We start from the raw sequence: 262,077 nt of genomic DNA, 5'->3' as shown, positions 1-262,077 counted from the left end.
TTGAAACTATTTCCCAACCTACGGTCCATATACATGCATTTTCGGCCCGCGTGGGAGAATGATGGTTACACATTTACAGTAGAGGAGCCAAACGACGGGTTAATGGACATCATTATTGATATTTTATCTTTGCGGCACATACAATTCTGTGTATACTTTATGATCATATGGGGCAAAGAAGTTATTCTAACAGTGTGGACATGAAAAATGTCAAAATTTCGAGGAAATCTGCCCCTTTATCAAGACACAATAATACAAATACAATCACATGATATATAAACAGTACTAGACAATACAATAAGATACAGACTAGTACCGTGGGTTGAAAATTCGTGTCAAGTCCTGTGGTCCTATGTTAGCCTTAAAGTTACATTGTAACTACAAAAGTGCGAATAAAGTTGAATTGAATACATTATCACATTTGTAAAGTTTAAATTTGCGCGGGCAAGGTACCACTCAACCGGAAAATCATGCAATGCGAATAGTGCGCATGAGCAAGCAGTGCCCGTGCTAAAGTAGTCTTAGTAGGTTAAAAGCATGACCTGTTGGTCGACATCGAAGCTAGTGTCTGTCAGCATCTTGAAGTGGACTGGTCGCCACGACATTGTATAAAGCTGAAACTATAACGAGCAAACGAATAAAAAGAAATGCTTTTAGCTCCAATATCACGTAAGTTTTGTTAGACTTGACGTACAAAACAGTTTTAGCATGAATGCCATTCCACGAGACGTTAGAAAAATATTGAGGCTACATTCTGCATCAGCAAAACTGACGTATCAACAGAAAATTAGTGTGACGAAGTCTGATGGAAGCGTGGACGGGAGCTGGACGATGAAGTTCTGGAGCGGACGATTTGTCTACACGATTAGATACTTGCAGGCCAAGTGTTATTTACGTCTCTGACATGACTGAACTTTTTTTCTGTTTTCAATTTATGCATTTTGATACAGATAATAAATACGAAATGTCCAAAATGTCCAATCTAGCAGATCTATAATCTACCATAGTTTATAGTGATCAGATACAGAATTTACTGTCATTTGAAATTCTGACAGTAGGGTATGATTGAGATGTAAAAATGGTACATGTATTACATTGTTAATTTTATTAAAGATATTTATAATTTAATATAAATTAATATTTCTAATTAAAATACCGGTATCTGAATTTAGAAATAATATTTTGTCAACAGATATATTTGATATTAATACAGATATCTCAATTAGATGGGTAAATATCAACTTACAGTGCAGGGATACAAAATATTGGCTTTAATTACAGCATAGAGGTGTGACTCTCAATCTCCTGTTGCTATAGTTACAATGGTGAATTTCTCTACGTCACAATTACATATAAATGACTAATTACAGATGGGGTATCCTACAGCACCTTACGGACATTGACCATGTGTCCAGTTTGTCCAGTTACCACGGCAACAGACAGTGTACAGAAGCCAAAAAGGACAAGAACAAGTTATACACAGACACAGATCAAGGAGTTTGAGAAAGTTTTCTTTGAAAACCAATATCCGTCGCGCAAGTTGATGGACAAGCTCTCCAAAACTCTAGACATACCTGTTGGAAGGATGAAGGTGAGGCTGTATCATCATTATATTGTTCAGTTTGGATGAGGTTAACATCAGGATTTATCAACCCTAGAAATTTGGCTGATTATATGACTAAAAAAGAACTGCTAGTGATTATATAGCAGTGGATATGTTTTATGACTGATATATATATATATATATTTAAAGTTTGTGATCTCTACTTTTCTGTCTTTATTTCAGGTTTTTACTGTTTAGATTTACAGAAAAAAAAACCCATTCATATTCGACAGCTGAAAAAAACGTGAAACTTCATTTAGTGACTAAAGCAGGTTTCCCTTTCTGTTTGAGGGTATGAGGCAACCTAGTTGAAAAAAGTAATGAAAACCTGGTATGCTTTATTATGCAGTGAATATTGCAATTTGTTAATACCTGTAGGACTGGTCTTGACCAATCAGAAAAAAGCAAAATATATATTGTATAGAAATGCGTAATAACTGATAAAAAACCATTTGTGCTGCTTTACTGCCAATTTTGTCCTGCGAAACCTGGATGTGAAGAGTTGACATCAGTTGATAGGGTGACTAGAGGTGACACCTGTTGATAGGGTGACTAGAGGTGACACCAGTTGATAGGGTGACTAGAGGTGACACTTGTTGATAGGGTGACTAGAGGTGACAACAGTTGATAGGATGACTAGATGTGACACCTGTTGATAGGGTGACTAGAGGTGACAACAGTTGATAGGATGACTAGAGGTGACACCAGTTGATAGGGTGACTAGAGGTGACATCAGTTGATAGGGTGACTAGAGGTGACATCAGTTGATAGGATGACTAGAGGTGACACCAGTTGATAGGGTGACTAGAGGTGACACCAGTTGATAGGGTGACTAGAGGTGACACCAGTTGGTAGGGTGACTAGAGGTGACACCAGTTGATGGGGTGACTAGAGGTGACATCAGTTGATAGGATGACTAGAGGTGACACCAGTTGATGGGGTGACTATAGGTAACATCAGTTGATAGGGTGACTAGAGGTGACATCAGTTGATAGGGTGACTAGAGGTGATGCCAGTTGATAGGGTGACTAGAGGTGACACCAGTTGATAGGGTGACTAGAGGTGACACCTGAGATAGGGTGACTAGAGGTGACACCAGTTGATAGGGTGACTAGAGGTGACACCAGTTGATAAGGTGACTAGAGGTGATGCCAGTTGATAGGATGACTAGAGAAGACACCAGTTGATAGGATGACTAGAGAAGACACCAGTTGATAGGGTGACTAGAGGTGACATCAGTTGATAGGGTGACTAGAGGTGATGCCAGTTGATAGGGTGACTAGATGTGACACTTGTTGATAGGGTCACTAGAGGTGACACCTGTTGATAGGGTGACTAGAGGTGACACCAGTTGACAGATTGACTAGAGGTGACACCAGTTGATAGGGTGACTAGAGGTGACAACAGTTGATAGGGTGACTAGAGGTGACATCAGTTGATATGGTGACCAGAGGTGACATCAGTTGATAGGGTGACTAGAGTTGACACCAGTTGATAGGATGACTAGAGGTGACACCAGTTGATAGGGTGACTAGAGGTGACATCAGTTGATAGGATGACTAGAGGTGACACCAGTTAATAGGGTGACTAGAGGTGACACCAGTTGATAGGGTGACTAGAGGTGATGCCAGTTGATAGGGTGACTAGAGAAGACACCAGTTGATAGGATGACTAGAGAAGACACCAGTTGATAGGGTGACTAGAGGTGACACCAGTTGATAGGGTGACTAGAGAAGACACCAGTTGATAGGATGACTAGAGAAGACACCAGTTGATAGGGTGACTAGAGGTGACATCAGTTGATAGGGTGACTAGAGGTGATGCCAGTTGATAGGGTGACTAGATGTGACACTTGTTGATAGGGTCACTAGAGGTGACACCTGTTGATAGGGTGACTAGAGGTGACACCAGTTGACAGATTGACTAGAGGTGACACCAGTTGATAGGGTGACTAGAGGTGACACCAGTTGATAGGGTGACTAGAGGTGACACCTGTTGATAGGGTGACTAGAGGTGACACCTGTTGATAGGATGACTAGAGGTGACACCAGTTGAAAGGGTGACTAGAGGTGACACCAGTTGATAGGGTGACTAGAGGTGACACCAGTTGATGGGGTGACTAGAGATGACACCTGAGATAGGGTGACTAGAGGTGACACCTGTTGATAGGGTGACTAGAGGTGACACCAGTTGATAGGGTGACTAGAGGTGACACCTGTTGATAGGGTGACTAGAGGTGACACCAGTTGATGGGGTGACTAGAGGTGACACCTGAGATAGGGTGACTAGAGGTGACACCTGTTGATAGGGTGACTAGAGGTGACACCAGTTGATAGGGTGACTAGAGGTGACATCAGTTGATAGGGTGACTAGAGGTGACACCTGTTGATAGGGTGACTAGAGGTGACACCAGTTGATGGGGTGACTAGAGGTGACACCTGTTGATAGGGTGACTAGAGGTGACATCAGTTGATAGGGTGACTAGAGGTGACACCTGTTGATAGGGTGACTAGAGGTGACACCAGTTGATGGGGTGACTAGAGGTGACACCTGAGATAGGGTGACTAGAGGTGACACCTGTTGATAGGGTGACTAGAGGTGACACCAGTTGATAGGGTGACTAGAGGTGACACTTGTTGATAGGGTGACTAGAGGTGACACCTGTTGATAAGGTGACTAGAGGTGACACCTGTTGATAGGGTGACTAGAGGTGACACCTGTTGATAGGGTGACTAGAGGTGACACCAGTTGATAGAGTGACCAGAGGTGACACCAGTTGATAGGATGACTAGAGGTGACATCAGTTGATAGGGTGACTAAAGGTGACACCTGTTGATGGGGTGACTAGAGGTGACACCAGTTGATAGGGTGACTAAAGGTGACACCTGTTGATAGGGTGACTAGAGGTGACATCAGTTGATAGGGTGACTAGAGGTGACACTTGTTGATGGGTGACTAGTGTTGACACCTGTTGATAGGGTGACTAGAGGTGACACCAGTTGATAGGGTGACTAGAGGTGACACCTGTTGATAGGGTGACTAGAGGTGACACCAGTTGATAGGGTGACTAGAGGTGACGTCAGTTGATAGGGTGACTAGAGGTGACGTCAGTTGATAGGGTGACTAGAGGTGACACCAATTGATAGGGTGACTAGAGGTGACACCAGTTGATAGGGTGACTAGAGGTGACGTCAGTTGATAGGGTGACTAGAGGTGACACCTGTTGATAGGGAGACTAGAGGTGACATCAGTTGATAGGGTGACTAGAGGTGACACCAGGTGATAGGGTGACTAGAGGTGACATCAGTTGATGGGGTGACTAGAGGTGACATCAGTTAATAGGGTGACTAGAGGTGATGCCAGTTAATAGGGTGACTAGAGGTGACACCAGTTGATAGGGTGACTAGAGGTGACATCAGTTGATAGGGTGACTAGAGGTGACACCAGTTGATAGGGTGACTAGAGGTGACACCTGTTGATAGGGTGACTAGAGGTGACATCAGTTGATGGGGTGACTAAAGGTGACACCAGTTGATAGGGTGACTAGAGGTGACACCAGTTGATAGGGTGACTAGAGGTGACATCAGTTGATGGGGTGACTAAAGGTGACACCTGTTGATAGGGTGACTAGAGGTGACACCTGTTGATAGGGTGACTAGAGGTGACACCAGTTGATAGAGTGACCAGAGGTGACACCAGTTGATAGGATGACTAGAGGTGACATCAGTTGATAGGGTGACTAAAGGTGACACCTGTTGATGGGGTGACTAGAGGTGACACCAGTTGATAGGGTGACTAAAGGTGACACCTGTTGATAGGGTGACTAGAGGTGACATCAGTTGATAGGGTGACTAGAGGTGACACTTGTTGATGGGTGACTAGTGTTGACACCTGTTGATAGGGTGACTAGAGGTGACACCAGTTGATAGGGTGACTAGAGGTGACACCTGTTGATAGGGTGACTAGAGGTGACACCAGTTGATAGGGTGACTAGAGGTGACGTCAGTTGATAGGGTGACTAGAGGTGACGTCAGTTGATAGGGTGACTAGAGGTGACACCAGTTGATAGGGTGACTAGAGGTGACACCAGTTGATAGGGTGACTAGAGGTGACGTCAGTTGATAGGGTGACTAGAGGTGACACCTGTTGATAGGGAGACTAGAGGTGACATCAGTTGATAGGGTGACTAGAGGTGACACCAGGTGATAGGGTGACTAGAGGTGACATCAGTTGATGGGGTGACTAGAGGTGACATCAGTTAATAGGGTGACTAGAGGTGATGCCAGTTAATAGGGTGACTAGAGGTGACACCAGTTGATAGGGTGACTAGAGGTGACATCAGTTGATAGGGTGACTAGAGGTGACACCAGTTGATAGGGTGACTAGAGGTGACACCTGTTGATAGGGTGACTAGAGGTGACATCAGTTGATGGGGTGACTAAAGGTGACACCAGTTGATAGGGTGACTAGAGGTGACACCAGTTGATAGGGTGACTAGAGGTGACATCAGTTGATGGGGTGACTAAAGGTGACACCTGTTGATAGGGTGACTAGAGGTGACACCTGTTAATAGGGCGACTAGAGGTGACACCAGTTGATAGGGTGACTAAAGGTGACATCAGTTGATGGGGTGACTAAAGGTGACACCAGTTGATAGGGTGACTAGAGGTGACACCTGTTAATAGGGCGACTAGAGGTGACACCTGTTGATAGGGTGACTAGAGGTGACACCTGTTAATAGGGCGACTAGAGGTGACATCAGTTGATAGGGTGACTAAAGGTGACACCTGTTGATGGGGTGACTAGAGGTGACACCAGTTGATAGGGTGACTAAAGGTGACACCTGTTGATAGGGTGACTAGAGGTGACACCTGTTGAAAGGGTGATTAGAGGTGACATCTGTTGATAGGGTGACTAGAGTTGACACCAGTTGAAAGGGTTACCAGAGGTGACAATTTAAGTTCACATACACACCATCTAGGTTCACACTTGATATTATTGTGGTGGTCATTGGTCAAGAAATCTTAAAATGCAAAGCTTATTGTGTACACAATATCTCACGACCACTGGCCAGATAATGAGATTGATGTCATATTCACACCATCACAGCAACAATTTCTACATCTGATTAGATTTCAGTTGTTATTGGTCAAGGTTAAAATGTCCCACTTGACACCTTTTGAAATCAAAAAGACTTGTATAAAATTTTATTGGACAGATTTAGAAAAGACTTGTATAAAATTTTATTGGACAGATTTAGTATATTCACACCGTAACATAACAGCATAAAGTTCTACGTGTGATTAGTGTTTGTTGGTCATGGGTTAAGGTAGAACATCAAACATCTCACTTGACTGCTTTAAAAAAAGTAGGACATGCTATCTCAAAAAGCTCTGGACAGATTGATTTTATTGATGAGGGAAGTGGAGATCTATGTGAGCCCCGCTCACTCTGTGTTCCATGAAATAAAGCGTATTCTTGCCTTATTGAATCAAACTCTAAATAAATATTTTTATTCAGACATGGTTTCAGAATAGAAGATCAAGGCAAAGGAAAGCCAGACAAAAAAAGACCTACCATCACACAGGCACTGACCCTGTGGACAGGGAACAATCTCCTGACTGGCGGGGAGAGGCCAGGGGTCAATCTCCTGACTGGCGGGGAGAGGCCAGGGAACAATCTCCTGACTGGCAGGGAGAGGCCCCTACAGAAGTACATGGGTGTGGCAGTGAGAGGGGGTTAAGGCAGTGGTCAGTTGCCCACACCACCCACACGTCCACTACCAATCAGGCGTGCATGAACTGTGACAGTCAGACTGTGTATTCTACTCTATACCATCATCCAGTGATGACACCCAAAGTGGTCAGATCTCTTGGGTAAGTTCATAACTGTACAGGTCCAATAGGTCACAGAGAGACTTGTTGGCATACCTCATACAAAGTTCAAGGGAAGCTTATATTGTTAGCTTACCTGCCTGAAGGGCAAGTGAGCTTATGCCGTGGTGCGGCTTCTGTCGTCAACTTTTTCCTTTAAACAACTTCTTCTCAATAATTGTGAGACACAGAAACCTGATATTAGTCCTGTGGTTTACTGGGGTGAAGGGCTACCAACTTTGTTCAAATGAATGACCTTGACCTTCATTCAAGGTCACAGGGGTAAAATAGGCTAAAATATTTATAATGACTTCTTCTCATAGCCAAGAGCCCTAGGGAGTCAATATTGTGCCTGTAGCATGCTGGGGTAAAGGACTACCAACTTTGTTCAAATGAATGACCTTGACCTACAATCAAGGTAACAGTGGTCAAAAAGGTTGAAATCTTTTAAACTTCTTCTTATCAATAACCAAGAGGTCCAGGGATTTGATATTGGGCCTGTAGCATGCTGGGGTGTAGAACTACTAAGAGTTTTCAATAGCACAAAAATCTCCAAGACCTGATATTTGGCCAATAGTATGCTGATATTTGGCCAATAGTATGCTGATATTTGGCCAATAGTATGCTGGAATGAAGGATTAGAAAATTTATTGACATGAATAAACCTAGCCTACTCTGATATTTGAATAAGTGGAAATCAGCAAAGTATCTAGAAATGATCTAGATCAACTTCAGAATTGCTGTAGAGCCAGGTGAGGGATACAAGCCCATTGGGCCTCTTGTACTATGATATCAGTCTTTCATCTATCAACAATTTTCTTCCAGTAACTCTTAAACAGTAGAAATGAAATACCAATTTTGTCCCTAGTGGGGATTCCAAACTGAGTGGCTGAATGCCCATGGGTAGGAGGCACTGGAACTAGGGGGTGGGTATCAACCATACTTAATTAGATGCATCCTCATCTAGTGATATAAGAATGTACTTATAGACTACATATAAGTCCCCTGTCCCTTCTCAAGTGATCTGAAATCCTGTATGTTAAGTTGACAAACTGAGTGCTTACATGTTTGTTATAAGGGATGTCAACAAAGAAAAGGCCTCATTGGTAAAAAATACACTACAATAAATGTATTTTAATAAAACAAATCATAAAATGATCAAATTCAAGTTCCACAACAACTTTGAAATATATTTTGTTATCTTGTTTTAGTAGAGATCCACTGGATGAGTACTTCCCAAGGTCATCAGATCAAGGCAGCCAACAAGCTTGTATGAGATGTGACACACCTACTGCCATGGGTTACACGTTCCATCAACCACTGAACCATCCACATCAACATGGTACAGTCTTCTCTCCACAGAATCGGGGGAACATCACTGCGACGCCCTTATCTGGGCAACAGACAGGAGGATATTCTCCTGGTGATTACAATATGTACGCTACAGATAGAAATACATGTAGTGTTGATGATAACACAATGTTTTTAGTAAGTACTAACAATAACAGAGTGTCGGGATTCTCGGATAACAACTACAACCCAATGTATGATGTGTTACTGAATGTTGGACAGCTACAGTTGTCCTCGTATCGCATGCAGACTCATACCAGTGCTACGCGTTGTGAGCAGAGCTATGGAGGTTTGGATCATGATGTTGATCGACAGTTTCTAGCTTCTCAGTATCGGAGTGTGAATAATCATGGGGATTCAACATTTGCAAATCCACAGAAATATTATCCAGCAGAACCGCAACATATGACACATACTGCCTGTCGCACTCCTTACTCCACAGTATCCCATAGAACTCCTTACTCCACAGTATCCCATAGAACTCCTCCCAACATCCTCCCCTGGCAGTTCTCCCTCAATAAGGACTTCAGGTTATGGAATGTTAACCATCTCCTGTTCAGCTCCTCTCCCGCAGACTCTCTTCAGAATTTAGCAGATGACAGCAACAGATTTAGAAATGAAGAAGCCAATTCCAATTCTTTGTTGAACTTAGGACTGAAACAATACTTCAGACCTGGGAGGGAAACAACTCCGGTTCAAACCCCTAGCAGTTATGTTGGTTATGTTGGTAGCTCTACTGATGATGATACTTGGTCGACAAGAACCACTCAGCACTCTGACACTGAATCCCTCGAGTCATTTGAAAGTGGCTCATCTATTCGACAAATTGATATGACTGCCAGTGTCCTCTCTGAGTTCAGTCTGTATGGCCCAGTGTCTCCAGAAAGTTTCCGAGGGGACACTCCACACCCAGAACTCTGGTCCTTTGATTAGAAACCAGAAAATGCCCCATCTTTATATTTCCATAAATGTTTACAAATTGGTTCTTTGATTATGTTTAGATTGGTAGCGAAATGCCAGTAAATCTAATACAAGATACATCAGAACAAATTTTCTTTTAAGAGTACCGAGGGTAAATAATATTGATGTTATATCGAGGACAATGATATGTTTGAGGGGGACTCTAGGTCAAGGATAATGTTTGAGGGGGACTCCAGGTCAAGGATAATGTTTGAGGGGGACTCTAGGTCAAGGATAATGTTTGAGGGGGACTCTAGGTCAAGGATAATGTTTGAGAGAGGACTCCAGGTCAAGGATAATGTTTGAGGGGGACTCTAGGTCAAGGATAATGTTTGAGGGGGACTCTAGGTCAAGGATAATGTTTGAGGGGGACTCTAGGTCAAGGATAATGTTTGAGGGGGACTCTAGGTCAAGGATAATGTTTGAGGGGGACTCCAGGTCAATGATAATGTTTGAGGGGGACTCCAGGTCAAGGATAATGTTTGAGGGGGATTCTTTAAATCATTGATTATGTTTGAAAAAGGACTTGAGGTCATTAATTATGTTCGAGAGAGGACTCGAGGTCAGTGATAATGTTTGAGGTATGATTCTAGGTCAATGATAACGCTTGAGAGAGGAATCAATTTCAGTGAAATGTTTGAAGCAGGGCTCAAGGTCTGAGATAATGTTTAAAGGCAATTTCAAAAAATGAAATCCATGGTTAATGGTAATGTTAGGGATATTTATTTGGGATAGGGAGATTGAGGTAATGTTTCGGCATTGAGGAATTGTGTTAAAGTTAAAGGGTCAAGGTTGATGATAATGATGAGTTGGGAGGGGATCAAGGTTGATGATAACGGTGGCTGTGGATGGGGAGGGGATAAAAGTTGATGATAATGGTGGCTGTGGGTGGGGAAGGGATCAGAGTTGATAATAATGGTGGCTACGGATGGGGAGGGGATCAAGGTTGATAATAATGGTGGCTGTGGGTGGGGAGGGAATCAAGGTTGATGATAATGGTGGCTGTGGGTGGGGAGGGGATCAAGGTTGATGATAATGGTGGCTGTGGTTGGGGAGGGAATCAAGGTTGATGATAATGGTGGCTGTGGTCGGGGAGGGAATCCAGATTGATGATTATGGTGGCTGTGGGTGGGGAGGGGATCAAGGTTGATGATAATGGTGGCTGTGGGTGGGGAGGGGATCAATGTTGATGATAATGGCCGCTGTGGGTGGGGAGGGGATCAAGGTTGATGATAATGGTGGCTGTGGGTGGGGAGGGGATCAAGGTTGATGATAATGGTGGCTGTGGATGGGGAAGGGATCAAGGTTGATGATAATGGTGGCTGTGGGTGGGGAGGGAATCAAGGTTGATGATAATGGTGGCTGTGGGTGGGGAGGGGATCAAGGTTGATGATAATGGTGGCTGTGGGTGGGGAGGGGATCAAGGTTGATGATAATGGTGGCTGTGGGTGGGGAGGGGATCAAGGTTGATGATAATGGTGGCTGTGGGTGGGGAGGGGATCAAGGTTGATGGTAATGGTGGCTGTGGGTGGGGAGGGGATCAAGGTTGATGATAATGGTGGCTGTGGATGGGAGGGAATCAAGGTTGATGATAATGGTGGCTGTGGGTAGGGAGAGGATCAAGGTTGATGATAATGGTGGCTGTGGGTAGGGAGGGGATCAAGGTTGACGATTATGGTGGCTGTTGGTGGGGAGGGAATCAAGGTTGATGATAATGGTGGCTGTGGGTGGGGAGGGGATCAAGGTTGATGATAATGGTGGCTGTGGATGGGGAGGGGATCAAGGTTGATGATAATGGTGGCTGTGGGTGGGGAGGGAATCAAGGTTGTAGTAATGATGGCTGTGGGTGGGGAGGGGATCAAGGTTGATGATAATGGTGGCTGTGGGTGGGGAGGGGATCAAGATTGATAATAATGATGGCTGTGGGTGGGGAGGGGATCAAGGTTGATGATAATGGTGGCTGTGGGTGGGGAGGGGATCAAGATTGATAATAATGGTGGCTGTGGGTGAGGAGGGAATCAAGGTTGATAATAATGGTGGCTGTGGGTGGGGAGGGGATCAAGGTTGGTGGTAATGGTAGCTGTGGATGGGGAGGGGATCAAGGTTGATGATAATGGTCGCTGTGGGTGGGGAGAGGATCAGGGTTGATGATACTGGTGGCTGTGGGTGGGGAGGGGATCAAGGTTGATGATAATGGTGGCTGTGGGTGGGGAGGGGATCAAGGTTGATGATAATGGTGGCTGTGGGTGGGGAGGGGATCAAGGTTGATGATAATGGTGGCTGTGGGTGGGGAAGGAATCAAGGTTGATGATAATGGTGGCTGTGGGAGGGGAGGGAATCAAGGTTGATGATAATGGTGGCTGTGGATGGGGAGGGGATCAAGGTTGATGATAATGGTGGCTGTGGGTGGGGAGGGGATCAAGGTTGATGATAATGGCCGCTGTGGGTGGGGAGGGGATCAAGGTTGATAATAATGGTGGCTGTGGGTGGGGAGGGAATCAAGGTTGATGATAATGGTGGCTGTGGGTGGGGAGAGGATCAGGGTTGATGATAACAGTGGCTGTGGATGGGGAGGGGATCAAGGTTGATGATAATGGTGGCTGTGGGTGGGGAGGGAATCAAGGTTGATGATAATGGTGGCTGTGGGTGGGGAGGGGATCAAGATTGATAATAATGATGGCTGTGGGTGGGTAGGGGATCAAGGTTGATGATAATGGTGGCTGTGGATGGGGAGGGGATCAAGGTTGATGATAATGGTGGCTGTGGGTGGGGAGGGGATCAAGGTTGATAATAATGGTGGCTGTGGGTGGGGAGGGGATCAAGGTTGATGATAATGGTGGCTGTGGGTGGGGAGGGGATCAAGGTTGATGGTAATGGTGGCTGTGGGTGAGGAGGGAATCAAGGTTGATAATAATGGTGGCTGTGGGTGGGGAGGGGATCAAGGTTGATGGTAATGGTGGCTATGGATGGGGAGGGGATCAAGGTTGATGATAATGGTCGCTGTGGGTGGGGAGAGGATCAGGGTTGATGATACTGGTGGCTGTGGGTGCGGAGGGGATCAAGGTTGATGGTAATGGTGGCTGTGGGTGGGGAGGGGATCAAGATTGATAATAATGGTGGCTGTGGGTGAGGAGGGAATCAAGGTTGATAATAATGGTGGCTGTGGGTGGGGAGGGGATCAAGGTTGATGGTAATGGTGGCTGTGGATGGGGAGGGGATCAAGGTTGATGATAATGGTGGCTGTGGGTGGGGAGGGGATCAAGGTTGATGATAATGGCCGCTGTGGGTGGGGAGGGGATCAAGGTTGATAATAATGGTGGCTGTGGGTGGGGAGGGAATCAAGGTTGATGATAATGGTGGCTGTGGGTGGGGAGAGGATCAAGATTGATAATAATGGTGGCTGTGGGTGAGGAGGGAATCAAGGTTGATAATAATGGTGGCTGTGGATGGGGAGGGGATCAAGGTTGATGATAATGGTCGCTGTGGGTGGGGAGAGGATCAAGGTTGATGATACTGGTGGCTGTGGGTGGGGAGGGGATCAAGATTGATAATAATGGTGGCTGTGGGAGGGGAGGGAATCAAGGTTGATGATAATGGTGGCTGTGGATGGGGAGGGGATCAAGGTTGATGATAATGGTGGCTGTGGGTGGGGAGGGGATCAATGTTGATGATAATGGCCGCTGTGGGTGGGGAGGGGATCAAGGTTGATAATAATGGTGGCTGTGGGTGGGGAGGGAATCAAGGTTGATGATAATGGTGGCTGTGGGTGGGGAGAGGATCAGGGTTGATGATAACAGTGGCTGTGGATGGGGAGGGGATCAAGGTTGATGATAATGGTGGCTGTGGGTGGGGAGGGAATCAAGGTTGATGATAATGGTGGCTGTGGGTGGGGAGGGGATCAAGGTTGATGATAATGGTGGCTGTGGGTGGGGAGGGAATCAAGGTTGATAATGGTGGCTGTGGGTGGGGAGGGGATCAAGGTTGATGATAATGGTGGCTGTGGGTGGGAAGGGGATCAAGGTTGATGATAATGGTGGCTGTGGGTGGGGAGGGAATCAAGGTTGATAATGGTGGCTGTGGGTGGGGAGGGGATCAAGGTTGATGATAATGGTGGCTGTGGGTGGGGAGGGGATCAAGGTTGATGATAATGGTGGCTGTGGGTGGGGAGGGGATCAAGGTTGATGATAATGGTGGCTGTGGGTGGGGAGGGGATCAAGGTTGATGATAATGATGGCTGTGGGTGGGGAGGGAATCAAGGAGGTAATAGTTATGAATCGGAAGGGGATGTAGTCGTTTAAGAAAGCTGTTATATTATTGAGAGGGAATTGTGGTAAGTAGTGATTTTGTTTATGAAATAGTGAGGTAGATAGTAATAATGTTGGGGGCAGGATTATAAAACAAGTCAATAACAATGCTAGGAGAATGATTTATGAGTAAATACTAAGGTAGGCAGACGAGAAAATGTTCTATTCCCTTTCAATTTATGTATATTCTTGTGATAGGTGAAGGAGTCAAGGTTTAATTCTCTGGTTAGAATGAATGGCCCTAGGTAGATTAGAAAATGTTCCAAATCTGATTGAAGTATTTAACAATTAATTAATTGTATTTGAAGTTAAATGCAACATGAAATATCCTTTTCCTTGTAATTGTATTCAAGTGATGGAAGCATTCGAAAACTAAACTCAGAAAAGATTTAATTTTGTTGGTTTAGACATAATTATATCACCAATCAAATTTGTTGATATGCTAAAACAATCACTTGTGATCAATGAAATGCCTTAAGGTTCATGATACAGTAAAATCTGACTTTACGGACACACTATGAAACAAGTCCAGTTGTCAGACAAGACAGTGTGTCGGTAAAGTCAGTTCTGATGTATAATTGACAAAAATTCCGTCCCTCCGTCCGTCCGTCTGTCTGTCACAAAATTTGTCCGGCTATGCATTCGCTCATTTCTTTATGGATTTCACTCAAATTTGGTATATAGTTAGAAGACTATATGATCTTGTGTCCCCTGCAGTGATTTTGCGATTTAGCCCTTTTTAACAGAGTTATGCCCCTTTTTCATACAAAATGTGTCATAATTTTGTCCGGCTATGCATTCACTTAGTTTTTGATAGATTTTCTTGAAACTGTATACTGAGTTAAAGAATGACATGAAGTTGTGTCTCCAGTACCGGCTTCTTCCGAAAAAACCCTTTTTATAGAGTTATGCCCCTTTATGTAAAAAATAGTTACTAGCTTGTCCGGCTATGCATTTGCTTTGTTTTCAATGGATTTTACTAAAATTTGGTATGTAGTTAGAGGACTCTATGAGGCTTAGATCTATGCAAAGATTTTGCCGAATTACCAGTTCTAATAGAGTTATGCCCCTTTTTCTTTAAAAACGAGCAAAATTTTGTTCGGCTATGCATTCACTTAGTTCTTACCTAAACATAGAACATGTTTGATTTGGTTATAGTACCATAAATAGGCAGCTTCACAAAGTATCCAAACCAATCATGGAAAAGCGGGGGGTCTACTTGTCACCCCCTTGGTGACAGCTCTAGTTGCAATTTATGTTGTTTAAAGTTAGTGCTCGGTAAAATCAGGTTTCTCTGTATTTGGACATTTGCATTGTGGCATAAGACTAGAAAATTTAAAACTAAATTACCTTGACCAAAGGTCTTCAGAGTGAAATTTTCTGAACAGCTAAGATATCTACACATTTACCATTAGATTGCAAGCATTTCAAAGCAAACAAATATTATCTTTATCAAAAAAGGGTCCATAAAAGTGTTATATATTTAACCAACCACCCTACATTCATGTCGGTAAACTATCCTTGTTATGGCTATTTCTTGAAAACTACTTAAAGGATATTTTTCAAGCATAGGTTCCCGTTGGTCCCTAATTGAGCCAGAGAATGATTGGGAAAACTAAATAGCTGACAGGCAGCCATCTTGGATTTTGAAAGTTGAAGTTCGTTATTTTTATTTCTTGAGAAGCACTGGAAGGATATTGTCGTAACTTGATGTGATGGTTCCCTTCGCTCCCTAGATGTGTCTATTAAATTTTGAGTTTAATTAGGAAAACAAATTGGCTGACAGGTTGCTATCTTGGATTTTGACAGTTAAAATTTGTTATTGCTATATCTTGATAAGTGCTGGTAGGATATTTCTCAAACTTCATGCGTAGATTCTCTGGGATTCCATGTTGTTTTAAGTTGGTGGTATTTTATATTACAGTAACTATCTATGTTGGTTTATATAGAATTTGATTCACTCTGATTATAATTGTAGTCATGAATTTGTTTGCAAAAAGCATTGGTTTACCATTGAGCTCTGAAAGTGTCTTGAAGTGATGAAAGTAATCTTTAAAGTAAGTTTGTGCTAATTTTCATGAAATTTTCATTTCACCTTACTAGACTAGAAGCTAAAATGAAGCTAGCTCTGTTTTTACCAGGAGTGTTGTTATTGGAAAAAATCAACAATCAGTAGTTTTATTATTGTTAATGATTGTTTTGTTATATTTCTTAGTTTTTATCAAATCTAGATACTAGTTAAGTATATTGTGTGATTACAGGTGATTTGTGATATGCTATACAAATTGTTAATGAGAATCATCTTCTGTTTTGTATTAAATTTATTCAAAATGTCAAACTTTTGTTTATATTTTGTTTGTTTGTTTGTGGAGTAAAAACAAGATTATGGATAAGTACAAGTCGCCCATTTGCCTTAACGGTCATCTGACATCAACAGACGGTGGCCCATGGGCCTTAGCAGTCATTTGACATCAACAGACCGTGGTCCATGGGCCTTAACGGTCATTTGACATCAACAGACCAATATACTGTACATCAAATCAGCTTTCTTAGATACCAATATACTGTACATCTGGTCAGCTGTCTTAGATACCAATATACTGTACATCTGGTCAGCTGTCTTAGATACCAATATACTGTACATCTGGTCAGCTGTCTTAGATACCAATATACTGTACATCAAATCAGCTGTCTTAGATACCAATATACTGTACATCTGGTCAGCTGTCTTAGATACCAATATACTGTACATCAAATCAGCTGTCTTAGATACCAATATACTGTACATCTGGTCAGCTGTCTTAGATACCAATATACTGTACATCAAATCAGTTGTCTTGGATACCAATGAACTGTACATCTGGTCAGCTGTCTTAGATACCAATATACTGTACATCAAATCAGCTGTCTTAGATACCAATATACTGTACATCAAATCAGCTGTCTTAGATACCAATATACTGTACATCTGGTCAGCTGTCTTAGATACCAATATACTGTACATATGGTCAGCTGTCTTAGATACCAATATACTGTACATCTGGTCAGCTGTCTTAGATACCAATATACTGTACATCAAGTCAGCTGTCTTAGATACCAATATACTGTACATCTGGTCAGCTGTCTTAGATACCAATATACTGTACATCTGGTCAGCTGTCTTAGATACCAATATACTGTACATCTGGTCAGCTGTCTTAGATACCAATATACTGTACATCTGGTCAGCTGTCTTAGATACCAATATACTGTACATCTGGTCAGCTGTCTTAGATACCAATATACTGTACATCTGGTCAGCTGTCTTAGATACCAATATACTGTACATCAAATCAGCTGTCTTAGATACCAATATACTGTACATCTGGTCAGCTGTCTTAGATACCAATATACTGTACATCAAATCAGCTGTCTTAGATACCAATATACTGCACATCTGGTCAGCTGTCTTAGATACCAATATACTGTACGTCAAATCAGTTGTCTTGGATACCAATGAACTGTACATCAAATCGGCTGTCTTGGATACCAATAATCAGCTGTCTTAGATACCAATATACTGTACATCTGGTCAGCTGTCTTAGATACCAATATACTGTACATCTGGTCAGCTGTCTTAGACACCAATATACTGTACATCTGGTCAGCTGTCTTAGATACCAATATACTGTACGTCAAATCAGTTGTCTTGGATACCAATGAACTGTACATCAAATCAGCTGTCTTAGATACCAATATACTGTACATCTGGTCAGCTGTCTTAGACACCAATATACTGTACATCAAATCAGCTGTCTTAGATACCAATATACTGTACATCTGGTCAGCTGTCTTAGATACCAATATACTGTATATCAAATCAGCTGTCTTAGATACCAATATACTGTACATCTGGTCAGCTGTCTTAGATACCAATATACTGTACATCAATCAGCTGTCTTAGATACCAATATACTGTACATCTGGTCAGCTGTCTTAGATACCAATATACTGTACATCTGGTCAGCTGTCTTAGATACCAATATACTGTACATCAAATCAGCTGTCTTAGATACCAATATACTGTACATCAAATCAGCTGTCTTAGATACCAATATACTGTACATCAAATCAGCTGTCTTAGATACCAATATACTGTACATCTGGTCAGCTGTCTTAGATACCAATATACTGTACATCTGGTCAGCTGTCTTAGATACCAATATACTGTACATCTGGTCAGCTGTCTTAGATACCAATATACTACTGTCTTAGATACCAATATACTGTACATCAAATCAGCTGTCTTAGATACCAATATACTGTACATCTGGTCAGCTGTCTTAGATACCAATATACTGTACATCAAATCAGCTGTCTTAGATACCAATATACTGTACATCAAATCAGCTGTCTTAGATACCAATATACTGTACATCTGGTCAGCTGTCTTAGATACCAATATACTGTACATCAAATCAGCTGTCTTAGATACCAATATACTGTACATCTGGTCAGCTGTCTTAGATACCAATATACTGTACATCTGGTCAGCTGTCTTAGATACCAATATACTGTACATCAAATCAGCTGTCTTAGATACCAATATACTGTACATCAAATCAGCTGTCTTAGATACCAATATACTGTACATCAAATCAACTGTCTTAGATACCAATATACTGTACATCAAATCAGCTGTCTTAGATACCAATATACTGTACATCAAATCAGCTGTCTTAGATACCAATATACTGTACATCAAATCAGCTGTCTTAGATACCAATATACTGTACATCAAATCAGCTGTCTTAGACACCAATATACTGTACATCAAATCAGCTGTCTTAGACACCAATATACTGTACATCTGGTCAGCTGTCTTAGATACCAATATACTGTACATCTGGTCAGCTGTCTTAGATACCAATATACTGTACATCTGGTCAGTTGTCTTGGATACCAATATACTGTACATCAAATCAGCTGTCTTAGATACCAATATACTGTACATCTGGTCAGCTGTCTTAGATACCAATATACTGTACATCAATCAGCTGTCTTAGATACCAATATACTGTACATCTGGTCAGCTGTCTTAGATACCAATATACTGTACATCTGGTCAGCTGTCTTAGATACCAATATACTGTACATCTGGTCAGCTGTCTTAGATACCAATATACTGTACATCTGGTCAGCTGTCTTAGATACCAATATACTGTACATCTGGTCAGCTGTCTTAGATACCAATATACTGTACATCTGGTCAGCTGTCTTAGATACCAATATACTGTACATCAAATCAGCTGTCTTAGATACCAATATACTGTACATCTGGTCAGCTGTCTTAGATACCAATATACTGTACATCTGGTCAGCTGTCTTAGATACCAATATACTGTACATCTGGTCAGCTGTCTTAGATACCAATATACTGTACATCTGGTCAGCTGTCTTAGATACCAATATACTGTACATCAAATCAGCTGTCTTAGATACCAATATACTGTACATCTGGTCAGCTGTCTTAGATACCAATATACTGTACATCTGGTCGGCTGTCTTAGATACCAATATACTGTACATCTGGTCAGCTGTCTTAGATACCAATATACTGTACATCTGGTCAGCTGTCTTAGACACCAATATACTGTACATCTGGTCGGCTGTCTTAGATACCAATATACTGTACATCTGGTCAGCTGTCTTAGATACCAATATACTGTACATCTGGTCAGCTGTCTTAGACACCAATATACTGTACATCTGGTCAGCTGTCTTAGATACCAATATACTGTACATCTGGTCAGCTGTCTTAGATACCAATATACTGTACATCTGGTCAGCTGTCTTAGATACCAATATACTGTACATCTGGTCAGCTGTCTTAGATACCAATATACTGTACATCAAATCAGTTGTCTTGGATACCAATGAACTGTACATCAAATCAGCTGTCTTAGATACCAATATACTGTACATCAAATCAGCTGTCTTGGATACCAATATACTGTACATCAAATCAGCTGTCTTAGATACCAATATACTGTACATCTGGTCAGCTGTCTTAGATACCAATATACTGTACATCTGGTCAGCTGTCTTAGATACCAATATACTGTACATCAAATCAACTGTCTTAGATACCAATATACTGTACATCAAATCAGCTGTCTTAGATACCAATATACTGTACATCTGGTCAGCTGTCTTAGATACCAATATACTGTACATCAAATCAACTGTCTTAGATACCAATATACTGTACATCAAATCAGCTGTCTTAGATACCAATATACTGTACATCTGGTCAGCTGTCTTAGATACCAATATACTGTACATCAAATCAGCTGTCTTAGATACCAATATACTGTACATCTGGTCAGCTGTCTTAGATACCAATATACTGTACATCTGGTCAGCTGTCTTAGATACCAATATACTGTACATCAAATCAGCTGTCTTAGATACCAATATACTGTACATCAAATCAGCTGTCTTAGATACCAATATACTGTACATCAAATCAACTGTCTTAGATACCAATATACTGTACATCAAATCAGCTGTCTTAGATACCAATATACTGTACATCAAATCAGCTGTCTTAGATACCAATATACTGTACATCAAATGAGCTGTCTTAGATACCAATATACTGTACATCAAATCAGCTGTCTTAGACACCAATATACTGTACATCAAATCAGCTGTCTTAGACACCAATATACTGTACATCTGGTCAGCTGTCTTAGATACCAATATACTGTACATCTGGTCAGCTGTCTTAGATACCAATATACTGTACATCTGGTCAGTTGTCTTGGATACCAATATACTGTACATCAAATCAGTTGTCTTAGATACCAATATACTGTACATCTGGTCAGCTGTCTTAGATACCAATGAACTGTACATCAAATCAGCTGTCTTAGATACCAATATACTGTACATCTGGTCAGCTGTCTTAGATACCAATATACTGTACATCTGGTCAGCTGTCTTAGATACCAATATACTGTACATCAAATCAGCTGTCTTAGATACCAATATACTGTACATCTGGTCAGCTGTCTTAGATACCAATATACTGTACATCTGGTCAGCTGTCTTAGATACCAATATACTGTACATCAAATCAGCTGTCTTAGATACCAATATACTGTACATCTGGTCAGCTGTCTTAGATACCAATATACTGTACATCTGGTCGGCTGTCTTAGATACCAATATACTGTACATCTGGTCAGCTGTCTTAGATACCAATATACTGTACATCTGGTCAGCTGTCTTAGATACCAATATACTGTACATCAAATCAGCTGTCTTAGATACCAATATACTGTACATCTGGTCAGCTGTCTTAGATACCAATATACTGTACATCTGGTCGGCTGTCTTAGATACCAATATACTGTACATCTGGTCAGCTGTCTTAGATACCAATATACTGTACATCTGGTCAGCTGTCTTAGACACCAATATACTGTACATCTGGTCGGCTGTCTTAGATACCAATATACTGTACATCTGGTCAGCTGTCTTAGATACCAATATACTGTACATCTGGTCAGCTGTCTTAGACACCAATATACTGTACATCTGGTCGGCTGTCTTAGATACCAATATACTGTACATCTGGTCAGCTGTCTTAGATACCAATATACTGTACATCTGGTCAGCTGTCTTAGATACCAATATACTGTACATCTGGTCAGCTGTCTTAGACACCAATATACTGTACATCTGGTCAGCTGTCTTAGATACCAATATACTGTACATCTGGTCAGCTGTCTTAGACACCAATATACTGTACATCTGGTCAGCTGTCTTAGATACCAATATACTGTACATCTGGTCAGCTGTCTTAGACACCAATATACTGTACATCTGGTCAGCTGTCTTAGATACCAATATACTGTACATCTGGTCAGCTGTCTTAGATACCAATATACTGTACATCTGGTCAGCTGTGTTAGACACCAATATACTGTACATCTGGTCAGCTGTCTTAGACACCAATATACTGTACATCTGGTCAGCTGTCTTAGATACCAATATACTGTACATCTGGTCAGCTGTCTTAGATACCAATATACTGTACATCTGGTCAGCTGTCTTAGACACCAATATACTGTACATCTGGTCAGCTGTCTTAGATACCAATATACTGTACATCTGGTCAGCTGTCTTAGACACCAATATACTGTACATCTGGTCAGCTGTCTTAGATACCAATATACTGTACATCTGGTCAGCTGTCTTAGATACCAATATACTGTACATCTGGTCAGCTGTCTTAGATACCAATATACTGTACATCTGGTCAGCTGTCTAAGACACCAATATACTGTACATATGGTCAGCTGTCTTAGACACCAATATACTGTACATCTGGTCAGCTGTCTTAGACACCAATATACTGTACATCTGGTCAGCTGTCTTAGATACCAATATACTGTACATCTGGTCAGCTGTCTAAGACACCAATATACTGTACATATGGTCAGCTGTCTTAGATACCAGTATACTGTACATCTGGTCAGCTGTCTTAGATACCAATATACTGTACATCTGGTCAGCTGTCTTAGATACCAATATACTGTACATCTGGTCAGCTGTCTTAGACACCAATATACTGTACATCTGGTCAGCTGTCTAAGACACCAATATACTGTACATATGGTCAGCTGTCTTAGATACCAGTATACTGTACATCAAATCAGCTGTCTTAGATACCAATATACTGTACATCTGGTCAGCTGTCTTAGATACCAATATACTGTACATCAAATCAGCTGTCTTAGATACCAATATACTGTACATCAAATCAGCTGTCTTAGATACCAATGAACTGTACATCAAATCAGCTGTCTTAGATACCAATATACTGTTCATCAAATCAGCTGTCTTAGATACCAATATACTGTACATCAAATTAGTTGTCTTAGATACCAATAAACTGTACATCAAATCAGCTGTCTTAGATACCAATGAACTGTACATCAAATCAGCTGTCTTAGATACCAATATACTGTTCATCAAATCAGCTGTCTTAGATACCAATATACTGTACATCTGGTCAGCTGTCTTAGATACCAATATACTGTACATCAAATCAGCTGTCTTAGATACCAATATACTGTACATCTGGTCAGCTGTCTTAGATACCAATATACTGTACATCAAATCAGCTGTCTTAGATACCAATATACTGTACATCTGGTCAGCTGTCTTAGATACCAATATACTGTACATCTGGTCAGCTGTCTTAGATACCAATATACTGGTCAGCTGTCTTAGATACCAATATACTGTACATCAAATCAGCTGTCTTAGATACCAATATATTGTACATCAAATCAGCTGTCTTAGATACCAATATACTGTACATCAAATCAGCTGTTTTAGATACCAATATACTGTACATCAAATCAGCTGTCTTAGATACCAATATACTGTACATCTGGTCAGCTGTCTTAGACACCAATATACTGTACATCTGGTCAGCTGTCTTAGACACCAATATACTGTACATCTGGTCAGCTGTCTTAGATACCAATATACTGTACATCTGGTCAGCTGTCTTAGATACCAATATACTGTACATATGGTCAGCTGTCTTAGATACCAATATACTGTACATCTGGTCAGCTGTCTTAGATACCAATATACTGTACATCTGGTCAGCTGTCTTAGATACCAATATACTGTACATCTGGTCAGCTGTCTTAGATACCAATATACTGTACATATGGTCAGCTGTCTTAGATACCAGCATGCTGGTGTTGTTTTGCCTTCTAATCAATCGGATGTAGCCGGTTTTTCATAGGCAGAGAGTTTGATTAGCTGTCTCATTCCCCCACTGGCCTGATTGGAACATCTTGATTATGCAAAAATAATAATATATAAGCCGGACTATTGTCACAAGTTGATGGCTTTATAAGTAGAGAGACGTCCTGCACTTTGTCAATTGTATCAGATGAAAATATAGAATAAAATTAGTCAATGATAGCATCCAATGAACAATACTGGATGAAGTTGAAACAAATATTCTATTATCTTGTTTGTTGTAATGATCAGATAGCTTTAAGTGCTTGAACACTTGTCCAGTTATCTGCCCTTAATTAACCTGGGATTCTGTTGTTCACAACACCTCACAGCTTGCAGTGATGTTGCTAGATGGAATTTGAAGTGCACGCAAATGAGTGCCGCAGGTGCAAGTATTTGAATATGGAGAGACGATCTGATTGAAAGTGCACAGGGAATCGGCTCAGCTGAACCATCTTGTTTTGGAAAGTATTTGATCTTAGTTTTTTCATTTAAGTGATTCCAGTGCTGCATCTCCATTTTTGTTAAGATCATCTTGAAATTTCCCCATTTCATTTGCTGAGTAGTGAAAGGAAAATGCTAATCCTGGACTTTCATTAGAACTACTAGGCTCTTTACATACAACTTAAATTGGGAAAAGAAAATTCAATTGTCAAGATTTCGCCGCTTTCTTCATGTTAGTAGTTTTCTTGGAATATGATGTAATAACAACTACTGTTGTCCATTATAGGCTTTGAAACGAACACGGAATTAAGGAGAATTCCGGAACGATTAAACATGTAAATAAATATAATCCGGAAAATCAGTGCTTTGAAATATAATAATTTAATTAACATAATAATTCAATAATAGGTTTCACACTCGGGCTTAGTGTCTAATCACCTTAACAATATTTTTAGGAGTTTGATTGTTTTAGTCCATCATTTTATTTCCAAAATTGATGTGCATGCAGCTGCATTTTTGCGTCATTGGTAGCTATGCCACTGTCCTACATTTATGATTTTATAAATGTCTATGTATCTTTGTGATTTATGTTATATACATGTATGTATCTTTGTGATTTATGTTATATACATGAATGTATCTATGTGATTTATGTTATATACATGTATGTATCTTTGTGATTTATGTTATATACATGTATGTATCTTTATGTAATTTATGTTATATACATGTATGTATCTTTGTGATTTATGATATATACATGTATATGTATCTTTGTGATTTATGATATATACATGCATGTATCTTTATGTAATTTATGTTATATACATGTACATGTATATGTATCTTTATGTAATTTATGTTATATACATGTATGTATCTTTATGTGATTGTGGACAACTCACAAAATAGTGATTTAATGATTTTTTTTAACAAACAAAAAACTTGATTTAAAGCATTCCCTCTCACCATATTGCATATAGCCAACGTATATGATTTGAAAACTTCCTGATCAAATGACCGGCTCCCCTGAAGATGATTTTGCCCATGTAGAAGCGATTAGCACCAGTCTTTTGATTTTTATTTGTTAAGGAATCTCAAGGGTTAATTAAAGATCAGAAGAGGATATTGTAATGCTGTCGTCCATCCGTCATTCCAACTGTCAACATCACCATTTCCTGACTATAACTCAAGTAGGTGGACCGATTAGACTTGAGCTTCCTAAACTGATTTCTTTTCAAGAGTGCTTGCTTGGGATATCTTTTTTAGGTCAAAATGCAAAAGGATAAGGTCACTGTTACTATAAATAGAAATTTGGTTTCCAGGCAATGATTCAAGTGGGCTGATCAAACTTCACACTTCTTTATTACTGGTAGGACTGGTTGTTTCCAGAATTTCTTCTTCAGGTCAAAAGGTCAATGAACACATATAGTGGGGGTTCAAAGTTGTGATATAAAGTCTGGGAAGGAATACCAGGTATATATGGTGTTCCCTTTGTATCTTAATGTTCTGTTAACACTCCAGCGACTTCATTTTTTTAACAGATTTGATCAAATTTCACATAATGGTTAAGTACGAGAAACCTTGAACAAGTCGTGTTTCAGGGTGCCAATTAGGTAAGGTCATCGATACTATTTATAGAAAATCTTTAGAAAAGCTCTAGTGACTTCTATTTAAAACAGAATTGGCTCAAACTTCATACATTTGTATATTGGTCAAATCTGATGAGGGCATACTGCAGGATATTTCAGCTGGAATACTTTGCATGCAAAGGGATTTGTATTGCTTGTTTTGATGAAAACCATTCTTCTGGAGTTAATTACGATACAAAATGTATATAATTTGAAGTGTACTCTATTAGGGTTCTTGTCACTGTGCCCAGGAGATATGACCCACTCCAAATAGTTAAAATTTGTAGAGCCATATCGAAGGAATAGTCTTTCAGAAATTTATACTCAATTTTGCCTACCAATTAAGTCATTAGTCAGAAACTTAAAGGCAACCACTGAAACCCATTGGTAAACATGGCATCAATCTGATTTTACCCTTGATGAATTTTTTAATAACAAGACAGTAAAACAGATTTTGTTTAAAAGATTTTATTCTGTAATAAACAGAATGTCAATATCGGACCAGAAACGAGATGTCTGTAAATATATGACGAGCACACACACAGTATAAGTGCAACTTACCACATAGCACCAGTCTGACAACATGTGCAAAATGAAAGACAAGAAGTGATTAAAACACAAACTAGATTAGGGATATGGTCATGTTGGACATAAAAGCATAAATTATATGAAGTACCTCAAATCAGCTTGATTACAACACCAAGGTTACATGTACAACAAAGGTTGATAGAATATTGATACTCCTGTCAGTATTACCGTATATATCCTCATATTAAACTCTAGTCCTCTCAAGGACGGCTAAAATTGGGGAGGGGACCTCACTCCGATTAGTCTTCAGTTTGTGATACCATGGTACAATGTACTGTATAGGCTTGTATATATGAGAATTTTAAGTAACAGTACCAGGTAGTAAATATTGGACATTTTACGTTGTAAATCATAGTGTTAGTCTTATCTGAACACAGGTACTGAAAGGATTTGATACAACAGAAGTGATTTTATATATCACAGTTAACAGACACCACTATATTAAAAGATGACATTATTGTTACATGTCTGAAATATTCTATTTTTATCCATGAAAGTGTGCAATATGAATCGGAGACATATACTGAACGCTTAAGGGGAAAATGAACTACAGTGACGGGGACGTATCAGTTTACACCGGGTATCTTACACAAGTTACTATACAGAAACTAAATTGCCACAACATCAAAATGAAACAGACTCAATATAATGATTAGCTATTTACTCTTTTTCGTATCTTCATATTTACGAGTACACCGATAACCTTTACCTTAGAAAATGTATTGTGCAAGAACTTCCTACAGCATTTCATTGAGTTCTACCAAGTAATATGATGGATTATTGATTATAGATCATAATACAGCATTGAATGATGATATTGTGATCCAATGAAGGCAATGTGTATCATTAAATGTATATGCTACTGTACAATACATCTTGTCTATATTGGACATTAGAGGCCTGATCGTTTCTAAAGATGAAAGGTTTTTTTTAATAGATGTAGTATTTTAGGCCTAGATCTTGATGGACCTGAAGATGTTAATACAGGCCTTGGAAGTCTTTGTCAAGGCTCATTTGTAAACAACACAAAATCACCAAGTCCTGGTTTCATCAACCTCCCTCAACTTCCATAGGAAAGCATTACAGAGGAGAAACAATCTTAGTTAATGAACATTCCTTAAATTCTGTGATGGTTTCCTATGAAAATTCCAGATAAGGAAGAAACTGGCCCCAGGTCCGTTCATAAACAACTCTGGTCCAACTGATAAACAAGAATGTCCCAGTTCACTGTGTCACCAATACAAGGGAGACAACCCGGCATGGTTAAGCATTGTATGGTCGAAGTGATAGGGTGGTCCCTAACAGGGGGTTATATAGATATCTCAAAGCTAGGTAAACAATTCTTGGTATAAATCACAACAATGTAAGATTAAGGCAAGGTTGATGGGTTACATACTGAAACTATAACATGCTTCACACCATTCTGTACTGGTCGGACATCTCATGATTTTGCACTGGTCAGTCAAATACACACAAATTAAAATATAGCCTTTTATAGTATATATGCTGGTAAATATTACATGGCAAACCAGGGGCTGCAGAAATAGCTATCACACTATGACCGCCCAGATCTAATAAGAAGATAATTCATATGATAATTATGGACACACTACAAATCAGGTTACTAGTAAATTAACATTGAAACAGTATCATGTTGTCCACACACACCAGACATTAATCGCACCTTAACAGATTCTGACTTCCACACACTTTGTCACATTCAGCCCCAACACAGGCTAACCACAATGGTTTCTCACTGGTACAATATCTATAGGATCACTACTGAAACATACTCACAAATCGGACTGCTACATTATTTACAGATAAGATATAACGGATATATACTTGAAAGGTAGTCCAACATCTCTCGGACTACTTACCTGTCTACTGAAGGAAAATCTCACATGTAACTTATCCCTCACTGTAGTCTAGATACCAGGTACATACAATACTATGGGCTGATGAGGTTAGGGGTCTGTTACAGGCCCCTGTGGAAAGGTTAGACTTGTATGTTATATCGTTAACAGAACTACACTGAATGAACTACATATTTTACACCTGACACTGATGAGGTTAGGAGTCTGTTACAGGCCCCTGTGGAAAGGTTAGACTTGTATTTTATATCGTTAACAGAACTACACTGAATGAACTACGTATTTTACACCTGACCATAAAGACAATTTAAGGTTCCCAAAAATACATGTTTTTCTGTACTCTTGGAATATATGTGCCACCTTGAGGATGACAAGTCTCAAATCTGTAACAAGACTCTGAAAACTTACCTCCTCAATGAAAGTAATTGTGAGCTACTGGTTAGTAAAAAGGTAAAACTTGCTTTAGTTTGGGTATACAGTCATGTCAGAACATTGTAATCTTCAAAGGACAGGCATCAGCTTAGCTAGCAGACTTTGAATTTGCCATGACATTATCCAAGGCTGTTGAGAAGATATGTACTGTGTATTGAGAGCGCAACCTTAAGTTTCAAGATTTCCACAAGGTCTTTCTGCCTTCATAAGCTCTTCAGGTGGTTGTCTGTCTGGAGAAGTCTAGGAAGGCAGAAAGGCCTTGTGGAAAAGACAAAATATTTCCCTTTGCAAAGAATCAATTCATCTTTCTTTATCTATCAGGTACATACAAATTAATGTATACAGATAAATATATATCAGCACAAATTTGTGCCAGTTTTTACAGATTAGTCTACTGCAACAAAGACTTAAAAAGACTTAAAAAAGCAAGTTTACTATGACATGTAATGATGTCCTATTCTGGGTATTAACAAATCAGAACCTGGTAAACAGTATGAAACAAAATATTATGCTGACTTTAAAACATGTGTCAGTAGTGGCAATAGTATGAAGCTTGATTTGATTACAATGTATACAATCATTACTTTAGGTTCAAATTCCAGTATTGTATTCATAATTGTGTACTGACAAAACCATTTAGATATTGTACTGATAAAGATATATATAACGATATGTATCCCATAAAGTTAATGCAGGTTTTAATTTTGAACATACACTCACTTTTTATGTTTGTTTGAAGATTATTACTGCTATAGTTTTTGTGGGGTTTTTGGGCATTCTTCGTGGTCCACACATTGATAAATTGGGAAAATTTGATATGATATAGCCTCATTTACAATTCTATACAAGGGTGTATGTACAAAACAGTCTTTCTCCTAGAAAGGTCCAACAATGGATGTGTTACCGCTCGTAAGCAGAGTGCAGTGTACAGACGCGTCACTCTGTGTAGCATTCTTTAACTGGTGAACAGTGCTTTAAAACTTGTAAACATATATTAATAGAACATTTTCTACAGTATAAGCTGTCGCTATTTCTTAAACCCATTTCACTGTAAGAAGAAATCGGCATTTAACGAGTAAAAAATCTACAGATATAGTTGCTTTAATTAGTATTTTGTAAACTATTATGGAGTCGCACTATATATTTTTCTTATGGCCAAAAAATATCCGTTCAAGTTTTAAAATATTTCAGTACTTAATGAGAATAAATTTCATATTAGTTTTTCACCAAAATGAAACTTATCTTGTTCCATAACCAACCTAAAACACCAAGAAGTGAAGTCAATAAATCTGTAATTATAATGAATACAGATCCATGATACTTTCTGTCTCTTATGCAGTAAAATATATGTCCTATCTACCATGACATTCTGCGGCAATCACATACAGGTAGACATGTACTATAAAAAATGAAAAATTCAAAGTCTTCACTCACTACATAATGTACATACAATATTTTAACAGTTGCTATATAAATACTGTACATGTAATACATTCACAGTCACTATACACAACACAACTAGCAATGATAATCTCTACATTACATTATTGCAATAGATTCACCTACTGACAGGTACAAAATAACAACTTAATTATTGCTTTTTATATTTAATCTGTTAGTATCACAGGTATAGATTAAAGGTACATGTACATGGATTATCAGTAAAGTTGTTTGGTGTTTCCCTCTATGTATGTTGTGTTCACATGTAGTCTAGTCACCCTATGATTAACCCCAAAGAAATTGCAACAGAAACGATTTATGCTGGAAACATTTAATTATGTCATCATATACTACATATACAAAATCGACAAAAATCGACACGGGGGAAATATGAAAAAATCCTATGTGAAATTTGTTGTTTTACGATGTAACGTTGTTGGCGCCTACGGGCCGCCGTAGATATAATACACAGTAAAGAACGACAACTCCGTAAGACCGACTATGTAAACAAATGCAGACGACAGTATTCATCGTAGTCATTGTGACGACGGTAAGTTAAAACAATACTCATAAATGATTCTCTGTGAATCAGAAATGGTTATAAAAGCAAATTGTAAAATATGAATGCCCCTTTTGTCGTTAGTCCGATAAATTTAACAAATAAGCCACCGTGTTACATTACGGCATCCTAGTCGACGATTCTAAGCAAAAATGTGGTTTATTTCACCTGTTTTAACAAAACCTGAATGTAGAATGATTTATATGAAGCTATAAGATTATATTTGATTAAGATTACATCGGGAAACTGTTTCTAGAATCTAAAAATTGAGGAATTAGTAACCCGAGGCTTCGCTGAAATGTAAATGTATGGAAGCCCTTAGATGACAATATTGCAAATATTGGTAATATTGCGTAATGCATTTGCAATTTATTTCTTCGGTCTGATTTCACTATTTTCTTTCCTTATATGCGTATATTTTATTTTTTTATCCTTTTCAAACACTTTTGTTTGTATTTGCTTATATTTTTTATTGTTTTAATCTTTCATTTTCAATTATTGCATTTTCTATGTTATACGGATACCCGGAAATAACCTGACAGACTGGTAAGTTATTTCAATATTCTACATGTAATTTCGTATCAATAATAATATGAACATGAATAATTTTGTTTCAACATTTCTGTTTTATTTAGTTATGCATGTATTTTATTTGTATTTTGATTTTATTTTTAAATGTGTCATTAAATATTAATTAATTTCAAGATTTTTTTGATTTTTTCCATCAATAGGGATTTTCTAGTCTGTAAGTTCGATATTTGTTAAAAAAAAATTCACTCTTTTTTTTTTGTTCATTGCAGGTAGTAATGGATGCCTGCATCTTTTGCTCAAAACCATTAGACGATAGCGAACCATTCTCTCAACTTCGACTGAAAGGGAGTGAAAGTATCAATCTAGTGAGCAGGCAGAGAGGCGACGGCATCGTAACATATCCCGGTGAAAGAGTTCATCAAGGTTGCCGGCGTGATTACGTCAATCCGAGAGGCGTAAGACAAGTAAATGAGACAGACTGTTTGACCCCAAAAAGAACTCGTTCGACTGCTCCTGATTTCATTTTAAAAGAAAATAGCATTTTCTGTGGAAAATCTGCCAAGTTGAATGCAAAGAAGAGAGGTCATGATGTGTTTCCTGTCAGAACTACCGAATTCAAGGACAATTTGGAGGCAGTTTGTAAGGCGAGACATGATACATGGTCAGATGAAGTTCTGAGAAGGCTTCACGTAGCTCCTTCTGATCTACATGCCGCGGATGCTTTGTATCATCAACAGTGCAGCGTCAACTTCAGGACCGGAAAGAATCTGCCACTTTGCCACGCCCAAGATAATATACCTAAGAAGAATACCCCGGGTCGACCAAAGAAAACGACTTCTGAAGAAGCATTTTTGAAGATAGTTGGACTTATTAAGGAAAGGCGGGATGAACAAATCACTATCAGTCACTTAGTTGCAGAAATGGAAAAGATTTGTGGAAATGAGGCATACAGTTCTGTTCACATGAAAACGAGGATCAAAGACCATTTTGGAAGTTCCATTGTCATAACTGAACTTGAAGGAAAAGCCAATGTTGTCACACTCTCCAACAATGTATCAACGATTCTGCAGGACTTCTACAAACGACCTAAGGCTGAGAATGCAAATGAAGAAAAAAGGCAAGTTATCCTGACTGCTGTGAAATTGATAAGAGCAGACATTAAGGCAATGGATTCTTGCTTCAAAGACTTATATCCATCATCTGAGTATATCTCCTCTCGCCAGCAAAACAATGATTATTTACCAGATTCACTACAGCTGTTTTTGAAGGAAATGTTTAGCCCGACTGAATCTACAATCAAGATATGCTCTATTGGACAGTCTATTGTACAGGCATGTAGACCAAAGTCGCTGATAGCCCCACTCCAAATTGGTCTAGGTGTGCAAATGCACCATCATTTTGGATCGAAATTTCTCGTCGACACTCTTAATACTCTTGGATTTTGCTCATCATACAAGGAAATTCAGAAGTATGAACTGAACGCTGCAGCAGCCAATGGTAGAAACAGCACAGCGATTGATGTGGGATCTTTCATTCAATACGTTGCCGACAACGTCGACCACAACGTAAGAACTCTAGATGGCCATGGAACTTTCCATGGAATGGGTATGATCGCCGCGGTCACTCCTGAAGTTCGTAGACCAAAACCAGTACCACGCGGAAGTCCAACTGTCCAAGAAGTAGCTGACTTGGCAATGGTCAATATCAAATACTACAGAGATAATGACAACCGTCTATCAGAACTGAAGTTTGAAATTCTTCAGGACATAACAAACAACGACGAGACATGGAAAATAGATTTGCTGTCGCGATCATCTTGGCCATCACTGTTTCAAAAGCCTAGTTGGCCAGCGATAATGCACAAGGTCTTAGATGCTGCCTATCCTGGTAAGTCGTCTATAGTATTCCTCCCCATGATCGATCTCAATCCAAGCGATATGACATGTGTTTTTTCGACTCTGCATTTTGTCTGCAACGAGGCGAAACGAAACGGATTTACACCCATGCTAACATTTGACCAACCGCTCTATTGGAAGGCGATCACTATCATACAGAATGAACATGTGGACAGTCCCCTGAAGAAAATGGTGCTAAAGTTAGGAGGATTTCATACCGAAATGAGCTTTGTCGGAAGCATTGGTCAAATAATGACAGGATCTGGACTTTCTGAGTTATTGGAAACCGTGTATGCACCAACAGCTGTATCACACATGATGACAGGAAAGGCTATTGCAAGGGCAGTTCGAGGACATTTCCTTGTAGATACGGCACTGACTGCCGTTATCTTGCACGAGTTGTATGACATACCAATACCAGAATCAACAGATGAACAGGAAGTCGTAGATAGTCTATCAGATGAAACCATTCAGAATGATGTCCTTGAATCAGCCAAACTGTTGGATTCATTGCTGGAAGGAAAGTCGTCGATTGAAAAGGTGTTTGAAAGTAAAGAGTTAGATAACATCCAATCAAATATTGACAAGTTCAGGCTCTCGCACAAGAATTCCAGAACATCTTGTTTGTGGTTTCAATATATGGATATGGTGAACATCCTCCGTAGATTCATCAAGGCTGAGAGAACTGGTAATTGGCAACTACATTTAAAGGTCATGCAGGAAATGCTGCCTTTTCTCGCCGCAGCAGGACATAACTTTTACGTAAAGTCAGTTCGGATTTACCTACAACAAATGAAACGACTTGAGGAAGAAAATTCATCTCTTTTTGAGTTTTTGCAATCCGGATACAATGTTGTCAGAAGAAGTGATGCTTACTGGGCTGGGATTTCCTCAGACTTGGCAATAGAACAAGCGCTTATGCGAAGCATTAAAACAACTGGTGGAATGACACGAGGAAGAGGCATGACTGAAACCCAGAGAGCTCAGTGGATTCTATCAATGCCAGACTGTTCTGAAATGAATATTGCAATGCAAGATTTCTTGGACGTTGTTTTCAGCACAAGCATCCAGCACAAAGAGAACAGCTCCTCCCGTAGGCGTAGAGATACGAAAGATAGGGTTGCACTAGCAACTCAGATCATCAGTCGAAATCCATTTTTGGGGGAAACATCTCTCAGGAATATTGAGACAGGGGTCACAGCCGACAGTAAAGTCAACGTAGACAAGGCAAGAGAAGTGGGCATGGCTGTATTGAAATCAATGGACGGCAAATCTGTCGGTGACTTCTCTTTCAAGCGGAATCAACGAGCTGTAACCCTTGGCGAAAAGTCATCAATAAGAGTCAACGAAGACGTCATAACTGTTGATCCCCAGCTGCTTTTCCAGCGCTTTATTGCTGCTGCTAACAACATCTGCGACGACCAAAAAGAACTTTTCTCTTATGAGCTTTGTAGTCACCCTAGTTCATTATTTGAACCATCCGGTTTCATGAGAGCGGCGCAGAAATCATTGCTCCTCGATGCCATATGGAATCTCGGCGACTGTAGCGCATCTGATACACTTGAAGGAGAATTCCGTTACATCCTTGACGGCGGATCCCTTCTACATCGTGTACACTGGCCAAGTAATGCAACATTTGGTTACATTTGTCAGAGATACGTTGACTACATTCGACGATTGGGCACAGATTCCGTCGTTGTTTTCGATGGCTACATTTCCGGTCCAGATACAAAGGATGCTATTCATCTGCGACGTACACGTGGAATAGTCGGGACAAAAGTATGTTTTGACGAAAACACTCCATTCCGTTCCAAAAAGGATACATTCTTGGCAAACAGTCAAAATAAGCAGAACTTCATCAACCTGCTAAGCGAGAAGATCATGGAATGTGGAATAGAAACAAAACATGCCACTGCTGATGCAGACGTCTTAATTGCGCAAACAGCAATAACATCTGCAGTTTCAAAGCCTTCAATTCTGATCGGAGAAGATACAGATCTCTTAGTTTTGCTGTTACATTATGTTGCCGTCTCTGATCATCAACTCATTTTCAAATCTGACCATTCTGCTACTGCAAAATACAAAATATGGGACGTGAAGAAAGCAAAAACCGTTCTTGGAAATGCTATGTGTCAGATACTGCCGGTCATTCATGCAATCAGTGGTTGTGATACTACTTCGAGATTATTCGGCGTAGGAAAGGCGACAACTCTGAAGAAATTTCTCGAAAGTGACGCCTTGAGGGCGGAAGCAAGTCAGTTTCTCTCTCAGTGTTCCAAAGATCAAGTGATAGCATCAGGGGAGAAGATCATATGTGCATTGTATAACAGCTCACCAAATGGAAATCTGGATGAATTAAGGTATAGAAAATTTTCTAACCGTGTATTGACCAATAAAACGTTCCTACAGATTCATACTATACCACCAACATCTGCCGCTGCATCGTTTCATAGTTTGAGAACGTATCACCAGGTACAAACATGGACATCAGAGGCAAACCTGGATCCTGTAGACTGGGGATGGATGCTATTGGAGGACAGACTTTTTCCAATCAAAACAAACAAAGCTGCAGCACCCGAGTGCCTATTACGGATAATCCGTTGCCAATGCAAGACAAATTGTGACACTAAACGATGTACATGCAGGAAACATGGTATGGAGTGCTCAACAGTTTGTGGAGAATGTAAGGGTACCAGTTGTTCCAACTCGTCCCAACCACTGACTGATGAGGTGGATGACAGTATTATAACTGATACTTCACAGGATTTATAAAAACAAACACGATAGACTCAACGGCTTGTTTGACTCCAAGTTAGGTTTCAAGTATGCATATATTTTGTACATAGCATTACGTACATTGTACCCACAGTGCATTAAGTCAACTCGTCCATTGTCAAATAGTACTGTCTAGACTTAAGAATTTGTCAAGAAAACAATTTAATTGTCTAATTTTCATTCTTAATTTACTGTGTTGGGTAGTCAAACATAAAGACCAAATGCTTACCTGATGTATTATCGTGTCCATGATTCTAACATTTCAATTTGGACAAAACTCCCACGGATGCCTTGCAGATGACTTGTCGTTTAGGACAACTCGCCCCTAAATATCATCATTCACACATGATATTGCATAAAAATATCACGTTTTCATAGCATTTTTTCTGTTTCACTTGCTTCAAAAACGCTTATTTTCATTGTATTAAATATTTTGTCATTTACGTAGATTGTGCCATTTTCATTGATTTTGAGTATCAGATATTCAAGTTCAAGACCCAAAAAATATAATTTCCCCTCATCTGGTCACTGTCGATTTTTGATATGTTATTCTTGTGTTTTATTAGTCTTTAAAAACGTGTGATTTGTTTCTGTTGCAATTACTTTGAGGTTTGGCCATTTTTAGCGTAGGGTGACTAGACTAATGTCTTATTGTCACACAGTTTCAGAACATTTCCTACAGGTATATGTTGATACAGGTTCATCCCGTGAAATATGTGTGTGTAATGTTTCGGTCTATTAGACATACTAGTGAAAATGAAGGTGATGGGTACCTGTCATACTAATCCACACAGTAACATCACACAGATATTTCACTAGTTACCCATCCTGTCTGATCATTGTTACCCATAACACCACTCTCTTAGTTCTTATCAGCGTCGACAACAAAACACTATTAAGTCCACCTCTCCTTAAGACATACCCCAGATAGATATAAAATTTTCTCCCTCTAAATTAGAGTTTCCCAGAAAAACATAACATTTTCTCCCTCTAAAGTAGAGTTTCCCAGATAAATAAAACGTTTTCTCCCTCTAAATTAGTGTTATCAGTAACATCTACCAAGTTACTGTTAATACATAACCCTATATGTCACACTGCGTACAGTTAACATACACTACGCCTAACCCATACAACAAACCCTCTACATACAGTGTACATACACTACACCTAACCCATACAACAAACCCTCTACATACAGTGTACATACACTACACCTAACCCATACAACAAACCCTCTACATACAGTGTCCATACACTACACCTAACCCATACAACAAACCCTCTACATACCGTGTACATACACTATGCCTAACCCATACAACAAACCCACTACATACAGTGTACATACACTTCACCTAACCCATACAACAAACCCACTACATACAGAAGTACATACACTATGCCTAACCCATACAACAAACCCTCTACATACAGTGTCCATACACTACACCTAACCCATACAACAAACCCACTACATACAGTGTCCATACACTACACCTAACCCATACAACAAACCCTCTACATACCGTGTACATACACTACACCTAACCCATACAACAAACCCTCTACATACCGTGTACATACACTATGCCTAACCCATACAACAAACCCTCTACATACAGCGTACATACACTACGCCAGTACACCTACAACAAACCCAATACAACAATAGCATTTTAGTAATCTCTTCCCAATACTATGGATTTATTATATACACGTACCCAAACCTTACAAAGACACTTTTCTCTCTCAACTCATTTGTGTTAGTATGCTATATCTAATCATCAACAATATGTATCATATGCATTATATGTTAACTGTTGTTGATTCTAAGATTTAAATTTCTTGTCGTAATTTGACTGTGTTACATATATAAAACAAAAGATATCATACATGCTGTAAATGGGCAATGGTTTCCTGTTTAACAGATGGAATTAGGAAGCCGTGACGATATCAACACTTGAGGTGTCTCTGTACAAGATGGATACCATACAGTATTCACTACCACGAGATCAGAACTATATGATTTATCTCCTAAAACAGAGAAATTTACAACTTGAGAGATGCTATTCTAGGTTGAGAATATCATCCCAAGCGTTAGAGAATTCTCCGTCAAGTCCTCAGGGTAAGGGACGATAAGGGACGATAAGGGACGATTACTTTTTTCCCATTAGACTTTTTGAATTACACAGGGTCCACTTGTTCCAATACTGATAAAAAAATATTGCAAAGCAACACTATGTTGATGTGACATAATTGTATTGTCGCCATGACGTCATGTGTGATCTGTCATACCCCAGGGGTTGACCGATATCACACCCTAGGGTAACATCTTGTACAAGTAAAATGGGAGACAATCTTTGAACTATGGGAGAAAAATACATCTTTCCCATAAGGTAACTTTCACTTTGCTGTTGATCTCCTAAGCATGAGACTGTCTGATCTTTGTACGATGAACACCACACCACAGCAGAAGCCCACTTCCTCTCTGGAAGGCTAAATATAACATTATTTACCTTTGAAACAGTCCTACAAGCTAAACACCATTTCCATTACACACACAATTGGTACAGTAACATACACCAGTATACAGACACCCGATACTCTGGGGAGACAAGGGACTAACACAGTAATACTACAGCAGGTATCTGGGGCCTACTCTAATCAATGCTGATAATTCTAGATTCCTAATGATAAAAAAAGTACATTTCATGGAAGAAACGCTGAATATCACTTGGAGAATGAAAGCCCTTTATAGTAGCTATATCACACACATATACACTACGGACTCTCTCGGACCTACAGGCTGAAGATGTCTACACTATAACAAGGTAAGTACTTGATGTATTGGTCAGCCAGAATACCTCTCTCTGACCTACAGGCTGAAATGGCTTCACTAGAACTAGGTAAGCACTTGATGTATTGGTCAGCCAGAATACCTCTCTCTGACCTACAGGTTGAAATGGCTTCACTAGAACTAGGTAAGCACTTGATGTATTGGTCAGCCGGAATACCTCTCTCTGATCTACAGGCTGAAATGGCTTCACTAGAACTAGGTAAGTACTTGATGTATTGGTCAGCCAGAATACCTGGTTATTTATATCACTAAGCTATACCAGTACAAAGTCATTCTACACAAATGGTTTAGTTAACAATTTGTTGTTCATTTCATGCTCAAGGATTCATGTATTAGTAATAAATTAGTGGTATCGTGACAAAACTAAGTATCCAATATTAGCTGAATGGTTGAAATAGCAGATTCCACCTATTAAATTAAACGATCACAAATGTAGCCAGCACGTGTAGTGAAAGACATATAAACCTCACTCGATAAGCTGACCCTAGTAACCGCCACTTTTTGATGTATTTCAGGTGTGTTACATGTTTCCTTAAATGGTTTCTAAGCCAACCTAGTAAATCTATGTATTTATAATACATGAAGTGTCGACTATATACTATAATAGTTTTCACAGAAGACAATATAGCAACTTTTTTAATTATGTATTTTTCTCACTTCTCCACTCTAAGCAGAACACAAATAATTCACATTCTACCTCCCTCAACATCCACAGAAACAACCATTCCTCCATCGGCTCACCCTGTAACAATGAAGCAGTCGACCACACCTTATAACCATTACGGTGGTACCAAAGTATATAATTCAGGATGTCAAGGTGTTAACTGATAAACTCAGACTTCCATTTTTCCTCGTCCTCTTTACGTGCGTCCGGTTTGATTTGGTTCCTCATCCCACCTAGTACATTGGAAGTGGCCTCAGAGGCAATAATGAGAGGGGAGATAACTGTTGGTGGAATCTGACGAATCACACCTCCCATGGCTCCAGTTACACCCTTCTGTTCATGTTCTTTAGATGCCATGATCACAATATTCTGGGCTGTGTCAGAGAAACCCTACAGAGAAAAAAATTATGTGTTAAATACAGCCTGGTATCGGGGTCAGAGAAACTCTACAGAGACAAAAAGTATGTGTTAAATACAGCCTGGTATCGGGGTCAGAGAAACTCTACAGAGACAAAAAGTATGTGTTAAATACAGCCTGGTATCGGGGTCAGAGAAACCCTACAGAGACACAAAGTATGTGTTAAATACAGCCTGGTATCGGGGTCAGAGAAACTCTACAGAGACAAAAAGTATGTGTTAAATACAGCCTGGTATCGGGGTCAGAGAAACCCTACAGAGACAAAAAGTATGTGTTAAATACAGCCTGGTATCGGGGTCAGAGAAACTCTACAGAGACAAAAAGTATGTGTTAAATACAGCCTGGTATCGGGGTCAGAGAAACTCTACAGAGACAAAAAGTATGTGTTAAATACAGCCTGGTATCGGGATCAGAGAAACTCTACAGAGACAAAAAGTATGTGTTAAATACAGCCTGGTATCGGGATCAGAGAAACTCTACAGAGACAAAAAGTATGTGTTAAATACAGCCTGGTATCGGGGTCACAGAAACTCTACAGAGACAAAAAGTATGTGTTAAATACAGCCTGGTATCGGGATCAGGGAATCTACTACTTCACAGAAACTTGTATTATGAAATTTTGAATCTTTACAGAAACTTGTGATATTTTCAATCTTTAAATATTAAATTTCAATTTTAATATTTTTGAAAATGTAGATTTATTTCTGTTTGTTTGCATTAATTTGTTTGTCTTTAAACTAATTAGTCTTTCAACAACCAAACCCAGAATATGCAGTAATATTTAAGTGACACAGTGTTAGAATCATTAGCTTTTGTTAATCCTCACCTCCTTCAATACAATATACGCATTGGTCATTCCTTCTCTCAGATCAGCTGGCTGCCCAGAACGTCCATATTTCTTTCTTCTCCGCAGTCCTTTTGTACGTACACTTGGTCCAGGTGATACCATATCAAAGGTCACCTCAGCTACATACTGTATAGTAGACAATGGTCTTACATTAACAACAGTAAAGAAATAGGTCATTTAAAGGTCACTTCAGCTACATATTGTGTAAAGCTCTAAAAAATATCTGATACTCAAGGTCACATCTGATACTCAAGGTCACATCTGATACATACAGTACATTGTGTCCTATCATAATGAGATTTAAAGTTTGAGCTAATAATACTCTCTGCATTAGATACATACTGTATACAATATATTGAAAACACGAGTGTATTCAACTATAAGACACTAGATATGCTCTGTACAAGATATCCTCAAATTTGACCTTGAGATGACCTTACCTGTACAGACTGGACCACTCTGTTGGTTAGTTCCAGCACGGCCATGGCTGTGGAAGTAGTAAATGAACTGGCCCCACGCTGAATACCACGGACAATGCGTCCATCTTTCCTGTACTGTTCAACTGGCAGCCAAAATAGATCCTTCATGCCCTGGGCTGCATTGTAAGCAAGAGGATATAAAGAATGATGAAGGCATGAAGAAATAATATAAAGAATGACGAAGGCATGAAGAAATAAAGAAAACATTAAAGCCAATTCCTCAGTTTTAAATGTGACTGAATTCATCATTCAGAGGATGTGTCAGTTAAAAGAAAACCAATAAACACACTGAAAAAAATTGAACATATTAAAATCATTACCTGTTAATTATCTGCTAATTTTGCTACAAATATTTGATTTCTTTTACGATCAGGTGATCACATGAGAAGGTGGCCACATGACTTTCCGAAAGTCATTTATATGCTGAAATTATATTTTCTGTTTATAAAACTTAGTACATAATAATTGTGAAAAGTAACAACCATAAACTTCTTGAAAATACAGGGATTCAAACTTGTGAGCTGAAGTGAGCCAGAGATGGAGGGACAACATACCTAGCTGGACAAAGGAGTGCATAGGTCCCACGCCACCAAGTATGCTTGGAAGCTGGTTCTTCCTAATGTCAGCTAGCCACTCATTGGCCGCGTACTGGAGAAGACGGTCAAACCCTAGCAACCTGAAACGATTGTTTAACTATAAATGAACTGATGAAGACAATCAAACCCTAGCAACCTGAAACGATTGTTAAATTATAAATGAACTGATGAAGACGGTTGAACCCTAGAAACCTGAAACAATTGTTTAATTATAAACGAACTGGTGAAGATGGTCAACCCCAAGAAACCTGGAATTATTGTTTTATGGTAAATGAACTTGAGACGACGGTCAAAACCTAGCAACCTACAGTACTGATTGTAAATCTAAATGAAATGAAACAATGATGCGTGATCAAGATACTATATCATAAATCATATCTTTTACTACATTATGAGAAATTGGGAAGTTTTTATTGAGGAATTGGACCTTCAATAAGCCTGGTTTTACTGTGTAAACCTAATAAATTCAGACAAATGATGGCTTTATTTACATGAATAGATTAAGTATAACTTACCCATGCTGATAATTAATTCCTTTCAATTTCAGCTCAGAACAATTCAGCTGGGCCAGCCCTGCTAAAAGCCCAGTTAGGGCACCCTGAAATGTCCACATTTTTATAAACAATTTCAAATCACATTACCCTGAATTAAATGAGACCACAAATCCAGTTAGGGCACCCTGAAATGTCCACATTTTTATAAACAATTTCAAATCACATTACCCTGAATTAAATGAGACCACAAATCAAAAGATAAATTTTCACAATCATATTTTTCTTTTTAGCCAGTAAAACATTGGAAATAAGAAATATCTTTGAAAATATTAGAACACTGGAATTATAGGGAATGAAAAGGTTTTAAATATGATTATTGCATCAATAATTACTTTTCTATCAAAATCTAAAATTAATATATTTTCCATTTAAGCTTACATGTTCTCTGTCAACTCTCTTCTTTCCGGTGTAATCTAATCTAATTGGCACATCAGGTGAAAATATGAAAGACCTACAACATAAAACATAAAACTGATAGATATCTCTCATCTTTGTTGATCAGTGTGCATTTTTAATTACATATCATTAGGTAAGATATTAACTTAAGTGGACTAGATGCAAAATATTTCATTATCTATAAGATAATTGGCCTGTTATGTTCTGCCTGTCAGAAATTTGTTTGCAAGCTTAGTGTTATGTGATAAAAAGTATATTAAATTTGTTTTCAGTCTCAAGATTTTCATTTTTGCTTGCCAAGGCTTGCAAAACTGAACACTTCTAGACTCATTTCGTAAAATGTCATATCAATTGGAAACTCATTAAAGATAGATCAGAAGATGATCTTAAATAGATTTACAGATCTTAAATCTGCCTAGTAAACACAAACAAATCTTACTTAAAGAATACTGGCTGATAAGGTGTCTCCTCCACAACCTCGGTTGATGCATTATCATTGTCTGGAATAGAGTCATCCATAGTTATCTCCCCTCCAATACGTTCTTCCTGTAGTTCATCAAATCTCATGAGCAGTTCTTGTGGATCAGTTTCCTCTTCAACGACCTCTGGATGACCGACAACCATTACAGGTGGAGGAGGAGAGGGAGCATTGGTCCCAGGGGTTGACCTTGACCTCGGCTTGGCATCTGACATGGGAGGGGAAGGACTGGGGGTAGAATGACCCCCTCCTCCTCCAGACACCTCGGTGAAAAATATTTTCAGGAAGGCAAGAGAATCCTTAAAAGGATATAAATTAAGAATACTTGATTAGACTTAATCTCGACATTCCTCAAACTCTTAACTAACAGAAAAATAACTGCATGTTCTTAAATTTGTACAGTCATTAGAGCAGATTACTACAAAACATTTGACAGAATACCTGTGTAACAAAAAATATCTCACCTGGTCAACATTGAGTCGGAGAGGTTGAACGGAGATACGGAGGGCACATTCCTCTGCCCTCACCGTGGGGTCGGGGCGTGTGTGAATGGCTTTCACTAAAAGCTGAAATACAGGAAGGCTGACAGTGATTCAAAAGGAACTATTTCTTAGTAACAATATTCTAAATAGTAAGATCAAATAAAGCTGTCCGTCCACCATAATTAATAACAATTCAGTTCTTTTAATAAGAACAGAACAAAATGGAGCATTATTATGTAAGAAACATAAAAGTGAGAATATCACAAATTATGTAATATTTCGTAACAAACATAAAAGTGAGAATATCACAAATTATATGTCCTAAGAACCATCGAAAAGTACAATATTTATAGCTCATGTTTGTACATGTGCATGATGATTATACATCTCAATTCCTAAATATCTACAGTTTTTTTTATTGTTAACTACATGAGCTCATTATCTGATATTTTTTATGGTAAGAGTTACAGCAAAAACCTACCATGTTGGCATTTGACTGTCTGGGCATGCTCTCCGAGGAGTAGCGGTACAGAAATTTGTTGATATTTGAGCTGGAGAGGCGGTCCCGCAGTTCAAGGTCATTAATGAGGAGAATCTGTCTGGAGGCCTGCTCTGTGTTACTGGGGTACTTTTCATGCTGCATCTGGACCTACCACATCAATAATCACGTACAAAGGACCTACCACATCAATAATCACATACAAAGGACCTACCACATCAATAATATCACGCACAAAGGACCTACCACATCAATAATCACGTACAAAGGACCTACCACATCAATAATCACGTACAAAGGACCTACCACATCAATAATCACATACAAAGGACCTACCACATCAATAATCACATACAAAGGACCTACCACATCAATAATCACATACAAAGGACCTACCACATCAATAATCACGTACAAAGGACCTACCACATCAATAATCACGTACAAAGGACCTACCACATCAATAATCACGTACAAAGGACCTACCACATCAATAATCACATACAAAGGACTTACCACATCAATAATCACATACAAAGGACCTACCACATCAATAATCACGTACAAAGGACCTACCACATCAATAATATCACGTACAAAGGACCTACCACATCAATAATCACATACAAAGGACCTACCACATCAATAATCACGTACAAAGGACCTACCACATCAATAATCACATACAAAGGACCTACCACATCAATAATCACGTACAAAGGACCTACCACATCAATAATATCACGTACAAAGGACCTACCACATCAATAATCACGTACAAAGGACCTACCACATCAATAATATCACGTACAAAGGACCTACCACATCAATAATCACGTACAAAGGACCTACCACATCAATAATCACGTACAAAGGACCTACCACATCAATAATCACGTACAAAGGACCTACCACATCAATAATCACGTACAAAGGACCTACCACATCAATAATCACGTACAAAGGACCTACCACATCAATAATCACGTACAAAGGACCTATCACATCAATAATCACGTACAAAGGACCTACCACATCAATAATATCACGTACAAAGGACCTACCACATCAATAATATCACGTACAAAGGACCTACCACATCAATAATCACGTACAAAGGACCTACCACATCAATAATCACGTACAAAGGACCTACCACATCAATAATCACGTACAAAGGACCTACCACATCAATAATCACGTACAAAGGACCTACCACATCAATAATCACGTACAAAGGACCTACCACATCAATAATCACGTACAAAGGACCTATCACATCAATAATCACGTACAAAGGACCTACCACATCAATAATATCACGTACAAAGGACCTACCACATCAATAATATCACGTACAAAGGACCTACCACATCAATAATCACGTACAAAGGACCTACCACATCAATAATCACGTACAAAGGACCTACCACATCAATAATCACGTACAAAGGACCTACCACATCAATAATCACATACAAAGGACCTACCACATCAATAATCACGTACAAAGGACCTACCACATCAATAATCACGTACAAAGGACCTACCACATCAATAATCACGTACAAAGGACCTACCACATCAATAATATAACGTACAAAGGACCTACCACATCAATAATCACGTACAAAGGACCTACCACATCAATAATCACGTACAAAGGACCTACCACATCAATAATCACGTACAAAGGACCTACCACATCAATAATCACGTACAAAGGACCTACCACATCAATAATCACGTACAAAGGACCTACCACATCAATAATCACATACAAAGGACCTACCACATCAATAATCACGTACAAAGGACCTACCACATCAATAATATCACGTACAAAGGACCTACCACATCAATAATATCACGTACAAAGGACCTACCACATCAATAATCACGTACAAAGGACCTACCACATCAATAACCACGTACAAAGGACCTACCACATCAATAATCACGTACAAAGGACCTACCACATCAATAATCACGTACAAAGGACCTACCACATCAATAATCACGTACAAAGGACCTACCACATCAATAATCACATACAAAGGACCTACCACATCAATAATCACGTACAAAGGACCTACCACATCAATAATCACGTACAAAGGACCTACCACATCAATAATCACGTACAAAGGACCTACCACATCAATAATATCACATACAAAGGACCTACCACATCAATAATATCACATACAAAGGACCTACCACATCAATAATATCACATACAAAGGACCTACCACATCAATAATATCACGTACAAAGGACCTACCACATCAATAATCACGTACAAAGGACCTACCACATCAATAATATCACGTACAAAGGACCTACCACATCAATAATCACGTACAAAGGACCTACCACATCAATAATCACGTACAAAGGACCTACCACATCAATAATCACATACAAAGGACCTACCATATCAATAATCACGTACAAAGGACCTACCACATCAATAATCACATACAAAGGACCTACCACATCAATAATCACGTACAAAGGACCTACCACATCAATAATCACATACAAAGGACCTACCACATCAATAATCACATACAAAGGACCTACCACATCAATAATCACGAACAAAGGACCTACCACATCAATAATCACATACAAAGGACCTACCACATCAATAATCACGTACAAAGGACCTACCACATCAATAATCACGTACAAAGGACCTACCACATCAATAATCACATACAAAGGACCTACCACATCAATAATCACGTACAAAGGACCTACCACATCAATAATCACGTACAAAGGACCTACCACATCAATAATCACGTACAAAGGACCTACCACATCAATAATATCACATACAAAGGACCTACCACATCAATAATATCACATACAAAGGACCTACCACATCAATAATATCACATACAAAGGACCTACCACATCAATAATATCACGTACAAAGGACCTACCACATCAATAATCACGTACAAAGGACCTACCACATCAATAATATCACGTACAAAGGACCTACCACATCAATAATCACGTACAAAGGACCTACCACATCAATAATCACGTACAAAGGACCTACCACATCAATAATCACGTACAAAGGACCTACCACATCAATAATCACATACAAAGGACCTACCATATCAATAATCACGTACAAAGGACCTACCACATCAATAATCACATACAAAGGACCTACCACATCAATAATCACGTACAAAGGACCTACCACATCAATAATCACATACAAAGGACCTACCACATCAATAATCACATACAAAGGACCTACCACATCAATAATCACGAACAAAGGACCTACCACATCAATAATCACATACAAAGGACCTACCACATCAATAATCACGTACAAAGGACCTACCACATCAATAATCACATACAAAGGACCTACCACATCAATAATCACATACAAAGGACCTACCACATCAATAATCACGTACAAAGGACCTACCACATCAATAATATCACGTACAAAGGACCTACCACATCAATAATATCACGTACAAAGGACCTACCACATCAATAATCACGTACAAAGGACCTACCACATCAATAATCACGTACAAAGGACCTACCACATCAATAACCACGTACAAAGGACCTACCACATCAATAATCACGTACAAAGGACCTACCACATCAATAATCACGTACAAAGGACCTACCACATCAATAATCACGTACAAAGGACCTACCACATCAATAATCACATACAAAGGACCTACCACATCAATAATCATGTACAAAGGACCTACCACATCAATAATCACATACAAAGGACCTACCACATCAATAATCACATACAAAGGACCTACCACATCAATAATCATGTACAAAGGACCTACCACATCAATAATCACATACAAAGGACCTACCATATCAATAATCACGTACAAAGGACCTACCACATCAATAATCACGTACAAAGGACCTACCACATCAATAATATCACATACAAAGGACCTACCACATCAATAATCACGTACAAAGGACCTACCACATCAATAATCACATACAAAGGACCTACCACATCAATAATCACATACAAAGGACCTACCACATCAATAATCACATACAAAGGACCTACCACATCAATAATATCACGTACAAAGGACCTACCACATCAATAATATCATGTACAAAGGACCTACCACATCAATAATCACGTACAAAGGACCTACCACATCAATAATATCACGTACAAAGGACCTACCACATCAATAATATCATGTACAAAGGACCTACCACATCAATAATCACATACAAAGGACCTACCACATCAATAATCACGTACAAAGGACCTACCACATCAATAATATCACATACAAAGGACCTACCACATCAATAATCACGTACAAAGGACCTACCACATCAATAATCACATACAAAGGACCTACCACATCAATAATCACATACAAAGGACCTACCACATCAATAATCACGTACAAAGGACCTACCACATCAATAATCACATACAAAGGACCTACCACATCAATAAAAGGACCTACTACATCAATAATCACATACAAAGGACCTACCACATCAATAATCACGTACAAAGGACCTACCACATCAATAATCACGAACAAAGGACCTACCACATCAATAATATCACATACAAAGGACCTACCACATCAATAATCACGAACAAAGGACCTACCACATCAATAATATCACGTACAAAGGACCTACCACATCAATAATCACGTACAAAGGACCTACCACATCAATAATCACGAACAAAGGACATACCACATCAATAATATCACATACAAAGGACCTACCACATCAATAATATCATGTACAAAGGACCTACCACATCAATAATATCACGTACAAAGGACCTACCACATCAATAATATCACGTACAAAGGACCTACCACATCAATAATATCACGTACAAAGGACCTACCACATCAATAATCACATACAAAGGACCTACCACATCAATAATATCACATACAAAGGACCTACCACATCAATAATATCATGTACAAAGGACCTACCACATCAATAATATCACATACAAAGGACCTACCACATCAATAATCACGTACAAAGGACCTACCACATCAATAATATCATGTACAAAGGACCTACCACATCAATAATATCACGTACAAAGGACCTACCACATCAATAATCACGTACAAAGGACCTACCACATCAATAATATCACATACAAAGGACCTACCACATCAATAATCACGTACAAAGGACCTACCACATCAATAATATCATGTACAAAGGACCTACCACATTAATAATATCACATACAAAGGACCTACCACATCAATAATATCACATACAAAGGACCTACCACATCAATAATATCACGTACAAAGGACCTACCACATCAATAATATCACGTACAAAGGACCTACCACATCAATAATATCACGTACAAAGGACCTACAACATCAATAATATCACGTACAAAGGACCTACCACATCAATAATATCACATACAAACATACAGTAGTTAGGCGTCACTAAGCATGGGTATCCAACATACAGCATTCTATATACCCCGCCAAGGCATCATTGAACTTAGATAATTTATTATAAAACCTTGTGTAGTTAATTTTGAAATCTGTTCCAAAACAAAATGTCTGGAAAATTATAATGTTTTAATTAGTAGCCTTCATTTTAGTGCGAAGCTTTGTGACCTTGACCTTTCTACTGACCTTGGTGAGCTGGAGCTCCATAAGGGTTGCAGTGTCTCGGCCTGGTCCACCACGGGATTGCCAGGGTGACCTGTTGACAGTCTCTGTACTGGACTTAGTTGTGTACCGCATGCCTAGGAGGGGTGAGCCATCACTGTAACAGTTACCTCAGATATTCTCAGCCAGTACACAATTATATTTATGCTTCATTGAATAAAAACAACAGTACCAGTACCATCAGTTGGAACAATGTATATCCAATATCAAAATACATGAAATATGGAAATGTAATAAAGACTTTCAAAAAAGAATAAAAAAAAATAACAATACTTATAAGATCTTAATTATGCCGTGGTTAGAAATCGTACTATGTTTCATAAACAAAGGCAGTAAACAAAATGCCACTTCAAGAAAACAACTAAATATCATGCTATAAAGCCTACCAAGTTTTAAAGTTCTCAGTTGAAAACTAATAGAGGAGATTTCTGGAAAAAAAAAAACATTTTTGATGGCTGTCATTTAAATTCTGATGGGCATGTAATAACCAAACCTGAGAATGTATACTGAATAAGCTAATGTACCCTGGACCCTGGATCTTGGCACCCACTATAGAACTATTTTACATTGGTCTGTATCCTCCTAACAGGAACATGTACAAGTAACAAAAGATGAGTGGGCATTAATGAATTTGCATCCATGTTTTAGATATATCCGTTCTATGTTGAAATTTTGATTAATCTCAGAATGGAGATTATGGAAATGGACATATCTTAAGGGGATTCTTTCAGAATTTTGTGAATGACAGTCAGTGGTAACATTCTTCACATGCAAAATCAAAACTCCTATGAATTATAAGCAAGTGTACCTAGGGACTGCAGGAATCTTGAATACCATGACTGGTCACATCCTGTCAAGAGGTGCTAACAATAGTGGTATGGTATTATGTAGAGCTGAAACTGACCAAGTTGTCTCCCACTTTTCATATATGTACTTACCCATGATCTTTTGATCTTGTAGAATACACAACTTCTTTTTCTGTGTAAAATAAAGAAAGTATCATATCAGTACAGAACTGATTTTAGAGAAAACATTTTGGCACACTTCATTCTTGCCTTACCATTTTAAGTCTAATACTTGCAGTGTCATAGAAAGTCATAAACACGAAATAATCAAAGACTTCAAAAATTTCTTACGAAATGCTGACTATACCTTTGCAAACTCTATTCTCTGACAATGTTATTGTTTGGTGTATTGTCAAGGGATTAAGGCCTGCAGCAGCTTAAATCTTATACCTGGTATATACATGTACATAATATACAGACAGCTCCCTGACTAACCAGTAAATGACACATTAACTTGGTTCCAAACCTTGTGTGTTGTCAGGGTTACTGACCTTGTGTGTTGTGAGGGTAACTGATCTTATATGTTGTTAGGGTTACTGACCTTGTATGTTGTCAGGGTTACTGACTTTGTGTGTTGTGAGGGTTACTGAACTTGTGTGTTGTGAGGGTTACTGACCTTGTGTGTTGTGAGGGTTACTGACCTTGTGTGTTGTGAGGGTTACTGACCTTGTGTGTTGTGAGGGTTACTGACCTTGTGTGTCGTGAGGGTAACTGATCTTATATGTTGTTAGGGTTACTGACCTTGTATGTTGTCAGGGTTACTGACTTTGTGTGTTGTGAGGGTTACTGACCTTGTGTGTTGTCAGGGTTACTGACATTGTGTGTTGTGAGGGTTACTGACATTGTGCGTTGTCAGGGTTACTGACCTTGTGTGTTGTCAGGGTTACTGACCTTGTGTGTTGTCAGGGTTACTGACCTTGTGTGTTGTGAGGGTTACTGACTTTGTGTGTTGTCAGAGTTACTGACCTTGTGTGTTGTGAGGGTTACTGACCTTGTGTGTTGTGAGGGTAACTGATCTTATATGTTGTTAGGGTTACTGACCTTGTATGTTGTCAGGGTTACTGACTTTGTGTGTTGTCAGGGTTACTGAACTTGTGTGTTGTCAGGGTTACTGACCTTGTGTGTTGTGAGGGTTACTGACCTTGTGTGTTGTGAGGGTTACTGACCTTGTGTGTTGTGAGGGTTACTGACCTTGTGCATTGTCAGGGTTACTGACCTTGTGTGTCATCAGGGTTACTGACCTTGTGTGTTGTGAGGGTAACTGACCTTGTGTGTTGTAAGGGTTACTGACCTTGTGTGTTATGAGGGTAACTGGCCTTGTGTGTCGTCAGGATTACCGACTTTGTGTGTCGTCAGGATTACTGACCTTGTGTGTTGTGAGGGTAACTGACCTTGTGTGTTGTAAGGGTTACTGCTGACCTTGTGTGTCACAAGGGTTACTGATCTTGGGTGTCGTCAGGGTTACTGACATTGTGTGTCGTCAGGGTTACTGACCTTGTGTGTTGTGAGGGTTACTGACCTTGTGTGTTGTCAGGGTTACTGACTTTGTGTGTTGTCAGGGTTACTGACCTTGTGTGTCGTCAGGGTTACTGACCTTGTGTGTCGTCAGGGTTACTGACATTGTGTGTTGTCAGGGTTACTGACCTTGTGTGTCATCAATATTGACCTTGTGTGTTGTCAGGGTTACTGACCTTGTGTGTCGTCAGGATTACTGACCTTGTGTGTCGTCAATACTGACCTTGTGTGTTGTGAGGGTTACTGACTTTGTGTGTTGTGAGGGTTACTGACCTTGTGTGTTGTCAGGGTCACTGACCTTGTGTGTTGTGAGGGTTACTGACTTTGTGTGTTGTGAGGGTTACTGACCTTGTGTGTTGTGAGGGTTACTGACCTTGTGTGTTGTGAGGGTTACTGACCTTGTGTGTTGTCAGGGTCACTGACCTTGTGTGTTGTCAGGGTCACTGACCTTGTGTGTTGTCAGGGTTACTGACTTTGTGTGTTGTGAGGGATACTGACCTTGTGTGTTGTGAGGGTTACTGACCTTGTGTGTTGTGAGGGTTACTGACCTTGTGTGTTGTCAGGGTTACTGACCTTGTGTGTTGTCAGGGTTACTGACCTTGTGTGTTGTCAGGGTTACTGACCTTGTGTGTTGTTAGGGTCACTGACCTTGTGTGTTGTGAGGGTTACTGACCTTGTGTGTTGTGAGGGTTACTGACCTTGTGTGTTGTGAGGGTTACTGACCTTGTGTGTTGTGAGGGTTACTGACCTTGTGTGTTGTGAGGGTTACTGACCTTGTGTGTTGTGAGGGTTACTGACCTTGTGTGTTGTCAGGGTTACTGACCTTGTGTGTTGTCAGGGTTACTGACTTTGTGTGTCGTCAGGGTTACTGACCTTGTGTGTTGTCAGGGTTACTGGGCCTGAAGTCACTCCCTCCATACATGTACCAGACCAGAGTCATTTCCTTTAGAGTGTACCTCTGCTCTGCCATTGGGTAATGGTCAGGTGACTTCAACAGGTCAGTCCGACCAAGAGGCTGACTGAAGAAATTTTCCTTAATCTCTATAGGGTCCGTCACCAACACTCGAATAGAAGGCTCACCATCTCGTGGCTGTAACGTTAAAAACAAACTCTTGTTTTGTTTAACTGAATGATATTATATTCCTTTTTGTGGGTTTCTTTTCAAAATTTATTTAAGGAATAAACCAATTCATGGAAATTGTGCAAATAAAAATCCTTCTCCATATAGTTGACCAACTTAGTTGTGTGTTAATTTTAGTAAATACCTTGGTCCATTCTTTCAAAACTTTATTCATTAGGGACTAAATTATGTGTTTTTATGTAGATTACCAATAATACTCTACTGGAATTTATAAGGAGTTATAATCTTGAAGATATTTACAAGACATTCTTAATTGTGACTTAAATCTGAAAGCTACAAAAAAAATCATGGATTCTTACCATGATACCAAGTCCTGGATCATCAATAACGCAGAACTCTTCATCATCACTCATCACCTCCATTCTCTCTGATAAAGCACTGCTTGCAAACGAATCAGCACTATCGGATATCACGATTGGCCGGATTCCTCCAGCAGGTGGCACTGGCTGTGATGTAGCTCCACCATTGGTAACAAAGTAAACCTGGGTGGTAGAGGATGGTGAAGCATTCTCTGGGAGATCTATGAAAAAGAATGTCAATGTGAGGTTAAGAGGCTCATTGTATGCTCCAATACTATTTTCATTTTCATTTCGTTAAAGAATAACAAAATCCTGCCTGTTTAAGCTTGGTAATGATGTAAACAGATTTTGGGGTACGTACTTGCTGTCTGTTGAGACTCTAACATGGCATCCTCGACTAAAGTCTCCAGATGTCCCTGGCGAGATACAGTCAGACCTACAGCATCAACATCCTCTGTAGCAGAATCCTGCAGCTGTAGGAAAAATTGAATGGTTACAAATATCACAAATTCCATTGCCATGAGCTTTTTCCTCGAGCCGAACTTGAAATATGAAATATCAAAATACAAGATTTCTAATTTCAATATTTTCTCTACACCAGTAGGATATCTCACAACAATGACAATATCTGTGTAACCAGTGATTTCATTGATACTAGATAAAGAATTGTGTGTCTTTGTTGAGGTGCCCTAAAAACCAGATGAAATGAGCAGGTTTGACAATGCCCACCACTTAGACAGGGGTATAATCAGGAAATATCAACACACAAGAAATAGGTGAAATATCAACACACAAGAAATAGGTGTATTTACTTCATCGCCCAGCACTTAGATAGGGGTATAAATCAGGTAATATCAACACACAAGAAATAAGTGTATTTACTTCATCGGCCACCACTTAGACAGGGGTATAAATCAGGTAATATCGACACACAAGAAATAGTATTTACTTCATCGCCGACCACCAGGTCCTGAGTACTGTCCCCTAGACTAGGTGTCCCTTCCCGGGCGTACAGATCTCCATCACTGGCAAAGTACTGAATTAGTTCCATCAAAGCCTTACAGGAGTCAGAACAGGTCCGCAGGTTAAGTCGGTTTGTCAGAACCTTTAAATCTGTCTTAGGGAATTTCTGTAAGATCAAACAGAACATAAATACCAATACTGTACTGTTACCAATGTACTTTATTCAGCAATTATAAGATCTAGATTAAAATGTCAAGAGACTTATAAAATCAGTCAAACATCAAGTATTTGATTTTTGTCTTTAACCAAAGTCACTGAAGTGATGAAAGACATATTAAGAAGAATGGTGAAAAGCGGTGATCATTCTAGGTATTATCTAATACAGGGTCCAAATAAGTTTTCCTAGATTACAAAGTAACCAGATATTAAAATATCCACATTTATTTATTGGTAACTAACCAAATCCTTGCCGTCGTTGAATCGCAGTGATAGTTCAAACCTCTCCAAGTCAGCCACACACACATAATCTGGCGGCATGAAAAATGTTTTATTAATGTAGAGAAAACAGTATTTGATAACAGATTTATAACTCAAAGTATTTCTACATGATACAGTACACATTTGAGATGTAAATCAGGCTCCTTGACCTCATAACACTTGCCAAGCCAAACCTCTCTTTTTGGGAAGAAGGCTCCCAATTTAAAACCCTAAATTCAGACGGGAAGTATCTGTAAATCTTGTTATTCAGAAAGAGCAGCATAAAATATGTAGATATATATAAGTATACATAAAATATGTAGATATATATAAGTATACATAAAATATGTAGATATATATAAGTATACATAAAATATGTAGACATATATAAGTATACATAAAATATGTAGATATATATAAGTATAATTTTGTCAAAAGGAGGTCTAGAACTGTACATTCCTTATGCTTGAAATTTGAACAAAGTCTCCTCACTCCATGAAGTTGTGACATACACAACACTTCAATTGTCTTCTGTATTGTCATTAAATAATTCCTTCCTTAACTATTTTGAACTCCCATCAAAGGAATTCTCTTAAAAGTTCATGCACTTAAGAACAGTCTGAACTGAAGATATTGTATTTGTCGATCTGGAATATTTTTAAGGCAGTATTTGAACATCCCACTTATCCGTATTGTGAAATTCTTTACACTCAACGTAGATATCATATGACCCAATTGTATTATTATAGGAAATTAGCATGTATCAGAAAGAATTGTAACTATCTGAAAGTTTTACCTTTTCGTAAGTTTGGAATCACGTTCACATGTTTTTGGGATAAAAACAGGGATGCATCATCCAAAACAAATCTGAAATATAACGAAAGTCTGTACAGGAAACAGGTCTCAATAACGAAAGTCTGTACAGGAAACGGGTCTCAATAACGAAAGTCTGTACAGGAAACAGGTCTCAATAACGAAAGTCTGTACAGGAAACAGGTCTCAAACGGAGTAATTTACTGTGTATATACATCTGTGTGACATATACTCTTGTTTTCACTTGTTTTCACTTGTTTTCACTTCGATCTATTTATTCTTTACACACAGGAGAAAAGAACAAAGTCTGAAAAGATGACTGTACCATATGATCAACAATTACTGGTAAAATAGACTTATTTTTGCATAGAATGTATCCATGGCAACACATACCTAAGTAGTGAGGTAGGAGATTCGGCTATGATGTTGCTGGATATACTGAAACTCTCTGCCATTAACAATGCATTTGTTTTGATGTGGAGCGGTCTGAAACAGTAATTTGACATTATACACATAGATGTTTGAATTGGCCGACAACCCAGATGTGTTTTGTAATTAAGGTGGTAAAACAGGATATTTGTGATGATATAATCATGATATTTCACCACAAATCTTTAAAACAGTCGGATTTATTTAAGCTTAGCCTTGGTAAACAAACAAACAATCTTTTGGTGGTTTTTGTGCATTTTTCAGAAATCTAGGTCGCTCATTACATATGAAGTAAATCAGAATTTCATTGACCTATCAGGGTCCCACTAGTTTTCTAGTTTTGTGTACTAGATTGTGTGGCACATCTCAGACTATCTACTAGATTTCTGCCCACCTGTAATCAACAGCACAGTCCCACAGATGTACATGAAGCTCGGTCAAAACTTTCGCCATCGTATAGCCCAGTATATCATAGTCCTTCACATCTAGGAGCGCCAGTATCTACAATGTCAAGTGCTAATAATCTGAATCTTTAGTTCATTCATTCCACTGAATGATGAGTTGACATCATTTGAGGTGGTCTTAATTTAACGAATGAGAAGTTGACTGTACATGTATTGAATTTTCTCACGACTAATTCATTTCATGGCTCAATGAATTCTATCAAAACAATATTCAATCCTCACATCTCCGTTAATATATTACCATAGGTATTTCTATCATATATCAGAAGCATATACTAGACTTTGAGGAAATATGTTTAATGTAAAACTTTTACCAAAAGAATAACAGCATTTGGTTTTATTTTCAAATCTATTTTAATCAAAAGACTCTCTGCTGTTGATTCTCACGGTGTAATTTTACATAGATAGATACAAGTAGACAATACTGCATTGGTGAACTACAGACAAAAACTTGTATAATTGAGTTCAACTTGAGAAAGAACTTGAAATATACATGTCAACCAAACAGACAATTTACCTGTGAAATCCAGCTCTGATCTGCTGCCGCCATTTTGTGTCGGAGAGTTCCACCTCTGATTCCCACAGACACAAGAAACTCCTGTAACATGACAATTTCAAGGTCGTTCAGCAAGGTGACATTCTCTTAATATCAAATAGTAATTTCAACTGGTTCAGCAATATATATTTTATTTGAACTGAATGTAGGTTTACCATAATTATAAACATTTTTTTATTTTTTTTTTATTTTTGAGGGTTTCTGGTCTCACCTTTATCTTTTCGTCCTTTGTTAAGTCACTGATTGGTGTAGAATCAAGTTTGATTTTGACAGCAACGGACACCATATCATTGGTATCCATATCATAAGATGTATCCATGGACTTGGCTATGACACCAGAGTCAGTCTTGTATATCAGTCTGTGGTCTCGGAGGTGGTCAGCAACCCTACTTACATCCTCCCGTGTTAGACTGACCACCTTATCTTTAAACACATCATTCACAGCAGCTGCAATATATCAGGGATATCATTAACTATATACTTCACAACCAAATTATCCAAAATGGGGACACATGAACAGGGGAGTGGCTCGTGGATACATGTATTAAATACATGTCAGGCTGCTGAAGTTATATGGGGTGGATTCGGTGGTTGGGGGGTTGGGGGTTGGGGGGTCGGGGTCGTGGTGGGTGTGGGGGGATCGGGGGGGATCGGGGGTCAATAATTATTGAACTAAATAACAGCATTTTATTGTCTGACTGTAAAAAAGTTACTGTGAAATACTACGAAAATTATGTCTATCTCAGCATATTTGTTTTCAATTCTTTTCTTATGTACAATTTGAAGGGTACATATATATGTTCTCCAGCATTCCATCATGAGGCTAGATTGGTTTTTGGGTTTTAATATTTTTAATGATCTATCAATAAGTATGGCGAATGAGGCCCTGGCATCAAAATGTATGTTGAAAATATTGCATTTAATCTTTATAAGTGATCCCCAGACAAACTGGTCTTTATAAGTGACCTCCTGACAAACTGGTCTTTATAAGTGATCATAACCTACCAGAGTGGTAGAGCTCTGCCTTGTGACTGAGGAAGCAGACATATTGAAGGCTCGGGTCACCATTGTGATTTACTACAGAGAAGACATTGGCATCATCAAGTAGGACTACCACCTCTCCATGTGTCTTTTCTTCCTGTAAATACAAATTAACTTGGTATATAACAACTAAACATCTCCCAATGTCTCTTTTCTTCCTGTAAATACAAATTAACTTGGTATATAACACCTAAACATCTCCCAATATCTCTTTCCTTCCTGTAAATACAAATTAACTTGGTATATTAAAACTTAATAACATCTCCCCATGCCTCTATTCTTCCTGTAAATACAAATTAACTTGGTATATAAATGTCTCTTTTCTTCCTGTAAATACAAATTAACTTGGTATATAAAACCTAAACAACTCCCCATGTCTCTTTTCTTCCTCTAAATACAATACTTGATAGATGAAACCTAAACATCTCTCAACAGTGTATTTTCTCTTAAAATACAAGTCTATATACAATGTAATATCTAAAACCCCCTTTTCCCTTTGTTCATATTTTTCTCGGGTTGATAACCATTGTAATGACTGCATCAATTGTATATGTCCACCCCGGGTTGATAACCATTGTAATGACTGCATCAATTGTATATGTCCAAAGAAACATTTCCTAAAAGCTTTAGAAAAAAAACTTTACCCAAATAAAATACTGAAGTTATTAACAGACCTGAGAGTTTGTGATAGCCGTGAGTTTGCCTTTGTCTATCTTCACTGACAGACACATTTTACTGGGCTGTTCCTTCTTGGTGGGTTTCCGTCGTGGATAACGCGAGTCATGGATACTGTAGTAACCAAAACTTGTGTCATCCTCCTCATCTGAGGACTCTGTCAACAAAAGGAGACAAATATACAAGGTAGTTACTAAGATTAAGGATTTCATATCTTTACATTTTACAGGAATTCTTTTCAAAGATTATCTACAATTTTTTTTTCTTCCAATTTTGTCAAGTTTATTTATTTTGATAAAAGAAATGTACACGTATGTATCATTCAGAAAGAACAACCACATTTGGGCCTAACAGGATTACTTTGTTTTAAAAATCCTTATAGAAATCTTAACCTTTCTCTCATTTCAATGGTACTATACTCAACTTATCCTGTTATTTTAAAGCAATAGTCTATATTCAGTCTAAACTCTTGTATATATATATACAATGTATCTGCATTTTCTTTATTTTTTTCTTTACATATCTAATTCTAAGCACAATATAAGCAGTGTAAATTTGAAAGTTACATACCATACTTAATAGCGGACTTGGCCATGTGGAAGGAATCCTGAAGGGCATTTGGGTAACAGCTGAGGTCAAAGGTCGCTGTAGCCAATAAGGGGTCATGTGTCTGAAGAGGTGAGGGGGCCATTGGTTCCCATAGCAACAAGTCACTGTTTATCCTTCAATGTCAACAGTTAAACAGTGAAATGAGAGCATACATCCTTTCATATTTCTCATAGTGCTTTGTATTGCATGTATAACAACATCACTAATTCAATGATAACAACATCACTAATTCAAATGTTAACAACATCACTAATTCAAATGTTAACAACATCACTAATTCAAATGTAACCAACATCACTAATTCAAATGTAACCAACATCACTAATTCAAATGTAACCAACATCACTAATTCAAATGTTAACAACATCACTAATTCAAATGTTAACAACATCACTAATTCAAATGTAACCAACATCACTAATTCAAATGTAACCAACATCACTAATTCAAATGTAACCAACATCACTAATTCAAATGTAACCAACATCACTAATTCAAATGTTAACAACATCACTAATTCAAATGTAACCAACATCACTAATTCAATGATAACAACATCACTAATTCAAATGTTAACACCATCACTAATTCAATGATAACAACATCACTAATTCAAATGTTAACAACATCACTAATTCAATGATAACAACATCACTAATTCAAATGTAACCAACATCACTAATTCAATGTTAACAACATCACTAATTCAAATGTTAACAACATCACTAATTCAATGATAACAACATCACTAATTCAAATGTAACCAACATCACTAATTCAAATGTTAACAACATCACTAATTCAAATGTAACCAACATCACTAATTCAAATGTAACCAACATCACTAATTCAAATGTTAACAACATCACTAATTCAAATGTAACCAACATCACTAATTCAAATGTAACCAACATCACTAATTCAATGTTAACAACATCACTAATTCAAATGTAACCAACATCACTAATTCAAATGTAACCAACATCACTAATTCAAATGTAACCAACATCACTAATTCAAATGTTAACAACATCACTAATTCAAATGTAACCAACATCACTAATTCAATGATAACAACATCACTAATTCAAATGTTAACACCATCACTAATTCAATGATAACAACATCACTAATTCAAATGTTAACAACATCACTAATTCAAATGTTAACAACATCACTAATTCAAATGTAACCAACATCACTAATTCAAATGTTAACAACATCACTAATTCAAATGTAACCAACATCACTAATTCAATGATAACAACATCACTAATTCAAATGTTAACACCATCACTAATTCAAATGTTAACAACATCACTAATTCAAATGTTAACAACATCACTAATTCAAATGTAACCAACATCACTAATTCAAATGTAACCAACATCACTAATTCAATGTTAACAACATCACTAATTCAATGTTAACAACATCACTAATTCAAATGTTAACAACATCACTAATTCAAATGTAACCAACATCACTAATTCAAATACTAACAACATCACTAATTCAAATGTAACCAACATCACTAATTCAAATACTAACAACATCACTAATTCAAATGTTAACAACATCACTAATTCAATGTTAACAACATCACTAATTCAAATACTAACAACATCACTAATTCAAATACTAACAACATCACTAATTCAAATGATAACAACATCACTAATTCAATGTTAACAACATCACTAATTCAAATACTAACAACATCACTAATTCAAATGTTAACAACATCACTAATTCAAATGTAACCAACATCACTAATTCAAATGTAACCAACATCACTAATTCAATGTTAACAACATCACTAATTCAAATGTAACCAACATCACTAATTCAATGTTAACAACATCACTAATTCAAATGTAACCAACATCACTAATTCAATGTTAACAACATCACTAATTCAAATACTAACAACATCACTAATTCAAATGTAACCAACATCACTAATTCAAATACTAACAACATCACTAATTCAAATGATAACAACATCACTAATTCAATGTTAACAACATCACTAATTCAAATACTAACAACATCACTAATTCAAATGTTAACAACATCACTAATTCAAATGTAACCAACATCACTAATTCAAATGTAACCAACATCACTAATTCAATGTTAACAACATCACTAATTCAAATGTAACCAACATCACTAATTCAATGTTAACAACATCACTAATTCAAATACTAACAACATCACTAATTCAATGATAACAACATCACTAATTCAATGTTAACAACATCACTAATTCAAATACTAACAACATCACTAATTCAAATGTAACCAACATCACTAATTCAAATGTTAACAACATCACTAATTCAAATGTAACCAACATCACTAATTCAAATGTAACCAACATCACTAATTCAATGTTAACAACATCACTAATTCAAATGTAACCAACATCACTAATTCAAATGTAACCAACATCACTAATTCAAATGTAACCAACATCACTAATTCAAATGTTAACAACATCACTAATTCAAATGTAACCAACATCACTAATTCAATGATAACAACATCACTAATTCAAATGTTAACACCATCACTAATTCAATGATAACAACATCACTAATTCAAATGTTAACAACATCACTAATTCAAATGTTAACAACATCACTAATTCAAATGTAACCAACATCACTAATTCAAATGTTAACAACATCACTAATTCAAATGTAACCAACATCACTAATTCAATGATAACAACATCACTAATTCAAATGTTAACACCATCACTAATTCAATGATAACAACATCACTAATTCAAATGTTAACAACATCACTAATTCAAATGTTAACATCACTAATTCAAATGTAACCAACATCACTAATTCAAATGTAACCAACATCACTAATTCAATGTTAACAACATCACTAATTCAATGTTAACAACATCACTAATTCAAATGTTAACAACATCACTAATTCAAATGTAACCAACATCACTAATTCAAATACTAACAACATCACTAATTCAAATGTAACCAACATCACTAATTCAAATACTAACAACATCACTAATTCAAATGTTAACAACATCACTAATTCAATGTTAACAACATCACTAATTCAAATACTAACAACATCACTAATTCAAATACTAACAACATCACTAATTCAAATGATAACAACATCACTAATTCAATGTTAACAACATCACTAATTCAAATACTAACAACATCACTAATTCAAATGTTAACAACATCACTAATTCAAATGTAACCAACATCACTAATTCAAATGTAACCAACATCACTAATTCAATGTTAACAACATCACTAATTCAAATGTAACCAACATCACTAATTCAATGTTAACAACATCACTAATTCAAATGTAACCAACATCACTAATTCAATGTTAACAACATCACTAATTCAAATACTAACAACATCACTAATTCAAATGTAACCAACATCACTAATTCAAATACTAACAACATCACTAATTCAAATGATAACAACATCACTAATTCAATGTTAACAACATCACTAATTCAAATACTAACAACATCACTAATTCAAATGTTAACAACATCACTAATTCAAATGTAACCAACATCACTAATTCAAATGTAACCAACATCACTAATTCAATGTTAACAACATCACTAATTCAAATGTAACCAACATCACTAATTCAATGTTAACAACATCACTAATTCAAATACTAACAACATCACTAATTCAATGATAACAACATCACTAATTCAATGTTAACAACATCACTAATTCAAATACTAACAACATCACTAATTCAAATGTAACCAACATCACTAATTCAAATGTTAACAACATCACTAATTCAAATGTAACCAACATCACTAATTCAAATGTAACCAACATCACTAATTCAAATGATAACAACATCACTAATTCAAATGTAACCAACATCACTAATTCAATGATAACAACATCACTAATTCAATGTTAACAACATCACTAATTCAAATGTAACCAACATCACTAATTCAAATGTAACCAACATCACTAATTCAAATGTTAACAACATCACTAATTCAAATACTAACAACATCACTAATTCAAATGTAACCAACATCACTAATTCAAATACTAACAACATCACTAATTCAAATGTAACCAACATCACTAATTCAAATACTAACAACATCACTAATTCAAATGTAACCAACATCACTAATTCAAATGTAACCAACATCACTAATTCAAATGTAACCAACATCACTAATTCAAATACTAACAACATCACTAATTCAAATGTAACCAACATCACTAATTCATTTATTCTAGCTAAAGTTCTATTGAATATTGGAACAGGTAGTGTAAATATCAAGCTGACGGTACAAGTTTCATGACCAGTTTCATAAAGGAATGATTTTAATATTATAATCTTTCTTACAGGAAGAAAGTAACAAGTTTTTACATTGTATTCATCCATTTTCTAAAAATTGTACATAAAATGCAGATTCCTTTAAACGTAACTAATTGTGATATTTGTACTGTAAGAAATAGCTCCAGTATACGTAGTTTACCTATTGTATAGAACCTCATAGTTACCTATTGTATAGAACCTCATAGTTACCTATTGTATAGAACCTCATAGTTACCTATTGTATAGAACCTCATAGTTACCTATTGTATAGAACCTCATAGTTACCTATTGTACAGAACCTCATAGTTACCTATTGTATAGAACCTCATAGTTACCTATTGTATAGAACCTCATAGTTACCTATTGTATAGAACCTCATAGTTACCTATTGTATAGAACCTCATAGCTACCTATTGTACAGAACCTCATAGTTACCTATTGTATAGAACCTCATAGTTTACCTATTGTATAGAACCTCATAGTAACCTATTGTATAGAACCTCATAGTTACCTATTGTACAGAACCTCATAGTTACCTATTGTACAGAACCTCATAGTTACCTATTGTATAGAACCTCATAGTTACCTATTGTATAGAACCTCATAGTTACCTATTGTATAGAACCTCATAGTTACCTATTGTATAGAACCTCATAGTTACCTATTGTATAGAACCTCATAGTTACCTATTGTACAGAACCTCATAGTTACCTATTTTATAGAACCTCATAGTTATCTATTGTACAGAACCTCATAGCTACCTATTGTATAGAACCTCATAGTTACCTATTGTATAGAACCTCATAGTTACCTATTGTACAGAACCTCATAGTTACCTATTGTACAGAACCTCATAGTTACCTATTGTATAGAACCTCATAGTTATCTATTGTACAGAACCTCATAACTACCTATTGTATAGAACCTCATAGTTACCTATTGTATAGAACCTCATAGTTACCTATTGTATAGAACCTCATAGTTACCTATTGTACAGAACCTCATAGTTATCTATTGTACAGAACCTCATAGCTACCTATTGTATAGAACCTCATAGAAGTGTTTATCAGGAATGTACAGGTTGACGAAGGGCAGGGAGAACTCCATGGTCATGTGTGTATTGCCAAGTGACTTTTCCTGGAACTCCTGGATCTCCCTCCGATCACCAGGCATGATCATCTGTGGGAAAATTAAAATCTTAACTATTATATATATCAACAGAGTGTGATTATCAAAGATCATAATTAACCAACAAAATACCTTATATATCAACAGAGCGTGATTATCAAAGATCAGATTTATCAACATTTACTGTTAAGATATCAAAAAATGAATACTGTACAGAAGGGAACTTTCACCACAAATTTTCACCATTTACTTCGATGAAAGATTCCAGGGCCAAACCTGGTATACAGTTAGCCCTATCAAATATGATTTCAGCAAATGATGGATAATACCTCATAATGAATACTGAACAATAGGTCAAAGTGACTTATTTTCTTTACATTAATCAAGTGCACAACACTCAATATGGATACATTATTTTTCTAACTGTAGATTATCCAAGTTTTCAACAAAAATTTATTTTACAACTCCATGTATTACAGTGACCTTTGACCTAGGTAGTTGCTAAACCTAGCTATAATCTGATTGACCTTGACCTATATTTACCTCCTCACTGACATGTGTAGATTGGTCCTTTTCACTGTATTCCTCTTTTCCATACATGTTCTTCTTGTTGGAAAAAGGAGACGGGTCACGCTTGGTGAACAGACATGCTCCATTGAAAGAATCCTGGGGCGTATTATCTTCTGATTCCACCTGATCCTCCTCCAGCACCGAGGTGGTCTTGTTGGTGACTTTGATGGACAGCCTTTAGAATAATAGACAAAGGGTAATAAGTTACCATATTTATTCAGTTATAATCCCATGTTTAGTAATATATAAGTTACCGTATTAATCCAGTAATTACCCTCTAGTAAAATGACCAAGAAGAGTGTTGATTGCATTTAGCATCAAATACCAAGGACTAGTACTGTTATACATATGTGATGTTATTTACAGTATAACTTGTCAAAACCGGTCCCTGTCTAATCCGGATCCCTGTCTATTCTGGGTTTACTGTTTGGTCCCAGCATTTTCATTCTTAAACTATAGTAGTTAAAACCTGTATAATCTGGAACCTGTCTATTCTGAAAACTGGCGTTGTTTAACTGACCATGGTAGAAGTATCCTTCTAAAATGGACCTGCTCAAACTGGCCGTCACATTTTCTCAAAAAGCAACAACCTAAACAAACACTTCAAAAACTTTCACAATTACCGATTATTCAGGGTGACGACCATGTCACTGATTGAAGTGCCAGTTGTGATTTAACTGTAATTGTAATGGCATCTCGAGGTGGTTGACGACTATTCATCATTCAAAAAGAATTACTGTCACATATTGCAGTACTTTTCAAATGTATTCTCGGAATACATCCGAATCAATACCTGTGCAAACCGGCCAAATTGTCTGGTCCCAGTGACATCGGTTTAGACAGGTTACACTGTATTAACTTTAACTTGTTAGAATTTCAGACAAACTTGTCTAACCTGATACATATATGATTTAATGAAAATAGATAAGCTAGATTGTGAACTCAAATCCACTGAGATTAGTTGAACTCTACACAGCTGTTAAGTTCCTACCTCGGAAAGTTATTACACCCATCCTCATTCTCATCACCACCCACAAAGGCAAACGGCTCAGGCTCTTCTTTGATTGGGTCGATCTTAAAAAAGGCTGGAATCAAAGATACAAAGCTACAGAACAGAGTTGTCTCCCTTCCAATGTATTAAACCTTTTACAAGATACTTCATAAACATTTCATCACTAGCAAAACTAAGTCTTTGTGAATTATTTGAAATATAAAATAATTTTAAATTAATAATTTTTGAATGAAATTTGAATGCCTAACTACAGTACTGACCATGAATTTCCCGACTGGTGATGTCCAGCTCTGAGATGGACTGTGAGGACAGGAAGCTGGTTTGGAATAACACGTCTGACATTTGTAGGATCAGGATCTCATCCCGCAAGTTCTTCTGCCACCATGGCAACTTGTCTACTTGGGACAGGGGTCGAAGGTCAGGGATGGGAAATCTACAGAACAGGAATAACAGGATGTTCAATATTTGTTTTTAAAAACATGTATATAATAAATGGTTCGTAACTTTTGTTAAAAATGAAGGTTTTCACTAAAAATGTTCATGTCTTGACACATAATCTACAAAGTAAAACTATGGCCAAACCTGTCTATAAAGACCACTCAAGGGAGATGCCAAAATGGTCTTTATAGACAGGTGGAACATATTCTAATACTCAAAATTTCCTTAATATGTACTGTGTATATAATTTATACAGGAATACTATGGTCAAACCAGTCTGTAAAGAAAATTCAAGGGAGAAACCAAAATGGTCCTTAAACACAGGTTGTACATATCTTTAATGTAATCTATAAAACGATATTCTAATAACCTGAGAGACAGTTTGGCAGCAGGACAGGATATCTGTAGGTCGTATTTGTGCTCTTGGGTGCCGGGACCATCATCTAGTGCCTGACTCAGGGCATAGGATGTCATCTGCACAATCAATCAACATATTAGTATACAAGTATGGAGACAGCAATTCACTATATAAATAACCTTTAAATTACAATGTTGAAAGTACACATTCAATCAGTCACATTAAATATTACAGACATTAAGTAATGCATAAATAAGTTATTTATTCTGAATACTTTTATTGAATTATAGAATATTAACCATATCTGTTTCTACCAGGTAACACCATGTCTGAGTGAAGAGGTTTACAGGTAAATGGATATACACGAAGATGAAAATCACCCACTAAACTCAAAAGTTTGCTGCGTTTATCTCACTGTGTACAGCTAGTGATCACTTTCAGACTGGGTCTCTTAACTCCTTGTAGTAGATAGTGGCTACCTCATTAAACAATAAATACAGAATTGTTTGAGGTTTGTGAGTATTAGTTGTGCCTTACCCCGCCTGATATATTGGTGGCCACACTTGTGCTGTAGGGACGTCTGGTTGGCTCGGGTTTGATTAGGCTATTGATTCTGTCCACAATGGTGATATCCACCTCTGACTCGAGCTGTGCCAGCACAATACTAACCTCTGTTTTAGGGAAACTGTTGGGTTTCTGAGACCCCTGTATCAACAGATATCCAGTATTTATATTTTACAAAGAAATATGTAGAAATATATGAAGGCAGATAGGTCTATTTCCTGTCAAAATTATAAGTTTGTTAATTATGCTGTCACAAATATTTCAGATGACTCCTTGGAAAAATTGAATATCAAAACATGATCAGAGAAATTTTATAGGGATGGAAAAAAATTTCATCTTAATGTTAAAACATCTTGATGTGATGTTGGTAAATAATAAAAGCCACCCTACCCGTAGCTGTTCCAGGCTTTTGATGGTGGCCTTAACACAGGGGGCACCACCATGCATACTACTGTACATCTGGCTGGAGTGGATTGGAGATGGCGCCACATCTCGATGAAATACCAGCAACTGAAACAAACAGAATACTGTAGCAGTGTATTAAGTACATGTTAGGGCCTCATCACAATTTAACAGCTGGTCAATGTAAGAAACACCAAACATGGGAAATTATTCACAACTAAAAAAATCAACAGACCTATGTAAATCTACATTAACTTGTTTTAACATTTGCAACTTTCATCTAATTTAAGATGTTTTGTTGAAAGAGTGCTTAGGGAAGGGAGATAACTGCTACTAGCAGTATAAGGTCTGGCAGATATGATGATGCAGTTGGTATGATGGAGGATGGATCAGGAGGAGTTGAATGTTTTGTAAAATGTTGATAAAATTGTACAATATATTTCCATACAATTATCATTAGTGTTGCTTGAACATTGTTATTAAATGAGAAGTCTATAAACACCTTCCACCACTATGACCAGATAAGCTTAGGCACATGATTTCAAGCACACTCTTCCGTCCCTGATACCACATCAACCAGTGGTAGGAACAAACATGATAAGCCCTGCTATTGTGACCTATTTATGCTGTAACAATAGAATTTGACATTGTTTCTATTTTTTGTAGTAAGATGTATTGTCTAATCCATTGAGCTTTATCATTATTGGTTAGAAGATATTACAGGATATTTGTCACACAATTACCGGTAAAAACCTGTGTAATTTGCACACCAGTGTAATTTGCACAGGTATTTTTTGGGGCTGAAAATGCTGGACAAAAACTTCTGTCTGTATATTTTGCGGCTGACAACAATTGAACAAAAATGATGTACAGGAGATGCCCAAAGTGACGTATGAAAATGAAACTAAGACAGATTATCACAAAACTTTGCTTAAAATTATTCTACTGAATACTTGATGATTAAAATTATTTGATCATTTTGTGTTTGTAATAGCTTAAAGGAAAGAGCAAATTGCATATTTTCTTTAAATTGACCGTAAGAGGAAAAGCTATGGTAACCGCTGTGCACACAGCATATAAACAATTATCAGCTTACACAACGTTTCAAAGAATTGTAATATATAAAAGTAATTACTAATTCTCAACAGACAGGTCATATGTGGACAAGGAAAACCCTAAAGCACTTAATGTATCATGTAAGTCCAGCCTTAAACATGTGTATAAACAATTAATCATCCAATAAATATGTATATACCAAATAAGGCATTGTAATTAATTAACTAGGTACATCCTCGTACACATGTACTAACATCGTCAGGAAGTCAGGAGGTTCCTAATGTTTTCTCAATTACAAAAGATAGTCTTGTTTGAGGTAAATCACATGATTTTTAGAGCCTATTATCCTAATGTGATCTGTATGTCTATTGTCTACCCAGGTAGTGAGGTATATTAGATGTGGTGTCAGATGTGTTTCTGATCACTACACATAACATGGTGTCAGATGTGTTTCTGATCACTACACACAACATGGTGTCAGGTGTGTTTCTGATCACTACACACAACATGGTGTCAGATGTGTTTCTGATCACTCCACACAACATGGTGTCAGATGTGTTTCTGATCACTACACACAACATGGTGTCAGATGTGTTTCTGATCACTACACAACATGGTGTCAGATGTGTTTCTGATCACTACACACAACATGGTGTCAGGTGTGTTTCTGATCACTACACACAACATGGTGTCAGATGTGTTTCTGATCACTCCACATAACATGGTGTCAGATGTGTTTCTGATCACTACACACAACATGGTGTCAGATGTGTTTCTGATCACTACACACAACATGGTGTCAGATGTGTTTCTGATCACTACACACAACATGGTGTCAGATGTGTTTCTGATCACTACACACAACATGGTGTCAGATGTGTTTCTGATCACTACACACAACATGGTGTCAGATGTGTTTCTGATCACTACACATAACATGGTGTCAGATGTGTTTCTGATCACTACACACAACATGGTGTCAGATGTGTTTCTGATCACTACACATAACATGGTGTCAGATGTGTTTCTGATCACTACACACAACATGGTGTCAGGTGTGTTTCTGATCACTACACACAACATGGTGTCAGGTGTGTTTCTGATCACTACACACAACATGGTGTCAGATGTGTTTCTGATCACTACACATAACATGGTGTCAGATGTGTTTCTGATCACTACACACAACATGGTGTCAGATGTGTTTCTGATCACTACACACAACATGGTGTCAGATGTGTTTCTGATCACTACACACAACATGGTGTCAGATGTGTTTCTGATCACTACACACAACATGGTGTCAGATGTGTTTCTGATCACTACACACAACATGGTGTCAGATGTGTTTCTGATCACTACACACAACATGGTGTCAGATGTGTTTCTGATCACTACACACAACATGGTGTCAGATGTGTTTCTGATCACTACACACAACATGGTGTCAGATGTGTTTCTGATCACTACACACAACATGGTGTCAGATGTGTTTCTGATCACTACACACAACATGGTGTCAGATGTGTTTCTGATCACTACACACACAACATGGTGTCAGATGTGTTTCTGATCACTACACACAACATGGTGTCAGATGTGTTTCTGATCACTACACACAACATGGTGTCAGATGTGTTTCTGATCACTACACATAACATGGTGTCAGATGTGTTTCTGATCACTACACATAACATGGTGTCAGATGTGTTTCTGATCACTACACACAACATGGTGTCAGATGTGTTTCTGATCACTACACACAACATGGTGTCAGATGTGTTTCTGATCACTACACACAACATGGTGTCAGATGTGTTTCTGATCACTACACACAACATGGTGTCAGATGTGTTTCTGATCACTACACACATAACATGGTGTCAGATGTGTTTCTGATCACTACACACAACATGGTGTCAGGTGTGTTTCTGATCACTACACACAACATGGTGTCAGATGTGTTTCTGATCACTACACACAACATGGTGTCAGATGTGTTTCTGATCACTACACACAACATGGTGTCAGATGTGTTTCTGATCACTACACACAACATGGTGTCAGATGTGTTTCTGATCACTACACACAACATGGTGTCAGATGTGTTTCTGATCACTACACACAACATGGTGTCAGATGTGTTTCTGATCACTACACACAACATGGTGTCAGATGTGTTTCTGATCACTACACACAACATGGTGTCAGATGTGTTTCTGATCACTACACACAACATGGTGTCAGATGTGTTTCTGATCACTACACACAACATGGTGTCAGATGTGTTTCTGATCACTACACACAACATGGTGTCAGATGTGTTTCTGATCACTACACACAACATGGTGTCAGATGTGTTTCTGATCACTACACATAACATGGTGTCAGATGTGTTTCTGATCACTACACACAACATGGTGTCAGATGTGTTTCTGATCACTACACACAACATGGTGTCAGGTGTGTTTCTGATCACTACACACAACATGGTGTCAGATGTGTTTCTGATCACTACACACAACATGGTGTCAGATGTGTTTCTGATCACTACACACAACATGGTGTCAGATGTGTTTCTGATCACTACACACAACATGGTGTCAGATGTGTTTCTGATCACTACACACATAACATGGTGTCAGATGTGTTTCTGATCACTACACACAACATGGTGTCAGATGTGTTTCTGATCACTACACACAACATGGTGTCAGATGTGTTTCTGATCACTACACACAACATGGTGTCAGATGTGTTTCTGATCACTACACACAACATGGTGTCAGATGTGTTTCTGATCACTACACACAACATGGTGTCAGATGTGTTTCTGATCACTACACACAACATGGTGTCAGATGTGTTTCTGATCACTACACACAACATGGTGTCAGATGTGTTTCTGATCACTACACACAAACATGGTGTCAGATGTGTTTCTGATCACTACACACAACATGGTGTCAGATGTGTTTCTGATCACTACACACAACATGGTGTCAGATGTGTTTCTGATCACTACACACAACATGGTGTCAGATGTGTTTCTGATCACTCCACACATACATGGTGTCAGATGTGTTTTCTGATCACTACACACTAACATGGTGTCAGATGTGTTTCTGATCACTAACACATACATGGTGTCAGATGTGTTTCTGATCACTACACACAACATGGTGTCAGATGTGTTTCTGATCACTACACATAACATGGTGTCAGATGTGTTTCTGATCACTACACACAACATGGTGTCAGATGTGTTTCTGATCACTACACACAACATGGTGTCAGATGTGTTTCTGATCACTACACACAACATGGTGTCAGATGTGTTTCTGATCACTACACACAACATGGTGTCAGATGTGTTTCTGATCACTACACACAACATGGTGTCAGATGTGTTTCTGATCACTACACACTAACATGGTGTCAGATGTGTTTCTGATCACTACACACAACATGGTGTCAGATGTGTTTCTGATCACTACACACAACATGGTGTCAGATGTGTTTCTGATCACTCCACACAACATGGTGTCAGATGTGTTTCTGATCACTACACACAACATGGTGTCAGATGTGTTTCTGATCACTACACACAACATGGTGTCAGATGTGTTTCTGATCACTACACACAACATGGTGTCAGATGTGTTTCTGATCACTACACACAACATGGTGTCAGATGTGTTTCTGATCACTACACATAACATGGTGTCAGATGTGTTTCTGATCACTACACACAACATGGTGTCAGATGTGTTTCTGATCACTACACACAACATGGTGTCAGATGTGTTTCTGATCACTACACACAACATGGTGTCAGATGTGTTTCTGATCACTACACACAACATGGTGTCAGATGTGTTTCTGATCACTACACACAACATGGTGTCAGGTGTGTTTCTGATCACTACACACAACATGGTGTCAGATGTGTTTTCTGATCACTACACACAACATGGTGTCAGGATGTGTTTCTGATCACTACACATAACATGGTGTCAGATGTGTTTCTGATCACTACACATACATGGTGTCAGATGTGTTTCTGATCACTACACATACATGGTGTCAGATGTGTTTTCTGATCACTACACACAACATGGTGTCAGGATGTGTTTCTGATCACTACACACAACATGGTGTCAGATGTGTTTTCTGATCACTACACACAACATGGTGTCAGATGTGTTTCTGATCACTACACACAACATGGTGTCAGATGTGTTTCTGATCACTACACATAACATGGTGTCAGATGTGTTTCTGATCACTACACACAACATGGTGTCAGATGTGTTTCTGATCACTACACACAACATGGTGTCAGATGTGTTTCTGATCACTCCACACATAACATGGTGTCAGATGTGTTTCTGATCACTACACACAACATGGTGTCAGATGTGTTTCTGATCACTACACACAACATGGTGTCAGATGTGTTTCTGATCACTACACACAACATGGTGTCAGATGTGTTTCTGATCACTACACACAACATGGTGTCAGGTGTGTTTCTGATCACTACACACAACATGGTGTCAGATGTGTTTCTGATCACTACACACAACATGGTGTCAGATGTGTTTCTGATCACTACACACAACATGGTGTCAGATGTGTTTCTGATCACTACACACAACATGGTGTCAGATGTGTTTCTGATCACTACACACAACATGGTGTCAGATGTGTTTCTGATCACTACACACAACATGGTGTCAGATGTGTTTCTGATCACTACACACAACATGGTGTCAGATGTGTTTCTGATCACTACACACAACATGGTGTCAGATGTGTTTCTGATCACTACACATAACATGGTGTCAGATGTGTTTCTGATCACTACACACAACATGGTGTCAGATGTGTTTCTGATCACTACACACAACATGGTGTCAGATGTGTTTCTGATCACTACACATAACATGGTGTCAGATGTGTTTCTGATCACTACACACAACATGGTGTCAGATGTGTTTCTGATCACTACACACAACATGGTGTCAGATGTGTTTCTGATCACTACACACAACATGGTGTCAGATGTGTTTCTGATCACTCCACACAACATGGTGTCAGATGTGTTTCTGATCACTACACACAACATGGTGTCAGATGTGTTTCTGATCACTACACACAACATGGTGTCAGATGTGTTTCTGATCACTACACACAACATGGTGTCAGATGTGTTTCTGATCACTACACACAACATGGTGTCAGATGTGTTTCTGATCACTACACATAACATGGTGTCAGATGTGTTTCTGATCACTACACACAACATGGTGTCAGATGTGTTTCTGATCACTACACACAACATGGTGTCAGATGTGTTTCTGATCACTACACACAACATGGTGTCAGATGTGTTTCTGATCACTACACACAACATGGTGTCAGGATGTGTTTCTGATCACTACACACAACATGGTGTCAGATGTGTTTCTGATCACTACACACAACATGGTGTCAGATGTGTTTCTGATCACTACACACAACATGGTGTCAGATGTGTTTCTGATCACTACACACAACATGGTGTCAGATGTGTTTCTGATCACTCCACACAACATGGTGTCAGATGTGTTTCTGATCACTACACACAACATGGTGTCAGATGTGTTTCTGATCACTACACACAACATGGTGTCAGATGTGTTTCTGATCACTACACATAACATGGTGTCAGATGTGTTTCTGATCACTACACACAACATGGTGTCAGATGTGTTTCTGATCACTACACACAACATGGTGTCAGATGTGTTTCTGATCACTACACACAACATGGTGTCAGATGTGTTTCTGATCACTACACACAACATGGTGTCAGATGTGTTTCTGATCACTACACACAACATGGTGTCAGATGTGTTTCTGATCACTACACACAACATGGTGTCAGATGTGTTTCTGATCACTACACACAACATGGTGTCAGATGTGTTTCTGATCACTACACATAACATGGTGTCAGATGTGTTTCTGATCACTACACACAACATGGTGTCAGATGTGTTTCTGATCACTACACACAACATGGTGTCAGATGTGTTTCTGATCACTACACACAACATGGTGTCAGATGTGTTTCTGATCACTACACATAACATGGTGTCAGATGTGTTTCTGATCACTACACAACATAGGTGTCAGATGTGTTTCTGATCACTACACAACATGGTGTCAGATGTGTTTCTGATCACTACACACAACATGGTGTCAGATGTGTTTCTGATCACTACACACAACATGGTGTCAGATGTGTTTCTGATCACTACACACAACATGGTGTCAGATGTGTTTCTGATCACTACACACAACATGGTGTCAGATGTGTTTCTGATCACTACACACAACATGGTGTCAGATGTGTTTCTGATCACTACACACAACATGGTGTCAGATGTGTTTCTGATCACTACACACAACATGGTGTCAGATGTGTTTCTGATCACTACACACAACATGGTGTCAGATGTGTTTCTGATCACTACACACAACATGTGTCAGATGTGTTTCTGATCACTACACATCAACATGGTGTCAGATGTGTTTCTGATCACTACACACAACATGGTGTCAGATGTGTTTCTGATCAACTTACACACAACATGGTGTCAGATGTGTTTCTGATCACTACACACAACATGGTGTCAGATGTGTTTCTGATCACTACACACAACATGGTGTCAGATGTGTTTCTGATCACTACACACAACATGGTGTCAGATGTGTTTCTGATCACTACACACAACATGGTGTCAGATGTGTTTCTGATCACTACACACAACATGGTGTCAGATGTGTTTCTGATCACTCCACACAACATGGTGTCAGATGTGTTTCTGATCACTACACACAACATGGTGTCAGATGTGTTTCTGATCACTACACACAACATGGTGTCAGATGTGTTTCTGATCACTACACACAACATGGTGTCAGATGTGTTTCTGATCACTACACACAACATGGTGTCAGATGTGTTTCTGATCACTACACACACATGGTGTCTACACACAACATGGTGTCAGATGTGTTTCTGATCACTACAACAAACATGGTGTCAGATATGTTTCTGATCACTCCACATAACATGGTGTCAGATGTGTTTCTGATCACTACACACAACATGGTGTCAGATGTGTTTCTGATCCTACACAACATGGTGTCAGATGTGTTTCTGATCACTAACCACAACATGGTGTCAGATGTTGTTTCTGATCACTACACACAAACATGTGTCAGATGTGTTGCTGACTACTACACACAAACATGGTGTCAGATGTGTTTCTGATCACTACACACAACATGTTGTCAGATGTGTTTCTGATCACTACACACAACAATGGTGTCAGATGTGTTTCTGATCACTACACACAAACATGGTGTCAGATGTGTTTCTGATCACTACACACACCATGGTGGTCAGATGTGTTCTGATCACTACACACAACATGATGTCAGGATGTGGTTCTGATCACTACACACACAACATGGTGTCAGGTGTGTTCTTATCATCACATGGTGTCAGATGTGTTTCTGATCACTACACATAACATGGTGTCAGATGTGTTTCTGATCACTCCACACAACATGGTGTCAGATGTGTTTCTGATCACTACACACAACATGGTGTCAGATGTGTTTCTGATCACTACACACAACATGGTGTCAGATGTGTTTCTGATCACTACACATAGCATGGTGTCAGATGTGTTTCTGATCACTACACACAACATGGTGTCAGATGTGTTTCTGATCACTACACACAACATGGTGTCAGATGTGTTTCTGATCACTACACACAACATGGTGTCAGATGTGTTTCTGATCACTACACACTAACATGGTGTCAGATGTGTTTCTGATCACTACACACAACATGGTGTCAGATGTGTTTCTGATCACTACACACAACATGGTGTCAGATGTGTTTCTGATCACTACACACAACATGGTGTCAGATGTGTTTCTGATCACTACACACAACATGGTGTCAGATGTGTTTCTGATCACTACACACAACATGGTGTCAGATGTGTTTCTGATCACTACACACAACATGGTGTCAGATGTGTTTCTGATCACTACACACAACATGGTGTCAGATGTGTTTCTGATCACTACACACAACATGGTGTCAGATGTGTTTCTGATCACTACACACAACATGGTGTCAGATGTGTTTCTGATCACTACACACAACATGGTGTCAGATGTGTTTCTGATCACTACACACAACATGGTGTCAGATGTGTTTCTGATCACTACACACAACATGGTGTCAGATGTGTTTCTGATCACTACACACAACATGGTGTCAGATGTGTTTCTGATCACTACACACAACATGGTGTCAGATGTGTTTCTGATCACTACACACAACATGGTGTCAGATGTGTTTCTGATCACTACACACAACATGGTGTCAGATGTGTTTCTGATCACTACACACAACATGGTGTCAGATGTGTTTCTGATCACTACACACAACATGGTGTCAGATGTGTTTCTGATCACTACACAACATGGTGTCAGATGTGTTTCTGATCACTACACACAACATGGTGTCAGATGTGTTTCTGATCACTACACACAACATGGTGTCAGATGTGTTTCTGATCACTACACATAACATGGTGTCAGATGTGTTTCTGATCACTACACACAACATGGTGTCAGATGTGTTTCTGATCACTACACACAACATGGTGTCAGATGTGTTTCTGATCACTACACATAACATGGTGTCAGATGTGTTTCTGATCACTACACACAACATGGTGTCAGATGTGTTTCTGATCACTACACACAACATGGTGTCAGATGTGTTTCTGATCACTACACACAACATGGTGTCAGATGTGTTTCTGATCACTACACACAACATGGTGTCAGATGTGTTTCTGATCACTACACACAACATGGTGTCAGATGTGTTTCTGATCACTACACACAACATGGTGTCAGATGTGTTTCTGATCACTACACACAACATGGTGTCAGATGTGTTTCTGATCACTACACACAACATGGTGTCAGATGTGTTTCTGATCACTACACACAACATGGTGTCAGATGTGTTTCTGATCACTACACACAACATGGTGTCAGATGTGTTTCTGATCACTACACACAACATGGTGTCAGATGTGTTTCTGATCACTACACACAACATGGTGTCAGATGTGTTTCTGATCACTACACACAACATGGTGTCAGATGTGTTTCTGATCACTACACACAACATGGTGTCAGATGTGTTTCTGATCACTACACACAACATGGTGTCAGATGTGTTTCTGATCACTACACACAACATGGTGTCAGATGTGTTTCTGATCACACAACATGGTGTCAGATGTGTTTCTGATCACTACACACAACATGGTGTCAGATGTGTTTCTGATCACTACACACAACATGGTGTCAGATGTGTTTCTGATCACTACACACAACATGGTGTCAGGTGTGTTTCTGATCACTACACACAACATGGTGTCAGATGTGTTTCTGATCACTACACACAACATGGTGTCAGATGTGTTTCTGATCACTACACACTAACATGGTGTCAGATGTGTTTCTGATCACTCCACACAACATGGTGTCAGATGTGTTTCTGATCACTACACACAACATGGTGTCAGATGTGTTTCTGATCACTACACACAACATGGTGTCAGATGTGTTTCTGATCACTACACACAACATGGTGTCAGATGTGTTTCTGATCACTACACATAACATGGTGTCAGATGTGTTTCTGATCACTACACACAACATGGTGTCAGATGTGTTTCTGATCACTACACACAACATGGTGTCAGATGTGTTTCTGATCACTACCACACAACATGGTGTCAGATGTGTTTCTGATCACTCCACACAACATGGTGTCAGATGTGTTTCTGATCACTACACACTAACATGGTGTCAGATGTGTTTCTGATCACTACACACAACATGGTGTCAGATGTGTTTCTGATCACACAACATGGTGTCAGATGTGTTTCTGATCACTACACACAACATGGTGTCAGATGTGTTTCTGATCACTACACACAACATGGTGTCAGATGTGTTTCTGATCACTACACACAACATGGTGTCAGATGTGTTTCTGATCACTACACACAACATGGTGTCAGATGTGTTTCTGATCACTACACACAACATGGTGTCAGATGTGTTTCTGATCACTACACACAACATGGTGTCAGATGTGTTTCTGATCACTACACATAACATGGTGTCAGGTGTGTTTCTGATCACTACACACATAACATGGTGTCAGATGTGTTTCTGATCACTACACACAACATGGTGTCAGATGTGTTTCTGATCACTACACACAACATGGTGTCAGATGTGTTTCTGATCACTACACACAACATGGTGTCAGATGTGTTTCTGATCACTACACACAACATGGTGTCAGATGTGTTTCTGATCACTACACACAACATGGTGTCAGATGTGTTTCTGATCACTACACACAACATGGTGTCAGATGTGTTTCTGATCACTACACACAACATGGTGTCAGATGTGTTTCTGATCACCTAACACAGTGTCAGATGTGTTCTGATCACTACACACAACATGGTGTCAGATGTGTTTCTGATCACTACACACAACATGGTGTCAGATGTGTTTCTGATCACTACACACTAACATGGTGTCAGATGTGTTTCTGATCACTACACACAACATGGTGTCAGATGTGTTTCTGATCACTACACACAACATGGTGTCAGATGTGTTTCTGATCACTACACACAACATGGTGTCAGATGTGTTTCTGATCACTACACACAACATGGTGTCAGATGTGTTTCTGATCACTACACACAACATGGTGTCAGATGTGTTTCTGATCACTCCACACAACATGGTGTCAGATGTGTTTCTGATCACTACACACAACATGGTGTCAGATGTGTTTCTGATCACTACACACAACATGGTGTCAGATGTGTTTCTGATCACTACACACAACATGGTGTCAGATGTGTTTCTGATCACTACACACAACATGGTGTCAGATGTGTTTCTGATCACTCCACACAACATGGTGTCAGATGTGTTTCTGATCACTACACACAACATGGTGTCAGATGTGTTTCTGATCACTACACACAACATGGTGTCAGATGTGTTTCTGATCACTACACACAACATGGTGTCAGATGTGTTTCTGATCACTACACACAACATGGTGTCAGATGTGTTTCTGATCACTACACACAACATGGTGTCAGATGTGTTTCTGATCACTACACATAACATGGTGTCAGATGTGTTTCTGATCACTACACACAACATGGTGTCAGATGTGTTTCTGATCACTACACACAACATGGTGTCAGGATGTGTTTCTGATCACTACACACAACATGGTGTCAGATGTGTTTCTGATCACTACACACAACATGGTGTCAGATGTGTTTCTGATCACTACACACAACATGGTGTCAGATGTGTTTCTGATCACTACACACAACATGGTGTCAGATGTGTTTCTGATCACTACACATAACATGGTGTCAGGTGTGTTTCTGATCACTACACATAACATGGTGTCAGATGTGTTTCTGATCACTACACACAACATGGTGTCAGATGTGTTTCTGATCACTACACATAACATGGTGTCAGATGTGTTTCTGATCACTACACATAACATGGTGTCAGATGTGTTTCTGATCACTACACATAACATGGTGTCAGATGTGTTTCTGATCACTACACATAACATGGTGTCAGATGTGTTTCTGATCACTACACACAACATGGTGTCAGATGTGTTTCTGATCACTACACACAACATGGTGTCAGATGTGTTTCTGATCACTACACATAACATGGTGTCAGATGTGTTTCTGATCACTACACACAACATGGTGTCAGATGTGTTTCTGATCACTACACACAACATGGTGTCAGATGTGTTTCTGATCACTACACACATAACATGGTGTCAGATGTGTTTCTGATCACTACACACAACATGGTGTCAGATGTGTTTCTGATCACTACACACAACATGGTGTCAGATGTGTTTCTGATCACTACACACAACATGGTGTCAGGTGTGTTTCTGATATTGTTATCCACCTACTACTTATTTATTTTCACACCAGTAAATAAGAAATTAGTGGTTAAGTATGATAAGAGAGCATATCTAATTTTTCCACCTACATTAATTAATATCCCAATGAATTACTAGTACATATCTGTGAAATGTCAGAAGATGAGAGTAAATCTTTATAACTCTGGTTACATAGGAACCTGTACTGGTAATAACAGGTAACATCTCTCCATAACTATGTGTAGATGTGTACACCTCACGCCTGCTCCTCACATGACTAAGATACGTAATTCATTATTCTATTATTACATCATAGCATTACTATTTTACCTCACTGGGCTGTGAATCATATTTAGTAAAATATGTAGGTTTTGCTATTAGTGTTGTATCTATCTATAATCCTTTCGTTCTTTAATATTCCAGGTTTCCACTCAGTGTTTTACAACACTCAAAATATTGATATTGGAACGTGATATATCCATTCTGAATTTAAAAACTGACTTTCAAACATACTGCATTTCCTGTCCTTGTAAATTCATGAATACATGCCATGGCTGAATTCACAACGTTTACCTTTACAATTCATTGTTCAGAAAGTTTTAAAGCATCGTTTATCACAAAGAAGGCCTAACAGCTCTCTAGTGTAGGCCAGGCTAAAGACATTATTGGATGTGAGCTTGTCTGAAGTGTTATACATATAAATATCACACTAGCTTTGGACAATAACACCTATACAGGTACACAGGTCTAAACTCTAACATCGATATATTATAAATGTTCCAACAGTAATGAACAGGGAAACATCCAAAGGAAATAGTGCTAAAATACCATAAACACTGAAATTGTATATATACAGGTAGATATCCAAGCCTTTTTTAATGAAATACTAAACTAATTTAATTTTTTTTTTACTATACATCTAATTATATTATTTGTGATGATCTGATTTAGGTGAAATATCTTTTTTCATTTTTTATTTTGTCTGTTCATTTTTCTATCTATCTATTTTTTATAACACTAAAATCACCATGATCTGATGTGTTTGTAAACCAAAGTGTGGAGTTATGTCTGACACTGATGTAGACAGAATACAGGTAAAACATCACACAATAGTATATAACATTCTGTTGTAGACAGGTAAAACATCACACAATAGTATATAACATTCTGTTGTAGACAGGTAAAACATCACACAATAGTATATAACATTCTGTTGTAGACAGGTAAAACATCACACAATAGTACATAACATTCTGTTGTAGACAGGTAAAACATCACACAATAGTATATAACATTCTGTTGTAGACAGGTAAAACATCACACAATAGTATATAACATTCTGTTGTAGACAGGTAAAACATCACACAATAGTATATAACATTCTGTTGTAGACAGGTAAAACATCACACAATAGTATATAGGCTATTCATTATTGAAGTGATACAACATCAGCAGTAAACTTTTATTAAATAACAGTTTATTTGGTTACCACGAGCACCATATACAATTGATACACATTTTAATTGGAATGTACAAGTACCATATAACATAAAGTGGATATCTCATAATCCTTTCATCATTTCTTATTAAAAATTCTATTTTTGGTACGTTAATTGTTTTGGTTATTCTACATTTCCTGTACACTCGACATTTCTATATTTTTCTAGGATTTGTTATCACATGTAAACCTTTGTACTCTGGCTAGTATAGCATCAGAATGACTAACAGGACATTGGATTTATCTATCATCTTGTAAATCCACAAATCACTGTAGGCCTGCTGGCTAACTTACAAATATGACAACACTATATACCTTTATTTTTGTGTGATAAACACAGGTACAATTTAATGTTATTTGTTATATCATATTAATGCCAGCTATAATCTTACTGTAAATCTGATTAACAGTAGGTGCTGACACCATCTAAAAAAAAAAGTTTTCAACTATTCACCCCCTCAATTACCGAGTGCTTTACAGAACATTGTAGACAGAGGAGCACACCAGTGTTACAGGGTCACAACAAGATTCCCCCTACCGAGGACAACAAGAGAGTGAAAAGGACTACTCTGGACAGTGGATACAATGACCACAAGTGGACACAATCAAAGACTCGTTATAGGTGAACAGATTTCATTGACAGGATTGTTGTTTATTTACCCCTGAATGGGCGCGGCACATGGAGGCACCTCCCACTCTAGTCGAGCCACACTATTGTGATAACATCTATTGATTGGACACACTCCCTGTAAACTGTGAACCCTACTTTAGATATTGTTGATATATCTGTGTACTATATTACAGTATGTATCAGTATTTTGAAGTCATCATGTTTTTATTGATCAACAGGAAGATTATTAAGCTGTTCATGGATTTACAGAGACTTCACTCACAAGTATTATAGTATAAGAAGTTTTAACACTGAATTAGAAGACACACCATTATATCATCTGTACAATATATACCCGTAAGTATATCAAGAATACTAAGTGTGTGATTACCAAGAAACTTTGTCTTTGGGAAATGTTTGCTCTGATAAAAAGAAAATTTTGGACCCATTTAGAAATCTCTCTAGTGTATATTTTTTCAAAGATAAAGTGAATGGTGGTGAAGGTTTCCAGAGTATTTTACTGATACTAACAAAGGAACTGCATGGGCACACGTTATAAAACTCTATTAATTAATTTCTACAATTTTAGATGCGCAGACAATATGAGTCCAAATATTATGTATGTTACTTTTTATAGATTATGAAACTTGATTTGCAAATTTATTACAAAATCGATAATTATCTTATAATTTTATATTTAAATGTGTTTCCATTTCAAAATATTTTAGTACAGTTTGTATTATTCCTTCCACAGATACTTCCTACCATGGTCACCCAGGTTTAGACATTAACCATTGTTGTTGTTGTTGTTGTGTCGTAGATACCCTCGATGACTTTCCGAGGCACCGCTTCGATGAGCGTAGAGTAAGGCACTATTTCCAGGGCGTAGTGATATCCTTGCAGTTTGCGGCAACTATATACAATATGTACACACAGTTCATTCAATGTTCATAGTCTTTGTGGTGATAAGGGTTTGGGGATCGTTTGTTTAAAATTTTTTTTTAAAATATTTAAAAATAATTAAAAGGGATAAAAAGAGTTTAATCTTAACTCTATCAGTATTAGTATTTGAGTAGAACCAATTGGGTTGTGGAGACCCCTACTAATTCAGCTGGTCAACTGGATTTTTTTACTTCTGCATAGGTGGATTGAGAATAAGTACTCCCGGCTGTGTAGCTCGATACTTGATGTAACGTTGTCATTGAGCTCAACAGTATGGCTTATTGCTTCATGAGAGCTGTCTATAATGAGTTGTGTAAAGAGCTCTGGATCCCCTAGGAGTTTTGGACAGTTCGATATGGGCTCTAGGAGCTGGAGTTTGTTCTTGACGGCATCTCTTTGCTGATTATACTGGTGGCATTCTGCTATGAAATGTTGTCTTGTTTCTGGGGCTTGTTGACAGAGTTTACAAATTGGGTTAACGGCGTACTGGTTGAAGACTGCTTTATTTAACTGTAGATTGTAAGTACCTGTTACTATCCTTGCTTTGACCTCTGCTCTGTGTATATCGTGACTGTTGACATGGACATATCTGTATGTCTGGTGAACCTTGTTTATGCTCACTGCATTTGGATTAAGGTATTTTAGGCTTTGCTTTGCCTCTATATCTGCTTTCCAGGTGGCTTCAATTTTCTTACATATTGCTTGATTTAGCAGTGATTTCCAGGAGTCTTCTGTCCTGTGTTCAGTCATGATGTTGTAAGCGCTTGGAAGATCATATTTGTGGAGGGTTCTTCTAACCAGCGAGAACCAGCTGTTTGCATCGATATCATGTACTGCAAGCTGTCGTAGCGCAATATCGAATTCCACTGTATTTGGGTTGTTAGTAAGTCTAAAGAATAACCATTATGAAAGTTGAAATGACACAATCTGAGCCAATATCACCTGTTGACTTTCAAGCGTATCCCTTTACAGGGAGTGGTTATTTTACCTGTACAGGTAAACTAGGACAGCCCAGCTGAATAGACCCGCCATATTGTATCTTACGTAGACAGGTATTTCACATGACTCACCTGTTGGTGTTTGGATGCAGTGCTATAAGGTGTGTTTACATTGAACCAAAGACTTTTCTATAATTTCCAGAGAAGATGTTATCCACAAAAGTACATATATGAGGATAATACAACAATCTGAAGATGGAGTAATGACAAGATAAAACAGGTGAGGATCTACAGGTAGTGACGAGATATATATGTATATTTGGAAATGACATCTACCATACCTGTGTGTACTGTCTTCAGACAATATCTTAGAAAGGTGTGACAGTTTAACTTTCTATAAAATTCACATTTCTAGATTTTATGAAAATCAGTCCAAATCTAAACAGTAAGTTTATAAAAGTAAAGGTTTCCTTTCCTAAGTATATACATATATGGAACAAACTACGCTATTATCTGGGATACTTGAAATTCCGACAACAAAAACCGAATTGAAATTAAACTTTTGTGACCATGACTATATTTGGATACGTATATGGAAAGTCCACATATACTCTGTGTGAACTGTTTAATTTACCAGAATGGTTTTAAAAGGCTGTAATATACAGGTAGATGATTTTGATGAAAATAAACAATGACATAAGTACAGTAAAATAGCTAAACAGACAGCATCTATACAACATCATGTCTGACATTCCACCATTTTCCTGACCTAATATCCTGTGTACGGAGATTCATATTTATTCTTAAACATTTATTTGGAAGAATAACAATACATATGTCTATTTACCTGGAATCATTGTATTTAGTGTATTAATATAAGGGGACGAGGCAATAGTGATCTAAATTCATATTCTTTATTTTCTTAAGTTTTACAACTGATCACAATAACAAGACATGACAATATTATGTTCATGACAACATAGACATGCATTACACAAAAAATAGAATTAAAATCAAACATAATTACTGGGGGTGCTCGATGTTTCAAAGTAATAGCATATGATTTCTGTCAGATTACACTCGGACACAATCAACACATGTACAGTACTAGTACTGCTGCCTCTATGTGTATATGTCACCTGCTTCCACATCATGTAATAAGTCAACAGGACCAAACTAAATCTATATCTTTATATAAACTTGAATCCTTGTATAGGGGGTAGGCTTATTGCAGTACAATATGACAGTTGTTTTACTGAAATGCTTATAAGGACAGAGGTATATATTAAGCCTTTTAATTACCAGATATATATGGTATATATCCACATCACAATTGTCATGTTTACCATTATAATTTTTACATTGACGTGAAGGATTTTTTTAGGATTAATACACTTGTATATAATTTATTTATTGATAATTTTAAAACTATTTAGTTTGTCCTTTGTGACCCTTTACTCTCTTTGTGGTATTAACCTATATTACATCATCTATAGCAAATCTTATTGAAGTAGTACAGTGTACTTAACATACAGGATTTATGAGTCCAGAAATACTAATCCGTATTTTACTGTTCTTTTAGAGATTAGGATAATAATGAACAGTCCAGATCCTGTTGTTAAATATTAGAGCGCTAAAATAATTATCAACATTGACAGGTACAATAAGGTGCTATCAATTTGTATGTCTGTAACTGTACAATCCTGTAACAGAATCCATATACAGAACCACAAAGAAACACTATTGCCACATCATGCTTAAATTCACTTAAATTCAATTCAATCTGGTTAACAAAGAATGACATTTGAGCTAAACATTCTTGAAATATTATCATATTAAATTTTCACATAATAAATGTCAAGCAGGTACAGCCTACACTATACTACAAGTTGAATACTAATATTCATTTGTATTTTCGTATTTCAGGAATCAAAGAAATAAAGAAAAAGGCTCTACAAACTACTTTCAAAGGAAAATGTTAGCTCTAAAGAATTCCGTGGTGTTAGTTGTACTGGTGGTAAGCATGGCAACGGTGGAGGCTGCCTGTCCTATCAACCTTTGTACCTGTTTTCCAAGCAAGGACAACCCATCACTGCAGGTCATCGATTGTCGAAACAAAGGTTTCACACAGATACCAGACATAGTAGTATCAACCGTCCCAGAAGCTTATTATGAACTTACCCTGACTGGCAACATGATTACCAACATTCCAAACGGAGCATTTTCAAACATCACTGTCAATGTGTTGGATTTATCAAACAACAAACTTGCACAAATTTCTGAAAATGCATTTCAAGGCTTAGAGTCTTCCCTAACAATACTTAAGCTTGGAGGAGACCAAACTTCGAGTAATCCGCCGACACTTTCCTACACATTTCTCAGCAGTTTGGTTGAACTTCTGGAACTTGAACTGAGGTACTTTCGTCTGACAACTATTGATCAAAATACGTTTCCAGTGTTAACGAAGCTAAATGATTTGAGTCTTAAAACTATGAAAATAGAAAACATTTTATCTAATGGATTTCAAAACAAATTTCCAGCGTTGAAAAGATTAGAACTTGTAGGTAATGTGGAGATGGGAAATATTCCAGTGTCTGCTTTGAGGTTCCTTACAACACTGAATCATTTAGTTCTCCAACAGAACAACATATCACTTGTGGCGTTTGCTTCATTTGAGACTCTCACAAATCTGATAGACCTCGACTTGTCTCACAATGAAATCACGATACTGGCAGATGACTGTTTCAGAGGTCTGTATTCCTCCTTAGAGTTTCTCAGTTTGTTCCTAAACAGACTTGACCAGAGCCGTCTCCAATCCATCTACACAAAGAGCTGGACAAACCTGGAACAGCTGAACATTGCACACAACATTGTGACGGATATACCCGCTGGATTCTTTACAAACATGCCAAATTTAGCCTACTTAAATTTGAACTTTAACAAGCTCACGACAATCAAAACAACATATTTCACAGCCTTACCAAGAATTCATACCATTGACATTGCTTACAATCCTATTACAACTATAGAAGATGGGTCTTTCTCTCAGGTTTCCACACTGGAACAGCTGGAAATTGAAAACTTGAATACCGCTAACAATCCATCACATCGCCTTAACCTTACCACTGCTTCAATTAGTGGCCTGGAAAACTCACTTCAAAAACTGAACCTTTTAAATACCAAGGTGGTTCAGGACGAAGCTTGGAAGGCCATCAAAACACTAAAGCAATTGAATCGACTAATTATGAAAAACTCTGGCCTATCAGTAATTCCAGATTTAGTCTTCAGCGATCACGTACATCTTGCTTATCTCGACCTGAGTAATAACCAAATAAGTGCAGTACGACAAGAAACATTTCACGGACTAAACCATGTACTGGGTACTCTGGACCTTCAACGTAATATGATAACTTCTATAGACGAGTGTGTGTTGAAGGACTTCAATGTCTTACTGCTTCTGTACCTCAATGATAACCCTACCCACTGTAACTGTACCATGAAGTGGTTGAAGGACTTGAATACCAATCCTCCACCTAATTCCTACATAAATGATGTATTCTGTGCCACTCCAGCAAACCTGGCAAACAGGAACCTGTTTGATCTAACTGAACAGGACTTGGGATGTGCTGGGTACGTTGCCCCAATATGTCCCGACTTATCATTGACAACAACACCAGCACCGCCACCGACAACCACACCAGTGCCCACCTTGCCCCTCCCTGTCCTGACCTCAACCATCACAGAGAATACAGAGAACAGCATCACCATATCATGGAACAGTAATGACCTGCGTCTGGTCTCTGGGTTCAAAGTCAGCCACACCAATGCCGGTGTTACCCAGGAGAGTCCATCTCTCAACAAGGGAGAGGTATTGTACATGATACCATCACTGACGCCTGAAACTCCATACAGGGTGTGTGTCCATGCCATCCTCACAGACAACACTCGAGCCCCGGTTGAGAGTTGTCATGACACCACTACACTAGAGGCAGTACCCCAACTTACCGCTGGTGTGGCCAGTACAACAACTACTACAGTCAAACTGACCTGGATCATCAGCAGTTCGCCTCTTATCACTGGCTTTTCCTTAAGTTACTACAAGTTTGGTACCTCAGACAGTCAGGTCCACATACCACTGGACTCGTCCCTGAGAGAGATTACCATTGAAGGCCTGGAACCCGACAACAAATATGAAGTGTGTCTGAAAGTCCTTCTAACTGTGTCAAGGATTGTGATTCAATGTCACAATGCCAACACAAAAATGGATCAGGTTGTTAACCCCCCAGGTGAGGCAGCTAACACTGGCCCCAATGGTGGGGTCATCGCTGGCGCTGTGGTAGGCTGTATTGTTGCTGTGGTGATTATTGTTGCCATTCTGTACATCCTATTTATCAGGAAGGGAAGTCCAAAGCAGCCACTGCCAACTGTACAACAAACATCCTTCAGCACTGGTGCCTTCCCAACAACAGATCACGCAAGACGTTTTGTGAAAAGCAAACCCACACAAAATGGAGGTGGGAAGGACATCCAAGTAATCTCAAGTGGTAAAATGGATCCTGATGATTCTAGTCGTATATCAGGAGGAAGTTATCAGTTCCTCAACGAAGGACAAGTAACACTACAGCCTATCCCATTCAACAAAATGTCTGGTGCTAACGGATCAAGTCAAGATTACGTACCACCAGGAAAAAATAAATATGCCAATGTTGGCTACAACAGTTCTCCCAAACCCTCCTTCGAGAAGCAAACACAGCTACATAAACACGTCACAGCCCCCAAAGGGGAGCAGCAGTGCATACACTAATGATATTGACAAACGCCCATTACCTACAGAACCGCATAGGGATGAATTTGGATTTACAAATAAAGGTTTCAAGTCAGAAAAGCCTGCAACATCTCCAACATCCCCAAATGTTTATCATGAAATTCCTATCTGAAAGAGGATGCATTAAGTGTTTAGAAGAGCTTTAATCCATGAGCTGTGGCAATCAGGCCCTTCCTTGAGGCCATGTATGGTGACTGCATGAATACCTTCACCAGACAAACAGTAACCAAGTTGTTATACTCGCCCCGTACTTGGAGAAGTTGTAGCAAGATTCCAGTATATATAATATATATACATAATAGCTAGAAAATCATTATCTACAAATATGTACAAGGATTTATGTGAACCACAACACTTTCAGAGGATTATCTCAAATGTGTGTATTCTATCATGGAAGTCCTTATATGGATATATATCTTAATGGAATATTGTGAATAACACTGAGGACCATTATAAATGGTTCTGACCTTCTTATGTAAGTGATGGTGTAATATTTCTCATCCAGAAACCAATGGACTAGTGATGACGTGATAATGTGATGTGTCCTCGTGGCACAGGATTACATGTATCTTTACTATTGTTACTTAGACATTGAAGTATCCTGTAACTTAATCTTCACTCATCGTATACCTAGAGGTCTTCATGGGAAAATGTAAAGCTTGCATTTACATGGACCCTATTTGTAATGGTTTACTGTTATAGTAAACAGTGATGTGGACCCTATCTGGGACCTTACAGTATGGGAAAGAGTGATGTGGACCCTATCTGGGACCTTACAGTATGGGAAAGAGTGCTAGTGATTTGGACCCTATCTGGGACCTTGAAGTATGGGAAAGGGTGATGTGAACTCTATCTGGGACCTTACAGTATGGGAAAGGGTGATGTGAACTCTATCTGGGACCTTATGGGAAAGAGTGATGTGAACTCTATCTGGGACCTTATGGGAAAGAGTGATGTGGACTCTATCTGTACACTGTCCTGAACAATATACTGAACTGACGTATCTGATGTATAGAGGGTCAAACACATATAGTTCTCAAGGATATCATCATGATATCCCAACAACTGTGATAGTTTGTACAGTGGGCTGCACCAAAAATATAATGTAACAGAAAAGGATTCTGTTGATTAATAAATCATTAATGTTTGATATGAATTATAAACTCTATGAAACTAAAGAAGAAAAGACAACGTAAAATTGATAAAAAAATGTACTTTTTAACAAACAATGTGTAATTTCTATTGGAAAATATAAAGTGAAAAATACATATTAATTTGAAATTAAGGAAGAAAAAATATAAAATTCTTTGAATTTTATTTTGACAATATGTAGTAGGCGTAATTATCACATGTGCTATATAAATAAAGACATGAGTGACGTAGCATATTTCTTACAATGTCATGTATATACGTAGGGCACATCTATAAACCAGTGCATCCTGATCTCAGAGAGGTTTTAATGATCGTGTAAATATCCATATACATAGTGCTATTACAAAGATCCTGATCCATTACATAGCTTTATTTCTACAAGGTGACATTATTATATATGTAAATATATATTCAGACATATTTAAATTGCAATTGTTATTTAGTATGTAAATAGTTGACACGATTATACAACATTTGAACTCAAGAAAGTTTCTATCTTTTTTTAATCACGTTTCTGAATAAAACCGATATACCTACATATCTGGTATATTTATGATGTTAACATTTTAAAATCAAAATATAAGTTAATTCCAAGGTGTCACTACAATGAATTTCTTATGTATGAAAGTATTAACTACTGTAACAGTGAAAAAACATGTTCATTATGGTATAACACTATTCCTCTTGAAAGATATTAAACAGTACTTTATGGTTGTTATCAAATATGTATTAAATGTCATAATGAAAAGCCTAATATATAATTAGAAAATGTGCCTTTCAATCTACCAGTCCATCCAAGTGTTAATATTTTTCTATCAAAATGTTTATATGTTGGATTCTGAAAAACAGTGATGTCTCTTATGCACTAAATTCATAAAAACCACAAATTAACATACATGTATACCATATCTTCAAATGAAACAAGCAACGAAATCGAAAATACTTTCAAACAATTAAAATGAACCAATGAAATGACAGATTATATTTTTTCATCTGTTCTGTGCAGTCAAGTTTTATTGTGATATTATGTACTGATATTGAATTAAATTAAATTTTAATACATATGTGTTTCCCCAGAAAATGTTGTTATTAGATTTGCCAGCTTGTTAAAACTGCTGTTATCATGTTGTGCTTTAGATACGTGTTTGAAGATGAACTATGTAAACATCAACCTCCCTAAAGTCTCTATCAGGTACACAACCAACATAATAAATCTCACCTGTTATATATACATGTATATATATATAGCTAGTTATATATGCGAGTGAATTACAGAGCGCCACAATCATACCTCCAGGTAAACAGTAAAATACTACATTTATCCTGTAATAAGCCCAGGGACCAACATATCACGTTGATTCAAAGTAGGTGACTAATTAATTATAGTAGAACAGTGAAATACAAGGTTTTACTGAACTGTAAAAATCATGGACAGGCTAGCTCTTGTACTGTATTATCATGTCAATTAAACATGATGTGGCAATCATTTTTCACTCCTTATGCCTGAAAACTCTTGGGGAAAAATAGAATAAAGTGTTTTTAATAAAGTTGAAAATGAACTTAAAGATTTTAATAGTGTATCATTTAGTTTTTTTATAAGGTATACTGTAAAGTCCTCGATATCAATCAGTCAAGGTGACAAAATTATGGGTGATCAAGGTAAAGATGTATGTGACAATAAGATGACTGACAAGACCATATCAATGTTAATTACACTCGGGTAAAAATCTTCTGGTCAGGGTTTTATCTTAACATTAGTACTTTACATGATATTTACAGTCTTTGTAATTAATAAGTGAAATGCTGAAAGTTGTAGGGACCAGACAGCTGACCAGTGGGCAGTGTCCTATTATGGCCTGGGGTGGCCACAGCCAGCAGGTTTATATACCATCTGTGTCTCAATCACTGCTATATATATGTAGTTAATGTGTGGACCACCATGTAGGTATAAGTGTCAGACTGAAGGTAGAGCAGGTGATTTCTCAATATTTACTCGGGAATTACCCACAAGATGATTCAATTAGGTGTGATAACTACTAAAATAAACATTCAAAGACTGGGAACCCTAGCTAGGATAAATACACAAACTTATATAACAATGACGTTATGTAAAACAAACTCTCAGTAAGGTAGAATTTATACTGTAAAGAGACAAGATTGCACTATACAATTGTTGGTCATGAATCAATTAGTTCACAACTCATGTTGCTTCAGGCTATGGACATACGAAAGTGTTAACAGAAGAGAAATAAACACTTAGAGGCCCCGATGTATGCATTTACAAACACGTTATATAACCAACTTACCTGTCTTACCTATACTTCTTCCCTACATACATTAAAAGTGTTTTATATGATAATGTATGCATGTTTATATATATATATGCATGACTTAAAAGTGGGTCAATTATATGATGAATTGTATGTCCAGTTTAGAAAATAGTTGTGATACTCAGTATAGTGTGATGTCATCCGTAAACAAGTTATTGTAATTGTTTTCCTGTACACAAAGGGAGATATTTTATGTTTTATTACTCACACTGAAGTACAGCATTTGTGACTAAAGGTGACAGCATATAAAATTATACATTGTTGAGTAAACATTAGTAGGATTAGGATTCACCACCTCCAGAGTAGACCCCTACACAAATACAAGCCTAACACACACCCAACCCACACCTTACCCCTACACAAATACACATTAGAATTCACTTATTCTGTCAATATCAGCTACATGACATCAAACTCGTGTACCATATGTATCCTGCAATAAGTCCAGAGGGCGAATAACACTCTCGCAAAGAAAGGTGGTGGGCTTATTGCTGTACAATGAAATGATGCCCCCTAGCATTTCTACTCTACTCTAATGGGTGGGTATATTACTAGACATGGGCTTATTGCTGGATAGATACGGTACAGTACAGATTGTAATTAACATATTTATATATATATCTATGATATTCACTCTGTGTCTCTGTTGACTTAATCTATATAAAACATGTATAAACACTGTACGTTACACTTAAACATTCCTTAATCTATATAAAACATGTATAAACACTGTACGTTACACTTAAACATTCCTTAATCTATATAAAACATGTATAAACACTGTACGTTACACTTAAACATTCCTTAACGAATGAGAACGGAGAGTTAATTTACCTAAATTGATATTTTAATTGATCTGTATTGAAAACTGTATGTTGTACTACTTTAACCAGATATGTTATATAAATTAACCAGGTTTAGATATGTAATCTAACTATGTCAATCATAATTAACTCAATGATAATACAGCTATGTCACTGTGGTGATCGTGATTACATATCCTGTTCACCTTTGATTCAGTGTAGCTTTCTCATTATGTATACCTGGTATACTCATTATTTACGTGAGAGCATGTACTTATTAGTAAACATATCAAAGTAGCATGTATCATATACAAAGATTTTTTGATACATTAATTCTCATTGCTCTATTTGTTTTTAAGATATTGATCAAATTGTCAAGTTAATTGTTATATTTCTGAATTAATGAGAAAAAGCATCATATCAGCCTGTAACAGTTCTGTATTCAAGAATATCGCAAAGAATTGAAGATGATCAACATTTCAGTTTTGATACGTCAGAGATATTGTTTCTTGTTTTACTAACCCTGAAAGGCTATACTGTTACATACTAGTTATTTTACAGATTTACGGTAAATTTGTATCTTATTTCTCGTTTTACTAACCCTGAAAGGCTATACTGTTACATAGTAGTTATTTTACAGATTTACGATAAATTTGTATCTTATTTCTAGTTTTACTAACCCTGAAAGGCTATACTGTTACATAGTAGTTATTTTACAGATTTACGGTAAATTTGTATCTTATTTCTCGTTTTACTAACCCTGAAAGGCTATACTGTTACATAGTAGTTATTTTACAGATTTACAGTAAATTTGTATCTTATTTCTCGTTTTACTAACCCTGAAAGGCTATACTGTTACATAGTAGTTATTTTACAGATTTACGATAAATTTGTATCTTATTTCTAGTTTTACTAACCCTGAAAGGCTATACTGTTACATAGTAGTTATTTTACAGATTTACGGTAAATTTGTATCTTATTTCTCGTATTACTAACCCTGAAAGGCTATACTGTTACATAGTAGTTATTTTACAGATTTACGGTAAATTTGTAACTTTCCAGGAATACCTCTTCCCCCAATGATCAGAGAACATTATCTGATTTATATTAGCTTATTTATAATGTGTTTGCAACTTTTATCTAAATCTGAATAGGTAGTAATCAACATCTTGACATTCTTTATTCAGTTAGATATCTTCAGACTTTGAAGTATAAAGTTAAACATTGAACTTTATACAGCAATGACATGTATACATAGAAGCTTATATCACAATGACAAATGGCTTCTTCCTAACCTCAGAACGATATTGACAAAGGGTAACAGATATTCTACATTGCATTTTATTTGTCTCTAGATTCAATAGTATTATGATATTGAAAACTGATTTTCATTGTAGAGGTGTATACACACTGTATAAACTGGTATATACCAAAACTGAATTTTTATAATTGTTCACATCCACAGGCATATACTATCTATATAGAAATACCAGATAATCATTTTCTGGTTTCTCAATTCAATATCAAGGGCAACAACAAGCAAGGGAGGTAACTCTGCTTGTGTTGCCCTTAGATGCCACAATGTAAGAGCTATTGTATTATCAAAGATATATATATATATATATGTATATAGAAATGTTCTATCGTTTCCCAAATGTACAATATAGTCTAAGCAGTCTGATTAGGGTTAACAGGTATTTACTGAAGGGAAGTTTTCCATTAGATCACTAACATGATTGTCGTCCTTTAATTTGCTACCACACACAATTTAATGTTTGTATAGGTATTGTATTATTACTTGACAATTTTATCTGAGTTACATGTTATTGAAATATAAACAAACATATTGTGATCATTTTTATATTCAAATTCTATGAATTTTCAAGTACATGATGAATAAACAGTTTAAAAGAAAATTGTTGTCTCTTTTTTTTTATTATTTTTTCTTACTATTCAAAGTTTAAGCACCAATGAGATGTTGGCTACATGCCAATGTCCCCAGAGCAAGCCTCTCATTATATCTTAGACTCCTAGTTATCTTGTTATTCAAACATTTAAAATGTCAAACCACAGTGTATTGAACTATCAATGAATCCCCAAGGTTTAATTCATAAAATTTGTAGGAATTCAAGTATTTCCGGAGAAATGTAAGGATGTGGTGTTAAATTAATGAGTAAGCGACCTATCCCAGACCATAAAATATCCTATTACTGTGGTCATGTATGGTCCTCCACACGCTTATTCTGTCACAGTCCCGATATTTATAGGTACAAATCCTCCTGGACCGTTTGCTACTTAATTAAGTCACCTGTACACTGACCATTACCTGTGATGAAGTACATGCAGGTATGTTAGCTACATCCTGGGTCATATACACCTGTACACATGTCTGAGGCTGTAACTGACTGAGGACATTTATATAAAGGGTTGAACACTGATAGGTCACTCAATATACCACATTATATATACCTGGTACTGACAACCTGCCCAACATTTACAGCGAAATAATATAATCATAATAAACCATTGTTCAAACTTCACATGTTCTAATTTTGACACTTTGAATTTGAATACATATATTTCAATCACTATATAGAGGATAGTGATAGAATGCATTCATTCGGTTTTAATTCAAAATTTCCAAATACCAATTTATAAATATATATTTACATATACATGTATAAGCTTCTTCTTCAACCATTGCCAAAATGATCAAATATATACCGTACTTTTCTGAATATCCGATTAATAATTTCAAAATATTTTTTTCAAGAGAAATACAATGTTGGTGAGAAAGTCAAATAAAACGAGTTTAAATATGTATTTTATGAATGACTAGAAATAACTAGAAACACTTGTGTTATCATTGAGGATATTTAGTTATGAGATCAGGTCCATAAACATCTCAAGGAAAGTTTATTTACCTTAAACCTAAATAGCCAACAAACCTATACATTTACCTGAGTTTGTAAATGAAACATAACGACATATTTCAGTTGTGCGAGTTACCGTCTTGACAGCAACATGCAACAGGTCAATAAAAGGTTACAAACCATAAAGACATATTTCAAGATGATACCAAAAAACATTTCCCTCGGAGACACATAATAGTCACTTAAATAGCATTCACTGCAAAAGACAGTTTGAGGATACAGGAAAAAAAATCAATTCACCATCAATTACACAAAATTTCTTGTTGGCAGCATTTAATTTGTAATTGATGAGAGAGATTAGAGCTATCAAAACTGTTCTGTGATAAGAATCAGCGTACTTTTTATGTCCCACGGCCTTTTTCTACTCAGGTATGCTACCTAGCTGTCTTACCTAACACTAGTGATATAAATCACAGCAATAAAAATCCCCAAAGAACAAAATTCAGATGATTATTTTTTATTCTTATACGTAAATAAATCTGTCTGACCAATAAGATTCTACTTGTACTAGGTGAGGCTAATTCCAGGTATAGGAGTGAATATTTACAGGGTGTTTACCACCAATTCCACTTACACAGGAAAGAGTATACAAATTACTTTACTGGAAGAGTCTCACTTTCAACATTACAGGTGGGTAAGATGTTTACCTGTGTGGGACTTCTATGTACAAAAGGTCTATAACGTGACACCACATACACCAGACCTCAAACCCAACACACCCCCAGACTAACACAGAACCGGTGTTGACTCACACACCGGACTGAATGTCCTAAGATTACTTCATAGGTCAAGGTCACTGTACATATCCGTACTTTGGTGAATTATTAAATTTCTACAGAATAAGGTGATCACAGGTGAGCTCACGCCCGGAACACTTCCCCAAAAAAATTACGTCTAGTCTAGATCTGTTATGTATATTATAGCCGTTCGTCTGAGTTGTAGAAAATTTACATCCAGTCAGATGTATTTGATAGTTTTGGACAATTGATATTTCTAAATAATTGAAATGTTTGTTCATCTTGTAATGATTTTAATATGGTGACCGACTTCTACAAGGCTGAAAACTGTGATCATACTAGATGTTATTGACTGCCACTTTTGCTATAAATAAATCCTATTGTGTATGTTGATGTCTGCAGTCTTCCATTGATCTACACATATCTCTCCACAGCCACGCCAGCTGCTGTGTTGGTTGTATGTTTTTTTGATGACTTTCTCATCACCAGGTAGCTGTGTTTATATCTTATCTAATAAATCATAATTCATCAACTCTAAAGTAAAGTCACCCATTATTTGTATTAGGGATAATACCATGCCAACCTGGTGTGAAACTAGCAATTATGTATGTCAACACCTGGTAACCATGACTACTGGTAAACTGTTTGTATGAGTCATGTGTGGAGTTGACCTCCATACAACAGCTGGTCTCTACAAAGTCCTACAAATAGTGGTTTTACCAAATCCTTGACCTTCCTCTTATACAGATATAAAGTAGTAAGGTGATTCAATGACTATTTTTAACTTGATGACACATACCACTTGGTCAAAATAATACAGCTGAACAAGTTTATCTTAAGTAAATCAAACATTGATTGTGATAATATAAAGTGGATATTTTCACAGCATGATTAATACGGTCAGTTCATACATTGATCTGGAGAATTTTATAACTTTTATTTCTTTAAAAAAAAGGTTAAAAAATAGTGAAATTAAAAACTTTGAATAAAAACTGAAAATGAATTAACCGATTAATTAGTTTCTAAATTATTTCTCTTTAAATACATTCACATTTTCAATATGTACAATTTGTAGGTTAAACAGTCAAACTTTGCTATCTCAGCCTCTGATAACTCGATGACTCTGATTAACTCTAAATAAAAGTTGAGTTCTGACTATTTGATATAGAATAATGACTTGGGATATATCAAAGTTTTTTCATGACCCTGCTTGCTTCGAATATTCTAATGTGTGACAATATATATGAACTTTTGAACATAAGCCTTATCACAGATAAGTTATTGCTTCACTACACAATCACCTTTGATTTAAATTGGTAGGTATGACATTCATATGCAAAATTTCCCCAAGAGATCAATAGATTGGACATCATTATGTATTAGTGTTAACAGTGGTACAGTCATCAGTAGAGAATCCTATCGGCAGCTGTTACTGGGAACCCCGCCCTCTCTAATTAATTCATTACATCTTTTTTTTCCAATACATGTATATATACCATTGAGTCACTTTCATGATTTTTTTTCCAAGACAATAATTATTTAAATTTAATTTCAAAATCAAGACAGATCCGTTTTTTTTTCAATATCAGAATTACTTGGTGATATGAACCATACTAACAAAAAGCAATACTCCATCAGATAATTATAAGTTTAAGCATGTTATCTGTCACGATGTTATCTCTACAGACTCATCTGTATTGGTGTTTTTGTAATCTCTTCACCTTCATTATTACCTGCAGCGTCCTGAGTAAAGTGTTTTTAAATAATCATTTTTAAAGAAACTTCACACAACTGTTCCTTGCATTCTCAATTCATTTACTGCAAATGTACAGGTAGATTATGATCACAACTTAAAAAAAATATATATTATCTCCAGCTTCTTTCAGAGAAACACAAAGGTCTTGAATAAGCTTTCCATCAATGTCGATGACAGGGGAAATGTGATCTACAAAATGTAACCTATTATCTGACTTGGAAGTTTGTAAGAGATACATGTCTGCATTTCAACTAATGAATAATCATCTTAGATGTCTGTCTGTGATAGATTAAAGTCAATCTTTTGTACACACTTTAAATGCTAAATATCACAAACTTACAACGCCCACACAGACAACATTTCACAAATTGAAAACCAAACCAACAAGCCCAAGCTTAATATTGATTATTATTACAGGAAAACCTGAGGATATACTGGTCATCTGTGTAAAATTTATACTGACAATCTGTGTAAAATAATTAACTGGTAATCTGTGTAAAATTGATACTGGTAATCTGTGTAAAATTGATACTGGTAATCTGTGTAAAATTTATATTGGTAATCTGTGTAAAATAATTAACTGGTAATCTGTGTAAAATTGATACTGGTAAGCTGTGTAAAATTTATATTGGTAATCTGTGTAAACTTTATACTGGAGATCTGTGTAAAATTTATACTGGTAATCTGTGTAAACTTTATACTGGAGATCTGTGTAAAATTTATACTGGTAATCTGTGTAAACTTTATACTGGAGATCTGTGTAAAATTTATACTGGTAATCTGTGTAAATTTATACTGGTAAACTGTGTAAAATTTATACTGACAATCTGTGTAAAATAATTAGCTGGTAATCTGTGTAAAATTGATACTGGTAATCTGTGTAAAATTTATATTGGTAATCTGTGTAAAATTTATATTGGTAATCTGTGTAAACTTTATACTGGAGATCTGTGTAAAATTTATACTGGTAATCTGTGTAAACTTTATACTGGAGATCTGTGTAAAATTTATACTGGTAATCTGTGTAAACTTTATACTGGAGATCTGTGTAAAATTTATACTGGTAATCTGTGTAAATTTATACTGGTAAACTGTGTAAAATGTATACTGGTAATCTGTGTAAACTTTATACTGGTAATCTTTGTAAAATTTATACTGGTAATCTTTGTAAAATTTATACTGGTAATCTGTGTAAAATATACTTGTAATCTGTGTAAAATTTAACTGGTAATCTGTGTTAAATAATTAACTGGTAATCTGTGTAAAATGATTAACTGGTTATCTGTGTAAAATTTACTGGTTATCTGTGTAAAATAATTAACTGGTAATCTGTGTAAAATAATTAACTGGTAATCTGTGTAAAATTTACTGGTTATCTGTGTAAAATAATTAACTGGTAATCTGTGTAATTAACTGGTAATCTGTGTAAATTTTAACTGGTAATCTGTGTAATTAACTGGTTATCTGTGTAAAATTTAACTGGTGATCTGTGTAAAATAATTAACTGGTAATCTGTGTAAAATTTACTGGTTATCTGTGTAAAATAATTAACTGGTGATCTGTGTAAAATTTACTGGTAATCTGTGTAAAATAATTAACTGGTAATCTGTGTAAAATTTACTGGTAATCTGTGTAAAATTTAACTGGTGATCTGTGTAAAATAATTAACTGGTAATCTGTGTAAAATTTACTGGTTATCTGTGTAAAATAATTAACTGGTGATCTGTGTAAAATTTACTGGTAATCTGTGTAAAATAATTAACTGGTAATCTGTGTAAAATTTACTGGTAATCTGTGTAAAATTTAACTGGTGATCTGTGTAAAATAATTAACTGGTAACCTGTGTAAAATTTACTGGTTATCTGTGTAAAATAATTAACTGGTAATCTGTGTAAAATTTACTGGTAATCTGTGTAAAATTTAACTGGTAATCTGTGTAAAATTTATATTGGTAATCCGTGTAAAAACAGTGGAAATCTGTATAAAATTGCAGATTGTAGTAGTCCATGATCATCCTCTTAACTTTTCCATAACTGATGAATTTTCCTGTCTAACTTTGTCATTTTTGTATTAATTTGCTCTTTTATTATACCTCACTTGACATGGGGGTAATGTGGGGTTATTGTATTAAGTCAGTAGTAGTTACCTCCCTTCCACACATTACCTGCTACTGACCAGCATGGTTCATGAGGACCGTCTTTACATATTATTAATTCTGTGACTTGTAATCAACCTTGCCAGTACATTTAATATGACATGTAGGATATTCTGTCTCCTCCTCCGACAGATACTATAATAGCTGTCTGTTTCTGAGCTGTAAGGATATAAGACTCCACAAAGCAGTCATCATTATCATAAATAGACCAGAAATGTGTAATAAACTAAAGTGATACAAAACAACAATTTAGTGTTCAGTAATCACTACTTGGTCATAGGTGTGTAAGAAATCATGAGTCAATTTAATGAAGAAAACAATTAAGCCATATTAGGCACTGGCGGATTTAAGGGTGTGTGTGTGGGGCACCCCCGACCCCCCTAAAATTATCAAAGTAATACACTAGAATGCAGGAATTTGAATTTACCTGCTAAATTTTTTCCCGGGGGAGTAGACCCCCCTGTAATTTGGCACCCCCCCCCCCCCCCCCCCCCCCCCCCTAACTGAAAATCCAGTATCCGATCCAGTTAGGTCATCAAAATTATTCTATAGGAAATGTACTCCAAAAGTTGAACTTATCCTAGGTGTTACCTAAAAGGAGCTATTATTGATGTATATGGAAATAACTTTTAAGATACTCTTACAAACTATATCCTGGAGTGTTTGATGTATATGGAGATAACTTTTAAGATACTCTTACAAACTATATCCTGGAGTGTTTGATGTATATGGAGATAACTTTTAAGATACTCTTACAAACTATATCCTGGAGTGTTTGATGTATATGGAGATAACTTTTAAGATACTCTTACAAACTATATCCTGGAGTGTTTGATGTATATGGAGATAACTTTTAAGATACTCTTACAAACTATATCCTGAGTGTTTTTCCCCATATATTATATAACTTTGATAACCAATTTGTCACCTTGGACAACAACACTCACCTCTGTGTACTCTGGTTTCACGCTCTCATTTCTGCGGTCAAATAAACATTCCACAGCCTCAAACAGTCCGATGGTGAGGTCTATCGTTGTACTATAATGTGTTGGCACCGTCTTCTCTACACACTCCAGGTTCAACGGCTTCCCCACAAATCTGTAACCAAAACATTTTTATTAGAAGCAAAATCAGCAAGATCTGTTTTAAGCCAGAATGTCGCTGTGTAATACCTCTTCCACTTTTACAACCTTTTTGTATATGTATTATTGGATTAGAGAAGGGATGTTAGGGCAAAGATCAGACAGATAAAGGAAAGCACCATATCATTCCAAGATACCATAAGTAAAGCCAAGAAATGGAGTCATACAAAACCATTGGTAGTTTTTAATTCAAAACTTATAACACTCAGAACTTGTCAATAGAAAATAAATCTACCACATGCTCTCTGTCACATATTAAGATTTTCTAACATATTATCGTCATATTTCATGTTAACACAGTGCTGACTCCATTCACATATACAATGGCTTTAAGTTTTGGTTATACAGGCTTCTCAAAAATGCACAATTATGTTAAATACATGTGCACGCTATCAAGATTTTCTAACTTTCTTTACTTCATATTTACAGAGTACAGCCTCAACTTGCATAGAACTATTAGACCTTGATGTGTTTGGTTTGAAAGGCTCCTGAACAGTACAGGATTTTATTAATTACACAGATTTTACTGTAGATGTATACTCTACATACCTCAGATGATCACAATGTAGGGCTTCAGCAAAGTGTCTCCTCATCTCTCTCAACTCACTCTTGCCAGCAGGAAGGAAAGTGAACACACGTTTAAAGAATGCATCTGAAATACCCTTCATCTTATTTTTCTGCTGTGATTGTTCATTGTTTTCACCAAGAACTGGGCGTGGATTCTCATGTAGGATGGAGATAGTGAAGAAGGTTAATCTCAGGTGGTAACGGCACAGCTCTGCACTCGGATCGTCCAGGATCCTCTGTAGGGTATCTAAACACAAAGTAGATACAAATGTAACAGGTGGTAACGACACAGCTCTGCACTCGGATCGTCCAGGATCCTCTGTAGGGTATCTAAACACAAAGTAGATACAAATGTACTAGTTCCTTGGGATATCTCAGGGTAGGGGTACACATTAAGTGTTTTTTTCTCCTACACATACATATTGTTAGATACCACAAGTCCTGAGATTGAACCAAACACATTCAACACATGATCCTCGCACAGGTCACAAGGAAAGTGAGAAAAAATTGATGTTACTCCATTTTGATTTTGATTTTGTGTAATGTGATAACATTGTCCTATTGGCTCGTGACTTTTCAGAATAAAGGTGTTTGAGCTATAAAATAGGAAATTAGTGGGAGAAAATCATATAACATTCAAAACAATGTTACAACTAACAACAGTATTGAAGTGTGTGTATCATGGAACTGCATGGGAAATGCATTGTCCTTCCCAAATCCACTATTACTCTCCGATATGATGAATATGCCCTCCTATAGGGTGAATGTTACACAATAGTGAATACTTTTTAACACAGAGGATCAGTACCTTTTGACTTGTAATGACTGGGCTCTCTCCGGGGAACTCGGCCAGGTTGGTGACCTGCAGTCCAAAAGAGCAATATGTAAAATATAGCCAGATCCAAGTGTTTTTTAAATGAACATACATTTTTTTTTCAATCAAAGCAAATTCAATCATAACAAATTTCTTTTCAGATGACTATATTTCCAAACATTGCAATCTATAGTCAACTCCATGAAATCTTTGGAGTTGGTCCCTTTGATTTTCCTTACAGATTAACAGTTTACATCACAAGATATGTTCTAACACATAGGCCTACACCAGGAAAGCCTCAGTGCCATAGACAAAGGTCCTATACCCTGTACACACAAGCCTGAAATTCAAAACATACCTATTGATATATCTCTGAACAGCATAAGCTTAATCTAGACAAAACTGTCTGATAAGTCACCTCTATTAAGCAAAAAATTGTGTGAAACAGATTTGACTGTATACCATACTTACTTGTCACAGTACTTTCTGTTCTATTAGAGGTCAAACTAAAGTTACTGGATACTGAAGACTCCATGTCTATACTTTTCCCAGCAGGATTGAGAGAAAAGTAGCATTCTTCTTCATCTTAAATTAGATAAAGAATATTTTGTTGATATTATTTCTGGATTCAATATACCAGATACAAAATTAATGTACTTCAAATTAAAATCAGTAAAGACAGTATTGAATTTGTATAGCTCACTGCCGTTTTTGAATTCTGTCGTTAAAACAAATAACTGTCAGAATAGTTATGGTAAAAATAAATTTCAAATTCAAAACGAAAAACATAGTTATCATCTCTCTGATCATTGACACTATAATACATTTATAACAATTAATAACACGAATTATCCCGATATTGATATAAGAACTTTTAAAATAATACTGGTTTTAACTCACCAAAGGAATCATTTAAGTAAAAACTAAGAATTATTTTAACATACATGCAAGTAAGATAACTCATTTCCTAGTTATTGTGTATTGTAACTAATAAAACCATAATACACTATAAAATTACAGTTGGACTCAGTTAAGTACTTCCTTAGAGTTTTAAACAGGTACCAAGTCCAATAAAAAGATCACATCCCATAGTATGCTATGGAATGTTTCTTTTTTAAAAGTTATTGAAATATGTACTTTATCAACAGTATAAATATGGACAACATATGTTTACAACACTCCAAAATCTTCTCTGTCTATACATAGTTATCTCCCCTACTATTTACACTAAGCAGAGAAATGGAGCTTGACCCTAAGTGTAACTAGTAGAAGTCTGTGGGCGTGCACAGCATATGTTACTCTGACACACATTCAAGTGTAGGAATATACACATCTACTATCTATATATAGATTAATTTTTATCAATCTTGGCCTTCTAGTAGGAGACTCATGAAGTATAACGATAAAAGGTATTCAGAGTCTGAAAAACATGAAGTTTAGATTATATTGGTATAGAAATCCTTAACACAAGTATGCATCTTCACAAAGAGTGTGATGAAGATAGACACAATGACCAGCTAAGATGTTAAGGCAGGCCAACGGAAAAGAGAAACACTTAACATCACCTGTACTCAGTCATCAGTGGCATAAAAGTAACAAGTGAAATCTAAATGGTTGTACCGTAAATCCTCATTTAAACTTCAATGGAAAAGAGAAACACTTAACATTGCCTGTACAGCTCTGTTGTCAGTGGCATAAAAGTAACAAGTGAAATCTAAATGGTTGTACTGTTGTTCCTCAATTAATTTCAATGGAATAAACAGATTGCATGAAGTCATCATAGTATCACAAAGTGGAATGTGCAATGAGTGTAAATCTGTGTTGTGTTGCTGGGAGAGAGGGTAAAGCAAAGGTGATGGTAGACAGTTTTTCTGGTTTATTGACAAACATATTAATTGACAAACATATTTTAGTTTTACTGGTCTGGTGACAGAAACATTGAATTTTCTGATCATAATGTTTTTGCATCGTTAAAAAACTATCTAATATGACATTGATGACTGCAGACATAATTTTTTTGGTTTGTTGTCAAAATATCCAATATTTCATGTTTTTGTATTGCATAACTTTTTCTAGTATGTTGATGTGTCAAAGGAACAGGTCATGTTCTCACTATTACTGAGGTAGAGCGTGATGACATTCCATAAACTTAATCTTCTGGAACTGTGTGGCTATGTAACAATGGCTATGTAACAATGGCTATGTAACAATGGCTATGCTGTGAACTCATACCATATATTTATATACAAGAACATGACTACAAAGTACAAGGCAGGGGGGAATTAGCAACCGTACCAGGTATATAAAAACACTAATACTTTACCATAAAATGATTTATAACTGGAGACTGGAACAATGAAATGTACAACTAATCTCAAATTCAGGGTAATGACCATTCCAAAATTATCCTTTATCATTGTGGGAGGGGTGGGAGGCCCCATCACCAATCAAATATTAATCTAAATTCCTCCTACCCCTCCATTGCAGATAATTATGTATAAGCCATAAGATTAGGTATGCATTAATAGTTTTTAAATAAAATAATGTAAAAATATCAATGAAGAAATCCTAATGGACATTTGACACTTGATCGTATTGATATGCATGTATTTTGATTTCCATATCAATTCTCTATGTTTCTTGTTATCTAAAATATCCACTGAAATGATATAAAGCTTTATAATGTATTTCTGTAATTATATTGATGGACCACACTAATTAAACTGACCCATTGAGCTGGTCATGATGTCATGCATGCCCATCAACGGTCTTGAATCTAGCGAGGGTTTTTTGTGAGACTGGACTCGTCCCTCCATCATCTGGCGCTGGAGCTCTCTCTCAATTCTTTGCATGTCCTCATCTGACATCGGCTTGTTCCGGTTGCCTTGATGACGTCTCTTGGCTGATTCATTGGTACCTATCATATGGAACATGCTTGTACTTAACCAGCATAGGAAACCCAAATTAGTCTTATATGAAATAATGAAATGAAATAAATGTCACAAATCAGAAGCGATCAATGCTACAAATTTTACAATATTAGGTAAATCATGGGGGAATTATTCCAATCACAGCTACAAATAAATATTAGGTAAATCATTGGGGAATTATTCCAATCACAGCTACAAATACAATATTAGGTAAATCATGGGGGAATTATTCCAATTAATGCTACAAATACAATATTAGGTAAATCATTGGGGAATTATTCCAATTAATGCTACAAATTTTACAATATTAGGTAAATTATGGTGGAATTATTCCAATCAATGCTACAAATTTTACAATATTAGGTAAATCATGGTGGAATTATTCCAATCAATACTACAAATTTTACAATATCAGGTAAATCATGGTGGAATTATTCCAATCAATGCTACAAATTTTACAATATTAGGTAAATCATGGGGGAATTATTCCAACAAACCTGGAGAGACAAGACCTTCCATGATCTCCAGTAGAGAGTGTACTTGTCTAGGAGCTAGCAGAATATGTAGGGCACCAAGCTCCACCTCGGTCTCCAACTGGCACAAACAGAATGATAAACATGAATTACTTCATATAACTGGCATCTAAATTCTTTAATGTTTATATCATAATTCAACTTATATATCACAGTTAGATTTTCAAAATGAAAACATGACCAATGTTATGAACATTCACTATATATTCTGATCTCAAACTTCCGCTTGTATTTACATCAGATATCTAGAGTTTCTTACTTTTGGTCCAGTGACAGAATCAGCTTGCTTGATTTTCAGTTTCAAACTTGTTTTCCCTGTAACAACAGCCACTTGGATTGGTTCACACTGGTCAGGTGATTCAGAACATTCAGATGATTGGTTGATATTCCTGGGAGGTCCTAATGGGGAACTGGTGGCAGATTCATAATTCTGAAACAACACATCAACAGTTTATTCTCTATACTAAGAAACAATATTATAAAAGTATTTCTCAGAAACTTTATGTACTGGTAGCTATGATTACTTTAAAGAGAAATTCAAATTATTTAGGAAGCAATGAGTCAGTGCCAATTGTTAAGTTATAGGAGAATGACAAACTTACCTGAGGTGACGAGCATGAAGAGTCTGAGTGACTACAAACTTACCTGAGGTGACGAGCATGAGGAGTCTGAGTGACTACAAACTTACCTGAGGTGACAAGCATGAAGAGTCTGACTACAAACTTACCTGAGGTGACGAGCATGAGGAGTCTGACTACAAACTTACCTGAGGTGACGAGCATGAGGAGTCTGAGTAACTACAAACTTACCTGAGGTGACAAGCATGAAGAGTCTGAGTGACTACATGAGTGACTACAAACTTACCTGAGGTGACGAGCATGAAGAGTCTGAGTGACTACAAACTTAACTGAGGTGACGAGCATGAGGTGTCTGACTACAAACTTACCTGAGGTGACGAGCATGAGGAGTCAGAGTGACTACAAACTTAACTGAGGTGACGAGCATGAGGAGTCTGACTACAAACTTAACTGAGGTGACGAGCATGAGGAGTCTAACTACAAACTTACCTGAGGTGACGAGCATGAGGAGTCTGAGTAACTACAAACTTACCTGAGGTGACGAGCATGAGGAGTCAGAGTGACTACAAACTTAACTGAGGTGACGAGCATGAGGTGTCTGACTACAAACTTACCTGAGGTGACGAGCATGAGGAGTCTGAGTAACTACAAACTTAACTGAGGTGACGAGCATGAGGTGTCTGACTACAAACTTACCTGAGGTGACGAGCATGAGGAGTCAGAGTGACTACAAACTTACCTGAGGTGACGAGCATGAGGAGTCTGACTACAAACTTACCTGAGGTGACGAGCATGAGGAGTCTGAGTAACTACAAACTTACCTGAGGAGACGAGCATGAGGAGTCAGAGTGACTACAAACTTACCTGAGGTGACGAGCATGAGGAGTCTGAGTGACTACAAACTTACCTGAGGTGACGAGCATGAGGAGTCTGACTACAAACTTACCTGAGGTGACGAGCATGAGGAGTCTGACTACAAACTTACCTGAGGTGACGAGCATGAGGAGTCTGACTACAAACTTACCTGAGGTGACGAGCATGAGGAGTCTGACTACAAACTTACCTGAGGTGACGAGCATGAGGAGTCAGAGTGACTACAAACTTACCTGAGGTGACGAGCATGAGGAGTCGGAGTGACTACAAACTTACCTGAGGTGACGAGCATGAGGAGTCTGACTACAAACTTACCTGAGGTGACGAGTATGAGGAGTCTGAGTGACTACAAACTTACCTGAGGTGACGAGCATGAGGAGTCTGACTACAAACTTACCTGAGGTGACGAGCATGAGGAGTCAGAGTGACTACAAACTTACCTGAGGTGACGAGCATGAGGAGTCTGAGTAACTACAAACTTACCTGAGGTGACGAGCATGAAGAGTCTGAGTGACTACTGTGAGGGCGTGAGTTACGGGGGAAGTGGTCAATCAGGATATGTAAACCTTCCATCAGGAAATTCTTGTGGGCTACTGCAGCTGGCTCCCAATTCTTGGTGAACTCAGGGTTGTCTACCGATGACCCCTCAGCCATGTCATCAAAGTACTCCATTCTGTAATAAGTTACTATGAGTAATTACCAACAGACTGCATTTATGCCAATTTTGGTGAATTACAGTCCCCAGTTGGATGTGAAATTGTATGCCAAGGATATATTTGAGGGGAAATATATTACATTAAACACCATGGAAATCGTAACCAATCAGAGAGATACACATTTTTCTAGTTTTCTGTAATGCCAGTATACAGCACAGCTGATTTGTAACATTAAGATAATGAACCAGACACATAAAAATATCTGCTACAAATTTACCTTTATCTCTTTCAATGCTATTAAACATGGATAAACATTAAACACAAGAATTTGCCTTGCCTTTTTATCCTAATTTCCATTGCCACACCTGTCTGAGCACTGTTAATGAATTTGTCGTACCTTTTACCTTTTTATCCTAATTTTCAGTACCAAACCTGTTTCAGCACTGATAAGGAATTTGATGTACCTTTTCATCCTAATTTCAAGCACCACACTTGATAAAGCACTGTTAATGAATTTTGCCTTACCTTTTTATCCTGATTTCCAGTGCCACACCTGTTTCAGCACTTATAAGGAATTTGTCGTACCTTTTACCTTTTTATCCTGATTTCCAGTGCCACACCTGTTTCAGCACTGATAAGGAATTTGTCGTACCTTTACATCCTAATTTCAAGCACCACACTTGATAAAGCACTGTTAATGACTTTTGCCTTACCTTTTTATCCTGATTTCCAGTGCCACACCTGTTTCAGCACTGATAAGGAATTTGTCGTACCTTTTTATCCTGATTTCAAGCGCCACACCTGTCTCAGCACTGTTCGGGAGATGTTCTAGTCGTATCACAGTGTCAACTAAAGTAACTTTTACCCTACAAAGAACTGAAATACAAACAAGGATATGACCATATAATAATATTCACCCATGCTACACCATGTAGTCACTATCCTGTTCTGTATATTCACCCATGCTACACCATGTAGTCACTATTCTGTTCTGTATATTCACCCATGCTACACCATGTAGTCACTATTCTGTTCTGTATATTCACCCATGCTACACTATGTAGTCACTATTCTGTTCTGTATATTCACCCATGCTACACTATGTAGTCACTATTCTGTTCTGTATATTCACCCATGCTACACCATGTAGTCACTATTCTGTTCTGTATATTCACCCATGCTACACCATGTAGTCACTATTCTGTTCTGTATATTCACCCTTGCTACACCATGTAGTCACTATTCTGTTCTGTATATTCACCCTTGCTACACCATGTAGTCACTATTCTGTTCTGTATATTCACCCATGCTACACCATGTAGTCACTATTCTGTTCTGTATATTCACCCATGCTATACTATGTAGCCACTATTCTGTTCTGTATATTCACAGAATGCATATGAGTGTTAATAATCCGAGTGAAAATCGACACCAGTAAATAAAGGTGATCAGATTTATGTATGCTAAGTGTTCTTATCTACTTCCTCATCTTCTGTTTTCTTGAGGACCTTAAAAATGGGAAATATGACTGGGAAGATCAAGAATAAGACATAAATACACTCATTTATTTCCAGCCATGATGAGGTTTAAAATTGTGTCCTGTTATTTTTGCATGGTTTTACTTCCTTTTTGCAGCAATCATTTTTATCTTACAGGAATAAAACTCAAGAAATAAAAGTGCTGCTTCATAACAGGAAAAATTAAATATAAATTCATACTTAGTGACTTGTTTCAAGTCTCTTCAGGTTTTTCTTTAGCGGATATATCTAAATTTGTATTAATTTAAAACCATCAATTTGCCATTAAAAACACAGTGTGCAAATTTACTATGTTTTGCTCAATTTCAAAATTAGCAGTTGACTTCAGATTTGTTAGTATTAATGCTGACCATGTTTCAGGCACTCCTAATACCATGTCTCATGAAAAAGTTTGACATGTATGTAAAATATTTTAGAGTCTAGTCCTTTATATTTTAAAATACATATTAAATATGCAATAGATATTGATTTGAGTAGAAATTGAACTGAAAATAATGCAAAATAAAAGGCATACAATTATGTAAAACAACTGGAAATGGCATTATACATAATTCAACCAGGAGATTTTTATTAGTTTTATTATTCATCAGGAATTTCACTGACTCTTGACATTTTCCACCTACTGGATGCCCTGAGGAAATAGTTCATACCTGAATCAATAGTCTGAGCAAACTTCTGAACACCTTCAAACTGCTGGCCCCCGTCATCCCCAAGACTGCCATCGCGACTTTTCAAAGGTTTGCCTCGGTCCTCCTTCAGACACTCCTCTGCTATCTGTAGACTGGTGCTCATACTACTGTTCATACTACAAAACATAGTCTCCAGGCCTTGGGCTGTAAATAGCAGGAGTAAAGTTAACAAGTGAAAAGAAAATTACACCAGGAAGTTAAGTCTGGAAGCCTGCAAGATTAGAATTACATACAGAATGGGATTGTATTACCAAGAAGGTATACATAATTATGTTATTATGTAACACATATATTTCATATAATCATTGATCAGTTACACTTTTTTGGGGGCATCAGTTTTTTACTTACTAACCTCTTTGTGTTGAGCTGCATCATAATTTTGAAAAAGGATTTCTTGACTTACATGATGAGAATCCTTCAAAAATCACTGATGAACTGGGTCTGTGCTGCTTCTATCATTACTAATTCAGCACATATGTACTATAAATAATTGCAAAATATAATCATGATCTCATAATACATTGAACTTGTACCATTATACAACATTTGAATTTCACCTAAGACTAGATAGTTTTGTGGCCCCCTGGATATTTAACTTGTACTGACCACTGCTGTTCCTCTGTTTTGGCTGCAGAGTCAGCTCGAGCCCACGGATCTCCATCTCCGTACTGCTCTGGATGAGGGCTGTCCATGGTATGGACACGGCTATTTCATCTATAAATCCATCCACAATTTCGACTGGTAGATTACTGTTGTCCAGCACCTCATTCAGCGCCTGTCATCGAGAAAGTAACATGTACATCTAGTTTCATATATGTATCCATGTTGTTTTCATTTTGAACTTGATTTACATGTTAACATAACAAAAGATCCACAGATTCTGCTCCAGGCATATACTGTACATGGTATAATAGCCATCTTCCTTATATACTGCACCTTGGAAAATGTCAATAACCATTTGACTGGTTCATGAGTCATGACATAATATAATCCAGCTGGCATATATATATATAGCGAAAGCAAACACTTAACTTCCCTGTTTTTCTATTTTTTTTTAAGATTCCCACATCTCAACCAAGAAGTTCAATACACTTACAACAACGTTAACTCATATATACCCTTATAAACAGTGAGATTTCATTGCACATCAGTGTGAAATGAATATATAGTTACATGGATTGACAACACATAGCTCTTTTTTGTTAAAACATGCAGTTCCTTTTACAAGGAATATGTGCAATTGTCTGGCCATGGGATCCTTTATACACAGCGCTTCATCATTTTTGAAGTATATCTGACATTTTGTAGATAGATCATGAAATGGAATTAATATTTTATGAACATTTGTCTATCAACAAATCAAATGGAAATTTGGTTTATAAAAGTGTCTTGTTCTCGGTTGGTTTGTTAATTACAATGATATGAACTTGCATATCACATATGACTTAATTTATATGACATCTATCCTGAAATTAAACTACATGTATGCATATGTACATGTACTGTATGTGCATGTGGTTCTCATTGTAATTATGGGTACATTTTGTTAGTGTTGAAATGTATATATGTAGGTCTGACATGTCAATCTTGTTGAAAATTAAATTAATAAAATTTATACAATTCACTGACTGTATTCCAGTAGATCAAGCATTTTCTGAATGACTATATTTTTAAAATTCAAAATCGTTTTTTTACAGTTGCATTGTCTCTTATTGATGAATATATGCATGTCTACAACAGTAGCTTAAAGTAGTCAGTGATTTTTATAATTCTAGTTTTTATGATATTTAAATTACTTCGAATTCCCGCACAGCGAGTCAGTGCTGATGCAAGTGTTCACCTAAACATCACTCTCTCTTTGAATTTGTATAAATGATCATAAAAGGTAAAGCTATATCTGTATTTACTTTTATGACTATATTCTTCAAAAGACAGTAAGATTGTCTTCGATTTTTTTGACAGAAGTCAACTGGTAGTCAAAAGTATAGCCTAATGCTAAATATCCAATCAACGCCTTGATACACAAAGGCAAACAGGTACAGAAATATTTGAAACAAAATGGTTTGTTTACATTTTTAACGTCCAAAACCATAAATGTTTATGAAACAATTACGGAATGTACTACTGAACTTTAAGCAGGAGTAACAAATTAATCAAATTATGTTTTCATACATCCATAAGAATATAGAATAGCAAGCACCTCTACGTCAAGATCGAGCTGTCGAATTTTCCCAGTTCCATTATACAGATCGACACTCAGCTGATCGAGAGTCAACTTTTCCTTTAGAAAATGGCCAAGATAGTGCTGTAGCAGGTATCTACATGCCCTTTTCTTCACGAATTCGGACCAAGGAAACTTCCAAGACATTATTCTCCTTGATTCCAACGTTGAGTCCACATATAATTCAAGTAAATGCAATTATCATTGCTGTTGAAAAACCATAACAATCTTGCGCCATATTTGTTATTTACGCACGTGACGTAAACTTTCAGGATTTCAATACAAGGGAGACAACTCTATTATTTTTACTGCAGATATCGGAGATACGATGACAGCTACACGAACCAATATTTATTAACAGGGACGCAGGGCATGTTTTGTCGCTGATAGTAACAATTACAACATTTGTTTATTTTCGCTTTGTCTTTATCTAAAAGTTAAAACACTTAACTAAGTAAAGTTTGAGATTTCACCACTCTTTGGTCTAGGAAATCAGAGACTTACTGTACTGTACAGTAACGTTACGGTAGGCCTAGGCCGAGAATCTATGTCTGAGGAAATGTAACCGAAGCCAACAAAAGACTCAACTTTTAAAAAGTATAACACATACATCATCTGTACTTCAATGACTTGTTATATCACTTCTTTAGTAATATGTAGTGTGGTAAGCCAGATTGAAAATGTCAATAATTTAAAGTGCTGAATTTAAATCAGGCGTGAGAAAACATTTATATTCTTAAACTACTGTATAAGCCAACATTAATTGATACCAATTATTCTGCTTTAAAATTTAGAGACATTGACAAGTTTTAAATAAATCAAAAGTACACAATTTATTTATATTAAGGACTATGACGACGTCTATAAATTATATACATTTATACCTCTATATAGGCCTAGAGACAGAGACATATATACAGAGAGATTAGTAACATCGCTATTTCCCCGTACACATAGTGGCTCCCTTTATTCGTGACCACTCAAGCATATCCCTTATCGAGAGCGTCCTGTCTCCTATCAAACACACGCGAGCGCAGGTAAATCGGGCTAATGCCATGTGTGTATCGTAGTATTGGAACTTATTCGACATGTTCTGGTTAATCCGCCATTACGTCAGACCAAAACATCGTCATTTTAAATACACACAGAAAGCACATCGTTTTATTTTGGCCACTACAAAAGTTACCACATTAACCAAAAACTATCAAACTTATGGGATATAGTCTTATTGATCATGCATATTGTTGTCATTTATCCGTATTTTCGAAAATCCATTGGGTCCTATTCGACATGTCCAAGTTTGTAATTAAGCCGCCATTACGTCAGACCAAAACATCGTCAATTTTAAACGCACACAAAAAGCACATCGTTTTATTTTGGCCACTACAAAAGCTACCACATTAACCAAAAACTATCAAACTTATGGGATATAGTCTTATTGATCATGCATATTGTTGTCATTTATCCGTATTTTCGAAAATCCATTGGGTCCTATTCGACATGTCCAAGTTTGTAATTAAGCAGCCATTACGTCAGACCAAAACATCATCAATTTTAAACGCACACAAAAAGCACATTGTTTTATATAGGCAACTACAAAAGTTACCACATTAACCAAAAACTATCATACTTATGGAATGTGGTCTTGATTATCATGCACATTGTTGTCATTTATCCGTATTCTCGAAAACCCCATAGGGACTTTTCGAAAATTGGAGATTCCCGCCGATCTTTCCTGCGTTGTGCTTGACTTTCATACTAAAAATACAAACACTTGGACAGCAAATTGTGATATATTTCATATTGATGACACTTCTGCACTTTGATATTAATAAAATTAAAGCACATAATTGGATCTTGGTGATGATTTCAAATAGAAATTATCGATAATTATGTGTCTGGTTTTCAAGTTTTCTCCAATATGGCGTCTAGTGAAGACTGAACCGAGCGACCGCAAAGGATTGTGGGAAGGTCAGGGGCCACTATGTAAACACAAGGGCAAATAGAGAGCTGCCAATCTCTCTGTATATATGTCTCTGCTAGAGACTACCTGCCTACGGAAGGCTTTTTTTTGTCAGTGAGTGTCCTTTATGTACAGGTTGAACTATAATAATATTGATATCTGCTATTCAAGTTAAAGCCTTATTTACACCTTCGTTTTATGCATATGATCAGAGACTGATATGATAGTAAAACTATGGGTTATAGTCTAGCTCTATATAGTTATTCGCGGGGAATGGGTTAAATTGTAACTTTTTAATTGTGATGTCAGTAATGTTCATAATGTGCTATCACTTTAGTGTTACTCTAAACAGCATTCAGGAAATTGGAGGGTAGCAGTATGAATAATATGAAATGAAATCGGAGAACAAAAATAATAACAGCAAAAAACTTCCTTGAATTTTTACTCGGGTATACATTATATAGGTTAACCATCTGGCATTACATTGGATGTTGTACAGGAAATAGAAATGGTAAAATGGCCATTTTTTTCCGTAAGTTTGCAAAGCACATATATAATTAATCAATTCATTATGTACAAGGTGCTTTAAGCAACAAAAATAATAGAAGAGTTACTTCCCTTGATACATTTTCTAATTAACAAAATCACCATGAAACATTTATATACAGGTGTGTACATTTTTAGTGTAATTGCTGGATTATATATCGGCATCGATTAAATGCGATTTTTTTTATTTCTAAAGAACTTCTGGAGAAGTCGATCCTCAGTTTTATCAGATATACAGTACTGTTTGCGTCACACTGTTGTATTATTTTGTACGTACAGACACTATCTTGTTTGTTCAAGATTTACTGTAGTTGTACGAGATATCATAAATTATACGTACATGTACACGTACAATACACTGCAAGGTATACATACAATATTCTACAAGATGTTCATACAATATACTATAATTATAAGTTGTACGTACAATATACTATAATTTAAGTTGTATAACAAGATATTATAAGTTGTGTGACAAGATATTATAAGTTGTACGTACAGGATACTATAAATTGTACGTACAAGATACTATAAGTTGTACGTACAGGATACTATAAGTTGTGTGACAAGATATCATAAGTTGTACGTACAGGATACTATAAGTTGTACGTACAGGATACTATAAGTTGTACGTACAGGATACTATAAGTTGTACGTACAAGATACTATAAGTTGTACGTACTGATATCATAAGTTGTACGTACAAGATATTGAAAAAAGCGGAACAATAAACTACAAGTTGTAGGTTCAAGATACTACGGGTTGTTTGTGGCCCTAATATACACTGCCTGTGCTTGTCCCTGTGCCGCTGTGATCAATGCATTGCTATCTTGATGCTTGGAATTCAAGATTTCTTCCAACAGTTTATTAGTATTTGACAACAACCAGAAACATTGACCGTTTCAGCTATATTTTGTTGCCCCATACGACTTAATTGGTTGGTGACTTACTATTTTCCGTAATTCCGGACAGACAGACCGTTTTGGCTTATTTGTTTAACAGCCAGTCATTTAAGGACGTGCCTGGTTTTGGTGGTTGAGGAAAGCCGGAGTACCCTGAGAAAAACCACCGGCCTACGGTCAGTACCAGGCAACTGCCACACGTAGGTTTCGAACTCGCAACCCAGAGGTGGAAGGCTAGCGATAAAGTGTCGGGACACCTTAACCACTCGGCCACCGCAGCCCTATATACAGACGGACGGATGGACGGTTATATTCATTGTATATGTATTGAAGATTTTAGCAAGATGTTTTTAGGCCTCCCTTCAATAGAAACAGTGCGTGCTACACAGCTAATTTCTAACATTCATATCACTTTGACGTCTCATACAATGTAATGAACTAGGAACTGATATTGGGAATTTATGAAAGCATTTTGTACATTTGAAACGGGTTAAAGTACCTTAACAAGTTTCCGGAAGATACCATGCTGAGTTATAGCAGTGATGTAATGAGTTATACCAGTGATGTAATGAGTTATAACAGTGATGTAATGAGTTATAACAGTGATGTAATGAGTTATAACAGTGATGTAATGAGTTATACCAGTGATGTAATGAGTTATAACAGTGATGTAATGAGTTATAACAGTGATGTAATGAGTTATAACAGTGATGTAATGAGTTATACCAGTGATGTAATGAGTTATAACAGTGATATAATGAGTTATAGCAGTGATGTAATGAGTTATAACAGTGATATAATGAGTTATAGCAGTGATGTAATGAGTTATAACAGTGATGTAATGAATTATAACAGTGATGCATTGAGTTATAGCAGTGATATAATGAGTTATAACAGTGATGCAATGAGTTATAGCAGTGATGTAATGAGTTATAGCAGTGATGTAATGAGTTATAGCAGTGATGTAATGAGTTATAACAGTGATGTAATGAGTTATAGCAGTGATGTTATGAGTTATAGCAGTGATGTAATGAGTTATAACAGTGATGCATTGAGTTATAGCAGTGATATAATGAGTTATAACAGTGATGCAATGGGTTATAGCAGTGTTGTAATGAGTTATAACAGTGATGTAATGAGGTATAGCAGTGAAGTAATGAGTTATAACAGTGATGTAATGAGTTATAACAGTGATGTAATGAGTTATAACAGTGATGTAATGAGTTATAACAGTGATGTAATGAGTTATAACAGTGATGTAATGAGTTATACCAGTGATGTAATGAGTTATAACAGTGATACAATGAGTTAGAGCAGTGATGTTATGAGTTATACCAGTGATGTAATGAGTTATAACAGTGATGTAATGAGTTATAACAGTGATGTAATGAGTTATAACAGTGATACAATGAGTTATAGCAGTGATGTAATGAGTTATAACAGTGATGTAATGAGTTATAACAGTGATGTAATGAGTTATAACAGTGATACAATGAGTTATAACAGTGATGTAATGAGTTATAACAGTGATGTAATGAGTTATACCAGTGATGTAATGAGTTATAACAGTGATACAATGAGTTATAGCAGTGATGTAATGAGTTATAACAGTGATGTAATGAGTTATAACAGTGATGTAATGAGTTATATCAGTGATACAATGAGTTATAACAGTGATGTAATGAGTTATAACAGTGATGTAATGAGTTATAACAGTGATGTAATGAGTTATAACAGTGATGTAATGAGTTATAACAGTGATGTAATGAGTTAGAGCAGTGATGTTATGAGTTATAACTGATGTAATGAGTTATAACAGTGATGTAATGAGTTATAGCAGTGATGCAATGAGTTATAGCAGTGATGCAATGAGTTATAGCAGTGATGTAATGAGATATAACAGTGATGTAATGAGTTATAGCAGTGATGTAATGAGTTATAGCAGTGATGCAATGAGTTATAACAGTGATGTAATGAGTTATAACAGTGATGATATGAGTTATAACAGTGATGTAATGAGTTATACCAGTGATGTAATGAGTTATAACAGTGATGTAATGAGTTATACCAGTGATGTAATGAGTTATAACAGTGATATAATGAGTTATAACAGTGATGTAATGAGTTATAACAGTGATATAATGAGTTATAGCAGTGATGTAATGAGTTATAACAGTGATGTAATGAATTATAACAGTGATGCATTGAGTTATAGCAGTGATATAATGAGTTATAACAGTGATGCAATGAGTTATAGCAGTGATGCAATGAGTTATAGCAGTGATGTAATGAGTTATAGCAGTGATGTAATGAGTTATAGCAGTGATGTAATGAGTTATAACAGTGATGTAATGAGTTATAACAGTGATGTAATGAGTTATAGCAGTGATGTAATGAGTTATAACAGTGATGCATTGAGTTATAGCAGTGATATAATGAGTTATAACAGTGATGCAATGGGTTATAGCAGTGATGTAATGAGTTATAACAGTGATGTAATGAGTTATAACAGTGATGTAATGAGTTATAGCAGTGATGTAATGAGTTATAACAGTGATGTAATGAGTTATAGCAGTGATGCAATGAGTTATAGCAGTGATGCAATGAGTTATAGCAGTGATGTAATGAGATATAACAGTGATGTAATGAGTTATAGCAGTGATGTAATGAGTTATAGCAGTGATGCAATGACCTATAACAGTGATGTAATGAGATATAACAGTGATGTAATGAGTTATAACAGTGATGTAATGAGTTATAACAGTGATGTAATGAGTTATAACAGTGATGTAATGAGTTATAACAGTGATGTAATGAGTTATAACAGTGATGTAATGAGTTAGTGATGCAATGAGTTATAACAGTGATGTAATGAGTTATAACAGTGATGTAATGAGTTAGAGCAGTGATGTTATGAGTTATGAGTTATAACAGTGATGTAATGAGTTATAACAGTGATGTAATGAGTTATAACAGTGATGTAATGAGTTATAACAGTGATGTAATGAGTTATACCAGTGATGTAATGAGTTATAACAGTGATGTAATGAGTTATACCAGTGATGTAATGAGTTATACCAGTGATGTAATGAGTTATAACAGTGATGTAATGAGTTATAACAGTGATGTAATGAGTTATACCAGTGATGCAATGAGTTATAACAGTGATGTAATGAGTTATAACAGTGATGTAATGAGTTATAACAGTGATGTAATGAGTTATACCAGTGATGTAATGAGTTATAACAGTGATGTTATGAGTTATAACAGTGATGTAATGAGTTATAACAGTGATGTAATGAGTTATACCAGTGATGTAATGAGTTATAACAGTGATGTAATGAGTTATAACAATGATGTAATGAGTTATACCAGTGATGTAATGAGTTATAACAGTGATGTAATGAGTTATAACAGTGATGTAATGGGTTATAACAGTGATGTAATGAGTTATACCAGTGATGTAATGAGTTATAACAGTGATGTAATGAGTTATAACAGTGATGTAATGAGTTATACCAGTGATGTAATGAGTTATAACAGTGATATAATGAGTTATAGCAGTGATGCGATGAGTTATAGCAGTGATGTACTGAGTTATAACATTGATGATAGTGTAAATATCAGCTATCATTTAATTGAAATCAAACTGACTCAGTTTAATTTATTCATGATTCCCGATACTAATGTGGTGCGTTTAAAACATATTTTGTGATTTGCCTCACACAACTGGCATGAAACTTTATGATTTGAAAAAAGAGGAGATTTCTTTGCATTAATGAGGTCAAAAGGGGGCATTTAAAACGGTAAAAACTACTTCACTTTCAGAAAAACTAGAATAGTTTTTCTTACATTGCGCTATTTGCAATTTATGGCAGTTCGATGGCAGTGGTTCTAAACACTTTATGGCAGTTCGATGGAAGTAAGGTTTAGTTTGTGGAGCTGTTGGACGTAAAGTTTAGTTTGTGGAGTTGTTGGACGTAAGGTTTAGTTTGTGGAGTTGTTGGACGTAATGTTCAGTTTGTGGAGTTGTTGGACGTAAGGTTCAGTTTGTGGAGTTGTTGGACGTAAAGTTCAGTGTGTGGAGTTGTTGGACGTAAGGTTTAGTTTGTGGAGTTGTTGGACGTAAGGTTTAGGTTGTGGAGTTGTTGGACGTAAGGTTTAGTTTGTGGAGTTGTTGGACGTAAGGTTTAGTTTGTGGAGTTGTTGGACGTAAAGTTTAGTTTGTGGAGCTGTTGGACGTAAGGTTCAGTTTGTGGAGTTGTTGGACGTAAGGTTCAGTTTGTGGAGTTGTTGGACGTAAGGTTCAGTTTGTGGAGCTGTTGGACGTAAGGTTTAGTTTGTGGAGTTGTTGGACGTAAGGTTTAGTTTGTGGAGTTGTTGGACGTAAAGTTTAGTTTGTGGAGTTGTTGGACGTAAGGTTTAGTTTGTGGAGTTGTTGGACGTAAGGTTTAGTTTGTGGAGTTGTTGGACGTAAAGTTTAGTTTGTGGAGTTGTTGGACGTAAGGTTTAGTTTGTGGAGTTGTTGGACGTAAGGTTTAGTTTGTGGAGTTGTTGGACGTAAAGTTTAGTTTGTGGAGTTGTTGGACGTAAGGTTTAGTTTGTGGAGTTGTTGGACGTAAGGTTTAGTTTGTGGAGTTGTTGGACGTAAGGTTTAGTTTGTGGAGTTGTTGGACGTAAAGTTTAGTTTGTGGAGCTGTTGGACGTAAGGTTCAGTTTGTGGAGTTGTTGGACGTAAGGTTCAGTTTGTGGAGTTGTTGGACGTAAGGTTCAGTTTGTGGAGCTGTTGGACATAAGGTTTAGTTTGTGGAGTTGTTGGACGTAAGGTTTAGTTTGTGGAGTTGTTGGACTTAAGGTTCAGTGTGTGGAGTTGTTGGACATAAGGTTCAGTTTGTGGAGTTGTTGGACGTAAGGTTCAGTATGTGGAGTTGTTGGACGTAAAGTTCAGTTTACGGAGCTGTTGGACGTAAGGTTTAGTTTGTGGAGTTGTTGGACGTAAAGTTCAGTTTACGGAGCTGTTGGGCTTACCTATATTAATAATGGGTGCCCTGTATTTGCAAAATATGCTTATACAGGTGCAAACTGTAACACGTGGTCACGGTGGATTTTGGAGGGCGGACATGAAGCGGGACTAGAGGGCATATTTCTAGTTGTTTTATTCGATATGACGGTGCCATCAGACCCTCTCTCTACAGCGTGTAACACATGCATGATTTGTACAATTGTTGTTAGATTAACTTTTATCAACACCACTCAGAATAGTGTTTAAGAGTACATAATAAATCCCATAGTCCACTACACAGCTAATCCCTTTCTATAGACAGATTTTGTCAAATGACCACATAACTCCATGTACTGGAGTGTGGGAACATGGAGTGTACCGATGTTAAAATGGAGGATATAATCATGATTCAGAAGTACATGGATTAGACCACTAAGTGGGTAAGGAGAAATGTTCATCCAGTACTTAACCAAATCAAGATACAAAAAAAAATGTATCTTATAAAGGAAATTAAATGATATTTCTTATATATCATGCTAGGTATCTTACATCTATTATTTATGGGATATCTTATTAATTATATAAGACATTTATTAAAGAAAATATAATGAAATATTTTATATGATTTGGTTCAGAACTAGATCAACATTGCTCCATGAATAATTGACAAGCTGGCTTGCTATAGATAGGATATGCTATGCAATTTTAATTTCCTGTTCGGCTTGCTCAGGTCTTTCATGCAGAGTTTGCAATACGATTTACAATTGTTCTTTTCTTTGCATCTTTGGATTGTTTTCTCTCTTTGAGACTGGCTGTCGTCCTGTATGGTAGTCTGGCCGTCATTAAAACACTACCGAAGACATATTTTGGTGTTGCTCTGGCAAAACAACGTATCCAATTTCCTAAGATAGCTAATAGAATATCGCACTGTGAAAGACAAGATTTTCTACTTTTTGGCACGAGAGTTATACAGTAAATTCTGTCACTACGCTGCTCCCTAACACTAGTGAAAAAAATTGGCACTACCTAACAAGAATGTGACCAAATTAGGTATTTAGATGAAGGGCATTGACCCCCTGACCAATCACATAATGTTTAATGGTCAATCTAATAAAATTAGACTTGTAATTTCCGCTCCGCTCCGAGTGGTAATTATAACTCAAGAAATCTTTTTGACTTATCGGATAGGAGATATACATATGGTACTTTCACACAGTGCTTCAAAATGTCAAATAAATAGGGACAAAGTGCTTCAAAATTTCAAATAAATAGGGAAAAAGGGCTTCAAAATGTCACATTAATAGGGAGAAAGAGGCTTCAAAAATGTCACATTAATAGGGAGAAAGAGGCTTCAAAATGTCAAATAAATCGGGACAAAGTGATTCAATGTCAAATAAATCGGGACAAAGTGCTTCTAAATGTCACATTAATAGGGAGAAAGTGCTTCAAAATGTCAAATAAATCGGGACAAAGTGCTTCAATATGTCAAATAAATCGGGAAAAAGGGCTTCAAAATGTCATATTAATAGGGACAAATGAGCTTCAAAATGTCAAATAATTCGGGACAAAGTGCTTCAAAATGTCACATTAATAGGGAGAAAGAGGCTTCAAAATGTCACATTAATAGGGAGAAAGAGGCTTCAAAATGTCAAATAAATCGGGACAAAATGCTTCAATATGTCAAATAAATCGGGACAAAGTGCTTCTAAATGTCACATTAATAGGGAGAAAGAGGCTTCAAAATGTCACATTAATAGGGAGAAAGAGGCTTCAAAATGTCAAATAAATCGGGACAAAATGCTTCAATATGTCAAATAAATCGGGACAAAGTGCTTCTAAATGTCACATTAATAGGGAGAAAGAGGCTTCAAAAATGTCACATTAATAGGGAGAAAGAGGCTTCAAAATGTCAAATAAATCGGGACAAAGTGCTTCTAAATGTCACATTAATAGGGACAAAGAGGCTTCAAAATGTCACATTAATAGGGAGAAAGGGGCTTCAAAATGTCACATTAATAGGGACAAAGTGCTTCAATATGTCAAATAAATCGGGACAAAGTGCTTCTAAATGTCACATTAATAGGGAGAAAGGGGCTTCAAAATGTCACATTAATAGGGAGAAAGGGGCTTCAAAATGTCAAATAAATCGGGGCAAAGTGCTTCTAAATGTCACATTAATAGGGACAAAGAGGCTTCAAAATGTCACATTAATAGGGAGAAAGAGGCTTCAAAATGTCACATTAATAGGGACAAAGGGCTTCAAAATGTCACATTAATAGGGACAAAGTGCTTCAAAATGTCAAATAAATAGGGACAAAATGCTTCAATATGTCAAATAAATCGGGACAAAGTGCTTCTAAATGTCACATTAATAGGGAGAAAGAGGCTTCAAAATGTCACATTAATAGGGAGAAAGAGGCTTCAAAATGTCAAATAAATCGGGACAAAATGCTTCAATATGTCAAATAAATCGGGACAAAGTGCTTCTAAATGTCACATTAATAGGGAGAAAGAGGCTTCAAAAATGTCACATTAATAGGGAGAAAGAGGCTTCAAAATGTCAAATAAATCGGGACAAAGTGCTTCTAAATGTCACATTAATAGGGACAAAGAGGCTTCAAAATGTCACATTAATAGGGAGAAAGGGGCTTCAAAATGTCACATTAATAGGGACAAAGTGCTTCAATATGTCAAATAAATCGGGACAAAGTGCTTCTAAATGTCACATTAATAGGGAGAAAGGGGCTTCAAAATGTCACATTAATAGGGAGAAAGGGGCTTCAAAATGTCAAATAAATCGGGGCAAAGTGCTTCTAAATGTCACATTAATAGGGACAAAGAGGCTTCAAAATGTCACATTAATAGGGAGAAAGAGGCTTCAAAATGTCACATTAATAGGGACAAAGGGCTTCAAAATGTCACATTAATAGGGAGAAAGAGGCTTCAAAATGTCACATTAATAGGGAGAAAGAGGCTTCAAAATGTCAAATAAATCGGGACAAAATGCTTCAATATGTCAAATAAATCGGGACAAAGTGCTTCTAAATGTCACATTAATAGGGAGAAAGAGGCTTCAAAAATGTCACATTAATAGGGAGAAAGAGGCTTCAAAATGTCAAATAAATCGGGACAAAGTGCTTCTAAATGTCACATTAATAGGGACAAAGAGGCTTCAAAATGTCACATTAATAGGGAGAAAGTGCTTCAAAATGTCAAATAAATCGGGACAAAGTGCTTCTAAATGTCACATTAATAGGGAGAAAGGGGCTTCAAAATGTCACATTAATAGGGAGAAAGGGGCTTCAAAATGTCAAATAAATCGGGGCAAAGTGCTTCTAAATGTCACATTAATAGGGACAAAGAGGCTTCAAAATGTCACATTAATAGGGAGAAAGAGGCTTCAAAATGTCACATTAATAGGGACAAAGGGCTTCAAAATGTCACATTAATAGGGACAAAGTGCTTCAAAATGTCAAATAAATAGGGACAAAATGCTTCAATATGTCAAATAAATCGGGACAAAGTGCTTCTAAATGTCACATTAATAGGGAGAAAGGGGCTTCAAAATGTCACATTAATAGGGAGAAAGAGGCTTCAAAATGTCACATTAATAGGGAGAAAGAGGCTTCAAAATGTCACATTAATAGGGAGAAAGAGGCTTCAAAATGTCAAATAAATCGGGACAAAATGCTTCAATATGTCAAATAAATCGGGACAAAGTGCTTCTAAATGTCAAATAAATCGGGACAAAGTGCTTCTAAATGTCACATTAATAGGGAGAAAGAGGCTTCAAAATGTCACATTAATAGGGACAAAGTGCTTCAATATGTCAAATAAATCGGGACAAAGTGCTTCTAAATGTCACATTAATAGGGAGAAAGGGGCTTCAAAATGTCACATTAATAGGGAGAAAGGGGCTTCAAAATGTCAAATAAATCGGGGCAAAGTGCTTCTAAATGTCACATTAATAGGGACAAAGAGGCTTCAAAATGTCACATTAATAGGGACAAAGGGCTTCAAAATGTCACATTAATAGGGACAAAGTGCTTCAAAATGTCAAATAAATAGGGACAAAATGCTTCAATATGTCAAATAAATCGGGACAAAGTGCTTCTAAATGTCACATTAATAGGGAGAAAGGGGCTTCAAAATGTCACATTAATAGGGAGAAAGAGGCTTCAAAATGTCACATTAATAGGGAGAAAGAGGCTTCAAAATGTCACATTAATAGGGAGAAAGAGGCTTCAAAATGTCAAATAAATCGGGACAAAATGCTTCAATATGTCAAATAAATCGGGACAAAGTGCTTCTAAATGTCACATTAATAGGGAGAAAGGGGCTTCAAAATGTCACATTAATAGGGACAAAGTGCTTCAAAATGTCAAATAAATCGGGGCAAAGTGCTTCAATATGTCAAATAAATAGGGACAAAGGGCTTCAAAATGACACATTGATAGGGAGAAAGGGGCTTCAAAATGTCACATTAATAGGGAGAAGGGGCTTCAAAATGTCACATTAATAGGGAGAAAGAGGCTTCAAAATGTCACATTGATAGGGAGAAAGGGGCTTCAAAATGTCACATTAATAGGGAGAAAGGGCTTCAAAATGACACATTGATAGGGAGAAAGGGGCTTCAAAATGTCACATTAATAGGGAGAAAGGGCTTCAAAATGTCACATTGATAGGGAGAAAGAGGCTTCAAAATGTCACATTAATAGGGACAAAGGGCTTCAAAATGACACATTAATAGGGAGAAAGGGGCTTCAAAATGTCACATTAATAGGGAGAAAGGGGCTTCAAAATGTCACATTAATAGGGACAAAGTGCTTCAAAACGTCAAATAAATAGGGACAAAGGGCTTCAAAATGACACATTAATAGGGACAAATGGGCTTCAAAATGTCAAATTAATAGGGACAAAATACTTCAAAATGTCAAATTAAAAGTGAAAAGGGGCTTCAAAATGTCAGAGTAATCGGGAAAAAGTGCTTCAAAATGTCAAATAAATAGGGAAAAGGTGCTTCAAGATGTCAAATAAATATGGACAAAGGGCTTCAAAATGTTAAATCAAAAGGGAAAAATTGCTTCAAAATGTCAGAGTAATAGGGACAAGGGGGCTTCAAAATGCCATATTAAAGGGACAAAATGCTTTAAAATGTCAGATTAATGGCGACAAAGTGCTTCAAAATGTCTGATCAATAGGGAAAAAGTGCTTCAATATGTCAGATTGACTGGTCGGTAGAGAGAGATACCAGGATTCCCAGTACACAAATGTCATCACTCAACTCATCAAGGAGGCCATAATCAACCATGATGACCTCACAGTCGTGTGACTGGACATTGTCTCTGCCTTCTGATCGAGATACCCTATCAGTTGATTGACGAAAACACCAAAACTATTACATCCAAGAATACATCAAAGGGCTGGTCAGGAGCTACTTCCAAAACCTTAAACTCCGATTCACGGTTAGCTATATTACAGCAGGCATTGGGAGATGCTGTTTGTTTGAGTAAGAATGCCATTAAAACCAAAAAAGTTTAGTAATAATAAGAGACACAAGACAACAGAGGTGTTCACAATGAAGTTTTCCAGGTACTCCTCTTTCCTCCAAAGTACCCTTGCTCGTTTCCATCCGACCCAACAAGCGTGATTAACATAAGATGATATAACTTGTTTCGTAAGTGATGTAAAATGTATAAAAGTTTACATTTTTACCAGGGTAGAGACGACAAGATAGGGGCTGAAGCCATCCACAGAATAACACTGATGTGGCTGATCAATGTCGACTGACCACCGTTAGGCCATTCCAGGCTAGGAACCTCAGTGAGAGATGGAGCTGACTGATTACGTCTGTGGAACAGCAATCTAGTAACTGTATTTAGGTATCTTTGCCGAATATTATAAAAAGATAACACCAACAAAGTTTTACTTAGCTAACTGATTTAATAATAATGATAATCAAATGTAACGATTTGATAAATATGATTCGAGCGATATATTGGCGTAACACAATATAAACACTATGTAGACATGCCTAACAAGCCTTATAGCCATACAGTCACACACCCTTCTAACTTTATATACAATAGACGGCAGCCTTCAGGGGATAAAACCTTATAGCCATACAGTCTCACACCCTTCTAGCTTTATACAAAAGACGGCAGCCTTCAGGGGATACAACCTTATAGCCATACAGTCTCACACCCTTCTAACTTTATACAATAGACGGCAGCCTTCCGGGGATAAAACCTTATAGCCATACAGTCTCACACCCTTCTAGCTTTATACAATAGACGGCAGCCTTCAGAGGGTAAAACCTTATAGCCATACAGTCTCATACCCTTCTAGCTTTATACAATAGACGGTAGCCTTCAGGGGATAAAACCTTATAGCCATACAGTCACACACCCTTCTAGCTTTATACAATAGACGGTAGCCTTCAGGGGATACAACCTTATAGCCATACAGTCTCACACCCTTCTAGCTTTATATACAAGACGGCAGCCTTCAGAGGATACAACCTTATAGCCATACAGTCTCACACCCTTCTAGCTTTATACAATAGACGGCAGCCTTCAGGGGATACAACCTTATAGCCATACAGTCTCACACCCTTCTAACTTTATATACAAGACGGCAGCCTTCAGGGGATAAAACCTTATAGCCATACAGTCACACACCCTTCTAGCTTTATATACAAGACGGCAGCCTTCAGGGGATAAAACCTTATAGCCATACAGTCTCACACCCTTCTAGCTTTATACAAAAGACGGTAGCTTTCAGGGGATACAACCTTATAGCCATACAGTCTCACACCCTTCTAGCTTTATACAATAGACGGTAGCCTTCAGAGGATACAACCTTATAGCCATACAGTCTCACACCCTTCTAGCTTTATACAATAGACGGTAGCTTTCAGGGGATACAACCTTATAGCCATACAGTCTCACACCCTTCTAGCTTTATACAATAGACGGCAGCCTTCAGGGGATACAACCTTATAGCCATACAGTCTCACACCCTTCTAGCTTTATACAATAGACGGCAGCCTTCAGGGGATACAACCTTATAGCCATACAGTCTCACACCCTTCTAGCTTTATACAATAGACGGCAGCCTTCAGGGGATACAACCTTATAGCCATACAGTCTCACACCCTTCTAGCTTTATACAATAGACGGCAGCCTTCAGGGGATACAACCTTATAGCCATACAGTCTCACACCCTTCTAGCTTTATATACAAGACGGCAGCCTTCAGGGGATACAACCTTATAGCCATACAGTCACACACCCTTCTAGCTTTATATACAAGACGGCAGCCTTCAGGGGATACAACCTTATAGCCATACAGTCACACACCCTTCTAGCTTTATACAATAGACGGCAGCCTTCCGGGGATAAAACCTTATAGCCATACAGTCTCACACCCTTCTAACTTTATACAATAGACGGCAGCCTTCAGGGGATACAACCTTATAGCCATACAGTCTCACACCCTTCTAGCTTTATATACAAGACGGCAGCCTTCAGGGGATACAACCTTATAGCCATACAGTCTCACACCCTTCTAGCTTTATACAAAAGACGGCAGCCTTCAGGGGATACAACCTTATAGCCATACAGTCTCACACCCTTCTAGCTTTATATACAAGACGGTAGCTTTCAGAGGATACAACCTTATAGCCATACAGTCTCACACCCTTCTAGCTTTATACAATAGACGGCAGCCTTCAGGGGATAAAACCTTATAGCCATACAGTCTCACACCCTTCTAGCTTTATACAATAGACGGTAGCTTTCAGGGGATACAACCTTATAGCCATACAGTCTCACACCCTTCTAGCTTTATACAATAGACGGCAGCCTTCAGGGGATAAAACCTTATAGCCATACAGTCACACACCCTTCTAGCTTTATATACAAGACGGCAGCCTTCAGGGGATAAAACCTTATAGCCATACAGTCTCACACCCTTCTAGCTTTATACAAAAGACGGTAGCTTTCAGGGGATACAACCTTATAGCCATACAGTCTCACACCCTTCTAGCTTTATACAATAGACGGTAGCCTTCAGAGGATACAACCTTATAGCCATACAGTCTCACACCCTTCTAGCTTTATACAATAGACGGTAGCTTTCAGGGGATACAACCTTATAGCCATACAGTCTCACACCCTTCTAGCTTTATACAATAGACGGCAGCCTTCAGGGGATACAACCTTATAGCCATACAGTCTCACACCCTTCTAGCTTTATACAATAGACGGCAGCCTTCAGGGGATAAAACCTTATAGCCATACAGTCTCACACCCTTCTAGCTTTATACAATAGACGGCAGCCTTCAGAGGATACAACCTTATAGCCATACAGTCTCACACCCTTCTAGCTTTATACAATAGACGGCAGCCTTCAGGGGATACAACCTTATAGCCATACAGTCTCACACCCTTCTAGCTTTATACAATAGACGGTAGCTTTCAGGGGATACAACCTTATAGCCATACAGTCTCACACCCTTCTAGCTTTATACAATAGACGGCAGCCTTCAGGGGATACAACCTTATAGCCATACAGTCGCACACCCTTCTAGCTTTATACAATAGACGGCAGCCTTCAGGGGATACAACCTTATAGCCATACAGTCGCACACCCTTCTAGCTTTATACAAAAGACGGCAGCTTTCAGGGGATACAACCTTATAGCCATACAGTCTCACACCCTTCTAGCTTTATATACAAGACGGCAGCCTTCAGGGGATACAACCTTATAGCCATACAGTCGCACACCCTTCTAGCTTTATACAAAAGACGGCAGCTTTCAGGGGATACAACCTTATAGCCATACAGTCTCACACCCTTCTAGCTTTATATACAAGACGGCAGCCTTCAGGGGATACAACCTTATAGCCATACAGTCTCACACCCTTCTAGCTTTATACAATAGACGGCAGCCTTCAGAGGGTAAAACCTTATAGCCATACAGTCTCACACCCTTCTAGCTTTATATACAAGACGGCAGCCTTCAGGGGATACAACCTTATAGCCATACAGTCTCACACCCTTCTAGCTTTATACAATAGACGGCAGCTTTCAGGGGATAAAACCTTATAGCCATACAGTCTCACACCCTTCAGGGGATACAACCTTATAGCCATACAGTCTCACACCCTTCTAGCTTTATACAATAGACGGCAGCCTTCAGAGGATACAACCTTATAGCCATACAGTCTCACACCCTTCTAGCTTTATACAATAGACGGCAGCCTTCAGGGGATACAACCTTATAGCCATACAGTCTCACACCCTTCTAGCTTTATACAATAGACGGTAGCTTTCAGGGGATACAACCTTATAGCCATACAGTCTCACACCCTTCTAGCTTTATACAATAGACGGCAGCCTTCAGGGGATACGATACAACCTTATAGCCATACAGTCTCACACCCTTCTAGCTTTATACAAAAGACGGCAGCCTTCAGGGGATACAACCTTATAGCCATACAGTCTCACACCCTTCAGAGGATACAACCTTATAGCCATACAGTCTCACACCCTTCTAACTATATACATATATATATATTTTATTGAGCAATCACCACAACGGTTTGAGTATAAACTAAAAGCTAATAGAAATTTATGCTACCAATTTCAAATACAAACCATATTTTTTATTTTTTTGTATTTTAATAACAATTTGAAAAATGAATCACAAGATTTTGAATACTGATAACGTGATCTCTAACAACATTAATCACAAGCTATGCAATATTGTAACATAAGACATCCCATCTTATTGAAAGTCCAACATGTACAATATCCAATGATATCCTAAGTGATTTTAACGGACCAACTTCATTGATTCATTTAAGCAACACTTATCAAAGTCTTACTGAGGTAGTTTGATGACACAATTAATACGTTGAAAACAATCCACTAATAATTTAACATCAACATGTAACATTACTCTATCACAGAAATGCTATTGGCATCTTTGAGCATGATTGTTGTGTTTATCACAATATAAAATAACACAATGTGATTTCCTGGTATTCCGTGAAGTTGCGATCACCACTGTCTCATTAACGTCACCTATATAGTTGATTGTCTCCATCAGGTAATATATACACAGCCAGGTATCAGGTAAGTTGTAATGAACAATGAACCATTTAACAGTTTAATAATGGTGTACCGATACACAGGGGGTTACGGGTATGGCATATGTATTCTAAAATTCAACGTTTACAAAACACAAAACATTCATATGGCAATCAGAGAATCAGGATCATCAAAGTTCTTTCTTCTTTTACGTAGTTTATTGGAAAACGAGGTTTGCACTAGCCCTACAAGCAAAAGAACCATCGGTTACACAGTGGCGGTGTCCTAAAAATCCATCCCCATAAATATTCACCTGGGTTAGTAATTTATGTGGGATGATATTTTTATATGACACCGGATTTCTTGGTCTCGTTGGATATCGTAGATATCTGGTTACTATTCCCACCTGTACTCCCTATTCCATTTTCACTGTCCATTCGGGGGTTGGTTTCGGATTCTCCAGTGGGATTTACGTCCGCTGAATGACTGCATCTCCGCCATATTTCCAAACGTGCATAATAGATGCCACATATGCCAAGATGGACGAGGGGCACAGCTATGAAGACCAAAGGAAGAGTAAGGGCGAGAGCTGATCCTGGTTTACTCCAGTCCAACACTTCGTAAACATTACCACCTCCCGCAGCGAAGTATATGACAGAGAAAACAGTGTACACAAAACCGAATATTAAAGGTTGGTAAAAGTGAAGGATGCGGGACGGCTTGGCGGTGAAGGACACGTACAACAATGCTATGACACCATTTATAAGATGTTTGTTGATGCTGCCGGGACCGAAAGCTACAAGGAAATAAAAACAGTGCTAGTTTACGTTCTAATGACAATAGGAAATCTCAATTACGAAGAATAAATGAATTTAGAAGGGTACACCAATAACATATTTAATACTTCTAGTGAAGGGTGCAGTATACAATAACTGATACACCAATAACATGTTTTAATACTCCTAGTGACGGGTGCAGTATACAATAACTGATACACCAATAACATGTTTTAGTACTTCTAGTGAAGGGGGCAGTATACAATAACTGATACACCAATAACATGTTTTAGCACTTCTAGTGACGGGGCAGTATACAATAACTGATACACCAATAACATGTTTTAGTACTTCTAGTGAAGGGGGCAGTATACAATAACTGATACACCAATAACATGTTTTAATACTTCTAGTGACGGGGGCAGTATACAATAACTGATACACCAATAACATGTTTTAATACTTCTAGTGAAGGGTGCAGTATACAATAACTGATACACCAATAACATGTTTTAGCACTTCTAGTGACGGGGCAGTATACAATAACTGATACACCAATAGCATGTGTTAGTACTTCTAGTGAAGGGGGCGGTATACAATAACTGATACACCAATAACATGTTTTAATACTTCTAGTGACGGAGGCGGTATACAATAACTGATACACCAATAACATGTTTTAATACTTCTAGTGAAGGGGACAGTATACAATAACTGATACACCAATAACATGTTTTAATACTTCTAGTGACGGGGACAGTATACAATAACTGATACACCAATAACATGTGTTAGTACTTCTAGTGACGGGGGCAGTATACAATAACTGATACACCAATAACATGTTTTAGTACTTCTAGTGAAGGTAGCAGTATACAATAACTGATACACCAATAACATGTTTTAGTACTTCTAGTGACGGGGGCAGTATACAATAACTGATACACCAATAACATGTTTTAATACTTCTAGTGACGGGGGCGGTATACAATAACTGATACACTAATAACATGTTTTAGTACTTCTAGTGACGGGGACAGTATACAATAACTGATACACCAATAACATGTGAAGTACTTCTAGTGACGGGGACAGTATACAATAACAGATACACCAATAACATGTTTTAGTACTTCTAGTGACGGGGGCAGTATACAATAACTGATACACCAATAACATGTGAAGTACTTCTAGTGAAGGGGGCAGTATACAATAACTGATACACCAATAACATGTGTTAGTATTTCTAGTGACGGGGGCAGTATACAATAACTGATACACCAATAACATGTTTAGTACTTTAGTATGTATTTCAAAATGGTGTGTGCAAAAGAGGTTAGACCAGTATTTAACACTTTAAATTACACATTATAAACGCAGTTCTATGAAATTCAATGAATTGCGTATGTGACACAACATATGTAAAATTGGAAGAGAGAATGGAACTTACAGGAAGCTAATAAGATCCAGTAGACCACCACTACAATGATCGCTATCGTCATCGCCATGTTGTAGAGTATCCAGTTGACCTTCCAGAGCAGTGGCATGCCTGTCAACATAGAATGGACTATATCCTAATGTTATTTTACTTTTTTCCTTCCGTGATATATATATATCTTCTGATTTGAATTTTATCAAAACAAAAAAACTGGTTATTCTTGGCTGCGTCTAATGTTAAAAACCATGTCACAAGAAACAACAATTAAACATTTTATCCTAGTGAAGAGGATGCTACTCAAGTATATTGTAAGAGGTTGTTATTTTAGTATATTGTAGAGAGCGTTATTTTAGTATATCGTAGATGACATTATTTTAGTATATTGTAGAGAACGTTATTTTGATATATTGTAGAGGACGTTATTTTAGTATATTTGTAGATAATGCATTTTTAGTATATTGGAGACGCTATTGGAGCATATTGGAGATGTTATTTAAGTATATTGGAGAGGAAGCTATTTTTGTATATTGGGAGAAGATGTTATTGTAGTATATTGTAGAGGGCGTTATTTTAGTATATTGGTGAGGAAGCTATTAAAGTATATTGGAGAAGATGTTATTTTAGTATATTGTAGAGAACATTATTTAGTATATTGTAGAGGATGTTATTTTAGTATATTGTAGAGAGCGTTATTTTAGTATATTGTAGTGGGCGTTAATTTTGTATATTGTAGAGAGCGTTATTTTAGTATATCGTAGAGGACGTTATTTTAGTATATTGTAGAGAGCGTTATTTTAGTATATTGTAGAGGACGCTATTTTAGTATATTGGAGATGACGCTATTTTAGTATATTGTAGAGGACATTATTTAGTATATTGTAGAGGACGTTATTTTAGTATATTGTAGAGGACGTTATTTTAGTATATTGTAGAGGACGTTATTTTAGTATATTGTAGAGGACGTTATTTTAGTATATTGTAGAGAGCGTTATTTTAGTGTATTGTAGAGGACGTTATTTTAGTATATCGTAGAGGACGTTATTTTAGTATATTGTAGAGGACGTTATTTTAGTATATTGTAGAGGATGTTATTTTAGTATATCGTAGTGGACGTTATTTTAGTATATCGTAGATGACGCTATTTTAGTATATTGTAGAGGACGTTATTTTAGTATATCGTAGATGACGCTATTTTAGTATATTGTAGAAGGTAGAAACCTAGAAACATTGAAACAAAAGCAACATTAATATGAATGTCTGTGTCATCATATTTCCCAAACGTACATCCTTTTTGTGAAATTGAAACAATCCAAAAATACACTACAAACATGATCAGCTTTTACATTTGGAATTAATGAAATCACAACCAATTAACTAGGTAATTTCATTTTGGGTAAAATATCTGGGATAATTCACGTTGAAAAATTACTTACAGCATTGGTCGCCATCTTTCTTTATTTTAAGGATAAAGTATATAACAGCAGCCAGGTCAAGCCACGTGAAACTGACCAATAGGATGTAGCCAAGGTTGGTGAGATATATGAAGAAGAGGGCGTCGTTTTGATCGTCTGTGCTAGCCCAGTAAATCTCCACTATGATCCAGGCCAGGTGATAAAGTGACCAGAATGACGTCCATGCCAGGTAAGGATACAAATGTCCTCCCTATAACAAAAAGTCAGGTGATAAAGTGACCAGAATGACGTCCATGCCAGGTAAGGATTACTTTTCCGTTTTTGCCACTCCATTTCTACATTTTTCGCTCATAACATGACCGACACCGAAACAATTACACAATGCCCTTTATTTGTTACAAAACAAGTACTACATGTATCTACTGCTCAATCTGTTCTTAGTGTATTATTCTATCTATATATTTATGTCAAAAAAATGTTAGTGAACGGGCAAAATGTTGATATGTATATATATACAACAGATTGCGCATAAACATTGACCAGCATAGCCACTGTTTTAATACAGCTAAATCAAAATATGTATGAAAATGGAACATGGCTAAATAATTGTTAATACTTGGTATTCAACCCGATGAACACAATTACCTAAAAAGAATGGTTCAGCTAGCGATGGAAGAATAGAACAACGCAGAGGAGTGGTCTAGATGTGTGTCAGGTATATATATATTTATGTCTTGTTATTAGTAATTAAAAAATACATGAGAGGTTTGGTTTGAATGTATGTTTCTTTAGTTTATGTGCATATTATTTTATTAAACGTGATTATTAAATCTGTGAGTAAATAAGTATAATTAACGGTTTGATTAAGATGAGAGATAAGTAACTACACCTATACATATGTCAAGTCGGTCTTTATGATGGTTCTATACGTGATATTAGAAAATCGACCCGCGTGACTTATATAAAATAAATATCAATGGGTCAGGTATATAAAGGCTCCTGTTCTATTTAGGTGACCAAAACATATCAATGATGAATTTAATCCCGGGAGTTTTTATAACCTTGTGTCGCATGAGTGGTGTTGTTATACAGGTGGTTAATGGGACCTGGTAAGGGAATCCCCCATGTCAGTAGGGTAGGTCACAGCCAGTAATTACAATCACAGGTTAAATGTCCCGACTTAGTGACTAAGCAAAGAAAGCCACTATCACGATAGATTTCAGTAGTATGCATAAAATATGAATACAAACACAAATTTAAGTAAGGTGACTCTGACTATAGTTCGGTAATGTTTTCAAGTCACGCGGCGGTCAAGGCTAGAAAACGTTAGCGATATATGTCAATTACTTTTAAATACAACACCAAACAATAAAATGTCCAATCATTTTGCTCATTGACCTCTCAGTCAAAGGATGTGTACATTTATATTCCAATTTAAATCAAGTTTGGATGATTACATATATGTATGTCAGGTTATGGAATGCTGAAAGCATTTGTTATTAATTTTCCATGACTATTTCGAAATAAAATTATGAAGCTGGTTTTGTCATTTTTAATTGTTTTAATTTCCTTTTCATTTGCACACTTTGAAATGAGTTAGAAAAGTGAATGCTTGTCAATCAGGTTAGCCGTACTAATGTCAGCGTTAAAGGTCGCTAGTTACTGTTTTCGTCATGTATAGTATCTTAACTTTACAATGGCATTGATCTGTTAGGTTTTGTACTTAAGATGTCATTCAGTTGTTGGTTTGTAAATCGCTATTCAGTTGTGTCATTACAACCATTTTATATGTCAAAGGGTACGTTCTGAATGGAAACTCAAGTGCCAATCCTTGTTCATGAATTATAAACATGTTTTCTTTTCTATCATTGTCCGTTACAATATCGATTTGAAACAAAACTATTCAGCGTTATTCGGTTGTATTTTGTAGTATTTATCTAAAAAAATAAAACTGTCAATGCCTGTTCTCAAATTATTTACATTGTTTTTCTACCTTTGTGATAACATTGGAACTATTCAGGCTACTTTCCTATTGGTCCACGTGTCAAACGATCATCACTACCTGTGGCCCTGTATTGTGCCACAGTACATCTCTCTGGTTAATTGTAAACAATATAGGATCATATTCTATTGTTCCACAAAGCAAGGCTTTGAATGAAAACCATAATTTGTCTTAAAGTTTTTGAATCAAGCAAAATGATACATATTCTGCTACTTTTAAACTGACAATACACGGGGTACATGGACCAACACTAGAGTAATGTAAAGGAATTCCGCACCTGTAATAAATCATGTATAAAGTACGTATGTTAATGTGGGAATAACAATCATTTATGATCTACAATATAAATAAGTGATAACTATTTGGCGGCCACAAAAAGCTAATACACATAACTATATACACTATACCAAGCTGTACTAAAATCCTAGTGTCAGTAATCCTAGTATTAAGGTACTCTCATTTATACCGAAATACCAGTATCAATATAGTTATTAGTTTACTAATGTCCATTTAGGTCAGTACACACGTACTAGTATATATTAGTGCATAATTATACAGTCTAGTGTCAAATTATACTAAAATATAAGTCACCAAAACGTGATCCAATGCATTACTCTATATAAGGAATACACAGGAACTAGTCAATATATATTATTTATAATATAGATTAACGTTTATGTATACAATATACAGAAATACATATATATAATGACAAGGGAACCATCGATCGCCAGTGAATTTGTTTTTTCAAACTTATTTTACAGGGCAAAATGTCCACCTACCTACATAATCCTACTACCGATCTCTTCCACCTACCTACATAATCCTACTACCGATCTCTTCCACCTACCTACATAATTCTACTGCCGATCTCTTCCACCTACCTACATAATCCTACTACCGATCTCTTCCACCTACCTACATAATCCTACTACCGATCTCTTCCACCTACCTACATAATCCTACTACCGATCTCTTCCACCTACCTACACAATCCTACTACCGATCTCCTCCACCTACCTACATAATCCTACTAAAGATCTCTTCCACCTACCTACACAATCCTACTACCGATATCTTCCACCTACCTACATAATCCTACTACCGATATCCTCCACCTACCTACACAATCCTACTACCGATCTCTTCCACCTACCTACATAATTCTACTACCGATCTTTTCAGAAGTCTTTAATCTACCGATTCATTCACTTTTTAGATATGTAACATTCATCCTAGTTGTTATGTTCCAATTAAAGTCGGATTTCAACAACAACTGAAAAAACTAAACAAAAAACTAAAAAGGTCAGAATTTCATTAGCGATGGTTTCCTTACTCTTATATGTAGGTATCTCTGCATATATATTTTTATTATAAGACTAGACATACCCCTGTGGCCATACCAAGTATATAATCAAACTAAAATCTTACAACGGCGTCTGTATTGGCCGCCAATTATATATAACTATCAGGAGTTTAATTAGATAAGTACCACACAACGATATAGAGCGCTTGTCATCACTATTAGCAATTACTACCGAAACATTTAACCTCAGGCGATACATCAAACCTATTGTGTTCTGTTGTAATTATTTACGTTTTGTGTTAACCTTCTGGTCGAGACTTGTTACCCAATGTTTATAGTATACATCGTATTAAAGGGGCACTTTCTACTGAATGATATATACTTGTATTGTCCATTGAATAAATTCCGAGAAAGATAAATTCCTAGGGATTTGTTGGAATATTGATGAAATGAAATATTCTTTACATTTTTTTTTTATATATGGTTATTTTTATAACCTTAGAATTCGAAGATGCAATTGACAAGTAGTAGTTTTGCTTGCCAGCCATTTGTTGTTATTCTGAACGACGTTTTAAAATACGTTAGATTTTGAGTGCGGTACATTAATTAATGCTTCATCGTAAACTATAGCTAATGAATTGATGTAACTACACTTTGTTAATGACCATACTTTACATTAAAACATTTCCATTAAAATACAACAGAGCATTACAAAAACATACTAAAGATTATATTGGTAACACAATGTATTTCTATTTAACATGTGCTAGCAGAGGTAGTTACAGTACTAATTATATTGAAGTTAAAGGAAAATCGTAGTAAAAGGAACTCTCCTTAGATACTGTTATGATTTCTTAATGAAAAAAAATATGTTAAGGAATTTTCTTAAGTCAAGGAGCATCAATTTAACTCACATACTCATAATATACATTAAACCTTTTAGAAGAACACTTAGATCATGTGCTGAAAATGTCCAAAATAAAATATTTAATTTAGTATGAACAGTATATCTCCCCCTTCGTACATACCTGGAGTGTGACAAAGTGCCTTCCATCCGAGTGGTCGAGTTGGAAGTTTTGGACATGACACGGATGATGTCTGGCGAATCCCATGGTCCTTCTGGAAACTTGTTTCTTAATAATCAGATCCCATCCTCATGGATGTTATTGTTCCAAACCTAATCAATTAAAACATCCAAGATAGTTTTAATATTTCCAAATAAACTCCATGGCATGTATCAGAGTTGAACCGGTGTCATGTCCTGGCAGCAATCGTTAAGAGTTTATATGGTACTCAGTGATCCACTGGGTACACACCTACCCATATACACCAGGGACTTTAATCAATGGTACAGTGTCGCCACCTATTAACCCACCTATAGTCTACATCTTTACCTACTAATCCGTCGGTTCTCACGTATAGTGTTCTTTGTAGTGGTATTATCTTTAATCCAATTACAGTTTTTATCTCCTTTCATAACTTTGTATTAACACTTGAATGACTTGTTCTTAAAAAAACGTGAGTTGTCCGTATTGTGTATGGTACACCGTGATAATAGGGGTGGACCTTAAGGCGATCAAGTCATTCCTAGGCCTTGTTTACAGTTATGTTTTTATACACCCTCTGACCGATAACGTACTTTTACCTCGCCTGTTACGTGATCTTCGAGCCAAAAAGTGTGACATTTAAATCAAGATTTAGATTTTACATTTGTTCATAACATCATCGACTTTATATAATAGAAAACTATGCATTCGTTTTAAATTATGTCTTGAATTAGTATCTTCGCCACTTGCCAATATTTACATCACCTTTGTTGTAGACTTTAACATAAAATAGTTATGGAACATCTTGAATTTGTCAATGATGTTGACGACGCTGCTGGTGCCCCTCAGTGCTTAATCCACATTGGTGTGGAGATATTTTGATTTGATTTGCGTCAGTAAATCTATTGAACACTGGACTAAATAGTAATTATATTGTTTCCTCATGAATTTACCATTGCACACATATTGGTTTTTTTTTGTACCATATTAACGTTTAACCTTGTGGCAGGATTATAGTTGCAGCATTTAAGTGTAAATATGGCTCATTTTCAATAGTCTCTTCTATTTTCATGTAACTGCTGCCAAACCTTGAATACCTATGAGAAAGAGCAAATGCACTTCAAAAATCGTGGAAAAGATAGATGTTATGGGCCAAAAATCAGCAACAACTGGAACTTAAACCAAAAATAATCTCGAAAGGAGATCAAACAAACTTATCTATAGCAAAATCTTTATAAATGGGGTCGTGGATACTTGTTTCTCATCAAACGTAAATATCATTAAAACTGGTTTAACAAATTTCGGACAAGACATTATTTAAAGTTTGAAGCCTAATAACGCGCGGTTTTATTTTTTCTAATATGTAGACATATCAATACGCACCGGAAGTGTTTTTAAGTGTTTTAACAGTTATACTAAAGCGCCTCAGGAAGCAGTGTACAGCAGTATAATTTAGAACTGGTAAAGCAGTGAGATCCGGATTCGCGTGTGAGCAGGGAATGTATAGACTCTCGTATACGTATCATAGTTTTTTGTTGACACCAGCAAGTATAGTAATCAATGATAGACAGCTACCTCAGCATTTTCTACGAGGACGCCACAGGCTTAGAAAAAAAACTTCGGCTGTCGATTAGACAATTCGATGAAAATGAGACATTGGAATCTTCTTCAAAGTGCACGCTGCCCACAATGCAATGCTTTTATTTACAATAAATGAATATTTTACTAATCTTTCCTGCCACACCAAACAAACACTAATGTATACAATGTAGTTAAAGAAATTGGCGAATAAACATAGTAATTCATAATTTATCTTAATTATCTCTGAATCGATGATTCAGCCTCAGAGAGCGGAAGTAGTTAGGCTGTTAAACCATCAACATGGCGGGAATAATGATTAATACATGTGGAAGCTACAGTAGCTGGGAGGAGTTCGGCACGATTTCGTGTCCCTTGAGTATTTCTTACACAGCGGACTACAGTCAGGTAAACTAAGTATATAGTATATAGTCCATCAATAATATATAGGGCATAGTAAATTGAACTAATTCTGAGGGTTTTATTACATACTGTTCAATATCATATATTCTTCCAAGAACTAATAAATCAATATGAACGATTTAATAATCTATTTGAAAATGATACACATCAAAATTGGTGGATGCTGTCGTAAGCAGTAAGATATTGAGTACCATAAATGCGGCGATTGAGACCAAATCACGACATTAATGTCAGTGCCTTTATGGCTGTGAAGGAACCTACATATGCATGGTATGGCGGTTACAAGTATTGTGTATTAAATCATACTTACTGCGCTTCTAATAATTTTACTGATTACCAAAATTAATGGGAGTGATTTCAAATGTAATTTTTCATCTTCATGATTTTTTTTCCCTCTACAGAAAACTAACGATAATGAAAGTTCAAATATTTCTAGACCGATAAATTCAAACTGAGTAATGGAATGCAGTTAATACGCCAGCACGTGAAGCATTAGTGGGTTACATATTAGTCACTTAATGTTACAAGACATGTAATACATTTTTGATATACCAATTCGTAATCCTGTTCATTATGGAAATGAATTGATATGTGACAAACATATTCACCATTTTTAATTTGATAATGCTTGAATGGATAAACAATAGCACCGTGTTACCAGGGTATACTACTTGTTGTACGACATATCGACCGATCGTGTCCTTCAATAACCTTATGTCAAACTGGACATGGAAACGTGATTTTTATAATGTGTATCACTGTTGCTCTTGAAACCAAATGAAACATAAACCATCGCTGATACCTTTGGAATATGATGTGATTAAATGAGGGGCATCTAAACATCAAATAAAGTCAGAACAGTGATATTTTACAAGCCTTGACATTCCTACTATGGTGCAATTTAATAGAAGTAACATGGCAAACGTTTAGTATGTATCATGGTAAACCGTGGGAGTCGCTGTTAACATGTAATTTGTTAAGCTGTTTGTAAATTTAAAAAAAACATACGAAAAATGAATGTTTCAGGGGACATAATTAGCTCATTTGTATAACATATATTGCACAATATACGATGTCATTTTGCTCACAATTGTCTCAAGCACAAAATAGGAGCATTGGTTTGACCAGATTTGACTTTATTATATGTATAAACACTATTTTCATTTTGACCTTGAAATGCAAATGGCCTTTGTAAATAAGATCACACAAATATGGCATATAAGGAGGTATTTCAAACATCAAAAAATGCTCTTATTAGACAATATAAAGAACTCCAGACATGGCAAGAAGACTACTTTTAGAAATGAAATGTTCAACGGTTAAGTTTGGGATAAAATATGCATGTTTCTTGAAAGGGCCCCGAATTCACTAATTTACAAATTTGTCTTAAAAATGTACTTCTTACTATGATCAGATGTATTAAAAGTATGATATAGGAGCATTTTTATTGATTGAAATGTTTCACTTGATGCCATATTTGTGTAATATTATTCATAACCGCCATTTGCATTTCAAGGTCAAGACAAAATAAGTTTTTATACGTACATAAAGTCAAATCCGGACAAACAAATGCTCCTACCCCGTGCTCTAGACACTCGTGAGCATAACAGCTTGGCTATTTGTTCAGGTTTGATTATTTTTATTCCATGCTACATCTTGTCACAAAGAAACCCAAAACAAGAAACTGCAAATAATTGGTGATTTTAAGAAATTACATGCCCAAACAAACATTTTGGTATATTACATGACTATTGTTTGGGTTGCATTTGTAGATAGTTATTCTTGTATAAAATTCAACATTATTCTGCGATATAAATGAACCTGAAATAAGCAAGAAATATGATACAATATACCTGTAAGCGATAGTTTTATTCACAAGTTACATGAAGAGTAAGTACAAATACCATAGCTGTATACGTGTTTTCAGAACGAAGTGATATTTTATGACCATTTAGGGATTTCCTCTATACCATATTATAAAACTGTACACAGAGTATTATATACACGTACATAAACTAGCACGCTGCATACCTCATCAACACTTTGTTTAAGTGGACTATACCCTGTAAATCAATAAAGTAGACCTTCCATACAGTCCGCCAGACACGGTACTCATCTGTATTTGTTCTTCTGTTAACTTTCTCTCATCAGAACAAATCACAGCGAAATAAAATCATTGCATTTGCAGAAAATAGTTGTCGTTCGTCAGAGATAATCTAAATGTTGTTTAAACCCAGTGTTTACCATATAGCGGTTACTGTATTGTCGATGATGTATCTGTTATATGTGTGGTCCCAGACTGAAGAGCTAACAATGCTTCTGTATGTGCTTTCTTTGATATGTGGTGAGTCAATTTTTAAATTACGCCCTAAAAGCCATTTGACGTTATTTTGCAGCGTGAGTATGGCAAGCCAAATTGTCATTTATTCGAGGAGCAATGTTGATCCAGTATTTTCCAAAATATAATATTATATAAGATATCTTATATGTTGATAAGATATCTTATTTAAAGTTTATCTTAAAGATATCTTATATAATATACTAGTATAAGATATCTCATAAAAGATATAAGATATCTTATAAAGAAAAGTTTGTAAGATATCTTATAAAGAACGAGACTCTCGTGAGACCGGCAAAACCTAAAAGTTCGAGAATGACTGCTCCCTGTAAGGTAACTTCCCGTTTTGTTGGAAGGCACGCGGAACACGACCATGATCAGCTAGGCACGGAGCAGAACCATTATATGTAGTTTCAGCTTCATCTCGGCTCCTTCATCGAGTGGAAGAGCATTCATTGTCTCAAATTCAAATCTCGTTCTTTATAAGAATCACAATCAAGTTTGACTGTTTGAAATAACTACACTCTTTAAAGTCTTTATTGAACTCTCGTTAATAAAAAGTGACGGTCGTTTAAACGTACACTTGGAACACCGCGAAAGTGACTCATGCTATCACACCCATATTACCTTGGATTTGACGAGGTATAAAAAAGTCAAATATATCCATGGTACTTTATATGTATACAAATTTACACAATTTCCCAGAAGACATTAACTACATATTTTATTAATTCCGTAGATGATGTTGGATTTGTCTACGTTATTCCGTATGCATGTGATTCTGAGATATATCAGAAACAGATGTGTCTCACAGAACCAAGCCTTACACTATTCACTAAAAGTGTATGATGATAATATATAATAATGTGTAATGAAATAATGTATAATAAACGTATTGCAGTGTATCGTAGAGGGACAGAACTTACACGTCTTATTTTGACTAGATTGTACTCTATCCAACCTATTTTATCTTAACTCTATTTCTTTTGAATTAGACAAACCCTGAATAATAACAACTGCATAGAGTTTTTTGAAGTACACGAATATATAAAAAAAAAAAAAAAAAAAAGATCTCCACTCTATTTTAACGCGTATGCAAATTTATGATGCTCTGGTTAGTCATTTAATATTCAGAAACTGATTGCTTTGAAAACAATAATAGAAATAAATTGAATACCAAATAAAAATCGACTCTAACTTGATAGTTGATCTAATCAGTGATGTATCAACGTGTGTCATCACATATCAATCGTAAAAGTAGTTGACGACATGGGTTCTATTGACAGTGAAATTCTTATTGAACGCGAGACCTCGTGACAAATCTTGAAAATCTTGAAATAAATCTAGGAAACGCTCGCACCACGTTTACGTTGTGATTCACATACAGTAAATATTATATTGATAATATCGTATAGCATGTGGGCTCTAATAATAACTTGGTTAATTAAAAATTTACATCTGGACGATAATGATAACTTGGTTAATTAGAATTTACATCTGGACGATAATGGTAACAATTAAAACTTACTCACCTTTAGTATCCAGACAGGCACTGTTCAAACTTTACAGGGAACTTGCTCAGTAACTGGTGGACGTCACCAGACAGATAAGCATGTTTGTTTAATGTCCGCGTGTTAAATAGCTGTGCCTTTATTTACTTTTTTTCCATTGTGTAACGTAAACACTATAGGAGAACGATGTCCTTATCGGGGTATAAGAGATTAGTCTACTTGTTTTGTGGTTTATCTTTGCCAACACTGACGTGTTGCAGATCGGATGTATATGCACTGCAACCACTAGTTCCTGGTTACTTTGCAGAGAATGTTTTTAAAAGTGCGGTCAACGCCTATCTGAAAAAAAGAAAGAAATTAAAGTGGGGGCCCAAATATTGACCCCTCCTTTCGTTAAATTGAGTGCAATTTTTCACAGAATAACGTAACTGTTTTTAAGGGATCATTCAGAGATTATAATGTTATAGAACATCTCATATGCATTTTTTTTTGATATCTTGGAAAACAGGTTCCTCCACTTAATATATTGCAACAAGTCAAAAAAGTGTGTATAGGTTTATTTTCTGGATGGCAGTGAATATATCTAAATCGCTAAATTTGACTTTGCTTTAAATGTTCACTGATGCAATGTGTTAATTTGAAATTTACTGCTGAAACATTGTTAAATAATATTTAAGATAATTATATTAATATTGATATTAATGATCTATTTCCATTACTGAAAACGAATCCAAGTCTTCGACGATAAAAAAAAAAAAACCTGTCTAATTGACGGGTCAGCGTAGCCGCTTGTCTATGACCTGACAAGATATATATATACCAACCATACGCATGATTACTGATACCTCTCAAAAGGTCATTAAGACACCTTTTACAAACAACAAATATAACTACCTGTACCCCTTGTAGTCTTTAACCAATCCTACTAAGGTTGCTTTTGGGATTTCAGTGCTGGGGATGCTGACTTACCCGTGACAGTGGCGAATATCGCTATGTTCGACGTCACACAGGAATACAGCTAGAACAATGAGAAAATCGCACTACTCCAAGTTTGTTCCATCATTTACCATCTGGAAGCTAAACCACCGCACACACTAAACATCTATCAGACATTTCCGACCGAGAATCGCATAAAACTCGTGAGTCTAGACACTATGGAGCACCTTTCGTGTTCCCGAGTACATATCACACTATTCCTGTCTTTACCTATTAATTGTCGTACGTTCGTTTGATTTGACGAGTTCAATATATTTAATATTTAAACAAAGCCCAAGTTATCTCTTCAATTGTTTTTCATTTTTTATTTAAAAAAGTGACATTTCATTTGAAGCAGACAATCAATATTTTACCTTGCTCTGATCTAGAGATCCCGTTCAGACGTTGCGCATAAATTGCGGCCAATATTGTTCGACGGAAGGAAAAAGAAAGTGGGCGATTTGGTTTTCGTATTTGTAGAAGTCCCTTCCAAACTTTTTACAATAGTGTATTTCTTACAATTTAATAAAATAGAATAATGATTACAATCTAATTAAAACAGAAAGATCACAATCTAATTATAATAGAATGATCACAATCTACTTAATATAGAATGTTCACAATCTTATTAATATAGAATGATCACAATCTAATTAATATAGAATGATCACAATCTAATTAATATAGAATGATCACAATCTTATTAATATAGAATGATCACAATCTAATTAATATAGAATGATCACAATCTAATTAATATAGAATGATCACAATCTAATTAATATAGAATGTTCACAATCTAATTAATATAGAATGATCACAATCTAATTAATATAGAATGATCACAATCTAATTAATATAGAATGATCACAATCTTATCAATATAGAATGATCACAATCTAATTATAATAGAATTATCACAATCTAATTATAGCAGGATTATAACAATCTAATAAATATAGAATGATCACAATCTACTTAATATAGAATGATCACAATCTCATTAATATAGAATGATCACAATCTACTTAATATAGAATGATCACAATCTCATTAATATAGAATTATCACAATCTAATTATAACAGGATTATAACAATCTAATTAATATAGAATGATCACAATCTTATTAATATAGAATGATCACAATCTAATTATAATAGAATTATCACAATCTAATTATAACAGGATTATCACAATCTAATGAATCTTAGTTTAAACTGTCTTTTATTTGTCAGTTTCCATTTAACAATATATATATATATATACCATATAAATGATACAAAAAGGAATCAGAAACAAGTGTCAAGACACTTATATAAATCTGACACCTATCTATATAGGTTGACGTTACATAACAGCATAGATATCTTTTCCCCCCTTTTTATTAATTACAATATATTTAATTATTTGATCAAATTCCAACTGATGTTTTCACATTATAATCTATTATCAGTATGATCACAATCTAATTATAACAGAATGCTCACAATCTGATTAAAGCAGAATTGTCACAAATGTAATTAAATATAATGATCAGAATGAATCTATTTGAAATTAGACTTGTAATTTCCGCTCCTCTGCGGTACACTTCCGTAACCCGCCCCACTACGTTGCTCTACAATTGATTTGATTGAAACATATTCTTATTGTCATAAATCAAACCAAATAGGATTTGGAACAAGTTATAATAACATTATTGAAGCCCTTTTCCAAATAAGCATAAAGGTTCAACAGTTGGCAAAAAAGTGATAATCATTAATTAAATATTTTTTGTAACATTGTTCTACGAAGATTCTAAACAAAGGACATACAGAAGAAAGTAATTGCTGGTTTTTATAAACGTGCACATTTCTGAATATAATTATATTTGTGTGTAAGGGCAGATGTTCATTTCCACAGAGATGTAACTCTAAGTTAATAACTAAATCTAAATTATGGATAGTAAGAAAAAGTAAACACCTCTGTATACCTTAATGTGGACATTCAGAAAGGTACTTTTACAAGGTTACCACAAGTGGAATCTGCATGTTCTACCAGGTTTACTGCAATACAATACAGAATAACCCGGGATTACAGGTTTTCCGGCGAATACATGTATACCAGATATACAGGAATTATACGTCTGACTGAATCACACAGACAATTTCCTATGAGGCGACTGATTGGCTGAGCTGAGATGACATTCGGAGATCTGACCCGTAACTCACCAAGGTGGCCATCCTAGTCTAGGTATGGTTGGTACAGGCTCCAAACCTACTCCCATACTGTAGCATGCCGGACTAAGGCTCGATTCAGGCTCGATTCAGTCTCCATTCAGGCGTGATTTAAAACAATTCAAAGTTGTTGCATTTATCAATCACTGCTTGTTTTGCTGTGACGTTTTAGGTTATGAACGCTCAGACCTGTCATCAGTGTAATGTTATCTGTAGTGGAGTCAACTAGATCGTTATAGATCTTAAACAGGTTGAACGTATCTGCTCTCCCATGTCTATATTCCAGTAATGGTAAACCTAACGTCTTTAGTTGTTCTCTGTGGCTCATGTTGTGTATATTAGGCACAATCTTTGTGGCGTGGCGCTGCACATTTTCCAAAGTCTTCCGGTCCTTCTTGCACATTGAAAACCAAACAGATGTACAGTTCACATGGCCGGGTCTTCTCATGATTTGTATAGACTTTAAAACATTTATTTGGTAATGTATATAACAAATCTAAACCCTTTCCATGTCTATGGTCACGTTTGTAAAAGATCTAAAAAATGTATATGTCCATGATCATGTATGTAAAATATTTAAACAGTAATCCCACAATCATATTGGCCTTAGCCGTTATCATGTTGACGTGTCTGTAAACTTCAAGTTGGTATCGAAATATTCACGTCTTGAATGTGCACATTAGTAATGGAATTTTTCCTGGAAGCGAGAAGCTGTGGTCTGATGCCTATGCCCTTGCGTTTTAGCTTCTTCGCCGTCGCATTTTCACATTATCACGTTTTCGACCTAAGGCTGAGAGAGCGATAATGCGAGATTTGATATTTGGCCCTAACGATCCACCATTGTAAGACATGTTCAGATTCGCTTCATTGTAACAATCATTGAGAAGTCATGCACTTAATATGTAATATGTACTTTTTTTTTTTTTATTTCTACGAGTGTCTCATTAGCCTTTACTTCATAGGCTAGGTGTCAAATTTTAATTTTAATAATTCTGTATAGTTTTAAAACTTATGATGTTTTATGTCAAATTGACATGTGACACTTAAACAAAATATATTGTATAATCTTTTCTATATATTTAACACAAATTATACCATATACTGTACATCATTTTTATTTTATCTATTTTTAACGCATATAACACTTTTTTCTATATACATCAATGACCTTGTGCATGACATAAATGGTCTGAACTGTGGCATACCGGTAGATAACATTTACATTTCACTCCTCCTATACGCCGATGATATCGCGCTGATGGCCCCGGATGAACACTCTCTCCAACGTATGTTAGACAGTCTCGGCGAGTGGTGTAGAAAGTGGCGCTTACAGGTTAATCAGTCAAAAACCAAAGTGATTCACTTCAGAAACCCGTCGGTGCCTCAATCTCTCGTGAGCTTTACCTGTGGCGACCTTGACATTTCGACCGTGGACCGTTATAGGTACCTAGGACTATGGTTCACTGAACACCCTGATATGACTATTACTGCACGTGAACTCTCAAAATCAGCGGGTAGAGCTTTATGTGCCCTATATACTAAATTTATACTAGCTGGTGGAATGACATATTCAGTTTTTAAATCATTGTATGAATCGCTGGTTGAGCCTGTTTTATTTTACGGCGCGGGTATATGGGGCCTAAATACGTACAAGTTTATACAAACTGTTCAAAACAGAGCATGTAGATACTTTCTTGGCTGTGGAAAAAACGCATCAAATATCGCAACGCGTGGCGACATGGGCTGGGATTCCTGTATGGTGAAACAAAAACTTGAAGTGTGTAGATTGTGGCTAAGACTTCGTAGTACAGATATGGACAGAATAACGTATAAGATACATGCATGGTCTCTGTCTACTCCAAAGAGTTGGGAAACCAAAACTAAGAAATTTCTCCAGGATCGTGATCTTACAGACTTTTTAATACATGATGTTGATAAAATTCATTGTTTAAATATTGCTAAAATAGTATTAAGTAATGAGGATAGAGGAAACTGGTATAGAGATTTATGGAATGATATTGGTAATGAGAACGGAAACAAACTTAGAACTTACAGAAAGTATAAATATTATGTTACACCTGAATATTATGTCACCACGATTATCAGTAGGCACCACCGTAAATGTTTAGCGAAATTTCGCTGTGGTAACTTAAAATTGAATATAGAGACCGGTCGGTACACTGTTCCAAAAACTCCATTACAAGAACGAGTTTGTCGATTATGTAGTTCAAACCATATTGAAGATGAAACTCACTTCCTGATTGATTGTGATTTTTACGATGATTTAAGAAATACTTTGTTGGAGCAAGCAGGATTGTTTAATCCTACTTTTTTTGAGCTTGACTCCCAACATAAACTTATATATTTAATGAATAATAATGCACTACAGTGCTCATTATCATCTGTTTTATATAAAATGTACAGAAGACGGCAATGCTTTTAAGGATGAGATATTTTAGAAATTGTGTCAGATTTATCTGATTTTATCATAGTTGAATATTTTATGAATTGGATCAGGTTTATTGTACATTTTAAAATTGTAATATATTGTAAGCAAATGTGACAATACTTTAGAATATTTTAGCATGTATTTCTTAAATTTAGTTAATGCATAGCTCTTATTAGATGATGATATGACAGTGTCTCATAGGTCGAAATCGGCCGGGTGTTTTAATAACTCAGTGATGAAAACTGTATTTTATGTATTGTATTGAAACATGTGACACTTGAATAAACTATTTACTTACTTACTTACTTACTTACATATATTTAGTAACAGACAGCATAATTTACCTATACAGGTAACAGGAACTTTCGATTTACCTGTACAGGTAACAGGTAACCTAACTGTTAAAACAACACTCCACCTATTTTGGTTTACATAAGTTTTTGGGACAATCAAGATATATATTTTTCAGTTTTAGGAGAAACAGGGTGACACCGTATAAAGATATATGTACTATAGGTAAACTTATCTACCATAATTGATCTGAACGTAAATGTTCAGGTGTGTTTACCTGATTATACTTTATATGAATGTCCGGACTTGGACTATAGAGTCGAAAGCCATATGTCGGATATAAAACTCGTATATTGAAGAACAACCTATCATGAAAAGCAAATGGAACTTAACTTGTCTTTTTCTGTTGATGTGTTTGTTGTTGTTGTTTCTGGTTTGATTAAGTGAGACATCAAAAGGAGATAACCCCTCACCAATCGCTTCAGTGATTAATTCACAAATCATTCTCTATGTGTGTTTTATAACTATATAAAATAGGTTTGTATATCGATACCATACCAACCACAGGGGCCGGGTATAATTTTCATGGACCATACATATTTATATGTATCATAATGTGCCAAGTTCCTGTGGGTTTCTGATGCAATTTAATTATCTCCACAAAAGAAACAAAAAGTTTCATAACTAATTTTGGAAACATATTTACCTTCCAAATAGATAAAATAAGAATAACTGTTAAATGGTTATCATGCTTTGTCAGATGCACAATACCAGTAATAGAAAGTTTAGCTTATATATATATGTAAGCGCATATACATTGCTTAGTGCATCACGAGTTACTGCCCTTTATTTCGATACAACTTCAAAACTATATGCTAAGTTCAAATAAATTAAAAATATTTAGTAGGATGTAGAAATCCTCTGAAAAAATATCCCACGAGATGTCATAAATAGCTAATAACTTCACTGAATGTGGTATTGGACTTCTTTATATCGACGACAGTGCACTTACAAAATGTATTTGACTGAAAAGGATTGTAAAGGTACTCATTTTTATTACTACAAGGCGACCCGTTTTTTTTATGAAAAAGATGTTTGTAATTTTATCATTTTGAAAGAAGTGTGTTTATTTATTTATGAATAAATATATTAATTATTAATTATTATTAAATATTGTTTACCGAACAATATTTTAATATACGTGTTTTCGGAAGTTTAATGCTATATTCAAAAAAGTACCGTCGTTTTTTTAAAAATGTTATTTGAAATGACGATGAAATGACCAACAGAATTCAGGCTAAGATGAATTCAAAAGATATAACAGGCAAAAAGGTGGCAGAGGAATGATTTCGACTTACAAGCAGCTTCAGTCACCTCTAGACGGATGGCTGGTTACACCAACATGGCAGACATTAGGTCAGACTTTGAATGTAATCCCTGTTGTTGAGGACAGGTCGGTTGGTGTTGACCAATTAGAGACCCCCATGGAGGAGGCAGATGCGACATCAGAGGAAATCCACGGGACGGACACCTGGAATATTGTAGAGAGCGATATATAACGTATGAACAGGCTTCTAGGATGTTGCAAAAGTCGAAAACGCGAAACAAGTATTCATCTTAGCCAAAATAATGAATGGCAATGTACTATCTTATAGTTTTAGGTATTGTATTTTATAGAATCCTTAAACGCGACTATAACTATAGATTCCATACTCCTTAATCTGTGATCTCCTCTTATAAGTAGTGATATCGATACACCATGTTCTATAACTATACGTGTGCCAGTTTTAGTGTTTACCGCGGTCGATTTTACAAAGCACGGTTGTGGACGCTTCTAATTGCCGTGATTAAGTGATTGCCTTAGTTGCATAATTAAGGGTTTAAAAAAATGTCACGCCTGATAACACTCGACAGTGATTTTACAGTTATAGTCGCTTTAACACGAGAACATGACATTGTATAAATTTGACCTAGACAAAACAAAGTTGCTTACCTATTCGGGGCATACGACTCATTTTTCTCCTTTGTTGAAGTGTTGTCATAGTTTTTTTTCCGATTTTGAAACATAATTACAATCGGTATGGTCAATGTGACGTCTAGTCGAATGTAATTCGAATCTGTCGGTGTTTGGAAGAACATATCACATATATATTGCTGTGTTATTGTTTCAAATATTCATATCTCCAATGACCCGGTGTTTACCGAAGAACTGTTTGTTAATGCCATTGCTTTCCTTTTTTGTTAATACTTGTCTTTTTTTAGTGATTTATAGAAGATTTGAATTATATACGTATGTATGCTTGTTTTGCGTGTCATTGTTAAGAAATAAAATAAACTATTGTTTAATGTAAACTTTTGATTTTTTTTTATTGTAGATTGGTTATTATATTGTTTCCGCAATTCTGTTCTGTATGTTGTCTTCAGTTTCCTCCGGTTGATAAGGATAACTATATAAATGGTTATTTTTTTAACACAATGAAGTTATCGCTAGTAACGTTTCGATAACAGCTGTTATCTTCCTCAGACGTAAAAGACCAATATAGACAATAACACTACCTGTAAGATGTTAAATTGTTCGTTTTATTTCACGTATGGTAGATCGTTATACGAGGCTATGTGTAATTGTCTACAAAGGATATTTATGTATGTACGAGCCAATACTACTACCTGTAAGATGTTCAATTGTTTGTTGACTTACGTGGAAGAGATCGTCAAACCAGGTTAAGAGTAATTGTCTACAAATAAGATGTACACGTGTTGAACAAATAACACTACCTGTCATATGTTAATTTGTTTATTGACTCACAAGAGGTATGTACACGTGTTCGACAATTAATACTACCTGTAACATGTTAATTTGTTTGTTGACTCACGAGAGATAGGTAAATACACCTAGAGTGTACCTGTACTATGTTAAGTTGTATACACACAGGTTAAAAAGCCATTTTAAATAAGAATTTAATAACAAATACACCACATGTCAATTTAAAATAAGATATAAAAGTCAATCATACAGATGTTTGTCCTTTTTATAGGACTGTGGCAATCAAGAAGTGAGGTCAGGGAAAAAAACTCCAGTACAAAACAAAGAGTCTAATCAGATCTTAAGACGTTATTCTCAATTATCCTTTTTCAAAGTTAAAGGTGACGGTAAAGTTATATTCTGTATGCATACGAGTCAGTATATATAATACGTGACCAGATCTGACCACATTTTGGGACCGTTGAGATCATCCGAGACCTGGCCAAACCGGACCAAACGATTAAGACCAGATTAGATCAGAACCTGTTTTTATCGTCCACGGTAAACCTTACTAATAAAGAAGTCCTTCACCCGCTGAACATGGTTTTTAAACCTTGAAATACACGTTAATTAGTCGGACATGGGCTGGGTGGCATGTATTTCTTGTAAAGATAAAAAGCAAATTTTCCGTTTATGCTACTTTTTTATGGTAAACTTCTAAAATGTGTAATAATATTTAATATTCGAACTTATTTGAATAAAAAACAAATGTATGCTAATGTTCTACATTTCAGGCTGATCCCACATAGAAGGACAAACGATCTCAAAAAAATGGAAAACAATATTTTAATACTTATAGTCTGCGATATTTTATGCACGACAGTTGCACTACATTAGATGTACTGACTGCATTTCATTTTTCGGTCATTAAGATGTTGAAATTAAGGAAAGTGACAGACAAAACTGCATTTAACGTATGCTTGAGTTATCTTGATTTTTATTTATCGATCTGGATCAACAGCTACATATGTACGAACCCTGGCTATGTAGTACGGCAATGTTTACATAAACCAAACACGGCGAGCCAGTTTACATTTCGACAGCTGACAGTCGTATAAAATTACTCTTTGTTTCAAATAAAAAAAATGATATTGAATACTAGTACGTCACGATGAGTAAATTAACTATTTCATGTTGATGGTGCAATACACATCGTTCTATTTATACCACAAATATTATAGAGCTCGATGAATACTGGGGTTATTTTTAGCTATTACAATCATGTAAGCCGTACGGCTGACCAATCATATGTTAGAACAGTGACATCATTACAGTATGTTTACACAGAGACATATAAACAGAGAGATTGGCAGCTCTCTATTTGCCCTTGTGTTTACATAGTGGCCCCTGACCTTCCCACAATCCTTTGCGGTCGCTCGGTTCAGTCCTCACTAGACGCCATATTGGAGAAAACTTGAAAACCAGACACATAATTATCGATAATTTCTATTTGAAATCATCACCAAGATCCAATTATGTGCGTTAATTTTATTAATATCAAAGTGCAGAAGTGTCATCAATATGAAATATATCACAATTTGCTGTCCAAGTGTTTGTATTTTGAGTATGAAAGTCAAACACAACGCAGGAAAGATCGGCGGGAATCTCCAATTTTCGAAAAGTCCCTATGGGGTTTTCGAGAATACGGATAAATGACAACAATGTGCATGATAATCAAGACCACATTCCATAAGTATGATTGTTTTTGGTTAATGTGGTAACTTTTGTAGTGGCCTAGATAAAACGATGTGCTTTTTGTGTGCGTTTAAAATTGACGATGTTTTTGTCGGACGTAATGGCTGCTTAATTACAAAACTTGGACATGTCGATAAGACCCAATGGATTTTCGAAAATACGGATAAATGGCAACAATGTGCATGATCAATAAGACTATATTCCATAAGTATGATAGTTTTTGGTTAATGTGGTAACTTTTGTAGTGGCCAAAATAAAACGATGTGCTTTTTGTGTGCGTTTAAAATTGACGATGTTTTGGTCTGACATAATGGCGGCTAATTACAAACTTGGACATGTCGAATAGGACCCAATGGATTTTCGAAAATACGGATAAATGACAACAATGTGCATGATCAATAAGACTATATCCCATAAGTATGATAGTTTTTGGTTAATGTGGTAACTTTTGTAGTGGCCAAAATAAAACGATGTGCTTTTTGTGTGCGTTTAAAATTGACGATGTTTTGGTCTGACGTAATGGCGGCTAATTACAAACTTGGACATGTCGAATAGGACCCAATGGATTTTCGAAAATACGGATAAATGACAACAATGTGCATGATCAATAAGACTATATCCCATAAGTTTGATAGTTTTTGGTTAATGTGGTAACTTTTGTAGTGGCCAAAATAAAACGATGTGCTTTCTGTGTGTATTTAAAATGACGATGTTTTGGTCTGACGTAATGGCGGATTAACCAGAACATCTCGAATAAGTTCCAATACATCGATACACACATGCGCAAAGCCCGATTTACCTGCGCTCGCTTGGTTTGATAGGACACAGGACGCTCTCGATAAGGGATATGCTTGAGTGGTCACGAATAAAGGGAGCCAGCCACTACGTGTACGGGGAAATAGCGATGTTACTTATCTCTCTGTATATATGTCTCTGGTTTACACGTGTATATATAGACACACCGGGTTTTCCAACCACAACAAATAAATATTGAGAGGCGTAATGTCTACCCATCATTTATTCTGAGTGGACCGTAAGCATATCATCTCGATATTACCTATTGCCTCTACAGTATACACGCATATCGGTATTAAAAGATGGCTACGAACAAAGTAACCGTAGAAGGAACACCTTCTCAGCCGTCGCTAGCGAAACATGATTGTGCTGTGTTAGATCTCGCCTTCGCTATGGACTGTACGGGAAGTATGGGGCAGTTATATTGACACAGCTCGCACCAACATTCGTGCAATTGTGGAACAAATTGTGTCAAGTGAAAAAAGTGACGTACATTTGGCCTTGGTGGAATACCGCGACCACCCCCCTCAGGATCCTTCGTTTGTGACACGCCCACATGACTTTACTGCCTCCGTGTCCACCATGAAGTCATGGTTGGATGGCTGTAGTGCACAGGGTGGAGGGGATAGTCCGGAGGCTGTGGCCGACGCTCTTCACGATATGCTTAAACTTTCCTGGAGAGAGAACGCTACTAAAATCTGTGTGCTGGTATCCGATGCCCCACCCCACGGTCTAGCTCCCCATGGGGACGGGTTCCCTAATGGTTGTCCAGCAGGACTGGATCCCATGGACATTGTAAGGCAACTTGCAGCGAAGGGAATAACATTATATTCTGTTGGGTGTGAACCAGATATCAATCCCTACAAAGAATTCTTCACTGCCATCGCCTACCTAACAGGAGGCCAGTATATACCACTGAGGGGTGCTAAGGCCCTCACACAGGTTATCATAGGAGGGGCACAGGAAGAAATATCACTGGAACGATGGATGGCTGAAGTGGACGAAGAGGTACAAAGGGAAATATCAATGGGGAACCAAATAAATGACGATGAAATGACTCGTAGAGTACAGGCTAAGATGGACAGTAAAGGCATAAGGGGCAAGAAACTACAGAGAAATAATTTCGATTTAGAAGCCGCTTCTGCAAGCTCTAAAAAGTTGGCAGAATTTACCAACATGGAAGATGTCAGATCAAACTTCAGTGCTTCGGCGATGGCTCCTAGCATGGGAAGCGGTATGGCTTCGGCGATGGCTCCTAGCATGGGAAGCGGTATGGCTTCGGCGATGGCTCCTAGCATGGGAAGCGGTATGGCTTCGGCGATGGCTCCTAGCATGGGAAGCGGCATGGCACGTCCAAGAGGTAGTGCCCGTGCTCGTTTTGCTGCAGTCCCTTCTAGTGCTCCAATGATGTCAATGGGAGCAAGCGGAATGGCTACTCCTCCAGGGATGGCTACTGGTGAGGCGGATACCTGGGATACAGTGGAGAGCAATATTTCTTACGGACAGGCGGCTAGAATGGTACAGAAGTCAAAGTCCAGAAACAACTATAAGTGATAGCTGGGTTTGTAACTTTAGACTCTGTACCTTATTAAGCGAGTTATTGATAAAAATGAGATTATTAAATTAGTTATTAATAAAAATGTGATTCCAGCTGATTTAAACGTTGAAATACTGCTATTTTGTATAAAGAAATAGAATATAAAATATATAGGATTATTTATATGATAAGGTAAAAACTTCAGTTTTTGTTAAACAGTGACTTGTGATTATTGGTACGCTACATAGCAATACACACTAGAATCATATTTATGAATGTTTATGTTACGGAAATGTCGTGCAATATGTGATAAATGGACACTGGTGTTTACAACACCACCGTTACATTGTGTATCCAGAATGGACCAATAGAATCGGTTATTGTTTATTGACAATTTTACACATTTTATATATCTTATTTAAATGATTGATTTTTTTTTTATATTTATTCATAGCTGTCATTTCTAACAGGCGTTGTTAGATGTATGTATAACATCATTAAGGATGTTTTCCTACTGAATTTATTTTCTTTTTATTGTCATTTGTTACTTCAATGTTTTATATTTAATTGTATATTGTGTTGTATTTTTAAATTGTACATAGATGTTGATTTTATTACCACATTGTTATGTATTTAATTGTACATAGATTGTATTGCCATGTTGTTTTGTATCATTGTTTTATATTAACAATTGTTTTTGTTCAGTTAACATGGATATATTAAAAGATATATTTTAAAAGTGTGTTGATAGTTATCCATTCCTGAAGCAGCTTGAACAAAATGTTTGTCGTTCCATTTCTTTGGAGGAAAAAACACTTTGTGTGTTCCTTTATCGGGTTCGTAACATTGGCGACGAATATAACGGAACACAATGGAATCTTGTGTTAACCATGGACTTTCGTAGTTTGGTATTGAACAGATAGATACAAAATGATATAGGTCTTTATAAAAAGATACGAGTATGTATATAAGTTATAAGGCAGCACACAAATAGATTTCATTATTTTATTTGTACTTCTAGATGTGTTGCCGTACATTATCACACAGATACGACCTTTTATAATACGGGTAGATTTTTTCTAACTGCTTGCTCATTTTTCTTGACCTGGACGAAGGAGAGTGTGTCTCTACGGACAAAGAGAGACAACTCTGTTCTACATGCTACACCGTTACGAGGACAAAGATTGTTACAGTTTAAGGCATACAATGATACTATTTCGCGTTTTAAATCCTAACAAATGTCAGATAAAGTTGTATTATCTATACAGTTTATAAACTGTTTGTTTATATTGTTTTGTATAAAACAAAATAATAATAGTATATTATCTTGGACATAATGCACGACAGGCAGGAGTTACCGACATATTGAATTTTAATTTTGAGATTTTAACACGGAGTCCACTGTACGATAATTACATTTATGATGTAACGACATAAAGAATCGAACAATGATACTCAATGTAAGATTTCTGCACGTGTAAGATCGAGGTTTCTTATAATATTGAAAGATTAAGGATTATTTTGTTATGCATTGGCCTGGCCTTCAGTACGTCACCAAACGCGTTCCATTCGCCATATAAAGGGATAATCTGGCGTTTAAAACATGAAGAAGCCATATTCTAAAAATCAAATCCTGTATCTAAATCTTTTATGTAGCAAACGCAAACAGCACATACATTTCATGAAATAAAATTTCAAATCCATATGCTTCAAATTATCCTTTCTGACGATTCGAAGTGTTTAAGACCAACCAGAAATAGTATTCTTGTAATCAACAATCGATGCATTGTTAAATTTATCTTCCGATCTGTTCCAAAATACAAAAATAAATATGGCGTTGATAGAATAAATTTTATGAATTTATGATAGTTTCTTCTCCTCTTTCTTCAGTTGTCTTTAACAGGTACCCTCGTTAACATTCCTAGATAACTAGTCAACTCACGCTCTTTCACACATTAGTCATTGTCCACGAAATGCATATTATATGTCACCAGGCCAAACGTTTTGGTGATCGGGAATATTACTGCTAATTACGCGGCAGGGTTAGAGGCTATCATCTTGGTGAGACCAGACAGTGTCACATGAATCAATCGTTTGACGTGTTCCATCACACCAATAGGAGGTAAATCTTCCAGAGGCTCCTCAGTGGTCGGTATAACGTACCCAATTAGTGTACATTGTTCATTAAGAAGCTGTTGGGGGTCGTGTGAACATTCCTTCGCAATAGCAAAGTCATTAGCCGAATCAAAATAAGTTTCATTTCTAGGTATAACTGATAATTTCTTGGCCACAATTCCCAAGTATACATCATCTAGACCCAAATATTTCACATAAGGAAAAGCAAAGTAAAACTTTCGAACAACATCAAAACTGGCTACAAATGCACCACCGCTAAGATAAGGAGGGAAGCGATTATAAGGATATTGCTGGTATGTTAAATGCCACTTTTCCTTGCCCCTGTAGGGAGGCGCATGGATCACCAGTCTCCCGAGGAGTAAGTCTTTCTTCCTTTTCAAACTTCGTAGATAACCTGCCAGCTGGCGCTCTTTCACGTAGTAGTCGTCGTCCACAAAGAACACAAAATCTGCCGTTCGACAAAACTTCACCGCCCAATTAAACGACATTATAGTTTTTAACGTATTATTAAGATATGCATCTAGGTAATCTTCTTGTATTAAATCCTTATACTTTTTACTTTCTAACTGGACCATGCTTTGGTTGGTATCTCGGTATCCTAGTGTAAATACCCTTTTGATATGAGAATCTCCTATCTTTTCCCACACTGAACGAATTGCCTGGCGCAATTCAAAATTTCCAACAAAAGATTTTACCATGATGAGGATGTTTTTATTGCCATTTGGATCCTGAGGGAATGCACAACTGGGTGGTCGATGTAGGTAGTGGAATGGATGGGGATTAATCGGTTCATGAGGTATAGGTTCGTTTTGTGATATAGCCGCCGATACACATTTCAGAAGGTCGATATGCAATGGGTAGGAAAAGTTCATTCCATAGTAGAGGTACCGGTTCGTCGTGTTGTATTTTGAGTTAAATTGAACTTCCTCTTTATAGTCGATCAGTTTTTGACGATTCTTTCCTGACAGAGGACAGTTCTTCTGTAGGAGCTCAGTAGCCACATCGGAACATTCCCACACTAAAGCATTGTTATTGTTAGGATCAAAACGATCATCATTTAACGGACGAATGGAAAGTTTGTCAGCCACGATACCAACGTAAACATCATCAATGTTGAGGTATTTTACGTACGGAAACGCCATGTTTATTTTCTGAGCTACGTCATACGTGACGGCATACGCGCCACCGCGGACAAACGATGGAACACCATCGGACATGTACCACTCAAATGGAAAGAATAGTCGTTCGCTTTGGTCCCTGTAAGGTGGAACATACGATACTACTTTACCAATGTACATATCACGGCTGTTATTCTCCATTAAAACTCGCAAGTAAGCGGCCATTTTGTTGAGTTCGACGTAAAAATTGTCATTTAGAAATAAAAGCAGATCTGCCATCGGACAATATCTGACGGCCCAGCTGTAAGACATGACGATTTTCAAAGTGCTGTTCAGGTGGTCGTCAAAACTTTCCTGCAAAATGTCATGATACAATCTACTCTCTTGTTCTATCCGCCATTTTGGTCCAGTCACACTTCCAAGTGTGAAGACGAGTTTAATAGCTGGATCGACAACCTGTCGCCATAGAGACCGTACTGCTATTCTCTGATCTATGTTTGTAGCTGGGGACTTAATGAATACCAAAATGTTCTTAGTATTTCCGTTTGGAAACTTACAATCGGGTGGTCGATTAATATATGCATATGTGTGCAAGTTAATCGGAATATACGGTATTGGTTTACCATACATTATTTTTTGGTGTATCGCTTCAGAAATATTTACATTTAGTGGGTAGGTAAAGTTTACTCTGCGATTTGCACGTTTTGCAGGTTGATTGGAAACAAAGTCATTTGGTTCATTATCCATGATTTCATCTTCTTCCTCATTGGCACGAACAGTGTCCTTAGTACGAAGGGCTTCCCCTTGAGGGTTGACTTTGACAAGGTCATACCTTGAAGACACAAGAGAAACCTCTATTATGAGTCCTAGTCCCCCCAACATGAGAAGCGTCGACACAAGACAGGTCAGCTTCCATCGTCCAAATCTTGGATATCTAATTCTGAACATACTGTAGTTACCGTAAGTGATGAATAATGACTTGATTTTTATCACATCTATCACACCCAATCATACTTGTTCACAATGAAAAACTCATGTTTTGTGTTAACATAATTCCAAATTTTCTCACAGCTATGCATCGGGATTAGTCAGCCTAAAATAAAAGAAAACATCCATGATCATAAATGAAATAATTGATTTCTTTTTCTTTCATGAATAATTTGAGGAATAGGAAAAAATCCTGATAGATAATAAGATATAATAGAATAGTAATACACTTGATATCGACATCAAATACACAGTAATACACTTAGTTCTCATGCCATAACCTCTTTAACAGATGACAAAGATATAAACATGTCAGTTTCAGATTCAGTAGAATCTCTTTAGGAAGTAAAGGGATTGTGTAATTCTTCAATATCTCGGAGCCATATAGTCAATTTCAATTTAACGTCTATTTTGAGCGATTTATCTTTTATTATCTTGAAGGAGGGCAGGTTTAAGTTAACGTCCTATTAAAAGTTGTGATTAATTTAAGACACTGTTTGTGTGAGATGCATGTATGTGGTGAGTATATGTGTGCTTTGGAAGCCTGCGATAAGTTTTTTTTTTCATTTCAAAATAGTTTGTCAACACAACAAATATAAGACAAAGTATTCTCACAATACACAGAAAATTATCAAAACTTAGTATTGACAAAGGGGACTGGATATCAGGTTAGGTTTAATGTTATAAATTCTTTCCTGTAGATTATACAAAAAATATTGTCACATAGTTGGAGAGTTAGTTATAAGAAACTCCTGTTTTTAGTTTAGATTTATACCTAGAAATTAAAACAGAATTTCTTATAAAAGTCATCAAGAGAGTTCCAGTAATTATAATTGTTATAGTTCAAGTAGAAGGAATATTGAGGATTCTTTCATTTCTAAAATTATTTGTATTTATGAATGGTTGGTTGAATTCATAGAGATATGTAGGTGTATATATATTAATGATTTTATACACAAATGTAAGTTTGTGATTATGATTTCTTTGTTCTGTTTCTAATTTTCTTCTGAGTAAAGTATATGGTGATATATACATATTCTTTGACCTGTTGTAATCCTTATGGCTCATAAATATTGGATATATGATCAGACTAGGTACCCCCCTTTTTTTTTATTAAAAGTTAAACCTAAGTGTTTGGACAGTCCTGTTGTGTTATTGAATGATTATTAAAGAAAATAGGGGGATCAGGATTTGTTTGTTTATGAGTGAATGTTATTGCGATAAGTTAATATTTGCCTCCTTGTGATAGCGAGGAACTGATCCCGACTTTATAGTGCTATCTCACTGAAGCATACTGCCTAAGACAACCAGCAGGACACCCCATTTAGTAACATTTTGCTGACGACGGACTAACCATTCGTACCAATCCCAGAATACTGAGCGTTAAGTAGGAAAAGCAACTACCATTTTTACAGACTGTGATATTTCTCGGCCAGAGGACATGATTCGCCGAAACGTTTCGCAGATTTTTGTTCTCCTGAACATGTACTTGGTTAAAGACTATTCTTCTTAATATTACTGAGTCTCGGACCAAATATCTTAATTTATTCTGACGGTGACCACGAGTTTTCAATAAAATCACGTGTAGTAAGAACCTTTATACACAAACAGTATCGAAATACGACAAATAAGAAAGCATTACTAGCAATGATAAAATATATACATGAAAATGTACTATCGACTTTAGAACACACAGCACAAGTCAATGGCTATACATAATTGGGTAGATTTACTTTCTTACATGAGAAAAAAACTAGCAATGTTAAAATGTACTAACGCCATTGGAAGCACACAGTACAAGATAATGAATATACAACAAGTTATATCCACTTACCTGTACAATAGATGTACCGTATTGCATTCAAATTCTCGTAGTACTAAGTCGTTTATAACTGTGACTTGTCACTATACAGTATACACAGCCAAGTTGTCAACTGTAAAGTATGAATGAAGGGACGATCTGGTTGAGGAGCCTCTGCCTGATTAGCATCGAGCGGACGAATAGTCCATTAAATAGAGCAACTAGTTAACCCAGGTGTCGTATATAGCGGCACATACAGTCTGAAACTATTAACATAATCTCTACAACATTTCAGCAAAGGTAATGATTAATAAAACGTTAAATAATTAATCAAATTCCATTGTTTGCTGCCAAAACATTTTAGTTTTTTTCACTGCCTGTCATAAATAATGTTCCAGAAAGGTTATGGAATTGAATCAAATCGGGAATCAGCCTTATTTTTAAGTTTTTTTAATTTCACGACCAGTTACAACTGAAAAATCACCAATGACTATGACGTAAATAGTATATACCTTTAACGATTTTTTTTGATACGCCCTTTGTTAATAATCATCCGGACATTTAAATGTTGTTACAGACTGACAACTATGATTAAACCTTTTAAACTGGACACAGACTAACACAATAACTGGTGTACCTGATATACAGATAGTACTCCATGTGGAGACCTGTGACTGGTAGGCGGTGTTGATTACACGGATTAATGGACATAAATAAGGATAAGCCACCAAAACAAAAACTTTGACTGGCCCACTGGGCTAAATATAATGTTACAGAAACAGTGTACATACATTTAGATTTAACTTGGGTGGGAATCCATTTTCTGATAACTGATTCATACTTACATATGCTAGGTCACTAGGTATGTAAATATTGTTTGTGTCCAATATACAAACCACAAAATCAGGCATCTATATTAGCCTTGTGCTACATTAATGTAAATTGAACAAAGTAAATGAGATTAAACAGTCAAATAAATGTACAGTTTTAATTCATTTTAAACATTTGAACTATTCATTCCTTAATGGGACAATTTAGTCAACTCTTTTATCATTTGACAAATTATTTTATGAAAGTATACTTCAGTACTCCTTATGAACTATCCTTGGCCATATATTGATACAAGTTTGTTTCCAAATCCTTTTTTAATTAATTGTAAGGGGGATCTTAATCGTATAACCATACGATTTATATGCAAATGAGCAAGCCGTCTCTACACACTTTAACTTGTATAAATGTAACATTTTCTCCACTTAAATGTTGAATATCAATGACAATGATTTGATTGATAATTGCATCTTTTCCTAGTCTTCCCTTGCTATTCGTTTACTTATTGTTAATATGTAAGTACTTTTAGTATTAATGGTAACAGTTTAAATTCTTAACGATATATTCTAAAAAGCTAATATACAGAAACAAAATGTGTCACATATCTTTTAAAGGAGAGTACAAAACAGACGAGTGACCAGTACCTTAACGGTGATTGGGGACACAAACCGTAAATGCCAAATAAGGATCATAAACTGTATCAAAGAGTTGTTTTGTCCTTCTAGACCTCGTCAGTGTTGTCCAAGGCTATCGGTGGGAGTTCTGGTTGGAAAGTCAGGACAGTTAAATGGACCTAAGCAAATATCAAAATAGAGGAAGATCGACGAATTCACCTAAAAAGAGAAACAGAATTAGACTTTCGTTTTTTGTCAACAGTAAATGTGGTATGTTTGTGATTTGGTACACTTGCAGTGACTACCGGTTTCTGTGTAACTGTGGGTAATTACGGGTTTACTGATAAAGTACAATGTCACGATACCCGGTATGGCCTTACTGGACACAAGGCGGACTGGTCGTAGTCTAGCATGGATACGTGCTACTGTCTTCATATAATTGTACTATTCCTTAGTTTTTCAGGATTTACCTGTGCCACCAATAATATATTTCTAGGAGGGACAATCAACTGGAGATCAATTGGAGGACAAGTAAGTTGTGTCTCCTCATATCCTGTTTCCATCTGATAGTAAATGTCATTTCAAAGTTATTATATATTTTAATTAGATGCGAGAACAGTTTACACCCACAATAAACATAAAATAGAGAAAGCCGTGGTCCGTTTCATACATTAAAGCCATTGAAAATTTATTGTAAAACTCACCTATTGCAGTATCTTATTCCTGGTCATTCACACATAGGCACCATTAACATTACAAAATATATCATTTTACTCAAATGTTTAAGGTTTCACAGTATCCTCTTTCTTTATATGGACCTGATTAACCCTGATTAACATAAGTAGATATTGTGATTGATTATCTTGATGATATATATTATTACATTCGAATCTTCCTGTTGGGCCTTGGAGTGTCTCCTAATAACGAACAGTGAAATTGAGACAAGGAGGAAACATTTTTATGGCGAAAAAAACAACAACTTTGCAACATCTGAAATTATTCATGGAAAAGAACTTAAAACCAAACGCAGTAATTTCTTTAAACAATAGATACAGATATTTAAAAGGACTTTTTCATCTAACGCAGGATTCAACGTCGCCTTAAATATCATTTTGTTTTTCGAATATACCGGTACCATTACAACGAATTATATCGATTAATTTAGAGTTAGCATTCATATCCAAACCAAACCCAATAATAACATATTCTGTGACTCGTACTGTTGATAATAGAGAACTTGCTTGTTTGTCATTGTTTTATTGCAGACGCGATTCACGTACAGATTGACATGGCTGAATGGTTATGGGCCTTGCGGTCCGGGTTGCAGCAATAAATCCATCGGGAAACTGACAACAGGTGGCGCTCCGTTCGACACTACATTTTGGCAGACAAACGGTGGTCACGTGATAGATCTAAACTACATCACTACGACCATTTCATCAGACTGGGAACAAGGGGAACGTGCATTCAATGTCTCTTCTACAACCAGTATGAGGTTTCTGTTGAGGTCAGCATACTTGCGTGTGTTTAACTTGAAGTCTCATTAAAACATGAAAATATTTCATTAATTCAAAATCTAATTTAATCAGTGGATTGTAAAAAAGAAAACAAGCGAACAAAACATGAAGATATTAATACAGTTATACATAACAGATATGGTGGTTGATTGACTTAATAACCCTTAAACCATGATGTTAACTCATGAAACTAGTATGAAAAAAATGTATGATATTGATACTTTGCTTACAATACTGTTTCACAAAAAATAGCATATAACTCCGAATAATGAGATACTGTTTCACCATAATTTAGTGAATATATTTGTGCTTTCATTCTCATACAACTTTTTGATTTTTTTTCTTTGCATTGTCATTTCCGAAAAAAATAATCTTGGAAAAGAGATAAAGTGCTTCTGATAATTTAAATTTTGCGTCCTTTCATGTTTGCTCATGCTCTTGACACCTGTCGTGTTTAAAATGGTAACAATAATCGTTAAGTGAGGAATGCACACCTAGCTTCTGTCACAGGGGTTTCCTTAGAGTTCTGTCTAGATACCATGTAACCCATGTGTATGTAAGGAGGGCTTGTATTTATACCAGATTGAATACCGCCAATATAGCGTGGATTGTTACGGGTAATGGGATTGGAGGAAGTGGCGTATTTATGGAGACATTCGTCGACATGAGCATGCGCAACGATACCAAGGAACAAAACGCCAGTCCGATAGCCGCTCTCCCTCCGTACATAGGGTACGTGAACTTTAGCTTTATGTATGAAATGCCAAAAATGTGAAGGGTAAAGAAAATAATCTTCAAATATACAGGGGGTATTTGGAATCATAAATAAGCAAGTTTGAAAATTTGTATTGCATATGTATTTTCTTACGGGGTTTTTAACGTTAACTAATATGTCGGGTGTGGTTAATGAAGTAGAAGATTGAATTACGAATTATAGCTAAATATACGTTTTTGTATCCAATTGCTGGTTTGTTACTACACGTACATATATTGTTCCAGAGCTTCCTTTGGATGCCTCGTGACAATCAACTTACCTGTCACTGAGCCTGATCATGACCTATTGGAGTGTCGTTGGGCCCGGGCCATTGAGTGTGGATCAGCATGTACCAACCTCCCACAGGCCTACATAGATAAGGTCATACAACATCACATTTACTAAACCTATAAAGGCATATATATATCTTTAATGTCAAACAACTTCACATTTACCAAACCTCCCAAGGCGTTCATAGCTATATAAGTTCATACAACATCACATTTACTACACCAATAAAGGCATATATATCTATTTTTAAGGTCAAACAAAATCACATTTACTAAACCTCCAAAGGCGTTCATAGCTATATAAGGTCATACAACATCACATTTACCAAACCTCCAAAGGCATTCATAGCTATATAAGGTCATACAACATCACATTTACTAAATCTATAAAGGCATAAATATCTCTTTAAGGTCACACAACATCACATTGACCAAACCTCCAAATGCGTTCTTAGCTCTATAAGGTCAAACAAACCCACATTTTCTAAACATTCGAAGGCATACATAACTATGTTTGAAAGGGACATCATATGAACATTCTTAAGTCTACTGGGCGTTATACTCGGTCATACAAACCTAGCAATACAATAATTGACTAATTAACACGAGGCGAACTACCTGTCTACATGCCAATAAGTTTATGTTGTGTTGATTATGATTGAGAGGATATTAGAGTAAGTTGCGTTGTTAACTAACATTGGTTTCTTCTATGGTCATTTAACTAGCAAAAGTAGTTATATACGTCAAACGCTTAATGAGACTATAACAAAGATTGCTGGAAGATAATTTAGACTTTTCATGTCGCAGTAAGTACGAAACCCTTCGTAGTGATCTTCTCGTATGATAACTTGAAGCGGTTGAATGTGTATCAATATCCACCTCCTTAACTATTTCTTTCAATTATACGATTTATTCTATATGGTAAATGCTATCATAAAGTATACCATATTTCCTTAGAATACAATAGATACGTCTTAGTCATACATATTTATACTTGAATCATATACAGGTACAATTTACATTAATAATGCGTCCTTGTTATTGTTAGTCCTATCTGTTGATGATTTAACACTATATTAGCATGCATTTAGCAAATTTCCTTCAACAGGGAAACACGATCATTATCGAACATAGTCCATGCTACCAGTTGGCCATTGATCGATATTAAATATCAATCTGGTGATATTGAAATATGAATAGAATGAACAAACCCTTGTATCAGCTGTGTATGTGGAAGCCATTAGGAGGAAGTGACCAGTGATAAGACTGGACTACAGGCCACTTATCCGTGTCTGAAGAGATCTTGATAGAATTATCCACTTGTTCTGTTTTGTTGTTTGATCTAGAGTGCCTGTACAATTACCATTAATACCACGGCCGATAGGGGGTACTCACCTGGACAGAAGTACCGAGTGACCGTGGTGGTTGAAGATTTTCCGCGCTTTCCAATCTTAATGGGCAGACAACTCAAGCTGCCTACTGATCCACTGAGTATGATTCCTTTGCAGGTAAATAACTGCAGTATACGTGTTTATAGACATTAAATTTGTTCCATAATGTTGAATTTCAAAAACAGTTTTAATTATCCTTACAATTGATATATATGGATTGAATAGATTTTTTAAATTTTCACTGCGGCTATGAATACCAGTAGCTAGCTACATATCCCATGGCGCGCAGTAGCGCGCCTCGGAGGATATGTAGCTAGCTACTGGTATTCATAGCCGCAATGAAAATTAAAAAAATCTATTCAACTCATATATTTACATAACCTTGATTTTAAAAAATTATATCGAGAAAACGAGAAATTTTATTAAAAAGAAAAATTTGTCATGTTTACGACGAAACGCCAAATTATTAGAACAGCCGGGAGATCCCGCCTATGCACTTTTTTGTTTAATTTTGTATAAAACAAAAAGAAAGAAGTATTAAAGTAAAAATAATATTAAAAACAATCATTCTATTCAAATCATATTTATTTTATGTGAACAAATTGCAACAAAAACACAAAATTTTCATAATTGAAAGGCGGACTATTTTTTTGATGGCGTATTAATATGACCCGATTAATCAGGTGATTTGCACGAGAGACAATGTTTTCATACGGTTTTCATAGTGTATTCATGGTCATATGTTTGTTGTTTTCACTTAGTATGTTCATATTAGCAAACCACATTAGGAATGTAAATATATATAAATGAAATGTGAAAAGTTAGTTCGTGCTCTCTACACACTTTGTGATCAGAATGGTATTTCAGACTGATTTCAAGAACTTCGAAAAATCAAAATAGGACGAAGCGTCATCCTATCAGAGTTTACAGGTTTAGGAACAGACTTGAATAAAAGAAAAAGCAAAACAAATTGAAAGACACCTAAAAATGCAATGTCGGCTATACCAGTCATATCCCCCCCAACACCTGGCATGTGTTGTTGTATGGAGGCTATACCAGTCATATCCCCCTCCAACACCTGACATGTGTTGTTGTGTGGAGGCTATACCAGTCATATTTCCCCAACACCTGACATGTGTTGTTTTATAGAGACTATACCAGTCATATTCCCCCAACACCTGGCATGTGTTGTTGTATGGAGGCAATACCAGTCATATTTCCCCAACACCTGACATGTGTTGTTTTATAGAGACTATACCAGTCATATTTCCCCAACACCTGGCATGTGTTGTTGTATGGAGGCAATACCAGTCATATTCCCCCAACACCTGACATGTGTTGTTGTATGGAGGCTATACCAGTCATATCCCCCTCCAACACCTGGCATGTGTTATTATACAGAGGCTATACCAGTCATTATTCCCCAACAACTTGCATGTGTTGTTTTTATGGACGAAATGCGTTACTTGTAATTATCAGTTTGGTGGAGCTGATTCTAGATATGACTTAAAATTGTCCCTTGTTCCATCCTTGTACTGCTTCTAATGCATTACAAAGGTGCTCTCGGTCACGGAATCATATTATTGGCAACAGCTTGAGGTCTGATCCTCTGTATATAAGAATCTTACTTCACCAGGTCGAGGCTCTAGAGAGGCGACACGGGAATATTCCGCCAGTAAATAATACATCAAGTTTATTACCATGATCTATTTTTATGATCACACACGGAGAGGTTTTCTTTGGCTTGCTTCGATTTCAATGCAGTAGAGTGTTATCAAAGACAATACTAGGAGGATTTGCTGTTATACCACAAACTATCGACCTGGTCTGTCTTTTTCTTGTTTTATTAAAGTTTGATTGAAGTCGGCATATCATATACGATGTTTTGTATTAAGAATATAAAAACCTTAAACTTATGCAACTGAGCGAATAGGCATGGCATACCCTTCGGAATTCATCGATTGAAATAACTTTTTGTTGTAAAATAAAAAGTCTTCAAAACTGCTCTATACCATCCTGAGGACGTAGACCAAAGAAGGAAACAGTAGCAGAGTCCACCTTATAAACTGTCATCTCCGTACTAGATATCTTAATTATACAGTATTCTAGCCGTGTTACATTACTTATACATAATAGACATTCTCGGCAATATATGAAATATATGACCAGAAAGTGAAAACTGACGTTAATAACAATGATGTACTGTTAAGAACCCAAGTCGGATATATTTAATCAATACTCTAGACTGTTCGCCGCTATTTTAGGGCTGGTTATCTGTTTCTGTTGTTGTCTGCTTTATTTACGAACTGTTATTCAATTTTCATTTTAGATTTTGACGCAGTGTCAAAACTTTTCCCTTCAACCTAAATACAATGCATATTATTATGTTTTTTGTTTTGTTACAGAAGCTTCATGACCTATCATTTAATCTGGATAGATTCTCGATGAAAATTCCTTCAGTTGACGTAGCATGATATAAGACATGTGTATCATATATAGTATGAATGGTGTGATACGCACCTGTATATCACCGAGGCAATGATATTAAATTTAACTTTGATCCTATTTTTTTAAGTTTACAATAACAGTGACGAAGTCTACTAGCTGTGTGAGTCATGTACAGTTTGTCACCCCCTCCCTGCCAGATGAACTGCATGCCTCCTACTCCATGTTTCCCCAAGCCCTTTGTGTTCGCAGCATACCTTACAGTACCAACATTAAGGTTTGTACTATCAAAACGTGTCTTAATTTACCTTACTCCCCTTATTATCTATTTCATGTGAACTTCCCAAGAAAACATGTCTTTAAGGCCTGGTTTTATAAGGTTTTTTCTTCTATGCCATTTTATTATGTCTTAATTGTTTTAAAAAAACAAGATATCTTGTATCAAGTGTTTTAATTTTCCTAAAACCAATTAAAAAAGGGATATTAAGGACAATACTGAATTAATTGAACTGATTTTCTGTCGAGTTTACCAGCTATAGTTTTGTATCTGTTTCTACATATTGTATTTAATGTTTAACTGTTAAACTATTTTCCTGACGAGTTTACCAGCTGTGTTTAATATTTAACTGTTGTAGAGGAGCTGGTTTCCTGTCGAGTCTATCAGCTGTGTTTAATATTAAACTGTTGTAGAGGAGCTGGTTTCCTGTTGAGTCTACCAGCTGTGTTTAATATTTAACTGTTGTAGAGGAGCTGGTTTCCTGTCGAGTCTACCAGCTGTGTTTAATATTTAACTGTTGTAGAGGAGCTGGTTTCCTGTCGAGTCTATCAGCTGTGTTTAATATTTAATTGTTGTAGAGGAACTGGTTTCCTGTAGAGTCTATATATAATATTTACAAATGTAACTGTTGTAGTGGAACTGGTTTCCTGTAGAGTCTATATATAATATTTACAAATGTAACTGTTGTAGTGGAACTGGTTTCCTGTAGAGTCTATATATAATATTTACAAATGTAACTGTTGTAGTGGAACTGGTTTCCTGTAGAGTCTATATATAATATTTACAAATGTAACTGTTGTAGAGGAGCTGGTTTCCTGTCGAGTCTATCAGCTGTGTTTAATATTTAATTGTTGTAGAGGAGCTGGTTTCCTGTAGAGTCTATATATTATATTTACAAATGTAACTGTTGTAGTGGAACTGATTTCCTATCGAGTCTACCGGCTGGGATGATGTCACAAAGACTTGCCGACGACCAGAAGCGACAGAATGTCACACGGCTCTATCTTACATGGCTACCGGAGAGAAGACAGATGGGCGATAACTTGGCATGTGTGTGGGGCAAGGACCAGTTTGGGTAGGTTGTTGAGATGGGAGAAGTTTATCATTTTATGATGTCCTAAAGATCGGTTGATACGTTTTGGGGACTCTAATGTACAGGAGAAACTATTCAACAGCTCTGATTCAGTCATTTGTTGTTATGGATAAAGAATAAATTACCAGTTCGGATATTTTACTGGGGAACAGCAGGTATATTAACATATATTTGTAAGAATAGTATTTAATTAACATATATCAGCAGGTATATTATTTGATTAACATGTATTAGTAGGTATGTTATTTAATTAACATGTATCAGAAAGTATATTATTTAATTAACATGTATCAGTAGGTATATTATTTAATTAACATGTATCAGTAGGTATATTATTTAATTAACATGTATCAGTAGGTATGTTATTTAATTAACATGTATCAGAAAGTATATTATTTAATTAACATGTATCAGTAGGTATATTATTTAATTAACATGTATCAGTAGGTATATTATTTAATTAACATGTATCAGTAGGTATATTATTTAATTAACATGTATCAGTAGGTATATTATTTAATTAACATGTATCAGTAGGTATATTATTTAATTAACATGTATCAGTAGGTATATTATGTGTGGTTTTGACTGTGGTATATGTGGTATCGATGTTATCACACCTTTTGTCATATTTTCTAGATTAACAACATCACAGCGGTGTGTAGATGCTTTGATTTCAGGTAGGTAATCCGAATGTATTTGATAAATATGGGGATACTCAGTTAGATATTATTATACAATCTGAAAGTTATTCATGTATATCTTACAATAGAAAATAATAGGTTTGTACACACATCGCAATAAAACTTAATTATATGTGCGATAACACCAGGAAGTGAAAGCATTTAAAAACTATTAAAACTAAAAATCAAAGATAGACAAAAACAAACATGTTTATATAATTGTTGTCTTTGCTGCCTACATTTCGCACTCTTTTTGCTATAGACCGCAATAGGATATATGTATAAGTCGATACTGACGATCAAGGATCATTACTGACAAGCCCATACATAATTAATACCGGACCTTACGTTCAAACGTCATTAATTAGGGGATAGTACGTTGTTTTGAGTGGCTATACTGGCGATAAGAACATGAAATTTGGTTTGAACTCAATGACGATCTATATGTTCATACGTCATTAATGACGAGCTCTACGATATACGTCATTGATGACGAGCTAGACGTACATACGTCATTGATGACGTGCTATACGTTCATACGTCATTGATGACGAGCTGACGTTCAAACGTCATTAATGACGCTAAACGTAAGTTTATATATCACTATTCTAGAGTTACATCTTCACACTTAACCATATGAGCGGATGCAGCATGTTCATCCCCCATATTGTTTCAACGTTGGACTGACGCCTACCTGTGACATTAAAAAAAAGAAAAAAAAAAAGGATCGGCATCTGTATATTTATTAGTATCTTCAAAGCTACCATCATTTATGTAAAAAAATACATATCACTGTTACAAGTTTTTTCCTGTAATAGAGATGTTTTATCATTTTTATCATTTATTGTGTTATGACAGAAGGTAGAAACTTGTATTATTATCACCATCTGGTTGCTAGCATTTTAGGGCTCTGCTGGCCATTTTTGTATAGCGAACAAACCGGTATGTCAATTTTTACATGTAGCATTTCAGGCCCCAATCTAGACAGACCTTGGAATTCTCGGTGAAGGCTCGTCTGACAGCAACATAAGACCACTCAGTCCTTCTTCATTATATAAATGAGGTCCCAAGTAGAAAGGCAACGTGTAGTATACTCCGGAAGTAATGCTAGCGTAATCGGGGATCAGGAATTGTTTCTTTAATAGTCGCTTAATTTGATATTTATCATGTTAATAAATGTTAATTTTGCAATAGATGTTATCTTATACACGTTTCACAGCCTGCTAACTTACTTACGAACTATTTTTTACACATGTTCCCTGATTTATAACAGATACTGATGAATGTCGGTCGTCGCCTTGCCAGAGAGGAGGGAAGTGCGTCAACCTATTTCACAGATTTGTTTGTGACTGTCCACCTGGATTGATGCCACCTCTCTGTTCAAGAAGTAATATACAATAGTATTACATAATGTGTTTTATTTTCCTTAACTATACGCATAAGCGTGTCAGAAGTCAACACTGCCAGACGACAGTCATGGCGACTTCTAGACTTAAAGGAATGTGGAGATATCAGTGATTCTAAATGTGTTTAAGTGATTATGTAATAATAAAAAAAAGTACATCATGGGTGTCTGTGCAAAAGTCCAGACTATTTGACCCTCGGTACTGGTAATCGACCGATGTTGTATTGCACGAGGCCGAAGCCTCATATGAAGGGTCATATAGGGACAGGTGTTGAGAGGAAAACCAAAAGTCATGGTCATATAAGGACAGGTGTTGAGAGGAAAACCAAACGACATGGTCATATAGGGACTGGTGTTGAGAGGAAAACCAACAGTCCTTGTTGTATAATGACGGATGCTGAGAGGAAAACTAAAATCAGGGTCATATAAGGATGGGTGTCTAGTAGGGGTACACCAACAGCCAGGTTCATATAAGGATGGGTGTCTAGTAGGGGTATACCAACAGCCAGGGTCATATAAGGATGGGTGTCTAGTAGGGGTACACCAACAGCCAGGGTCATATAAGGATGGGTGTCTAGTAGGGGTACACCAACAGCCAGGGTCATATAAGGATGGGTGTCTAGTAGGGGTATACCAACAGCCAGGGTCATATAAGGATGGGTGTCTAGGGGTAAACCAACAGCCAGGGTCATATAAGGATGGGTGTCTAGTAGGGGTATACCAACAGCCAGGGCCATATAAGGATGGGTGTCTAGTAGGGTATACCAACAGCCAGGGTCATATAAGGATGGGTGTCTAGTAGGGGTATACCAACAGCCAGGGTCATATAAGGATGGGTGTCTAGTAGGGGTATACCAACAGCCAGGGTCATATAAGGATGGGTGTCTAGTAGGGGTACACCAACAGCCAGGGTCATATAAGGATGGGTGTCTAGGGGTAAACCAACAGCCAGGGTCATATAAGGATGGGTGTCTAGTAGGGGTACACCAACAGCCAGGGTCATATAAGGATGGGTGTCTAGGGGTAAACCAACAGCCAGGTTCATATAAGGATGGGTGTCTAGTAGGGGTAAACCAACAGCCAGGGTCATATAAGGATGGGTGTCTAGTAGGGGTACACCAACAGCCAGGGTCATATAAGGATGGGTGTCTAGTAGGGGTACACCAACAGCCAGGGTCATATAAGGATGGGTGTCTAGTAGGGGTACACCAACAGCCAGGTTCATATAAGGATGGGTGTCTAGTAGGGGTACACCAACAGCCAGGGTCATATAAGGATGGGTGTCTAGTAGGGGTACACCAACAGCCATGGTCATATAAGGATGGGTGTCTAGTAGGGGTACACCAACAGCCAGGGTCATATAAGGATGGGTGTCTAGTAGGGGTACACTAACAGCCAGGGTCATATAAGGATGGGTGTCTAGTAGGGGTACACCAATAGCCAGGGTCATATAAGGATGGGTGTCTAGTAGGGGTATACCAACAGCCAGGGTCATATAAGGATGGGTGTCTAGTAGGGGTACACCAACAGCCAGGGTCATATAAGGATGGGTGTCTAGTAGGGGTACACCAACAGCCAGGGTCATATAAGGATGGGTGTCTAGTAGGGGTACACCAACAGCCAGGGTCATATAAGGATGGGTGTCTAGTAGGGGTATACCAACAGCCAGGGTCATATAAGGATGGGTGTCTAGTAGGGGTACACCAACAGCCAGGGTCATATAAGGATGGGTGTCTGGTAGGGGTATACCAACAGCCAGGGTCATATAAGGATGGGTGTCTAGTAGGGGTACACCAACAGCCAGGGTCATATAAGGATGGGTGTCTAGTAGGGGTATACCAACAGCCAGGGTCATATAAGGATGGGTGTCTAGTAGGGGTACACCAACAGCCAGGGTCATATAAGGATGGGTGTCTAGTAGGGGTACACCAACAGCCAGGGTCATATAAGGATGGGTGTCTAGTAGGGGTATACCAACAGCCAGGGTCATATAGAAATGGAGACAGTTGTTGAGAGGGTCGGCTATATGTGGACGGATGTCGAGAAACAAGCATGATAAGTTATATATAAGTGTACATAAATTGTATACGTAGCTAACAAAGGAAAATAAACTGTGTCAGATACATGTTAATACAATGCAATTGCAAACGTAAACAAAAACAAAATAAGTTTTTGCACAGGTGGCTCCCCAAAATATGATATCACTTTTGATCAAGTTCAAAAATGCAATATCGTATTCAATATCCAGTCATAAAAATCTGTAGTGTGACGTGAATGTTGCCATAATTGATTATGTATTTCCGTATTGTGGCGTAATGCAGGACATAGCAGGTAGTGTCTATAGATGAAGATTTGAGAAACTAGATCATGGCTCATGTCTGTCTGAACAGGAAGCATGTCTATCACAGCACACTTATATATAATGGTTCCGGACGTTTCCAAGTCATTCAAATTAAGTAATGTATATCTTGAGGAGGAACCCTGATCTCTGTTAAATATTTTTGATTGTAAGATGATATCATGCGTCTGTGTCAATAACACAAGATGGCAGAATAATAGAGTAAACACTGTTGTTATTTATTTATTAATTCAGTTGAATTACTCTTATCTTACAGGAATCACGTGCGGAGATCAGCCGTGCCTAAATAGTGGCACCTGTAGAGATAGTAACTCCTCGTTTACTTGCACTTGTCCCCAAGGTAGGTTTTATTCTACTTTAATAGATTTAATTTATCTCTGACAATCTGAAGGCTCTGACAATACAATACTCGTAATACATATTACATGGTTCATTAGACTTTGATGATCTGAAGAAATATTAAGCAAACATAACTTTAGAAACCGGAAGTCAATTAATCAATATCGTAAAACAGATTTGTTACGGAGTGCGTATTATAAGAGGTTTGTAACCCGTAATAAGTGTCATTAGCAGTAGTGGAGCAGATGTGTAAACTTTAGTATCATTTTACTCCAGGGTTTTCTGGAGATCGATGTCAAAAGGAGAAAAATATGTGTCAGTCGTTTCCTTGTCAGAACGGAGGAACGTGCCACAGTCATCACGGTACCTTCACATGCTCGTGTCCGATACTCACAACAGGTGTCACGTGTCTGAAAAGTACGTATGACGAAATGTAGGATAAGTTATACGAAAACATTTCTCATTGATTCTAACCACGTAAAGTGTGAAATCTAACATCACATTGTACATTTGGTCGAGTTTACATAGTCATAATTGAGATTCATTTCTCGACTGATCTACTTACTGACCTTCATGTCATTGTGTTTGAATATTTCTGCGTTTACATTCTTAATTTTTAGATATCAAAATTGGCTGCAGTGACTTTTAATTTTTGTAATTAACAGAAAATGTTAGTTTTGTAACATACTCATACAAAATATAACGTTTTATATCCTTTTCTCATAGTGTTTTTAACCATATAGTCCATTTAACATTTCAGAAACGACGACGAAGAAGAATGACACCAAACAGGTATACCTAAAATAGATAGTGGCTCCACTTCCATTGATACTTCTGCTATAACACATAAAACTTTCCTACAGTCTACGCCAATCCGCATCTCTCGAAACCCCTGACTTCAGTAATAATCGACATTAATCATGGAAGTCGTGATATTGAGATATTGAATAAATCAAGGCCTCCAATTTAACTTCATAGCTTTAGACGTAAGCAATGCGAGCTGGAATATCTTCGAACGAAATTGCATCTTATCGCATCAACAAATGTTTCTGTTTTCTTTCAAAGGAATTCAGCAGGGTAAGAATGAATGGTATGAATTAGTTTTACGGTAAACTGTCAGTCAGGCTATATTTTACATTGGGTATATTTCACTTGAACCATCGTTATCAATAGTAGCGACATTTCCGGCGTAGCATGTACAGTAGCCAATACATTTCCCATCTTGTATTTCAGAATTTAAACATCACTGTGGATAATGTAGTCCACCAACAGCCTTGGGTCATTCTGGCTAGCGTGCTCAGTGGTGTTCTAGGCGCGGCCCTTCTTGGTTCCTGTTGTATTTGGGGGTTGTCCAAATTCTGGCCGTTTACCAAAGGGACCGTTGGAACCACATCGGACGATACGTCTTCAACAAGAAATACCAAACGGCCTGGCAAGTTGTCCAAATCCGGTCAACGTAACGACCAAGACAGTCCCCGACGGCCTGGGTCGTATCGGCCATTTTCTATTTCGTCCCAAATAGGACTTTACCCACAATCCACTACACTGACTCCCATGGAAACAGGAGTGTTAGCACCACCACAATACAACAACATTTACTCGTCCTCCCTGACAGATCCTCTCATGCACAAATGTGGAAGAGTGTAATATATAATATGGTTGATAATGTAGGAGTATTATTTTCGATGGACCAGCTTTCCGTCGCGATAGTTTCGTGTTATTGTTTACTAATTCTACATTAGTTTCACCGCGGCTATTTTCAAATGGTTGTCTGTCTTTTACCTCTGTAATAGGAAAAGCCGAAATAATTCGGAATCCAAACTGAATAATATGGCCCATGCTGTTTTTTAAATTACGTACGACATGCAAGATAATTTCTACCAATCATGGACACCAATTTGTCGAGCGTACCAAGTAAACAAGCGAGACAATTCCGGTTACAAGAGACCGTGGGTGTCAACATGTCTAAAATGATCACAGTTTGAGTATTAACCATATCGTAGTGCCGTTAACTTTGTATGATTTATGAACGTTACAACCAGTACTGGTTAATATGTACAATACAGAACAATCACAAGGCCCAGACTACCAACACGCGAGACAGAAGATATTGACTGCCTCTTTAGAGATGTATATGATATATACAATAGTGAATTTGAGGGCTCCGTCAGGGGACACCTTACTCGTAGTTAATGCATCTTTATAACATATTTCGCTGTTATGGAGATTCCTCTAAACGACTGTGTCGTGACCACATCCTTTCTTCGAGAACGACACTTCTGGCACTAAGATGGAACTTTACATTGAAAACACCCTCATAACAAGGTCACCATTGAACAATAGGGACACCCTATCATGAAGATCGGGAAGATCGTGCTACGTGAAGAAAAGAGGACGCAGTATTTCACAGACATACAACAGCTACATATATGTCAACTTTGTGCTTTTAAAGGTTCGATATCATGTAAGTAAATATCGGTGACTTTTATCCGGTATAAATAATGATAGATAATAGCCCTGGGTTTTCTAGAAAACAAGTGAACCCGGGAGCCCTGGGTGTCGGTGTGATTACCTTTCTGTAGTTTCATGTTCCATACCAGTGATGTCTGTGTTTCCGATATTCATTTTGAAATTGGGCATAATCATGGATAAACAATCAGAGACCTTTTATGTCAGTTAAAATCAGAAGAGCCAAATAGATGACATCGAACAGGATAACGTGTTACAGGTATGGTTCGAGTGTATTAAGACAAGATAATCTACCAAACAAACAGACTGGACGAGCTAGGTAATAATATGGTGACGGATTGCTGTGTCACTCACACTGTTAATGGACTTTTGGGTATTAAACCGTGTTCCTCAGAGACAAATGTTTGGAATGATGACACGAAATGTCACGTCTCAACTTCTATCTCTATAACACGATTTGATTTAACAATTGAATATAAACATGTGAAGGATTACAATAGAAGATTATTAAGAGGTGATGTACCTGGTATAGGTATGAACGGAAGCTTTCTATTCACCTAACGACCTGGTTTCGAATTATTACAGTTCGCAGCTATTCATTTTGCTGTTTTGACAACGTTGATATTTCGTTCGAAGCTCTCATAGTGTAGATGAAAAAAAATGGTACTCTTAAAGATGATCTAATGTATTTACTTCATAATCAGGACTTATCGCAGATATTGGTTATATTTTGGACGGTTACTCAACAATTTCATTAAAGAGTTAGATCACAACCTCTTACCAGGAAATAGTCTAATCAGACCAATATAAAGAAATATCAGAAATAGTAGACGGAATGTACGCATGTGTATGAAGGAAAGTTGAAATGTGCTGCAGTATTTACCGTTCTACATCCGGAAAACAACTGTCTTATAGAGACATGGCAGGAATTCTCAACCCACGCTCCATAAATATGTAGTACTAGTATACATTTAATGTATATATATATGTAGTACTAATATACATTTAATGTATATATGGACCGTGGTTGTGAACTCGTCCCTGTGAACTATCAGGCAGGATTATCTAGATGTAATGTGGAATCTGAAAAGTTCAGTGTCGTACTAAGCTGACATACTTGTCAAGGTAACATCGACAAAAAATCATAACCCTACGTTTCAAGACCCAGGTAAATATTGACTCATGCCTGCCTTAACTCATAACGGAGTGCAGCTCGTCGGCTAATAAAGGTGCAGTTTTTAATGAGGCATTGATCCAATGATAAAGCCTTTAGTTGTATTTATAAAGCACTGGCAGACGTCTGAATGTATATCAAATATTCGAATAGGGTCCGTTTTCCGCACGTAACAAAATTTCATTTGTGAGGGAACCCGATCAATATACCAGTGAACCGTAATGTTCAGACATGCATTTGTATTCAAATAGCTGCATATAGATTAAGCTATTTAGGATTTGTACAGGGTGAAATTCGAACCCGTACCATGAGCCAGCTTTGTTGTTACGCGCGATGATTCCAATAATAACTGTACACATAAATTCGTGATAAATATTTTAATAACAAGTAAACAGCGTGTTCGTGGTATTTCAAACACTCTATTAAAATCATGTCCATCGGGAAACCTCTGGCGTCTTTCCGTCATTCTTGAAATTCTTCACTTATAACAAATATGGCACAAGGTCTGGTCCCAATAATACAAACGCTGAATTCGGGACTCTTTTTTCTACCGAAAGCTAAATATCATTTTATACCTTACTTACAGTATTTGTAGTATCCTGTTCTGGTGTCAATTCTGCAATGTGGAAATGTCACGTGACCTAATACATAGTTTGAGATTTTACAACGATCTCTTAAAGAATATTGACGTGTCGACGTTTAGATTTAGTCCCGAAACCTCATTCCATGGATTCGCGATCATTCTTGTACTGGTGATCTGATTTCGATTTTAGCGGTTGTCCAAGGACGTGATGACGTTATGAAGGATGACGTCATACACCATCTTCCACAGATATTGTGTCCGTCTTCTGGTCTGACACGGCGTTAAATAGCATGAGGACATACGGAGGCCAGTAGGTAGCGGCCGAGTAGAGAAACAATCCCAACACAGCAAATAAAATAGCATCTATTCCTGGGTTAAGGATCACAATTAATAGTGTCAAAAACCACTAAACCATAACTTCACTTTTATTCTAGTCAGTCAACGGGACAAATGTTATAACAATGTATTGTTATTATAAATGAGGAATCGTTACCACCTCTCTCTGCCAAGTCAATTTTCCTTTACAAAAAGGAGACGCGGCAGTATTAAAATTGTGTGGTTTATTTTATGTATTTTATATGGCATTTGATGTCAAGATTTCGACGACGGGGGATGGTCGACCTGTGTCGTTAGGTGTTTTTTCCCAACAACTCTCGCACTCCTTCCAGCATTAGATAGGAACATACATCAATTACATGCTCAACCCCTTTCCTCTGATTAAATAGGCTATCTTTTATATTTCAATCAGTTATTTGCAAAACATTGTATTGTGACGTTGTATTTAAGTGTGATTGGTATTGAAAGCTCACACTTAGCCCATCGTACAGTGCCCGTCTTCACGGGAACACGTACATTGTATATCGATACAGGTCGATATCCGTGTGCGCCAGTCTCTAAACTAGCTTATAAATAAATAATTACTAATGTTACATACCTAGAGCTAGGCTTCAGACAACCCGATACCAGACCTCTGGCGTCTGTATCGGCGTGTAGTGGCCAGTGACCTCTATAGCCCACGTGTTTTACTGGGTTTTATCGCGATAGTTAACTTAGAATTACATAACATATGCTTTAATCCAGAAACAATTCATCATGTTTCGTGAAGCCTTTAAGTGGCCTCGAAGGAATATTCTGACCATGTACTAAGTCTCGTTCAGTAGTTCTATAGGTTTCCAGCTGAAGCTAGGCTTCAGAGGTTCCGCTAAAACAAAGAACATAAAATCAAACATTTCCAGGAAGTCTCGATCAGGTTTATGATGACAATGTTTTCAGTATATACACATTAGTAAACGTTTTATGAAATATATCAGCGTTGATGTTCATCAGTTTCAACAGTGATGTATGAAAAAAATATTTTTAAAAAGGATACGAAAAACTATCTTCTCTGTTGTTTCCATGAGGTACATGGCACTAAAAATCTCCCATTGGAAATGCCAGTATACACAGATAGACTTAAACCTTTGCCAAGCTTCCATGTCGATAGTCTAATACAGTCCTATAGTATTCTATAGACTGTAAGGATATGGACGGCTCAGCTGAGGAGACACACAAAAAGTCCAACTCGAAACTGGAAACATTGAGAACTACATGAACCAGTTTTCTGACCACTTCATTGTCCAACTCTTCAAACCATTAATAGAGTCAGAGTCGTGGTACTATATGTCAGAGTCGTGGTACTATATGTCAGAGTCGTGGTACTATATGTCAGAGTAGTAGTATCAGAAATCGGGTACTTTACCTGTAAACATCCACATACACCTAGGATCTGTGTCACACGAACGTTTAAAATACCGCACTGCGAGCAACCCTTACGTACATATCCAAACGTGGTGATCGACTGGGTACACAAACAATGGCATCGAGTATCGACACTAAAAAGATCCCTGTATTGTTCCAGTACAATCGAAGTGTATACACGCTGACGCCTGTCTATAGCCACACGGACGAACAACCATGCCTTATACACAAGTTCAGTTACGGGTGAGATCATCCCGGACCCTAACAGTAAACACGTCCATGATTGATAGGATAGAACTTGATTTCTTTTTCGCTGGACAGGTGTATCCACAAATTTTATTTCATTTCCTTTGGAGTGAGGCTGGGGGTAGGGATTGGAGGGAGGGGGGAGGGGGGAGGGGATTTAACCCGAGGGAAGACACTGATGTGACCTCTCCTTATCTCACCCGAGGGTTGGGACGTAAGGTCCTTACATAACAATTGTATGACGTCACGTCGAAAACACGTCACGTCAACGTTGCCTTGTACTGGCGTAACGTCCCCCTTTTAAAATCATTCGTGAGGCCGACCGGTTAGGGGTTCTCCATTCCCTGTCCCATAGACTGTCTAGTTACATGTAGTCTGATAGATCAGAATGTGCTTTTGACAACTAATCCCCGCCAACGTGGATTAGGAAGCCATCTCGGATAAGACGCCGCCTCGGGTTAAGATGCCGCCTCGGATAAGACGCCGCCTCGGATTAATATGCCACCTCGGATAAGACGCCGCCTCGGATTAACATGCCACCTCGGATAAGACGCCGCCTCGGATTAATATGCCACCTCGGATAAGACGCCGCCTCGGATTAATATGCCACCTCGGATAAGACGCCGCCTCGGATTAATATGCCACCTCGGATAAGACGCCGCCTCGGATTAACATGCCACCTCGGATAAGACGCCGCCTCGGATTAACATGCCATCTCGGATAAGACGCCGCCTCGGATTAACATGCCACCTCGGATAAGACGCCGCCTCGGATTAATATGCCACCTCGGATAAGACGCCGCCTCGGATTAACATGCCACCTCGGATAAGACGCCGCCTCGGATTAACATGCCACCTCGGATAAGACGCCGCCTCGGATTAACATGCCACCTCGGAGTAATATACCACCTCCCATTCAGATTCTCCTGACTTATCCTAAAGGTGAAATATTCTACTAATCGTATGTAATTTTATCACAATACCAATCACTCTTTACAATCATTTAACAATAACACGTGGTCATTCATGCGAGTCTAGGATCAGGAGAATAGGATACCTGTCAGAACACTGTATACTATTGTTGCGTGTTGACTTGGTTACAACTGTCCGTATGTGTGGTGGCAGCTATAGAACAATGAAAGTTCCATCAGATATTAGAGGCGGCCCAGAGAGACATACCCGTAATACCTATGTAGATACCCAGGAGAGAGCAAAAGGTCAAGTTACCAGATGAAGCTGGTAGGAGATTCTTTTTATCCTGGTATAGGACGTCAGCTGAGTGAGCTAAATACCACTAGTTCAAATTCCAGGCCGGGTATTTTTCAGCACTACATCCAATTACATACACGTTTCTTAACTCCCTAATTTTTTTCGTATATCTTCAATTTTACAGAAATAAATAATCGATAATGATTTCGTCAGTTTTATCATTATTTTAATGTTTCTAATTAAGTTGTCGGATATTCTTCCCTATCCATATAAAGTTTTAAAAATATAAAATCCGATATGTAAATTAAGAATCCACACGACTTCCAAAACCCAAACACATTGGTCAAACTTTAGGAGACATAGTAAAGTTTACAAGTTTGATAAAGAAGATGAATACTAGGAAGATGAGGTTTCCCGCGATATTAATTTACCATAGGGGTCAACCTAAAGATAGATACCACTCACCGATACATTGCTTTTTGTACAGTTCCACAGGCTACACATTTAACCCAAATTCAATCGATGATGCACTTCGCATAATTAACTAATTACGTACTTATATTACTTTATTACTAAACTGAGAACACAGATTGTCAAAAAAGCGATACTAGTATTTTTGTTTTATCTATTTCAACGAAATATGAAAGTTTGAACCATAAACTAAACACCAAAGTACTAAAAAAAATTAGCATACCGACGATTATATTAATTTTTAAGCATTTTGTGATTAAAAGTCAAATTTTGTGAACCATTTACATTTTAATGTCTTCCATATTCAGTCCATTCAAAACCACTTAGCGTATAAAGGGCTTTATTACTTACTCAAACAATGTCCCAATATCAAAACCTTATCCATTTGTGTAAAGTGTTGATTTTTGGCTTTGATGTGTGTCACCTCAATGACTTGTTGAACGATAGTGGACATAATAGACCACCTTGTAACACTCCAAACCTCAATGACTTGTTGAACGATAGTGGAGATAACAGACCACCTTGTAACACAGGCGCTTGCATAGAAAATATCACTTTCGATTTTTTTTTGATATGACAGCGGTATGTGTAATGTGTAAGAGGGAAGGTTGGCAACTACGCCACGAGCGAAACGGCACCCCATCTCACTTCAATCGACTAAAAACACATTTATTCAAACTGACACGGCGCACACTATATGCGACCGTCATCAGAAAACATTCATCTTAAACCTACCGTGCCACTCAATACGAATTGTTACATCCAAAACACAATAATCCGTGAAAACATCGCCGAATTCCTCGCTCAGAACGCCATTTCTCAAACTGCTCCCTGAGCCTAATCGGCTGCCGCCAGGTGCACTTTCGGGGGTCATCTCCGCATACTTTTTACGCATACAGCCAGTACATCATGTACAATGTACTTCACTATCGTTTTTAGGTAGGTTTGGAACACCTTTCGATGCTACATGTCTACATGCTGACTGTTTTTATACTTATGTTAATATTGTAAATACATATGTTGTCAGGTAATTACATAATCGTAAAAAACAACAGATTAATCAAGACTTTTAACCTAAATATTAACCTGTATTGTTTAAATTAGCAGACGACAGTCATTCCCAGATATTTTGCAGTGCAATCTCAGTCGTTAATTTCTTTTCATTTTTCATTCGTATCTTTCTCTCCACCTTGTCATTGTAATATTCAATATTGATAATTTCCTGTAGGACTAGGAAATTGTGCATGGTCATTAGGCCCAGGCCTATATATTGTATGGGTTGCTACTTTGACTGGATTTCCAAAGAGTGTAATATATTAGCTTTTTCATTTAAGTTAGAAGTATCAATACTAATTAATATTTCTCTCCACCTTGTCATAAATTTACTCTCCTCTTTTCCATTGACCAATATATATTCCTTGGGCAAACAGCCAACACAATATTAAGAATCTAGGCCTAACCTGCACTTAGTTAGATAGATCTACCCTCCCTTTCAAATGGACCCCAGATCTAAAAACATAAAAAAACAACAACAATAAAATAAAACCAATGTGACCTCATAGGTTAATGCGTCCACATGACCATAATATAGGACTGCCTTACACGATAGTTTAAGATCAACTCGAGTTAATATACATTGGCAGAATGGTTTATTATGGGAAGTTGACATAGAATACGAAGCTGAAAAGTGTCGACTTCACATCGTACGTTTCGGGGGCAGAAAACCGACAGTAACGTCAAGCCCTTCCCCCAAAGTACATGTATCTAGGCGCCTATAGATACAGTTAAATGGATTAATCTGTACTGGTAATTTTATAAACACGTGGTTAAAGAGGCTTGCCCGCAGAGAGATCAGAAAAATTGGCTAATAGAAAAAGATTTTTTTACACATGACAGATTGTTGGAATTGTTGAGCTTTTCATTTTATTTTCCTTATAAAACGCTGAAAAGTGATATTAAAACCTCATTTTTAAATATTATTTATTTAATCGCAACCCGCAATAAGTCTAATTTGATTGACACATCAAAGAAACAAGCACGTGCACAGTGCCGCACAGTGATAACTTCAAAGGCAGCGGTGATTTACAAAGAAGATTTGCCGTTATATTCCATACATTTCCCTCTCAGGTTGAGTTTTAAAACGTCTTTTAAATACATATTCTGTAATTGTTTTCAAGAAATAAAGTCGGAAAGCCTCTAATTTTGTCACATAGAAACGTGTACTGAAGTTTATTTAGTGATCGGAGATGTGCCGTTTACCGGTCCCTCTGCGGGTAAGCCTCTTTAAACTTTTAAAGCCGTTTACCCACAGTATCTAAGCCTAACCTGCCTAGTAATATGAACTATTCTATGGGCTACTGTAAGCCTACTGGTAATTTTGTAAACACGTGGAAGACTTCCTTTAACCTGAATAACACCGAAGATCATATTTCTGAAAGGATGAAAACATACCAAAACTGTGAGCCTTGGGATCCATTTCTGGAGTAATTAGAGTTGTCTTCACGATGAATTTATCTTGCTTGAAGCCTCGACAGTTCCAACAGTTGTCAATTTCAATCGATGAAATCTCGAAAAAGTATGCGGAGATGACCCCCGAAAGTGCACCTGGCGGCAGCCGATTATACAATCACATGACCTTTCAACTTCGTATGTAAATGAAGAATCTGGACAGGCTCAGGGAGCAGTTTGAGAAATGGCGTTCTGAGCGAGGAATTCGGCGATGTTTTCACGGATTATTGTGTTTTGGATGTAACAATTCGTATTGAGTGGCACGGTAGGTTAAAGATGAATGTTTTCTGATGACGGTCGCATATAGTGTGCGCCGTGTCAGTTTGAATAAATGTGTTTTTTAGTCGATTGAAGTGAGATGGGGTGCCGTTTCGCTCGTGGCGTAGTTGCCAACCTTCCCTCTTACACATTACACATACCGCTGTCATATCAAAAAAAAAAAATCGAAAGTGATATTTTCTATGCAAGCGCCTGTGCCTTGTAACACTCCAAAAAACAATGCACACATGTTCCTTTCCTAATATATAGCTCGTAATATGCATACAAGTGATGCCGACATGGTGTAGCCGTTAATTACGATATATTTAAGGATTGAATCTTGATTTGGTTGATTTCATGGGGTCATGAATTGAGTTGCTCTTGAGACAAATTCAACATGAACTGCTTCGCAGTTCATTAAATTTGTCTCAAGAGCAACTCAATTCATGACCCCATGAAATCGACCAAATCAAGATTCAAACCTTATATTTCAATTGTTTTTTTTTTCGAATAAAAAAAGTCGGTCTAGATATTAATGTCTCGAAGCTTGTGCAAGTCCAAATGCGGAAAAGCCCGAGGAGTTCCGGATTGTGCATGTCTAGTCGGTTGAGTAAAATAGTCCGCAATTTTAGGATTAAAAACAGCATTATTTTGTCAAAATAGAAGTATCTAGCATATCTGGTCTTTCATAAAATACAAGAATACATTATAAATTTGATAATTTTAATAATTAATCTATGTTTATAACAACAATGTAGAAAAAGTGAAATCGTTCCGCGGAAGGATTTTAACCATGTATTCATACGCACTGATCAGTGTTAATCTAGTATTCATACGCACTGATCAGTGTTAATCTAGTCAAATCCATGAGCAAATGAAACAGATTAAGTTTGGTAGTTTCATTGAGTCCAACTTGAGAAGAAATTGAAATATTACATGATATTACACGAAAGTGACTTAACAAATCTACAAATATATATACCATAAATATTTCAATCCCATTGTTCTTTTGATATTACCTTTTACATTTTCTTAAAGTAAATAGCTTCTATGTCCATGATTTGAACAATATACAGTACCGTTCTCACCATGAGAGATATGTGTGTAGGTGCGGGTTGTAAGATCTCCAGAGGCATAACGCTCAGGTAGTCTTCTCTGACGTGTTGACCTCCTGAGTTCAATCTCTGGTTCCCGGGGTTGCCTTTCCTCAACGTCTTGAGGCCGACCGTCGTCCTCTGCAACCTCGTCTCTAACTGCATCATGACCGTCGTCATGTTGTTCCTGAATTTCCTCCCTTATCCCAACATCATCCACCTGATTCTCGGTACGGGTTGCTGTACCATCAATTGGTGTTGATATTTCAAGTGTGACTGAATCGTCATCATCCTCCTCCAGTTCCTGCACTTCTTGAACCTCAACCTGTACTGGCGGTATTAAAGATTTCCTGGCTCTAGGAGTACTAGCTCTAGGTCTGGGCACTGGCTTTGGCGGGTGAACTTGGGTATCTCTGTGTATATAACCAATCGGAAGTAGATGGTTCCTATGCAGTGTTCGTTGTCTGCCAACGCCATCCTTCCTCCTCACCCCAAACACTGGTATGTCCAAGTTCGGTCGACTTACTACAACATAGGCACAGTCCTCCCAACGATCAGCAATTTTATGACGGCCATCGAATGCGAGCACCTTCACCAATACTCTGTCACCGATATCAAGTGTGGCTCCTCGCACCCGATTGTCATAGTTGACCTGTCTTCCCTGGGCATTTTTTACGGACCTAGCCGCTATGTCATAGGACTCCTTTAACCGGTTCCGTAATCCCTCGGCATAATTGGTAATGTTCCCTTTTGTGGTGTTATCGATATTATCCACTCCAAACGCTACATCCACTGGGAGACGCGGATGTCTACCAAACATCAGGAAGTATGGCGAGTATCCTGATGTTTCGTGCCTCGTGCAATTGTAAGCGTGAGTAAGTGGCCCAACATGACTCTTCCAATCTTTCTTCTGCTCAGATTCCAATGTTCTGATCATGTCTAGCAAGGTGCGGTTGAATCGCTCACATTGGCCGTTGCCGCTAGGATGATAGGATGAAGTCCTAGACTTCTCAATGTCAAGAATGCTACAAACATCCTGCATCACGCGACCCTCAAAGTTAGCACCTTGGTCCGAATGGAATCTCTTTGGCATCCCGTAATGGCATATAAAATGTTGTACCAATGCCTCTGCTGTAGTTCGCACCGACATGTTCCGTGTTGGAATCGCCTGGGAGTATCTAGTGAAGTGGTCAGTCACTACTAGTATGTACTGATAGTTCCCTTTGGATGGTTCTAATGTAAGAAAATTCATAGCCACCAGTTCCATGGGTTGCGTCGTGACGATATTCACTAACGGAGCTCGAAGAGTGTTCACTGGAGTCTTGGCCCTCGTACAGCGACCGCATACTTTCACCCACTCCTCTACATCCTTGGTTACTCCAGGCCAGTAGAATCGATCCCGTAGTAACGACAAAGTCCTATCGCGTCCTGGGTGACCTAGATCGTTATGAATGGCATGTAACACAAACCGGCGTTACTTCAGGGGTAGTACAAACTGCTTAACAGTTTCCCCATTGCTAACCACTTCTCGAAACATAACTCCTCTGTTCAATCGAAGACTGTCGAAATCTTTGCAGAGCGTAACAAAGTCTGGAGAAGCATTCAGAATTCTTCTTGGACGTTCGCTGCGTCTCACATAAGGCATCATCTTCCCAATAATGTTGTCCTTCTCTTGTAACCTTCTCATCTCAGCTGGTGTATAGTTACTACCCTCGACATCTGTTAAATCATCCATCAAATCTGTAGACATGCACATGGTCTCCAAATATGGCGTCGTGTTGACCATAGACTGACAAGCTGCATTAACACACTCTATCGGTATATGTCTGATCTCCGCCTCACCTCCCGTTTCAAGATCTTGACCTGGATAACGTGAGAGAGCATCAGCATCCACGTTGGTCTTTCCTGGCTTGTACTTAATGTCGAAATCATAAGCAGACAGGGCTGCCAACCACCGATGTCCTGTCGAATCAAGTTTCGCCTTCGAGAGGACATAGGTAAGCGGATTATTATCCGTATATACTGTGAATCTGTGCTGGTACAGATAGTCCTTGTACTTCTCCGTAACCGCCCACTTCAGCGCCAAAAACTCCAGTTTATGGGCTGGATAGTGCTGTTCTGCCTTTGTCAATCCGCGACTGGCATATGCTATAACCCTTGCCTGTCCCGCTTGCTTCTGGTATAACACCGCTCCTAATCCCTGCCGACTTGCATCCGTATGCAGCTCGAACGGTAAACTATAATCTGGATATCCAAGTACAGGGGGTGTAGACAACGCTGATTTTAGCTTGGCAAACGATTCTTCTTCATCTGATCCCAATCTCCAAGCAGATGCTGCTTTCTTAGTAGCCTTGCCCTTGGTGTCCTTAGTATGGGTTGGAGGCAGAAGATTGATGAGGGGTCTGGCAATCGCTTCGAATCCCTGTACAAATTTCCGGTAGTATCCGGCAAATCCCAGGAATTGCCGTACTTCCTCCGGCGTAGTAGGTTTAGGCCAATCGACGATCTTCTGGATTTTATCTGGATCTGCCTCCACACCATTCTCTGAAACTATATGTCCAACATACTTAACTCGGGTTTTGAAGAAGTTACATTTCTTTGGCGAGAGTTTCAAGTTGCATTCTCTCAATCTGGCAAATACTTGGTCCAGTCGTCGCAAGTGCTCCTCGTAGTTGTCTGCGAATATTATCAAATCATCCAGATAGATGAGACAGATGCGAAGATGCATGTCACCGAGACAGTCTTCCATGAGGCGCTGATATGTAGCTGGACTGTTACTCAAACGAAACGGCAATCGTTTGAATTCCCAGAATCCCAAGGGTCCAACAGTGAATGCTGTCCTTTCCTTATGAGCTTCCTTAACCTCCACCTGGTGATACCCGGATTTCATGTCAAGCACCGAAAAATACTTTGATCCTCCCAAGCAATCCAAAATTTCTTCAATGCGAGGCAAAGCGTAGGAATCCTTAATCGTGCGTTGATTAAGCTGCCTATAGTCGACACACATCCTTAAAGTTCCGTCTTTTTTCCTTACTTATACAACATTAGATGACCAGGGTGAATGTGATGGTCGTATAATCCCTGCTGAAGCCAACTGTTGTAAATGATATCTAACCCCGTCCAACATTCCTGGTGGTATGCGCCGATGTCTTTGTTTGAATGGCACATCGTTGTCCAGAACAATGTTGTGTTCAACCCTTGTTGAATGTCCAATATCATTGTCATGATGTGAGAATATGTCCTCATAGCTCCTTATCAGATCCACTCCTTCTGCCAGCTTAGATGGAGATAAAGGTGCCGCTGAAGAGAAGTCAAATATATCCATAATACTCCCTTTTCCAGGCTGCTCTGGCGGCATTTCCTGAACAGCTACCTGGTGTAACTCGCATATGATCGCCTTGGGGTGTACAACCAAATTCCTACTGGTAACATTGGAAAGTTGCACTTGTACTTCAGTTCCATTAATGTAGTCATACTCCACCATGCAAGGAGTCAAATCCAATAAACTTGAAACAGTAGCAAGCTTGGATGGCTGTAACATGGCACACACCCTGGGGTAGTTCACTCCCTTTTCCACACATCCTCTAATGGTCACCAAACTGTTAGGCTTCATAATTACATAATCGGCACTACGAGCAGCAAAAAACCTATCGAGTCACATCCGGTTACTGTTGGTATACTCAACTGTATCTCCCCATATCCTGAGTAAGGTAACATATTTCCATCTGCACATTCTACACTAAGTAAAGTATTCAAAGGCATAATTGGAAAATGAGCTAAATGTTTCTGGTAGAAAGCCTCAGAAACCGTAGACACGGTGGAGCCTGTGTCTAGTAGTGCTGTGGTCTGCTTACCAAAAACCCGTATCTCTGCCTCATTCGGAGATCCAACCAGTTCTCCAGGAACCTTTTTACCACTACGCTTCATGTAATGGGTCTGTGGTAGATCACAGTCTGTAACTGACCCTACATCGCAGACTGATTGGCGTTTAAACCTTCCCATCGATGATCTATGTTAGCACGACAACCTAGTTGTATATGTCCGTACTGTCCACATCTGTAGCATTGGGGCTCATTTCCTCAATACTGTGGTGGTGGAGGAGCGCCTCGTTGCTGGGCCAGGTGATGCTGTGGTTGAACTGGGTTAGCTAGTACTCCTAGAGCCAGGAAATCTTTAATGCCGCCAGTACAGGTTGAGGTTCCAGAAGTGCAGGAACTGGAGGAGGAGGATGACGATTCAGTCACACTTGAAATATCAACACCAATTGATGGTACAGCAACCCGTACCGAAAATCAGGTGGATGATGTTGGGATAAGGGAGGAAATTCAGGAACAACATGACGACGGTCATGATGTAGTTAGAGACGAGGTTGCAGAGGACGACGGTCGGCCTCAAGACGTTGAGGAAAGGCAACCCCGGGAACCAGAGGTTGAACTCAGGAGGTCAACACGTCAGAGAAGACTACCTGAGCGTTATGCCTCTGGAGATTTTTTGATGTCCGTCCAGGAGCCAGACTGGCAACGAAGAGTGTCGTATTTGATGCCACTGGCATCTTCGGATCGGTTCAATGGCATTGGTGCTGGACAAATGACGAGGACGCCATTTGACCTTGGGGGGGGGGGGGGGGGGGGGGGGAAGTATGTAGCAGTTGGTTATTTTGTTTTACTGTAATAAATGTATTGTATATATATATATATTAATTGCCAAAGTGGCATATATATTTGAAAAGATGGTGTGAGTGTTGTATTTGTGAATTTTAATTGTCATTTTAGATATTAGGTATACTTACCTAATGTGCATCAGGTCTGGTTTGTAAAAGTTTTGTATTCCCGCGTCTTGTGCTTACATTTACGTAATGTTCAGTTTCCCGCGTCTAGTACATGTACCTTGTGTTGTCCGTGTATGTCATGTATATGTTGTCACGTGACTGAATGTACCCGACCTGTAGGACCGCGCCACCCGTGGACTATCACATCAGCGACACACGGGTGAGGACGTATATACGACTTGACTGTTGACTATCTGCCAGCTTATTGTTAAAGGATAAAGTAAGTTTAAAGTATAAATTTCTAATTATAATAGAGAAGGTGTATAGCTGTATTTCTTTTTTCTATTATTGTTGAATATAAATATATATCTAGTGGGGTCCTCCGCTGTGCTTTTTACAACGAGAGGCCGTATTCTATCTTTAAAATAAAGTAAGCTCTGGTAGTTTTAAATGGTTTTATTTATTATATTTAGTAAAATGGATAACGTTAAGTTGAAGCGGGTTATTTATTTTTGGCTTTCTTTTCCTTAACAGAACGCATGTGCTCGTAATTCATCATACTTTGTCTACTAGTCCCGTAATACTATCGGGAGAGGAACCCCTGTCCAAGGGATAGGGTATGTATGTTATTTCTAGTGTAGGGTAATTGTAATGTAATATGTAACGTATAATATAGCCGTTATGGACTTTTATGTAGTTTAATTGTCTAGAATTGTATATTCTCTGAAGATATGTAAATTGTAAAAAGAGGTTGTAAATGTATCGTAATGTAAAGCGCATTAGGTATTGTGAATTGTAGTTTTAAAATTGTGTATTTGTATGTTTTTACAGGGTTTTTCCTGGGGAATAAAGTATTAACCAAACTAATGCTTTTGGATTCTCTATAACCTGTGACAGGCATGAGCACCCTGTTACAGTTGTATTTAGGAGAGACATAAAACAAAGAAATCTGGTAGAAACATAAGACTTCCCCAGCACAATTGGTTGTTTGATGTTTTAAAAGCAGATGACAACATCTTTACTGTTGATTAAGAGATTGACATGTGTGCGAAGTGTTTCAAGAATTATCAAAAACGAAAGCCACAACATGAATATCAAAACGTTGGTGTTGATGATGATACGTGGCTGAACATTCCATTATTATCCATAGAAGATCTAGTATGTTATGGCCAGGGTTCCCACACCAAAAGCACACTATGTATGAATAATTTCAATCAAAACTCGACCATTTTGCCCAAGCGCACAAAACACCCACTCATCTTTCATCAAACTTTGATGTCCTTTGTTCTCATGTATTTGTTCACATCAACTCATAGGAAAAGATTTTAGCTCTAACGTTGAAATTCACACTGATAAAAGACAAATTTTGACCTCTCGGCTACTTTCCGGGACAAAGAAAATCATCAATGATCTTTCGGAGATATCACATATGATACTAAAAGGGGAGTCTTCCTTTACTCTACATACTACAGATTATAGTGCATGGGCAGATTCTAAAAAATTCTTTCACATTGATCGTCCTCTAATGACACTAGTATTTACAATCCAAACCACGAGGATGCACCACTGTTGTTTGGTGTAAAAGTGAAGACGGACATACCCTGTAAATAGTTTGTTCAACTATTTTTAACGTGTCAATTTCCAGTAAATCAAAAATTTCCTCCCGTAGTAAAAGCATTAGACATAGCTTAATTGTTCCATTGTTCCTTTAACGTGAACAAAAAAAACCAGTCTGAAACACAACAGAGTGTTCTCCGAAACATTTTTTGGCAATCGGGCAACTGTCATACTTGGCGGTACATATACATGTATATTTACTCCTGTCTTCTGATCACAATCTCCAGAGAATCTCGTACTGTAGCAAGAAGAAGCAGAGCTATTTGTGACGTTCATGAGCATAGTCCGCCTAATAGTTACACTCTGGACACAGTGGAATATTTTCCTGGAAGCGATAAAGATTACAAAAGCCATCATGGATAGTCTCTTCTGGCTGGAGAAAGATGGCAATGTCGTTGGGATGTTTTGCCAGATTTGGAATCACGTACGTGGTTTGAAAACGAATATGTCCCTCATTTCTAAAACCTGCGCAGACTCAACATGACGACCCACAAGCTAATAGAAAGAGTCATAACTAAATCCAGATGGAGAGTGCAGTCATATCACACATGGTCAAAGAAATGGTTGTTTTTCAAAACACAACTTGCCTCCAACTATTTCATTGATATCATCGAGGTACTCGTTAGAATAGTAACAGCCTGTCTCAATGGAATCAATGACTCATATATGTTAGAACACAGAACGAGAAGCAAAAGCTAGGGTGTGGCTGACAAACTGAAAGTACCTTAGTGGTCACAACTTCTTAACGCAGCATGTGAAAGATGAGCCAGATCTTACCAGACTAAGTCACTATTTGTCAAACAATATGTGAGTGCGGATAATTGTGACTTTCCAAAGTTAGACATGGAATACTTCGGACAATATACTGCGACACGTACCTACTATCATTGACAGTTGCGTATGTACATGGCATACTGACAGTTTTACAGTCATCAGGATGTGAGTTACTGAGAGTTTTACGGTCATCAGGTGATCTGAGAGGTTATCCGCCTTATTTAGGGTATTTTGTGTCAAAAATATTTTAAGCTAAGGGGAAAGAGAAGAGCGGGAAGAAAGCAGCCTTAGGGGAAAGAGAAGGGCGGGAAGAAAGCAGCCTTAGGGGGGAAGAGAAGAGCGGAGAGAAAGCAGCCTTAGGGGGGAAGAGAAGAGCGGAGAGAAAGCAGCCTAAGGGGAAAGAGTAGAGCGGGAAGAAAGCAGCCTTAGGGGGGAAGAGAAGAGCGGGAAGAAAGCAGCCTTAGGGGGGAAGAGAAGAGCGGAGAGAAAGCAGCCTTAGGTGGAAGAGAAGGGCAAGGAGACAGCATCCTTATGGAGAAGATCAGGGCGAGGAGTAAGCATCTTAGGGGGAAAGAGAAATGTGAGGAGAAAGCAGCCTTAGGGTGAAAGAGAAATGCGAGGAGAAAGCAGTCTTGGGGGAAAAATAGATGAGCGGGGAGACAACAGCCTTAGGGGGAGAAGGACGGAGAGAAAGCAACGCTAAGAAGAGAAGGACGTGGAGAAAGCAACGCTAAGAAGAGAAGGACGGAGAGAAAGCAGACTAAGGGGGAGAGAAGGATGGTGAGAATGTAGCCTTAGGAGATACGAGAGAGTTTATATATTAGTTCAACATGATAAATTGAAAGCAAATCCTGATCAAAGTCCAACAATAGATGTAGGGGAATGTTTTACTAACAAATATATGTACAGTTGTTCCTTCTGAAGCTATTGGTTATTGATGTTCAACGACATAAATTATCTTATTTCATCCACTCAAGCGTGATTTGGAGAATTACTTTTTACCCCAGCAAACATTTTATATTTGTATTGAAGATTTCCCCAATGTTTTCTTTTTGAAAAACACATACATGCTTAACTATCTAGATATACATATTGAGTACTTTTCCGGTTATCTAATTTTGACGAATCTAGTGACCCTATGAAAATTGCAAAAAAAAAAAAAAAATAGATCTAGTGTCTATGTTTGTAGGTCGCGGCAAAAGTGCCATGTTATTAGTGGGCTATTTGATGCCTATTTAAAAAGTGTTGTTTTTATTTTGTGTTTACTATCTACTCCATTGATCTGAGTATGTCTGAAATTGTTTGGATGTGGTTGTCTCTTTTAGTGACGGTGTGTTGAAGAGAATTAATTGGGACTAACATCCAAGCTAATAAAGACTTAATTTTAGGGATTTCTTACGAAGTTCATGAATTTTTCGTTTTTGAAATAATTTGATATTGTGGCCGAATTTGACAGCCTGCTAGTCCGTACTTTTTAAGGTGGTTAAAGATATTTAAGAAATCCATGAGTAGGCCATTTCCAGTCCCAAATGACTCGCAGTAATGACGTTTGACACCCTAATCCAGCTTTAAATACAGAGGGTTAAAGACACCACCAAAGAAATCATTGAGTTTGGAGTGTATTGATCCGTCTAATCCTTTCCTAACTCTCGGGCACCGTTTTTATGTATTGGTCTACCTTGTACTGTTTTAAGGTGTCTAAGAATTTCGATGAAGTGCGAGAAGTTTGCTAGTGTAGTGACTGGCTTTATGATGTTGGGATTTTGCTAGCCGATGGTGGATTATAGTGTGTCAAACATCCAGTTTGTGTAAAGGTTTGTCGGTGAGTTTGGTGGTCGAGCTTATTGTGTTTAAAATTAACCTAATATACACAAATTGGTAAATCATAGAGTTAGCACTATATTTTAATATTTCTCTTCCCTTTTGCCCTTTCGGCTCATGACATCACTTGCGCCATTCGTTTTCGGGTTTTTCGACATTATGCAGTCTTCATACGGGACCTGTTACTGTTCACTTGTCTCTTCTGCATTTACAATATTTTGTGGCCATGCACAACAGCAAGTTTATCCGATAGTCATGCTCCATTTCTTTTTAAACCATCTAATGCAGGACTTCTGACGGGAAAGAACCACCCTTCCAAAATTATTGCGTCAGACTATTTACTTTTCTTTTAATCAGCTATCTCTGCTTATCAACACTAAGTGCCTTTGTTAGCACTACACTAACATGACTTGATCTACCATGACATGATCTTCACTATGTTAAATTGGTAATTAGCCGGTAGAAGTACCATGTATCAATTTTTTCAGGAAAGCTGACTATAAAACCGGTATTTGGATTCCTGATGATAAGTACATTTGTTTGACAGAAAACCAGTTTAATGACGTTGAAATTGGTTAACCACATTAGTATAACACAGGCGACTCTTAACTACACTGTTCTCTAACAGAGGCAGGTCATTGTAGAATAGTACATGTCTCCCTGACAGACAGCTCTCTTGCAATCTCTGCTGAAAATCAATCGTTGCTAATGAATACCCTGTCTTGAATTTGACAAAGAAATATGTCAAAAATTAACAAAACAAATTCTGTGTCATTTAATTTATTTTTTATTTCATTTATTATTATCTTAATTAGTCATCTTTGATGCAAGAATTATAAATTCATTTTATTTCTAATCAAGACAACACTCTGGAATGTTAATGTTAGGCATAAACTGAGTTAGCATAAACATCAGACAAGAATACCTGTACTGGTACAAGCACCATTGAACAAACTGTTGATGTCACAGTACATGACTATAAATGATCAATATACTTTGTTCTAGAAGTTCTCCATCAAAATTCCAACAAATCTCAAATTAGTTTTTAAGCTTTGTACTAACTTTCTTGATGAAATTTTGAACACTGTCGAATATTTGGCAGGGTACTTAAGGAAACTTACATTTTTAGATTTTTACAAATGTTATGTAAAAGGAGGCTAATAAAACAGCTACACCTTAGAATTTTAAGCTGATACAGGTATGTCCAGTGTTCCTATATTGTTAGTGCTTTCACCACAAAATTCATTTAACTTTCTATTTCAGGAAAATTCAAACATGATATTTAAATAGCAACCCAATCACCAGACAAGTACACAATGGGACCTTAAAATACAGCCATCTTTTTTTTTTTTTAGTAGAAAATAAAGTCAACTTAGACTTAAGTTCCCAGTAAAAGAGACTAGAGTGGGAAAGTACTGCATTTTGGGGACAAGTATGTGAATGCAGGCCAATCTGTTTTATAAAGGAGTGATATGAGACAATCTGTCCCCTTAAAACTCTGACAGAAAAAGTGAGACAACTTGTCCCCTAAACACTGACAGAAAAGTAGACAACTTGTCCCCTAAACACTGACAGGAAAGTGAGACAACTTGTCCCCTAAATACTGACAGGAAAGTGAGACAACTTGTCCCCTAAACACTGACAGGAAAGTAGACAACTTGTCCCCTAAACACTGACAGAAAAGTAGACAACTTGTCCCCTAAACACTGACAGGAAAGTGAGACAACTTGTCCCCTAAACACTGACAGAAAAGTGAGACAACTTGTCCCCTAAACACTGACAGGAAAGTGAGACAACTTGTCCCCTAAATACTGACAGGAAAGGGAGACAACTTGTCCCCTAAACACTGACAGAGGAGTGAGACAACTTGTCCCCTAAACACTGACAGAGGAGTGAGACAACTTGTCCCCTAAAACACTGACAGGAAAGTGAGACAACTTGTCCCCTAAAACACTGACAGGAAAGGGAGACAACTTGTCCCCTAAAACACTGACAGGAAAGTGAGACAACTTGTCCCCTAAAACACTGACAGGAAAGTGGACAACTTGTCCCCTAAACACTGACAGGAAAGTGAGACAACATGTCCCCTAAAACACTGACAGAGGATCGATAGAGTTGTAGAACCAGATTAGATGGCAGCTGTAACAAGGCTGAAGTCTGATACAAACTGACAACAGCTGAAAAATCACTTATTTTACAACAGAGATACTATTATGCAAGATTTCACTAATAGTTACATGCTTTCATAAAAATTAAACACTGTCTAGTGACTTGTTCACCTTAATTACTTCCATCAAAGGACATGACTGACTGATGTGATTTAATATGAAAATGTTTCACTTGTTTGTAACCACTTTCCAGACTCTTTCATACAACTCTGTAACTTTCAAATATTTCAATTAAACTTATTTTTACTTAGTAATGTAATTAAGTTGCAATTAGATAACAAGACTGGCAAGTCCTACTTAAAACATATGTAAAGAACCAAGTTTTAAATAGAAGTGGGAGAAGTTATTATATAACGAATCTATCACTTCACACTCTTGTATCATAACTGAACAGGCTGAGATTCACACTTACACATCTCTATAACAATTCTATTGTTTCAATAACACTCTATCTTAATAACAATTTACAGAGGTAACACTGTTTAATAATCCTCACCGGATTATATGGGCAACACATCTGCTTGCATCCACTAACACACACAAGTGACACACGTTATACTTATATACATGTTGGTGGCACACGTGATTTACATCCCCTGACCTAAATAGGTGGCTATTTGTGGATGACATGTGCCTTACCAAAGTTCATGTAGGAGACACATTTACCCATACAATACACTAGCACACACGGACTTGCCTTATTTGCCTTACCTTACTTACACAGTACATTTTCTAACATACCAACTTGTAATGAGTAATACATTGAATTATGACATGCTCTTGAATTAAACATAGTGATTTTTTTATCACATAATATGCACATAATTATTTAGAACAATGCATTTTTCTGTAATGGGGTCAGTTAGTACCAACTGTAAGTAAATGGAATATATTCATAATCAAACAAACATTTTGATTGAACTTTTGTCATTTTAAACAATAACCTCCAATAAACAAAAATAACATTTCATCACAGAAACTGGATTAACATTGGACCTTTATAACTAAAAACAATCACAAAAGATTAATCAGTATTCCTTTCAGGGATTCAATCTGTCATCTTTATATTTGTCCTCAATTGTATTTCAAAGCTAACAATACTATTATATCTTAATTTTGTAAAACATGGATTTTTCATTACCCCTTTTCATTTTAAGATCCCCCCCCCCCATTAAAATTTTAATGTAAACTCCATTTATATAATAGTCTACTGTCTATTAAGATATAGTTGAATGAAATGTCAGAAGAAAAATCATCTATCTTAAAAAAGGATAATTGTGGCTCTGTAAATATAACTGTCAACAAATATATAACAATACCCCAGGACATTTAAAGTTCTATATTTTAGAATACACATGATTAAACCTTTTTAAGGTGTCATTTTTCAAACATGAGATATAGTTACCTGTTACTCTTTGCTTACTCAGCAACATCAATATCATGTTTTATATAAAATATAACAAAAAAATGTTATGATTTAACCAAAGTCATAAAATATATACATGCAAAACTCCAAAATGTGCACATAAATATTGTGGGCAGCTTATCACATTAACATAAAATATTTATATTAAACAAACTATCACAACTCATTGAATAAATATTTCAATAATTTAAATAGAAATTCATCAAATATGATCCCAATAGCTTTGTCATCAATGTTAGCTAGATGACAGAGGTCCTTCCATAGTTACGCAGGTGATGAGGTAAAATGGTTTCCATAACAACTGAGTTTATGACATTATGTTGCTAGGCACACTTACACATACTGTCAAACAGTCGTACCCTTTCATTGATAACTTTATATCACCATCGTAATAAGTTCAGTATGTGTAATATAAATGAACACATATGTGACTGAACAGTCAGAAGATCAAAAGTCACAGTCAAATGTCAAGGCCACACTACGACCAACTACACACCGCATGATGAGAGATTGCATGTCCAGTATGTATTGCACAGTGAGGGATGAAGAGTCTGACCCCCGTTGTATGGGTGGGGTCGATCTCATCATTATAGGGAGGTAGGTAGGGCCCTACCACCTACCTTGTACGTGAGTGGTGTCAATCCCACCATCAGTCTTCAGTAGGGATGATTGTGGTAGCATTTTCTGGTGATTTTTTTCTATTGAGCAACATCACTAATTCCTGATTCTGAAAACACAAATAGTCCGCCCATTGTGTTGTCTCTTGTTAAATGTGGGCTTTCAGAATCTTCAACTAACAGAAAAGTTCTGTGACTTGTTTCAATGAGTTGTCTGCCCTTGGCATTGTCTTTTGTTGAACTTGGGCATTCAGCATCATTATAAGTAGTGAAAAGTCGTGTGACATGAAATCAGTTGTGGTTGTCCTTTGTGTTATCTTTTGTTATTTTTGGCTTGGTTTATCCTGTAATCAGACGGGAGGAAAATGTAAACAATAAATAACATAATGTATAACAAACATAAACAGTCCTAGGTGCTTTTTTACCAGTTTCTATAAAATATTTGATAATATATTTTTATAATTTGATTTATACAAGAAACAACTGGTATCAACAATATACAAAACTTTAACCATTACAGCCAGTTTTATTATGGTTTAATTTGGTTTAAATTATGAAACAAATATAATTGTTTTTTTTAGAATTTCTTGCCCATATACAAAATTGAGAGGCTAGTTTAATGTTTCATCAATTTAGTTAGGTGATCATACAACATACACTTAGTAGTTACAGACAAGGGCATGTTAATTACAGAAACTATCTTATCACAAAATCAAAACACATCAAGAAACTAGAATACACGGCAGCTGACTGGTTTTTATCTTCAAAACAAAACACATATAATTCAATTTTACATTTAATCAAACTTATTTCACAATTTGTTAATTAACATCTGTATGCTAGCTTCTTTAGAAAAGACCCAATGAATCACAAGAGACAATATCAGGTGTAAAGCTGTAGTCTATTTATACCAGTAGATATATCTACAATATGATACCACCTCCATTGTGAAAAAGTCTATAGCTAGTTGTGATGATGCAAGGTAGATGCTTATATCTGAAGCAAGTGTCTGTGCAGAAACAATGCAGTATTTATACATGCACCTCTGTGTGCTAAGCTTGTGAAGAGTATAAAGATTAAGCTAATGACCAGTGAATTTTCAAAAAAATAATCATGTAATTATCCTAGATAAGGGAAACAAATGTTTCCCCATGCAAAGTGTCTATTTTTTAGCTTTGTCTATGCAGTGAAAAAAAAATATGTAAAGGAATAAAATCAAGATCATGCCTTCTGAATTTGAGGAAATAAGGAAAACTGACAAGGTCAAAAGCAAAAATATTCAAAATGGATCTGATAAAAAATATTTTATATGTGACAATTTTTAAGTAAAAACAGAAATGAAATAAGAAAATGTGTGTTCAATATTACCAGGGTCCCAGCAACCTTTAGCTATAATACTCAATGAATTACCCAATGATGTTCTCTGTAAACTTGTGTTAGTGAGTGGTTACACATATTAGTACAGGAACCCGTGACATCCTCTGAGGGAGGCTTTATTGTCTTCTACTAATTCAACATTATACAAACGTGTCTTTATATCATTGGAGCTGACAGAAAAATAATTGATACATCATGAACATTTTTTAAAGACTGGAATTGCCAGGTATTCATTTACAGAACATGCTGGCTGAACATACTTGTACAAAGATACAATTACTTTTGATAAACTACATGTACATTTATACTTTATACTTTATACTGAACTAATTTTTTCCTGCCATATGAGTTTTGAAGCTTACTTAGTATGTATCACTGGAAACTGTCACCCTCTTGATTGTTGAAGCAAATTAACCTCCTTGGTTTAGCATCACACAGAAAAACATAAGACTAATGCACATACAGCAAACTCCAGTAAGAAACACTGCGTTGAACTTATCTATCAAGGTGATGCGGAGAAAAAACTCTATTTGAATTGTGTTTATCTCGTACATCCAGCTGCCGCTGAGGAAACATCATAAATTATATTTGACTGGGCCAAGAAAGACACCAGAAAAGAGAGATAATCCTTTAACATCTGAACAGTCACCAACAATATACCGACAGTGAACCAAGGGAGGTAATCTACAAAATACTGAATAGTCACCAAGGGGAACATGCCGATATGAAACCAGGGGAGGTAATCTTCAAAATACTGATAGGAAACCAGGGGAGGTAATCTTCAAAATACTGATAGGAAACCAGGGGAGGTAATCTTCAAAATACTGAATAGTCACCAAGGAGAACATACCGAAATCTTCAAAATACTGATAGGAAACCAGTCATAGTTCTTAGCAATCTTTAAGGACAGCATAATGATTGAACGTCAAGGAGATAATCAACAAACTTGAACAGTCACCAAGAACAGCATACTGATAGAAAACCAGGGGAGATAATCAACAAAATTGACAGTCTCCAAGGACAGCATACCGATAGAAAACCAGGGGAGGTAATCAACAAAATTAACAGTTTAACAAGGTCAGCATACTGAGAAAACCAGGGGAGATAATCAACAAAATTAACAGTTAAAGAAGGATAGCATACCGATAGAAAACCAGGGGAGGTAATCAACAAAATTGACAGTCTCCAAGGACAGCATACCGATAGAAAACCAGGGGAGGTAATCAACAAAATTAACAGTCATCAAGGTACTACAGTCTTCACCATAATGGTCAAAAAGCAAGAGGAGGTCATAAAAAAGTTGTACCTAGAACTAGCTTTGATCTGGTCAACACCAAGTACCTTGGTAATAACACATGAACATGCTTCTCATTTATCAATAAAACAATAAACTGTGGCATTGTTTGTTTTTTCACTTTCCTTGCACCTGAATAAAATAATTCGCCATGACAAAAATGGTGATAATTCAACCTCAAACCAACACACAAACAAGTGCCACTCCATTTCAAAACCTTCAATTTAAGATTGTAAATATATCATTTTGCTTTAATTAGCTGCAGTGAACTACCTTTTTCTTTAAATCAATGAATGATTATGAATATGCAAATTAGCAGTGATATTAACATTCCCTCAGAAGATGTAGCAGGCAGTGGATATATACCTTGAAAACCACTCAACATACTCAGACTGTGTGGGTGGGTTGACATAAGGTATTTGATTGAGATAGAACTGCGGCCGGTTGCCAGCGTTTGTGGTGTAGGAGAAGCCACCGTAACCTTGACCCTGTTGCATGTTGACCACTGTGTTGCCCCGATTGAGACCCACACCATTACCATTTTCTGACCCCTTGGTTGTCCGACGACGGCCACCACCTACAAAACAAAAATAGTCATTCAGAAAAAATTAAGCTGTAAAAATGTGCATGAGATAGGCATGGCGATTCATCTCAATTCTGAGTTTCTTTATGTTACATTTCTGTAATTTGAAAATTTCCTCTTGTTATAAGGACCCAAGAACTGATTTTATCATTATTATTATTTTTTGAAATATTAGAAAATAAATTAAGAATGACAATTAAGGTGCATACTAGAATAATTCAATGGTAAAAAAATATTTCTGAATACTGATTCGGCCATGTTTTACAGAATTTAATGTGTTCAGACTTCTCTAAAACAAAATTTCATTAACAAAAAATTGCACAAAGAAATACCATCAATTATTTCTTTTCAGTTGATAAAAACCAATGGTTACATTATTTAATATATTTTGAAAGTAAAATAGCAAAATATCAATTATAGAATAAATGTGTGTGCAATAGTTACAGAAACTATTGTGATAATACTAAATGTTTTCTGGTGAACAGTAAATGTTATAATTAACAAAAAATAATAAGAGATATAAACCAAATACATCGCAAAAGTGTCCCCAATAGTAACCAATACAATATCTTATAAAACAAAGGAGTAATATAGATGATGTTGGATACACTGCTGTTCATTACACTCATTGTTGATACTGATGAGTGTCACTGTAACCTCTGACCCTGTAACCTATGACCCTATAACCTACCCTGGTATGACCCTATACAACTCTCAACACTCACGTTGCTGAGTCATAAACTTCGGTCTGGGCCAAGATAATTAATAAATGCAAAATGTTAAGAACTTACTGACATTGGGATAAATGTCTGGTAAGTTTTCACGAATACACAGGATGTGTGTGACATACCAGCTCTGGTGTCCGACAAATATTATCTAGATAACTCATCACTGCAGTATCATACATATATATCGGGAAAACAGGTCATGCAATTGAGTTAGAACAATCCATCATCAAATACATATCCACAAGTCTATACTTACCAGTACTGACCACTAAAACAAAATGTATATCATTCAACTAGGTTTATACCTACTTAAATATAGAGACTGAAATGTTATCTATCTCCACAACCAACTTAATTTCCACATTAGTCAGACTGATGATAGGATGTTGAATTAAGCATGAAAACATTATTTACATGCATTGGGATCATGCATTTTAATACATATTCCAAAATTATAATAAGCACCATGTTTGGTTTTTATTATATCATTAGAATTTCTTAAATATTTGAAGTAAAAAATAAACAGGTCCTTTTCAAATATATTTATCTTTATTTGGATACCATTAACTAAATACTAATGAAATGGACAATTACTCACCTCTCTGCAGTGAATCTGAAGGCTCGTTGTCATACATCACACCACCATTCCACATCGGGGAGGTGCCCAGGTTCATTGTGGTCACCTTGACCGGTACTTGGGCCTTGTATTGACTGATGCCAGGCAGTGTACCATCTGACACTGGCCCCTGGGACGTCATCACCGGCTGTAGGAGGAGCAACAAAACACATAATGCCAATGTTAATGTACTCACTCAGCAAAGGAAGTTATCCATTCAACTCCTTGGTATTGTACAATGCCTAGTGAAGATACCATAACACACACTTCACCAAGATCTACACTACAGAAGGTAATTCATGCCAACATGAACATTTCATCTGCAAATGTTATTCTTATAATTTAAATTTTCCAAAAACTTTCAGTCTCTTAATTAAATAATTTAATTTTGCTTGTAACAAGCATTTTCATTGGCTCAAAAAATTATGTTATCATCTCATAACATAAAAAAAATAAAAGGAACTACTTTCAGTTATACCGGAAGTAGCGGAGTAATCGTTGTTCACGGGATTTTGTATTTATCGATGTGTTTTTAAATATTTGGAGGAAAAAAAATATGTTAAACTTAATGAAAATGTTTCTTATCGTTGTTAATTAAATTATAAGGGTTAACTGTAATATTTTTTTTACGTTATTGAGCAATAACACAAAAAACTGGCAGGGGTGTACTCTTTTCATAAACCGCTTTGCGGTTTATTCAGAGTACACCCCAGTTTTTTGTGTTATTGCTCAATAACGTAAAAAAATATTACAGTTAAACCTTAAAGAAAATGTTTCCAATTAGATGCTATGATAGAGAACACAACAGACCTGTTGGTCCATGAAGTACAGTTCTGCCTTTGTCCGTTCCTCCTCACTGACTGGAAGACCGTCAATCACTAGCAACTGCTTTAGCTTAAATACCAGTATAGGACGATGCAGGTGTCGGCGTGCAGCCTGAAAACAACACATGTTTTATGTTTATAAAACAAAAATAATATAACTTCCTATATGTAACAAATACAGAGATGTTTCTTTACACTTTACATAGAGGATAACAGTGTCTTCAGTAATACCAAATATATTTCACGAGTGTGGCTAATATCAAAATATTAGTCACACGAATGAAATATATTTGGTATTACTGAAGACACTGTTAGATATTCTGTTTAGTACATTTTATAGCATCATGACAGAGAGCTATTATGCAAATTTTAATTTTTCCCATTGTCATTAGTAAGCAGTGTTCTGATTGGTCAAATCAGAAAAAGGGATATTTTTCACTAGTGAAAAACATCAGAAATAGTGATATTTACTATTGAAAAATATCATTTTTATAGAAGAAATAATTTTCAATATTTCACTAGTAAAAATGCAATAAATTATTTTATGCTGTATTAATTGAGGATGCCATATTTTAAGCATAAACCTGAGATCAGATATGTTTAATGCTTACAGAACAAATGATTTACTGAGAACACTGTTATGTGTTAAGACACTATGATTTACTGAGAACATTGATATGTGTTAAGACACTATGATTTACTGAGAACATTAATATGTGTCAAGACACAATGATTTACTGAAAACATTAATATGTGTCAAGACACAATGATTTACTGAGAACATTGATATGTGTCAAGACACAATGATTTACTGAGAACATTGATATGTGTTAAGACACTTTGATTTACTGAGAACATTGATAAGACACTATGATTTACTGAGAACATTGATATGTGTCAAGACACTATGATTTACTGAGAACATTGATACGTGTTAAGACACTATGATTTACTGAGAACATTGATATGTGTTAAGACACTATGATTTACTGAAAACATTGATATGTGTTAAGACACTATGATTTACTGAGAACATTAATATGTGTTAAGACACTATGATTTACTGAGAACATTGATACGTGTCAAGACACAATGATTTACTGAGAACATTGATATGTGTTAAGACACAATGATTTACTGAGAACATTGATAAGACACTATGATTTACTGAGAACATTGATATGTGTCAAGACACTATGATTTACTGAGAACATTGATATGTGTCAAGACACTATGATTTACTGAGAACATTGATATGTGTCAAGACACTATGATTTACTGAGAACATTGATATGTGTTAAGACACTATGATTTACTGAGAACATTGATATGTGTTAAGACATTATGATTTACTGAGAACATTGATATGTGTTAAGACACTATGATTTACTGAAAACATTGATATGTGTTAAGACACTATGATTTACTGAGAACATTAATATGTGTTAAGACACTATGATTTACTGAGAACATTGATACGTGTCAAGACACAATGATTTACTGAGAACATTGATATGTGTTAAGACACAATGATTTACTGAGAACATTGATATGTGTCAAGACACTATGATTTACTGAGAACATTGATACATGTTAAGACACTATGATTTACTGAGAACATTGATATGTGTTAAGACACTATGATTTACTGAGAACATTGATATGTGTTAAGACACTATGATTTACTGAGAACATTGATACGTGTCAAGACACAATGATTTACTGAGAGCATTGATATGTGTTAAGACACAATGATTTACTGAGAACATTGATATGTGTTAAGACACTATGATTCACTGAGAACATTGGTATGTGTTAAGACACTATGATTTACTGAGAACATTGATACGTGTTAAGACACAATGATTTACTGAGAACATTGATACATGTTAAGACACTATGATTTACTGAGAACATTGTTATGTGTTAAGACACTATGATTTACTGAGAACATTGATACATGTTAAGACACTATGATTTACTGAGAACATTGTTATGTGTTAAGACACTATGATTTACTGAGAACATTGTTATGTGTTAAGACACTATGATTTACTGAGAACATTGATACATGTTAAGACACTATGATTTACTGAGAACATTGTTATGTGTTAAGACACAATGATTTACTGAGAACATTGATATGTGTTAAGACACTATGATTTACTGAGAACATTGATATGTGTCAAGACACTATGATTTACTGAGAACATTGATATGTGTCAAGACACAATGATTTACTGAGAACATTGATATGTGTTAAGACACAATGATTTACTGAGAACATTGATACGTGTTAAGACACTATGATTTACTGAGAACATTGATACGTGTTAAGACACTATGATTTACTGAGAACATTGATACGTGTTAAGACACAATGATTTACTGAGAACATTGATATGTGTTAAGACACTATGATTTACTGAGAACATTGATACGTGTCAAGACACTATGATTTACTGAGAACATTGATATGTGTTAAGACACTATGATTTACTGAGAACATTGATACGTGTTAAGACACAATGATTTACTGAGAACATTGATACGTGTTAAGACACTATGATTTACTGAGAACATTGATATGTGTTAAGACACTATGATTTACTGAGAACATTGATACGTGTTAAGACACTATGATTTACTGAGAACATCGATATGTGTCAAGACACAATGATTTACTGAGAACATTGATATGTGTTAAGACACAATGATTTACTGAGAACATTGATATGTGTTAAGACACAATGATTTACTGAGAACATTGATGTGTGTTAAGACACTATGATTTACTGAGAACATTGATATGTGTTAAGACACAATGATTTACTGAGAACATTGATGTGTGTTAAGACACTATGATTTACTGAGAACATTGATACGTGTTAAGACACTATGATTTACTGAGAACATTGATATGTGTTAAGACACTATGATTTACTGAGAACATTAATATGTGTCAAGACACAATGATTTACTGAGAACATTGATACGTGTTAAGACACTATGATTTACTGAGAACATTGATATGTGGTAAGACACTATGATTTACTGAGAACATCGATATGTGTTAAGACACTATGATTTACTGAGAAAATTGATGTGTTAAGACACTATGATTTACTGAGAACATTGATATGTGTTAAGACACTATGATTTACTGAGAGCATTGATACATGTTAAGACACAATGATTTACTGAGAACATTGATGTGTGTTAAGACACTATGATTTACTGAGAACATTGATACATGTTAAGACACAATGATTTACTGAGAACATTGATACGTGTTAAGACACAATGATTTACTGAGAACATTGATACGTGTTAAGACACTATGATTTACTGAGAACATTGATATGTGTTAAGACATTATGATTTACTGAGAACATTTATATGTGTTAAGACACTTTGATTTACTGAGAACATTGATATGTGTTAAGACACTATGATTTACTGAGAACATTGATATGTGTTAAGACACTATGATTTACTGAGAACATTGATATGTGTTAAGACACTTTGATTTACTGAGAACATTGATATGTGTTAAGACACTATGATTTACTGAGAACATTGATATGTGTTAAGACATTATGATTTACTGAGAACATTGATATGTGTTAAGACACTTTGATTTACTGAGAACATTGATATGTGTTAAGACACTATGATTTACTGAGAACATTGATATGTGTTAAGACACTATGATTTACTGAGAACATTGATATGTGTTAAGACACTTTGTAGTACCAAATTAAGGCAGCAAGTGTTTAATGCCTATCAGTACCTAAGTTAACCTCCACCAACTATTTCTGAACCTGAAATAATTTGCTCTCACATAAAAACATGGTCAAACAACAGCAGTGTTATGTTGTATGTCTAGTCTGTATCAAGTCAATACTCACAGCATTGTTGACAAGAGATATTTCAATTAAGTTATCCAGGCCTTCCAGTTTCTGTAGTTCTGATACTTCCTGAAAAGTTCAAGAATAATCCATTAAAGTTAACAACAACAGTACTTGTGCAAACGCACCATTTTAACATCAACAGATATGCGAGGTTTAACTAACAGACTGGCTATAGTCACGGAGGCACACTGTGGCAGACTCACCTGTATACGGTTGGAGCCAAGGTACATCCTCTGAAGATGTTCCATACAGTTCAGATTAGACAGGTCCCGGATCCGGTTCTCCTCCAAGTGGAGCTCCTGTAAGTTCCACTGATTAGCAAATGACATTTCGGAGATACTCTTGATCCTGTTTCTATCTAGCACCAGCTCCCTCAAATCATGTAGTCCTTCAATTCCCTCCACTTTAGTGAGATCATTTCCTGTAGCATTCACAAGACAATATAGTATTAACAGTGTTAACACTCATCACTTTGTCTTGTATGTTTTGGAAAAAGAAGTGTATGTACTCTCAGCAAAACAGAAAATAATTGTAAATCAGTAAATAATGCCATAAGATCTACATTTGAAATATGAGAAAGATCCCTTTAGGACTTTCTGAGAAATAGCGATAACAAACTTCAATTGTTAAATCCAAGATTGCCGTCTGTGGGCCATGTTGTTTTCCGATCGGTCCCAAAATGCAATACGCATAACTAGGATCCAAGGGAAAGGTACATATGAAATTTCAGAAAGATCCTTTCAGTTCTTCCTGAGAAATCATGATAACAAACAAGTTGATTTTCTCTAGTTGGACAGTGATACATCCTTGTGTTACGTATTAGTCAGGAGTACTAACCTTGGAGGAAGAGAGCCTTCAATGAGGTCAATCTGCTCAGCTGTAAAGTGGCCAAGTCCTTGATGCTATTGTAACTGTTCAATAAAAAAGTGGTTCTTTTCATTTAAAAGTGTCTGGTAATGTTGATGGTTGAACATCTGAACAAAAACTTTATCTCAAAACAAATCTTTCTTATTTCACAAAACAGATTTTTTTCATTCATATTTTCCTCATGAAGTACCTACCCTAAATGAAGCACCTCCAGGTTCTCCATGATAGGAGTCAAATTTCCGTCATTGAGAAAGTCCAGGTTCCTTACATTAGTCATATTGACTGTGGTTTTTTGTCTCGGGACAGGCTTAGATTTTGGCATGATACACTCTATATGATTGTGGTTGAGACAAAGGACTCGTATATTTGGCAGGTGGATTAGGCCACTGAACGAGGTCAGATTGTTGTGTTCTAGGTTTACACTGGAAAATAACCAAACAAAGCATTTTACTTTGGCACAATACAGACTGATAGGAGGCTTGAGTGTACAAATTGATATAAGTTTCCCCAGCCCCAGCATACAAACTGATAGGAGACTTAATCTCCACAATTTGATGAAAGTTTCCCCAGCCCCAAGGTAAAAAAATAGAAGGTAACTTGATTTGTATATTTTGATGAAAGTTTCCCCAGCCCAATGGTACACACTGGTAGGAAACTCAATTTGTATATTTTGAGGAAAGTTTCCCCAGCCCAATGGTACACACTGGTAGGAAACTTAATTTGTATAATGTGATGAAAGTTTTCCCAGCCCAATGGTACCCACTGGTAGGAAACTTAATTTGTGTAATTTGATGAAAGTTTCCCCAGCCCAATGGTACACACTGGTAGGAAACTTAATTTGTATAATTTGATGAAAGTTTTCCCAGCCCAATGGTACACACTGGTAGGAAACTCAATTTGTATAATTTGATGAAAGTTTTCCCAGCCCAATGGTACACACTGGTAGGAAACTTAATTTGTGTAATTTGATGAAAGTTTCCCCAGCCCAATGGTACACACTGGTAGGAAACTTAATTTGTATAATTTGATGAAAGTTTCCCCAGCCCAATGGTACACACTGGTAGGAAACTCAATTTGTATAATTTGATGAAAGTTTTCCCAGCCCAATGGTACACACTGGTAGGAAACTTAATTTGTATAATTTGATGAAAGTTTCCCCAGCCCAATGGTACACACTGGTAGGAAACTCAATTTGTATAATTTGATGAAAGTTTTCCCAGCCCAATGGTACACACTGGTAGAAATTACCTGCGCAAATTGATGAAGGTATCTCCAGCTCCAAGGTCAACAATTCGAATGGAACAGTTTGGAAGGTCAAGCTCCCGTACATCCTGAAAGTTGGAGTGGCTAAGCTTCTCTGCGACAAAGTCCGGAGTGAGACGACCACCGAAAGTGTCCTTGGCCATGCTCCCTTCTGTGGCTTCCTACATATAACAACAGGAAAATATTTTGAGTTGCATGAACAATTCACACACTTACATACATATGATGGAAGTATTGAATTTATGGACTTTGGGCTGGAATTAAAATCACATCTGGTATCTACAAAGTTACTGAGCTGTGGAGATTGTTGTCGATATACATATACTTAATAAGAGCTGACGGACTGCCACATCCATGTACAAAAAATTTAAAATAATTAAAACTTAAGTGACTGACAGCAAGCCGAGATAAATACCAGTTACAATGCTGCACCATTGTATACATATAAATACAATAACAATATGAGTTACAAATGGTTAACATAACAGAATGCATAACACACACAAATATGAAGGTTCCAGGCATGCAATCCTAATGGTTACACATACATGTATGTGCTTTAACAGATATTGCAGTTTTTGGTTAAAATAGTGAATTATTGGGTTTGGATTTTGTTTGCAGGGACACGATGTCATAAGTGTAAGAGTTATAATTAGCACACAAATACAGAGATTCTACAAGTAATTCTTGTACAGTATCAACTTTCCAAGTGTCTTTTATTGCAATGCAAATATTAATTGTAATACAAAATTACCCCTTTTCTTTTACAACTTAAAACATATTTTATATTCAACAGAACATGTCTTTGTGATCTTCACATACAACTACAATCCCTAACCAGCATATGAAATTACAGGTACAAATGAAACATGCAGATGAAATGTAACTCTTTTTATATATCCGACATGATAAATTATCCTTATAATAATTTATTCACCAACAAGCAGTTAAAGCACCACATATTACTAGCCCAATGTAGTATGGTAAATTAGTCCTGTAGTTAAGTCAAAGAAACTTCTCCTAGAAACGATTGTAAGTCTTCCATTATCCCTTAAAACACCAGTACCATATATAGACACCACGGCAACGTAACATAAATCCTACAATTGTATATGTTCCTTTTTAATAAATGTGATTAATATATATCACATCACATATCTTCACCATCCAAAACTACTTCAACCAGAATGCATTATAACTAGGTAAAATTAACTCAATCTGATCAGAACAACGATATTATAGTTTCATATGTAAAACTGCCCTAGAAATAAGCTTTATATAATCATGTTTTCCTCCAATGAATTAGTAACATCCACGACTTACAGTAAGCAGTATTAATATTACTGGTGATTGACAAAAGCTTGAGTGGCTGTACGAAGGTAAGGTCCACTTCACAACTCTTACCAACAAAGTTTTGTCACCCACAAATTTCATAGCACTGAAATATGGCCTGTCCATCAACTTAAGAGCTGATTGCTTCACTTTCTGAAATTGTTAACCATGTATTGTAGAAAAATGATGGGAAAAAAATAACAATATTAATAAAAAGATAGATAAAAAAATTGAATTCTCTACAAGCCAAACATTCCCAAGTAAATTTTATGCAAAACCCATCAATTAAATATGAAAGAAACCATCACTTCACTTGCTAACATTGAATCTTAATAAAAAAATCTGAAGTGTATTTTAAGTTTTGATTAATAAAACAGATATCAGAAGTGAAGAGTACCTGACAAGTGCATATCTACCTGTAGTTGGTGTTATTTAGTGTTCTGTGATATAAAATATGGACAGGACATACATAGAACTCAAGAAAAAAATTTGATTTGTTAACCTAGCTAGTTTGATGCCATTTATCTTACTAAGCAGAATACTGCATGGTGACATTTATCTTACTAAGCAGAATACTGCATGATGACATTTATCTTACTAAGTAGGATACTGCATGGTGACATTTATCTTACTAAGCAGAATACTGCATATGGTGACATTTATCTTACTATAAGCAGAATAATGCATGCAAAATCATAAATAACTTGTGTTTAAGTTTGAGTACAACAACATATGGAGTGTATAGATATGCTTAAGTGGACAACAGAGACAAAGGCTGCAACACAAAATGTCACAATAATAAGTGGAAATTAATATCTAAGTACAAAATTCACAATGAATGGGAGCAACTCGTAGATATATATTACATGGAGTCAAGCCTGTGCAAAAAGCAGGTTGTGTATAACAGAAACCATGACATTCCTTATAATACAATGTTTGAAAGCAAGGGCAACATTTGCTTGCAGAAATTTTGGTTCTTCTAGGAGTTGTTCAGGGATTTTGAGACCCATTGCAAGAGATCCCAGAGGGATCTTAGCACCCACCATTGGATGATCTTTATTTGTTCTATGTCATATTGATCTTCTCTCTACTTTTCCATTCTTTGTTCTTTCTTACTAATCTGATTACAAGAAGTGGAACCTATATATGAAGTTTGAGGAATATCTCTCCAGTTCTTTTCAAGAAATAGCAATAACAAACTTCAATTCTCAAAATCAAAGATGGCCGTGTGTCTGTCATTTTTTTTTCTGATCAAAAAATTAAACTAAATTGAATTGGCACAACAAGGTACTAAGGGGAACCTACATATGAAGTTTGAGAAATACCCTTCCATAAATTTTCAAGAAATAGCAATAACAAACTTCTATACTCAAAATCCAAGATGGCCACCTGTTGGCCATTTTGATTTTCTGATCTAAATCGAATTGGTAGAACTAGGAACCAAGGGAAACTTACACATGAAATTCAACAAATAGCATTAACAAGGATTGTTACAGACAGACGGACTGATGACAGACAGACCAAGGACCATGGAAGCAGGGTGATTTAAATAACCCACCATCTGGTGATGTCAGCTAATAAAATACATTTTGCTGTGTAGTATCTATCTCAGATTCAGAAATAACATTACAATGACCAAAGAACAATGCTATATGATAATGTATGATCTAACAATGACCAAAGGACAATGCTATATGATAATGTATGATCTAACAATGACCAAAGGACAATGCTATATGATAATGTATGATCTATCTAATAAGTCCACAATACCACGCAATGATATATAATCTATCTACTGTGTGAAAGCGGGTCAGGCCTAGTTTTTATCACATAGGATGTATTGTTAGTAAACTATAATGACCTATTAAAACACTGATAAAATGATACTACAATCTACTTAATAAGCAATTTGACAAGAAGGCTCACCGACTGGCCAACTCTCTTCATGATCTAGACAGTACATTGAAGTACATATCATCACTAAATAAGTTAGGCAAGTATGTCTAAGTACACAATTTCATTTTCTCTACATGAGTTAGGTAAACTAAATACACAATATTAATTATCATCTATTCAAGACTGGTTAAGCAGGTCCATTAAAGAATGTAATGTCTTGAATTTTACATGAGTTAGGCAGGTACCTTAAGAACCTAATATCTTTAACTCTACATGAGTTAGGCAGATACCTAAAGAACCTAATATCTTTAACTCTACATGAGTTAGGCAGGTACTTTTAATTAAAGAATGTAATGTCATCAAAAACATAATAACTCTACATGAGTTAGGCAAACACATTCCTGCATGTAATGCTATCAACTATACAGATCAGCTCAAGGACTAGCCTTTGTGATGAAATGAGACAGTATTACAAGGCAAACTGAAGCTTTAAAGCAAAGGTCAAAAAAATTCATGTACAATATTCATTATTTAGAATTTTTCATTTTCTTAACAAAATGTAAACTAAAATATTTTAATTAGAATTTATATATACAGCTAAGTCTTTAATTTGAATACTTGAATATACTTTCCAAAAGAATCAGAAAACCTTACTCTACAAATCTAAATCACCAAAAGTTTATGTTCAATGCACTAGAAGCAACATTTCTGCATAAAATCCTATTAGATTTCACTTCAACAAAACCTATGTCCCAAAACATTAATTAGATAAACAGAACCACACATCAACCTGCCATATCAATCTTACAAGCCAACCAGCATGAAGGATAGTATTGAGAACCACAATATAAATTAGACAACAGAGGAGTTATAGAAATGAAACACTGGCGAGGATAACAAGTGATTAGGACTGCTGCAGTCAGGCACACTTCACATCAGCTCATCGGTAACACAGGACAAGAGAGTAACAGGGTCAGTGAGAGAGAAACTTACAATGGCTACACCATCCAACGCTTTCAGGTTCTTCAGATGGTAAATGACAAACAATCGGTAATTGTCTATCTCCGTGGCTACAGGGTTACCGAACAAGTCCAGGATAACTAAATTGGAAAGCACCTGAAAAAAGAACAGATCATTATTGTTACAGAAGGAGACACTCTTCAGAAATCAACACGCATGTCTTCTGCAACACTAAAACGGGAAATCATTGTAAGACTACATTTACAAAGAGGAAGGCTTTGTAGAAGTCTTTCTGCATGTTGAGTATCTTTTTTAACGGAGTGCTTTGGCTATTCATGCTAGATTCTAATTTCTAGATTATATTTTCAGCAAGGATTTAATTACGTTATTTTCAAGACCAGATACACAATGTAGCAAGTCGAGTACATGCCCAATTACTCCTTAACAAATCGTGTTTTTTTCTACAAATGTGCAATGGTGAAAGTAAATCTGAATGCAAACTTATCCCATTTTACAATATTTCAAATATCAATCGATAACACACAAGTCACATGACTGACATGTGACCACAGCCTTTGTAAGGCTTAATGCCTTATTATCAAGATACTTTTTTCAACATTGGCTTTTTTTCATGATTTAAGGGTGTTAACTTAACAAGGTACCTACCTTTAGGTAAAACACCTCTCTCACGCTGTAGATGAGGTTATTGTTAACGAGGTACCTACCTTTAGGTAAAACACCTCTCTCACGCTGTAGATGAGGTTATTGTTAACGAGGTATCTACCTTTAGGTAAAACACCTCTCTCACGCTGTAGATGAGGTTATTGTTAACTTAACGAGGTACTTACCTTTAGGTAAAACACCTCTCTCACGCTATAATAATAATAATAATATCTTTTATTTAACCAGGGTAACATATTTAGACAATGTCTAGTTTACAACATGGCCCTGCATGTACCTACCTTTAGGTAAAACACCTCTGTCATGCTGTAGATGAGGTTATTGTTAACGAGGTATCTACCTTTAGGTAAAACACCTCTCTCACGCTGTAGATGAGGTTATTGTTAACTTAACGAGGTACCTACCTTTAGGTAAAACACCTCTGTCACGCTGTAGATGAGGTTATTGTTAACGAGGTACTTACCTTTAGGTAAAACACCTCTCTCACGCTGTAGATGAGGTTATTGTTAACTTAACGAGGTACCTACCTTTAGGTAAAACACCTCTCTCACGCTGTAGATGAGGTTATTGTTAACGAGGTACCTACCTTTAGGTAAAACACCTCTCTCACGCTGTAGATGAGGTTATTGTTAACTTAACGAGGTACCTACCTTTAGGTAAAACACCTCTCTCACGCTGTAGACGAGGTTATTGTTAACGAGGTACTTACCTTTAGGTAAAACACCTCTCTCACGCTGTAGATGAGGTTATTGTTAACTTAACGAGGTACTTACCTTTAGGTAAAACACCTTTCTCACGCTGTAGATGAGGTTATTGTTAACTTAACGAGGTACCTATCTTTAGGTAAAACACCTCTCTCACGCTGTAGACGAGGTTATTGTTAACGAGGTACCTACCTTTAGGTAAAACACCTCTCTCACGCTGTAGATGAGGTTATTGTTAACGAGGTACCTACCTTTAGGTAAAACACCTCTCTCACGCTGTAGATGAGGTTATTGCCCACATAGAGTTCCACTAAACTAGACATCTTCTGCATCCCTGCCAGCGAGATCAATTTGTTGTTCTCCATAGACAAGTACACCAACAACAATAAGAACTGCAGACCAGCGTTCTCCACAGACGTAATGTAGTTGTTACCTAGACTAAGTCTTCGTAGGTTTACAAGTTTAGAGATACCTTCCAGTCGCGCCACACAGTTGTTCTCAAGGGAAAGCTCCTCTAAGTTGGTACACTGGTCCAGGCCCTGATTAATACAAACCAGTCAATGTACAGGGTGATATACACTTACTGATTAAATCAAGTATACAGCCATACCAGTTAAAAGATGTTTCATCCTGTTTCAGGATCGTTTTGTATCCATATCTGATTGACTATCAACAAGTGCTGCTTAATTTCAAGATTGATACTTTTTCTGATATATTTTACTTTTCTGCACAGTAATTCAGCTATCTTGACCAAATTTAGATTTTTTTTTGTAATAACGATATTTATACACAACTGATAATATCAAATGTAACAGACCTCAATCTTGGTGATATCGTTGTTGTTGAAGGAGGCATATCGGAGGTTGTCCATCCGCTCTAGGCCAGACAACTTAGTGATATGTTGATTGTCCATGTTCAGCGTAGTTACCTGATAAACGTTAAATCGACTGTCATTTAAAATCATTGTTTTTTTATACAATTCAATGTCATACTTAGATATTTGTGAAAAAATTCAAGGTTACATTCCTCAGATTTATTTACATTTTTTAGAAGATCTACATGGAAGGATTAGATTATGTCTAAGTAGATAATATGCCACCTTAATGTGAAATAGGAATGGGTAAAATCAAACACTAAAAATAAGTTTTGAAATTGGAGTTGAATACATGAAAAACATTTTGATCTATTCAGGTATTAGATTAATTGCTGGTGATGGTTTCAGAATATTTAAGTTTATACAATATATCATGACATTCTTAGGTTTATACAATATATCATGACATTCTTAAGTTTATACTATATATCACGACACTCTTAAGTTTATACAATATATCACAACATTCTTAAGTTTATACAATATATCACAACATTATGTTCCGTTGAACTTTGTTCCACATAGAATAAATTACCTTGCTATACCACATACTGTCTGATTCCCCAAACTTTTCAGGTTTCAATCGGCTTATTTTCTCCAATATTTCAGCAACAGCCTGTAAATTAAGAGAGCGTGGCTTTGATTCGTCCGTTCGGCCATGAGTTAGGAGAGATAGCTGGGAAATCCTTGACCCTGCTGCCACCCTCAGAGCTGATGTCGCCTCACTCTCCGTTACAGCTGATCCATCCAGTAAGGTCAAGGATTTCAGGCGCCCAATCACACGTAACCTTAGATTTTCAGGCTGAAAAATAAAACAACAGGATGCCGTCTGATATGTGTGAATGTCATTTTAAAGACAAACAAATTTTAATACTGATAACGTTTTGCCCTTTGATCAACAGTTTAGTATATCCTATGAAAGGCAGGTTAGAGTCAAGCTGGTCAAAACACCAAGGTATATCTTACAGGAATGCTAGATGTTAAGGAATGCTAGATGTTTAGGAATGATAGATATTTAGGAATGCTAGATGTTTAGGAATAATAGATGTTTAGGAAGGATAGATGTTTAGGAATGATAGATGTTTAGGAATGATAGATACTTAGGAATGATAGATGTTTCGGGATAATAGAAAAATAGATGTTTAGGAATGTTTAGGAATAATAGATGTTTAGGAATGATAAGATGTTTAGGAATAATAGATGCTTAGGAATGATAGCTGTTTAGGAATAATAGATGTTTAGGAATATTAGATGTTTAGGAATGATAGATGTTTAGGAATGATAGATGCTTAGGAATGCTAGATGTTTAGGAATAATAGATGTTTAGGAATGATATATGTTTAGGAATGATAGATGTTTAGGAAGGATAGATGTTCAGGAATAATAGATGTTTAGGGATAATAGATGTTTAGGAATGATAGATGCTTAGGAATGATAGCTGTTTAGGAATAATAGATGTTTAGGAATATTTAGGAATGATAGCTGTTTAGGAATGATAGATGTTTAGGAATGCTAGATGTTTAGGAATAATAGATGTTTAGGAATGTTTAGGAATGATAGATGTTTAGGAATATTAGATGTTTAGGAATAATAGAATAATAGATGTTTAGGAATGTTTAGGAATGATAGATGTTTAGGAATGATAGATGTTTAGGAATGTTTAGGAATAATAGATGTTTAGGAATGATAGATGTTTAGGGATAATAGAATAATAGATGTTTAGGAATGTTTAGGAATGATAGATGTTTAGGAATGTTTAGGAATGATAGATGTTTAGGAATATTAGATGTTTAGGAATAATAGAATAATAGATGTTTAGGAATGTTTAGAAATGATAGCTGTTTAGGAATAATAGATGTTTAGGAATGATAGATGTTTAGGAATGATAGATGTTTAGGAATGATAGCTGTTTAGGAATGATAGATATGTAGGAATGATAGCTGTTTAGGAATGATAGATGTTTAGGAATGATAGCTGTTTAGGAATAATAGATGTTTAGGAATGTTTAGGAATAATAGATGTTTAGGAATGATAGATGTTTAGGAATGATAGATGTTTAGGAATAATAGATGTTTAGGAATAATAGATGTTTAGGAATGATAGATGTTTAGGAATGATAGATGTTTAGGAATATTAGATGTTTAGGAATATTAGATGTTTAGGAAGGATAGATGTTTAGGGATAATAGATGTTTAGGGATAATAGATGTTTATTTGCTGACTTACACACTGACTTAACTAGATAATGTGTGACCTACCTTTTGCCAGTTGTTGTTTCGAAGGTCTAGTGTGACAAGATTACTGATGTGTTTCCTGAGAATGGACAACTCATCCCTCGTATGTAGAAGCTTATTCCAGCTCAAGTCCATCAACTTCAGTTTGTACATATTCTGTAAAACAATATTATTCACCAAAATGAGAGCCTGGTATAAGTAAAATAGAAGTTTGGTACCCAGTAATGTTATAGTCGTGTTTAATAATGGATGCTTTGATCACTATTAAATGCAAATCAACCACCAAACATTACTTCTGATAATGGTCATTGGGCATGGAAAGTAGACTATTGTTTATGATCCATTCAATTTGTGAAAACCTATAATATCATTTTTGCAATACAATTGTAGGAAGGTTGAAATTTTTATCATGAGATCACACCAATATTTCTTTACCTTCATTCCCTCTAATGTTGAAATTTTATTGAAGCTTGCATCCAAGTATTCTAAACCCTGAAAATCAATTAAAAATATGTTAAAATGAATTTTCATTGATTAAAACAACAATATGGGATAGACTTCATAACTGATTCAAAATAAATTGATGTAGAAGAACTGAACCTGTGGTCAATATCCTGACACTGTTAACACCAGTTACCTGCCATACCAAATTTATCTATCTTTGGAATTCTCAAAAATATTTTTGATGTATTCACTTTGAGCAGATTTTTCCCTCTCATTCAAATTCCTATGAAGTATCAATTTTTTTAAAAATGTATTAAAGTTGTCTTTAATATAACTTTGGAAAATTTTCCACTTTTCAATAAACGCTCTTACCGTATAAGCCAAGTCATCAAGCTTGGTAAGGTCATTGAAACTGACCACTAGTCTACGAAGGGACTTGAGAGCTTGTAAGGATCGTAGCTTTGTTAGGCCATTACCATGTAGGTTGAGGACAGTAATGTTGTCTAGGGAGTCTGTATTGGATGTCTTCAGTAGGAGTTCTTCTGTTAAACCAACCATCCTGTAATCAAACACCAATATTATAGAGATGTTTTACAAACGAAACTTCAATTTGTAACAGCAGCTTAAAGCCTCAATGCATATATACAAAATGATGTCAGGTACAGGAAGGGGTTGAAACTTTACCTGCCAGCTGAAATGCAACTAAGATGGCTATTTAGATTCTAAGATCTACATCATACAGAAAATATATGTGTTCAGCCAGGTCATTAACTAGACGACAGAATAAAATATCGACATCATACAGAAACAAGAGGCCCATGGGCCTAAATGGTCATCTGACAAACATTTACAGCAGGGACACACCCCTCAATCCAGCATCATTACCATAAATTGTCTATTCGCAGTCAGTTATGTTTCAGAACAAATTTGGTTTTTATCCATTTTGGCTTAAAGGAGAAGTAGTATCTTAAAGCAAAATTTAAGCCAAGTTCCCATTTTTAGGCCATGCCCCTCTGTCCCTATGGGTCGGACCAGACTCATTTACATCAATTAGGATTGCCCTTCCCCAATGATGTTTCATTTTAAGAATATTTAATCTAAGTGCTCCTTTTGGGGGCCCTGTCCTTCTTTCCACAGGGGTCGGACCTGTCTCATTTATATAACTTATGATTGCCGTCCACTTAAGATTTTTCAAACAAAATATGGTTGTAATCAATTAAGGTATTATGGAAGAGTAGCATTTTAAAGCAAAAAATTGACTAAGTTCCCCTTTTGGGGTCTCTGTCCTTTGTCCCCAGGGGTCATACAAGCCTCATTTATATAATTTCACACCAAAGGTTCTTATCCACTGAAAGGTTTAGGAAGAGAAGGGTTTTAAAGCAAAATTACAGCAAAGTTCCCCTTTCTGGGTCCCGCCACTCAGGCCCCTTGGGTCACTCCAGCTTCATTTATATAAACTATGATTGCCCTCCCCTAATGATGTTTCCCAACAAATTTGGATGTAATCCACCCAAGGAATAAGAAGGAGTTCAGTTTTAAAGCATAATTTTTGCAAAGTTCCCCTATTTGTGCCCCACCACTCTGTCCCTAGGGGCCACACCAGCCTCATTTATATAAAATATGATTGCCCTTCCTCACTGATGTTTCACACCAAATTTGGATGTAATCTACACAAGGGTTAAGGAGGAGTAGGGTTTAAAGCAATAATTCACCAAATTTCCCCTTTTGTTGCCTCTCCACTCGGGCCCCTTGGGTCACACCAGCCTCATTTATATATAATATGACTTCCCTTCCCAATGATGTTAAAACAACCATATTTAAATGTAATCCACCCAAGGGTTAAGGAGGAGGAAGGGTTTCAAGGCAAAATTTTAGCAAAGTTTCCATTTTTGGGGCCCGCCCCTCTGTCCCCAGGGGTCACATCAGCCCCCTTTATATAAAATATGATTGCCCTCCCCCATTGATGTTTCACACCAAATTTGGATGTAATCCACCTCAGAGTTAAGGAGTAGTAGGGTTTTAAAGCAATAATTTACCAAAGTTCCCCATGACTGCCCTCCCCCAATGATGTTTCACTCCAAATTTAATAGTTATCCACTTTGGGGTTAAGGAAGAGTAGCGTTTTGAAAGTAAAAGTCTAAAGGCGGACGGCAGATGAGGACAGATGGAGCACAATGACTATAGGTCATCCAGACCTTTTGGGTCAGATGACGTAAATATATTTGTTAAGTCCTGTCATCAACTAGATGACAAAATCAAATATCTAGATCATACCATCTGTATCAGGTAAAAATCTCAGGGGCCAAATAATGTTGACTTTATATTAAAAGGAGTTTAACCTTATTTCAGGACAATGAGAAAGCAACTTGACTGTTTATATTTCATTGAGTTTAAAATGAAATGGATGTAGTGACTTCTTGTGCTGGATAAATACATAACACAAAAGACAGCAGTTTAGACCTGTCATTTACTAGATGACAAAATCTATGGTGTCTACCTTGGTCTTTGCTTTGCCACAGGTTCCATACTGAGGACATCTTCATCTGTCTGCTTCTCCTCCTCTCCGTGTGGTACAGCTGGCAGCTTACATTCTCGATTGTCTAACAGTAGGTCATTGAAGTAAGAGAACGGTGATCTGGGCCGGAACTGTGTACAACACAAACTTGATTCATCAATAAAACTCTCATATTAATTATAATGTTAAAATACTGAATTAAGCCTTGAGATTAAATGTACATGTAAATCATGGCCATAAAAATTTCAATAATTATGCTCTATATGTAACATAGATAAGTCAAAGTAAATATTGGCTCATTTTATTCCCAAATAAACAAAAACAGATCATCAAAATACTATCGCATTATAGTGTACAAAGCCTTTACAAAGTAAACATGTATATACACAGAATTACCTAATACATATTATAAATATTTATCGAGATTACAGACTTATTAGTCAGAAGATTAATTAAAATAGAACTCACCTTTGTTATGTACTCAAATTCCACTATGTATTCTGGAAGCACTAAATCATTGTCAAATATATACCATTCACACTGCCTAGAACTGCATTCACAGGAGTTAGACCCATCTCCGTGAGATTCTGAAACAGCACCATATCAATGTATTCTCGGGTATGTTTCCAGTCTAATTCCTTTTTTCTCCCATTAAACAGTATGTACAGTATTTTCAAAAGTAAACTTTTCATAGCCAGACAGCAAGGTATCATATATTCCTCTTCAATCATTCATATTTAACTTTTTTAACTTTCCTTCAATATCTAATCAGGAAATCATTTACGAAAATGAATACAGAAACATATCGCTTTTCTGTGGACTTGTGAAAAATTAAAGTTTGAAAATTGCGAGTCCTTAAAGTTGAATACGGTCCAGTGAAACCCTTGTGAGGTAAAAGCATATCATTATTATTTTAATCAATACTTACCTATTCCTTGGCACATTTTCCTAGGTTTAAATACAGCATCGATTTTTGGATATGACAATCTTGTTATCCTGGGGGTTAAAAGAAGATTTTTATTATCAACAGCATATCTTTAGTGTTTGACAAAACATTTAAAGAATACAATTTGAACTTTATACAACTGTTCAATAGAATACAATTTGAACCTTATACAACTGTTAAACAGAATACAATTTGACCTTATACAACTGTTAAATAGAATACAATTTAACCCTTATACAACTGTTCAATAGAATACAATTTGAACTTATACAACTGTTCAATAGAATACAATTTGAACTTTATACAACTGTTCAATTATTTTGCTTCTTTTCAGTTCGTTTGAGTTCAAATTGACTAATTCATTGATAATTATGGTTTATTGATGTTGTCATATTAGCAAAACCTGACTCTACTGACATCAAACTACTGACACCCAACTCTACTGACACCCAACTCTACTTACACCCAACTCTACTGACACCCAACTCTACTTACACCCAACTCTGTCATCTGACCCTACTGAAAACCAACTCTACTGACACCCAACTCTACTTACACCCAACTCTGTCATCTGACCCTACTGACACCCAACTCTACTGACACCCAACTCTACTAACACCCAACTCTACTTACACCCAACTCTACTGTCATCTGACCCTACTGACACCTAACTCTACTGACACCCAACTCTACTGTCATCTGACCCTACTGACACCCAACTCTATTGACACCTAACTCTACTGACACAACCAACTCTACTGACACCCAACTCTACTGACACAACCAACTCTACTGACAACCAACTCTACTGACACCCAACTCTACTGTCATCTGACCCTACTGACACCCAACTCTACCGACACCCAACTCTACTGAAAACCAACTCTACTGACACCCAACTCTATTGACACCTAACTCTATTGACACCTAACTCTATTGACACCCAACTCTACTGACACCCAACTCTACTGTCATCTGACCCTACTGACACCCAACTCTATTGACACCCAACTCTACTGACACCCAACTCTACTGACACCAAACTCTACCCTCATCTGACCCTACTGACACCCAACTCTACCAACACCCAACTCTACGGTCATCTGACCCTACTGACACCCAACTCTACCGACACCCAACTCTACCGACACCCAACTCTATTGACACCCAACTCTACTGACACCCAACTCTACTGACACACAACTCTACTGACACCCAACCCTACTGACACCCAACTCTACCAACACCCAACTCTATTGACACCCAACTCTACCGACACCCAACTCTACTGTCATCTGACCCTACTGACACCCAACTCTACTGACACCCAACTCTACCGACACCCAACTCTACTGACACCCAACTCTACTGACACCCAACTCTACCAACACCCAACTCTACTGTCATCTGAGCCTACTTACACCTAACTCTACTGACACCCAACTCTACCAACACCCAACTCTACTGTCATCTGACCCTACTTACACCTTACTCTACTGAAACCCAACTCTACTGACACCCAACTCTACTAACACCCAACTCTACTGTCATCTGACCCTACTTACACCTTATTCTACCGACACCCAACTCTACTGACACCCAACCCTACAGACACCTGACTCTATGGATACCTTACATTACTAAAACCCAACTCTATTAACATCTGACTTTATTGAAACTTGACATCATCACAACTTGTTCTACTGAAACCCAACTTCACCAACACCTTGTGGAATGTATCATTGGTTAGGTATGACAGGAAATTAAGAAGTCTTAGTCCACATCATATCATGTTCAATATTACAATGCATTTTAAATTAAAGTTTGGTGTGTGTCAATATTATCAGGAAGTAATATAATAATATGCAAAAAAAATGTATTTCTCCTTGAGTTGTACTCACTGTCGATCATCCATGGCCTTTACACTTTTACCCAAGTAAACCTTGGAAATAATCAGCTGACCTGAAATTCAAACATTGAAAATCAGATTTATCAAGACCAACGTTGTCACAAAATTATTATTCTTTAAACAAGAAATCCCAGAGGAATCTTGGTGCTCATTATTGAATTATTCTTTGCTCTACTCTTCCCTTCTTTTCTCTTTTCCTTTTAATAATCTGATTACAACAAAAACCTTAATAATGTGAAATCTAAGAAAAATTCCAGAAGAACATTCTAAGAAAGAGGGATGATAATATTAGACTGTCAAAATCCAAGATGGCAGCCTATCCGCTATTTTGTTTTCCCAGTCAAATTGAAAATTGAATGGGCACAACCAGGGACCTAAGGAAATCTACATGTGAAGTTTAAAAAATATCCCTACAGTTCTTTTCAAGCAATAACAAACTTCATCTGTAAAAATCTAAGATGGCCTCCTGTTTGCCATTTTGTTTTCCCATCAGACTCAAAATTAAATGGGCAAAACTACCGACCAAGGGCAACCTACATGTGAAGTTTGAGAAATATTCCTTTAGTACTTTTCAAAAAATGGCGATAAAAAGCTTCAATTATCAAAATCCAAGATGGCTGCCTGTCAGCTTCTGGTCAAAATCAAAAATGAATTGGCAAAACTTGGGACAGAGGGGAACCTGTAAACTGAGAAATATTCCTCCAGTACTTTTTAAGAAATATTGATAACAATGACTGTTTACGGATGGATGATAGACCATGGACTTGTGATTTGAATAGCCCACCATTATCAGAAAGTTTGATGTGTGAAAATCTAATGTTATAATCATGTACTGTAAATAGTGTATCATCTACTGTAGTAACTTTCTATCATCTACTGTAGTAACTTTCATTTTCAAATCTAGATTATATATCACCAAACAAACTGACCATATCTGAATGGACAAGCATCAACTTTGTTGGAGTTCTTTGTGAGATGTTTGATCCGGTGTCGGTCAGCCAAACTCAGACTGTTACTGAGGGGCACCGCTCCATCCCGACCTAGGTCCTGCAGTGTACAACATTCATTAGATCTAAAAATCATTTATTGAAATCAAAACTGTCTGCAGTGAACAGTACCAAAAGCCGATCTTAAAGCTGCCGACCAAACACAAATTATCTACTTCAAAGAATACTGGTACAAGCTGGAAGTTATACCATACTTTTCCACTTCAATACACAAACTTGAGAGCTATTACATGAATTGTACTCACCTTGTATGTGTTGGAGTCCATGTAACCCTCCTCTAACACCCTCATGGGTTCCTGTACTCCACCCAGAAGTAATGGGTCCCACATCCAAAACAAGTACTCTAACTGCTTCTTATACGATGTGTTTCTGTCACAAAAATATTCACAATGAAAACAAACATTACTTTATATAAATCAGCAAATAATACAAGAAATATACCAGATTATGCTACATGCTTTACTTATATCAGAAACAGGAGTGTGTTGTTTGTGTATCACAGCCATATAATACTTTCAGGATATCTAACCTGAATACAGCCACCAAATGACAAGTTTCAGACAATATGGACATCAATATACACTTATTGAACTATATACATAGGATGTATGAATTAAAGTAAAAGAGTTCAACAAATCCAGATTTGCTGTGCGTTTTGATTGATAAAGTTTGTGTAATGTACAACCCTAAATAACGAAAGAATAAGTAAGTTATTTTATGCTTTTACTATTATAATATATACAGTGGAACTTCGTTAACTCGAAGTCGACGGGACCACGAAAAAACTTCGAGTTATCCGAGTGTTCGAATTAAGCGAGGTATCGTTTTTGGTGAAAAGTTTGGTCAATATTTATCAACATTATATAATCATTATAACTTCGCTCTGTCGCTCATCAGTTTAGTGTGAAGACTGGTCAATACATGTAAATATATATGTAATGTTTCGTTATGTCACTTGTAATTTGGTGTAGTTTTGCCGATATACAGTCACGATAAAGTTTCTTTCACTTAGTCACTTCAATAACGATCTGATGTGCAAGTCATGTTTGCAAAAGGTAAACGATAAAACGGAATTCGACAAAATAACAAGTTATTACTGTTAAAACAAATAACCGTTTAAAGTTTAACACAGATTGCATACAAAACGTAACAGAACCATTACCTTTTATTGGACATATATAAAATACTGTTTGATCGGCCTACTTACTTTTTCCATGTGTATTAGCACCGGAAGTTGGGCTGCGCATGTGCGTATAAAATGTTACTGTGACTGAGTTGGCATTTTATCCGATTTAATAGACAGCACTGACCGTTACAGTTGTACTCTGAACACCTCGGCAGTAATTACGCTATTGTTTCAGCAGTTTAAAGATTTAATAGGCGCCGGTGACACTGTCATTTCTACACCTGTAAAAACATCAGCCGGGTAGATCTACCGGTGTGTCAGAGATTAGTTCCGCTTGAGCGAACGGGTAGATGAGTTGTTGACTATCGTGTGTACTGATATCGGCGACCGCCTTGGGAAATTACCTGATGTAAGTACTAAGTAAAGAAGTACTTTTTATCACCAAGACTTGTTGTTATAAGATTCAACCGACAATTTCTTTTATGAATTTATGAAACACTAATAATAGCATGTAGGTTAGTAGTGCCGATATGTTCAGTATTACAAACGGAATTTAGCTCTTAAAAAATGTCGGCGTTTGCCACCGATCGACGAAAATTATACTTCGAGTTATCCGAACATTTCAAGTAGGATTTTTATTGTTGGGACCAAATTTTTACTTCGTATTATCCGAGTTTTTCGAGTTATCCGAATTCGAATTTTCCGAGTTTTTTTTACTAAGATAAAGAGAGAATTCGGCCGGGACCGGCGAGGCACCTCGAGTTAAGCGGGGTATTCGAGTTATCCGAGTTCGAGTTAACGAAGTTCCACTGTATATATATATTTTTTTTTTTTTTCATTTTTAAAATATTTTTATTCATCCTTTTGCATATTATAAGTACATGAAATATGTAGAAAAAACATCAATTATAGATACAGTTTTACAGCAACACAATATTATAACGACAGAGAATATTTATTAAAACTGTGAGTGAGCAAAATATACAGTCAACTGTGGTAGAAACTAGTTGTTACCTATTACAGGGATAGAACTCCCCATCGCCGTCATCTACAATGGACACAAGCTTCTCATCAAACTGGGTACGTAACATTCGGTTGTGTACTCGGATGATCCTGTGGATCTTGACACCAGATATCCCATGATCCTTGAAGTCCGTAGCACAAAAACGAGATAACACTAGGTCATGGCAGGATGAAAACCTGGAGACAAAACAATTCAGAATATTGGAATCATCAATATTAGTCTTCGTCTTTTCAACTATATCTTTTTATGCTTTATATAATTTTGTAAGGTGTAATATTGGTACCAGGTAGTTTACAATTAATTGGTCAATACATTTTAAAACAAAACAAACAAAAAGTATTAAAATATAATGGTGATCTATATTTCAAATGTACTATTTCTTCCATTCTGATGGTAAAAGTAAGATAATTTCATCCAACTAGTCTTGGCTAAGAAATCAATGGGTTCATGGAGTACAGTAGGAACTATTGCGCAAACCCTTCTGTGCGACCATGGTATCCATCAGTAGGCAATAAAATAGAGAACAGTGGTGTGAACATGGAAGTAATTATCAGGAGTGGCAGGAAGAGGAGTCAATATTTCTGTGAACAGTTTCTTTATGATACAGCAACACTCACCACACATCTGAGGTCGTCCCTTCCTCAAACCGTACATTGCCCCCAGACTCCAGCTCCAGGACCATCCTGTTGACTAGTGTATCACAACTCAGCTGTAACCGCCTCATCGCCTCTGTCATGTAACTCTCTATCCTGTAACACATAACGTATGTATATAAACTAGGATATCTCTCCTGTAACTGACTTACAACATTCCACATGTAACTCTCTATCCTGTAACAAATAACGTATGTATATAAACTAGGATATCTCTCCTGTAACTGACATAAATCTTCCCACATGTAACTCTCTATCCTGTAACACATAACGTATGTATATAAACTAGGATATCTCTCCTGTAACTGACATAAATCTTCCCACATAAAACCTCTCTATCCTGTAACACATAACGTATGTATATAAACTAGGATATCTCTCCTGTAACTGACTTACAACATATTCCACATAAACCTCTCTATCCTGTAACACATATATCTCATGTATATAAACTAGGATATCTCTCTTGTAACTGACATTAAATCTTCCCACATGTAACTCTCTATACTGTAACACATAACTTTTATAAAAATAAACTATGATATCTCTCCTGTAACTGACTTAAATCTTCACCTGTAAAGTGTTTTCGTTAATTATAAAATCCTACTTTCTATTCTTACTGTAACACATGATACATGTGTGTAGATGTCTATGTGGTACATAGTAACAATTCTACTGATATTAAATCTACTATATGGTAGGTTTGTAGTTTCTTACAGATTTAATCTGTTAAAATTCTAGATCTTTATTCTATAATACAGTTCGTGTTATAGTATTTTTTAATTGGTCTGTGTCGAATGATCAGAAATATCTTCCTGGCTTTAAAGAAACTAAAACCTGGATCCTCAAGATTTTAGAGAAGAAAAAAAAAAAAAACTGGTGCCACATTTCAACATCTCTATCCTGTAGCATGCTCAAAATAAAATTGTTATCCTTTACCAATTCTTAATTTCTGTCATATTCAATAGTAACGTTCCAATACCAAGTGGCCATAGCCATAATTGTATTATTGTCAGTAGGTACAATGGCAATGCCTCATTGTCATTCACACTGCGTATTAAGTAGGAAAGGAAGACACATTCTATAATGGTTTTAAATCAGGTTTTAAATTTTTGAAACCTGATCGAAATAATCATTTTGTTCTTAAGTCTAAAGCATGTCGTGACAAGTTGTAGAAATGGAAACCTATGAATGACTTTCCCCTGTAATAAGCCTGATTTTATTAACCTGTTTGTACCATCAAATTGTGGTATTAAGTTGCCTATTTTCAGCACGTGGCATTATCTGATTAAGAGTGAAATAGAGATATAATCAAGTAAAGTTAGCACTAGAGTATAAATCTTATACCAGCTTACTGTTCAAGTTCAACTTCAAGTTTAATGCAGAATCCCAACTCCAAAATAGTCAATTGATATTAATATAACAAAATAGTCAATACCACATTTTGAATTGTTGTCCAAGCACAAAGTCAGCAGGGATTTTATGATACACTTTTATTTCATTGTTTTTTTGTTGTTTTTTTTCTACATGTGATGATCACACAGAAAATGTCTGGTGGGAGTTCATGTATTGTCTTAAGACAAATACCATTGTAAAATACATCATTGTTAGCTGAGAGGGGTATCGGAAACAATACAACACTATTACCTGGGAGGGGTATCGGATACAATACAACACTAGTACCTGGGAGGGGTATCGGAAACAATACAACACTATTACCTGGGAGGGGTATCGGAAACAATACAACACTATTACCTGGGAGGGGTATCGGAAACAATACAACACTATTACCTGGGAGGGGTATCGGAAACAATACAACACTATTACCTGGGAGGGGTATCGGAAACAATACAACACTATTACCTGGGAGGGGTATCGGATACAATACAACACTATTACCTGGGAGGGGTATCGGAAACAATACAACACTATTACCTGGGAGGGGTATCGGAAACAATACAACACTATTACCTGGGAGGGGTATCGGAAACAATACAACACTATTACCTGGGAGGGGTATCGGATACAATACAACACTATTACCTGAGAGGGGTATCGGATACTATACAACACTATTACCTGAGAGGGGTATCGGAAACAATACAACACTAGTACCTGGGAGGGGTATCGGAAACAATACAACACTAGTACCTGGGAGGGGTATCGGAAACAATACAACACTATTACCTGGGAGGGGTATCGGAAACAATACAACACTATTACCTGGGAGGGGTATCGGAAACAATACAACACTATTACCTGGGAGGGGTATCGGAAACAATACAACACTATTACCTGAGAGGGGTATCGGATACAATACAACACTATTACCTGGGAGGGGTATAGGAAACAATACAACACTATTACCTGAGAGGGGTATCGGATACAATACAACACTATTACCTGGGAGGGGTATAGGAAACAATACAACACTATTACCTGAGAGGGGTGTCGGAAACAATACAACACTATTACCTGGGAGGGGTATCAGATACAATACAACACTATTACCTGGGAGGGGTATAGGAAACAATACAACACTATTACCTGGGAGGGGTATCGGAAACAATACAACACTAGTACCTGGGAGGGGTATCGGAAACAATACAACACTATTACCTGGGAGGGGTATCGGAAACAATACAACACTAGTACCTGGGAGGGGTATCGGAAACAATACAACACTAGTACCTGGGAGGGGTATCGGATACAATACAACACTATTACCTGGGAGGGGTATCGGATACAATACAACACTATTACCTGGGAGGCCAGTAGACTTATGTATGTTACACTTTGTCCTTTATCAAATGTTTTAAAATAAATTCAATTTGAACTGAAATTCCACTGTAGTAGTCGTGATATAATGTACATTTAATTATTTAATTTTGTATCCATGTAGCCCAAATTGTTTTAGTGGCTGTAATAATTTTGATGTCTCATCATTTTTATTTTAATTTACTATTAATATTGTTATACCAATGCCACTACGCTATTGTGAGCGATAACACTGTGAGTCTAGCCATCTGTTATGAATCCTCAAAATTAGCCTCATGTTTACAGCAATTCACTATTTCAAACACCAACTTGTGTCCTGATGCAAATTAAGAATGAAAGAATTAAGTTTAGAAAAGGCAATACAAAATCAATTTCAAATACATGCATAAAATGCTTTAATATTAGGCAATTTTCCAATTAACACAAATAGTTTGGCAGATTTTGTGGAAATATTATTGATTCGTTTGTTGGATCCTAAATGCCAAAAAATAGAAGCTGTGAGTTGACTGCATTGTACACTCAACTCCCTGTGGGACACAGGAATTAAACGTGACTGTTCTCATTTTAAACATGATGGTGTATCTATTTCCCAAGAAAGGAACATTCAAAGCCTGTTTAAAATTTAAAGGTCTTTTGTGTGAAGAAATATATCAGGTATCCTCACACCAAGAATCAGCTAGCAGTCTAAGATGTGTAGTGAGGAATTCTACCATGATGGTAATAGTAATCCGTAAGACCCATCCTATGCTTCAACTTACTGGAAATACTTCAAAGGTCTGTTTCAAAGAACTGCTTTTATCTATTTTGTTCATTACACTTCATTTTCAGAGGCTATTTTTTCATAGAAATAAAGTCCACTAATGTTTATTCACTGTTCTGTATTCCAGCTAGCCCCGGGCTAATTGCAGGATAAATATGGAAGTTTGAATTACCTCCCCCATCCTATCCATATGTGTTTAAAAAAATTTTTTTTACTTATCCACATAAGGGTATATATACCAGAGTACTTGGATTGATTATCTACATAAGGGACTATACCAGAGTACTAGGATTGATATAGTTATTATAACTGGTTGTATACTTCTATGACATACTAATATATAGCATCTTGAAAATAAACAAGAGGCCGAGAGGGCCTGTGTTGCTCACCTGGATATTTCAGTAAGTATGGCAAAATACTGTAATTTAAGTTATATTTCAAATATTTTCCTACTTTTGAACTGACTCTCCCAACAATGATTCAAACTACAGGTGGAGTAATCCTGTCATTCTTGAAAAAGAAAAAGTAGTTTAAATCTATTTTCACTTTGCTATATTTCCCCTATTGGACCCCCTTTCTCCCACCCCAAGAGTGTCACATCCTTCATTTATTCTCCAGACCAAATTTCATCAAAATCCATTTAGTTGTTCAAGACAAGTAGTAGTTTAAAAAGATTTACCCTCAAAACCAGGTGAACTAAAAAAAAAAATTTGATGATATTATTGCAAAGAACAATAACTCTCAAAGAATAATAACTCCTTAAAGGGACATCACGGTAAACCAATTTTTATTTTGTATTTTTTCATATTATTGGGTATATCTTTAAAAAAAATATCCTTATGAACAATAACCATTCTAATTTGATGATATATGTATTTAAAAAACATCAATTATTAATTATAAAAAGGTTATCACAATTCGTTGATCAATAGTCTGAATATGCAAATTTTATGACATATACGATAACACGCATGCGCACAACACACTAAAACACCTGAAAACAAAAATGGCTTCCAATGTGAATCGACTGCGGTTGAAAACGATAACAGCTTCCGCAATGAAGAGAATAATTGGAAAATGGGTCAAACACAATCCTAGAATTAAACTGGGGAAGCAGTACAATACAGTTCAAACATGAAAACAGCAGTAATATGGACGCTGCTCGTATTCTGCTTGATTGCTGGATAGTAGGTCATGACAATCTCGGTAATATTTACACAAACTCGGTAATATATAAATACAGTCTGTACCAGTACATCGCTACTGTCACTATACTATATGTACGGTGTTTACACTTATTAACACATAAATATATGTGCCGGAATATATACAGAACGTGTTATTTAACATTTAAACCACTGTATAATATCGTTGTCCAACTAATCCAATTCGCCTTGTAAACTATCGTGTGTTTGTGTTGCCTCGATTTCAAAACAGTTACGTGATGATTTAAAAATAATTTCCGCGCTAAATTTAGAGGGGGATTCCCAACTAAATCAAGTGGTCAAGCTGGACATGAGGATCGACTGTGAACATTGGGACAGCACAGAAACATAACTGGAAAGGAACAAAACACGTACATTCATTGAAAATTACAACGTTTTTACCGTGATGTCCCTTTAAGTTACTGTTGAATAATTCCCATTTTTCGAAATTGATAGAGATCTTGTCAATATATGGCTACATACAGAGTTTCATCAATTTGGTTGACATTTACTGCAGTTATCAAGTTCACAAGGTCCAATAACAATATTATTACAAAGGGTAATAACTCTGTAAGTTACAGTCGAATAATTCCCATTTTCGAACTTGTCCAGGATCTTGCTGATATCTGACAGCATATAAAGTTTCATCAAACTTGGTTCATATTTACTCAAGTTATCATGTTCACAAGTTGATTGTTGACGAACGGACACAGGACGCCACAGTATGGCACAAGGTCACCTTGGTCATTTGGACCAGTTGAGCTAATGATCAGCTAAAAAATCAAAGTGCCAAGGCCACTCATAGGTGTTGTACATGGGGGATTAAAAAACAGGAGAAAAACAATTATATTATATAAATATAAAATGGCAGGAAATAAGAAGACAATTTTGTTGGACAGGTGTTTTTTCAAGTGCATTCCTAAATGTTTGACTGATGATTATTCTATGTCATTTTAAGGAATTTTATTTATTTTAAAAAGGCTGTGGTTGCCTTAAAGTTGTGATGAATGGTAAAGAATTCCATTTTTAAACCCCACTTGAATTTGCATACTATGATTAAGCTTATTTCTTAGATCAATTATCTGTGATATTCATAATGTTTCTTGATAAACCATATCGCAATTCCCTACATGTAAGATTCCTGTGAATTACTCTCTCATTATTTTGGTTCCAAAGTTATTAAATTGAGTTCAATTTACTGCTTTTTTTCTCTCCATCTGATCTGTATCATTAGATATTTGACCACTTTCCTTAGAGGAAACTCGTCTCAGAAATTTAATTTGTTCCTGATGTATGGGCCTACCTTATCTGTTCCGGTGACTTAATTGTTGAAGTTCATGTTATATACTTTGTTGAAGTTCATGTTAAATACTTTGTTGAAGTTCATGTTAAATACTTTGTTGAAGTTCATGTTATATATATATATATACTTTGTTGAAGTTCATGTTAAATACTTTGTTTAAGTTCATGTTATATACTTTGTTGAAGTTCATGTTAAATACTTTGTTGAAGTTCATGTTATATACTTTGTTGAAGTTCATGTTAAATACTTTGTTGAAGTTCATGTTATATACTTTGTTGAAGTTCATGTTATATACTTTGTTGAAGTTCATGTTAAATACTTTGTTGAAGTTCATGTTATATACTTTGTTGAAGTTCATGTTATATACTTTGTTGAAGTTCATGTTATATACTTTGTTGAAGTTCATGTTATATACTTTGTTGAAGTTCATGTTAAATACTTTGTTGAAGTTCATGTTATATACTTTGTTGAAGTTCATGTTATATACTTTGTTGAAGTTCATGTTAAATACTTTGTTGAAGTTCATGTTAAATACTTTGTTGAAGTTCATGTTATATACTTTGTTGAAGTTCATGTTATATACTTTGTTGAAGTTCATGTTAAATACTTTGTTGAAGTTCATGTTATATACTTTGTTGAAGTTCATGTTATATACTTTGTTGAAGTTCATGTTATATACTTTGTTGAAGTTCATGTTAAATACTTTGTTGAAGTTCATGTTATATACTTTGTTGAAGTTCATGTTATATCCTTTGTTGAAGTTCATGTTATATACTTTGTTGAAGTTCATGTTAAATACTTTGTTGAAGTTCATGTTATATACTTTGTTGAAGTTCATGTTAAATACTTTGTTGAAGTTCATGTTAAATACTTTGTTGAAGTTCATGTTATATACTTTGTTGAAGTTCATGTTATATACTTTGTTGAAGTTCATGTTATATACTTTGTTGAAGTTCATGTTTATACTTTGTTGAAGTTCATGTTATATACTTTGTTGAAGTTCATGTTATATACTTTGTTGAAGTTCATGTTTATACTTTGTTGAAGTTCATGTTTATACTTTGTTGAAGTTCATGTTATATACTTTGTTGAAGTTCATGTTTATACTTTGTTGAAGTTCATGTTATATACTTTGTACAAAGTATTTCACTATCGACTGATTTAAAACATACAACCTGTTTATTGCTATCGGAATCTCTGTTGCGGAAACAATTAGCTTACGTTTGGTATCCTCTCATAATCACTTCAACCAGGCTCAACCAGCAAGGCCATTTTGTGAGGCCTATTTCTTGGAAATGACGAACCAATCAGAAGTATTCTACTTTCATTTTAAGTATCAAATTAAAAAACATATAGAAACACAGTATTCGATAGGCGAGGGCCTTTTTTATCAACCCAAGAGCTCGAGGTGACTTTCCAATGTCACATCAACTAGAGTGTATATGAGTTACCTCCCCTCGCACAAACCAGGAAGCATGCTTAATAATCTGTACAAAAAATAGTCTGGAATACTCAGGGATAAAACAGGTCATTGAGAACTATTTGAAGCGTATTTCCATAATCTAACATTATCTTTAAAAAATGTTTTCACACATATAAAAGCGAGAATCATATAAATCATTCACAAACAAATACTTCGTGGAAGGAGAGTGTGTTGTCAGTGTTTTTTGGGAAGAATTATTTCTGGTTCCATCCTGAACTCATCGGGATTTATCATAGAAATAAGCAACATTCTGATTCCCCTGAGAGTTCCGATAGAATTTATTCTTGTGAAATTTTGCGATGATCGCTTAAGGTAGCTGTTTTACGTATAGCACCTAAATAAATGAAAGCATTATCAATGTTGCTTGTAGGAGGTTCTTCAGATCCAGCAAAAAAAAAAAAAAAAAAAAGAAGAATACTGGTTATTGGAACAGAAATACATGTCCCCTACTTGCCCCCACTAAAACTAGTGACAGTGACCTTGATTAAAAGTCAAAAACTCCAACTTGTCCAAGATATTACAGTAACAGTCCTTTATCATTGTGTGAAGTTTGATAAAAATCCCTCAAGGGAAGTCGCTGAAGTGCTGACAAACTTTGGCGTTATGTACAAGACGGACAGAAATGTTGATACAGCCCTGTTTCACCGATAGGGGACTATAATAAGCACCAGTAATTACCAATATGGATGTTTCTCACTTACTCTGCACATTTCTTCTCCCATTTTTTCATTCGCTCCTTTATGGCTGTCAATTTTGTGGCAAAAGCTCCATTCTCATCTAAATGTTGCAATCTTGCCTGTCAAACAAGTAGAAAAATCAATGATCATGGGTCAGAAAACTCATATGAAGAAAAACAGTTTATGGCAGTGTAGATCAAAGCTTTGATATACATTTCTAGTACAAATTCTTGATAATCAATAACTGAAAATTTCAATTTTTTTAAAACTTAAAAAGTCACAATGTTAATTATCAATTCAATCCATTTCTTGACAAACTGTGAAATTCAGTTTTCATTCAATTTATGAGAATCCAAACAAATACATCCCAGAATTAATTTCAATTTTTGTCAATATCTAATTCTGATATCATTACAGTTTCATTTTCATCCTGGGCATCACTTGTTACTGCACTTGATTGTGTTAAAACTAGCTTGCTGCACCTTTCCAACAGTTTGGCTACCATTTGAAGATCTAAATCACATCATCTGATGGTGAGGCTTTTATCTTTGGTATTTTTTTTCTTCAAGATTCTATCAGGACAATACAGCAGAATTGAGCTGACAATGCCTGACATCCCTACATCACTTGCTGCTACAGTAATCAGATGGAATCTATTCATCAAATTTAAATTCTTTTGAAAATACTGAATATAACACTCGAGATGATATTGATGCACAACTACGGTAATCAGATCAGGATGTCAGCCTCCGTCTCTCGCTCGACTGAGCACTGTATCCAATATAGTTACATTGCTGCATGATTATTGTCAAGAAGCAGAAACCACCGAGAATGATTGCGTCTCTAACACATCACCATTGTGAATTACAGTGTGCCATGTAAACACCACACAATGACAACTATTATTACCAGAGCCACATCGACAAAGTATGAACACGTTTAATATGACAACATCAAAATCATTCCAGACATATCAGCCATAGAAGTCTATAGGAAATAAACAGTTCCTGGATACACGTATACATGCAATGATAAATGGTACTATCCTGTAGGTTATATATGCAGGAAAAATTGCTCTATAAAGGTCTACATAGGAATTGACAGAAAACATTACAACTGTCTACAGATTTAACTAGACCTACAAGTACAAATGTAAATCAAAGGTTAACAAATATCCTCATTCCATCATGAACAATTTCATGATCAAAATGAAAAAAAAAAAAAAAAAAACCATTGTAATTGTACATTTATTGAAACAATTTGTACATAGCAGTGGGTGTACATGTCTACCAGCAGAAACGTCCAGATACAATTAGTCCTTATTCCTTCAATATACTGTATACATGAAACTGTAAGAATACCATTAGACTGAAGATTAAAAGAGTACCGGTATTCGTTTTGTAGGTTTAGGAGGGTAGGCCTGTAATGGCAGTGTGAAATTCAAGATGCATGATGTACTGATGATCATGGGTAGAAGTAAATTCTATCTAATTTAAATTAGATTTTTAATTTCCACTCCCCTGCAATGGAAGGTGTCAAAGAGTATCATAGAGGAGCAGAGATTACAAGTCTATCTTTAATTAGATTGCTGTAAATTTAATATTGGCTAAGCAGATCAGGAGTAGTTGAAAGTTTTTTTCCCCTTGGATGGACAGATGGATGGACACACATTGCTACAAGAGTGTAAATATAGAGCTACATGTACAGTATGTAAATTTTCATAGGGAATTAAGAAAGTGTTCAGAGATTTAGAAGATTAAAACCTTGTCACACTTATATACTGTGTTTATAATACACCAGGGATCAATAAACAGTACAACCCTTTAATATGGCATTAACCAGGATCTGTTGTAGGTATAATGTATAATCCTCGACACTGGCCCAGGTGGGTATTACAGACCTGATCAGTAAACCGGGACCGCAAAAATAATCACATGTATATTTCTGTTTCCCTGTCAAATCACCAGCAGCAACTTTACTATTATAATGCAATCAAAGCTTCACTGTCAAATGGTGAAAATACAAAGTTCTATATGTGGCCTTGCTAGTGCATGTGTCAGATACATTATAGATTTGCCATGATATAATGCTTTTTAAACATGCAAGTTTTCATTCTCTTCTCCTTTTCAAAATATGAAGTTTGAAATAAACATGTGATTGGATGTGAGTATCACCTACACCTACACAAATATACATGTTACTGTGACAGTATGTATACAATATAATTAATGTATCGAGGTAAGTAAACCAACAATATCTCATCATTATGTAAACAAGCATACAACAGCATTCTACCCAATTTAACAACAATCCTATAACATTCCTATACAACAACATTTTCATTGCAGACCTGTCAAGAGTTTCCTCTGATTCTCACTAGCTATTGATGGAATACCTGCCATCAAGTTTTCAGGCGGGACATAACGAGTTGAGTCACTCAGGAAAAAAAGGATTAACTTACTACTGCACTGCAATCATATATATAACATGCACATGCTGTTCCAAAATCTATTGATCATTTTTAGAGCAGTTGCCTTTAATCCAGCAAAAACACATTTCATTACATTGGGAAGGGTAGAATAGATATAATCAAAGTGAAAATGTGGTAAACAAATCTTAACAAATGCCTGAAGACTAGAGTAAATTTTCTAATACATTTTTTTCCAAATTCAGATTTCTGCATGCATTCCACAATATTATATTTGGCTGATTATAAATTATCAGTAGCATCAGAGGAAAGCACTGAAATCCATAACAACAACATGCTGTCAATTCAATGGTGTTTACAATTATCTCTGGTTAAGGTAAATTATATCAGATCCATATTAATGACGGCTTTCAATTTCTGTTATTGCATCAGTTGTAACAGCTAGGATTTCCTAGTGTTCAAAACAGGAAATTGATGTTTTAAATCCGTGTCAAGGATATGACATTGAATTAATTCATTTACAAATGACTAAGACTTCTCTTTGATATCAATTTCCTGTCATTTTTTTTTTAATATTCAAACACTGATTGACTGGTCCTTAAATTTGTAGTATTTTTGACTTAATAGGACATCTGTCTAACATCTGATATTATATTTAGCTTAGTAAATGATATGCTGTAATTTGTACACTGTACATGTATACTGAACTGTATCTGAAATGGTACAATTGTTAATTATGGTATTTATACACTAATAGGCACATGCATTAAAAAGGCCAACTTTACAGTCTAAGGGATATATAGTTAATAGGGTTAATCATGAGTAAGTAAAACAGTTAGAGGTCAAGGGTCAATGATGGTGAGTAAATATGCAGAGGTTAAGGGTCAACTACAAACAAATCAGCTAAGGGTGGATATAGACCACAGGCAGGCAGTATAAGTACTACATATGTAGTTAGTGACAAGGTCAGAAAGACAACGTTTGGTCACCTGGTTCTCTATTTCAACAGCCAAAACAAGTTCAGCATCCTCATCATCATGCTCCTCCTCATCATTAGATGAGTCGGAAACTTTGCGGGTTGGCACCAAATTGTTGAAATCATGCATTTCCTCGAGTTCTGTTCGCACCTGCAAGTTTTAGGTTTGTGTGGAAATACAATGTCTAGATTTATACCAGTGAGGTTAATACAACCTTCTAATGAAGTGTCTACTGTACATGTATCTACAGTGAGATCAGTCGTAATCTATCCACTAAGCAGGACATTCAGTAAACTACAAATAGAACATTCTGCCTGTAAATGTCTCCTATAGAATTGTTCATGATGTCCAAACCCAATTCTATTCAAATGGTCAAACAATACCTTCAAAACTTGACATCTTTCTCATTTTATGTTTTTTGCCTATCATCCATAGAACTAACATTAGCCATGTTCTTATTGCAAATAAATAATTACCATGCAGCGTAATTATTTTAACTTGAAATTTATAAAAAGCTCAAAATCCTTCTACTACTCAATTACTAGGATGTCCTCCTGTGCTTTGTATTTCAAGGTTTAAAAGTGTACTTTATAAAGATACCTCAATAAATTCTCAATTTACTTTGCACTTTCTGTGTGACAACTGACAAACACCCAAGTAACAATTGCCAGCCCATCATTACTTGAAGTGTTTCCCTTGGACTTTTTTTAATCTAAATTTGTTATGTGTTGCACTTTAAATAAAGCTGACAAAACCTGGCTTGAAGCAAGTAATTTAAACGAGTATAAGCTGTTATTTACATCAATATTTCATGTGGCTTCACCACACAATAAAAAAAATTAATGATATCTAATATTCATTGAGTCAGTATAGAGAAAAATACTTTTGTGTAAAAGAGGTGTATCACCAGGAAAGAAATAATGAAGAAAACAAGGCAAAAGAAATTTAATCTAAACCAAATTCATTCTGAAACACCAGGCAGACAATTTATATCAATATATAAGTTATTTATTGGTAAAGATCTTCTTGAAAAAATCTGTATAATACACAGATACAAATCTAATTTGTTTGCATCAGAAGAAAATGAAACTGAGCATATTTAAATAATAAAATAATTTTCACGAGAATTAAATCAGCTACATGGTAATATAAATACACTGTCATCAAAGAAAGGGTACCCATTAGACTAGGTCCCAATATGATTTCCAGAAATATCTTGCCCTACACTGTACATGCTGTTTTTAGGCCTGAAGTAGTTTCGGGGGCTGTCTCAAGGGTATAGGGTAAATCACTAAATTTTGTTTATAGTTCATGTTATGGGTATATATATCAATTATCTGAATCCTTATTACTGGGAATGGTCCAGTGTCTTAAATACTGGGTGATTAACATTTTAATTACTCGGCTTCGTAAACTTTCCAATTTAAGGAGACGGCATATTTATCTTGATCACAAATTTCATGATTTTGTCTTTCTATTTACTCATTTATATAATATGAATTTCTATAAAGTAATATTACGATGTTGGTTGTTTGATTATGATCACTTTGACAATAAATTTTCACCCTCTTTCTATATAGCTACCATTTAAGGTACTTTGATTCAAACTATTAGCATCAGCCAGAGTCACCAGGTAATTTTCAGCATTATTTCAAAATTTGCAGTATCCAAAGTCATTCCTGAATCAGGCTATCTTAGTACACACTATGACACTCTTTTAAGCAACACTTCAAGCTTCGCTTACTAATTATAAATATAACTAAACTGCTGACAGAAACACAAGCTACAAGAGGCCAAACAGTTTTATAAGACTTTTCTTTGTTTCAAACCCACAAGTATATTATAAAATTCCTTACATTATATATTGGTAAAAGAAAAGAAATCAGTTCATTTAAGAGACAAGTATATCAAACAAAAAGTATATCAAAGAATCAGAATTAAAAATCTACTTATCACACAGGCAAACAAAAGTGAACATAACACAAAAAAAAGAATATAAAATGAACAGTATTTATAATAACAAACAATTAAAGTCAAACTAATACTACAGCAATGAAAAATTTAAAAAAAAAGAAATAATAATAATAACAAAGACACACAAAATGAATGCAAACATGAAAAACGTACCTCTTTTATTGAACTTGCTAAAGCACGAATTCGCTCACGAGGAGACTCAAGTAAACGTTGTTTGTATATTTCCATCTTAGATAAAATGTCGACCATATTTCTCTTCACCGTCTTTACTCTCATGTTGTAATACATTTTCTTTTTCATCACTGTTGTCTGTAAACAAGAAAAGGTATAAACAACTGAGCTATGTAAGAAAACAAAAGAGGACTTTGAACCTAGACATCTTTTAATTAAGTTTCATCATGCATTTATAGTGTGAATGATATGACATATATTATATACAGGTATCTCAAATTATACACTGAAATTTTCACCAAGTATAGATCCAACAAACAGGTCATTACCAAGGTGGGATGATTTCTGTTGATTATCCAACACAATGTGGATATTCTGGTCATATAATTAGATCAGATATCAGAAAGTACAGATCTCACTTGGTATGACTCATAAGAAACAGGATAGGCTGCCCAGCACTTTTTGACAAAAAAATAAGGGCAAATTTTCAGGATAAGATTAAGAAAACTGAGGGATACTTTAGGGCTAAAATCAGGAATTTGTGAACTAAATTCGGTCAGTTTGAGACATTTGAGTTCCATTGTCTCAGCTATTATTGGCAGTAACCTTAATAGTCACATCTTTGTCACAAAGTCACAACCTCACATCTTTGTCACAAAGTCACAACCTCACATCTTTGTCACAAAGTCACAACCTCACATCTTTGTCATAAAGTCACAACCTCACATCTTTGTCACAAAGTCACAACCTCACATCTTTGTCACAAAGTCACAACCTCACATCTTTGTCACAAAGTCACAACCTCACATCTTTGTCACAAAGTCAAAACCTCACATCTTTGTCACAAAGTCACAAAGTCACAACCTCACATCTTTGTCACAAAGTCACAACCTCACATCTTTGTCACAAAGTCACAACCCCACATCTTTGTCACAAAGTCCCAACCTTACATCTTTGTCAAAAAGTCAAAACCTTACATCTTTGTCACAAAGTCCCAACCTCACATCTTTGTCACAAAGTCACAACCTCACATCTTTGTCACAAAGTCACAACCTCACATCTTTGTCACAAAGTCACAACATCACATCTTTGTCACAAAGTCACAACCTCACATCTTTGTCACAAAGTCACAACCTCACATCTTTGTCACAAAGTCACAACCTCACATCTTTGTCACAAAGTCACAACCTCACATCTTTGTCACAAAGTCACAACCTCACATCTTTGTCACAAAGTCACATCTTTGTCACAAAGTCACAACCTCACATCTTTGTCACAAAGTCACAACCTCACATCTTTGTCACAAAGTCACAACCTCACATCTTTGTCACAAAGTCAAAACCTCACATCTTTGTCACAAAGTCACAACCCCACATCTTTGTCACAAAGTCACAACCTCACATCTTTGTCACAAAGTCACAACCTCATGTCTTTGTCACAAAGTCACAACCAATAAACAAGCTTGACACAAGGATCCACTGTCAACTGCCTTTCGCTGCATAAACTGAATATGAACTGCAAACTTCATTCAATTTAGACACATTTAGTATGAATTCGTTTTCATAATTGCTAGAGCAGAAGGATAAAAAATAAATAGGATTTCACATGAAAAATTCAGGTTTTTTTTTATGATTTCCCCTTAGATTCTAAATTTTATTAAGGAATTTTAGCAAAACTAAAAAAATCTGGATTTTTTTAGGAATTTTAGGGCCACTGGACAGCCTGACAGTTTAACACTCTGCTGACAATTTAACTGTTTTTAATATTATTGAACCTGCTGCAATTCTGATGGGATGAGAAGGAACTGAATGAGTATATCAACTACCATACCAATGGGTATGTATTGGATTAGTGATGTATAGGTGTGAGAGACTCACCTCGGCCATGTCCACAATAGACTTGCTAACGTCGTACGTGTCTAGTGTGGCCAAGTGGGGCATATGGTACAGCACATGTGTGGAGTAGTTACACAGCAGACTGACTGGTGCAGGTGAGTAGATTGGGTCCTTCATACTCAGGCTCTGTAGCTTGGACAGTCTCATCAGGTGAGTTAGGTCCTAAAGGTTATAACAAAAGCCTCTCAATAAAATGTCTTTGTGTTTGACATGCTACTTAAATACAATTCACAAAGCTGGCCCTCTTCACGGAGGAGATGATTGATAATTTGTCACTGAGCACCTACAATCAAATCAGGTGTCAAATTCCACTAATTTAAAAGTTCAGGAACTATACTTGGTTAAAAAAAATTACCTGAAACATCAATACCATTTTTGTTTTCATGGGGATTTAATGAACCTACATGTACAGACAATATAATGCTTTGTGCAGAAATATTTTACCTACCCGTAACGACGATATGTTGTTTCCTGACAGGTTAAGATCCTCTAAACTCTGATTAGCATCTAAAGTATGACCTGACCAATGATATAAACAGATAGACATATAATTAGATCTTATCAAATTGGTTCCTTTTTCTATCAAATATAAGATCTTTTAGTTTTAGTTGTGTTTGGTCACATGAAAATAAAATGAAATTGAAAACATTGATCTATATACAAGCAAGATATTATCTTGTCAACAATTTTTGAGAACCACTTTTATTATTAAATTAATACCTTTTCATACTTCATTCAAAATCACTTGTTTACATTATCATTATAATGCATGAAATAGTAAAATTACTATGATACAATATTACAGGACGATCATAAAAAAATGATTCAAGACATTGTTTTCACACTTACCTATTTTGGTAATACAATTTTGTGCAAGATTCAACTGTTTCAGTTTGCATAAAGAAGAAAGGTTCTGAGGGAAAAAATAAAAGACTGGTATTGATAAGTGTTTAAATAAATTTCCATTGAAAACAAGACAATTCTGATGATGAAGATGTGTAGAGCCAAGACAAACTTTTTCTTTGATGTAGACTAATTGTAGGTTAAGGGTGGAAATGAAAGTCGTATTGACATACTTTTGAAACATGACACACTGCCTCACCTATAGGTCGACCCACACCCCAAGTATTAATTAAGTTCCAATGACATGAAGTGAATTTTTTGAAGGTGGGTCAATGTAAATGTAATAAACTTTCACCCAAGGAAGTACAGGATAAACTCTTTTACTTTTCTATAATGCTACAGGACAGCCATGGTCCTCCCTTTGTCTCTACACTGTGACTGACATACCTCTATGTGGACTATACTGTTGCTATTCAGCCATAACACCTCCAGATCCACTAGGTGATCCATATTTTCTATTTTACTAATCTTGTTGGAGAATAAGTACAACTTCTGCAGTTTCTTCAAAGCACCAATATTTTCTATTCTCTGTAGACATAAGAAAACAAAGCTACATATGCATAAGTGACAAATACTAAAACCTACTAAATAAATAGATAGTAACAGGACCAACATTAACTTTATATTACATATTTTCATCAATGAGAATGTTGGTTTCAGTGTCTTCTCCAGCAACATAATACAGAGTTTGAGATGGAAAGTATACATCTGTATCTGCAATAATCCCAAGGGACCAGCATATATAAGTGTCAACTTAAACTAAGGCAATGAAATATCATTAACAATGCTGATTCCAATTCATATATATATATAGCATTTTAAAAGGACCTTCCTCATTATTTAAATGTGATAACACACAGAAATGGTAATACAGATTAGTCCTGTTACAGGCAGATCATATCACATTACCACAGGACACAGACCTTGACCCCTGTCTCACTAATCCACAGTTCCTTGAGGTTGTTAAGACATGACAGGCCCTCAATTTTCTGAATCTGCTGGTCGACTAGGGTAAGGCAGGACACATTAGGGAAGTGTCTCATTGCCACGATCCTCGGCATCCCAGAGAAAAACATCTCCAGCACTGTACATGTAAAAACCTCCCCATTCTCAATTTTGTTGTAATTTAGTCCATTGACGCTGCACTGTAAAACCACAACAGAACAGATTCAAATCTTTAAACAATATAAAATAAACAAAATTAATTCTACTTATCAATGAAAACAAGAAGAGTATCCTAAGGACAACTAATATCGCTTGAACGTAGTAACTAAACTGTTCAATCACTGAACCAAACAAAGGTATGTATTCTACAAACAGAAACTGCCAGCAGTTATCGGAATATTGGTTTGGTTTGGTTTATTTTGTTTAACGTCCTATTAACAGCTAAGGTCATTTAAGGACGGCCTCCCGTGTATGCGACATGAATGCGTGTGGTGAGTGCGTATGTGTTTTGGGAGGCTGCGGTATGTTCGTGTAAAGTCTCCTTGTGATAGGCCGGAACTTTTGCCGATTTATAGTGCTACCTCACTGAAGCATACTGCCGAAGACACCCAGCAGCACACCCTATCCGGTCACATTATACTGACAACGGGCGAACCAGTCGTCCCACTCCTTGTATGCTGAGCGCTAAGCAGGAGCAGCAACTACCATTTTTAGAAACTCTGGTATGTCTCGGCCAGGGGACAGTTATCGGAAATAGAAGAATTACCAATTATACCATCCCTCATGCAGCTACCTTTTATCAGATTTCATAATAAAAATATGTATTGCAACAAGTTTTCTGAATGTTTAAGAAAAAGAAGTAATTATTTACAATTTTTTTATTTTTTAGAACACATTTACACATACTATATACTAGTACATGTTTACGATACGTTGCCAATCCTACTGATTGATCACTTACAATTTCCCTGAGTATTTCATCCTCCTCTTCCTTTAGGGACTTTGGTTTGAGGGCAGACTGTGATGAGGACCCTATGAGAGATCCTGTTTGTTGCCCACCAATCGTCCCCCCTGTCTCTGTGGAGCTCCCAGAAGGCCGCAGCAGTCCCCCGGAACTGGACCCTGACAGGGACCCAGAAAGGGACCCATTTGACAATGACATCACGTCTCTGTTTGGTCCCCACAATGGCTTTCTGTTGGTTTACTTCCCATTTCAGGGTAGAGGTGTTTCACCATTCACTGTACAATGTGAACAAACATGTCCTATGTAATATCAGTAGCAATGTTGCCTTTCAGCTCCGGTGTGAACATTTTAACTAGACACCATCTGAAACAGTAATTTTTTAAACATACCTCAGATAAAATCTGTATTCAACTTAAACAGTGCTACAAATCAATTATTACACTTCATGATCTATCAAAACATTCCTAAAGATCAAGTGTTAAGGATTAGTCCTATACTCAATGTATATTCAAGCTTGGCTTTAAAAAGGACTAGAATCCATATACAAATTACACTGGGTTAGTCAGTAATGATATACATACAATGTACATAAACCTGTCAGATATTGTAGAGTGGCATTGGGTAGTTCACTTCAAACACAGACTTCAGATTAAATATATACCTAAGTACTTATACACAGCTATTTAATATACATTATATCAAACACAATAGCATACATAACATACAGCTGAATCTCCTTAATCTCGGGCTCGGATGACTGCAATCTCTCTTTAGGTGGATCAAAATTATACAGAAATAAACAGGAAGTACATTAAACACCTTCCCTGCCTATTTTTCATCCCTGGACCTACTGGTTAATATTATTCTATTCTCAAAACATAGGTCACCAAACATTAAAATTCAATCGAAAATTATGGGTGGCAGATTTATGTTTAATTAATTTACAGTAAATGCTAATAAAGGATAATTACACATTTCTCACATACATCTGATTTGCTATGCAACAACCATTTAAAAACCTATACATTCTTTATGTAAAGCAAATCATTCATGACTAAAGTACATTAACACCAACATTATAATTTAATCTAAATCATTACATGCACTTTTCTATGTTAATTTGTTCATAATTGAAAAAACTGACAAATTGTTTAATTCAAGCATTACATTGAACAAATAAAATACCAATATATACACAAAATTCCTACCACACAGAGTATACATAATGTATAATCACACGTGATGCACCTTAACCTTTCATTAACCAAGCTTGGTAAAAATCCATGAATAACTACAATCAGCTTAAGTGTAAATTTCAACATTTAAAAATGAAATATATAAGTTTAATAAAAATCCATACAGAACTACAGAGAACAACATCCTCTGCTTCTACGGAGATAAAAAAAAAAGTAGTATGTATTGACTGGAATATTTATATTGCTAACAAAATTGTCTGGCTTTAACAGAGGCTGTGCCATATAACTGATATTACCACCACATACAGATTACAGCATTGATCACAGACTCACAGTTAATTAAATTTGAAACTGTAAGCCTGTACCGGTAATACAGTATGTAAATATATATATATATAACCTGTAGCTGTATGTAATACCATAATGGTGATCATTACATCATAAAGAATCTTTTTTTTACAGTTTAAATTTACCAGTAAACCTTTAATACATTATACCCTTCCAATATAATGGTCAGATGAGAATCATGAGCTGTATAACATAATTATAAACAACTTGGTATGTATACATTCATACAAGAATCAATATCTACTATACACCAGTACTAAAGTAATACTAGGTGAACAATTTGGCAAGTTGACATTTCTCAGTCATGTAGAATTCAAAAAGGACACCTGCAGACAATATACCTCAAAGAAATACTTTAAAAATAGAAAATGTGAAATATGATAGCATATAATTCTGCTTCAAGTAGAAATTATCATTGGATTTGTTTTAGCACAAACAGTTTTTGTATACATTGATCCTGTACGAATGTTGTTGGTTGAAAAACATACATTTTATATTGATGTCAACTGTTTGGTGACACTCACACAATTCTTGCTATCTAACACTGATTTTTACATTTCTATTCAGAGTGACTACATTCCAGTAGTTTAACACCGAGACATTGGACCTCTTTAGGTGGCAGTATTTAAAACCTATGTGTTTTGTTTGATGAATAGTCTATATAGCTACAGGACATGTGTACACACACACACATTGGTATAATAATGTGACCAATAAAAATTGATTCCTGACACTTTAGATTAATTCAAGATACAAAAGTTAAAGTACAGCGAAGACCTATAATTTGCATTTGTGTACAAACCAATCCTGGTCAGGCTGGTGAACCTTATAAGATGATGACACACATCGTCTTTATACATTTTAATTTGTATACTGGAAGGGCCTTAACGTATAATCACTATATATAATGTAAACAGATCAACTCCTCATTACAAAGACTCATTATCTCCAACACCAAGTGTATTATGTATACTTAACTCTGGAAACAAATATTTTACAGATCATGATCAACATCTATATTCTATAGGAAAAAAACTTAGTTTGGAATGCTGTATTAACTGACTAGCACTGCAGTGTTCAAACAAGTTGGCTGACAAAGACCATGAGAGATGGTCGAAATATTCCAGGTAACATGATGTTGCTATGAGTTTGGAATTGGTATTAATTAGTAAACATAAAATATTATATAAAATCAAATATATGTGTACCTGAAATATGCTATGATGCATTCCAAATTAAACTATCATAATTTCTATTGTCTACATGAAATATGTCTTGTCTGGAAAAAAGAACAGCATGTATATATGTACCTAAATTGTCTAAAAAGACCACTCATCAATAGAGTAGAGAAAAGTGAGTTTGCTGCTGCAGGTAGCCTTTATATTATAGAGATTCATATAGAATAAATTTCATTGCATAATAATTATTATAATCATAATGGGAGCTGAATCAGGTTTCCTTAAATTGTCACTTTATAATTATATAATCAGGTTTTCAATCATTACAGAAGTGGCCTATTATATGGTAGTTTCATCTGTAATTATATTAATTTAATATAGTTTCCATTTCCTGTAGTGTATATTGTATAATAGATTTATGAAACAGCTATACATATATTTCATTCATAGTTAAAGCTCTGATCTCAAACAGTTATGTCCCTTGTTTCACATGCACTTTACCATATACAATGTATACAGATCATAGAATTTTTGCAACATTCAGAAATATACCAATTTTTTTCAAGATTTTTCTTGGAATCTGCAATTTGACCATCTTGGACATGACATTTTACAGATCTTGTCTCTATATTATGATTTACAATATAATCAATATCTACTTTATAGAAATAATGTGATATATAATTTTCATTTTAAATCATAAGCTAAAATATAATTCAATAAAATAGGTACATGTGCAGTAGATTCTTTGTGTGTCTTAATTATGCCAATCTTCGTGTGTATAAAGGAGCATTAGAAATCTTAAGTTTTGATTATAAATATTAAAATTAATTCTCCGAGGGCCTATTATAATTAATTAAAAAACATCTTAGGTGTTGTACAGATGGTAAAAGCAGAAAAATAAATATATAAATAATATAACTAAAAGTTTGAACAAAATAACATCGCAAGTTGAATCGATGTGATGGCAGTTCATACTATGCAATGAATGTTTTTTATTTTATTTTTCTATGCGGTAGGTTCATTTTGTCCCGCAAATCTCTGCCCAAACAGTGGGTAGCAGTGATAATTTTGGGTGGCAAATCCCACATTATTTATTAAAATTTGTTTGTTTTAATGATAATTGAAACTAACTAAGATATGAACTGCTGCAGAGACTATGAGTCTATGTGCACATATAGGCCTAATTATAAGCCACATCAATCCACTCTAACTACTTTTACAGACATGATCGACTAATCAAAAGACACACTTTAAAATTCTACCAGGTGTGACATGTATGTATAAGCATGAATTAGGAACTCTAATCACAATACAATCCAATAAAATCTCAGTGATTGCATTAACGTAACTTCCTTCATCATTATAAAAAGTACAGTATCTGGCAAAATGTCAAAGTCTGCCATGCACGGTCTCAAATGTAGATACATGTAATATAGGCCAAACATTGCAGGGTTATAATAAACGTGTATATTTGAACAAAATAGTATCTCTTATTTTTCAAGATGTCAAAAGGATTTTCATGTTAATATACAAGATATCACTGGTATTAGCAAGTACATGGGATACATTTCAGCCTTGGATCAAATGCAACCACAGCCGAGCAAGAATTAATACCGTATGGTATAGATCTCTTATTTCAGTGAGAAATTAATGCTTACAACAATACGGTAGTATCCAAACATTTTCTTAAATTAGATTATGGCAAAGACATTACATTGAACAGGAAAATGCGGCAATCATCGATTGACAAAAATGTTATTTACATACGTTTCAGTAGTCACGTTTCAATAGGCCTAGTGCAGTTTCGATGTGTTTCGTCTATTAATTGCAGATTTCGTTGGTTTATTTTCGATACAACAAGTTTGTGTTTCAGATATAGTGTCATGGATGTATTCACTGAAAACTTAAGTGCACAGAAACACGTGTTATACCCTAAATCCTAAGTAAACATATCCTGTACCATTCATTGAAGTCTGTCGCCTCGAAGTGTCTGCCATCTTGAAACTTTATGAAGAAAACTGATTGGCTGATTTCAGATCACGTGTTCGGGGTCGTTTCTAACGAGACGAAAGGGGTACTGCATTGGGGGTTTCTAACAAAATGAAGAAAGCAATATTATACGGGGAAATGTCGTGTTTCATGCTTGATGTTAAATAAACTACTAATCTGCCACTTGATTAAAAAAAATCATTCATGCTTACATCATATATATAAAGAAAGCAATATAAGAGACTCTATGTTTACATGATATATGTTTAGATTTTCAGCAAAGTTATACGTTTTCAGGCCGCCCGACCACCCAAACCTATATACTTGAGATTAAGATTTTATCACCCTCTCTGTCACGCTAATTGAGTGAAACAAGATGTCATTGTACATGTAACGGGAATGGATTTTGTCAGTTATGTACCTTTGTTTGAGTGCTGTGTCCCTTAGCAGAAGTATGTGTGTATGTATTAGAGTATTTTGTTGAATTATAGTTGAATTATTACCTGTAAATGTGAATATACGTGTTCAGAATGTAAAATATATGTAGTATGAGAGTATGTATATAGTTTGGGAATGTGTGCGAGTAATATAATGATTGTGCATTTTATATTGAAAACAGTGTCTGCTAATCTATGTGCACCATTTTGAACGGAAAAGTGTGCTAGTTTATATGTTTGAATGTAACGAGTATGTGTGGGAAGTTGTATGAAGATATAGAATCCATTGGCTGGTACTTCATTACTCAAGTTGGTTGTGTACTTCCCTTCTATACTTTACTTTCTCTACTTTTCCTTTGCTTAACAGAAGCCATTGGCTGGTTACTTTCCTTCAGTCTATGTTGGTAATAGCTGCTTCGTGTATGATAGTGTGGAATATGGTTTTATTCTGTGGTGCTGTAATAGTTATGGTTTATATTGCCAGAGACCTATATTAACTTAGTATATAGGTCTCTGATATTGCCAATGATAGTGCTGAATAAATGTAGGACCTGTATCTAATTCTTGTGTGGTTTGTATATTCAAAGCACGGTACTATTAAGCATAATTAAGAACCTGGGTTGAAGGAAAAATCAAACCATTACATACATAACGTGTACTGAATGTGGCTGAGAAGGATATGAAATAATAAATGAATATATTTACATTTGTCTGGTATTGTAACTATATAGTCAGTTTGAGAGCTCTGGCATTGATGAACTATTAAATGCCATCCATCACGCGCTACACTTATCAGCGTATTAATACAACACAGACCGGAACTACAATATCCAGGATAATTAAGTTTAACGACTAATTATTTTGTCTACATTATTTGTTATAAAAAATATGCCATTTGCGTATTACGTTGATAATAAAATGATTAACAAAATTAAGTTGTTTTTTTTTTTTGTAATTTTCTACGTACTATTTTGTTTGCCAAAAAGCACGCGACCATGTTCCGGCTGTTCCAACGACGGACAAAAATTTACTGACTGTTGGCAAGGCGGGAATTATGAATTTTAAATACGAATTATAGTATTTAAAAAACAAAACAAAAAAAGTAAAAGGAATGTAAATATAAGCGTTGAACTGTTTTTTGTATGGTATTTATGATCTATTTGAATGCCAGAGCTTTGCAAGCAAACAAATAATAATGTGCACATTATTATTTGTTTGCTTGCAAAGCTCTGGCATTCAAATAGCTCATAAATACCATACAAAAACAGTTCAATGCTTAAATATATGCTACAAAAATGCAGCCCAAGATAAGTTCAGAAGCATTATATTAGTACATACATATAGATGTACGTCCCTGATTATATACACAATGCAGGGGCAGTGGTTTGCTCAGGCATGGCCGGAAACTATCAAGAGTCACGTATGTAATGGAGAGGAGGTATCTATTGCATTTAAAGAGTTATATCCAATAGTGGTTGCTGCGATGATATGGGGTCACACTTGGAAGGGACTTCGTATCTTATTTAGATGTGACAATTTAGCTACAGTAGCTATCCTCCAGAAGGGACGGTCCAAAACAGGGAATATCATGCCTCTGATGCGTCGTTTGACTATGTGTGCCACAACTGACTCCTTTGTTGTACTTTCTAAGCATGTACCAGGCAAATGTAATCTTATCGCTGATTCATTGTCTCGTTTACAGATGGCAAGATTCAGAACCTTGGCTCCAGATGCCAACCTAACGCCCTGCACAGTACCAAACCCATCGGAAGTTTTTTGGGACTAGGCTCGGTGATTGATGATCTGTGGGAGACGGCAATAGCCCCTAACACCCGACAGGCCTACAACACAGGATTCAACAACTTCATTCTGCTATTGGCCGGTATTATGGCCAGTGTCAACTTGTCTAACCTACAAGTTACTGAGGACATGCTCATTTACTTTGTGGCCCATTGTTACAACTTGAAACTTTCATATGCTACAATCAAATTATACATGTGCGGTATCAAATTTATGTGTCTCAAACACAATATACCATTTCCTAGTTCTGCCGAATTGAGACGGATGTACGCCATCCTGGGAGGCGTGAAACGTGCACGTGGCAAGATCAGCAGACCTCGGTACCCAGTGACATTCAACATTTTGAAAGACGTAGGCCTATGTGGATATCTACGACAAAAGGCAACTTCTTTCGAAGACTTGATGATGCAGACAGCATGCATCGTAGCTTTCTTTGGCTTCTTGAGATGTGGTGAATTTACTGTTAAAACATCATTTGATCATACAGTGCATTTGTGCGTGAGCGATTTGATAATAACAGATGAATACGTCATGGTACACCTCAAAAAATCCAAAACGAACCCGTTTAGGGAAGGGGTGAAGTTAAAACTATTTAAAGTCGGGGGCATTTTATGTCCTTATGTCGCGTGTTGTAATTACGTGTCAGCCAGACTTAGGCAGAACCCTTCACCAGACGATCCCCTGTTCATTGTGGACAACGGACAAGCTTTAACACGTTCTATATTTATTGCCAAGTTTAAGCATGTATTGCAGTGCATAGGAATTAATTCAGAACTTTATAATGGACATTCATTTCGTATTGGAGCTGCCACCTCAGCAGCAGCAGCTCACGTGGAGGACCATCTGATTAAGGTTCTAGGAAGATGGTCCTCAGACGCTTACTGTAGATACATTAGAACGCCTCAATCTTGCATCAGAGAGGCCCAGATTGCACTTACAAAGCATTGATGTTTATCACCTATGCTACTATTTGAACTGATGTTATAGATATAGGTCATGGTTAATGTTAGATTGCATGTCTTTACCAGATTTTGCAGTCTTATAATTAGTTTACAATTTTTTCAGGCCAGAGACTAGTGTGTATTTTGCAGTGTTCAAATTCTTTCTACTGACAGCAATGAAGTAGTATATTTTTGATATTTATATATGTATGGCCATTTCTTATTTGATTTATATATTATTACTCTATCTATTCTTTTCGTCTCCTTCGTTGACATCAATTCTTATCAAAAGAAGATGATATGTTTATATGTATATGTATACTGAACTAAATAACAATTGTATATAAATATATTAGGCACTTATTTTTGGGGCACTCAGCTATATTATTATCATAATTTATCAGAGTTTGGGCAGTATTTTCATGTATATATATATATATACGGGTTGGTTAAAAACCAATCTCTCATGAAAATTACCCCAAAAATATTCTAACAGTTCTATTTTTATCCTACATATTTATATATAGGTCCAAAGGCTGGATCAATGTAACCAAAGAGTTACAGCCAACCATTAGTATAAGTTAAGCTGGAGCAATGTAACCAAAGAGTTACAGCCAGCCATTTTATAATAAGTAATGCTGGAGCAATGTAACCAAAGAGTTACAGCCAGCCATTAGTATAAGTTAAGCTGGAGCAATGTAACCAA

General features: G+C 36.5%; 9 protein-coding genes and 3 long non-coding RNA genes across 21 annotated transcripts; 6 read left to right on the top strand and 6 right to left on the bottom strand.

Moving 5' to 3' along the window:
• Positions 1 to 7,272: 7,272 nt before the first annotated feature.
• Positions 7,273 to 9,784, top strand: LOC117322861. The gene is made up of 2 exons (XM_033877797.1): positions 7,273 to 7,479; positions 8,688 to 9,784. The coding sequence occupies exons 1-2, from the start codon at positions 7,400 to 7,402 to the stop codon at positions 9,757 to 9,759; spliced, it is 1,152 nt and encodes a 383-aa protein (XP_033733688.1). The 5' UTR covers positions 7,273 to 7,399; the 3' UTR covers positions 9,760 to 9,784.
• A 16,646-nt stretch (positions 9,785 to 26,430) lies between these two features.
• On the bottom strand, positions 26,431 to 30,573 carry LOC117324424. Its single transcript, XR_004531988.1, has 2 exons — positions 28,731 to 30,573; positions 26,431 to 28,624 (listed from the first exon to the last, which is right to left on the bottom strand). It is a non-coding gene; the product is annotated as an uncharacterized LOC117324424 (long non-coding RNA).
• Positions 30,574 to 39,554: 8,981 nt separating this feature from the next.
• LOC117324421 (autophagy-related protein 2 homolog B-like) lies at positions 39,555 to 115,493 on the bottom strand. Its single transcript, XM_033880271.1, has 43 exons — positions 115,148 to 115,493; positions 113,554 to 113,722; positions 112,909 to 113,091; positions 111,494 to 111,596; positions 110,548 to 110,737; positions 108,873 to 109,043; positions 108,578 to 108,674; positions 107,879 to 108,067; positions 105,622 to 105,735; positions 105,145 to 105,198; positions 104,319 to 104,583; positions 103,575 to 103,725; positions 68,754 to 68,873; positions 68,337 to 68,504; positions 67,812 to 67,915; positions 67,264 to 67,436; positions 66,983 to 67,076; positions 65,965 to 66,166; positions 65,330 to 65,472; positions 59,869 to 60,020; positions 59,298 to 59,455; positions 58,588 to 58,720; positions 57,794 to 58,029; positions 57,544 to 57,624; positions 56,957 to 57,063; positions 56,527 to 56,619; positions 56,117 to 56,187; positions 55,303 to 55,370; positions 54,830 to 55,009; positions 54,242 to 54,353; positions 53,881 to 54,101; positions 53,314 to 53,530; positions 51,019 to 51,058; positions 50,045 to 50,177; positions 44,325 to 44,492; positions 43,826 to 43,927; positions 43,323 to 43,660; positions 42,866 to 42,938; positions 42,449 to 42,531; positions 41,892 to 42,013; positions 41,299 to 41,453; positions 40,838 to 40,984; positions 39,555 to 39,983 (listed from the first exon to the last, which is right to left on the bottom strand). The coding sequence occupies exons 1-43, from the start codon at positions 115,313 to 115,315 to the stop codon at positions 39,750 to 39,752; spliced, it is 6,282 nt and encodes a 2,093-aa protein (XP_033736162.1). The 5' UTR covers positions 115,316 to 115,493; the 3' UTR covers positions 39,555 to 39,749.
• Positions 85,924 to 96,962, top strand: LOC117324422 (slit homolog 2 protein-like). The gene is made up of 2 exons (XM_033880272.1): positions 85,924 to 86,216; positions 87,863 to 96,962. Exon 2 carries the CDS (start codon positions 87,912 to 87,914, stop codon positions 90,738 to 90,740), a length of 2,829 nt encoding a protein of 942 aa, XP_033736163.1. The 5' UTR covers positions 85,924 to 86,216; positions 87,863 to 87,911; the 3' UTR covers positions 90,741 to 96,962.
• A 14,011-nt stretch (positions 115,494 to 129,504) lies between the features above and the next one.
• LOC117324420 lies at positions 129,505 to 132,989 on the bottom strand. Of its 2 annotated transcripts, XR_004531987.1 has the most exons (3): positions 132,710 to 132,989; positions 129,695 to 131,241; positions 129,505 to 129,624 (listed from the first exon to the last, which is right to left on the bottom strand). It is a non-coding gene; the product is annotated as an uncharacterized LOC117324420 (long non-coding RNA). The 2 variants fall into 2 exon arrangements; XR_004531986.1 differs by having other exon boundaries at positions 129,505 to 131,241.
• A 272-nt stretch (positions 132,990 to 133,261) lies between these two features.
• On the bottom strand, positions 133,262 to 141,955 carry LOC117324419 (protein rolling stone-like). The gene is made up of 4 exons (XM_033880270.1): positions 141,640 to 141,955; positions 137,325 to 137,553; positions 135,904 to 136,002; positions 133,262 to 134,473 (listed from the first exon to the last, which is right to left on the bottom strand). Exons 1-4 carry the CDS (start codon positions 141,721 to 141,723, stop codon positions 134,022 to 134,024), a joined length of 864 nt encoding a protein of 287 aa, XP_033736161.1. The 5' UTR covers positions 141,724 to 141,955; the 3' UTR covers positions 133,262 to 134,021.
• A 16,962-nt stretch (positions 141,956 to 158,917) lies between these two features.
• On the top strand, positions 158,918 to 161,006 carry LOC117324418. The gene is given in 2 exon segments (XM_033880269.1): positions 158,918 to 159,149; positions 159,151 to 161,006. Coding segments are annotated over 2 exon segments (1,251 nt in total). The 5' UTR covers positions 158,918 to 159,032; the 3' UTR covers positions 160,285 to 161,006.
• A 268-nt stretch (positions 161,007 to 161,274) lies between these two features.
• On the bottom strand, positions 161,275 to 164,600 carry LOC117322795. Its single transcript, XM_033877740.1, has 3 exons — positions 164,536 to 164,600; positions 164,209 to 164,353; positions 161,275 to 164,031 (listed from the first exon to the last, which is right to left on the bottom strand). The coding sequence occupies exons 1-3, from the start codon at positions 164,598 to 164,600 to the stop codon at positions 162,298 to 162,300; spliced, it is 1,944 nt and encodes a 647-aa protein (XP_033733631.1). The 3' UTR covers positions 161,275 to 162,297.
• Positions 164,601 to 168,162: 3,562 nt separating this feature from the next.
• Positions 168,163 to 184,893, top strand: LOC117322794. The gene is made up of 14 exons (XM_033877738.1): positions 168,163 to 168,282; positions 169,017 to 169,258; positions 169,851 to 170,000; positions 170,268 to 170,403; positions 171,659 to 171,820; positions 174,279 to 174,425; positions 174,894 to 174,901; positions 175,339 to 175,500; positions 176,158 to 176,198; positions 177,475 to 177,588; positions 180,222 to 180,305; positions 180,581 to 180,721; positions 181,065 to 181,096; positions 181,538 to 184,893. The coding sequence occupies exons 1-14, from the start codon at positions 168,163 to 168,165 to the stop codon at positions 181,949 to 181,951; spliced, it is 1,953 nt and encodes a 650-aa protein (XP_033733629.1). The 3' UTR covers positions 181,952 to 184,893.
• A 12,062-nt stretch (positions 184,894 to 196,955) lies between these two features.
• On the top strand, positions 196,956 to 197,736 carry LOC117322860. Its single transcript, XR_004531600.1, has 3 exons — positions 196,956 to 197,100; positions 197,355 to 197,437; positions 197,652 to 197,736. It is a non-coding gene; the product is annotated as an uncharacterized LOC117322860 (long non-coding RNA).
• Positions 197,737 to 201,801: 4,065 nt separating this feature from the next.
• On the bottom strand, positions 201,802 to 258,240 carry LOC117324415 (leucine-rich repeat-containing protein 9-like). Of its 9 annotated transcripts, none has more exons than XM_033880260.1 (36): positions 258,165 to 258,240; positions 253,477 to 253,842; positions 252,494 to 252,715; positions 251,958 to 252,098; positions 251,517 to 251,580; positions 251,116 to 251,186; positions 250,650 to 250,829; positions 248,755 to 248,910; positions 246,640 to 246,777; positions 243,247 to 243,341; positions 234,981 to 235,112; positions 234,354 to 234,539; positions 232,459 to 232,582; positions 232,136 to 232,253; positions 231,199 to 231,259; positions 229,280 to 229,347; positions 228,820 to 228,938; positions 228,334 to 228,482; positions 226,209 to 226,395; positions 225,828 to 225,884; positions 225,417 to 225,548; positions 223,695 to 223,961; positions 223,103 to 223,213; positions 222,537 to 222,824; positions 220,934 to 221,056; positions 218,114 to 218,194; positions 216,695 to 216,870; positions 215,641 to 215,868; positions 215,417 to 215,490; positions 214,783 to 215,000; positions 214,577 to 214,645; positions 210,652 to 210,777; positions 209,824 to 209,989; positions 209,482 to 209,493; positions 208,281 to 208,491; positions 201,802 to 205,587 (listed from the first exon to the last, which is right to left on the bottom strand). In XM_033880260.1, exons 2-36 carry the CDS (start codon positions 253,675 to 253,677, stop codon positions 205,557 to 205,559), a joined length of 4,782 nt encoding a protein of 1,593 aa, XP_033736151.1. In that variant the 5' UTR covers positions 253,678 to 253,842; positions 258,165 to 258,240; the 3' UTR covers positions 201,802 to 205,556. The 9 variants fall into 9 exon arrangements, with proteins under 9 accessions (XP_033736151.1, XP_033736150.1, XP_033736155.1 ...); XM_033880259.1 differs by having other exon boundaries at positions 257,972 to 258,212; XM_033880264.1 differs by having other exon boundaries at positions 208,302 to 208,491; positions 257,972 to 258,212.
• A 1,785-nt stretch (positions 258,241 to 260,025) lies between these two features.
• On the top strand, positions 260,026 to 261,378 carry LOC117322793. Its single transcript, XM_033877737.1, has 2 exons — positions 260,026 to 260,050; positions 260,333 to 261,378. The coding sequence occupies exons 1-2, from the start codon at positions 260,026 to 260,028 to the stop codon at positions 261,376 to 261,378; spliced, it is 1,071 nt and encodes a 356-aa protein (XP_033733628.1).
• The last annotated feature ends 699 nt before the right edge of the window (positions 261,379 to 262,077 follow it).

The sequence above is a fragment of the Pecten maximus genome, chromosome 3, assembly GCF_902652985.1.
Source record: "Pecten maximus chromosome 3, xPecMax1.1, whole genome shotgun sequence".
In the NCBI taxonomy this organism is placed as follows: Eukaryota; Metazoa; Mollusca; class Bivalvia; order Pectinida; family Pectinidae; genus Pecten; species Pecten maximus.
The sequence above is the reverse complement of the archived record's forward strand: the minus strand, read 5'-3'. Positions and strand labels throughout refer to the sequence as shown.

Excerpts from the sequence above, each read along its gene's own strand:
- LOC117324421 (XM_033880271.1), bottom strand. The coding sequence starts at position 115,315 with ATGTCTTGGAAGTTTCCTTGGTCCGAATTCGTGAAGAAAAGGGCATGT. Across the intron at positions 51,059-53,313 it reads TAACCCTGACAACACACAAG|AAAAAGAAGTTGTGTATTCT; the intron begins GTCAGTAACCCT and ends TATTTTACACAG. Across the intron at positions 40,985-41,298 it reads GAGTGGTCCAGTCTGTACAG|TATGTAGCTGAGGTGACCTT; the intron begins GTAAGGTCATCT and ends TCTACTATACAG.
- LOC117322794 (XM_033877738.1), top strand. The coding sequence starts at position 168,163 with ATGGATACGTGCTACTGTCTTCATATAATTGTACTATTCCTTAGTTTT. Across the intron at positions 170,404-171,658 it reads CACAGGCCTACATAGATAAG|AGTGCCTGTACAATTACCAT; the intron begins GTCATACAACAT and ends TGTTTGATCTAG. Across the intron at positions 176,199-177,474 it reads TGTAGATGCTTTGATTTCAG|ATACTGATGAATGTCGGTCG; the intron begins GTAGGTAATCCG and ends GATTTATAACAG.
- LOC117324419 (XM_033880270.1), bottom strand. The coding sequence starts at position 141,723 with ATGGGATTCGCCAGACATCATCCGTGTCATGTCCAAAACTTCCAACTC. Across the intron at positions 137,554-141,639 it reads GGCACTTTGTCACACTCCAG|GGAGGACATTTGTATCCTTA; the intron begins GTATGTACGAAG and ends TTTTTGTTATAG. Across the intron at positions 134,474-135,903 it reads CTGGATCTTATTAGCTTCCT|CTTTCGGTCCCGGCAGCATC; the intron begins GTAAGTTCCATT and ends ATTTCCTTGTAG.
- LOC117324422 (XM_033880272.1), top strand. The coding sequence starts at position 87,912 with ATGTTAGCTCTAAAGAATTCCGTGGTGTTAGTTGTACTGGTGGTAAGC.
- LOC117322861 (XM_033877797.1), top strand. The coding sequence starts at position 7,400 with ATGAACTGTGACAGTCAGACTGTGTATTCTACTCTATACCATCATCCA. Across the intron at positions 7,480-8,687 it reads AAAGTGGTCAGATCTCTTGG|TAGAGATCCACTGGATGAGT; the intron begins GTAAGTTCATAA and ends ATCTTGTTTTAG.
- LOC117322795 (XM_033877740.1), bottom strand. The coding sequence starts at position 164,600 with ATGCATAGCTGTGAGAAAATTTGGAATTATGTTAACACAAAACATGAG. Across the intron at positions 164,354-164,535 it reads GAGTTTTTCATTGTGAACAA|GTATGACCTTGTCAAAGTCA; the intron begins GTATGATTGGGT and ends TGTGTCTTCAAG. Across the intron at positions 164,032-164,208 it reads CAAAACGTGCAAATCGCAGA|TCCCCAGCTACAAACATAGA; the intron begins GTAAACTTTACC and ends GTATTCATTAAG.
- LOC117324415 (XM_033880260.1), bottom strand. The coding sequence starts at position 253,677 with ATGTCATTGTCAAATGGGTCCCTTTCTGGGTCCCTGTCAGGGTCCAGT. Across the intron at positions 225,885-226,208 it reads TTGATGACTTGGCTTATACG|GGTTTAGAATACTTGGATGC; the intron begins GTAAGAGCGTTT and ends ATTGATTTTCAG. Across the intron at positions 215,001-215,416 it reads GAAGGCTCTCTTCCTCCAAG|GAAATGATCTCACTAAAGTG; the intron begins GTTAGTACTCCT and ends TGAATGCTACAG.
- LOC117322793 (XM_033877737.1), top strand. The coding sequence starts at position 260,026 with ATGGCCGGAAACTATCAAGAGTCAC. Across the intron at positions 260,051-260,332 it reads CGGAAACTATCAAGAGTCAC|ATGGCAAGATTCAGAACCTT; the intron begins GTATGTAATGGA and ends TCTCGTTTACAG.